Raw genomic sequence first — 288,358 nt, 5'->3', positions numbered from 1 at the left:
AGAAGCCTAGATGACAACCTGGACTTGCAACTGGCGTCTGAGAAGGGAGTTGGGGGTGGAAGACAGTATTGTAGAACTAGCCTTAACCTGTGGGATCTGATGCTGTCTTTGGGTAGTAAGTGTCAGAATTGAAATGAGTTGTAGGACACCTAGCTTGTGTCCAAGAATAGCTTGGTGGTGTGGGATACCCTCCCCCAACACACGCATTAGAATTGGGTGTCAGATCCTTTTCCCTGTTCTTCTCAAAAGGTTTTACTTTTCCTGTTTAAGTCTTAGTCCACTGGGGTTTTTAGGGGGAAAATCAGGGCTCTCACTTTAGAAATGAGAATATCACATAAGATTATCTCTGAATTTTGAGTTTTGTTTGATTGATTTTTTGGGGCTTTGAAATTTGGTTTTGTTTTTGGAGGAGTGAGTTTTTTGTTTTTATTCTAGTTTTTTCAATTATCTTTGCACATATGGTGCTGTGGAGAATGGTTTTAACTGCAGAGGCACAACAGAATTGATTTAAGAGTACTACTGTTCAAAAACTCATTGAAAAATACATGTACCCCTATGTTCATAGCAGCACTATTCACAATAGCCAAGACATGGAAACAACCTAAATGCCCATCAACAAATGGATAGATTAAGAAGATATGGTACATATGCACAAGGAAATATAACTCAACCATAAAAAGTACAAAATAATGCCATTTGTAGGAACATGGATGCAACTAGAGATTCTCATACTAAGTGAAGTAAGTCAAAAAGAGAAAGACCAATACCATATGATATCACTTATATGTGGAATCTAAACTATGGCACAAATGAACCTGTCTACAAAACAGAAACATTCTCACAGACATAGAGAACAGACTTGTGTCTATGGCCATACCACCCTAAATGTGCCTGATCTCATCTGATATTGGAAGCTAAGCAGGGTTGGGTCTGATTAGTACTTGGATGAGAGAACAGACTTGTGGTTGCCAAGGCAGAGGGGGGAGAGAGTGGGATGAACTGGGAATTTGTGGTTAGTAAATGCAAACTATTACATTTAAAATGGATAAACAATAAGGTCCTACTCTATAGCATAGGGAACTATATCCAATCTCCTGGGATATATATGTAGAAGTGAGTGACTTTGCTCTACAGCAGAAATTGGCACAAAAAATGTAAATCAATTACAATTTTTTTAAAATGTATTCATAGCCTACTGTTATGGCCCCTTTCCTTTTCATGGACATCTCTTTGATTCCAGACTTGGTCCAGTGGGTCTTGAACAAGAGTGTACAGCTGTAGATGTGAACAAAACCAAGCTCAAGTCAAAGAAAAGGAAGGGAAGATGCCTGAGTGGCAACACCATGATGATGTGGGCATTTACAATAGTTCTCAACAATCCAAGTCTATGGCCATTTGACCAAGTCTCATAGAACTGGGTTTAGGGCCAGGTTGTTGGGGATACTATCAAAGTTGTTCTTGGGATATTGTGCCTATAGTGGGGATAAAATGTTGGCTCACAAGTTCATTCTTGTTGATAGTGAGTCTCAATGCACAAGTTTCAGCAAGGAGCTGGAGAAAGAGCAATAGAATAAGAGTGACAGATGCTCAGAGACCTTAGGGTCTAAGCTTCTAACTCTGCAGAGCTTCTAACGCCCCTGGGCCACTGGTTGGAATCCTCACACAGAATAGGAAGGTCAGGGAGGGCTGTCCTCAGGCACCTCTGGCCAGCTGGCTGGCCAGCTGGCTGGCAGAATTTTTGTGTCTCTCCTTTATTCCTTCAGCTTGTGCCTCCTCTTGTGAGATTTCACTCCACCCCACTTCATGCCCATCTTTGTCCCATTGTCTTGCTTTATTTCCATTGAATCACTCTTGGAAAATACTGAACTTGAAGTTCCCAATGTGGGTCAGTGGGTTAAGAACCTGACATAGTGTCCCTGAGGATGCAGGTTTGATCCCTGGCCTCACTCAGTGGGCTTAGGATCCGGAGTTGCCACGAGCTATGGTGTAGGTGGCAAATGTGGCTCAGATTTGGCATTGCTCTGGCTGTGGTATACGCCTCAGCTGCAGCTCCAATTCAGTCTCTACCACAGGAACTTCCATATGCCACAGGTGCAGCTGTGGAAAGGAGAGGAGAGGAAAGGAGAGGAACAATAATACTGAACTTTTTGTAATAAGTTTACATGTTGTTATGGTTGAATTGTGTCCCCTTGAATGAAATGTTGAAGTCTTAGATTTCTCTGGTGGCTGAGTGGTTAAGGATTCAGCATTGTCCCTGCTGTAGTGCAGATTCGATCTCTGGCCAGGGAATTTCTGTATGCCACAGGTGCCACCAAAAAAAGGGGGAAGTCTTAAACCCAGATACCTGTGGGTGGTACTAGAGTACAATGGGCTCTTAATCCAATATAACCAGTGTCCTTACAAGAAGAGGGAAATTTGGACAGAGACCCAAACAGAGAGAGAGAACACAGCAATGTGAAGACAGAAGCAGAGGTTGGAGTCAGGCTGCCAAAAGCCAAGGAATGCCCGGGGCTAAGAAGCTAGGAAAAGCTAAAGAAGGCTTCTTCCCTAGAGCCTTCTTAAGGGAGCATGACCCTTAGGACTTCTAGCCTCTGGAAGTGTGAGAGATTGAATTTCTGTCATTTTAAGCAACCAAGTTTGTCACACTTGGTCACAGAAGTCAGGAATCTAATACACATATTTACAGTTTATCTTCTACCCAGGCCCAGGCCACATACACCACAAACATGAAAATGAGGGCAAAGACAGGTCCTGTATCTCTGTTACTTAGAACAGCACCTAATACGGAGTTGGCACTCAATAAATATTTATTGAAAGAAGTGACTGTAACATGTTTTGGCACCTGAGATGCCATTGCCACCTCCCGTGCTTGTACCCACTCCCTCTTGCCTCTCTTCATGTCTCTTGACTCTTTGCAAATCTATCTCAAGACCCTGCCAAGAGGCTTTCCATTGCCACCTCTAACTGCCACCATGAAGCTTAGAGCTGTGCTGTCCAATTCGGTGGGACATTTGGCTTGTCAAGTGCTTAAAATACGCCAAGAGCCCTTGAGGAACTGAATTTTTAATTTTATATCACTTTAATTACTTGAAATTTAAATATAAAAATTAAATGCTTGATTCAGTTACTGGAAAATGTTTAAGTATGCTTGGAACGTCTTTGGGTATGTGAATCTACTTTTTCAACTGTCATTTTTCTGAAATCCAAATGCAAACTAAGTATGTAGAATAAAAATTTAGCATCCAAATTGAGATGTGATTTCAGTGTAAAGTACACACTGGATTTCGAGGACTTAGATTAAAAAAAGAATATAAAAGTTCTCGATAATTTTGTGTTGATTACATTTGTAAATTATAATTTGAATATATTGGATTAAATAAAATTGATGATTAAAATTAACTTCACCCATTTATTTATTTATTTATTTATTTATTTTTTGCCATTTCTTGGGCCGCTCCCGCGGCATATGGAGGTTCCCAGGCTAGGGGTCTAATCGGAGCTGTAGCCACCGGCGTACGCCAGAGCCACAGCAACGTGGGATCCGAGCCGCGTCTGCGACCCACACCACAGCTCACGGCAACGCCGGATCGTTAACCCACTGAGCAAGGGCAGGGATCGAACCCACAACCTCATGGTTCCTAGTCGGATTCGTTAACCACTGCGCCATGACGGGAACTCCTCACCCATTTATTTTTTAGGGCGACTACTAGAATATTTTAAATTACAGAGATGACCTACACTGTATTTCTATTGGAAAGAGCTGGCTTAGAAGTCATCAGTTCTGTCATCAAACAAAGCCTGGTTTCTGTCTCCACTTACTCTGTGAATTGCAAATGACACACTTTTCTGAGAGTGGGTTTTGTCATCTATGGCTTGTAAGATCTTTGTTAAGCTTAAAAGAGATAAATAAGGTAATTTGTACAATGAACGGTATAGAAGGGCTCGATGAAAGGTAATTCATTTTCAGTAGTATAATAATTATTACTTTTCCTGATGGGAGCATTAACATGTTTCTACCTGTTCTGTCCTTCTACAGTAAGCCTCCCTATTAAATATTATCTTCCCTTGACCTATGCTGCCAATCTAATTTGCAGGACCCAATGCAAAAAGAAAATGTGAAAAACAAAGGAAAGGTGCTTTTAAAGTTATTAACACATAAAAAGTGTTCCCTCCTTCACCACTTCTCTCTCAGCTTGTGATGGTGGTAATTGGTAGTCCATTCTAGGTTCCCTGAAGCCTCTGCCATGGGGTAGTCCTGATGTGATGCACACCTTCCCCTCCCAGACAATGGGAACCCTGACCGTGTAACTTGATGTGGTCATACATGTGTGTGCACCACCCCTTGGCTGCCATGTTTCCCCTCCAGCAGGCTACCTGGTGATGCAACAGGCTGGAATCTCCCATTCCCAGGACACACTTAGCACCTGGATTGTGGTGGGTGGGGTGTGCCGTCCTTCCCCTCACCCCGCTCCCTCTGGTCCCCAGTAATGACGATATGGAGATGTGACCAGCACACACTCAACCCCAGGCCTCCCCACACTTTCCCCTCTCCCCTGCTAGAGGCGGACAGCAGCAGCGGAACTAGCCTCCTCAACACCCTCACAACAGTCTCTGCTGGAGCAGAAGGTGGCTACAGTCAGTGGGTGGGGAGGGATGAGGAAGGGCAGGTGGGCCCCCAGCAGCAGGAAGCAACTAAACCAGTGGATTAGAGCCGGTTCCTGGGTAGTGGCAATGGTGGGAGGGGGAGCTGCGCCTGCACCCAGGATCCAAGCGCCCAGCACATGCTCTGTTGTTCCATTGGACTCCACTTGCCAAACACAAAGTCAAACAAAACTTCTGAAAATTTCAAGATGGTGGCTGCAGAGCACTGAATGCCAAGCCTGGGGCCCTTCTAAGGGCAGGACGCTGTGCAACCGCATTAGTTACATGCCCATGAAGGTGGCCCTGCCTTGACCTTGCAGCAGACACATGGATGCCCTGCACTGACCCCTTCAAATCTCTTTTATGGGTTCTGTGTGCCCTTCTCCGGGCTTCTACAGGCTTTGCTTCTCAAGGCTGGCCCCTACAAATTTCCTCAGAGCGAAGGCCCTCAGCCTCTGTTGCCACCTCACTCTCCTGTACTGAGAGCCTTGGTGTCTGGAAGTTGACTTCCTCCCCAGGAGTGTGGGAGTATGGAAGCTCAGCTCCCTGCCTTGAGACCTTGAGGCTTGGACAGGTTCTGAGGCTTCATCCATCATGCCGAGCTCCCAGGGATTGGGCAGAAGCTGGGACTTCTCTGTCTTGCACCCTCCCTTCCTACCACTCCTGGGAGCACTTCCCTCGGAAATTCTTATGTCAGGGTCTGCTCCTGGGGAACATAAATTCAAACAAACCTCCCTTTTAGTGCTTTTATTTATTTATTTATTTATTTATTTATTTAGGGCTGCACCTGTGACATATGGAAGTTCCCAGGCTACAGGTTGAATCAGAGCTGCAGCTACCAGCCTACACCACGGCTACAGCCACGTCCGTGACCTACACTACAGCTCATGGCAACACTAGACCCTTAACCCACTGAGCGAAGCCAGGGATCAAACCGGCATCTTCATGGGTACTAGTTAGGTTGGTTACTGCTGAGGCACAAGGGGAACTCCCCCTTTTAGTGCTTTTAGATAATAATATCAGTTTCGAGGACTGCCATGTACCAGGAGGCATGGTGCTGGGCGCCTTCATCCCGTCAAGCAGTCCCTGTATCTTCCTTGGTGTGGAACAGAGCAAGCAATGATGATTTGCTTGGGAAGAAAAGCACAAATATAAAAGAGCAGTCATCATTTGCAAAGCAGGATGCTTAAATTAAGGGAGTAATGTGACACATCTTCAATTAGCAAGGCTCCTGCGACAGAATTGCCCCGTCATCAAGGCACTGTTTTCAGTGTTATTCAGGCAGTCAGATGGCACTTCTTAGGATTCAAAGAAACTGAAGACTTATTTGCTGCCTTTAAACCAAAATATTCTTAAGATAAACATACAGACTCATTTCGACATGACCATATGTGACACCAAAGAGCAGAATCATCTATTTTGCTCTAATGGAATAAGTGAAAGAAACTCCATGGGAGTTCCCACTGTGGTGCAGTGGGTTAAAGATCCAGTGTAGTCTCTATGGCTGCATGGGTTTGATCCCTGGACAGGCACAGTGGGTTAAGGATCCGGTGTTGCTACAGCTGTGATGTAGATTGCAGCTGTGGCTTGGATTCAGTCCTTGGCCTGGGAAATTCCACATGCTGCGGGTGCAACCAAAAAAGAAAAAAGAAAGAAAGAAAGAAACTCCACTGGAAAAAAAAAATACACTCAGTGTCAAAGCAAAGTGCACTCTTTCTTTCTCTTAAAAGCCGCATTTTATTCTGATGAATTAATACCAGTTTTTCTAGACAGAAGAGGAGAAAAAAATCCTCTTTTAAGTAATCTATTGGATCATTAAGGAATTTCTTTGATTCCTGAGAGTCTCCTTGAATTAGAGAATTATATCTTAATGTTCTTCACTCCTGTCATCATCCAGGAAGTAATTTTTCCCTTGTAAAATGAAAGCCCGATTTTTCCCTTTCCAACATGAAAAATTAGCAGCTGTACCCGCATGAAGGTGAAAATGCTAAACAAAAATTTTTTAATAAATTGTGTATAGGTATATTTTATCTAAATCATGACAATTTATAAAAGTTCTGTTATGTTCATTTAATAAGTATATTTTTAAAAACTTGAAACATATAATACCATGCAAACAGCATGACAGAAGGTCAAGACAATTTGCCGTGAGCTGTGAGGTAGGTCGCAGACGCGGCTCTGATCTTGCATTTCTGTGGCTGTGGCTCGGCTGGCAGCTGTAGCTCTGTCACCCCCTAGCCTGGGAACCTCCACATTCTGTGAGTGCAGCCCTAAAAAGCAAAAAATAAATAAATAAATAAAGATCAGGACAATTGAAAACCCTATTTAATCCATAAGGTAGCTAAATGTAATGTAAATAATGTCATTATAATTGGTACTCATTTCCACGTATTTCTATGGAAGATTCATCCAGAATGTTCATACGATATGCCCAAAATCTGGCTTTTTGGCAGGAGCACCCTGAAACAGAAAGGCTATAAGGGATGCAGTTGACAGATAATCAAAGCAAAAAAGTGTTTGTTAATCATCTACATCTGTACAGGTACTATGTAGATTTTTTTTCTTTTTTTAGGGCTGCACTCATAGCACATGGAGATTCCCAGGCTAGGGGTCCAATTGGAGCTACAGCTGCCAGTTTACACCACAGCCACAGCAACGCAGGATCTGAGCTGCATCTTCAATCTACGCCTCAGCTCACTGCAACGCCAAATCCTTAACCCACTGAGTGACGCTAGGGATCAATCCTGAAACCTCATGGTTCCTAGTTGAATTCATTTCCTCTGAGCCACAACGGAAACACCCTATGTAGATATTTTTAATTTAGTTTTTTTTAATACATATTACAATTTTATTGTACAAAGTTCAAAGTTACAAAAGGGCATACAGCAAACAGTCTCTGCACACCATCTCCCTACCCACCCATTTCCTCGCCCATGTTATTAGTTACTTGTGTATCATCCAAAGGTTTTCTCTGCACACCCAAGAAAATGTGAGTCCATTTTTTCCTTCTCTTTTTATATCCACACTGGAATGTCCCTTGCTTTTTTGCACTTCATGATAATGGTCTATTTTATTTTATTTTATTTTATTTTATTTTACTTTACTTTATTATGGCTGCACCTGCAGCATATGGAAGTTTCCAGGCCAGGGATTGAATCTGAACAGCAGCTGTGACCCACACCGGAGCTGCCGCAGTCAGATCCTTAACCCATTTTACCACAGCAGAAACCCCTGATAATGATGTATTTTAATCAAAGGCTATTAATACAGTCTTTGAACCTCAAATTTAATTCAGTACCATAACAGGAGATTCCCAAAGTGACAACCACTGGACAATTAATATTCAAATCACCAAATCAGATTCTGAACCCAGCTTAGACCCAGAGACTCAGAAATGTGTACATACTAAAGGGTATGACCTGAAGATGTCAGGAATAGAACATTGGCTATGGAGTCAAATAAATCCAGGTTAGATTCAAGTGCAGTCTCTTTGTGTGCCCCTTGGGCAATGGGGATAATGATCGCTACTTCTGTGTCCCTGGGAGTAGAGATGAGATGAATGGTCATATTAGGAAACAATCTCAGGACCTGGTTTATCAGCCCATAGGCACCCACACCAGCATCTTACAGCCCTCACCCTGGGAGTTCTAGCAACCCCTCCCACCACCCTTGCTCCTAGCAAAGTAGGGAGCATCTTTGCTGCCCCTCCCTTTCCTACCAACTTGTCGCACTCCCTTACTTTCCTTCACAACTCATTTAACTTAAGAACTAACTCATGAGTTCCATGGATAGAAATTTCCAGCACATTCATTTAGGGAGGAACAGGCACAAGCAAAGAACATACATATTATGATAAAAAAAAAAAAAAAAAAAAACTGGAAGTTCCCGTCGTGGCGCAGTGGTTAACGAATCCGACTAGGAACCATGAGGTTACGGGTTCGGTCCCTGCCCTTGCTCAGTGGGTTAACGATCCGGCGTTGCCGTGAGCTGTGGTGTTGATCGCAGATGCGGCTCAGATCCTGCGTTGCTGTGGCTCTGGCGTAGGCCGGTGGCTACAGCTCCGATTCTACCCCTAGCCTGGGAACCTCCATATGCCGCGGGAGCGGCCCAAGAAATAGCAAAAAAAAAGACAAAAAAAAAAAAAAAACTAAGACATAAACAGAGATAAAGGAAGAGAACACTCTGAGATGGTAGCTGAGAAAACCTCTTTGAGGAGGTGACATTTCAAGGTCACCAAAAGATGACCAGTTAATATCAGACTAATACTCATGATGAAAATAGTTATAAATGTTGAACAAGGTAAAGAGCACAGACATTAGAAAGCACTCAGGACAAGCAGCTCTAGAAACTTTGATAAGAGAGAAGCCCAGGAAGTAAGCTACACATTCACCCCAGCTTTTCCCAGAGAATGCTTCATTCTCACAGCCTAAGCCAAAAGCAACGGTGTTACTGAGCTAAGGAGATGGAGGTCACGGTTTGGAGCTGCCAAAGTGGCTGGAACTTGAGGGGGAAAGTTTCAGAGAGACTTTGAGGCCCAAATTCTGCACAAAATTTCTCCTCAAGTGATTGGCTGCCTCCTAAGCTGTGTACACACAAGGTGAGATTCTAGGAAACCCATAGAAACAGCAACTAACATGGCCAACCAATGTTCTGAGCAAAGCACTAACAGCTGAGAATTTTTCCAATCCTGATAAAACCAATGAAAGATAGCAACCCACAGATTCAAGAAGCTCAGTGAACCCCAAACAGAATAAATATAAAAACACCACATGAAAGTGTATCTTAGTTTGACTGTTGAAATAGAGGCTTCATAGTGTGTTTTCATTCTGTTGTCAGGGCAGACATCTCCCCCAAGGGAAAGGATGAGAGCGAGTACAGTATATGTATATCAGATGAGAATATTTCAATAGAACAAGAAGGTTACTGTTACATGTGAGAAAGAAGTAGGGCAGGGGGAGAGTGAGAAGACAGTTGACTGAAGGAATAAAATGCCCAAAAAGGTATAAGAGAATGGGATCCAGAGGTCAAGTGGAAGGGTTGGAGGGAAGAGAATCACAACAAGCTAGTGGCAAGTTCTATGTATTTATAAGAGTGTGTGTGTATGTACGTGGAGTGGGCTTGCAAAAATGGAGTCATTCTATACATATTGTTTGGTATCCTACTTTCTTAACTTTATGCATTATGAAGGATTGTAGTAAAATGCTATTTAGAGCACTTACCACTTCCATGCCTATAGCCCAAATTGCCCCATCATTTCCTGTATCTCCTTTACTGAAAGGCTCCTTGTGGCATAGTAGTTGCTTTGACCACCCACTGGCAGGCTAGAAGTGCCAGGGAATTAATGCCTTCTGAGAGCAGCTCTCAACAAGTGGCTAATGGGATTTGGCAAGTAAAAGTACCTCCGTTGCCTTGCCCCTGAGCTAATTCTGAGGTATGGTTTTATATTGTATCCCCAAATCTCATCAGTTCCCATTCATGGTACATAACTTGTTAATCCTTTATTGCCTGCCTTTCCACTTCCTGTCTCACTTATCTTTACTGGAGTTTCCTTCACCTCCCAAATAAGCCACCTGCATTTGAATTCTTGTCTGAAGAGTCTTCTAAGGGAGTCAATGCTAAAACATCACCTGTCCATAATAGCAAGGTGAAAAAGGACGTCATAAAGATTAAAGGAGGGAATATCTATAAATTTTTTAAATGCCAGACATATAATTGGCATTCTATGTTATCATTGTTACTATTATTATTGTTACTATTATTATTGTTGTTATTATTGTTACTATTATTATTATTATTATTGTTATTATTGTTATTATTATTATTGTTATTATTATTATTATTGTTACTATTATTATTATCACTACTATCTCCACTTTTGATAGTTGGCAACCTCAGAATCAGTAATTTTCCTGAAGTACCTCCTACTTTTTTCACTAAGGAATGGCTTATTCACCAGACAACTGGACATGCTCCATCATTTCCATTCCCTTTAGGCTACAGCAGGCCTTTACCCTTAGCAAAATGCTTAGAATTTGAATGACCTGTATCTGAATTAAATTTTTTGTTGTTGTTGAAATCCTTCTCCAAAGCCTTCACACTCTTCACTCTCAATCACATATGAGGCATGCATTATTAATTAAATGACAACATTATTATGGCCAGTAATTGAATTACCCCATAGTGCCTGCCTGCAGTAATTAACATCTATCAAAATAAAAGAGGAGGAGTTGTGTTGCCCTTATTGCAAATGGTTTGGTTTCATGGATTTTTGATCAAATTAAATAGAATCAAACTCACAAGTAATTGAATTAAGTGAAAGGCATTGCCCTTATTTGTTCCCAGACCAGACTGAATATTGAAAGTCCACTTTAGTGTCTACACATTTTTCCTTAACAAACTTCTTCCTTCTAATTGTAGACCCATGAACAGGAACTACATTTTTAAACTGATGAATGGTATTCTCATCAGGCAATATTTAGGAGCTATTTTACACATGAGAAACTACTTAAAAGTAAGAACAACCAATTAAATCTAAAAATGATTCCATAGCCACTGTACCAATTATGGGCATAACCAAGGAGAAGTTTGTGTATAAAGATACGCATAAAATCAGAATGGTGTCAGAGTTGGTCAATAGCTGTCAATTTTGATTAGTGGAAGGCAAAACAGTAATACAGGGAAGCGCTGAGCAGGCCAAAAACTGAATCAAAGGGAAGTTTTCTCACAAATAGGCAAACAGGTAGTCTCTCAACCAGACACATGACTGCATACAGAAAAGTCAATAGGAAGATAGACCACCCCCAAAATAAAAGAGCTTTGCACCAAACCACATCCCCATCAATATTCAGAGCATCATGAACCACAAAAATATAATGAAATCTCTGTTTGTAGCACTATTCATGATAACTGTTGACTTCAGCAGAAACATAAGCTATTTTTCTCCTCTACCTGAACTCACAAAGAAAACCTTAACTGGAGTCTTCCTCTCTCTAGACAGATGTTCCCTCACTCCCCTTCAGTGTACAAACATGCATGCAATCGCAGCCATCTCTCATTGGTTGGCTAAAAGAAGCTTAGATGAACTTACTCTGGGATAGTCCCATTTATGGTTGTTGCGCTAGCTAAATTAGGAATAGTACCCTTTTCCCTCCCAAAAGTGCCCTGGTTTGGAATATAAATTCTCTGGTCCTATGGTGTCCCCATTGAAAGATTCTATTTTCATTCTCTTCTGATCTGACATAATAAGGAGTTTTGAATCTTGGTGAGCATTCCTGAACATCTCCAAATTTCTTTTTTCTTTTTTTTTTTTTTTTTGCCAAACCTATGGCATGTGGAAGTTCCCAGGCTAAGGGTCAAATCAGAGCTGCAGCTGCCAGCCTACCACAGCCACAGCAACGAAGGATCCAAGCTGCCTTTGCAACCTACAATGCAGCTCACGACAACGCCAGATCCTTAACCCACTGAGCAAGGCCAGGTATGGAACCCGTATCCTCATGGTCACTAGTTGGGTTCTTTACCACTGAGCCATGAAGGGACTCCTCCAAATTTCCTTTCAGATGCTAAACCTCTCAGATGCTAGACCATGGCAGGCTTACAGAATAGATTAGGGGAGCAGAAAGGGATTAGGAAATCAAAGACTATCCCCTGGTTCTCATAGGAATTTGAGATAATTTATACAAGTTTCTAGATAAGGTATTTCTTCTCTCAGACCATCTATTAGATAGAAGGCATGGATGTACAATGCCTTTATTCTGTACTAGAGGCAAAGCATCATTATGGAGCCAAGGTGCTTCTGGGCTCAAAATTTCTTAAATAATAAAAGGAAGTTTGTCCTTAAAGAAAAGTGAGTTTCATACATACAAACAGCTCTTTAATTTCATCATGAATAATAAAAAATCAAACTACAGAAATATCAAATGATAGAGCAATAAGATTATGTGGGTGTAAGAACATTCTAGAAGTCAATAACCTTCCTTTGCCCTCAATGTAACAGTATTCTATTTGGCATATACCTGCCTGAAAAGAATCTTCTAAGTAATCATCCATCAAGATGATAAAGTATTGAAAGAGGCTGGCTAAAGGAAGTGGCAGGCTCTCTATACCTAGAGATATACCAGAAGAAAATAAATAACCACCTCTCCCAAGAGCTATGGACATTAATCTTCTGGACCAGCTGATTTTTCAAGTTACTTTCCAACCATACAGAATCTATGATTCTTTAGGAGTTCTGTTGTGGCGCAGCAGAAACGAATCCAAATAGGAACCATAAGGTGTCGGGTTCGATCCCTCGCCTCACTCAGTGGGTTAAGGATCCAGCATTGCCATGTGCTGTGGTGTAGGTCAAAGATTCGGCTCGGATCTGGAGTGGCTGTGGCCGTGGCGTATGCCAGCAGCTAGAGGTCAGAACCTCCATAGGCCATACATGCGGCCCTAAAAAGCAAAAAAAAAAAAAAAAAAAATCTGTGATTCTTTAGAACTTTGAAATCTTCTGTTGCCAATAATCTAATTCAAATAGTATAGCATTAAGTACATCCAGAGATAATGTGACCGTGTGTAGACATAAATTCACAAATGGCCAAATTAGAAAACTAGCTCAGGAACTTAAACAATAAAACAATTTATTTCAGGAGTTCTTGCTGTGGCTCAGTGGAAATGAACCCTACTTGTATCCATGAGGATGCAGGTTTGATCCCTAGCCTTGCTCAGTGGGTTAAGGATCCAGCATTGCTGTGAGCTGTGGTGTAGCTCACAGATGCAGCTTGGATCCTGCACTGCTATGACTGTGATGTTGGCCGGCAGCTGAAGCTCAGATTCGCCCCCTAGCTTGGGAACTTCCATATGCCACTGGTGCAGCCCTAAAAATAATAATAATAAAACAATTTATTTCTTAAAAATAAATTCTAGTTATTCAAGAACTACAAGTTGTGGAAAACAGATATAGCAAATAAGAAAATCACTGAATTCCAATATGGTTAATATTTTGGCTTATGTCATATAAAATTGAATGATAAATGTATACACTCATGTTACTTCCAGCAGACTCAAGAAGCAGAATGTTTCCGTTTCCCTCAAAAGATTCCCTTGTGTCTCCTTCCAGTCTATTCCTACCCTCCATAGGCAAACACTGTTCTGATTTTTGTCACTGTAGATTAGTTTTGCTTTGTTCTTAACCTTCATAAAAATGGAATCACACAACAAAGTGTTCTTGAGTTTCATTCATGTTGTTGCATGCGTGAGCAGTTAACTTTTTTTTTTTTTATTGCTTAGCTATTTTCCACCATATCAATATAGTGGTATTCCATTGTAGGGTTATACCACATTTTGTTTATTCTATCTTGTATTGATAGCGCAGGGTAAGTAGAATGTCGAATCGGCAGTAGAGAACTGATAAATATCAGCTGTGTTGTCAAAATAGCTACCAAGATGAAAACTGTAGTACTCACGAACTTTCCTCACAAAATTTCTTGTGGGAAAAGAGAACAGCCAGACTTGCAAAGAAGCCGTTCCCAGAGCTTACTGTAAGATGCGAGGATATCCGAGTGGCACAAAGGATGGTGTGGTCTGACACCAGCCAGATCCCCTATAAACACTAAAGCCCTCATTTTGCCAACTGCTGGAAGTGCTAGTGGCTGATGGCCCCCAGCCAAAGAATGTTGAAGGTGATAGTCCCTCCCTGGGAGAAGCCCAAAACCAATGAGTGGTCAAATTGAGGGTTTAAAAGCCAGGCCTCCCCTTCTTGAAAGCAGGGTAGCTGTGAAGGGCTCTCTCATTTGCAGGGTTTCCTGAGAGGTCAACTGACACATTCATTGCAGCTCTTCAATTTTTCCCTCTACTTAATCGTACATTGTTCAGCATGGTTCCTTTGAGCACTCCCCAGTGAAGTTCCTCCATGCAAATGTCACAGGCTCAGAACCAACCATTTCCACATTGGAATCTGAATCACAGCAAGCAAGTTTTGAAGTAAGGTAAATTCCTCCAATTTTCTTTTTTTTTTTTCCTTTTTTTTTTTTTTTTGGCTTTTTGTCCTTTTCTAGGCCCGCTCTGGAGACATATGGAGGTTCCCAGGCTAGGGGTCAAATTGGAGCCACAGCAACGCGGGATCCACACCACATCTGCGACCTACACCACAGCTCACGGCATAGCCGAATCCTTAGCCCACTAAGCAAGGCCAGGGGTCGAACACACAGCCTCATGGTTTCTAGTTGGGTTCGTTAACCACTGGGCCACGGCGAGAACTCCAGTTTTTTGGGTCCTTCTTTGTCATGTTGATTTTTATTATTCTGGGTCTGTCATATTTAATATGTAAATTTTAGAGCGAGCTTATCTATTTCTACCCAGAAACCTGTTGGCATTTGGATTGGAATTGTGTGGAGTCTGTGGATCAGCTGGGGACTGAGGTTACTCTTCTTCCATGTGGATATCCAGTTGTTCTAGGAATACTTGTTGAAAAGATGATCCTTTCCTTCATTGAACTGCCATGACATGATCATGGCATCGGCAAATAAAAGCAATACAATGTTGAAGAGAAGTTGTGAGAGCAGATGTACTTGCCTTCTTTCCAATCTTTGGAAAGAATGAGTATGTTAGCTACAGGATCGCCCATCATGACCACCAAGTTGAAATACCACACTTATTAAATATCAAATTCCCCTATATTCATGGGTCTATTTCCAATGATCTCTCTTTTCCTCCACTAGTATTCAGAATGGTTTAATCAAGAATTTTACTGGTCATTTTTACATCAGAAAGAATAAGTTTTTATTATTTTCTTGGCCATTCTCCATTTGTTTATTCTTCCAGGTAAATTTTAGAATCCTATTTATTTTTGCAAAGTTTGTTGTCATTCCTCTCTCCTTTCTTGCTTTCTGTGTTAGTCAAATATTGTTTTATTATTCCTTGTTAATTCCTGCATTGATTTTTTAATAACTGTGTTATTTTTAGTAGTTACTCTAAACATTATAATATGTATCCTGAACTTACCAGAAACTATGTAGATTTAACATTACATTGAAACAGGAGGGAAGAGGCAGGGTACAACCTTAAAAGAGTACATCCTTGCTGAGGATACAGCAAGAACTGGTTAGAATCCATTAGGCCCAAGATGGTGGAAGGTTCAACTTCCAGAGGATCTTGAGCCTTATTAGGTGCTCATTATAGTACATTAGCATCTAAATGACATGCCCACTGGCACCACAGTTTTGAGACCAACCATAAAAGGCCAAAAAATGAGTGGTGGTCCAATTTCTGGAAATCCCCACCTCTTCCCTGAAGTAGTTGGAATAATCATCCCACTCATCAGCCTATGAAATTACCCAGCCCCATAAAAGCTCATCACTCCCAAATTTCAGGGGCACTCTCTGGCCTTTTGAGATGGACCCCATTCTGTCTATGGAATGTGCAACTCCCAGGGTGCTCTCTTCTTATGAGACAGCCCACACTCTGTCTCTTAAAAAATCTCCTTCTTTCCTATCACTTTGCCTCTTGATGAATTCCTTCTGTGCTGAGATGAAAGAACTTGAACTTCAGTAGTTCCTGAGACCAGGTGTGTGATTTTAATTAAAAGACAGTGGAGGAGTTCCCGTCGTGGCGCAATGGTTAGCGAATCCGACTAGGAACCATGAGGTTGCGGGTTCGATCCATGGCCTTGCTCAGTGGGTTGGGGATTGGGCATTGCTGTTACTCTGGCATAGGAAGGCAGCAACAGCTCCGATTAGACCTCTAGCCTGGGAACCTCCATATGCCGCAGGAGTGGCCCTAGAAAAGGCAAAAAGACAAAAAAAAAAAAAAAAAAAAGACAGTGAGTTCAAGTCCCAATCTGAGTTACACGGTTTCGATATCACTATGCATAAAATGATATAATAGATCTATTATATCTATTATAACACTTGAATTCTATTAACCCCTCCCTTGTTATTGTTGCTAGATGTATTACGCTTGTGCCAAAGTAAAATATTACATTTGTTTTAAAAAGTCAGTTGAAAAATAAATAAATAAATAAATAAACAGAGTGCCTGTTGTGGCTTAGAGGTAACAAACTTAACTAGGATCCACAAGGACTTGGGTTCAATCCCTGGCTTTGCCCAGTGAGTTAAGGATCTGGCATTTGACGTGAGCTGTGGTGTAGATCACAGATGCAACTCAGATCCCACATGGCTGTGGCTGTGGCTGTGGCATAGGCCATCAGCTGTAGCTCTGATTTGAACCCTAGCCTGGGAACTTCCATATTCCGCATGCATGCCCCCCGCCCCCGCAAAAAAAAAAAAAAAAAGTCAGTTGTATTTTAAAGAAATTAAAATTAAAAACAAAAAGAAATATCTGTTTACATTTATGCAAATGTTGATCATTTCCAGTGCTCTTTATTTCTTCCTTTGTATTGGAGATACCATTTGATGCCCTTTCCTTTCAGCCTGAACAAACTCCTTTTTCATCTCCTGCAGTTCTGTTCTGCTTGGAACACATTCCTTAAGTCTTTGTTCTTCTCAAAATATATTTTTATTTTTTTCCTTTTATTTCCAAAAAACACTTTCTCTGGGTATAGATTTGTGTTGGGTTTCTTTTTTTTTTTTTTTTTTTTTTTGTTACTGAATATAGATTTCTGGTTGAATTTTTTTTTTCTTTAGGCTCATTTAAAATGTCATTCCATTGTCTCTGGGTATCTATTATATCTGATGAAAAGTCAGACATAATTCATTCCACTGTTTTCTGATGTGTCTCCCTCCCCACAAGCTGCTTTTAAGTTTCCTCTTTACATTTGGTTCTCAGCAGTTTGAATATAATGTGCCTAGGTATAATTTTCCTTTTTTTTTAGGGCCACACTTGCCCTGGAAATGCCCAGGCTAGGGGTCAAATTGGAGCTGCAGGTGCCTGCCTATGCCACGACCACAGCAATGCAGGATACGCGCTGCATCTGCAACCTACATGACAGCTCACAGCAATGCCAGATCCTTAACCCACTGAGTGAGGCCAGGGATTGAACCTGCAACCTCAAGGTTACTAATCGGGTTCTTAATCCACTGAGCCACAACAGGAACTCCTAGGTGTAGTTTTCTTTGTGGTTTTCCTACTTAAGGTTCACTGAGCATCCTAGACCTACAAACTGATGGTTTTCACCACTGGGAACTTTTTAGCCATTATTTCTTCAGACATTTTTTTCTGCTTCTTTCTCTCTAAGCCTTCTCAGACACCAAGTACACATATGTAAGTTCCCTTGATATCATCCCACTTGTCATTGAAAGCTGTTCCTTTTTTTAATCTTCTTTTCACCTTATTCTTCCATTTTGATGATTTCTATTGATTTCTCTTTAAAACAGCATTTATCCTTTCTCTTGCCAAGTCCATGCTGCTGTTAAGCCCATCAGTGAATTTTTTATTTCTGTAATTGTATTTTATAGCTTTAGAATTTCATTTGGTTCTTTTTTAGTTTTTATTTCTCTGCTTTAGTTTCCCAGCTACTCATTCATTATAATAATTTTTTAATTTAAGTTCTTAGATGCGATTATAATAGCTCCTTCAATGTCCCTGTCTGCAAATTTTCATCTGTTTCTATTCACTGCTTTTTCTTCTGGCCTTAGGTCACATGTTTCTGCTTTTTTGCATATCTTATAATTTTTATTGTATATTGGACATCATGGGAGACATGTTTTAGAGAATCTAGACTCTGTTATCCACAAATGAAATATTGCTGATTTTTCTCTTGCCAGGTAGTTAAATTACTGGCCAATAGCCTTGAATTTCTGGAGGCTTGGTTTTACACTTTTATCAGGATAGATCTGTTCTGATTTGTCCTTAGTCTTAGGATTAATTTCTTAGTCCTGTGACAGAGTTTTTAGCACCCTGGTCATGGCCTTTCTGGAGTTTTCATAGAAAATCCAAAGTACCTGCCATCCCTCTAAACCTTGGCAGAACTCACACCCCAAACTATCTCCTTTGTTGTGAACAGGAGCTTAAATCTCTGCCCACATTTTTCAGTTTCCTGGTTGTTGCTTTCCCTTAGTATCCTTAGGTACTCCGTGGTGCAAGTTCAACTTAGCAGTCAGCCTAGGATGTAAAGGGAGATTGTACACAGTTTTGTGTGTATATGAGATGCATTTATAGGATTTCGGGGAAATTATATGCTGCCACCTCTGTGACTCCTTCCTTTCTAGAGTTCTACCACTCAAGTCCTAGCCACTCTTGCATCTCCTAATTTGATCTACTGATATCTGTAGCCAATATGATATCAGCTTTCTGTTTGAGTTTTATAGATGGAGAATGCCTTCAGGGGAAAAGCTATATAAACTTGGACCTTACCCATGCAACTCCCTTCTTTCAAGAATCAAATCCAATTTGTGTAGCCTTTTTGCCACTTTCTAGTGTCTTCAAATAGTTATTTTGTTAAAACTTTGTCATTCGTTTACAATTTGCATATGTAGTAGGGTTAGTCCAATCCTAGCTACTCCACCATCACTAAAACAGGAAATCCTCTATACATACTCTTGAGTAATTTGCTTTGTTTACCCAACAATTTAGCTTAAACATTTTCCTTTATAGTTAGCATTTTCTTCCACGATATAATTTTTCAGATTTAAGCATAAATTTTTTTTCAAATAAACCTCACTACTTTTGTGTCTGAATCATGGAAACTGCTAAAATACATAACTTTAGTTTTTTCACAAGATTACAGTGACAGCCTGGTTTGAGGCACCATGGAGATGGTGAGAAAATATTAGGTAACCTTTTGTGGAGATTTGGAATTTCACAAACTGTTCCACTGAGAGCTCAAACAGTTTGTTTGTGATTTGTCTCTTCTGACTGTACCTTAACTGATATACCAACCTTAGGGATATTAAAAAGAAAAAACTGACTCAGGTTCTAAATAGAAACCCCCTCTTTTGAAGAAAGTAAATGTCCCTTGCACCTCTCAGATATTTTCCATTTCTCAGCATGTGCTCTTTACCCAGTAGTATGTCCCTCATGGGAGCTGTAGGAAAGGTATAGAGAGGAAAAAAGTTGACACTAATGGAAACCCTTTACCATACATCAGAGCCCACCATTACTTTGTATTTCAAACACGCTCTATGATTTACAAACACAGTAAAATGAGAGAGCTTGACAGAATGTACTAAGTCTGTGGTGAACTCTTCCTATCTAATACTGACTGATAAACACCCTATCTATTCAGAGACAAACTGGGGTGCTTCTCTTAATACACTCTTTGGCAGCTCTCACCACTTAGAGAAGATAGACTTCAAGCTTTAGTTATCAGTTCTGACAAGATTTATACTCAGGGTTGGTTTTTTTTATTATTATTCCAGAGTTTTCTAGGCAACTCCAGCTCTTGGAAAAGAAAATGTCTCCTTACCTGTTATGTCTGTGTTTATTATTCACCATGGAGTGTAAAGAGCTGAAAGGAAATGACTACAAAATGATGTTTCTCTTGAGACATCAGAATGTGGAACAGTTCTTCCTGGACTCTCATTCTGCTATTGGGGTTTCAGAAGTGGCACTGCAGTTGTCTTTACTCAGCACACCTGAGCCCTTGCATTAACAACCTAAGCAGGAGTTGATGCTGTGGCACAGTGCGTTACGAATCTGACTGCAGCTGCTAGGGTTGCTACAGAGGTACAGGTTTGATCCCTGGCCTGGTGCAGTGGGTTAAAGTTTCCAGCATTGCTGAAGCTGTGACCTAGGCTGGCAGCTGCAGCTTGGATTTGATCCCTGTCCCAGAAACTTCAATATGTCATGGGTGTGGCCATAAAAAAAAAATCTAAGCATTACTGGGAAATGCAATAATCCCCAGGCCTCAAATCATTAAATACTCAGCATCAGAATCTACAAGGATCCTGGTTCAGTTAGTTCTCCATCTCTTGGATAGAAATGTTAGCTGAAAATTCAAGTAATAAATTTGACTAATTATGCCATCATACTTACACTAAGCTGTTCTAATAAGAAGCATAGAAGTGTTCTCTTATGGCGCATCAGGTTAAGGATCCGTCATTGTCACTGCGTGGCACAGGTTCAACCCCTGGCCCAGGAAATTCCACATGCAGTGGGTGTGGCCAAAAAAAGAAGTATATATTTTGAAGGACAAAAGGCATGCTTATCTTTATTTTGATCAACACACTTTCACACATACGCTGATAAGTGGCATGGACCAAACACACCACCAACCAGAGGCAAGGTAGCTGAATTGCAGGTGAGGTGGGAAGTTTTTCTTTTTTATTTCTGGATGGAGAAAACACTTTTAAACTGAACCTTCAAACTTAAAGTCACCATCTTGGCCATGAGGAAAATCAGACCTCTCTCTGGTGAGCACTAGAGTAGCCTGAACACTCTGAATTTTTTAGGAGCTATAATCCAAGCCCTCTGATTCTCAGAATTTTCCTAGTCTCCTCTCAGGAAGAGGCTTGATTCTTAATACAAGAAGGATCTTTAAGTACTCACTCAACAACAGGGAGACTGACATGAATAAGAGAGGTTAAAAAAAACAGTGCAAGGAACATTTCAGCCAAAGGCAGAATGTACTGAATAAACAATTAGTAACATTCAAAAAGCAGGAGGAATACAAATGATTGAAAATGAAGGCCACTATGGGAGAGGCAAGGACATTTGATTGAGTAAACAATATCCTCAAATTGGTAAAAATAGATAGAAGCTAGGCTCATCGATGTTATGCAATAATCCCATGTGTTACAAGAAAGAAAAATCTGAGATGGTTGTGAGTAAAGATGAAAGATGAACTTGGACACCGGACAGCAGCTCAGTGTAAAGGCTGTTCTGCCACAAAATAGTTCATAGGTGGAATACGTCACTGTTCCTTAAAGGAATGCCCATATGTAATTGAGAGAAGGGACACAAGAAAAGATATCATTTGTTGCTAATAATTTTCTGGACCCTGTGTGGGTCTACAATGTAAAAAGGAAGGATCATGGCATTTAAGGAATGTCAATGGTTAACCAAGAAACTCACAAGGGATTTTGCTTAATTTTCTTAAAAAAAAAAAAAGTATTATATTTGGAGTTCCCTTCGTGGCTCAGTGGAAATAACTCTGACTCTTATCCACAAGGACGCAGTTTCGATCCCTGGCCTCTCTCAGTGGGTTAAGGATCCAGTGGTTGCCGTGAGCTGTGGTGTAGGTCACAGACATGGCTCAGATCTGGCATTGCTGTGGCTCTGGCACAGGCCAGTGGCCACAGCTCCGATTCAGCCCCTAGCCTGGGAACCTCCATATGCCGTGGGTGTAGCCCTAGAAAGACCAAAAAAAAAAAAAAAAAAAAAAAAAAAAAAAAAAGACAAAGAGTATTATATTCATGTTAAACCTATGAAACTGAAGCTTGACTCTCATTTATTAAGTTCTTACTATGTTCAAGGCATATGTACAGTTTACAAGCCTAATTTTATCTTCACATCTCTTTACGTAGTTTACATATAATACAAGTAGTAGCTGCAGTTACCTTGAGCTATATAAGTTTGTTTTCACTCTCCATTTCACAAAAAAAAAAAAAAAAAAAAAAAAAACTCTGGTAGCCCTCTGATTTCTAAAACTTCCTTAGGAGCTTACTTTCTGATGGATTTCCCTGCCTCTGAGCACCTGCTCTTGCTGAATGAATTTAACTTAGTAACTATCTGATCATTCCATTTTTTTCCCTTTTCTGTTCAATTCTACTCTAAACATTGGGCCCATTCCCTTTCCTTAATTGACAGGCGAACACACACATACATGTAAATACACACACAAATCCAACCAAGCCATTTGTGTTGACAGAAATTTTACCAAAGATTTAGAAAGATAGAGTAGGCGTACAACACAGTAACAGAAGTAATGGAACTAATATTACCTCCCCATGTTCCTAGCATCCTTTTTGGCACCCCAATATTTCAAGGATCCCAACCTTTCTTACTGCTCCTCTTTCCCCTCCTCCCTGATTTTTTCTCAACAGGGCCAAAAATAAATATCATTTCTCCCACATTCTTATAGAAAATGACTGACCCTTCCAGTATTCTGCATTGCCTTTCCAGACCCTTCTCTGAGGACTATATTTTCATAGGCAAATTTTCCATCAAGATATATTCTCCAGCCAACGAGAGTTCTGTCCCTGAGAGGAATTCTGGTACCAGCAAACAAGAGATACAGATATGGGAACCAAAGCTTGAAGAAGTTTAGAAATTTGTGCCAGGTTAAGTGGGAAGCAAATGACAGAACCAAGATTCATTATCTAGAGCTGAACCTGACCAGTACAAAAGTCACTAGCCTCATGTTGCTACTTAAATTTAAATTGTACTTAATTAAAATTAAATCAAATTAGGAGTTCCCGTTGTAGCTCAGTGGGTTAAGAACCCAACTAGTATCCAGGAGAATGTGGGTTCAAACCCTGGCCTCGCTCAGTGGTTCAAGGATCTGGCATTGCTGTGGCTGTGGAGTGGGCCAGCAGCTGCAGCTCCAATTTGATCCCTAACCTGAGAACTTCCATATAGCACGGGTGTAGCCCTAAAAAAGAGGAAAAAATATTAAATAAAATTTCCATTCCTCAGTCTTACCAGCCATATTTCAAGTGCTCAGGAGCTCTCATGGCTGGTGGTTATTGTACTGGACAGTGCAGACAGAAAACAGTTCTGTCATCCCAGAAAGTTCTATTAGACAGTGTTTCTTCAGGTGCTGTACAGTTCCCAGAGTCTGTCTCTTGTGTCGATGCCTCCTTGGAGATGGTCCCAGATTCATCTCGTTCTTTTTATGTTGGACTGCCATCTGCTGTGCCAGTTAGAAGTGAGAAAAAACAATGCAGAGTTACAAGTATGGAGGCTACGAAAAAAACCAGCCTAGTTCCTCTGTTATCTATGTGAAGGCCACCTCTCACTCTGCACAAGTGTCCCACCTTTAGGTGGGAAATCACCAGACCAGGTCCTCTCAATGTTTCTACCGGACCTAGAGGATTGTTGAGATGCTTATCCTCTGTAAACAAAAGCTTCATTTCATAATCAAGGCACTGGCCACTTTATGAACCCTACAGAAGCAGCAGGCCTTTTAAAGAGTGGTTTTGTTTGCTGCTACCCTTTCCCCTTAAATGAGCAGGTACAGGTGCTCTTAATGGTGTCACACTGATAACGATATGCATCCCCCTCCCTCTATAACATTCCACTCTGGGTCCTTTCTGCTTTCTCCCAATCCGCTTGAATTGTCTGATTCAGTTGCTCTGCCACCATTTCTCTCTCTCTCTCTCTCTCTCTCTCTCTCTCTCTCTCTCTCTCTCTCTCTCTCTGTCAAGCAAGAGGGTGACAAATCAAATATGCCTTTTTAATTTTTTCACTTTTTAAAATTGAAGTATGGTTGATATACAATACTACGTTAGCTTCAGGTGTACAGCACAGTGATTCAGTATTTTTATAGATATACTCCATTATAAGTTATTACAAAATAATGGCTATAGAGTTCCCATCGTGGCTCAGCAGTAACAAACCCAACTAGTATCCATGAGGACATGGATTCGATATATGACCTCGCTCAGTGGGTTAAGGATCTGGCATTCCCGTGAGTTGGGTATAGGTCACAGATGCAGCTGGGATCCTGCGTTGCTGTGGCTGTGGCTGTGGCTGTGGCATAGGCCAGCAGCTGTAGCTCTGTTTTGACCCCTAGCTTAGGAACCATATGCCATGGGTGCGGCCCTAAAAAGACAATAAATAAATAAATAAATAGTCTGTCATTCCCTATGATGTACAATATATATTTCTTGCTCGTCTATTTTATACATAGTAGTTTTTATCTATTAATCCCCCCCACCTGTGTCTTTCCTTCTGTATTTCTTTATTTTGAACTTTGATAGCAAGAGGGCTTATTCATCAGGATTGAATGCCTTTAAGCCAGTGGTTTTCAACTTGGTTACCCATGGCAATCACATGGGGAACTTGGAAAAATCCTGATGCTCAGGCTTTCTAAAAAGGAAAACTCTAATAAAGCTGGCCTCTAGAGAATCCCCAATTAGCGAATCCCTATACAGTGGATGCTTTGACATTCATAATAGAACTTTACTGCCTCAAGATTAGTCTTTCTCCCTAGAACCCAACCCATTTTGTAACTGAGCCCATGGCCCCAGCATCTTGCACTGCACACCATAGGTAGTCAGTAAATGTTTGAATGTGAATGGTTAATCTGTAGAATTATTCCTATAATCATAATTTGACATATTCAAAGATATTTTTAAAAGTTTACTTTTTACAGTCAAAAAAGCCCCTTTTGTGACAGTCAAATTAGTTCAGTGGCACATCTTTGCATACAAAAGTGGTAAAGTGAACTTAGGGAAATTATTTAAATTAGATGGACCCTGCAAGCTGTCTAATTAATGCATTGGAAATTAATGTCATTCCAGTTTTAAATAAATTTTCTTAAATAAATAGAAGAGCCTACTGAAAATTTCTTCCACATATTTGTATGAATTTTTCTCTCAAATACATAAAAACTAACCTTAAGAGACAAAGAAAATAGAAAAAAAGGTTGCTTTTCTCCAAAGGGACTTCCTTGAAGAAACCCTAGCAATTTGAAAGCTCCAGGCGTTGCAGGGGAGCTCTTGGCATTTCTTAAAACTGCCTGTGGATGGTTGTTCTCAGGCTTAACCACAGGAGGTTCAGGAATTCATACCTGCTAATGATTTAAAGATGCTCATCCATGGGGTTCCCATCATGGCTCAGTGGTTAATGAACCCGACTACTATCCATGAGGATTCAGGTTCGATCCCTGGACCCGCTCAGTGGGTTAAGGATCTGGCTTTGCCGTGAGCTGTAGTATAGGTCACAGATGCAGTTCAGATCCCACATTGCTGTGGCTGTGATGTAGGCCAGCAGCTATGGCTCCCATTCAACCCCTAGCCTGGGAACCCCCATATGCCATTGGTTCAGCCCTAAAAAGACAAAAGATAAAGAACAATAATAATAAAGATGCTCATCCAGGCACCTGTAGAAAGAAGCAGTGGGTACTCCCAAGGAGGGGAATTTTTCCTTCCTTCTTTTTGCTGATATTTCCTGTTTTCTTATACAATAAAAATCTATTATTAGGTAATAATAAATTTAAGTCTACCAGCTCAACAGTGAACAATGGGAGTTCTGTCTCTATTCAAGTGGGAATTAGGACCTTTCATTTCTCTTCAAAGATGGCTTAGGTGGTCAAAATAGTGATCACTATTTGGTTGGAATCCATCTTTTTATTGAGAGCTTTCTGAAAGTTTAAACCTTTGATGATAAATATTAATCCGTGATAGAATATTTTGTCCATCACACAAAATTTTCCACTTGTGTATTCCTTTATGCATTCTTCACAGATAAAGACTTTAGAATGGGTCTTGAAATTAGCTTAAGTAAATAATTCAAACAATGAAAGTCTGTATGCCAGAAAAATCTATCTATAATGGTAAAAATTTGGAAACAACTTAAATGTCCCGAGATGGAAGAGTGGTCTAGCAAATTATACTCTAGCCATTTGAAAGAATATTTTGAAGCTATTTTAAATGTTGATTATAAAGATAGTGACTTGGAAATGTATATCAAAGAATGTTTTTTTAAACAATATCCAGTCAACACCACACTGATATACCACTTCATACCCAGTAGAATGACTCAAATGAAGAAGACAGGAATTCCTGCCATGGACAACAGGATCAGCTGTGTCTCTGGAGCGCTGGGATGCAGGTCCAGTCCCCTGCCCAGCACAGTGGGTTAAGGATCTGGCATTGCCCATGTGAGTTGCAACTGCGGCTCAGATCTGATCTCTGGCAGAACTCCATATTGCCACAAGGTGGCTAAAAAAAAAAAGACAGGTAATAATAAGAATTGGTGAAAATGTGGAGAAATCTGAATAGTCATGCATTTGTGATGGGAAGGCAAAACGGTACAGCCAATTTGGAAAGCATTCCGGCACTTCCTCAAAAGTGTCATGTGACTGAGCAAGTCCACTCCTAGGTATATACCCAAAAGAATTGAAAACAAGTGTTCAAATACTTCTACACGAATATTCAGAGCAGCACCACTCACAATAGCCAAATGTCCATCATCTCATGAATGAATAAACAAAATGTGGTCTATCCATACAATGGACTGTTACTCAGCCGTAAGAGGAATGAAGTACTGAAGTGCTGCAATAGGGATAAGCCTTGAAAATATGCTAGGTGAAAGAAACCAAGGACATATTGAAATAATCCATATATATATTTGAATATATTGAATTAATCCAAATGTATATATATATATATGTGTGTGTATATATATATACTTCCAGAATAAGCAGATCTATAGAGAAAGAAAGTCTCTAGAGCTAGGAGAGTTGAGGGGAAATAGGGAGCCATGCCTAATGGGTATGGGGTTTCTTTGGGGGCTGATGAGATTGTTCTCAAACTGATTGTGGCAACAGTTGCGCAACTCTGTGAAGATGCTAAAAACCATTGAACTGTATTCCTTGAATGGGTGAATTGGATGGTATGTGAGTTATAGCTCAATAAAATTGTTATTAAAAACACCCCTAGTTATATGCCCACTATGACTAGAGAAAAGCACATGCATAGCAAAATTCAAATTTTAGTAAAGATATATTTTATCAGTGTCAAGCCAGACTTAGAACATTTGGGTCAAGAGCTGGAGGAGTAGGAAGTGATGCTCCCTAAAAGTCAAATGTACGTAAGAGATAAAAAGCTGACTGGCAAACGCATGGTAGGTCTGTATTCATATTAGCCGAGCAGAGATTTCTTGGGTTATATCTTGAGCCTCTTCTCTCTTCTCCCTACAGCCTCCCTTGCAATTTCCTTCTCTGCTGTAACTTTGACTCCTTCTGAAGTTCTGATTGCCCAATCTATTTCTGGCCTGAGCTCTTTCCTAACTTTCAGACTCCTGTAGCTATCTGCCTCTTGTTAATAATAAAGTTTATTTTTAAAATTTATTTTATTGAAGTATAGATGATTTACAATGTTGTGCTAGTTTCTCCTGTACAGCAAAGTGACTCAGTATATATTTTTTTTCTTTTTCTTTTTCATATTCTTTTTCATGATGGTATATCTCAGGATATTGAATATAGTTCCCTGTGCTATACAGTGGGACCTTGTTTATAAAGATGATTAATAAACTGGTTCATTGCAATTAACCCTCTTCCCTTAGAATAAGCACTTGTAAGAATCACGTTGACTTCTCTTTGACTCAACTCAAGCTTGGTTATTGGAACACTCCACCTCAACACAAGTGTCATGCTAGTGGTAAAGTGCGAGGGGAACATGAAAGGTGGGAGGATGGAATTTAACAGCCTTCTGTAGGACTGTCTCCTCTGAATTTCCATTTGGAACCCCAAAGCAGGTGCATGTTCAAAGACAACTCCATCCTGCAACCCCTTTCCCCCTTCTGCCACCAAATCATGAAGTATTAATAATGAGATTATTAGGAGTAGGATCAAAAAAATGATCTCGAGGATATTGGCAAGAAGCCTTAAATGACCCCCAAAATAGAAGGAAACATATTTTGGAGATAAGTCGCTCCCTGGCACTGTGTTATTATTCCACATGCATCCGCCCATTTAAACCTCCCATCAACTGCAAAGCGAGTGCCAACGATACTCAGACTTGCAGGACTACTACAGTGCTCAAGGTTACACAGCTAAGAAGTCGGGGAATGAGAATTCGAATACAGGCAGTCAGACTCCAGAGCCTTACTCAGTGGATCAGTGTTCCTTCACTTAGTGACATTCACTAGTGACATTTGGTGCCAGGTAATACTTTGCTGTGCAGGCTGTCCTGTGCATTGTAGGATGTTGAGCAACATTGTTGGCCTCTACCCACTAGATTTCAAAAGCAACACCCAGGGGTGACAATTAGAAATGTCTCCAACCAGCACAGTGGGTTAAAGATTCATCGTTGTTGCAGCTGGGGTGTAGGTCACAACTGCAGCTTGGATCTGATCCCTGGCCCAGGAACTCCATATGCTTTGGGCGAGCAAAAAAAAAAAAAAAAAAAAAAAAAAAAATCTCCAACGTTGCCAAATGTCTCCTGGGTGTAAAATGACCTCCAGCTGAAAATCACTGCTATAGATGGGGGGAAAAAAACAAAAACAAACCTAGCCTAGAGGTTACATACATTGCCAATCTATGAAAACTGGTAAATAGCCCAGCCAGTATTCAACTCTAGAATGATTTGATGCCATATGCTATTATGCTACATTGATCAATATGGCAGAAAAACCAAAAGTAGAAAAAAAGAAAAGCAGAATAAGAGAAAACAAATAGTTGTGGCTCAGTGGAAACGAATCTGACTAGCATCCATGAGGACACAGGTTTGATCCGTGGCCTCGCTCAGTGGGTTGAGGATCCGGCGTTGCCATGAGCTGTGGTGTAGGTCGCAGATGCAGCTCAGATGTGGTGTGGCTGTGGCGTAGGCCAGCAGCTACAGGTCCAACTGGACCCCTGGCCAGGGAACCTCCATATGCCAGGGGTGTGGCCCTAAAAAAAGAAGAGAGAGAGAGAAAACAAATGGGAATATTCTTTTGGAACAATTTGCTTTTATTTAAAGCAAAAGAGACAGAAATGGTTCCTAAAGGCTGTTAAAGAAACAGACTGTTACAGGTTGTTAAAGAAAGAGCCCCTAATGTACTTAAGCTTAACTAAGAGTAAGCAGGGATATTCTATCAGGCAGGGTTTCCTAAACTCAGCAATGTATTAGAATCACCTAGTGAGTTTTAAAAATACTGGTATCTCAGGCTCAGCCCCAAGAGGTTCTAATTTAATTGGTCTGGGATGTGGCCTGTGTTTGGGGGTTTTTAAAGCTCTCCAAGTACTGCTAGTGGGAATCCAGAGCTGAGAACCCTTGATCTAAATCATTCAAGGAGTACTTTATTTCTCTGGGTCTTATCAATTATGCATATTAGATTGATTGCATTCGTTTAGCTTAAAAGAAAACCAAATGGTTGCCTCATCAATTAAGTACATACAATTGTTCTGAATCATCACTGAGCTACTGATCATCAAATTTGTAGATGTTTATAGTATTCTATAACCAGAAACCAAAGTATTCTCTAGTTCCTAAGCTTTAGGCCATCTTGTTTCCTAGCATCATTTCCAGTAGAGAATGAGCAAAAAAGATGGTCATTTCATAATTTTTCACAACACCGTAAAAATGGGATGAAGAATTTTTTAAATTATTGGGTAAAATGTGATTTGGAATGGTTTCAGGGCTCTAAATACTTTCTTTGTGATTATTCCAATATGTTTGATTCAATGATTTTTCTAAATATTAACCCTGTCCCTACCACCAGGAACCATTCAAAATTCAGTAGATGTATCAGTTTCCTATATATATAATATATATATATATATTATATATATATATATATATATATTCCAATAACAATAGGACATTGTAGTTTTTCTTATTTTAATTTTTTTTTTTTTTGCCAAGCCCTTGCCATGTGAAAGTTCCAGGGCCAAGGATTGAACCCAAGCCACAGCAGTGACAAAGCCAGATTCCTAATCCACTGTGCCACTCCCAGGACATTGTAGGTTTTCATTAATAGACTTCAAACTCTGGAAATGATACCCATGTTCTCAACTAGCTTTCTATCACAATGACCAGAAAATGTTTTCTAATCTAGACCCAGTGCTGCTATTCACTCCAAATGCATTCTCTGGACAGTCTACACGTGCCAGTAAAACAGTATAGACCTCCCCATCATTTCTCCAGTACTGATGATCATTTCTAACCACAAGGAACAAAAATTTGTCCAGCAATTGGCATTGATGCTTAGAAGATGGTCACTTCTCATATCCTGATCTAGGTGTAGGTTGCGTCTCACACACGACCTCTGGCATCTGCAAGTCTCTTCAGAATTAAGCAAAGGAAACCAAAAGTTATGTCCCATTGTGAGTTATCTTTCCACCGCTACTCTAATGATTAGGGGGTGGGTTTGCTTATTTTCTGTTGTCACTATTGACAATTTTGTTGTGTTATTTTTTGAAATAAAGAGAAGGCTTGGAAGTATAATAAGTTTTCCCCAGGCCCAGGAAATTCGTAAATCCCTTCAAGAATGGAGTGAATTTTGGAGTTCCCATCGTGGCTCAGAGGAAAGGAATCTGACTAGTATCCATGAAGATGCAGGTTCGATCCCTGGCCTTGTTCAGTGGGTTAAGGATCTGGTGCTGCCATGAACTGTGGTGTAAGTCACAGACGCAGCTCAGATCTGGCATTGCTGTGGCTGTGCTGTAGGCCAGCAGCTACAGGTCTAACTGGACCCCTAACCTGGGAACCTCCATATGCTGAGTGCAGCCCTGAAAAAAGACCAAAAAAAAGTGAGGTGGAATTCAATAAATTATTGTAGAAACACTATTCAAAACAGTGCCTACACATGCAGTGTGGCCAACATTGAGTTGAAGTCTTACTTTAGAAACCAGAACTAAAAGAAAATAGCACCACCCTAGGTAGCAGGAATAACTGAATTTATAGAACATATATATTACCAGAGAGTTGTGTTATTTAATTTAATTAATTCCATTTAATTCCATCTCAAGGGAACAAATGGTCCACCCTACTCCTATAGTTCATTATTTTGAAAAAAAAAAAAGAGGGTAGGGAGCATAAATGATAGCTCTTTTGAGTCTCCATGGCATCTAGCAACCCACTTTGTATGTTAAAAATATGCCTTTTTATGTTCAAAATGTGTGCTATGGATTAGTTGGCTAGAGGAAAAGATCCTTGAATCACATTAATTATGCTTTACTTTGGTTTGTACAGTTTCTGCTTTGTCTTGTTCCATTCTTCCTTTCTAAACTGGAGGCAAATTTGTACCAGGATGACGTCTGTGAATGGAAGGGATGAAGTGACACAGGACACAGATGCAAGTGTGGGTTTTGATGACTATTGATTGAATGACTCGGCTTTCGGTTTCCATGGATTTGTTGACATTGACCGCATTTGCCACTAGTATGCTTTGTTTCTAAGAGCCAATGTTTTGTTTGCCCTGTAACAGCATGTCCCTTGTGAGTGGTCATTTCCCTGAGACTTCAGTGTAGCTAGGAAACAGCCAAGGGCTGAGAAAGGAGTCAACATACCTCTGAGCAACCAAAATGGATATGGCCATGTCTCTAGTCCAAACAGCTATACAAAGCAGAAAATCTTTTGACGCTCTCTGCGCATAATTCCGGTAAACTCGATTGTGTTATTTTCTAACAAGGCTTATCAGAAGCAGCAAATTTGTGGGGAGATTAGGAAAGGAAGGCTCCTAAAGACTGGGACACTGGCAACCACGAAAATGACAGCTGATAGGCTTCAAGAGAGAAAAAGACCAAACCACGAAAAAAGAAAACATGTCAAAGCAAGAATTAAGGGATCAGGTGTTCCTGTTGAGGCTCATAACAAACCTGACTAGTATCCATGAAGGTTCAATCCCTTGCCTCACTCAGTGGGTTAAGGATTCGGCATTGCCATGAGCTGTGGTATAGGTCATAGATGCAGCTCAGATCTGGTGTTACTGTGGTTGTGGCTGTGGCTGGCAGCTGCCGCTCTGATTGGACCCCTAGCCTGGGAATTTCCTACGCCATGGGTGCAGCCCTAAAAAGCAAAAAAAAAAAAAAGAATAAAAGGATCAAAACTCAGCAGAGATTTGATCATGCCATGTAGATGCACATAACCCTATGCTTGAAGTACACACAAAGACAGTATATTCTAGTGTGGGAGAGAAATTGATATTTCATCATGGTAAGCCTGAAATAGAAAGATGTTTGAATATGTTCAGGAAACTGTTGGAGGAGGCAGGAAAGTAGGCAATACATCCTAGAAAGATTTCTTGCCAAAATGGTTTTGTTGTTGTTTTTGTGTTAAGAGGAATAAAGATCGGTTAACAGAAAAAAATCAGATTCATAAGTCATTATGTATGCCACTTCTTCCCTAGCATACTGGATACATTAGCTGCTACTGTATTTCAAACAAAGCGTGAAGATCTCTTTAGAAGTGTCAGGTTCTGCAAATAGCAGTATGACAGCAATAATATGATTTAGGAAGAAGAGAGACATACACACAGAGACAGAGATATAGGAAGAAAGAGACTGCTAACGCTCTGACATATCACAGGTTAGTACCATTCCATCCTTCATGCGATTTTTTTCACAGCTACATAAGCTCTCAATTTCCACAGTTACTAACATGACACATAATTCATTCTGTGCTTTTTTTAGAAAATGTCTTTATCATTCATCAGACATATTTTCCATGCACTTATACAATATTCATCATGTTAATTTTGATGTCTGCCTAATATTCCATGTTCCTAAATTGCTTCCAATTTCACTAATTATCCATAAGCAATACTGTAATAAATGTCTGTACATATATAGCCATTATATCCTTTTATCATTTTGAATTGCTATCAAAACAGAAATTCCCTGAAGTTCTCTGGTGGCTCAGTGGGTTAAGGACTCTTCATTGTCACTGCTGTCTAGGGTCACTGCATGGTGCAGGTTCAATCTCTGGACTGGGAACTCCCTCATGCCATGGGTGTGGCCAAAAAGAGAGAGAGAGATTACCCAAAATGAAATTAGAAATAGAGCCGAAGTAAAGTAAAATAAGAAACATATCTGAAGAGTGCCCATCTTTACAAGGTTTCGGTAAAAAGGTCAGGACACTCATCAAAGCCCCTTCCCAGATTAGCAGAAATCTAACCTCCCACCGGGAGTCTGCTTCCTCCCGGCACCCTGAATTGGCCAAGAACCCAGAAATTCATGGACTCAGCCTCTCCACAGAGAGAACATTAGAGACCCTGGCTGCTGTCTGGTAGACACTTGATGACAGTGGCCGTTGCTTGGGCTCCTCTGTTCTGTAGCACAGACAGCCCTGCATATCTAAGGAGCCGGTGTCTGTGGCTTTTACATGTTGAGCACACATCACCCAGCTATGAAGAGAGCCTGGTGAGCATCATTGTTCCTCTCTTAGCAGATGAAGATAGGCTCGGAGAAGTAGGAACATAATCAAAGTCATACAACCAGTAGAGGACAGAGCCAGATCTTGCACCCCCCAGAACAGTTCTTTGTCTGTTTCACCACGGGAGCGCTTATGTGCAATATCCACACCAAGCAAAATCTGAAAATGTTGGAGGGGGGAGCACTATGACTTGATTTTTTTCTTAATCTGTAAGGGGGATACTGCCCTGTATATGTAGGTAGGTGTGCTTTATTTCTGTGTCTTGACCTGTAAAATAACTTGTGAGAACAGAAAACATGCCATATGTGAAATCATGCTCTCAAAAACCCTTACACATTGCTGTGCTCCAGTGATATTAGCCAGATGAACTTAATCAGTATTATTTCAAGATTAACTTTTACCTAATCCTAAGCTTGTTGAAGATATAAGAACTTAAAAAATGTGGAAGAATAGAGTTGGAAACTCAGTCTAGGAAAAAAATACATTATTGAACTTTCTATGTACAGTTACATCCATTGACATCTGATGACACACTTCACTGTAGTGTATGGCCGTGAGACTAATGCACTTCCTTTTTTACTTCAACACTGTAAATTGACTATAATAAAAATTAAAAAAAAAAAAAAAAAACTGGTTAAAAAGTTTCTCCATCGATAACTATGTATAACTGTGCCATCTGCTGGACAGAAATGGGTACTACTTTGTGGATTTATCCATAGACATAATAATGCTTTATAATCATATCCATTTGAGTAAAAAAAATTTTTGCCTTTTTAAGGGCCGTACCCGTGGCATATGGAGGTTCCCAGGCTAGAGGTTGAGTGGGAGCTGCAGCTGCCAGCCTACGCCACAGCCACAGCAACGCCAGACCTGAACCACGTCTGGGACCTACATCAGAGCTCATGGCCATGCTGGATCCTTATTCCACCAAGGGAGGCCGGGAATGGAAACTGTATCCTCACGGATGCTACTCAGATTCGTCTCTGCTGCGCCACAATGGGAACGCCTAAGTAAAAATTTTTATTACTTGAATTCTGAATCACACTTCTGAGCTACACCAATCCCCTGATCCTCTCTTAAAATTACTGATAAAGAATCTCATCTACCAAAAATTCAAAACACCATTAAAGATAAGCTCAGAATATTTAGTATAATCAGTAGATCGTGACCCTTGTTACTTCTCAGAAAAGTATTGATAACTTAACATAATAAATATGGATTAACCCTTTGAGAGTTTCCAGCATCTCAAGAAAATGCGTAATGAAGCCTTTCCGTATAATATTTCAGTTTGCAAATATATCCAAATAGCCACGATGATTTTCCCATTTCATTTTATTCTTTCATTTAACCGGTATTCATTCCCATGTAGGATGCTAGGTTTTGATGACACAGATCTGAATGAGGCACAGCCCCACTTCTCAGCAGCTCTATCATTGAGTGGAAGATGCTGAAAGTGAGCAATTTAGAGCAGCACATGCTGGGAACGTTGGATGGCCCAGATCCCCTTGAGGGAAGGACTTGTTCCAGTTGCCGAGTGCCACCTGACCCAGTGCCACACCCCTTTCCAGCAGCTCAAGTCCAGTGACTGCTCCATGTGGGAAAGACAAAGGCCAAACCATCTCAGCCCCATCCTCACTCCTGAGATGCCTGTGTGGCCCATGAAGACTATTGTTAGGCCGTATCCAAGTTCATTTCTCAACTGAAGGTAATTTTGCATCCCTCCCCAGGGATATTTGGCAATGTCTGGAGACATTTTTGGTCATCAAAATTGGGGGGAAGTGGGTGGGGGTGGTGAGGTGTGCGCTACTGGCATCTAGAAGGATGTTGCTAAGCACCCCACAACGCACAGGACAGCCCCCCAACAAAGATTACCCAACCCAGTCCAGAATGGCAATACACCACGGTTGAGAAGCCCTGTTCTACCTAATCCTGCTTCCTGCATTTCCCTTTCATAGATATCGGTTCCAGGGTCATTCTGTAATAAACATCTTGCACCCTAAACTCCAACAGAGAGTCAGCTTTCTGGGGGAGAGTTACGCAAGGGGACTACAGAAAAAAGCATTTGGTTTTACATGTTCAAGAGAGTAGCAAGGATGTGCTTAAATGGATCAGTACAGAACAAAAGTGGGAAGACACACGCTCAACATAAAGAGTGGTTATTTTCAGGTAGTGGGAGTATTTCTTGATTTCCTTCATGCTTAAGCACGTGTGTTTTTCAAGGCTGGTATTTGTGTTCTTGTGTTTATTTTCTTCTTGCGTTTTGTTTTCTGCATTGAGCATATGTTGCTTTTGCAGTTTGGGGAGGGGAAGTGTGGTCAGTGCAGAGAAAGAGTTATGGTCACTAGGCTCAAATTCTGCAGAGAGGCCAATGGAGTAAATAGGAGAAAGTTTGCAGAGAGACTTGGTGACACCCTTGTACTATAATGGACGTGACAGAGGAGAAATGGCCGTGGGTTGAGTGGGAAGGAGGCAAGGGGGTCGAGCTAGCCCACTTAGTGCAGGAGTAAGGCCAAAAAGAGAAGTTGAAAGAACAGTAAGGAGCGAGAGATGAAAACTCAACCAAAACTCTTGTAAAAATCAGGGAGCCTGAGCAAGGTTCATACTGGTGGGGAAAGGGAGAGATGCATAACCAAGGGAGTGGGGCATCTGTGAAGATGTGGGTCTGGATCCAGGGAATATAAGAATGGACCAGTCCAGGCAGAAGCCAAGATACCTCTTCCTCTAAAACAGGAGGACGATGAGTGCAGAGTTCAGACGGCATTGCATTTCTAAGTGATGGGATCTGCCCCTGGTCATCTTCACTTTGTCAGTAGGACATGAGGTCCTCTACTGAAAGGGAGAGTGTGGGTTGTGGCGCAGGGGCTTCCAGAAAAGGTCCAATCAAAGGCAAATGAGAGGAGAGCCCTCCAAGAGGCTGGAAGTCGGACCTGCTAGGAGTTACTCCTGGGAAATTGACCTTCCCTTTACCCAGCTTTGAGGAAAGGAGTCGGGACTGTTCCCAGGCAAGGGAATTGGCTCCCAACCACTTCTGCACAACACCCAGGTGACACAGGGGCGCCCGACGGATCCAAAGAGCCCCACAAGTTTAGCTGTGGCATCCCATCCCTGGCCGAATCATCCACACTTGCGCATCCTTAAGGGGAACTCTGGGGCCGAGTGTCACAGCCTGGGATTATTCTGAGTCACTTCTGGCTTTAGGTGATGGCCTCTGTGGATTTTCTCACCAAGGGGCTTAAAGAAACACCACATCCTCTCACCAGGCCTTTGGGCATCCCTCAGTCAACCTCACCTCCAGCTGCTGGGACAAGCAGGAGCAGAGCTGTCCAGAGGGTACAAAACAGAACGTGTCACTCTGTGGCTGGAGTCTTGTTTTTTTCCCATCTCCTCAAGGCACACCATTCCCAATCCCAGGACACACTGACATTGACCGCGGAATTTTAGATGCTCTTTCTAAAGGATGCAAAGTTCACACTCTCACCCCAAGGGAGATTTGGCAATGTTTGGTTCTCTCAAATGGTGCTGCTGGCACTCAGTGGATAGAGGCCAAGGATGCTGCTAAACGTTGTACAGTGCACAGGGCCCCCCATGCTCAATAGTGCCGAGGGTGAGAAACCCTGCTTTGAAGAGTCTCTCTTCTTAAAGGACCCTTTAAAGCTTTGCTAAAACCCAGCAAATGTTTCTTTATAATTTGAGGCTTAGACCAGAGACAAATGAAAGAAAATACGGACGAGTAAGGAAAGGTAGGATTTACACATTTCCACCAGATGGCGCTAAAACACAAGTTAAAAAAAAAATCCAACCTCCAGCCTCCATTTCAGAATCTAGCTTCTCTCCAAGGTTCCGCTCTCTGGAGTAACAATGCCCGTTCTTTCCTGAAGGGATCATTACTTTTTAGGTGCTTAGTGTCCTCACCACCAGCATTTAAATGCAAGTGAATTGCAACGAATAATGACTAAAACTCTGCCTGGAAGACAGAAAAAAAAGGGCCGTCTCCTCGGTCTGCTCTGAAACTTCCATTCCCTCTAGCAAGGAGGGTGTGGAAGAATCTGATAGCTCCTCACCTTCTTTTGGAGCTTTTACCTCAGTACCTGGCCAGCAGACAATTTCAAGACTCCTTTACCGTTAGGATAGCTGTGATGAAGCTCTGGCCACCTGAGCAGAAGTGTTGTGGGCAGTTGCTGAGGTCAAAGCACCGCTTAAAACAGTGATTCTCAACTGGGGGAGGAGTGTCACTTTACTCCCAGGGAACGTTTGGCAATGTCCAGGGACATTTTTGGCTGTCACAGATGGGGGGTGCTGCTGGCATCTAGTGGGTGCTGCTCAACATCCTTCAACGCACAAGAGAGGCCCCAGAACAGAGAATTATGCAGCCTCAAATATGAATTATGTCGAGGTGCAGAAACCCTACCTTCGACGGAAGGGACGTGAATCTGCCTCTCATTTCCCTCTTCCCACAGGCTAGAAGGGAGGTGCAAAGGTGTGCCATTTTGGATTATGCGTGCCGAGACAGCAAACTGAGGTGTGTAGACCCACAAGGTAGGTGGAATGTGATTCCCTGGTCTTGTGGGTCTACTTGACAACTCTGGACACCTTCCACCCAAAAAGAGAGTATATACACACAAACTCACAATACTATATATAGCCTATAACTCCTGGGACTCCAGTAACTACCTGAAACCCATCCAACTCTGAGCCTGCTTTGTTCTGCTTTCTCCAGAGGCCCCCTGAGGTCTTCCTCTCTGGTATTTTACCCCGCTTCCTCCCCCCCCCTTCATGTGGTTTCTTCCCTCTGGCAGGGATTCCACCAGAACCAAAACTGACTTATCAGCTTCCATCCATACCTGACTTTTCCCAGAAGATACCACATCCCTGCTATTCCCCCCTCCCCCCAACCCTTCTATCCACAGAGATCTTATTTCCTCCCACAATCACTTTCTGAACAATGGAGGACAGACCTTGTTTAAAAAAAAAAAAAACAACCCTCAATATAAACGCATTTTCTGGCCCTTGTTCTGCTGTATTTTCTGCATTCCGCTTACCACGGTATACAATTATATAATTTATTGTCTGTGCTAATTACTATTGTCCAACAGACATATATAATTATATAATGCATGCCCCATATAGAATGTTTAATGTTCTTGTAGCCACATTTATAAAGTAAAAAGAAAAAGGTAAAATTAATTTTTATACAAAATACGGTTTTTGGCCTATGGAAGTTCCTGGGCAAGGAACTGAACCACCACCACAGCAGCAACCCAAGCCACTGTGCCTCAAGAGAACTCCCAATTTGTATATTTTATCCAACCTAAACAGTCCTTCCTTAACATGTTGTCACTATTTAAAAATGAGATCTAGTCTTTTTCTCAAACGAATTCTATAATATCCACTGTGTAATATACCCTTACAGCCCGCCTCAATTCAGACTACATTTCAAGCTATCCACTCATGTTAGGAATCTAAGTTGTTTTCACTCTCCACTTTTTTTTTTTTTTCATGTTTCTTGGCATTTTTTTCAGTTACCTGCATCTTTTTTTTTTTTTTTTTTTTTTTTTGGTCAAATAGAAATTTGTTCACAAAGTTTCCATAACTCTATTTGGTTTCGTTTCTATTTATAGTTTCCTTTTTTTTAATTAGTGTATTCAGTATAATAACTTTATTTTCCACTTTTTCAAATAATTCTGCAATGAGCATCCGGTTTACGTCTTTTTCTTCCTTGGAATAAATTCTCAGAAGTGAACATTCTAGTATAAAAATATGCCCCCTTTTAGGGCTTTTGCAGCATTTTGCCAAATTGCCCCAGAAAGGATGTGCCAGTCTTTGAGTGGAGTATGCTTAGTTATTAATGATCCTCTGCGACGCTAACAGAACAGGTATTGCTGATAATGACTGTGATTTTTAAAAATGCTAATAAGCACTAATTTATGTTTATCAGGCACCAGCCACTCTGCACTATTAGTCACCTCTACGGGGCGAGAACCTGCGGCTTAAGGAAGTTAATAAACTAAGGGCTAGAAGTGGACTCAAACTCTGATCTGGGTGACTATTTTCAATGGCTGGGCGTCTCTCCCTGGGGCCACGAACACCCTCCCTTTTAGTTGAAAAGGGAAAGGCTAAGTAAACACCAGGGAACGAAGGTGAGAAAACTGAGAGAAGGGCGAAAAGCTAAAAGCCGCGGAACTGCTGCGGGGACCGCAGCCGCGCAGAAACGACCCTCACCTTCCCGCCTTAACGCCCGACCCCAGCACAGGGGAGGGTCTACAGCCGCGCGCCTCAATCTGGAGGCGAAACCCTACACCGGCGATCCCGACGCCCCGCCCCAAGGGGAGGAGCTTCATTCCCAGCCAGTTCCCCGGCGTGGCGCGGAACGCGGCGAGGACGTGACGTTGACATCGAGGGGCGGGACTTCCGGCGCTGCGCGGCGCGTCACCCTTACCGGAAGCCCACGTGTAGTCGCCCCGGCAACAGCCTCTCCTGCTCCCCGCATCCTCAGTTTCCCACCGGAAGTAGGTCCCTGCTCGCCCACCGCCCAGGATCCTCAACTTACGCGCCCTCGAGGTGACTTCGGGGGCGGCTGGGTTTCATTTGGGGAATGAAGGAGGGTCTTGCAGGCTTCTGAGCCTGGCTTTCTCTGAGGCCAGGAGAGCTGAGGGCTTGGCCGTCACGTTGTCGTCATTATCATCCTGAGGCAAGAGGTGGACACAGGCCCATGAGATCCCTAAATCGTTGGTTAATTGTGAGAAGGAACTGGTTCCAGAGCCTCTTGGCTCTGCCATGCACGAAAATCACTGGATGACTTAAATGCGCAGTTAAGTTAAATTTGAATTGCGCGAAGTGGGGCTCAGGCATTGGTAATTTTATTAAAGCTACCCAGGCGATTTTAATGTGCCGGGAAATGCTACGTTACACTGTCTGGAAAGTGAAATCAGACTTTGCCCACCCAGACCTGTATCAGAAGATCGCCCCGGTCAGCTTCATCCTTAGAGGGATGTCCAGAATATTGGCCCCATCTACTCAAAAATTGTTGTTTTCTTTCCCCTTGCACGTTGACCTCTGTGGGAGGTCAGAGGTTTTGATGGAAGTCATCTGGAGAGCATTTGGCCACCTGTGGTCCTCTCTGCACCTTACTTGTGGTGGAGAGTGTCCTTTCCCACTTTTCTTTCTTAGTAGTTAGGTGGAGTTGAACCAGTAGCCAACAAAGTACCTTTTAGCTCTGAAACCCTGAGAGTCCCTTAGAACAAATCAGAAGTTTCTGAAGAATTTTATTTCTTTCAGGAATGATTTTTAAAGTTGTTTCACAGGCTAGGTTCTGTATTCAGCTGTTTTGGACCTTAAGTCAGAACATTACCTGAAAGTCTCAAGATTAGTAACACAAGTAACGTTTCTGCAGTTACTTACTTTCAGCGTTCCCATGAATTGTGGAGTGGCAGTAATCTTTAAAAGTACAGTTGATACTAATGTAGTTTATAGGAATAACAGTCTCTTTGGGGTGGCACTGTGAACAGAAACCATGTATTTTAAAAGACTGTTGGCTAGTAAGTAACTTTGGATAGGCATAGCTGAAGGCAAGTTTACAGTAAGGTGTACAGATCTTCTCTGTGTTTGTGGCTGTCTTGGAAAAGGATATAAACTAAAGCTCCAGAGAGAATTTTCATTCTAAAAGTGTTTTACAGATGGTGAAGGATTATTTTGGTTTTTAGGATGCCACATTTAAGGATAGGATGGGATGATAAGGATAGATAGGGAGGGAAAAATGAACAAATAACCAAAGAGTAGAGGTCGGAGAATTCACGAAATAGTTGTGTTACTGTTGGAACTCCAGTTGGCCCTTCATTCTGCATTACTGGGTACGAAGGGCCGACTGTCCCCCATTTTGTGTAACTGACCTAGCATCTGCGGAATTTGGTATTGGCAGGGATCCTGGAACCAGTTCCCCACAGTCACTGAGGGACTTCTGTATTTCTCTACAATAGGAAATCCAGCTACAGAACTGTGAAAAAAATGAACGAGTGAAAGAAGAGCATAACTGTTTTTGATCAAAGGTCAGATGATTTGAAAATATCTTTAAAAACATATTCATGTATTTAAATGTCTGCTCTCTGAAGAGATTTGGAGCATTATAGTCAGAGTTATTTGAGTTACTAGCTAGCCAGTGATTTTAGGGAAGGTAGAGGTCGGAGGAGAGTGTTAACAGAAAACAACAATCCCCATAGCATCTGAGGGCAGGAAATATTAGCTGTGATTTTTTTGTGTGTGCTGGAAAGCAAATAGGAAATTTAAAAGGAATAGATGACAGAATCCATGCCTACAGGTAATTGATGTAATACCCAAATGGCAGGGACATAGTGAGTGCCGTTTAAATTTATAAAAGAGAGATTAACGTGGAATTACCCTGTATGTGTTTACGGAAGTAAAATTTGAAAGAATACTCCTGACATCCGCTGGCGATTTTAACCACTTAAAACTAGTCATGGTTTGGGCTGATATGCTCATAACTTGTATTACCTGCCGCCTACCCAATCCTTATTCCTTTATAGTCACACTAGGTTTTGCTGTTGGAAGAATATCCTTGCAATGAAGGGAACTTAACTTTTTCCTCATTGTATAATTAGTACGTCTTCCTGATTTGTGTTGTATTATTAGTACGTCTTTCTCAATTATCCCAGTCTTCAGCTATCCTATTGCCTATTGTGTTTGTGAGTCAGGGGGTAACTTTGTTTTAAGGTGTCCTCATATTTCACTTCTGATTCTTATGTTAGTCACATGGGGATTTGGTGAACTTGCAAATAAATCCATTCACAAATCCATCACCCTTGCTGACACATTAAACAATGCCCTTCTGTGGGTGGAATATTATTGGTATTAAAAAGAATTGTTAACTATACCCTTTCAACCTTGTTTGTGACATTGCTTCTTATTGCACCATCCACAAGAGTAAGTTGGGGCTTGGTGTTGCCGGAATGAGAAGGAAATAAAGCTCAGCTTTTGGCCTCCCTCGCCCATCTGCTTTAACTGTTACAGACGGAGAGGTGCAGGCCTTCTGAACACAGTAGCCCGTGCACTTGTGGGAGGCCTCTGCCAGGTTGGGAAGATGGAGCTTGGGCCGCTGAGGGTGGAAAAAGGCCATTCAGACTCAAGCCACCTTCGACGTCCAAATCACTAAGCAGGGACCATGCCAAGCCACAGGAGGGAGCCCCTGAGGGCAGCGAGCCGGATGAACTTGCCAACCTTGCGTGGGAGCTAGGGGTGATGGCGGGAAGCAGTGCTCTCCAAAACACCTCATTTTCTCATTTATCTTAGCTGAGGAAGTTCCTGCGGGCGTGTGTGTTATTGGGAGACATCTCTGATAGGGTCATTACTGCACAGAGATTCCAAGAGCTGCATGTGATTCGGTGTAGGTAATTCAGATTTCTCACCATCCCATCTTTTATTTTGAGCCATGTCCAGCAGAGCCCTTTCCTTCTGCCTTGGAACTGTGTGTATTGAAGGCCTAATTACATTCCCTCAATTCTCTGGTTGGCTCAAAAAACTCACACTAGTAGGAGCCTTACAGGAAAGTTGCATAACTTCTTTAATGGCTGACGTTGAATGTGTTTCCCTGCAAAAATCAAAGCAGAAGAATTTTCATGTTTTTAATTTTCAGAATTCCAGTGGAAAAGGAGGGTAGAGGGGAAGATCCAGTTCCAGAGTACATATTGTCATTTTGAAAGGACTTTGAGTTTTATTTTGTTTATCTTGTCACTATGACACATCCTAGATCTGCTATTTATGAGAATACATATAGGCAGTAAAAAGACTGTGTCCAGTGTCATTACCTTTCAACCAGGCCACGTTACTTATTGGTGGAAATGTTTAATGACTGGATGGAAATAGTCACATTTCATCTATGGAAAACCACAAAGCTCTTGCCTGTTGTTGTTCATGTATATTTATGCATTTAAAAAATACATTTCCCAGGGTAAGCAGGGTCATTGAAGAATGAGTGCATTTTTTAAGAAAGGCCATATGGGAAAATATATCATTCACGACCCAGAGACACTGTCTTTTTGCCCAGGGCCCGCGGCAGTGTTTCGTGAATGACCTCAGCGCTGTGTTTTTCCTTCCTTCTCTGGTGGTTGAGGACAGAGGATGAATTCGGGCTCTGTACTCGCCTGGGCTCAGCTGGGCAGTGACTATTGTGCCATTGTCCTTCCTGGGGAGGGCTGCCCAGTTGGTCAGGCTGTGGACCCCAGCCTTCCCTGACATTGACCCTCTCCTTTCTTTCAGCTCCGCCATCCCGTTAGAAGAAAAGTTGCCGTGCAGTCCTTGAAGTCAGGGGGCCACTGTAGAGTAGGAGACCCTCCCGGGGAGGTAGGGCGTGAAAGATAAAATTAAAGACCATTGAAAGGGCATCTCAATCTGCTATGAACATAGCTTTCTTTTCTTTGAGATGGTGGCGGTGTGTGAAAGTCTTGCCGTAGCTCCTGGAGTTATTTTAATGTTCACTTTTTGGAAACCCAGGTATTTTTATTAGGTCCTTAAGGTGTCTGTGCAGGAAGAGGAACCAGTTTTAAAAAGCTAATAAGGTCCGTTCTTACAGATTCTCACCTTCCCTTGGGCGCTAACCCATGCGGTCAGCAAGGAAGGATTTGTCTTGCTTCTTGCAATAATAACACTCAGGACTCTCTCCTGGCCAGATTACTGCCTAGCCCGGGCAGCTAGTCCAATCCCCATCAGAAATCATGGCACTGCATATGCTTTCTAAGCCCTATCGATTGATGCTGTTTTCAGCAGTTTGGGTTTGTTCGTTTTGTTTTTTGTTTCCTTTTTTTATGATTTTTATTTTTTCCATATAGTTGGTTTATAGTGTTCTGTCACTTTCTCCTATACAGCAGAGTAGCTCAGTCACACATACATATCGATGTTCTTTTTCTCACATTATCCTCCATCATGTTCCATCGTAAGTGACTAGATATAGTTTGTGCTATACACCAGGATCTCATTGCTTATCTACTCCACATGCAATAGTTTGCATCTATTAACCCTAAACTGGTTTTTTGTTTGGTTTGTTTCTCTCCCTTAAGTCTTGAAATGTCTATGTAGCTCTTTAAGAAATGGTCCAATTTGCTTATTTAGTCACGGAGACGGTTCTGTTGCCCTCAGTGTTAGGAACTGGTTACCAGAATTGCTGTTGGTCATCATCACAGTTTTCTTGCTGCCACCAGTCTTATTCTGAGCCTGATAACTTACAGGACAGGTGAGAATCTCAGAGTTCCTCCACTGATGTCCAAGTGCAAAGTGAGGAACAATTAGGATGCTCACCATCCTGAGGGCAGAGTCTACAGTGTCATAATGTGTTAACTCTAGCAGGGGTGGGCATGTGGTGGCCTGTGGCTTGTGTTTGTACTGCCCAGCAGCTAAGAATGGTGTTTTGATTTTTAAAGGATCGTGAGAGGTTTTTTCCCTCCTTTTTTTTCTTCCTTTCCTTGCTGATATGGTTAACAGAATGTTTTTTATTGAAGTGTAATTAATTTATAATGTTGTGTTAGTTTCATGTGTACAGCAAAGTGATTCATTTACACACACACACATACATATTCTTCTCCAGATTCTTTTCCATTATAAGGATTTTTTTTAATTAAAAAAAAAAAGAGGAAGGCCATGTGACAGGCTGGATGTGGCCCATTGGCCCAGAATGTTTACGATTTGGCCCTTTAGAGAAAAAAATTGCTGGCATAAAATACCAAGAGTAATCCTGGAAATAGTGAGCTAGTAATAATTATAAAGCTCTGTGCAAGCTGCTCTTTCTTTAGATGTGTTTTTCTATATTTTATTTGATTTTAGAGAGATTAATTGATTAACTTGTCATTCATTCTCAGGAACTGTTTTTTCAACTTGAAGTTTTATATATTTTTTTATTGAAGTATAGTTGATTTATGTTAGCTTCAGATGTACAGGAAAGTGGTTCAGTTATACATATGTGTATGATATTATATATGTGTGTGTATTTGTGTGTGTGTGTGTGTATATATTTATATTTTTTTCTTTCTGATTCTTCTTCAAGATTATTACAGCATACTGAGTAGAGTTCCCTGTGCTATACAGTAAGTTCTTGTCTATTTTATATATAGTAGTGTGTATATGTTAATCCCAAGATCCTAAAATTTATTCCCCCTCCCCCGCCCCATTTCCCCTTTGGTCACCATAAGTTTGTTTTCTGTGTCTGTGGGTCTGTTTCTGTTTTGTATATAAATTCATTTGTATCTTTTTTTTTAAGATTTCACATATAAGTGGTACTATTTTTAATAAAATATCTATAGGATTTTAGGAATCTTAAAGATACTTAAAATGTAAAAGGGTATGATACACGAGTTTTGGAATTTAGGGGGGGTGTAATTAAAGCCAAGGGTGAAGTGAGCAGCATATACCACATAGAGCCTGAGGACTCTAAACCTGTTGGAGGATGGCAGCAGATTTAATTCTACCTGTTCCATGGCCAAAACAATACAGAAAGCATAATCAGCATAAAATCAATGACAGAGCTGCCTGTATTCCATGATGAATGTAAATTCATCTTTCCTTCATGGCCTGGGTCTTAAAAGAGTCCAGCATCTCAGCAGATGAGTTGGTAGGCTTTATGGAGTTGGCACAGTGTGCTGAATCTGAGCTGCTTCTGATCCAAATGCTAGAACTGGCTTTCTTCGGTCATCACACCTCATTGTCCTGACTGCTTTCTTGCACAAGTGCTCACAGTGCCTTTTGTGACTTCTGAGGCAGTGGCACATGGCAGCCCTTCTATCAGCTTATTTGTTGAATCAAAGTCAGAAGTAAGTAACCACTCCTCAAATTAGCACTCCCATCCCCTTTTTAATCACAGCCATTGACATTTGAACAGCCTGGCGAACATGATGAATTGCACTTGAACCTCTTAAACAGTTGTCTACTCTACTGCGCATGTCCACCTTGTAGCCCTGAAGAGAGGAGCCTCTCATAAGCCATCTTGTGCATTTTCAGAATACTAGTACTACTGCTTCTAAAGCCAGCCTGGGTGTTCCCAGTTATAAATAAGAAACAGGATTTCCTAAGGTCTGCAGTCGTGTTCATTCATGATAATGCTTATTACATATCTGAAGCTGTCAGATCTCCCAGTTTGAGATAATTAATATTTACAATGATCTGGTTCTAAGTACACATTTTATAAGGCATAGACACGTGGGTTCAAAACTCTTAATTTCCTGCAGACACGCAGATGTCTCCTAGGCTTTTCTAATTTAGTTCCTGTGCTAATTGTTAATCTCTAAAACAAATTTGATTAAGATACACATGGAGTTCTCTTTAATGTCATTATGTGCTTTAGGCTCTCAGAAAGCTGTTCAGATTTCGTGGTAGACATATAAAACCTGGCTGGAGTGAATTAGCCACTTAAAGGCTGCACCTTACACTTTAGCCCTCAAGTATAGACTGATTTCTACTGTAATTTCTGTTGTGTTGGTTTTACTTCTGTAGGTCGTTAGCCCCTTAATTGTATTGACTGTTTTATACATATTTCCTCAGTAGTCTGTAAAGCACATAGCAGTTAGCCAGATTTTCAGATAATTGCTAGTGTTTTAAGCCTTTAGTTTTTAAAGTAATGTGAACTTAATTTTTTTTTTTCCTGTCATTGTAGGGCTGCATCCATGGCATATGGAGGTTCCCAGGCTAGGGGTCTAATCGGAGCTACAGCTGCTGGCCTACACCACAGCGACGGCAACACAGGATCCGAGCCACATCTGCAACCTACACCAGAGCTCGCGGCAACGCTGGATCCTTAAGCCACTGAGCGAGGCCAGGGATCGAACCTGCAACCTCATGGTTCCTAGTCGGATTCATTTCTGCTGCACCATGATGGGAACTACTGTGAACTTCATTTACACTTGTATTTTCACTGTACTTACTACCTTTTCCCTGGTTGACATTCATCGCATGTGTGTGTTTGTGAATTTAGAACAGGGAACAGGAAGTGTGGGCTGTGTTTAAGATAAATTTACAGAAGATCATGTCAGTACTGTTGGAAATACCCCATCTGAAAGCTTGTTATATCTAAGCTTTCATTCTCTTTAGGCTAAATCTTAAAAGATGAGGTCAGTTAACATCTCAGTTTTCCATATTAACCATAGCAAAACATCTGATGGAGATTACACAATAAGTCAAGTTTATTTCTTAAGGCTTGGAGATTTAAAATTCTACTGTATAATTAAGTGAAGTAGGAAAAATAGGACTCCTTCAGTATCTGATTTCCACACTTTGAAACCCCAGGTACCTGTGTACTCAGTATCCAGTTGTATTAGTGGTTTCATCTCATAGATGCTTAAATTCTCATGCGTTTTAGGTCATTACTTTTGTGTAACTTTTTTTTCCAAGTACATTCTGGTATAGGCTGGCATCTTAGTATCTCTGAACCCTTGAACAAGAAATAAAAAAAAGAGTTTGTTTAAACAGGTTGTAAAAGTTGAAGCTGCAGGTTAAGCTTTACCTTCAGGTATTTCCTGTCATGTCAGTAAATCATAAGAGGTAGGTGGGGGAAAAGGGGTAAATCCTGGCAGAGTAAGGCTGTTGGGCAGAGGTACTCTATGCACTTGCTCAGTGGAGGGTCTCTGCAGAACTGTGTCTCCTCCTGCAGAGATACAGGGTTGTTAAGCCAGGAGAGTATGGGGTCAGTGCTGGCTGAAAGATGCTTATTGCAATCAAAACAAAACAAGGCCCATTTGTGGAGCTTAAAGCCCAGGGGACCACCCGGCTAGAGAGATGGATGTTTTATTTAGAGAGGCTTCCCCAAATCCCAAGTCTGAGGAAAGACCCAACTAAGGTTCCCAGTGAGTTGACAAGAGGTATTCGATTTAGGCCTCGGGGACATCCAGGGGAAAGATAAACAGGCGCTAGCATGAGCTAAGGATTTGTTAATAAAGTCATAGCTATTCATTTTTAGTTGATGATGCCCATATTATTTTATATATATATATATATATATTTATATGGTTACTTTCACAGATTTTACTTTCAATAGGGAAACAGGTGGCTATGCTTGAACAGTGCAGTGTCCTTTGAGCCACTGAATCATACCAAAGGGGCTCCCCCCTTTTCAGAGCCCAAGGTCCCAGCCAGGTGCCAGGGTGCCGTGGTGGTGTGTTGTGTGAAGACCAGGCACCGGCTGAGGAGAGCAGCCTGAGGAGCTGCTTTACGAAGTGCAAAATGGCCACAAATATCACACCCCTCTACTGACCAGCTGTCTGCATTCTGTTCTTTCCTAGTTCCTGTGCTCGTTTGGACTTTCACTATTGGAGATGGCAGCAGAGGTAAGAAGTGTTTTGTTTTGTTTTGTTTTTTCTTAACTCACCGGAGAAAAAAGTGAGTTTTAGTCTTTAAAGTCTTGACGTCTCATTGATGGAGAAGACCAAAGAAATCGTCTGAAAGCTCAGACGTAAGCACAATGGCTGCATTGCTGGTCTTCTCCTGGCCCTGGCAGAGGAGTGGGCAGCCGCGGGTGGGGGCGGTGGGTAGAGACAGAGGGGCGGGAGAACACCATGCTCACTGGTTCATGTGGTCCTTGGTAGGCATTTGTAACTTGGAACTAGGCACTTAATTACACTGGGAAGAAAGGGCCAAGATGATAGACGTGGAGTCCTCATTGCCTCCTGCATCTCATCTAAAAATGTCCATTAAATAGCCTCTGTCTGCACTTTATAATGGGCTGTAGCCTCAGACTAAGTGTTCCACACGAGCCTCATGCACACGTGCTTCAGAGCAGGTGTGCCCACGCTTGGCGCCCACCGTCGGCGTGGACCTGTCCTATATCCCCCTTGGCCCAGCTGCGTCCTTCTGGAGAAGAGGAAGTCCGTCGCTGTGCAGGAAACACACGGCGCTCGGCCGATGAAACAGTTGAGGACGCCCTTGAGGCTGCCCCATGCGTGGAACCTCCCCTTCCCTTTGCTTTGTAGACGGCCCCCGGGCAAGCTCCCGAGTCTTGGTGCTCCCATCCTGTCTACGCAAGATACTGGCACCATTACCATCAGGCCATGGCGTGGATGCGCAGCCACCAGAGCACCTATCGGAAGGCCGTGGAATCTTTCTTCTCCTCCCCGTGGTACTTCCCCCCCGCAGGCCTTGCCCAGGGGGCTTATGCCCAGGAGGGCGGGAGTCCTTGGCCCGACTCTGAGCAGCCCCCGGCCCCGGGGGGCTCCTGCCACCAGTATCCGCATGCGGGTGGGCCTGAGCCGGGTCCGCGCGGCAGAGAAGAGCCAGCTTGGTCCGCGGAGGAGGAGGAGGAGGAGCAGGAGGAGGAGAGCGAGTCCGACGACGGCGGCATAGAGTGCGACCTGAGCAACATGGAGATCACGGAGGAGCTGCGCCAGTACTTCGCCCAGACCGAGCGGCACCGGGAGGAGCGCCGTGAGTCCTCCCTGCGTCCCCTTCCCGCCTCTGTATCCTTCAAACCCTCTGCTGGGTACAGAGAGTATTTCCAACCCAGTCCTGAGCCTGGAACAGCTTCCGTGGGATGTGGAACCTCAGCCATATACGTTTCCAGAGTTGTTTTAGTGTAGGACTAGTTGTGGTCCTAGAGCAAAACTCATCCTAAGAGTCCCTCTGCCATTTACTGGCTTTTAGACACTACATCAGATGGGGTGTGTGCGTGTGCACGTGTGTGTGTTTCCTCTCTACCTGACAGTCCCTCAGGATAAGCCTCTTTCACACGTGAGGAAAGGGAGCCTTCAGGAGGTTCATTGACGTGGTCTGTGGTCCCCAACTTGTCATTTGCTATTAAGATTCAAACCAAGGTCTGTCTGACTCCAATTCTAGCACACACTTAGGGGTTAGGTTTTGTCCCTAAGACCCCTAGTTTCCTAAAATACTGTTCCCGCTCACTGGCACCCAGCCCTGAGACTGCCCTGGGGCTACACAGCTACCAAGTCTTAAATCTTAAGCTCCCTTCAGAGTTGCAATCAGCATGAACCTCAACAGAATGACAAAATGCCTGGTCCTTACCCTCTCTGGTTTGATCCTGCACATGGCTGTCCGTCCCTGGGGTGAGAGAATTGTGATAGTGATCGTATGTCTTCAGTTGGAAGGCAGGAATTTTCTTTTTAAAATTTCTTGCTAACTTGCCACAGAAAAAAACCTAAAACTGCTTTTTGTACTTTTCCTACTACTAAGACTTACCAGCCCACTTACACTCTTAAGTGCTCTCACAGACATACACACGCTTTTCTCCCTATTACAACCATAATACAGCCTCAGTAGTATTTTTATTGAGTTCTAGTTATATATTTTACATAGAATTTTCTTTTTTTTAACTTTTTTTTTCTACTGTACAGCATGGTGACCCAGTTACACATACATGTATACATTCTTTTTTCTCACATTATCATGCTCCATCATAAGTGACCAGACAGAGTTTCCAGTGCTACACAGCAGGATCTCATGGCTAATCCATTCCAAAAGCAATAGTCTGCATCTATTAACCCCAAAGTCCCAGTCCATCCCACTCCCTCCCCCTCCCCCTCGGCAACCACAAGTCTATTCTCCAAGTCCATGATTTTCTTTTCTGTGGAAAGGTTCCTTTGTGCCATATACTAGATTACAGATATAAGTGATATCATATGGCATTTGTCTTTCTCTTTCTGACTGACTTCACTCAGTATGAGAGTCTTTCGTCCTATCCATGTTGCTACAAATGGCATTGTTTTGTTCTTTTTTATGGCTGAGTAGTATTCCATTGTGTATATATACCACATCTTCCTAATCCAATTATCTGTCAATGGACATTTGGGTTGATTCCATGTCTTGACTATTGTGAATAGTGCTACAATGAACATGTGGGTGCATGTGTCTTTTTTAAGGAAAGTTTTGTCCAGATATATGCCCAAGAGTGCGATTGCTAGGTCATGGGGTAGTTCTATGTATAGTTTTCTGAGGTACCTCCATACTGTTCTCCATAGTGGTTGTATCAGCTTACATTCCCACCAAGAGTGCAGGAGGGTTCCCTTTTCTCCACACCCCCTCTAGCACTTGTTATTTGTGAACTTAAGAATGATGGCCATTCTGACTGGTGTGAGGTGGTATCTCATGGTAGTTTTGATTTGCATTTCTCTAATAATCAGGGATGTTGAGCATTGTTTCAGGTGCTTATTGGCCATCAGTATATCTTCCTTGGAGAAATGTCTGTTCAGGTCTTTGGCCCACTTTTCAATTGGGTTGTTGGCTTTTTTGCTGTTGACTTGTATAAGTTGCTTGTATATTCTGGAGATTAAGCCCTTGTCAGTTGCATCACTTGACGCTATTTTCTCCCATTCCGTAAGTTGTCTTTTTGTTTTCTTTGTGGTTTCCTTTGCTGTGCAAAAGCTTGTCAGTTCGATTAGGTCCCATTGGTTTATTTGTGCTTTTATTTCTGTGGCTTTGGGAGACTGACCTGAGAAAACATTTGTGAGGGTGATGTCAGAGAAAGTTTTGCCTGTGTTCTCTTCCAGGAATTGGATGGTGTCTTGTCTTACATTTCAGTCTTTCAGCCATTTTGAGTTCAGTTTTGTGCATGGTCTCAGGGTTTGTTCTAGTTTCATTGATTTGCATGCAGCTGTCTAGGTTTTCCAGCAGTACTTGCTAGAAAGACTGTCTTTTTCTCATTTTGTGTTCTTGCCTTCTTTGTCAAAGATGAATTGACCATAGGTGTCTGGGTTTATTTCTGGTTTCTCTGTTCTGTTCCATTGGTCTGTCTGTCTGTTTTGGTACCAGGACCACACTGTCTTGTTGACTGTGGCTTCGTAATATTGCCTGAAGTCTGGGAGAGTTATGCCTCCTGCTTGGTTTTTGTTCTTCAGAATTGCTGTGGCAATTCTGGGTCTTTTGTGGCTCCATATAAATTTTGGGATTGTTTGTTCTAGTTCTGTGAAAAATATCATGGGTCATTTGATAGGGGTTGCATTGAATCTGTAGATTGCCTTGGGTAGTATGGCCATTTTTACAATATTAATTTTTCCAACCCAGGAGCATGGAATATCTTTCCATTGAAAGACTTATATGCTGAGAACTATAAAACACTAATCAAGGAAATTTTAGAATTTTCTAATAAACAGAGACATAGAAGCCTGGGGATGGGTGAGTGTCGTTTCCATCTTGATTGATCTCTGTTTTCCTAATGATGGGCTGGCATGTACTGATCCCTACTGGGCCCCAGGAACTGGGGAGTGCGGGAGTCCTTGGTCCTACTCTGAGCAGTCCCCCGGCTTCTGGGGACTCCCACCACCAGAAGCTGGCTCTTCTGTGTCACGTGGACACGGCCCAGGCCCACCTGCGTGTGAATACTGATGGTGGGAGTTCTCGGAGGCCAGGGGCTGCTCAGAGTAGGACCAAGGACTCCCACCCTCCTGAGCAGTGAGCTGTGTATAGGACTCAGGCCCCTCAGTGGTTTTGCTTGTAATTCTTCCAACTATTCTTTCGGGTTTTTTTACTTCCCTTCTTTTGATTAAACCATTGAGTTCTTTGATGCATATTAGAAAGTATATCTAAGCAGGTATTTTTGAAACAGTACTTTCTATTACACATAGAAAGCATGGCTTTCCTTGATCTTCAGAAATAAATTTTACCTTTTTTCAAAATACATATGAAACGACTGTCAGCCTAATTTAGAAGTACACAACAAATGAAGGAGAGTCAGCATTGGAGTGTGTCCACCTGTGGTTGCAATGCTGTTAGTTACAGCTTTTGAAAAAGAAACATGGTGGAGATAGGGCTTATTTCTGTTGTCCTTACCTGAAGGCAGAAGAACGTGTTTTTCCTGCCAGAGAGGACTCCTTTTGTGCTAGAAGTTGTAAGTCAGGATGCGGGCAAACCTCAGTCATCTAAAAGGCCCTTTTTTTTTTTAAGTTGAAATATAGGTGGTTTACAGTGTTGTATGGGTTTCTGCTGTACAGCAAAGTGATTTAGTTATACATGTATATATTTTAAAACATCCTTTTCCATTATGCTTTATCACAGGACATTGAATATAGTCCCCTGTGCTATACAGCAGGACCTTGTTGTTTAAGCCCCTCCATGGGGTTCCACCTGCTTACCCTAACCTCCCAGTCTATCTCTCCCCCAGCCCCTCCCCCCTTGGCAGCCACAAGTTTGTTCTCCTTGTCCATGAGTTTGTTTCTGTTTTATAGATAGGTTCATTTGTGCCATATTTTAGATTCCACATATAAATGATGTCATATGGTATTTGTCTTTCGCTTTCTGACTTACTTCATTTAATATGAGAATCTCTAGTTCTGTCAGTGTTGCTGCAAATGGCATTATTTCCTTCTTTTTTGTGACTGAGTAGTATTCCATTGTATATATGTACCACATCTTCTTAATGCATTCATCTGTCAGTGGACATTTAGGTTGTTTCCTGGTCTTGGCTGTTGTGAATAGTGCTGTTTGAACATAGGAGTGCATGTGTCTTTTGGAATGAATGTTTTGTCTGGCTAGATGCCTCGGAGTGGAATTGCTGGATCATATGGTAACTCTATCTGAAAGGCCATTTTTAATTACTTGCTAATTTAAAGTAAACCTGATAGAATTATTCAGTGGAAAATAGAGATGAATGAAATGAAAATAAAATAATGAAATGTGTCCTTCCCATGTCAGCAGTTCGGTTGCAGATACATGGTTAAGAACCATCCCTGAGGGAGTTCCCGTCGTGGCGCAGCAAAAACGAATCTGACTAGGAACCATGAGGTTGTGGGTTCGATCCCTGGCCTCACTCAGTAGGTCACGGATCTGGCATTGCCGTGAGCTGTGGTGTGGGTTGCAGGCATGGCTTGGATTCTGCGTTGCTGTGGCTCTGGCATAGGCCAGCAGCTGTAGCTCCGTTTAGACCCCTAGCCTGGGAACCTCCACATGCCTTGGATGCAGCTCTAAAAAGCAAAAGAATAAAAGAACCATCCCTGAGACTTCCTGTTGTGGCTCAGCAGTAAATGAACCCAGCTAGTATCCGTGAGGATGTGGGTTCGATCCCTGGCCTCACTCAGTGGGTTAAGGATCCGGTGTTGCCTTGAACTGTGGTGTAGGTCACAGATGAGGCTCCGATCCCAAGTTGTTGTGTCTGTGGCGTGGGCCGTCGGCTACAGCTCTGATTTGACCCCTAGCCTGGGGAAAAACAAACAAACAAACAAAAAAACCCTGTTTCTCCTTCTTGCCTTTGTCAGGTAGAATTCCAGCTAGGTTAAGGGAAACTCATGAAGGTTGTCTGCTTAGTCGTGCCTGGCACTTGATATTGTTTAGAGTGAATGAATGAAGTCTTGCAGTATGAATTATGAGCCTTAAATCAGAACTTTCCCAACCCCGTCCTGTGAAGGGCTGAACTTGCTGTGGTTCTGTGGGCCGTTTTACAGAGTGAAAGTAGGCTTTGATGCCTTTGTAGACTTGAGGAACTTCATGTCTTGTTTGATATTATTCCTAAATCTGCTTCGTTTACATCAGGGCTCCAAATCATATTATTATCATAACTGTTATGGGTTGAATTGGGTGACCTAAAAAAAAAAAAAAATTGTCGGAGTCTTAATCCCCTGGACCTCAGGATGTGACCTTATTTGGAAATAGGTGCTTTTTTAACCTGCGGTAACAGGTTAAAATGAGGTCATCAGGGTGGGCCCTGATCCAGTGTGACCGGTGTCCTTATAAAAAGCGAAAAATCTGGATGCAGAGACCGACACACACCCAGGCAGAAGGCCGCGTGAGGACGTGAGGCCTGGGGCTGTGCTGCCAGAAGCTGGGGACGGGCCTGGGCCGACCTTCTCTAGCGGCTTGTGGGGGGGCACAGCCCTGCTGACAGCCTCCAGAACCGCGAGGTAATACACTTCTGTTGTTCTGAGGCGCCCAGTTTGCTGCACTTTGTTACAGCAACCCTAGGAAGCTGATCGGGTAACCCCGTCGGAGTTTTCTTTTGTTCCCCGATGCAGTCTGTGAGCAGGCCGTGAAGTGAACCACGCGGGTCTTGCCGTCCCTGTGAGGAAGATGTGGTACCTCTTTGTTTTGCCATGATCTAGGTAGCAAACAGCAAAAAAGGGAATTTGGTGAAAACCCTCACAACCTCCGTCTTTACCCACCGATGTTCACGTTATCGTTGGTGTAGTTATACACAGGCCCGCTCCAATCGCAGGCTTCCAGCCTCGCTCCAGCCCTTACTGGCCAGGGCTTCTCTTCTTGTGCACCACCTCCCCTCGCCGTTCTGCGCCTCAGTCTCCTCCACTGTGAAATGGGAATCCTGATGAAGGGGGTGGTACTTGTGAAGATCAAGGAGACAAGAAGGAAAAGTTAACAGAACAGTGTTCTGCTCGCAAGTCAGCGCCCACGGAATGTTCATTGTTACAGTTGGTTGCTGGTAACTCCTGCTTTAACATGGATTATTAACCATGAGGGCATTTACTCTGATACTCTTTGTCTTGATTAGTGCTCGATTGAGATTCTGTTTATTTTTAATAAGGTGTTCAGTGACTTCAAGAAAAAGTCATATATTTCTGCCCTGGGCAGCACTTTTCAAATTCTTAAATTTATTTAGAATAATGAAAACAGAAAAGAATGAAAAGCTTTGGGGTCTGTCAAGTTTAGGCACTAATACGATTTAGTTATTAACACAACTTTTAGTTCTGTTTTGAGGACCTTCTTGCTTGATATAACTTAATATAGTAAAATGCAGGGGCTGGGAAAATGAACCCACTTCCACATTTCTCATAGCAGCACTAAACACCTTCAGCTTCTGTGACTGTGTGCTTTTAAAGCGTGTAATTGTAGCATAATTCAAAACTGCTTGTGCTGGGGTCACCGATGCTCTTGTGTCCTGTATTCTGCCCTGAAAGCACTATCAGGTCCCCAGGAGATGTGAGATTTGTCTGGCGAGCATGAGAATGGGCTGTGGTGTCCAAATCTAATCTTACACCAAAAGTGCTGGTGAGAAACGTAACGCTGGCGAAGTGCTGCCCATTAGTTCAGCGCTGCAGCATCAGGTGGCACGTGGGATCAGTACATGTCCCTTGGAGCAGTAATGAATGATGGCATTCAGATGGAAGCAATTTGAATGCCCATGGTGCCTCCCAGTCCATCACCTTCGCTCAGAATGCTCACGGAGGTGTAGTTACCTACACAACTGAGGAAATGCTTTGCTAAAGAGATGAGGGACCCGAGCAGTATGAACACTTGGTTGAAGTTATTTTGCTCCTGAGCCCGTAGAAGTGGCGGACTCCACCCTGAACACAAATCATTTAGAGAACACAGATTTTATAAGATACTATTAGCAAGGGAAAATGTAGCAAAACTTGAAAGGTATAGTTCATCATTGGAGTCTTATTTAATATTTCCTTGAGATAAAATCCTTTAGACTGGACAGCGTGTTCTTGTTTGTGCTTACTCTTCTTCCAGATATTTCTAATTTCACATATTTCAGTGATAAAACCAAAAGATTTTAAGTAGAAACAAAAGAACCCCTTTTGTGCAGTGGTGACAGGCATGGTTTTGGTTATATGTCATCATTTCCTAAGGAGTTAATTCTTTCATTTAAAACTTCAGTGGTAGCACCGCTTACAGGAAAGACAGTTGTAAAGTTTTCAAAGGTCAGCTGTGTTTTCAGTTATTTCTTAGGAAAAACATTTATTGTTAGGTTAAGAAAGGTACCAGTTTTTTAGCCATCTGTAACCATCCATTGAGACTGCAAGTTCCTCGTCCCGATACTTAGAGGGAAAATGAGTGGAAGCTCTCATGCCCCGTAGAGAAGCAGGCCCCCCAAACAAATCCTTGCCACTGTCGTTTGGGGCATGAACCAGTCACATACCTGTCACCTATGTTTTGGGGGTAGATGTTGGGCCCAAACAGGGACATAGTCACAAAGAGCAAACCTAGGTGGGAAGAGAAGGCAAAGGCAAGTTGAAAATGGTACCTGGAAGAGCCACCTGGTGTGGGCCATGGGTCCTTGGCCAGTGAGGGGAAGAGCCAGTGAACTCAGCAGTCAGAGGAGCCCCACGGGTCGTGGTGGCGAAACGGAGCGTACGCTAGGCCTTGAGGCCCGGGTGCAGAATACCAGGGAAAGAAAGGGGGGGAGCGCCCTCCCCACCCAGCACCCAAAGTGCTCTTCTCACCCAAGGACCTGGATGTGTCTTATGCACATCCAATGGTCAACATCTGTGTCCACTCGGGCACAGTTTCGACCCCGGTTTTCCTAGCGAGGCGTCAGTCCGTGCAACCCCACCTGGCTCTCCCTCAGTCTGCACTCCACTGAAAACCTAGAGGGTCCAGCAAAGGCCACGGTCCAGGGTTAGTGAGCCGTTTTGGTTCCGTCAGTGAGACTGAAATGGGGGATCATGTTGTCTGCGCACAGTCCCGCCGCATGTGCCTGTTTCATCCAGTCCAGATGTTTAGATGGGCATGAAACCGATGGATGAGAAGATACATGAGTGGCCATAGAGCAGTGGAAGGGAGGGCTAGAAACGCACGTTTCTTCTAAAACTGCACATGGCGATTGTCCGCGGACATAGGGACTACATTTGCTATGGAGAGAGGGCAGCGGAATGCGGACCACAGACCCATCGGAAATGGTCCAGCTCTGCTGGCAAGCACCTGTGTTCTGGGTGTGTTGCTGACAAGCTGGAAATGGGGCATCCGTGATAGAAATCAAGGCTGTGCTTGCACTCGGTTGTTCTGAGGTCATTAATTCTGGCAACACAGTGGAGAATATAACCAGACATGCTAATCCTAGAAAAAGGGGGGGAATCACACTCTTTAACACTCCTCTGTCTTAGTGCTTTGTCTTCCAAATGTTCTGCCTTTGAGCTACTTATCTGTGGAAACTGAATGAACATTTTCCTGCCACGTCAGGTTCTCTGAAGCCCAAGTCCCTTCCCATGACTTTTTTTTCCTTTATAGACTTTAAATGTGCATATGGTAACATCATGTAAATGTACAGGTTAGGTGGAGAATATCTAAGTTATATATCCTGAACCCAGGTGAAATCCAGTAGCGTTTCTCTTAATAGTATACTGTTTTTCTTGTTTCACTCTTGAATTAGTTTCCTAGTATTGCTGTTACAAATTACCACAAACCGCGTAGGGCAAAACTGTAGAATTTTCTTCTCTCGCAGTTCTGGAGGCCAGAAAACCAATATCAACGTGTCAGCAGAGCCCTGCTCCCTCCAAAGACTCTAGGGCCTGCCTCTGCCAGCTTCAGTGGCTCGCTGCTGTCTTTCTTTGGCTTGTGGCAGCATAGCTGCCATCTCTTCTGCCATCTTTATGTGCTTTCTCCCTGTGGCTATGCATGTCCTTTTCTGTCTCACATAAGGACACTCTCATTGGACTTAGGACCCACCCTTATCCAGTACAATCTTTTCTCGATCCTTCCCTTAATTACATCTGCAAAGACCCTATTTCCAAATAAAATCACATTCTAAAGTTCCCCGTTGATGTAAATTTGGGGAGACAACAATAAACCCACTAATACCCTAATTTTTTTTTTTGTCTTTTTGTTGTTGTTGTTGTTGTTGTTGTTGTTGTTGTTGTTGCTATTTCTTGGGCCGCTCCCGCGGCATATGGAGGTTCCCAGGCTAGGGGTCTAATCGGAGCTGTAGCCACCGGCCTACGCCAGAGCCACAGCAACGTGGGATCCGAGCCGCGTCTGCAACCTACACCACAGCTCACGGCAACGCCGGATCGTGAACCCACTGAGCAAGGGCAGGGACCGAACCCGCAACCTCATGGTTCCTAGTCGGATTCATTAACCACTGCACCACGACGGGAACTCCAATACCCTATTTTAAAGCTGGAATCTAAAGATACTCTGATTTATATTCAAACCAGTTGCCTTGGAAGTTCCTGCTGTGGCTCAGCGGGTTGAGAATCCACCTGCAGCAGCTCGGGTCACTGCAGAAGTTCAGGTTCCATCCCACGCAGTGGGTTAAAGGATCCAGCATTGCCACAGCTGTGGCGTAGGTCGCAGCTGCAGCTTGGAGTCAGTCCTTGGCCCGGGAACTTCCATATGCCTCAAGTGCAGCCATTTAAAAAAAAAAAAAAAAAAAAAAAACTTGTCGGAGTTCCCGTTGTGGTGCAGTGGAAACTAATCTGACTAGGACACATGAGATTTTGGGTTCGATCCCTGGTCTCGCTCAGTGGGTTTAGGATCCGGCGTTGCTGTGAGCTGTGGTGTGGGTCGCAGACACGGCTGGGATCTGGTGTTGCTGTGGCTGTGGTGTAGGCCGGCAGCTGTAGCTCCAATTAGACCCCTAGCCTGGGAACCTCCATGTGCCGTGGTTGTGGCCCTCAAAAAAAAAGACAAAAAGACCAAAAAAAAAAAAATTTGTCCTGCCCAAATAGCCTATAAGAAAAAAGTGCTTGGTAACATTGAGTCCACAGCTTTTTTCAGGGAAAATGACCCACCTGTCCACGACAGGGCCCCCGTTCAGTTCTGTCTGAAGTGTGATGTTGACTTCTCTGCTTCAGCCAAATGATTCTCCAGCTGGTTGGCTGATCCCTCCCCTTGTTTTGTTGGGAAGAAAACCTGCCAGTGATTGAGAAAACTTTCTTTCATCAGGAGGGAGGAAGCCATAAATAGAGCTCAGAGTAAGTAGGGGCCTTCAAATGCATATTGCCTCCCCTAAGTCATTATACACTAAAGCACTTTCAGATGCTACCTGTAGCCTCCAGTGCCCAGCCAGTCTGAGGGTATTTGGTTTTAAGGTGACTGGTTGTCAGATTTGTAGTCTAACATTAGAACTTGTTTTTTGAAATTGTGTGAGGAAGTACAGGCACAGCGATGGAAATGTAAGGGAACAAAATCAGGCCCCAACTCAGTGGTACCCCTTCCTCCCCCGCTCCCCCAGCCTCTCCCCTCCGCGGCTCTGAGGACCTGCAGGAGGGGGCTCTGCCCAGCGCCTTCTGAGAGTTGAGCATCTGTTTCTCTATCCCTGGGTTGTCATTTTTCTTCAGCAGCATCTGGAAGGAACAGTTGTTCACAAAAAATAACTTATGGCCTGTGTCCGAGCTTTCTCTTGACAACCATTTCTGAGCACCTGCTTTGGGTCGGGCTACTGGTGCCACGGGCCCCTCTCCCCGCCCCTCCAATCTGTGTTTGAGGACGACTGCCCACCGTGCAGGAAACCGCCGCACTTCTTTTTTTTTTAATAATTCAATGAATTTTATTATATTTATAGTTGTACAGCCATCATCACAACCTAATTTTAGAACGTTTCCTCAACTTCTTGTGAGGCAGGGAGGGCACAAGGGTTGGGCCTTAAATTTTCATGAAGAAACCTGGATGGGACGGAGATACAAGTAGAGGACCAGGAGCAGAGGGCCGTGTCTTGTATTCTTTTATTCTTACACCGGGTAAACTTTATTAAGAACTAAAACCCTATGACGGTTGATGAGATGAGCATGTGCTGAGTGCAGACCTGGAGAGCGGCACGGGCTCCATTGATGGCCCGCTGGGCTTGCTTTGGCATCACGTAGTGTTTCAGAGGAAAGGGCTCTTGGTGTATAATTGTTGAACCAATCTAATGTCTGGAAGATAGTTTTTGTCAGAAGGGCAGCAGAAACAAGCGTAATTACAACCATGTTAAGAAAAAGAAAAGAGGCAAAAAGTAAAAAGGTAAAATTCACATATCGTAACGGCAGAGAGCAACACTTACTAAGGGAGCAGAGATTCCGGTGTTTATTAAAACTTTCGAACTCAGAGACTGAGATTTCGGCAGGAAGTTGAACATCTGTTGTGGCACTAAATCAGTCGGTGAGAATGATGTCAGTCTTGGGATAAATTCGAGAGTAGGGGGTGCGTGGTCTGGGAACCTCTGCCGCAGCAGCCGCACATGGTGAGTCGCTTCCTGGGGCCCAAGAATTGGTGACAAGTCCAAGGCTCTCCCAGGTAGCAGAGGGAATTTGTTGTCCCTGGCTAGGGTGGAAATGCCAAGCCTTGGGAAGAGCAGGCCCCAGTGGGAGGAGAGGCTAGAATTCAAACGCCCATGAGAACTGAACATCTTAAATCCTCAAGTTTCGCACTTGCTGGAAAGACCAAAACTGAGAAAGAAATGCGGGTTGACCATTCATTTGCATATCAGGCCAGTATTTGGCTTAGTTGTGCCTTGCACAGTGAGTCCAGTTCTGCCTTTTCCATGGGCGAGCTAACAGTTGTTTTGCATTTCTTCTGCTTGACAGTCATGGCTTATCCATGCATTACTTCCTTACTTAAAAATAAGCTGCACAGAACAGAAACAGACTTGCAGGCATGGACAGCAGACCTGTGGTTGCCAAGGGGGACGGGGAGGGAGTGGGATGGATTGGGAGTTTGGGGTTCATAGACGCAAACTGTTACATTAAGAATGGATAAGCCATGCGGTCCTTCTGTAGAGCACAGGGAATTACGTCCAATCACTTGTAATGGAACATGAAGAAAGGTAATATGAGAAAAAGAATGTTTGTATATGTATGACTGGGTTACTTTGCTGTACAGCAGACATTGACAGAACAATGTAAATTAACTATAATTTAAAAATTTTAAATAAGCTGCAGATGCGCACAGACTGAAATGGCCACATGTATTTGTAGTAATATTTCCAAGTTTATGAAACTCCTTCCCACTATCTCCAAGGTGTGATTTATAAAGAATAGGATTTGTGAGTGACTCTGCCTAGCCACATAAATAACACAGCCACGTAAATATCTTGCCATTCATTTGACTTGCTCACTGTTGTGTTCCCTTCCATAGTAAGCTTTCATTCTATTACCTTTTTTTTTTTCAGCCAAGGGGGAATGATTTGTATCATTGTTTGATTCCCCTACAGCCATCTTCCCTCCTTACTAAGTAGCATTTCTCTAGGTAGCAGTGGTGGCTAAAGATGCTCGCACTCTACTACCAGTTTCTCTATTCCTGACAGAGTCCCTTACAAAAATCGTTGTCAGTTGGCTAAATTGAGTTGGTTTTATTGACATTTTTATGTTTTTTCTACCTACGTAAGAATAAAAGTTACAGGCGTTCCCATTGTGGTTCAGCAAGTTAAGAAACTGACCTAGTATCCATGAGGTTGCAGGTTCGATCCCTAACCTTGCTCAGTGGGTTAAGGATCCAGTGTTGCCGTGAGCTGTGGTGTAGGTTGCAGATTCGGCTTGGACCCTGCGTTGCTGTGGCTGTGGCCTAGGCTGGTAGCTGCAGCTCTGATTCGACCGCCTAGCCTGGGAACTTCCATATGCCAGCAGGTGCGGCCCAAAAAGAAAAGAAAAAAAAAAAAGAATATAAAGTTACTTGTTATAGTAAAAAGAAAGAGGCAAGAATAACCTGAGTAAATACTTCTTGCTCTGCAAGAATCCATGTAAACTCATAGCATTAGGGCGTCCTCCTTGAAGCTGAGCCTGAGCTGACCTGGGAGGTGAAGGGGCAGGTCCCATTCTGTGTGAGGAAGGCACAGGCTGCTGTGGGGGTGTTCACACAACAGCAGGATGGGGTGGGCACAATTGGGCTTTCTCGGCCCTGTTGCTTTGGGCAAGTGTTGTCTCCACTAACCTTTCCTTGAGTGAAGTGATTGGTCTTTGGGACGCATGCAGGGATCATCGATCATCTTCAGTTCTCCAGCTGTTAGCACTTCCCTTTTCCAGATGACCTCCAATCCGTACCTCTTTCAGAGAAGTGATTTTTCCCACCGCCTCATTTGTGGTGGGAAGTACAACTTCTCACCACGTGGGACTCAGTGGAAAGCCTTTGCTTTCCCTGTTGGCCCCGTGCACTGTTTGAGAGCAAGTGGGCCCCACCAGCCAGGCCCCACTGGGCCGCTCTTGGGCAGCAGTGTAGACGAAAAGAGAGGCCCACGTGGTTGCGTTTTTCCCCTATGTTACCAGGGCGGGTTGCAGAGGTTTGATAGTTTGTGGCCTGTTGCCCTTTCTGTGGGCGTGTAGCCCCCGATAAGGGAGCCCACCGCTTCATAACTAGGCGGGAGCCGTACGCCTTGACTCTGAGACACCCCGGCCCGGGTTCGAGCGGTAGAGTAGAGGGAGTGAGGCCGTGGGGCACGCCCAGCTCACCGGGCCGTGGGCCGTGTCGCTTGCTCCCCAGGGCGGCAGCAGCAGCTGGATGCGGCGCGCCTGGACGACTATGTCAACGCCGACCACGACCTGTACTGTGACACGCGCCGCTCCGCGCTGCCCCCGGCCGAGCGGCCCGGCGAGCGGCGCGCGGCCGAGATGCGGCGCCTGTACGGGGCCAGCGCCGCCAAGATCCAGGCCATGGAGGCGGCCGTGCAGCTCAGCTTCGACAAGCACTGCGACCGCAAGCAGCCCAAGTACTGGCCCGTCATCCCGCTCAAGTTCTGACGCCCCGCCTGCAGCCCCTGCCCTGGGCTGCCCTCTGCCCTCGCTCGCTCGCCCCTGGTCTTCTCCAGGAAAGGGGATGCTGACAAATGAGCATTCTCACCAAAGTCGAGTGTCCCCCCCGCCCCCGCCCGGGAGCAGGGGCAGGGGGAGCGGTGTCAGCCACCTAGAGGGGGCAGGACGTGCCCTGTGGCCACCGTGAGATTTTCTTTGGACATAGGTAAATCATATATATCCCCCTGGTTTTTAATGTCAATAATAGCATAGAGTTCATTAAAGTTCTTACTTGGAGATTCTGCCTGGGTTTTGTGTTTTCTGTTTCCTTCCATCTTTAACTCACCTGAAGGAGGCAAAGGCTTTAAACGAGTTAGATGGCCGCTCCTACTCCAAGGCCTTTAGCCCCGATGAAAACGATGCAACCGTGTGGAACAAGCACCACTTCTCCAGCACAAAGCTCGACAGGGGAGCTCTATAGATGGTCGCATTGTTCCTGATTTCAGGCTCTGTGGTCTGTGTCTTGACTCCTCCTGTTCTGCCCTTGCAGCAGGAAAGCAGCCAGAGACAGGTAAGTAAATGGGCCTGCCTGTGTGCCAATAAAACTTTATTTATAAAAGCAGGCCGGGAGCTAGGTTGGGCCGGTTGGGCAGTAGCTCGCCCCGCCCTGCTCTAAAGGGATAAGAATCCATGTCTGACATTCTGGTCATCTGCTTACCCCTACAGAGCTTGAATATCATCCAGAATCAAGAGCCAAGGTCAGTAATTCTGCTCACCTCTACAGTCTCCTCTGTGGTAGAAAAGGTATAATTGAGCGCTTACTACAGATAGAGAATATTGTTTGGTTAAGAGAATCTGTTTCTGAGAATGAAAACCTAAAACTTGATGGTGCCATCCATTTATAAAAGCCAGCCGCCTTCTAAATAAGTTATTACTGAGCGTTACCAGGGTGGGCCTCGCTGACCTGAGAAGATGAGCACATCCATCAACGGTTGGTAAGAAGACGGGGTATTGACACGTTTCTCCCCGGAACACTTGGCTGCACTTCTCAGCCCCTGGCCCGAGACAGATGCATTGTTTTCATCAGCCCCAGGTGCTTATTTTTCCTAGCTCACGTTTTATTACTGGAGTTGCACTTTGTGCTTGGGTATTGCAGACAAAAATCAGAATTAACTTCCCCTGAGGTAACACACAAGCAAAATTTCAGTTCTTTGGTGGTTCTCTTTTTTAATTTGAAACCCATCCGCCTAAACAGAAAATTAATGTGACTGAAGCGTGAGTACAGACCAAAGCCTGTAATTGCAGCAGGCTCATAGCCATTTCAGAGTGAAGTGTTCCTCTTTACAAAGGACTCTCCTACCTTCCCCCAGAGAAGCCACCAGGCTGGTCTCAGCCCTGATGGCTCTGTGACTGCAGGTAAGTTCCTTTCACACACACACACACACACACACACACAACCCCCAGGGCTTGATGCTCCTCGCTCTCGAAGTGGGTATTCATGACCCCCACACCTGGGCTCCTCGTGAGGGGACCACCTGGAGTTAGTGCCTGTAACACACACAGCACTGGCCGCATGGTATCTGCTCGATAAATGTTGGCACTTACGTATTCCCCGTCTTAAAAATTGCCAGAGTGCCAGTGCAAGTCCTCGGTATGGACCTTCTTCCAAATATGGAGAAATATCTCCCTGTGAGCACTGTCGGTCCCACCTGTCCTTCTGCCCTCATGTCTCCTGTGTGATCATCAGTGATAGGAAGGATCCGTGCCTTGTTCATTCACTGACCCAGCACATACTGAGGCCTTTCCACCCCAGTGAGCTAGAGCACGGTCTCTCCCTGTGGGGAGCTGGCAGTCTAGGAGGGAGGTTCACAGGGGTGCAGTGGTAGTAGTTGCAGGATGTGCGCGGCAGAGGCGCGGCAGCACTGCAAGAGCTTAGGAGAGAGCGAGGTGAGGGCGGAGCTTCTCAGCCTCAGCACTGTTGACATTTGGGCTGGATCATTCTTGGTTCTAAAATAATACATACCACGGATGCATACTGTCTGGACTAAAGTTGAGAAACTTCCCTGGAAAAGATTCACACACGGTAGCTTCAGAATGGAGGTTAGTTCTGAGCAGGCAGAGGATTGGAGTGCCAATTCAAAGGGGTTTTTCTGTCTCTCTCATGCTTAATTTCTTTGTAACAGAAAAGCTATGATAAGAACCCAGCTTTGATGGAGCCCCCCCCAATTCATCAAACTTCTGACACAAAATAGTTTCTGTTTCACTTCATTTTTAGGGTGAACTGTTACATGAAAAGCTTCTTTATCAAACACTCATACAGGACTTACTATGGGCCACATACTCTTCTAATTGCTTAACAAATACTCATTTCTTTTACAAGCAACCTGTGACCAACCTATGAAGCAGCCATTACAGGTACACAACCGAGTTTTCAAAAACTCTTAAGTGTGTTTCAGAATTCAGACACTGCCATTTTTTTGAAAAGTAGAACAGCATATTGTGGAATTTGTCTCAGTGGGTTGGGGCAGCAGCCTGTCATCCAAGCCAGTCGTTGCAGTAAAATGGAAGATTATTTAAGTGGACAAAGACTATAAATGTCCTCAATTCCGTTCACATCAGGTTTTGTCATCAAATCCTTACAGTCAGTCACAGTAAGTAAGAGAAAGCCTAATATATCAGTTAGATGTGGAATCTAAAATAAAATGACAAGTGAACTTATTTACAGAACAGAAATGGACTTGCAGACATAGAAAAGAAACACAGTTAGCAAAGTGGGTAGTGGGAAATGGGAGGGCAATAAATTAGTTTGAAACAAACAGATACACACTACTATGCATAAAATAGACAATCAGCAAAGACCTACTTATAACACAGGAATCTATTCAATATCTTGGAATAACCTGTAATGGAAAAGAATCTGAAAAAACGTATTATCTAACTGAACCACTTGGCTGTATACTTGAAATTAACACAGCATTGCACATTAACTGTGCTTCAATTTTTTTTTTTGTCTTTTCTAGGGCCACACCCACAATATATGGAGGTTCCCAGGCTAGGGGTTGAATCGGAGCTGTAGCCACCAGCCTATACCACAGCCACAGCAATGTGGGATCCAAGCCACGTCTGCAACCTACACCAGAGCTCACGGCAACGCTGGATCCTTAACCCACTGAGCAAGGCCAGGGATCAAACCCACAACCTCATGGTTCCTAGTCAGATTCATTAACCACTGTGCCATGATGGTAACTCCATCTGTGCTTCAATTTTAAAATCCTTACAGTCAAGTCAGGTTTGGCTACCAAACAAATTATTTAAAAACAAAAGAAACACAACTTCGAGTTTCCAGAGCTTTGAGAATTTCAGAAAAGTAGTGAAGGATTATTACCCTCATTTTGCAGATGAAGAAACTGAAGCACAGAGGAACTAACCCACTTAATCAAATTCACTCTCAGTGGTGGAACTGGATGTCAAACCCAGATGCTCTGACTCCTAAACTCCTACTTTTAGCTGCTTCCCTTTCTACAAACATATTCACAATATGTGTAAAGCACAGTGTATCCAGAGCACAGTGTACAGTTCGGAGCTGATTACGGCCCTCGGCAAGATTCCGGGGTGTTCCACGTTGGAGCAAAGGGTTAGGTTCTGCTCCTGCTGGAGAGTGTGTGACCGAGTAAGGCATTTGTGCTTTGTCTGAATTTTAGAAATCAGCCAATAGCAGCGCAGAAAGGGGACACAGTTGAGATATTGTCCTGTGGCTTGGCGATTTGGGGCAGGTGAGGAAATGTCTGAGGTGGCTTGGGTTTCTGTCTTGGAATGTGGTTCTTGTCATTGAGGTGGAGAACATGCTGAGAAAGAGCGTTTAGGAATAAGGATAATTAACTCCGCTTGGGGACACACTGAGTTTGAAGAGCTCACTGAACATCCAGTAACATCCTGTCGGTCACTGGATATTTGGGCCTGGAACTCAGTGGAAAGGGTCTGCTTCAAAACTACAGACTTCGGAGCCCTCAGCCTTAGGAATACAGAAAAGGGAACCATGTAGAGACGAGGAGGAATGGACCAGTGACAGAGGGGCCCTGAAGACGATGACGTGAACCCACAGGTGAAGGGAACTGAAAAAAATGGTAAAGACAAGCAACAGCGACACCAGGAACTGGAGGAATCGCAAAAGGGAAAATTACAAGTGGGACAGGTGGGTAATAGGGCCTCTACTGTGAGGCTTTAGGAAGTTGACTTCCCCACCAATAAAGTATTTTTGCAAAATAGGTATGCTATTAAAGTAGCTAAGATAGATAAATTGATATATGTATCAAACATATTGCACATATTTTTGCAAATATGAAAATAGAATCTAATTAAGACTCTATATCTAACTATCCAATTTATGGGATATTCAAGGACTAGACTAACATGTTACAAGGCACTGTGAAGACACAATCAGCCAAATCCAGAATTGGGAAATTTGATAGCACAGAAAACCCAGTTTCTTCAACAAATTGACTTTTAAAAAATGTGTGATGGAGAAGGGGTGGTGGCTGGGGGAAAGATGGTCATAATGTGTAATGTGTGGACTCTGTATGGATTGTAACTTAAACAGATTAATTATTAAAATTTGAGGGGAAATTTGAATATGGACTGAGCGTTAGAGGATATTAAAGAATTACAAGTTTCATTAGGTGTAATGATTGTTTTCTGGTTTTATATATATATATATATATATATTTTTTAAGTTCTGATCTATTGAAGACTGAACTCTTTGTAGTTGAATTCATATGATGTCAGGGGTTTGCTTTAAAGGATTCCAGTGGCAGAGCATGGGAGAGGTGACAGTTGAATCAAAGTCAGCAAAATGCTGAAAATTGTTGAAGCTAGGTGATGGATACATGGAGATTCATTATTCTCTTTTCTCTAGCTTTGTTAAGTTTGAAAATTCCGTAGTAGATTTTTAGGAAATGAAATGGAATTTGAAGAAAAGAGATCAATTGTATTGTCACAGAAATGTCTGGTAACCTAAGAACAAACTGGTATACTTTGGCCTGACAATCTAGAAAACTTTGTAACCTAAAGGACCTTACAGGAATTTCAGTGGATAGGTGGGGAAGAAAACCAAAATGTGTATCAAAAGCTAAGCTGCTAGGGAGTTCCCATCATGGCTCAGTGGTAATGAACCCAACTGGTATCCATGAGGATACAGGTTCAATCCCTGGCCTCATTCAGTGGGTTAAAGATCCAGCGTTGCTGTGAGCTGTGGTGTAGGTCTCAGAAACGCCTTGGAACCTGAGTTGCTGTGGCATAGGCTGGCAGCTGTAGCTCCGATTTGACCCCCTAGCCTGGGAACTTCTATATGCCACAGGTACGGCCCTAAAAAGACACGCACATGCACACACACACAAACACAAGCTAATATACTAGGAAAAGAAAAGGATCACGAAATGTCAAAGGGACATGGGAACCAATCTGAAGGACATCCCAGCAGCCCAAGTGGAACAATTTGAGCAACAAAATATATAATAGAGAATCGGATTATAACCCAAAGTATGATAGAAATACACACGAGTCCATCCTCATAAGTGAATAATACGGGGAGAAGAGACAAATCTTCCAGAAGATTTCCAAATAAAGGCTATAGATACTGCCCCTCTAGGAGGCTGATCTTATTCTCCATCTCCATTGAGTAGGGGCTAAACTAGTGGCTCACTTCCAAAAACCAGAGGATAGAAAAAGGAAAATAACTTTTAGTGGAAAAACTTTGCCAACACTACGCCGGAGCTCAAGGTCAGCATCACCGGTTGTAAGTTCTGCAGGTACCACGCGCTACTACCTGATGAGATCTGGTGTGATGAGAAAGGCATTTCACCCCCGCAGTGGCCTCAGAACCCATGTTCGCAGTCTAATCCTGAGAAAACATCAGATAAGCCCAAATTGAGGGACATTCTACAAAATACCTGACCATACCCTTCAAAACCCTCAAGGTCATGAAGAGCAAAGCCAGACAGAAACTGCCACAGAGAAGACCAAGGAAACAGGACAACTAATTCCAGGGTGTGGGATTCAGGTTGGATCTTGGGTAAGAAAAATAGTATTAGTGGAGAAAATGCTGAAATCTGGATGAAGGATGTAATCGTATTGAAGAGTGATGTGCCAGTGTTTTCTTACTTTTGACAAATGTCCCATAGTTAGATAAAAAGTTAACAGTGGGGGAAACTGGGTGCAGGGTTACAGGAGCCATATAATCTTTACAACTTTTCTATCAGCCTAAAATAATTCCCAAATTAAAAGGGTTCTAAAATAAAAAGGGAAATTTTATATAGATTCTTGCTAATGGTCTTTAGAGCAGTTACTCTTGTTCCATCTTTCAGAGGGGGGAGATATATTTTTAGTTTTCTAAAGAAAGAATTTACAAAGCCTTTTTTCTTTTTCTGAGTGATGTGGGATCCGACCTCGGGGACCCCAGAATGATGAGACCAACGACAAAGTGAAGTAAGGATCCGACCTTCATTAAGTACCTGATGTGCACAGGGCTGGACAATTTACACACATCACCTGCCTTGTTTCTCCTAACAGCCTGATAGAGCAGGATCCCCAATTTTCAGAAGAGCAAATTGATTCAAAGTAAGTAGTAGTAACATGCCTAATGGCTGAGGGGTTGGATGGAAACGGCAGGTGACAGCACGTGGGAGCAGGGTTTCCTTTCGAGGCGTTGAAATGTTTTGGAAATTGATAGAGGTGGTGATTATACAACCCTGTGAACGCACTAAATGCCACTGAGTTGTTCACTTTAAAATGGTTGCTTTTATGTTATGTGAATTTCAGCTCCATGACAGAAAATGCTATTTTTTTTAAAAGATTGAGCGATACGGTCCAGGGATGGGAGAAACACCTAGAGAGTGAGGTCCAGAAATCATGTGGTATGTAATAGTTCTCAACTTTCATTTTTTGGCCAAAGAACAGTCCCACCAATAAGTATTAGCATCTGAGCGAATGCTTCTACTCCATAGAACACAGTTTGAGAAGCACCTTTCCATTGAATGAGGCCCCATTTTAACAAAGAAAACAAGGTAGGGGTCTGATTTGGCTGCAAGTGTCATGGAAGCCACCCATGTGGCTTCAGGAAATTGAGAGAAGAGGATCCCAGACCAGGTTGAAGAGAAGCCATATTTGGGAATATGGCTAGAATGGCCATATCAGACAATATGCAGAGGGCACAGACTGACTCTCCAGGCATAGGGAATAGCCAGAGGCAGAAAATGTAGTCATGTATGGTGAACAGAGTGGACATCCATCTGCCAGGCTCCCAAGGTTCCCAGGCCTGGCGACATATTAGAATCATGTGAACCCCCTCCAGCCATTTCAATCACAGTGAAAGGCAGTGGGTGTTCAGGCACCACCGTTTTAATGAAAGCTCTCTGGGGGTCTCATTGTGCCTGCTGGTCTGGATCAGCAGTTCTCAAGTATGATGTGGGGACCGACTGATGTTCAGTTTGAGGTGTGGTGTGATCCACTCTGTCTCCAACTTTAGCACGTGTAAGAATCACCTGGGGCGCTTGTTAAAACATCAATTCTCAGGCCCTACTGGCAGATTCTAACTTGGTGGTCTGGGGTAAGGCCCATGAACTTGTATTGGCATCAAGCTCTCACGTGCTGCTGCTGCTGGTCCATGGCCTCTACATGACGTGGCACTGATGTAAGCACTGTGATACAACCATAAAGGAACAGTAAAGACAAGCTTGCAAGTGGTTTGCTTTCTTTAGGTACAAATAACAAAAGTAGACGAAAGTGAATGAGACAATGCCGTGGCTTAAGGGCATGCCAGGATCTGCAAATACCCCACAGCTTTTCATCTTCCATAGCATGTATGTCATGATAGAGAGCAGGCCCTGAAGCCACAGGCGAGAATAATAGCCCAAAAGTGTGGGAAAAGGCCAGTTTATGAAGGAGTTTCCATGCCAGACCATGGACTCTCTAAGGTCTTTACAAGGGCTTGGACTGAACAAAGCCGTTTCTCAAGAAGATGTTTGCAGTGTCTGTTTGAAGGCAATTACAGTAATGAGAATTAATGGGGCTTGGCTGGAGAAGTGGCAGTGAACTGGAGAGAGAAGATGGATGTGAGACATGGGGCAGAAGTGGCAACTCCATGCTTCCAAGTGCTCAAGTGACTCTTCTCTTTTAGTCCTCCAACCAATCCATCAGGAATCCTGTTGGCTCTGCCTACTTCTCACATTCCCACTGTCGCCTCCACGTCCAAGGCACCACCCTCTCTCATCGGGATTCATTCAGTGGCTTCCTAACCACCTTCACCCTTCTACAATCTGTTCTTAACACAGCTCCTACTGAGACACCTCTAAAACAGAAGCCAGATCACATCACCTCCCCGCTCCCATCTAGTTTTCAGTAACAGCTTAAGTCCACACAATGTGTTCCAAGACATGGCAAGATCTGGCACCCTACTAGCTTTCTGACAGAGGTTTGGTTTACTTGCCCACACTCTCCTTTTGCTCCAGCCCTGCTGATCTAACTTTTTCTAGCACCTTACTCCTCAAAGTGAGGTCCCTGGACCAGCGGCATCAGCATCAGCATCATCTGGGAGCTTATTAGAAATGCAGTGTCTCGGAGTTCCCACTGTGGCTCAGCGGTAACGAACCAGACTAGTATCCATGAGGATGCGGGTTTGATCCCTGGCCTCACTCAGCAGGTTAAGGATCAGTTGTTGCTGTGAGTTGTGGGGAAGGCCGGCAGCTGTAGCTCCAATTCAACCTCTAGCCTGGGAATTTCAATATGCTGCTAGTGAGGCCCTAAAAAGGAAAAAAAAAAAGAAAAGAAGTGCAGTGTCTCAAGTGCCATCCAGACCTACTGTATTAGAATCTGCATTTTAGGAGTTCCCTTCGTGGCATAGCGGTTAACGAATCCGACTAGGAACCATGAGGTTGCAGGTTCGGTCCCTGGCCTTGCTCAGTGGGTTAAAAGATCCGGCGTTGCCGTGAGCTGCGGTGTAGATTGCAGACGCGGCTGGGATCCTGCGTTGCTGTGGCTCTGGTGTAGGCCGGCGGCTACAGCTCCGATTAGACCCCTAGCCTGGGAACCTCCATATGCCGAGGGTGCGACCCTAAAAAGACCAAAAAAAAAAAAAAAAAAAAAAGAATCTGCATGCTAACAAGACCCCCAGGGTATTCCTCGAACCTGTGGGATGTGGTGATACAGAACAGTCACACCCACTCCCCCACCAACGCTCACACACTCATGCAAGCACACGCACGCCTGCAAGCGCAGCTGTACCCAGCATTTCGCATTTGTCATTTCTCTACCTCAACAGCTTACCCTGCAAATACCCACATCAATCAATCATTCTCTCCTTTATTCATATGTCACCTTCCCAATGTACTATTTAAAATCACAATCCACTCCACCATTAACCCTTGTGTTGCCGTTATTACTCCTACAGCAATGATCACCACCTGAAAATGATGGCCTCGGGGAGCGGAATCAGGTGCAGAATGATGGGGCCGGGACTGTGACCTTTGTGAGTCTAAGCCTTCCAGGATTACGGTTAACTTCTGCGTCTATACCTTTCATCTGTGTGTGGAGATTTAAAACTGCCGGGCCGTCCGGTTCCACACGTAGGGAGCTTGGGAGTCACCACTCCATCCCAGTAACATGACAAAGCTGACAGACTGAAAAAGCAACGACTCTTCTTGGAGCTGTAGCAGAGCGGAGGACACAGAGCAAACCGCTGGCCCCACGATACGAGAGCCTCGCGCGTACGAGGAGCCACGGCTCCCACAGCGGAGGCGCAGGAGGGGAAACCTCGCGAGAACCAGTGCCGTCTGGGGCGGCAAACAGGAACTGGGACTGAAGAATCGCCGCCGGAGGCTCAGCGTGGACGAGTCTGAGAGGTAAAAACTCCAGGGGGTCCGGGTTGTAGGGGAGCCCCCCACACTACACTGAGGGATTTCTCTCCAGGGTCTTGACCAGATTCCCACGCTAAATAGTGGAGCGAGATCCCCTCGGGTTTCCGGCAGGGCCAGAGGAAAAGGGACCATTTTGGAAGAAGCCAGAGCACAGTGTTCTTCTTTCCAAGGCCTGCCCTCCGGGAAACTAGGTAACCGGAGCCTAACTGACCCGGGATGGGAAACCTCCGACTCCAGCCATCCTGTCCCACCCAAGGGAGGAGAAAAAAAACTGAGAAGCACGTGTGACTTGCACAGCCAGAGGCAGAGGCTCTCGAAAAGACAGAGGCCTAATCGCAGGACTGCGGAATGCTGCCCCCCCACCACCCCCGAGCCTCACCCCTGCATTACTAAGGGCCTATTTATGGCATTTCCTTTACCCAGTACATCTTGTCCAACTACCAAGAAAAAATTACAAGGCATACACCACAAGGCAAAAAAACACACCTGGGAGAGACACAGCAACTCTCAGAACCAGACATGGCAGGAATTGTGGAATTAATCAGGAGTTTTGGAATTAGCCGCCCAGGAATTTAAAACTCTGATTAATATGCTAAGGGCACTAATGGATAAAATCAAGAGCAGGTAAGAACACATGGACAATGTATGCAGAGAGGTGGCGATCCTGAAAAGAACCAAAAAGAAATGCTAGAGCTCAAAAAAAACGCTGTAACAGAAATGAAGAAATGCTTTTGACGGGCTTATTAGTAGACTGGACATAGCTGAGGAAAAACAACCCTGAGCCAGGGGCGAGAGCGACAGAATCCTCCAACGCCAGAACACAGAGAGAGGAAAGGCTGAAAAAAACCGAGAACATGATATCCAAGGAGGAGGAGAAAGAGGAAAAAAAGAGAAGAAATAATTGAAACAATAGTGACCGAGAATGTCCCCAAATGAATGTCAGGCATCAATCCATAGATCCAGGTAGCTCAGAGACCACCAAGCAAGATAAATGCTACCCCCTAAAAACTACAACTTGCTCCAATTTGACCCCTAGCCTGGGAACTTCCGTATGCCGTGGGTGCAGCACAAAAAAGCAAAACAAAAACAAAAACAAACCCTGCAACTTGGCATATCATCTTCAACTTACAAAAAAATCAAAGATAAAAAAATCCTGAAAGAAATAAGAGGAAAAAACACCTTTCCTGTAGAGAAACAAATGTAAGAATCATATCGAAATTCTCCTCAGGAACCAAGCAAGCAAGAAGAGGATGAACTGAAATATTTGAAGTGTTGAGAGAAAAAAACCCACCACCTTAGAGTTCTGTACCCCAAGAAATAAAGCATTTCTCAGGCAAACAAAAGTTCAGCGAATTCATTGCCAGTAGGCCTTGCAAGAAATGTTGAGACGGTTTTTTAGAGACAGGGAAAATGGTACAGGTCGGAAACTGGGATCTCCATAAGGAAAGGCAGTGTGTCGAGGAAGGAAGAAATGAAGGTAAGACAACTTTTTTTTTTTTTTTTTCCATTTCAATGTTTGGGCATTTTGGAGTTCCCTTGTGGCACAGTGCGTTAAGGATCCGGCATTGTCACTGCAGTAGCTCAGGTCGCTGAGCTTTGCGCATGTTTGATCCCTGGCCCAGGAACTTCCACATGCTGCAGGCGAGGCCCAAAAAAAAGTGATTATTTCAATGCGATTTCACTGTTTAAGGAAGTATGGCTACGTTAAGTGGTTCGTTTCCATCCTGCAGAAAACACTGGCAGTCTCTATCCTAGATAATTTTGTCACATTCAAACATGACACTTTTGCTGGTTTTTAAAAAATTTTCCTTTGCATATCCTGATAAGATTTTTTTTTTTTCTGGACCATGTTTTAAACCTTCTAGTACTGTGGAAACATTTGCCTATTTGTTGGTTCCTCTGGGCACAGCCTTTCAGAGCATTCATCCCACCTGTACTGAAAATCTCTGTTCTCCCAGCTGCTGGTAGGGCAGCTTGATGGAGGTGATCTTGGGAAAATGAGAGGTGAGCAAGGTTTGGAAACTACTTCTAATTCTGTTCATGAGTAGGCTCTGCTCCACCCCAGCTTCTGCAGAGTCAGACCTGCAAGTACTTGACCAAAAAGCAGGATTCTAACTAGTGCCAAAATAAATTTTAAAGAAAATAGAATCTTTATAGGAAAGGGAATTAAATTATGCTCTTCATTCCTACTCTTGCTTGAAGATAACCTGTATGTTTAAGTCCAAGGGGGACTTAGAAAGCTGGTCCGCCCCAAGCAAAAATTCAGAATGTCTGAATACCTTCATTTTGCCAAGTTACAGGGAAGTGTCTTTAGGAAATGCTGTAGCACATCCCAAAAAGATGGATGGTGATGAGGGATACAGTTGGTGTGCTACCAAGTAACATGTAATATACATAAATCAGAGACCATGAGGCTAAAAAACAATGCTGAAATAGGATCCTTAGAAAACTTTAGCTAATTACAAAGCAGGAAGCAAAATTCATTGTTTTCACAGTATGTCAAACTATCTAGCTATCTCTCTTGGAAGCTGAATTCCAGCATGGGTATTAAATTTTTCTTTTTACTTTTTATTTGACTTAAAAATGTGAAAAGTTTTGATCGCAGTATAGTTGATATATATATATATATATATATATATATATATATAACATTGTATTAGTTTTGGTCATACAACATAATAATTTGATGTATGTATATGCTGCAAAATGAGGACCACACTCAGTTAACATCTATCACCTCACATAGTTATATTTTTTTTTCTTGTGATGAAAACTTACTCTCTGTGCAAACTGCAAGTATACAATATTGTGAACTGTAGTCGCCATGCTGTACATTAAACCCCTAGGGCTTATTTATCTTATAACTGGAAGTTTGGACCTTTTGATCCCCTTCACCCATTTTGCCCAATTCCCATTCCCTGCCTTTGGCAACCACCAACCAGTTCCCTGTATCTATGAGTTCATGGGATTTTTTAGATTCTACATGCAGGTGAGATCCTATGGTATTTGTCTTTCTCACTTCACTAAGCATAATGCTCTCAAGGGCTGTCCATGCTATCACAAATGGCAGGGTTTCCGTCTTTTATGGATGAATAATATTCCATTGAATGTACAGTTTCTTTCAGCTGCGGTGAATAATGCCACAGTGAACATTAGTGAGCAGGTATCTCTTGAGTATAGTGATTTCATTTCCTTTGGATGTATCTGCAAAAATGAGGTAATTTTTTGAGGAACCTCCATATTGTTGTCCATAGTGGCTCTGCCAATTAATATTTCCACCAACAGTGCATAAAGGTTCTTTTTCTCCACATCCTCACTAACATGTTATTTTATGTCTTTTTGATAATAGCCATTCTAAGAGATGTAAGGTGATCTCTCATTGTGATTTTGGTTTGCATTTCCCTGATAATTAGTGGTATTGAGCACCTTTTCATGTATCTGTTGGCCACTTGTGTGTCTTCTTTGGAGAAATGTCTGTTGAGATCCTCTGCCCATTTTAAAATCAGATTGTTTTCTATTGAGTTGTATGAGTTCTTTATATATTTTGAATATTAACTGTTTTTGAGATAAATGGTGTGCAAATATTGTATTCCATTCAGTAAGTTGCTTTTTCATTTTGTCAGTAGTTTCCTTTGCTACACAGAAGCATTTTAGCTTGATGTAGTCCCACTTGTTTATTTTTACTTTTGTTGCCTTTGGGTGTCAAATCCAGAAATCATCGCCAAGTCCTATGTCAAGAAGCTTACTCCCTATGTTTTCATCTAGGAGTTGTATAGTTTCATCCAAGTCTTTAAGACATTTTCAGTTGATTTTTATGAATGATGTAAGATTATTTTACACTTTACTTTCTTTTTACTTTTTGTTTTTCTTATTTTAATTGGTCTAACAGATAACAGTTTGTTAAAATAATAGAAACAGTGTTTTTAATTATGTATGTATGTGTATATGTCGTGTGTATGGGTGTGTGTATATATGCTTATATATGCTTACCTCTGAGTGAAATGAATGACAGCAATGATTCAAAGGATGAGAGGGACATTACCCCTTCACATCCGTTAGCAAATAGCCAAAGCCTAGAACACTGATAACACCACATGGGGATGAGGATACAGAGCAGCAGGAACTCTCATTCATTGCTGCCGGGAATGCAAAATGGTACAGCCACTTGGAAACACGGTTGGGTGGTTTCTTACAAAACTAAGCATACTCTTACCATACAGTCCAGCAGTCCCTCTCCTTAGTATTTACTCAAAGGAGGTGAAAACTAAAGTCCACACGAAAACCTGTACATGGATGTTTATAGCAGCTTTATTCACAATTGCCAGCAATTGGAAGGCACCAAGATGTCATTCAGTAGGTTAATGGATAAATAAACTCGGTATATCCAGACAGTGGGATATCATTCAGCACTAAAAAGAGCTGAGCTATCAAGCCATGAAAAGACATGGAGAAACCTCACATGTGTATGACTAAATGAAAAAAGGCAAGCTGCAAAGGTACATACTGTGCGATTGCAACTATATGACATTCTAGAAAAGGCAAAACTATGGAGACAGTAGAAAGTTCAGTGTTTACTGGTGGGAGTGGTGGGGGCGATGACCAGATAGAACACAGAGAATTTCTAGTGCAATGAAAATACTCTGTGAAATTACAGTGATGGATAGATGTCGTTATACATTCATTCAAACCCAGAGAATGTGCAACACCAAGAATGAAACATAAGATAAACTGTGGACTTTGGATGATAACATGTATCAATGTAGGTTTATCCTTGGTAACAAGTGTACCATTCTAATGAGGAATGTTGATAACAGGGGAGGCTGTTCATATGTGGAGGTAGGGCGTACATGGGAAGTCTTTGTACTCGATCTTGCTGCGGACCTAAAACTGCTCTTAAAAAAACTGCCTTGGATGAACAATAAGGTCCTACTTTCTAGCACAGGGAACTATATCCAATCTGCTGGGATAGACCATGATGGAAAAAATATTTAAAAAGAATGCATCTGTAGGTAGATAGGTATGACTGAGTCACTTCGCCATACAGCAGAAATTGGCACAACTGTAAATTAACTAATTTAAAAAAAAAAAAACTGAGGAGTTCCTGTGGTGGCGCAGTGGTTAACGAATCCGACTAGGAACCATGAGGTTGTGGGTTCGGTCCCTGCCCTTGCTCAGTGGGTTAAGGATCCGGCGTTGCCGTGAGCTGTGGTGTAGGTCGCAGACTCGGCTCGGATCCCGAGTTGCTGTGGCTGTGGTGTAGGCCAGTGGCTGCGGCTCCGATTAGACCCCCTAACCTGGGAATCTCCATATGCCGCGGGAGCAGCCCAAGAAATAGCAAAAAGACAAAAAAATAAAATTAAATTAAAAAAAAAAAAACTGAGTCTTTTTAAAAACTGCCAGGGAATGGCTCCAAAGTAAGGACCCCTGGTTTGAGCTGAAGTTGGAAAAGGGACAAGCCCAGGACTCTGCCACTGCTCTGGCTATGATGAGCTCAGGCATTGAGCGCCGTGGCGATTAGGAAGGAGAAACAGCCTGGAGGCTCGGCGGTGGTCAGTCTTCCTGCTTACAAAACGGAGATAAAAGCGCTCAGGCAGGTGTGGGATGTCCATAATAACCACTGAACTCTAGACATGGAAGAGAGGAATGCACACCGTTGTTCATCCAAAGGAGTGTGTGCCTCAGTGCTGGGCACAGACAGTTCCAGTCCTCTTTCCAGACAGTGCAGGATGTCGCGGGAGGGTGCCCAAGCCCCGTGACTTGCTTTGGCCAACGAAATGCGAGCAGAAGCTTTTAAAGGCCGGTGTACAACATTTCCTTTGTCCTGGGCCCCAGCACTGCGGGAGAAGCCCTGGACAGTGAGCCCCATCTGTGTACATGATGAGGTTGTGGAGGTCAGCCTCCAGCTCCCCACACGGGTCGTGTAGTGTGAGCAAAAAAGAAACAACCTTTGCTCTTTCAAGCCACTGACCTTTTAGAGTCATTGCCACAGCGCACCCTGACTTCTCCTGACTAGTGCAGGAAGGGACCAATGAAGTGGGAGATGGAGTTTTTGAAAGGGTCAGTAGGGGTGAGACTTGGTAAACAGTCACAGTGGTGCCATCCCCTCTACCCAGAAGTCATAGCTCCAGTATATAGGATGTACACTCTTGCCGAAGGGCTCCAAGTAGCCCACAGATGTGCATTGTTTGGCCAGGTGAGTAGTCGCTTAAATCTGCAAGATGGGGTGTGTGTGTGATTTAGAGCCCTCTTAGCCACAGTCCCCACTACTCCCTATTACTCACACCAGCCGCGTTTGACTCATATACTGACCTACATAGCTCCTGAAGGCATTTGGATTTGCAGCCCCTGGCGGTCCATGTATCAAACCCATGGAGAGAGAGGTTAGGATAAACATGATCATGTTCACCTAATAGACGTGGAAACTGAGGCCCTGCAAGGTCCAGAGGCTTCAGTAATGACACAGCAAGTCAAAGGCAGAGCTAGACCTGAACCTGGGACTCCAGATGCTCCTATGTAGGGCAGGCTGGGATGCCTGGCCCCGGAGACAGCCACCTGCTGCCACTGCAGTCGCCCCAGGAGGTTAATCCATTGATTGCATGCTCTATTGTCTCATCAGCCCACACACTGCCTGAGTTTATCATCAAGCAAATTCCCGTTTGTTTTTAACAGGAAAATCACGCCATCCCAGAACGCCTTGAACCAAAGTCTGCAGTCTCAACAAACAGCTTGCCTTCTAAATCCATAAGCTAAACATGAATCTCTTTGCATTCTTTCAGCCAAGCCACTGCAGCTCTTTTTCCCTTTGTGTCTGAACTTTTTTTTTTTTTTTTTTTTTGTGATAAAGACAGCCAAGTGCAGAAAACAGCCAAGAAATGACTACAACGAAACAGCTCCAGGGTATACTATTAAGTGCCAAAAGCAAAATGCTGAAGAGTATGCATGGAATGATCCCATTTGTCTAAATGGGAACAAAAGGAAGTAGATATATATTTACATTATTATATGTCTTTCCATTTATAACTGCAAAAATGTCCTTAAGGCTCTGTGTGAAGTATTACAGTTGTGTCTGGAAATCAGACTGGGGTCAGGCATTGAGGTGTGGGCAGTGTTGGTGCCCCAAGCACTTGGACCCTGCCAACCCCAACCACTGCCCTCTGTGACTTGGCCAAAGTCTCCCTCTGGCTACAGAGCCTTCTAAGCCCATGCTCTGGACAGGAGGAAGTGCTTAAGAATTAACACCCCTCAGTCAGTCTTCAGTCCACGACTGACGGGAATTGATGGAGAAATACACCAACTCCTTTACCTCTTGGGCAGGACGACACTGAGACCTTTGGTGTGTGCTCTGCACTGGCTCCCAGGGTTCCCTGCATCACTCAGCCCTGGGGGCCTGCAGTATTGACAATGTGCTCTTTTCTGGCTCCCTTCCTTTCCTGTCTCACTTTCCCACCCCTTTACCTTTCCACAGCAATGCGAACCCTGTCTCGGAGCTGGCCTCTGAAGGAATGATGGCGTCTAATAGCACTTTCTTCAGTGACGGAAATGTTCCATTTTGGCGCTGTCCAGTGCAGCAGCCACTAGGCAGGTGTGGCATTTACCTGTAAATTACCTAAAATGGAAAATGCGGTTCTTGAGTCACACAAACCACATTTCAGGTGTTCCACAGCCACATGGACAGCACAGAATTGAACACTTCTAGCCACACACCAAGTTTTATTGGACGGTACTGGCTTGGAGGAGACGAGTGTAGATTTGTATCATATGCACCAAGAAGCAAGCAGATATTTGGGGGTGTTTTGTTGTTGTTTTGCTTTTTGGCTGTACCCACAGCGTATGGAAGTTCCTGGGCCAGGAGTCGAATCTGAGCCTCAGCTCCTACCTACACCACAGCTGCTGCAGCAATGCCGGATCCTTAACCTGCTCTTCTACAGCGGAACTCCTGCAAGCAGATATTTTTAAAGGGGGAGAGGATATGATATCACCCCTGTGAGACCCTCTGACATGTTATGTGTGAAGCCTGATTCTGACCTAAATATTCTCCTGCCTCTTGCCTAAACCTAAAGCCTTCCTGTTCTAAGGGCAAGGCTGCTGCTAACCCACATGACATCTTTCTGCAAGTAAGACCCAAGCCCCCTTCCCTCCCAGTGGGTACAGGCCCATGCCAGTGCACTGTGGACCTCAGCAGTGCCACCAAACAGGACAACAAACAGGGCAGTGAAGATGTTCCTCATCGCTCTTTTTTTCAACATTCACCCCTTCCCTTGTTAATGAGCTCAGACAGAATGGCAGGGCTTGGATTTATAAGTTGGTAGGAGAGCCAAGGCATAAAATAAATACCAAGAACAACAGGGTTTGTTTTTAAAGCAACACTAGTGATACTACTAAAAAATATGGTTTTCTAATATTAGTATTAATTTTGAATAGCTCAGATATTCTAAAGGAATTAAGTGATTGTCCCAGCTGTTTTTTAACACACAACTGGACAATGGCCTGGTTATGTGATTGTGCCCACCTAGGGGCAAATATGGGTCTCTCTAGTCTGTTTCACTGTAGCAGTGCACTTGTGAAGATGATGAAACTCATGACCACATACAGTATCTTACTATTAAATAATTTCCTGTGTATCAAATGTCCAGAAGAGGCACATCCATATGGACAAAAAGTAGACTGGAGTTTGCCAGAGGCTGAGGACATTGAGGGGGAAAGGGGATGTTAATGAGTGTGGGGTTTCTTTTTCAGGTGATGAAAATGTTCAAAAATTGATTGTGGTGATGGTTGCACAACTCTGTGAATGCACTGAAAGCCATTAAATTGTCCATTTTAGATGGCTGAATCATATGGTATGTGATTTATATCGCAGTATAGCTGTTATCCAAATGCTACAAAAATACAAAGAAGGTCTTACCTACAGTGAGAAGGCAGTTTGACACTAGATCTCTCTAATTCCAGTCTAAGAACATCTCAACGTTTTTGCTAAGTTTCCACCCAACATAGTCAATAGCTTCCCGATTCTCCATGTGAAGAACTTGGCTCTTGACAGGTAATCTTGAACTCTCAGGCTGGTCTTAGTCAGCTTCAACTTACAGAAATTTAAGGGCTTCTCTAACCCAGTTCAGCCATTGTTCTGTTGGGCAACATGGCACTGGAGACAGTCCCTTGCATCTTGAACACTTTTCAGCTGTAACCCTTTCTTTCCAGACCCTTCCTGTGAAACAGACATGACTTATGAATCTTGTAGTGACTCGAATAATATTCTAGTTAGCTTAGCTTATGTTATTGCACTTCATCTTCCTAACCTAAACACTCCCTTTCAGGAAAATCAGGAACTTCGGGGGATTGAAAACGCCACCTCTCTCGACTTCTTGACTTGTGAATGCAAAGGTTAGTGTTCAGGTCTGTTGACGTGTTTGACAGCTCCCTTTCCTGCACCTGGGGGAGAGGTCCTTTATCCTTTCGGTCTATATTGCTTGAGTGCTTACTGACTGTCGGGTGTTGGATTCCAAATCAAGCTTCTGCCCTCAAAGAGCTACTGTTTACCTGGAGACACAGATGAGTCGGATGAGAAAATATTCTCCCCTCTAACCAAACCCTACCCTACCCAGTTGTTCATGCACTCAGGGGAGGGATGAAGACCAGAAGTAGTGAAGATGAATCACCTTTGGGCTTTTGAGATCCATAAGCCTCCTACTCGGAAGGGATAAATGTAATTTGTGTGTGCAGATACTGTAGATATTGGATTATATGAGATAAATTAAAGCAGTGCTTTGTCACCCTCTCTCAGCCACTCTGCCCCACCAGATAATTCCCAGGAGGGAGGCAGCTGTTAGACAGGCAGTTCCATGTGCATAGATACATTTGGGGTTCTACACTCCCTCCCGGAGAAGAGCCTGAAACAAGGAGAGGACAGATAGAAGCTATGGTAGACACCATTGGGTGATACTGTCCAGGTATTATGTGACAAGGTGCTGGGCTCCATGGAGTGAATCGTGGTTTTTCTAAACTGGCCAAGGTAGTCCTGCTCTTTGCCAGTCGGTTTCATGTGACCCACTTTTGCCCAGTGGGTTGTTAACGAAAAGGGTTCTGGAAAGTTTTTTCTTCCTTGGCAGAAGGCAGCGGACCACTCCTTCCTGCTTTGGATGCAGTCATGGGAGAATGTGACCCTTAGTGCCACAGAGAATATTTTATGACTAAGAGAGGGAGCCAAGAGAATAGCGGAGAATTAGCCTCTCTATGTCCAACCTTGTCATATGACATGATTCAATACATACTTTCAGTCACTTGACATGCAGCCAAAAGCTCTCTAATTAATACAGATCCCACACAGGGATCCATGGCGAGAATAAGACCCCAGAGAAAATGTGGCAGAGGGGTCCCAGGCAGGGTACCACAAGGTGTTCTCCATGTATCTAAGGGTGGGAGAAGGAGATGGTGTCTTAGGGAACTCCACAGACATTCCTATGGACAGTCCCTTTAAAAAAACTATTAAAAAATCACCACATTGCACAAATTTGTGTATATTTCAACAGAGCCTAGTGAATACTTTGTTATGGGTTGGCACTGGTGCTAAAGACCAGCATTTGGGAACAACATGTGGAGGACACATTCCATTGATCAGTTTCCAGCTCACTGTGGCAGAAACTGCCAGTTGTCCCCCAGTATCAAACATCCTTTCTTCCATAGTAATAGAAACCCTAATTTTTAGTTGGACACAATGGGAAAACTACATTTCCCAGTGTCCCTTGCAGTTAGATATGGCTAATGAAGTTCCACGGCTGCTGCAGGATATCTCCTTTCACAGAAAGCTGGCACATGCCATTGTGTAGTTTTCTTCTTCACCCCTTTGTGCTCCTGCTGCCCAGAATTCCCTGGGCCACACTGGTGGCTAGTGTCCTGACCTTCATCTTTGGTCACACCCTGGGGATTGGGGAATAGTGAGATGAGAGGAGTCTGGGTCCTTAAGGACTTTGTGAAGTACGATAGCCACACTGGTTCTGGACCACCCGGGCCAGACTTTTACATGAGAGAAGTAAACTTCTGTCTCCTTGAACTGTCATGATTTAGTCGTTGCTACCCACAGCTGCACCTACCCCTCTGTGATACATGCACGCCGCAGCCATACTGTGAGAGAGCCCTGTGTCAGAACTGTCAGAATCTGGGCTATTCAAGATGGAGAGCCGATGGAGTAACTTCATCCCATCATCAACTCGCATCCTCTGCCCACTTTAATCACATGTGTAATAACTTGCTCTGTCTGACTCTTCTTTCTCCCCGTATGTACTCATTTCTCTTCCTGTTTTCTATTAGGACCATTTCATGAGATACCTCAAGCTTTTTTCTAAAGTACAGTAGAAGTAGTTACCAAACAGAAACAGTACAAGTAGCAGAGGATCTCATTATAGCCATGCACGAAGTGAAAAGCAAAGGTGTACAAGGATCAAGTTCTTAAAAAGAAACCATAAAAGTCATTACTCTTCTCTTGTCTGTGATTCCTCCTGCTGTCTTTGTGGTAAATCACACCCGCTATGCAAGTCTCTCTTGATGGTGGATATGCACAGCTGTTATTTCTGTTTTAGAATATGGTATGTCCTTTTGAGGCACAAAAGGCCATTGTTGCCCAAGTGATGAAAAGGATATTAATTCATCATGTGCATTTTCCAGCACACAGCAGTTTTCTGTCATCTTTCCAGCAGAAGTTTTGTATACTAACTGGAAAAACAGATTTCTGATACAACAGTCTGTATTCTAAACTTAGGCTTGTTTTCGTATAAGGAAACAAATGGACTGAACAAATATAACCACAGGACATCCATTCCACAAATTGGGTGTTGTTTGCGTCTTTCGCAATAATTTGTTAGGTCATGTTAAGAACCTAAAAAAGTAAGTTAGTCCATAGAAATAGTAATCATCTGTGGTGTTTAAGAGCCTGATAAATTGCAGCCCAATTCCATACCAATTCAGAAATCAATTGAGAAATAAATTCAGGAGTCTAACTGACGGAAATGGAAATTTCAATTTTGTGACTAATGAGATGATCAAAGAATGTGGTCTTAAATCCACGGGCAAATGCACTTCTCAATACATTGCCGCTGACTTGAACTCTGGGCTCCCCACTCTTTCCGGGGCAATGCCCACCCCGTAAGCTGCTCTCCTAGTGAGGAGCAAACCTACTCTTTGGACTGTCTATGTTGGAAGCAAATATGAAAGAAAAATAACTCAAGAAACCCTGAGCCAATCATGTTTATTTTTTTCTTCCAAATTCAGCATTCTTATCTGGGGAGAGACGATGAGTGAGGTGGGAGTGTGGAAAGAAACTGGAATTATCCCCATGTACTTTTCTCTCTTGTAGTAGACCCTGTTCCTGCCCTGCCTCTATCCATCAGGATTTATCACTTAAGGCTGAATTCCAACTGCCTGTATTTCTCTCTTTTTGCCCAAGGGATTTCTCCAAAGCCAGGAAGCAACAGCCTGCAACCAATGACTGATAAAAGTTGACAAGTAAATACCCTTGCTCCCTTGCCCATCACATAGATGATTCCGAGATACACGTTCTCTGCTGCTTCACAGAGCTTTCTGGTGGGATTAAACCACAGTCACCCACAGCAATAGCCAGCTCAATAACACATTCTTTTTTTTTAAAATTGGACTAAAATCGATTTACAGTACTGTGCTATGATCCGTTGTGTTTCTCTGATGTCCATTGTTGCTTCTCCTTTTTCATTTCTAATTTTATTGATTTGAGTCCTCTTTTTTTCTTGATAAGCCTGGCTAAGGGTTTATCAATTTTGTTGATCTTTTCAAAGAACCAACTTTCAGTTTCATTGATTTTTTTCTATGGTTTTCTTCCTTTCTATTTCATTGATTTCTGCTCTGATCTTTATGATTTCTTTCCTTCTACTAACTTCAGGTCTTGTCTGTTCTTCTCTCTCTAGCTGCTTTAGATGTAGAGTTAGGTTGTTTATTTGAGCTTTTTCTTGTTTCCTGAGGTAGGCTTGTATTGCTATAAACTTTCCTCTTAGAACTGCTTTTGCTGCATCCCATGGGTTTTGGAGTGTCATATCTTTGTTTTCATTTGGTATTTTTTAATTTCCTCTTTGATTTCTTCAGTAATCCATTGGTTGTTTAGTAGCATGTTGTTTAGTCTCCATGTGTTTGTGTTTTTTGCAGTTTTTTTCTTGTTGATTTCCAGTCATACAGTGTTGTGGTTGGAAAGAATGATATTATTTCAATTTTCATAAAGTTACTGAGGCTTGATTTGTAGCCCAGGATGTGATCAATTTTAGAGAATGTTCCATGTGCACTTGAGAAGAATGTGTATTCTGTTGCTTTTGGGTGGAATGTCCTATAAATATCTATTAAGTCCATCTGGTCTAATGCTTCATTCAGGGCCTGGGTTTCCTTATTGATTTTCTGTCTGGATGATCTGTCCATTGCTGTAAGTGGGGTGTTAAAGTCCCCCACTATTATTGTGTTACTGTTGATTTGTCCTTTTAAGGTTGTTAGCAGTTGCCTTATATATTGTGGTGATCCTATGTTGGGTGCATAGATATTTAAAATTGTTATATCTTCTTCTTGAATTGATCCTTTGATCATTATGTAGTGTCCCTCCTTGTCTCTTAAAATAGTCTTCATTTTAAAGTCTATTTTGTCTGATATGAGTATTGCTACTCCAGCTTTCTTTTGATTCCTGTTTGCACGGAATATTTTCTTCCATCCTCTCACTTTCAATTTGTATGTGTCCCTAGAAATGAAGTGGGTCTCTCGAATATAGCATATATATGGGTCTTTTTTTAGTCTCCATTCAGCCAGTCCATGTCTTTTGGTTAGGGCATTTAGTCCATTAACATTTAAGGTAACTATTGATATGTATGTTCTTATTGCCACTTTATTAGTTGCTTGGGATTTGTTTTTTGTTGCCGTTTTTTCTTTCCTTCTTCTCTTGTTCTTTCCTCTTGTGGTTTGATGACTATTTTTACTGTTGTATTTGAGTTGATTTTTTTATTTGTTTGTGTATCAGTTGTAGGTTATTGGTTTGCAGTTACCCTGAAATTTTGATACAGGGGTCTATATATATATAAGAGATTGTTTTCAGTTGTTGGTCTCTTAATTGGAAGTGCATCTCCAGTGTCCTGCATTTGTACCCTTCTCTTCTCATGATTTCTGATATTGGTAGCATAATTGTGCATGGATGATTTCATATCTTTACTGTATATATGCCTTTACTGGTGAGCCTTGTCAGTTGTGGTGTTTTTGTTTCTGGTTGCAGCCTTTGCCTTTCTGCCTAGAGAAGTTCCTTTAGTATTTGTTGTAAAGCTGGCTTAGTAGTGCTGAATTCTCTTAACTTTTGCTTATCTGTAAAGCTTTTGATTTTTCCTTCAAATCTGAATGAGAGCCTTGCTGGGTAAAGTAATCTTGGTTGGGGTTTTTTCCTTTCATCACATTAAGTATATCATGCCACTCCCTTCTGGCCTGCAGAGTTTCTGTTGAAAAATCTGCCAATAAACCTTATAAGGGTTCCCTTGTATATTATTTGTTTCTTTTCCCTAGCTGATTTCAATATTTTGTCTTTGTCTTTAATTTTGGTCAGTTCGATTAATATGCCCGTCGGGGTATTCCTCCTTGGGTTTATTTTATATGGTACTGGTTGTGCTTCCTGGATTTGAGTAAGTGGTTCCTTTCCCATCTCTTTGAATATTTTTTCTGTCCCTTTCTCTCTCTCTTCTCCTTCTGGTACCCCTATAATATGGATGTTAATGCTATAAACATTCTCAGAGAGTTCTCTGAGACTCTCTTCATTTCTTTTCAATCTTTTTTCTCTTTTCTGTTCCACATCCATGATTTCCACTAGTCTGTCCTCCACCTCACTTATTCATTCTTCCGCCTCCTGGATTCTGCTATTGGCTGCTTCTAATGAATTTTTTATTTCAGTTATTGTATTTTGCATCTCTTCTTGCTTAAGTTTTATATCTTGTATTTCTTTGCTCAGTGTTTCCTGTAAATTATCCATCTTTGCCTCCAGTTTATTTCCAATGTCTTGCATCATCTTCAGTATCAACAGTCTAAAGTCTTTTTCCTGGAGGCTGATAGTCTCCTGATCACTTAGCTGTTTTTCTGGGGGGTTTTCTTTCTCCCTCACCTGAGTTATAGTTCTCTGCCTTTTCATTTTTATAGGTTTTTGGTGTGCTAACGTTTTTGCAGACAGTAGAGTTGTAGCCTCTCTTACTTCTGGTGTCTGCCTCCTTTGTGGCTGAAGTTGGTAGAGGGAGCTTGCTGTAGGCTTCCTGATGGGAGGGACTGGTACCTGCCCACTGGTAGGTGGGGCTGATTCCTATACTTCTCATGGGTGGAGCTTTGTCTCTGGGTGAGATTAGAGGTGGCTAGGGGTCTTTAGGCACCCTGTTCACTGATGGGTGGGGCTGTGATCCCACCTGGATTGTTGTTTGGCCTGGGGCTTCTCAGTGCTGATGGGTGAGGCCAGATTTTCCCAAAATGGCCACCTCTAGAGAAATGTATGCTGATGAATATTCCCAAGAGCTTTGCCTCCAATGCTTTTCCTCCATAACAAGCCACAGTCACCCCCTTTTTCCCCAGGAGATCCTCCAAGAACTGCAGTCACGTTTGACCCAGATTCCTATGGAGCCTCTGCTTTGCCCTGGGACCCAGTGCACGTGACAGTCTGTGTGTACCTTTCAAGAATGGGGTCTCCATTTCCCCTAGTCCCATGGAGCTTCACAAGCCCCACTGGCCTTCAATGCCATATGCTCCAGGGGCTCTTTCTCCCAGTGCCAGATCTTCAGGCGTGGGGATTTGACATGGGGCTTAGAACTCTCACTCCTGTAGGTGAGTCTCTGTGAACCAGTTACTTTCCAGTCTGTGGGGCTTCCCAGCCAGGAGGTATGTGGTTGCTTATATCATATAATTGTCCCTGCTACCTCTTGATGTGGCCTTCTCTTTGTCTTCTGGAGTAGGATCTTTTTGAAAGTTTCCAGTCCTTTTGGTTGAAGGTTGCTCAGCGTTTGGTTGTAATTTTGTTGTTTTTATGAGAGAAGTTGAGCTCCATTCCTTCTATTCTGCCATCTTAATCCCGTCTCCCAGTATTGTGTTAGTTTCATGTGTACAGCAAAGTGATTCAGTTTCTTTTTCAGATTCTTTTCTATTGTAGGTCATTACAAGATATTGAATATAATTCCCCATACTATACAGTAGGTCCTTGTTGGTTATCTATTTAAAATATGGTAGTGTGTATCTGTTAATCCCATACTTCTAATTGACCCCTCCCAGCACCCTTTCCCATTAGTATGGTAATTTCTATGTCCATCCATGTTGCTGAAATGCAATATTTCATTCTTTTTTATGACTGAATAATATTCCATTATGTATATATGCCACATCTTCTTTATCCATTTATCTGTTGATGGACACTTAGGTTGCCTCCATGTCTTGGCTGTTGTAAATAGTCTTACTGTGAACACTGGGGTGCATGTATTTTTTCGAATCATGGTGTTCTCCAGATATATGCCCGGAGTGGGATTTCTGGGTCATATGGTAATTTTATTCTTAGTTTTTAAAGGAACCTCCATATTGTTTTCCATAGTGGCTACACCAATTTACATCCCCACCAACAATGTGAGAGGTTTCCCTTTTCTCCACACCCTCTCCAGCGTTTCTTATATGTAGATTTTTTATGATGGCCATTCTGAGCCATGTGAGGTGATACCTCATTGTGGTTTTTATTTGCATTTCTCTAATAATTAGTGATATGGAACAACTTTTCATGTGCCTGTTGGTCATCTGTGTGTCTTCTTTGGAGAAATGTCTGTTTAGGTCTTCAGCCCATTTTTTGATGGGGTTGTTTGGTTTCTTTTGATACTGAGTTGTATGAGCTGTTTATGTATTTCGGAAATCAAGCCCTTTTTGACCACATTGTTGGCAAATATTTCTCCCATTTGCTGTATTGTCTTTTCATTTTGTTTATGATTTTCTTTGCTGTGCAAAAGCTTATACATTTGATTAGGTCCCATTTGTTTATTTTTGCTTTTATTTCTTTGACCTCAGGAGGCCAATCTAAGAAAATACTGCTACAGTTTATGTCAGAGAATGTTTTGCCTATGTTCTCCTGTAGGAGTTTAATGGTGTCATATCTTATATTCAAGTGTTTAAGCCATTTTGAGTTTATTTTTGTGTGTGACATAGGGGAGTTCTAACTTCATTGATTACATGAGGCTGTCCAGCTTTCCCAGTGCCACTTGCCAAAGAGACTGTCTTTTCTCCAATGTATGTTCTTGCCTGCTTTGTTGAAGATTAATTGACTGTAGGTGTGAGGATTTATTTCTGGGCTTCCTATTCTGTTCCATTGATCTATATGTCTGGGCTATGTGCCAATACCAGGCTGTTTTGATTACTGTATCTTTATAGTATTGCCAAAGTCTGGAATGGTTATGCCTCAGCTTTGTTCTTTTCCCTCAGGATAGCTATGGCAATTCTGGGTCTTTTGTGGTTCTGTATAAATTTTAGGATTATTTTTTCTAGTTTTATGAAAATGTCATGGGTAATTTGATAGGGATCTCATTGAGTCTATAGATTGCTTTAGGTAGTATGGCCATATTAAGCAATATTAATTCTTCTAATCCAAGAGCATGGGTTATCTTTTCATTTCATTCCATTTTTATAGTTCTCAGCATATAAGTCTTTTACCTCCTTGGTTAGGTGTATTCCTAGTTATTGTATTATGCCATTTTAAATAGAATTTTTTTTTTACTTTCTCTTTCTGATATTTCATTGTGAGTGTAAAGAAATGCAACTGATATCTGTATATTAATCTTGTATCCTGCTACCTTGCTGAATTCATTTTTAGTTCCTTTTTTTCTCCCTTTGCAGCCATACCCACAGCATGTGGAAATTCCCAGGCCAGGGATCAAATCTGAACCACAGCTGCAACCTATGCTATAGCTATGGCAATGCCAGATCCTTAACTCACTGTGCCAGGCTGGGGATTCAACCTGCCCTACCACAGAGACAACACTGGATCATTAATCCATTGTACCACAACAGGAACTCCCATTTATTAGTTCTAATAGTTTCTGTGTGGAGTCTTCAGGGTTTTTTATAAAGAGTATCATGTCATCTGCAAGTAGTGATAGTTTTAAGTCTTCCATTCCAAATTGGATAGATTTATTTCTTTTTCTTGTCTGATTACTGTGGCTAGGATTTCCAGTTCTGTGTTGAACAGAAGTGGTTAGAGTGGGCATCCTTGTTCTGTTCCAGATTTTAGTGAGAAAGCCTTCAGCTTTTCACTGTTGCGTATTATATTGGCTATGAGTTTGTCATAAATGACTTTTATTATGTTGAGATATGTTTCCTCTATACCCTCTTTGGTGAGAGTTTTTATCACAAATGAATGTTGAATTTTATCAAGTACTTTTTCTCCATCTAATGAGATGATCATGTCATTTGTTTTTCTTTTCTTTTCTTTTATTGAGATGGTGTATCACATTGATTTGGATATGTTGAACCCTCCTTGTGACCATGGAATGAATCCAACTTGATCATATTGTTTGATTCTTTTTATGCATTGCTGGATTCAGTTCAGTAATATTTTGTTGGAGATTTTTTTCATCTATATTGAGTAAATATGTTGGCCTGTATATTTCTTCTTTTGTAGTGTCTTTGTCTGGTTTTGATATCGGGGTGATGGTGGCTTCGTAGAATGTCTTTGGGAGTATTCCCTCCTCTTCAGCCTTTTTGGAAGAGTCTGAGAAGGATAGGTGTAAGTTCTTCTTTGTGTGTATGGTAGAATTCCACAGTGAAACCATCTGGCCTTGGACTTTTGTTTGCAGGGAGGCTTTTTTTTTTCATTACAGATTCTATTTCACTTCTAGTGATCAGTCTGTTCAAATTGTCTATTTCTTCTTGATTCAATTTTGGCAGGCTGTATGGTTCTAGAAACTTGTCCATTTCTTCTAGGTTATCCATTTTGTTGACATATAGTTTAACACATTTTCTTATGATTTTTTATATTTCTGCAGTATCAGTTATTATTTCTCCTCTTTCATTTCTTATTTTGTTTATTTAGATTCTCTTTCTTTTCTTCCTGAGAGCCTGGATAAAGGTTTGTTGATTTTGTTTATCCTTTAAAAAAACTAGCTCTTGGTTTTATTTATTTTTTCTATTTTTTAAAATTTATGCTCTATTTATTTCCTTCTGCTGACTTTAGATTGTGTTTGTTTTTCTTTTTCTAATTCTTTTAGGTGGTAGATTAGATTGTTTATTTGAGATCATGCTTGTTTTCTGAGGAATGTTTGTGTCACTATGAACTTTCCTCTTAGGGCTACTTTTGTTGCATCTCATAGATTTTATATGGTTGTGTCTCCATTGTCATTTGTCTCAAGGTACTTTTTGATTTTCTGTTTGATTTTATCATTGACCCATTGGGGGTTTTTTAGTAGCTTGTTGTTTAGTCTCCATGTAATCTTTTTTTCCCCTTTTCTTTCTGTGATTGATTTCCATTTCATGGCATTTCATGCCATTGTGGTCAGAAATGATGCTCAAGAAATTTCTTGAGGGTAGTTTCTATACTCTTAAATTTATCGAGGCTTGTTTTTTGTCCTAGTGTATTGTCTGTCCTAGAGAATGTTTCCTCTGTGTTTGAAAAGGATGTGTATCCTGGGTTTTTTTAAATGACGTGTCCTGTAGATATCAATTAAGCTAACTGTTCTATTGTGTCATTTAGGATATCTGTTGCCTTATTGATTGTCTGGAACATCTGTCTATTAACATTAGTGGGGTGTTAAGGTCTCCTACTATTATTATATTTCCATCAATTTCTCTCTTTATGTCTGTTAGTATTTGCTTTATATATTTAGGTGTTCCTATGTTGGGTGCATATATGTGGAGTGTAATATCTTCTTGTACAGATCTTTTTATCATTATATAATGTCCTTCTTTGTCTTGCTTTATAGCTTTTGCTTTAAAGTCTATTTTGTCAAATTTGAGTATTGCTACCCTGTTTTCTTGATGTTTCCATGTGCATGCAATGTCTTTTTCAATACCCTCAACTTTTAATCTACATGCAGCTTTTGCCTTAAAGTGGGTCTCTTGTAAGCAGCATATTATAAGTTCTTATTTTATTATCCAGTCTGCCGCTCTGTGTCTTTTGATTGAAGCATTTAGTCAGTTGACGTTTAAAGTAATTATTAAGTATGTACTTATTGCCACTTTAAACGTTGTTTTCCAATTGGTTTTTTTTTTTTCCTTCTTTGTTCCTTTCTTTTTTTCCTTTTTGTGGTTGGACGGTTTTATTTTGTATTATGCTTGAGTTCCTTTCCTTTTGTTTTTTGTCAATCTGTTGTGTATTTTTGATTTACAGTTACCCTGGTTTTCAAGTATGTTAATCCGTAACTATATCTACTTGCTTTAGACTGATGGTCATATAAGCACACACACTTTCTAAAAACTCTACATTTTCTTACTCGCCTCACCCACATTTTGTGATTTTGACATCCTGTTTTACATCTTTATATTTATCCTTTTGCTGTTCATTGCAGCTATAATCACTTTCACAATTTTTTCGATTGCTTTTTAATCTGTATCCTGGCTTAAGTGATCATCAGTCCTTTAATATATTTGCCTTTTCTACTGTGATTTTCTCTTCCCCATAGATTCTTGCTTCTTTTGCATTTAGAGAAGACTTTTCAGTATTTCTTTAAGGATAGGTTTTGTTTTGCTATCTTCTTGTGTTTTTGGCTTATCTGAGAAGTTCTCTTTTTTTCTTTTTTTGCCCTCCGTGCAGCATATGGAGCTCCCAGGCCAGGGATCAGATCTGAGCCGTAGCCTCAAACTAAGCTGCAGCTGCAGCATTGCCAGATCTTTAACCCACTGTGCCAGGCTTGGGATTGAGCCTGCATCCAAGCACTCCCAAGATGCTGCAGATCTCGTGCTACAGCGGAAACTCCATTGCTTGAGAAGTTCTTTATCTCTCCTTCTATTCTAAATGAAATTTTTTTTAATTTTTTTTATTTATTTTTATTTATTTTATTTTCCCACTGTACAGCAAGGGGGTCAGGTTATCCTTACATGTATACATTGCAATTACAGTTTTTCCCCCACCCTTTCTTCTGTTGCAACATGAGTATCTAGACATAGTTCTCAATGCTATTCAGCGGGATCTCCTTGTAAATGATAATCTTGCTGGGTAGAATATCCTATGTTGCAGGTTTTTTCCTTTCAGGACTTTGAATATATCTTGCCACTCCCTCTGGCCTGCAAAGTTTCTGTAGAGAAATCAGCTGATAACTTTATGAGGGTTCCCTTGTAACTGACTCTTTGAATAACACACTCTTTATTGGCTACCTTCTTACCCATCTGCCCTCCCCACTCCCCTAGTGTTTTTAGGGGTTGCCACCAAGTAAACTACTTGTTCTCAAATATTTATCTCAAAGTCTTCTTCTAGAGCAGGGGCCAGCAAACTTTTACTATAAAGAACCAGATAGTAAACACATTAGGCATTGCATCTACTCAACTATAATGCAAAAGTAGACATAGGTACATAGACCATGTGTAAACAAGTGAGCATGGCTATTGCCAATAGAATCTTTTATTTACAAAATCAGGTGGTTGGCTAGATTTGGCATATGAGTTCTCTGGCCCCTAATCTAGAGGAATCAAGCTATATCATCCCCTGTATTGGTTCTCTAGAGCTGTGTAACAAATTAACACAAACTAACTTAGCAGCAAAGTTAAAACAACAAAAATTTATTATCTCATAGTTTCCATGGGTCAGAACTGTGGGCACAATGTAACTGGGTCCTCTGCTTTGGGTCTCACAAGGCTGAAATCAAGGTTTTGGCTGGCCTGCATCCTCATCACAGGCTTGGAGTTCTCTTCCAAGCTCTCTGGTTGTTGGCTGAATTCAGTTCCTTGCCATTATAGCACTGAAGTCTCAGTATTTTTACTGTCTGTCATCCATGAACTCTTTTATCCTCCTAGAGGCTGCCCACCATTCCCTGCCATGTGGCCCTCTCCACAATATTGCCATTTTCATCAAGTCCAGAAAGAGAATCCTTCTTTTAAAGGACTCACTTGATTAGGTTAGGCCCTCCCAGGATAATCTGCATTTTGATTTATTCAAAGTCAGCTGATTAGGGATGTTAATTATATCTGCAATTTGCCATATAATGCTGCCTAATCACAGAAGAGCCTTTCTGTCATAGTCACAGGTTCTGCCTAAACTTCAGGGGAGGGAATTTTACAAAGTGTGTATAATAGCAGGCAAAAATCTTATAATTCTACTTCCTGCACCCTTTAAAAATGGAATGGAAATTCTCTCCCTTAATGGACATAACAGGAGAGGATAACACGTGCCCCCACTCCATAAAACAAACAACATATATTGAGCATCCACTATGTGCCAGGTGCTGCACTAAGCAATTTGCCTGCATCATCCTATTTCATTCTCACAGCAACTCTATGCAGTAGTTCCTATTTTAAACCCACTTATAGGTGGGTAAGTTCTGCATAGTGACAGAGCTAGTATGGAGTGGGGTAATAGTCAAACCCAGAATCCTGACTCCACAGCTCATTTTCTCTCTACTGCCTTGCCTCTGAGAATTTATATGTAATTCTCCACACCCTCAACACAAGCCAATTAATGCTGATACTGTCATGCTGCATCAGTTTCTTAACATTTAAGATCTGACCAAGTAATCTTTAAACCTTAAAAATAAAAGACAATATTCACACAAAGAGGGTTGCAGACAAACCTTCTCCTTGACTAGAATTAATAACCTAGGCCAAATATAAGTGAAAACTCAGGACTCCGTTTCAAAAAAATGGTATAACCAATATTGCATTCTTGCTTGCTTTCTCAGATGAAACAATGATAGTAAAAGCCAATAAAGAAAGGGGAGAGGAAGGAACCAAGTATTAATGAAGCACCTACTGTGTACAATGCATTACATCCATTATTTCTTTTAAGCCTGACCTCAACCCTTAAAGGCTTATTATTAGTTCTCTTTTGCAGATGCAACTATACTTAGCTTGTAAAGGCTGCAAATTGTCACCTAATGTCTATTCTCCCCTTCTTCCTGAATAATAGAACATTCCATGGAGTGTAAAAATGTGATCAGCTGAAAGACCACATTAACCTTGCAGCTTCCTTTCAGCTAGATATGGTCATGTGACCATGTTTTGGCCGAAAGAACTAAGCAGAAGTGTTGTATGGGACATCTTGTGAGGCACCTTAAAGAAAGCTAAGTAAATCGAGAGTTACCCTTTTTGACCTTTCTTTCTTACACCTTCCTGCTATTGGGAATTCTGGCATCATGGCGAGAGTCCCAGGTGCCACCTTGAATCCTGAGGTAACCTAGAGATGAAAGCCATTTGCAAGGAGGATGGAGCAGGAAAGTATGAGGGTCCCTGATGATCATGGAGCCGTTATACTAGCCCTGAAGTCCATAACCATAGAAAATTTTTTTAAATTACCTTTTGTGAGAGAGTTAAAAAATCCTGTCTCTTCAACCACTGTTATTTAGAATTGGCCTTATATATAGCTTATTAGCTGGCAGAGAGGGATTAAATAACTTTTCCCTAGGTTGCCCTGTAGTAATAGATTAAGGACATACACCTGGCTTTCTCAGTCTATAGTATGCTTGGGACTAATCATTTATGTCTTTTGATTGGAAAGTGGGAATGTTACTTTAGTTGAAAGATGAAGATATCCTCATCTGACCTCACAAACTTAGATCTTTATTTCACAAATTTACAAATTCACAAAAGAGAATTTGTGAATTTTTTTTGTTTTAGGGCTACGCCCACAGCATATGGAATTTCCCAGGCTAGGGGTTGAGTTGGAGCTGCAGCTACCTGCCTACACCACAGCAACACAGGATCCGAGGTGCATCTGCCACCTACACCGCAGCTCACGGCAATACCAGATCCTTAGCCCACTGAACGAGGCCAGGGATGGAACCCGCATCCTCATGGATCCTAGTCTGGTTCGTTACTGCTGAGGCACAACGGGAACTCCCTTTTTTGCTTCCTCCCCCCCACAGATTCTCTTTTGATTCCAGCTTCTGCTCTCTACAGAGTGAACTACCTTCCATATTTGAACCTCTGTCCTCTACAGTTAGAATAGTTTTTAGAGTGTAATTTAACTTTTTAAAAATTATAATACATGTAACACATGCACATTGTAAGAAATGAGGACCAGAAAGGGGCTATAAAATGAAAGGCAAAGTTTTCCCTCTCCCAACATAGACCCAAGTCCCACTACCCAGGAGTAATATTTGTTGATCTTTCCAGAAAGTTTTTTATATGTATACAATAATATATATGGATATCCATTCTATCACAAATGGAAATATACCACACATGTTGTTTGCAGTTATTATATTTATATTATATTTAGTATTACATAATCACATATAAGATCCCAGGATATTTATTAAATGGCTGTAGAGTGTTCCATTGTGTGGATATAGAATAGTTTATTTAATCTGTGTTTCCTTATCATTGGACAATTCCGTTTTTATTTTTGAATGTAAACAGTGCTACAGTGTATATCCTTGAATACACATCTTTTTTCACTTGTCTCTATAGTACAAACTTCTGGATGTGCAAAGTGCTCTGCAAAGAGGTCGCTAGAAATTCCCCTCCCCCAACAGTGGGTGAGAGCACTGATTTCTCTTCCTGGCCAGTAGCAGCTATCAACAAATTGTTGGATCTTTGCCCATCTGGTATTGAAAAAAATGTATTTTTTTGACATTTGAATTTGCATTCTTAAAGTCATAAATGAAAGCATTTTGTCACTATTGGCCACTGGGATTTCTTATTCTGAGAACTACTTATTCATGTCCTGTCTCATTTTTCTGTTAGCTTCTTTATCTTTTTCTTATTGATTTATAAAAGCTTTTTGTAATTTTAGGAAATTAGTCATAAGTCATATAGCTTGCAAAATTTCACTAGTATGTGTTCCCTTTTTATTCTGTTTATAGTAATTTCCCCTGCAGAGGCTTTGTTATTTTTAGTGAAATATATTAATCCTTTCTTACATATCTTCCTAATTTTGTGTCCTATATAGAAAAGCTACCCCCATGAATACACATTAGTTCACCCAAATTTTAGTGTTGGATTTTTGGTGATTTATTTTTTACGTATATACCATTGGTCCATCTGGTGAAAGAGATAGAGATTTCATCTTATTTTCTCCAAGTGATTAGGCAAGTATTTCAAAACTACTTCTTGAATAACCTATTTCTTTTTCTTACTTCAATTTCATGTGTGACTTTCATCGTATTTTAAATTTTCATATGTGTTTATGTCTGTTTCTGAACTCTCTGTGCTATTCTTCTTTTCAATCTATTCTTTTTTTTTTTCTGTCTTTTTGCTATTTCTTTGGGCCGCTCCCGCGGCATATGGAGGTTCCCAGGCTAGGGGTCCAATCGGAGCTGTAGCCCCCGGCCTACGCCAGAGCCACAGAAACTCGGGATCCGAGCCACATCTGCAACCTACACCACAGCTCACGGCAACACCGGATCATCAACCCACTGAGCAAGGGCAGGGACCGAACCTGCAACCTCATGGTTCCTAGTCGGACTCATTAACCACTGCGCCATGATGGGAACTCCTCAATCTATTCTTGATCCAGAAACCAAGCTGTTAAATTATTATTGATTTATAACATGTTTTACTATTCAGTAAAGCTAGTAACCACCCCTTACACATTCATTATTGTCCCTTAGAGTTCTCTTAGCCATTTGCACATCTTTATTTAAACAAATACATGTTGAATGAGCATCCACTGTACACCAGGCAATGGTTTAAGCACTAGGGATGCAGCAGTAAACAGAACAGGGGAAATCTCTGCCCACATGGTGCTTTCATTCTAGCTGAGAGGGAGAGACCAAATCAATTAGTCAAATACAAACAGGGTCAAAGGGTTGCAAATGAAGTGACGGAGAAAGGATAGGGAAGGAAGATAAGAAGTGGGGAGATTGCAAAACCAAGTTGTTGGGGCAGCCTCATTGAAAACATGACAGTTGAAGTGAGGGAATAAAACCATGTAGATAAGTAGGAGCAGTGCATGCAAAGGCCCTGAGGTCGGAGGCCAGTTTGCCTGGGACAGAGTGAATGAAAAAATGAGATGGGGAGATGAAGCCAGAGAAGAAACGGGGAGTGATCAAGGAGGGCCTTGTAGGCAAATGAAAAGATTGGGGCTGTTTCTCTGAGCAAGGTGGAGAGCCACTGGGCCATATGGAACAGAGATGCATCATGAACTGATTTAATGTTACAGAAATTGATGCCGTAGTTACATTGGTTGAGCTCACTTTGAAATATTGCATTAACTTACAGAGGATAATATCTTTATAGCCCTGTGTCTTCATATCCAAAAATAATGTATGTGGCAATATTATACATGCATAGAGAGACTGCTTCTGGGAACATGTTCTATAGATACAGTCACAAATGTGCAAAATAACTTATCTAGAAGCATTGACAATGGCAGAGGATTAGAAACAGTACATTCAGCCATCCACCAATATGCGACTAGCTAAGTGAATTTTTGATGCATGTACACAATGCAAGAATATGCCACTATGAAAAGATTAAGGAGAATCTTTATGTGCTGGTTTGGAATGATCACCTAGATACACTAAGAATAAAAGCAAAGTACAGAATGGGGTGTATAGTATGCTGCCATTTGGGTGAAAAAAGGGAAGTATATGTTATGTGTGAATTTGCTTTGTTTGGGATAAAACCACTCTATAAGAAAACATAAGAGGAGTTCCTGTCGTGGCTCAGCAGAAACGAATCCGACTAGGAACCATGAGGTTGCAAGTTCGATCCCTGGCCTCACTCAGTGGGTTAAGGATCCAGCGTTGCCCGTGAGCTGTGGTGTAGGTCAAAGACACGGCTTGGATCTGGTGTTGCTGTGGCTGTGGTGTAGGCTGGCAGCTGTAGCTCCGATTCAACCCCTAGCCTGGGAACCTCCATATGCCATGGGTGTGGCCCCAAAAAGTTAAAAAAAGAAAAGAAAAGAAGACATAAGAAACTACTCACAGTAGTTGTCACTAGGGAGGGGCACTAAATAACTGGAACGCAGGGATATAAATGAAAATTTTCTCTGTATTTCACTTTCCCTCTTTGAACTGTCAAGCCATGTAAATATACTACCCATTTAAAAACAAATAACTATACATTTCAGTGAAATAAAGTATATCTTTATATTAGGGCCATTTTGGAAATATATTTGACAGTAACTCAAACAGAATTAGTAGAGACCCAAATCACATAGCCTGACCTATATGGTATATCTTTACATGCCCAGTTGTAATAAGTACCCAAATAGAAAAATGCAAGACTACACAATGTGCTCATTTCTCTGCCTCCCCTCTCGCCCCGAAAAAATGTGTTTCGGAAAGAGAAAAAAGCACAAAGGGCGATTTGCACATTATTACAGTAGAAGTAAGCTAGAGAGCTCAACCTCCTTTCATGCCTGTTATAGATTAAGGCCCGTGATGAATAAGTGGTTGTAGTGTATTAGCAGATGAAAGAAAAATATCCTACAGATAAAAGAAAAATGAATCTAGAAGGAGGGACCAGGAGTGTGGGGAGGACATCTGGGATGGGAGTGGGGTACACAGATCTGAATTGGGGGTTCAGAAAGGCTCACTGAGAAGGTAACATTTAGGGAAGGATGTGAAGATGGGGAGGCAGCAACCATGTTGGTGTCTGAGAGCCTTCCAAACAGAGGGAACAGCCAGTGCAAAGGCCCTGAGGCAGGAGTTTTCCTGGCCTATTGAAAGGAAAGCAAGGAAGCCAGAGTGGCTGAGGCAGCTGGAGGGAGGCAGCATGAGTAGTGGGGAGGAGGCAGCAGATACCACAGAGCTTTGTCAGCTCTGCTAAAGACATCGCCTTAAAGAGATGGGAGACCACTGGAGAATACTGAGTCAAAGAATGACATTTGCTCTTCCATTTTAAGAGCATCCCTCTGGCTGCTGTGTGGAGATCAGGCTATAGGGAATCAAGGATAGAAGTAGGAAGGCCAGTGCCAGAATGATTTTGTGACTCCTCACTTTACTCCCGGAAACATATTCTTAGAGTTACTCAAAGTAGGTATTTGTGAAGCACCTACATTCAACCCAGAAACGAAGCCTTTAAAAAACTAATTTCTTTCTGATTATAAGAATAACAGGAATTCCCGCTGTGACTCAGCAGGTTAAGGACTTAACTGTTGTCTCTCTGAGTATGCGGGTTTGATCCCTGGGCTCACTCAGTGGATTAAGGATCCAGTCATGCTGTCACTGTGGCATAGGCTGCAGCTGAAGCTCCAATTCGACCCCTGGCTCAGGAACGTCCATATGCCACAGGTGTGGCTGTAATGAAAAAAAAAGAATTACGCATACTCACATAGAGAAATGGAGAAAAACAGAAAAATAGGCATGGAGAAAAGATATACCAATATGCTACCTCCCAGATACAGCTACTGTTGACATTTTAGTGTGTTTCCCTCTCATCTATGGGATTTTACATAGCTAGGGTCATAGTGTGCATATCCATTCGTGAGGATTTTTATGCATACATTTGAATTTGCATTTTAGATTTGCCTTCCATAAGACAGGTTCCAGAGGCAGAACTAGCAAGTCAAACAGAGAATGTATTTTAGATTTTGCTACTGTCAAATTGTTCTTCAGAAGGGTTGTGCCTATTTAAATTCCGATAGGTTTACTAAAGCCATAAACAACCTTTAAGAAAAAAATTTCTTCGTTAGCATCATCCTCTTCAAGAAAAAAAATTTTTTAATGAGAAGATGTCAGAATTTCACACATCATGTGCATAACAGAGGGTGAAAACTCAGATTCTGAGTATGAAAAAAATCAGTTTCTAGACCAAAGCTGCAGTTAAATTAAGATCCAGCTCAAGGAGTACATATGAAACGAAGTGCATGTGGGGTGTGCGTTACAGGCAGAGAAGTAACATCACTAAATATATGTGGTTGCTAAGAGACTAAATTGAGGACCGAGAATTAAATTTAACACATTTTCCTCAAATTGAGTTATTCCAGGTCTAGCCTTCTCTTCTCTCCAACTTGTATGACATGGAGGCATTTGTGAAAAATGGGTGTTCAGCCAAAAGGCAAGGACTATGCAGAGAGATGAGATAAGGAGAAGGAAGATGTGGGTTCTAGAACAGTTCATTATTTCCTTATTCCAGATCCATCGCTTGACCCTTTGGGTCAAGCCAAGTGGGAATAATATTGCCTCTCTTGTCTCATCCACCTCCCAAAGCTTTTATGAAGATCAAATATGCTAATAAATGGCAAAGTGATATACAACCATAGGGTGTTATTACCATGTTGGAAGTCTCAGGCGCACTGCCTTGGATACTTAATTATAATGAGGTGCTTTCATTCCTCTTGCTGGGTTTGTCTTGTATTTAATTATAGCAGATTCAGGGATCTGCTCTGGGGGAGATCTATTCAAAAAAGAAAGCATGGTAATGCAGGTCACCATTCTGAGCCCCCGATGAGGCTGAAATTTCCTAAAGGACGTGGATTGTGTCTCATTCACTTGTGTGGATAAATATCCAAAACCCCTGTGTTAGGAGGCAACAGAATTATCCACCCCAGTTCTATCTTGTGTCTTAATGGCCTATTATAGGTGAGGGCAAGATGGACCAGTTTCTCTCTTTCCTGCCTCTGAGCCCCTTCCCTGCCACCGGCGTCTTGATAGGCTATCCCCTCCCTGAGCTTCCAGGCAAGCTGCTAACCGTCAAGTCGCAGGAAAGTTGTCTCTCCTTGAGCTCTTCACGGTGTCATCATCTAGTCCCAAACCTCCATTAGCCCCTGGGACACCTCGTGACAACACCATCTCATTGAATGCCACTCCACCCTTCTCCCCTGGAGCCTGGCCAGGCTCTATGGGCTTGCCCTGCTGTCTTATCGCCTGTGTACCTACTTCAGCACCTGGCACAGGCTCAACACCTGTTCTTTGAATAAAGGAAAGGATGCATTTTCAAGGGCTCATGTCACAAAAGAAGGCGAATACCTCTCTGATAAAAATGAAGTCGTCAAATACCTTGGTTCCAGAAACATTGTGGTAAACCAATCTCTGCCCAGAAGCATCACTATATACTATATACTTAAATGTGTGAATGCGTACATATAACCAGTATTCTCTTAGTAACACAAATGTTGCAAAGAGCAACAAGTGGAGGTTGCTGAGCTTGATACTAATCATGCCGGGATTTTTATATCTAAATAGAATTGGAGTATACTCAGAAGACCAGAGGCTTTTTCAATCTGATCCTCTGAAATCCTCCACCAGAAATCGAATTGAGTGGTTCTCAGTTGTCTGGTGATTCTATAGCAATGGAAAATCTAATAAATACTGATGTCTGTGAACCAGCCCCAGAGATTCAGATTTAATTCATCTGTGGTAGGATGCGGGCATCTGTACGTTTTAAAAGCTCCCCGGGGGATTCTGATGTGCAGCCAGGCTGAGAACCACTGCTCTGAAGTGTCTGGGGTTTAAATGACGGATCTAACGAATTAAACCTCAAGGCTGAACACACTGGGCTTCCTGGACATCTGCATGAAGTCTCTTGCTCTCTCCCACGCTCTGACTCCCTTGTTCTTTTGCTCTCTCGCTCTTTCTTCTATTTATCCAATAAATTGCTATGGAGTGACTCTGCTGTTTTTCAGCCAATCAGGTAGGAAGTGAGATCCTGAGAGTTCACATTGAAGCAACCTGAGATCTTTAAAACCCAGGCTGTACGTAGTAGGGTGAATCACAAATTGTGAAAGGGGGAGACGAGCCATTGGGTTTCCTGTCCTACGTCAGCTTGGGTTGTGTGAGTGGCCTTGTTCATGGGAGGGGACAGAAGGAGCCCGGAGAAAACACTGCCATACTGGGACTTGCCAAACCTTCATCAAGTTGCACTCTCAGAATCAGGTATGGACCCAGTGCAATCACATCTGACTCCCACGTGGTGGATGCCCCAGAACCAGTAAGCATCCTGTGAGGCACTGAGCTGGGCAGCTCCTTCTTTTGTTGTTGTTGTTTTTTGTTTGTTTGTTTGTTTTGGCTGTGCCCAGAACACGTGGAAGTTCCTGGGCCAGGGATCAAATCCAAGCCCCAGCAGCAACCCAAGCCACTGCAGTCATAATTCCAGGTTCTTAACCCGCTGCCCCGCAGGGAACTCCTTCTTGTGACTCTCAAGGAGCCATGACTCTCAAGAGGCTGTGACTCTCAGACTGAGGGGCCCTAGTCTCAGTCACATAAAAGTGGTCTTTACATAAGATCTTCCTGGCATGAGGTGAGTCAGTCGGGGTACTTCTTCAAAAGTCAACCTCTGATTGTAAGTTCCAGGATGGCTGGGTTCCTGTTTCCCGCCCCTCACTGCCCCTCCCAGAGACAGCCAACCAGCCAATGCTCAGTGAGTATAGAAGAAATACCATCCAGCGCCTCAATATTTCAAGAAACCACTGAAGCCCCATGATTGGCTTATTTGCAGCATCAGAAATGGTTAATCCGGAGACACATAAGCCCTGAGGTTTCTTCTACTAGCTGTCTTACTTTGGTTTTTGGGCCATGCCTGGCTGCGTGTGGAAGTTCCTGGACCGGGGACTGAACCTGTACCACAGCAGTGACAACACTGGATCCTTAACCCACTGAGTCACCAGGGAGTTCCCCACTGGCCTTCTTGGAGCTGTGAGATACGAAGCACAAGGGCACAAGAGAAAAGACTGAAATAACATGGGCACCTTCCTGGTGCCATGTTGCTCCGCTGGGAAGTAGTGATGAGCCAGGAGGTCACAGAGGACCTTGAGTTGCAGGCCCCTCACTTAGCTACACCCATCATCTCCTTGACAGCTGGCATGTCTGCCTGAGTCTGATGAATATTACTTTGAAAGCTCTGAGAGCGGCAGTTCTCCCAGAGCTGTGTTATCCTGGGAGCTGATTCCATTGGTCGTCCACTCGACTTTGATTGCTACAATTAGGGCCTCAACCATCATGAGGATGAAAGAAGTAAAAATCCGGTCAGATCATGATACTTTTCAGAAAACATCAAATAGAAAAATTGTGCCATGCCTTTTATCTCAGTGCCTTGGGCCCTCCCCCCCTCCACTATTTCTTTTATCTTTGTTAAGAATTTTATGCTAAAAAAAAAAAAGTTCCAAGGAAATGCTGTTTCCACTGTCTCTGAAACTGGAAGAACCTAATCCTAAGGCTTCTGCTGGAAGGAAGCCCTGTTTCTATTTTCATTGGAAGGTTCTGAAAGCAAGATAATGAGGATTTCTCAAGGCCATGATGTTCTTTTCCCCTCTTGCCCCGCATAAAATCAGCTGATTCTCACACAGTACATTTGGTGTAATTCCATGAAATAGATACATTTCATGGAACCTTTTCTTACAGCATCAATTCTTGCTACTTTTGGAATGTGCCGTTCCCCCAACAGACAACATAGCCTTTAATTATATCACACGGCCCTACTCAAGGCCCCATGTGCCAGGGCAGAACCACAAGATCGCCAGTGGGGCTTCTTGACATCCATACTCATTTCTAGATCGGGTAACACACCAGCTTTTCAGCTCCCAATTTCTGTTTTTGCGTTGGATTTTGGTTTTAAGTGTCTGCCAGAAATAAGCCAGCATTTTTGCAGGGTGGGAGGCTGTAGTTTTAGGAAACGCTGCCCTGATGAGGTTTAGGAATACTATCAGAGCAGTGCATTGGTTTCCTTCTTCTGATACTGAATTTAGTTCTGAGATTTCAGACTATTTGAATCAGCCTAAATTAAACAGAGACCTATATAGACTTGCAGACATTGTTAATTGCGATAATACTAATATTGTGCACCAGGCATTCATAGGCACAAAAATCTACCATCTACTGTTCTAAGCAGATAAAAATTTCCCAAACCTCACTTGGCCAAAAGTTACACAATGAAAAAAAAAAAAAAAGACAAATGTAAGAGATGAAAAAGAACCAAACAATTAATTCTGCCCTTCCTACTTTTTGCTATTCTTTGAGTTCTGTGACTGTCATTTTTCTTCTTGTCATTAAGTGGGGAGGATAGAAGATTTGAAAAAAAAAAGAGAGAGAGAGAGAGAGAAAAGACACAAATGGAAAGCAGAGACACAGGAAAGGAAGAGGCAGAAAGGAAGAGCCAAGAAGTGAGGCGACAGAGGCAGCGGCCCCCAGGCCTGCTGTTCCCCTCCTCTGCCAGCAGCCCTGCCAACTGTGGCAATGCACAACCGTAGGAGATGCTTTGAGCTGACCCAGCAGCATCACCCATAAGGTAACTCACTTCAACAAACACTTAAAGATGCCCTTCTTTGTATAGAAGAAACAACAGCCTCGGGCCTTAGGAACTTGCAGGGAGATAGAGAGACAAGGGGTTAACAGAGAAAACAATCTGAGGGAGCAGAGAGTTAAGTACTGAGTTGTATGGAAGACCAGGATATTCTGGGGATGGGAGACTGAGGCAAACTGTGTGGGCTGATGGAGGTCTGGGGAAGATACAGGAGAGAGGTGGGGTTGATCAAACTTGAGCCTGGGTGGCATGGATGTGTGCAGACAGCAAAGAAGGGGAAGAACCTTCTAGATCCATCTTTCTCCTAACACTGCTTCATTATGTGGCAGGGGCCTTTGGTGGGCAGCATCCCTACTTTTCTTCAGATGCTCAGCTCTCATTTTTAATCAACATGCATAGATGTGTCTTTAGTGAAAGAATTGGCATGTTTCTTCAGGAAGGACTATTTGTTGAAAACATGGAATATTCCTATTTCCTGTCCGTGGGGGGCTAATTTCCTGACAGATCTTATTATTCTTTTTTTCCATTAAGCCTTGATTCTGCAGTGGATTTCACCTGGCTCAATTAACGAACTCATCCTCCCATTTGGGGTATTACATTGTTGTTTGCAAGACGATCTTGCCAAAATGTGGATGATTTATTACTTCTTTCTTCCATTCCTCCATCTCTGGAGATCTATGTTTAGGTAGGAAGGCTAAGAGGGCACAGGAGAGAGAAAGTAAACTCTGATTTGTGGTGTTGGTTCCATTTCACTTACTGTAAGAATCAGGCCCTCAGAATCAGGTGAACAAATGGTCTGCTTCTGCTCTCGGACTCCATTGAAAAATGTTGCTTAATGCCTGGATTTAACACACACACACCGGAAATTTATGGTTGAAATAAGACCAAAAGCAAATGTAAGTGCAGCTGCTTTTATGTATAGACTAAAAAAGGTATACCAGTGAAGACAACCCACAGAAATAAGGTGAGATATTTGCAAATAATTTATTTGATAAGAGACTTGAATCCAAGATAGAGTTTTTTTAAAAGCCTCTTATAACTCAGTAATAAGAAGACAGATAGCCCAGCTAGGAAAAATGGGCAAAAGATTTGGATAGATATTTCCTCAAAGAGAGAGACAAATGGCCAATAGATACTGAGAGATGGTCAACAGCATGAACCGTGAGAGAAATGCATAGCAAAAGCACAATCAGATACCACTTCACACCTACTAAGGTAGCTGTAATATAAAAGATAGACATTAACAAGTGTTGTTGAAGATGGAGAGAAAACAGAACCCTCATACAATGCTGGTAGGAATGGAAAATTGTACAGCCACTTTGGAAAAGAGCCTGGCAGTTCCTCAAAAAGTTAAACAAAAGCTATCATATGACCCAGCAATTCTACTTCTAGGGATTACGCAAGAGAAATGTCAACATACGTCTACACAGAAACTTGTACATGCATGTTCCTATCAACATTGCTCATAATAGCCCCAAACTGGAAACAACCCAAATGTCCATCAACAGATGAATAGATAAATAAAATGTGGCCTCTCTATACAATGAAACATTATTCAGCCATAAAAAAGGAAATATTGACACATGCTACAATGTGGATGAACCTTGAAAACCTTATGCTGAAAGAAGCCAATCACAAAAGGTCACATATTGGATGAGTCAGTGCATATGAAATATCCAGAATATGCAAATCTCTAGAGACAAAAAATACATTAATGACTGTCTAGGGGGTGAGGGTTGAGAACCTTGAGGGTCAATTGGAAGTGACTGCTCTTTGGTCTAGAGATTTTTTTAGACATGATAAAAATGTTATAAAAATGTTAATTTAGTGGTGATGATTACTAGTTAAAACCCCTGAAACTTTAAACTTTTAAAAAAAGGGGGAGTTCCCACTGTAGCACAGTAGGATTGGTGGCATCTCTGCAGTGCTAGGACGCAGGTTTGGTCCCCGGCCAGGCACAGTGGGTTAAAGGATATGGTGTTGCAGCAGCTGTGCATAGGTCGCAACTGCTGCTCAGATCTGATTCCCGGCCTGGGGACTCTGTATGTGTCCGGCTAGCAAAAAAAGAGAAAAGAAAAATTAAAAAGCAGAGGCAGAAAAAAACCCCTAAAACGTTTGTCCCACTTTTGCTTTCTGACAGGTGTGAAAAATGAAGGGACAAAATCAAATGTGATCCATCAAAACATTTAAAATCGGTGCCCATCTAGTTCCACGAACTAGTCCTATAGATAATCAACGGGGTGAACATAGGTTGTAACTCACTTTGTTGTGGAATGATACTGACAACTGAGAATACTGTCTTAGAAGACAAGAAGCCCAGGTTGGGAGCGAGTGGTCCCTCCCAGCTGTGTCATTGGGCATCTCCCAGAGACAGACTCATTTTCACAAGCTGAACCAAGGCTGAGCTTTTCAAGAGAGAGGTGAGACACTATCAGTCTGTTGTAGAATCTAGATGAAAAAGATTAGATTTCTGGGCTCCCCAAACAAAGTCCCAGTTAACACACACACACCCTCATTCACTCAAACCATGGACCACTGATTTCTTAAAACGTGCCTTTCTGAGTGTTTATTACCAAGCCACCAGTAATTCCACTTTTGGAAATCATTCTAAAGAAATAGTCTTCAATTTAGACAAAACGTATATGACCACAAAGACATTCATCACAATATTCCTTAGATTAGTGAAAAATTGCCTCAGTTTGGGGAACGGCGAAATTAATCATTCCATTTTCATAAAACCATTGAAGTAATGATGGTAAAATTGTGGGTTTTGAGACTATGTTCAGTGCTAAAGCTTTTTAAAAAACGAAGAGTGTGATGTGGAAATCCAGTGTAGGTGTGAGGAAGTGTACACAGATAAAAATAGCAGTGACATTAGGGCTTTGGGAGGGCAGGTGATCTTTTTCCCCATTTTTCCATAATGAGCTTTTATTACTTTTAAGATAAAATACTTTAACATTTAAAATCATTTTAAGAATTAAAATGGTGGTTTTTCCTCATAGAAAAGAATTATAACTATGAACTACTTCCTGCCTGTATGCCTGTATTTTCTGTTGCATGCAAATCACATACAATCCTGACAGCAGGTCTGGGATGGGTCTGAGACTTTGTATCTCTAACGAACTCCCACGTGATGCTGGTGTTGCTGGTCCATGCACCACACTCTGAGTGGCAAAGTGCCTAAGAATTTCTTGAGAGAGAGTGTCTAAAAACCAAAACCAAGAGTCCCTATTGTGGTTCAGCAGTAACGAATATGACTAGTATCCATGAGGATGTAGGTTCTATCCCTGGCTTTGCTCAGTGGATTAAGGATCTGGCATTGCCGTGACCTGCGGTGTGGGTCTCAGACCCAGCTCAGATCTGAAGATGCTGTGGCTGCAGCTCTGATTCGACCCCTAGCCCGGGAACTTCCATATGCTGCAGGTGTGGCCCTAAAAAGCACAAAAAAAAAAAAAAAAAAAAAAAAAAAAAAAAAAAAAAAAAGATTGTCAAGGTCAGGAAGAGCTCCCTGTAAATGAGTAAAGCACCCCGGACAGCCAAACTTCCTCCTAAGCTTCCCCCTCCGCCCAAAGAATATGCCTTTATTCAAGTACATAGGCTGGAGAATATGTTGGTTTTCCATATCATTATACACCACATTTAAATTAAAAAAAAAAATTGGCGAGAATACTTAAGAGTGAACCAAAAGGCCTTTTTTTTTTGTCCCTGTTAAGTGACCTGAGTTCAGTTCACATATCCCTGAAACCAGAGCATGATTTCCCTTTCTGTAAATTGCCTCTCAGCTGTTGGTTTCCACAGAATAATGCAATCGAGAGTCAGAAGCCCTTTTCTGTGGAATGTACAATACTTGCAAGCTCTCTCCTCAGGGCTTTCGTCAGGTGATAACTCACCTGAACCTTTTCTGGGCCATCTCCTAAACTCAAATGTGGAGAAACTTTTTTCCTTAGCACCCCTCGGGTTGCTTGTGGACATTGTGTGCTGCTTGTGGAATTGCCACACTGTTTGCATATGTGTTGTATGCATTACCTATCACTACCCTTGCATGCTTCCATAAATGTAGTGCCTTAAAACAGCACCAGTTTATTATCTTACAGTTTGGAGGTCAGAAGTCTAAAATGAAGGTGCTGTGTTCCTTCTAGAGGCTTCGGGTGGGGAAGCATCCTTCCTCTCTTGTCAGAGAGCAGCCTTCCAACCTCTGCTTCTGTCCTTATATCTCCTTTGTCTGCCTGACCGTCCCATCAGCATGGTTAGAGGCTCTGGGAATGAGGACGGGGACATCTTTGGGGGCTGCGGGCATTACTCAGGCTCACAGGGTGGTCTAGTCACAGCCCATAGCTACTTGCCTCTTGTTGAGTTTATTTTTTTTTCTTTCTGTTAATAGCTTGAATGACACCTAGGCTTAGTCATAGTCAAAGCTATCAACCTGAGAGTAGTGTTTTGTTGATTCATGTAAGCACATGGTGTCAGTTTTTCCATATAACTAATGACCACAGACTTAGTGGCTTAAAATAATGTAGATTTGTTTCTCATAGTTTCTGTAGGTCAGGAGTGCAGGCATGGCATAGCGGAATTCTCTGCCTTGGGTCTCACAGGCTGAAATCAAAATGTTAGCAGGCCTGTCTTCCTTGCTGAAGGCTCTGGGGAAGAACATGCTTGCAAGTTCATTCATTGAAGTTGTTGGCTGAATTCAGTTCTTTGTGGTTGTTGGACTGAGATGCCCATTCTGCATTGGCTGTCAGCTGGGAGCTCCCTCTCAGTTCTGTAAGGTGGCCCACATTTATTCTCAACCAGCCTCCACCAATGGCAAAGCGAGTCCTTCTCAGGACTCCAATGTCTCTGCCTTCTTCTGCCTTCCTCTTCTCCCACCAGCCGGAGAAATCTCTGCTTTGAAGGGTTTATGTTAGAGAAGACTACCCAGGTAATGTCCCTTTTCCAGGTCAGCTGGGCCACATAGCATCACACAACCCTGAGAGTGACAGCTCATCACACTCACAGCTTCCTGGGACTAGGGAATGTGGAATCTTGTGGCGGGGGGGGGGTGTATTTTAAGAATTCTCTTTCACACACACACACACGCAGCTCTGCACCCTCTCACCCCCTCATTTGGTAAGTAACAAAAGGAAGCCTCAGGAGGAATGACTCACTCTAGCAGGTGCTCTTGGCCCCCCATATCCCTGGGGTCTGACCTTTTCACCGTCCACTGGCCAATTTCCTATGGCCACTATCCACAGCTCTTTGCCTGAGGCCTTTCTCCAAAGCCAAGAAAAGATGACTCTGTCTGTATCTGCGGAACTATCACTCCCCCAGAGCAGCCCCATACCAGTGACTGAGTAGCTGGTGGATAACTACCCCAGCTCCCTCACTCAGCCCTTGGGCTAGATCCCGTGAGACATACATTTTCCACCAGGGCCATGTGATCCTGGCACCAGCAGCATTAGACTCCAGACCGGCAACGTCATCCCATCACCCCAAGCTTGTGAGAATACAGATTCCTGGGCCCCACCCCAGACTGGCTGAATCGGGGCCTATGTTTTAACAAGCCTTCCAGGTGATTCTGATGTCCATTACAATGTGAGAAGCACTAATTGGACCAGAAAGGATCCATTGCTGAACCACAGCAAAGCCATCTTCTGTGTGGCTTTACAGTCAGAATGGCTGCCTTGCCCGGCTCTCCTCTCTTGTCAGCTGTGTGAGTGCGGGCAAGTTCCTCATGTACTCAGCGCCCTGGTCTCCTCATCTGACTGCACAATAGCAATGATCTAACAACCCTACTGCTCACAGAATTGCCTGAGGAATCAACAGGTCAATCCAGGTGAAGCGCCTAAGAACAGTGAAGTGCTCATTCAACGGGACCCTCAGGGAGGCCCCTCACTCACCTTTGGAGCTGCATGGGTTAATAGGATGCATAAGCATAATAGGACCATAAACACTGGTCCACTGGCTTGCAGGTGACAATTACATATTGACAAGGACCTTGTTAGACACTGCATGTGGCAGGCTGAATAACGCCCTCCCGCAAACTTGTCCACGTCCTACTCCTTGGAGGCTATGACTGTTACCTTATATGGCAAAAAGGACCTTGCAGTTATGATGGAATTAAAGATCTTGAAATAAGAAATTATCATGGGTTATCCTGGTGGGCTCAGTATAATCACAAGCGTCCTTATAAAAGTTGGGAGACAACTGATGTGACATCAGAAGTAGAGATCGGAGTAATACACTTTGAAGATGGAGGATGGAGGCCAAAGCCAACAAGAAATTGACAGGCAGCCACAGAGACACTGAAATGGACAAGGAAATGGATCCGCTCCAAGAGCTTCTGGAGGCAACACAGCCTTGCTGACTCCCTGACTTTATCTCAGTCAAACTGATTTTAGACTCCTAAGCTCCACAACTGTAAGAGAATGAATTTGTGTTGTTTTAAGCCACTAAACTTGTGGCGATTTGTTACAGCAGCAAGAGGAAGCTAACACTGTCTCTCTTAGTCCAGCATTAGCAAGCAGCAGAATCGCTCAAAGCTCCCAGCCCTACTTCCAAAGTGTGTGATTCAGAAGGTCCAGAATGAGGCTCTGATTCTGCATTTCTAACAAGCATGCCCAAGAGGCCAATGCTACTGGTTCCAGGTCCACTCTCTGAGTAGCAGTGGCTCAAGAAACTTGTTAAAAATCCATATTCCCAGGCAGATAACCTGATTCAGAAGGTTATAAACCAACCTTTTCACAAGCATCCCCAGCTGATTGTACGAAGTGGCTGCCAGTCACACTCAGGCACGCAGACTTGCCTTGAGTGGACCCAAGAGTGGGAAATCCTTCCTGTCTGGCAGGCCGTTGGCGAAGGGAGACATTGTGGCCCCCTCACACCTACCAGTTCATCATTTCATCACACAGAGGGTCACCTACTGTCCTTTTCAATCAGTTAACCTGAATGATCCTCACATAGGACCAAAGCCACCAGGGCTTTGCCCCCTGGCAACCCAGACAGGATATTCACAGAGTGCAGACAACCCCTTCTAGTGACCACTGGACAAACACCATCACTTGGACTCATCCTCCAGAAAAGCAGAAAGGGCTGGCACAAGTCCACCCATGGTGGAGTTCCTATTGTGGCTCAGTGGTAATGAATCCAACGAGTATCCTTGAGGACGTGGGATTGATCCCTGGCCTCATTCAGTGGGTTAAGGATCTGGCTTTGCCTTAAGCTGTGGCGTAGGTTGCAGATGTGGCTCGGATCCCAAGTTGCTGTGGCTATGGTGTAGGCCAGCAGCTGTAACTCCGATTTGACCCCTAGCCTGGGAACTTCCATATGCTGCAGGTCTGTCCCTAAAAGTCTAAAAAACAACCACCACAAAAATCACCCGTGGCAACGTTATCTCAGGCTCCATCCCAGGGAATGGCCTGAGAGGGCCCCCCAGCTCTCTCTGCTGTGTAGTCCTGGTCAACATGGAGGGAGCATGGCAGGAGTTGGGGAAACCTGCCAAGCGAAGCATGCCTTCAGCCTGGGGCTGGTGGGAATTGGAGGAGGAAATGGAAGCAAAAAAAAAAAAAAAAAATTTGAGGAGGTGGAGGAATAAGAAAAAGAAAATCAGAAAAAGACAGATTGAGAACAGTCAGTGATAATGAGTAAGATGTGGGAGCAGCAAAGCAGACAACTGCCGTGTGGTCCGAGCCAAGGACAGGGTGGGCGTGGGAGAGCAGTTGGTGGCTTCTGTCAAAGCAACCAGGCTGCACCAGGGTGCTCGTCCCCCACCTCACATGCCCCTTTCTATAGGCAAGGACGTACACACTCCCTGCCTCCTCTGTGGGCAACCATGGGCTCCTGGATGGTTTGACTTGGAAGAGAGACACAGCTCTCCAAAAGAAAACTGAAATGAATACTGGCTTTAGAACTCCACTCCAGAAATAAATCCCTGTTTCTTATGATACAAGGTTAATGAAATGATATAACCAAGAGAAACACCATTGGATGCTAAAAAAAAGGGGAAAGTTGTCCATATATATGTATACACACTTGTACCCATCTCTGCATAACCTCCACATACACAGAGTGGAAGTGGGAGAGCACTGTCCAGTGGAAAGGTGTTCTTGGGCCACACACATAAACTACAACGCACCAAGAAACAAAACCTTCTGAAGACACCAAGCAGAAGAACGGACGATAAGGTAGGATTTACCCATACCCGTCTACGCAGGGCCACTCTGCCTGCTATATCACTATTTATGGAACACGTACTGAAAGCAAGGCTCTGCACTACACTAAGTGCTTTAACTTATTGTATCTTCATGATAAATCTTCCAATAGAGGCATGATTGCTCTTCCATTGTATAGGGGTGGAAGGCTGCGTAAAGCAGATCAGGTCGCTCACTTGACGTCCCCATAGCGTCTCTGAAACCAGGAGCAGAATGTGAACCCAGGTCTACTTGACTTCAAACCCATGCTCTTAGCTGAATCACTGGGTCACACCTCTCAGCCGTGTGTATTTTGCTGGGACAAAGTGCCATCCACTGGCACCCTGTCACTGCTTGCTCTTCATTATAGGATGTAACATTTAACCTTTGCAAGGAGGGAGCCAGGCTGCAGTAGGCCAGCTGAAAGATGAGACAATGCAACAGGCATCAGGAAGAGGTGGGAAGACGCACCTCCAAGGGCTTAGCCCTGAAGACAGACCCAAGGGAGGCAAAGAAACCCTGTGCACAGCTGCTATGAAGAGAAAAAGGATCCTGGCTTTTTAAGACGCCCAATCTGCTCCCACCACCCACACAAGACTCCTTAAGAAAGTGGAAAGCAAATGTAGAGAGAGGATTAATCGTACCTCCACAGCCGCACGCCTACATATTTTTTTCTTGGCCCTTTGCTGTGGTATAAAGACATACACTCAAAGGTCGATTAGCAAATTGGCTCCTAAATGGCATTTTGCTTGATAAGTTTAAATCACAAAACTACTGTTTTCAATTGCCAGCATGGCAGGCAAACACAGGGAATTGTGAGAGGTAATGGGCGTGCTATTCAGTGGTGAAAAATAATGCCGTGCTTTATAATTGCCTCAGAATCAGTCATTTGACTATACAAAGAAAAAAATTAACTGAGATAAAATTCCCTTTTGAGGATGTAATTATGATTATTCTAAAGCCATCATTATTCATTTTACGTATTGGGAAATTGCTCCCCAAATATGACCTGTTCGGAGCTAGAGAGTGACTTCGGTGTAATTCTCTTAAAGGATTTTGTTTCTTTATCTCAAATTCAATTGCACTTTAAGAAATCAAAAGAAATGTAATGGTTTTTAGAATTCGAATTAAGGTTTTTGATTGCCTTGTTTAAAAAAAGGACATTATGTAGGTGGAATGATTTGCTAATATTTTAGCCTTGTATGTGCTATGCTTTTATTTGTGACCTACACAGCACAAAGGATATTTTTCAACTGATGACTAGAGAAAGAAAAGACAAAGACTGGAGAGAAGTCTGAATTTGGGCAGGTCTGATGGCAGAGATCTGCCTCTTCGTTTGCTTCTGCCTTTGACACGGAGCAAAAATTGAAAAGAAAGAACCACATGTAAAGCAGATACCATTTTAAAAAGGAAACTGAGAGTAAGTTGAATGTAGAAAAGAGAGAAATAGTGAGACGCTATTGCTGAACTCTGCCTCCCAACCCTGAAAGGAATCAGTTGTCTTCAGTTTGCAGATTGAGAAACTGAGGCTCAGCTAATAAAGGCCCAAGGCGAGGTTTGATCCCGGATCTGGCTGCTCTCTATGTCTTTTCATTCTTTCAGCAAACATCAGTGACATCAGTGAAGGACTAAGGACACAGGAGAAGAGGGAGAAGAGCCTAGCTGGTCCTTAGGACATCTCCAGGTGAGCTGGGAATGAACACCTGCTAGTCATCTAGCCTGAGTCCTGATTTCAAGCCTGTCAGATACATCAGTGGACTCTTCAGGGCTCTGTAGATATGATCACAGACCCTTTGGGTCAGTGAAGATGCACCAGGAGACAAGAGTCTCCATCTTGAATAAAGGGAAAGAGAGAGAGGGAGAGAGAGAGGTTTGACCAATCATAGCAATAATAAGAAAAATAGTAAGCCTAGAGTGAGGCAGAGCTTTATCTTAAACCATGTGTTTTCAAATACTCTCTTATTAGCCTTGTCAGAATTCCACAAGGTAGCTTGGCCCAGTAGTATTCCTGTCTGCATCTCAAGTATGAAACAGGTTCAAAGAAGTCAGGTCACTTGCTCAAAAGAAAACACCAGGTCACCTAGTCACTGCATCACACTTGTACCTGGAAGCTGACCTTGGTAGGTGGGATGGGAAATTGACAAGGAGTCATTGTGGGCTCTAGTCAACAAGTTCTAGTTGTAACCATCCACGAATGCTATACCAGTCCCAGTCTCAATGATCTCTTCTGCAAAATTTTGATAATGCTGACCTTGCCTACCTCTATTTCATGAACCCAGTGGTGGAATATTCAATGACATATAGAGTGCACCTACAAATGGAGAGTTACAATTAGGATGTCCAAGCATTTTTAAAAGAACGATATGATCATAGGGAACCAGCATATATTAAAGCTCAAGAGTTACCCCTCCCCTTCCCCCCGCCACATCCAACTTCATTGCTTTCCTGGATGAAGTTTCTAGATAGGTGAACAGGGCCAGATCCCATACCTTATGTGGATTTCAGGAAGAGCTGAAGCAGAGAGATAGCTGTTTACAGGAGAGGAGAGAAGGAGAGTCCTGAAACCGTATGGGCTCGTGAGAGCAGCAGAAATGGTTGCACTGCCAGGTGTTCCTTGACCTTGATTTCAATATGGCACAAGAACTTGTTCCTTCCCCATGAGGCAGTTTCTGGGCATTGAAATATGCAGGGGTTGCATAATTGCTACATCTGCTTCTCTTTCTGGGATTTAAATGGGCCTCGTTCACATTACATTTTGGAAATCACCCTGTTGACAGGTGCCTGCCCCAGCTGAGCAGCTGAATCAACCTAGAACTTTGTGTGTGCTAAACAGATGCTGGCCTTTTTCCACAACAGAAGTTGTTGTTTCCTTGTGGACAACATACTGAAATGTGTGCTGGGTATCAACACAATCAAGGATTACCCAGCTGGCTGAAAACAGTCACTCTCAGACAATGCTGATCAATGAGTTGAGGTCAACCTGAAGGAAGAAAGAGTGTCAGAATCAATATTTTTTTCCCTAAGATGAATAAAAATTGATAGTGTTCATCAAACCTAGTTGGGATAGCTAATATATTAGGTAGAAGAATCAAAACTTAGGATGATACATATAAGATGTCATATGTTTTATACAAACAATAATTTTAAAGATCCTCAGGATGAAAATTATATAGATTCAAATGCAGGAAATATTCATTTAATAAAAACCTGAGCATCTGTAGTTCCCACTATGGTGCAGCAGGTTAAGGATCCAGCACTGTCTCTGCAGTGGCTTGGGTGGCAGCTGTGGTTCAGAATTGATCCCTGGCCTAGGGCCTTTCATATGCCACGGGTGTGGCCAAAACAAAAAAAAACAAAAAAACTTGAACATCTGATACTTTCTTTGCATGGAGGTTAAGCAGTGATCAAGACTAACAACATTCCTGGCCACTTGGAACATCTATAGAGTGAAACTGAAATAAGAAATAAACATAGGGAGTTCTTGTCATGGCTCAGCAGTTAATGAACCCGACTGGCAGCGTTGAGGTTGCGGGTTTGATCCCTGCCCTTGCTCAGTGGTTTAAGGATCTGGCGTTGCCATGAGCTGTGGTGTAGGCCGGCAGCTACAGCTCCAATTCAACCCCTATCCTGGGAACCTCCATATGCTGTGGGTGTGGCCCTGAAAAGCAAAAAAAAAAAAAGAAAAGAAAAAATAAAAAAAAAAAAGAGAAACATAGCAGTTCCCGTTGTGGCACAGCAGAAATAATCCAACTAGTATCCATGAGGACATGGGTTCAATTCCTGGCCCTGCTCAGTGGGTTAAGGATCTGGCATTGCTGTGAGCTGTGGTGTAGGTTGCAGACATGGCTCGGATCCCACACTGCTGTGGCTATGGTGTAGGCCTGCAGCTCCAGCTCCGATTTGACCCCTAGCCTGGGAACTTCCATATGCCATGGGTATGGCCCTAAAAAAAGCAAAAAATAAATAAATAAATAAAAAATAGAAAGAAATAGACATAGTTATGACAAGATAATTTTGTTGTAACAAAGGAGATAGAGAAGTCGTATCCAGTGAAGTAGAATGAAAACCAGAAACATCTGGCTTCATGGAAGCTGAAATAAGAATGCATTCCACTGCAAGAGTCCCATCTTGCCCCATGGCAATGATTTTGTGTCCTTGACAAGAACAGTTTCAGCAGGATGATGGGGACACAAAGCTTATCAGAGCAGGCTTCAGATGGTGAGAAGTGAGGAAGTACAGGCAAGTGTGGACGGCTCTCCCAAGAGGTTTTGCTTAAAAGGGAAGCAAGAAAATAAGGCAGTGGCTAGAACACGTGTATGAACAAATGGGAATGATCCAAGTAGAAGGGAGATATTGATGATGCAGGAGAGACAGCAGACTTACTGTAGAAACAGAGTCTTGGGAAGGAGAAGATGGGACATGAATCTGAAAACCTTATGTTCCAAAGACTTTCAGATTTTAATTAGCTACAAGTTCAAAGTCTCACAAGCTGCCTCAAAAAAAGGTTTTCATTCATTAATCATCATATTTAATTTACTCCCACTATAGTCATGGCCCTACAGAGGAGAAAAATATGTTCACATCATCTGAAGTAAATTTCAACTCTGGTAGGTCCTTAGGAAGGGGAGGTGGATTGGGTGCCCTAAGACTGTCAGTTGGGCATTTGACTGAGTAGGGAGGTCACAGAGGGTTGGTTTCCTTGAGGAAATGATGCCCAGGTTTTGAGCCAAATGCTGAGTGGTCTCTAGCCAGGCAAAGAGACAGTGGGAACAGCATGTGCAAAGGCCCCGAGGCCTGTGAGAATAGTGAGACTGGAGCATGGAGAGTAAGGGCATGCAGTGGGAGATGAGGGTAGGCCTCACCAGGGCCTAAGAGGCCATGTTAAGGAAGTCTCAAAAAATAGATTCCTTGGAATACCACTTCATTCCCACTAGGACAGTTTTTTAAAAAAATTTAATGGAAAATAAGTATTGGCAAGGATGCAGAGAAATTGGAACCCTCAGACACTAATGTTGTGAAAGAGACTATGGTGGTTCCTCAAGAAGTTAAACATTGAATTACTACAGGACACAGCACTTTGACTCAGGATACATACCCAAAAGGATTTAAAGCAAAGACTAGAATAGATACTTGTACACCAATGTTTATAGCAATGTTATTCACAGTAGCCAAAATGTGGAAACAACTCAAATGACTGGTGGATGAATGGATAAACAGATTGCGGTCTGTCCAGACAATGGATATTTTTGGATATTCTATTCATACAGTGGACATTCTATCCATATAATGGAATATTAATCAGCTATTTTAAAAAGGAATGATGTACTGGTACATGCTACAACCTTATGCTAAGTGAAATAAGCCAAGATACAGAGGCCACCTATTGTATGATTTCATTTATCCTGAAATGTCCAGAATAGGCGAATCCCTAGAGGCATAAAGTAGATGAGTGGTTACCTAGGGGAATGGGGAATGACTGCTGAGTTTCCCTTCGGGCTAGGGAAAATGTTTTGGAACTAGAAAATGACAATATTTGCACCACATTGTGATTAAAGGCTACTGAATTCTCCACTTGAAAATGGTTAGTTTTATGTTGTGTGTATTTTTCCTCAATAATAATAATAAATAACATATTATTTAACATATTTTCAACGTAAGGGGAAAAGTTCCCTCTTAAGCAGCTAGAGATTTACATCTTATCCAGAGCCCACTACTTGAAGAGGAATTTTGCAAAATTAGAGCATGAGAGATTTTTTTAAACTTTCATCATGAAGAACAGTCAAAGGAGCTAGACCCAGCTTGGAATAAACGGAACCTTCCTCAGGGATAGGTGATGGAGGTTGGACATGGTAGCTTGGAATGAAAAACGTTTTTAACAATCACATTTGTTGAGAAATAACAGTAGTGAGCTTCCTGCCCTGAGAAGTATTCAAATATACCTGCGTGGCTGACAGCTACAGACAGGACACAAGGGACTCAGGCATGTGGATGACTAGACTGAGTTATAAAGGTCCCTTTAACTCAGATATTCTATGACACGTTTATGTGAATCAGCCAGGAGGAGAAAGGAAAATTCTAGCCCAAAGCAACATTATGTTTTCCAGGAGGCTCCCCAAAACATTGTTACCAGGCAAGTGGGAAGTGTGGGCTGGTTAAGAGAAATCACTATCAGCTAATGAAAACGACAGGTTAATTAAATAATTTTGAGCTCTCTATATGGTTGCATTTTAAATTTTGTCTGCAAAAGCAAGGACACACTCTGAGATTAGCTCTTCTTTGGTGTTCACTGTGAATCCCTGATGCTCCCCTGTGAACTCTAATCTAGACTCATCTCTGTGGGTAACTCAACCACAGTGTCAAAACAGAGAGTCCTGCAAAAGACCCAAGCATCAGAGGTCGACATAACCCAGGCTTATGGATTGAAATGTTAAGTACAAACTAAAGGAAAACCACTTGTCAGTGGCTCTGCCTTGCAAAAATACGGCAGAAAGTGACCTGGGTTTTAAAGGCAGAATCTGCTTCTAGCCAGCTTTGAAATCCAGGGCCCCCTGGTATGCTGCTCATATCTATTTTACCTAAATCCTCCTCCCTTTGAGCTGCGAGTCTTTAAGACATAGGGAAGGATGTACCCATTTTCCCTGTTCTCTAAGCCACAGCTGAACTTGAGACTGATTCTGAAAGAAGGCCTCAGAATGGACCTCTGCTGAGGCCTTGCACTTGTTCCCTGTAGCCCAGACCAGCAATCTGACAATCTAGGAACATGTTCTATGGATGGTAACAAGGTGGAGGGGACAGATTTGCCATGTAATCAGTGTGTGACCTGGGACATACAACCTAATAGCTCCAAGACCCTGTTTCCTGATCAAAGGAAATGTGAGGAAATGTCAGGATGTCATAAATAACCAGAAACGTGCCAGAGGCACTCTTGGGCCCTCACCCCAGGTGCTCAGGAAGAGGACCATAGGAGAGGTCCCAGGCAGAGAGAAAGCTGGGACACCTCCATCGGTCACCTGCAGGTGACCAGAAGAGCCAACAAAGAGTCAAAAAGACTATTTTTTCCCACCCAAGGGGTGATTAGCCCCTTCAACATCTGGCAGGCAAAAATCCCATCTATTCTTCCATCCCAAAGTTGAATGTAGTAAAATGTAGGAGGAGAAGGCAAAGTTGAACATCTTGGGAGTGCTTTAATCTTTATCTCAGCTTCCTCTCCAAGATCCAGGCGGCTCTTGCTTGTGGGCTACAAAAGTTCCCCCAGCCCCACCCCCAAGGCCCCTGCCTTGTATTGAGCTCTATGCTTTTCGTTGTACTTTCCATCTGCCCTTCTTCCATTCAACCTGCCTACTCTCAGGATGGAGAATCACGTGGAGGCATTTAGAAAACCATCTGGAGTCACACTCAAACTCTGAGTGATCTTGAGTCTTTGGGATTTGTAGTCTTAAAAGGTGTACATTTAAGTTCATTTTTTTTCTAATTAGATGATGACCTGTCCAACTACATAGCAAAGGGTTTTGTTTTGTTTTTGTTTTTGTTTTTTTGTTTTTTTGATTTCTTTCCCATTGCTTCTTACTACATTGGGCTACATTGTATTTGCTTACTACGCAAGGCCACCTGACCCCCATCCCTCACTCATTAGTAAATGGACCTCTAACTAAAACACAATAGAAGAATGGAAATCAATAACCTCCCTCCACCCACGGATGTAGAGCCAAGAGAGGGCTCTGCGCCTGCGTAAAAGAAAATAAAGAAAATTTTGGACCATACACTTCCATCTCTTTTGGCACTGCAAAATCTTGGAATGTGTTCACCCGAAAACTGCTTTCTCGCTGCCACAAGGACCCCTCAGCACCACTCCAGTGCCTCACCAGGGTAAAAGGCAGAGATAACGATGATATCACCAGCAACAACATCCACATCAATAGCTACCATTTATTGAGCCCCCAGTGATAAGTGCCTTACTAATATTACCTCCTTTAATCCCCACAACTCTATGAGGTAGGGCTATGATTACACCTATTTTACACATGGGGTATGTCTGAAAATAAGGTCTCAGGAGCCCAGAAGGCATAGAATTAAACACTCAACGAACACATAAAAGATGGTGTACTTAAGGATATATCTTTATAATACCTAACCTACATGTGATAACAATTAAATAGAATAGTAGGGCTTGATGAAAAACAGCCTCACAGCCTTCCTCTCTAAACTGATGGCCTCGCTCTAAGAAGCAGGCTTTCTTAACTCTTTCTTGCTTGAGTTCCTCTGGAGGTGCTTCCACAGTCTAGATGGGGGGAGGTGAGACAGTTGGGATGTTGGTGTGGACATTTGGGGTTGTCACTATGATGGGGAGGGGGCACTCTTAGCACTTAGTGGGCCAGATGTGAGCTGACAGGCCTCCTGCAATGCACTAGAGAGCCTTGTGCAATGAGGCCATATCCCCGTTTCTTGATAGATTTTTTTTTTTTTAATGTCCTCTGGACATGTATATAGACAAAAAATCTGCTTCTAGTTAGTGCCTAAGAAATAAGTCCATCTTACATATAAACACGAGATGTTGTGGGGGTGGTTTTAAGAAACATAGTTTTTGTTCGTTTGTTTTCAGGACTGCAGTTGCCATGTCAATCAAGAGAAGAATGCATTTTGTTTAGCTTGAAACCTTACCAGGTTGTTCACGATTTTGGAACATCATGACACTGATGGCAAGGCCACCCTTGGTATTTGAGTGAATATTACATAGCTCTTGTGGGTTGATGTCTTAGCTGTCCTACTCCTGGGGATTCTCGAACTCACTTGCTCACTGGATTTCATTACATCTTCCCGTGTACTTGTTTGTGCCTGCGTGTTTACACATGGGGAAAACACTATTTATTTTAAATTACTTTCAGTTCTCCTTTATATTATAATTGAGGGGTTATATTGATCTTTTCTTTCATTTGTATTTCATCTGTGGGGTGCCAAAAGGGCATTATAAATGTTTATAAATGACATCGGATGTGATGGGCTTGGGAACAGTGGTTCTGATCTTGATACTAAGCTTAATTCTCTTTCTTGATTTATCAACTTTCGACCATACCTCCTGACTCCTTGACATGAATGATGAGGATCTATGTCACTTACTGTATCCCTCCTCGCAAATCCCTATTTCCTTTTCCATCAGAGTTTGACTGTCTTCTGATTGCCCACTTGAAGAGCTGAGGACATTAGCAGTGCTGCCTTTTCATTCATAGTCTTCCATGTCCCACTTTGTGTCATTTAGCTTTCATCAGCATTAGTCAAACATTGTCGAGGTTTGCTAACATTTTCATTTAATTCTGCCAACAGAAGTCTTTTTTTTTTTTTTTTTTTTTTTTTTTTTTTTTTTTTTTTTTGCTCTGTCTATAAGGTGGTTATAAAAGTTGAAAACGAGGAGTTCCCGTCGTGGCACAGTGGTTAACGAATCCAACTAGGAACCATGAGGTTGCGGGTTCGATCCCTGGCCTTGCTCAGCGGGTTAAGGATCCGGCATTGCCATGAGCTGTTGTGTAGGTCGCAGACACAGCTCGGATCCCGCATTGCTGTGGCTCTGGCATAGGCCAGTGGCTACAGCTCCGATTAGACCCCGAGACTGGGAACCTCCATATGCCGCAGGAGCGGCCCTAGAAAAGGCAAAAAGACCAAAAAAAAAAAAAAAAAAAAAAAAAGTTGAAAACCAATTCATAGACTTCCCATTCGTTTGAGAAAGCCTCCATGTTTCTGAGTGACAGGAGAAAAGGCTGTAAAGGCTAGAGATTGTGCCTGATGTGCTGAACAAGTAACTAGAGAAACAAGAGGCTGAGAGGAGATTTTAAGAATCAAACATCAAGCAGGATTCTGCCCGTTGAGAAGATTTTTGCTGGAGGGACAAGGCTCATGAGCAATTATGAAACAGGAAGCAGTGATAGGCATGCATGTGATTAAACGCCCCCCAAAGATCAGGGCACACAAAATGTATCCTTACAGTTTATAATTAGTTGCACTCCTAGATGAGGCTTTGAGGGTCAGTAAGATCTCAAATTGTATGAAATCATTTGGGAATATGATTTCATTAATAGTTTAATATTATCAGGAGATGATCCCTACTGTGGAATAAGTTAAAACCAAATACTTTTTCCCCTTGATTATTAATCTTGTTCATTATGGAAGTCTGGGAAAACACAAAAAGGCTATAAACATACAACTAAAAACTCCATTAATCCCAGAGAGAAATCCTGTTAACATTTTGGTATATGGTAATATATTGATACATTAGTAAGGGTAGGGCCACTGCTCTAACACATAAGCCCCCAAATACATAATGGTTCAAACAGCTCAGAAGTTTTATTTCTGGTTCACCTAAGTATCCAAGTCAGATCCAGGCTTTGTGATGGGGAGCACTAAGCCTCTGCTCCACAAAGTCATGCAGTCACCCAGGGGGGCAGGGGCAGTTCCATCGTCAGTGAGTGGTTTCTGAAGGCATCCTGGGTGTCAGTGTCACACTCCAGCTGAGGGGAGGGTAAAGCATGTAGAAGCACAGGTGCTGGAGATTCTGCGGGTAAGGCTTGAAACTGGTGGACGCCACCTTTGATCTTATTGGCTAGACCTCAGTCACTTAGCCCCACCAAACTGCTAAGAGGTCTGGGAAATGTAGTTCAGCTGTGTGGTCAGCCAGAGGATGAATGGTGTGTAAGTAATTGTTTCTACCATAGTGTCTTTTCTTTCAGTCTTTGCCAATACATATGAATATGAGTAGGATTATATTGCACAATCAGCTTTCTATTCGCCTTTTAAAGTAATAAAACAGGGAGTTCCCCTTTGTGGCTTAATGGGTTAAGAACCCAACTAGTCTAGTACCCAGTGGGTTACGGAACTGGCATGGCCAGGAGCTGTGGCATAGGCCAGCAGCTCCGACTCAACCCCTAGCCCGGGAACTTCCGTATGCCACAGCTGTGGCCCTAAAAAGAAGAAAATTATAATAATAACAATAAAACAAAATCTCCGAGCACTTGCTGACCTAATTCTTTAAAAACAAGGCTGTGTGATATTCCATCATATAGATCAGGGTTTCTCAACCTCAGCAGTATTGACTTTCGGGGCTCAATCGTTTTTGTTGCAGTGAAGGCTGTCCTGTGCATTGTAGGATGTTTAGCAGCATCCTGGGCCCCCACCATCCAGAAGCCAGTAGCACCCCCTCCCCAGGTGTGACAAACTAAAACTGTCTCCACACATTGTCAAATGTCTCCCAGGGCTGAGAGCACCATCAATGATAACTTATGCAACTATTTTCCTTTTGTCAAACACTTGTTGCTTCCTTTCTTGTTTTTATTGTCTGATTTGATATTCCATCGTGGTCTGTGATAAACATCTTTTGACATTAATTTTGACTGACTCCGTCATTATTTACTTAGGAGAGTCCCAGAAGCGGCTTATTAGGCCAGAGTCTATGAATATTTTTAAGTCTCTTGATAACATCCTGCCAAATATTTTTCCAGAAAGGCTCTACCAATTTATTCATCCACCTGCAAGGTAGTCTTGCTTTGTTTTTAAAAGGTTTTAGTTACCTAATATGAGAAAACTGGTTTTTATTTGAAAATAGTATTTCCTTGACTAACAGTCAAATATGCATATTAGCTCTCTTCTGCACCCCATGACTAGTAGCCTTGCTCATTTCCCAACTGCTCTTTTGTTTTCCTACAGGGTTTTAGGGACAAAAATTTCAACTGCTTGTTGAAATCAGCTGATGACATTTCCTAAGTGAGTAAAAGTTTCTATTAAAATGTGGCTTTCCTTGGACATTGTGTACATAATTGCTATAACTTGGTTTTTTATCACAGCATCCCACTGTGAGTAACCCCAATATTTGGACAGCCGTTATTTCTTTTCTTTGGTTAAAAAACAAACAAAAAAAAACAACCCCAAAAAACAAAGCAAAACAAAAAACCCCGAGACTTCTAGGGAATGAGAGAAAGTGGACCAAAGGGTTTACTTTCATTCATTGCAGTGCACAAAACCTTAGACTTCTTGATTCCACCGCGGCTCAGTGAAGTTCTTTCTTGCCAAAATAGTATTTCAGATTGTGTGCTCGAGTCTCATTCTGTGGTTTTCACTGTCTCCTAGGAGCCTCCTAAGATGTAGGGACCAACCCAACCCAAGGCTCTTCTCTAAATCAAGACTTAAATGAACTCCTCCTTGTCTTCACCCACTGGCAGGTGATCACAGTTGCTGTCAATTGCAGTTGGATTTCTGCGCACACACGCGTTTGGGGCCTCGCTCAAATGGATTACATTTCCGTAACAGGAGGACAAAAAGTTAAACCTGTGAGCTCCCTGCTGTTTTATTACTGCATGAAGATTGGTTAGGAATGACTGTTCCCGTGGGATTGTGAATATGAGCCCGTGATCTGCCTAGCACAAATCTCTGTCCTTTTATGCAAAATATTATTAGGCTTTCTAGAGCTTTGCCTTGATAAAAATCTTTCCTAATCCAATAAATTTCAATAGATGAAATGTTTGCCTCCTCCACCCTTTCCCAGTCCTAAAGCCTCTTTCTTTTGGCTTAAATGCCCTGTAAGTGTACTATCTACTGTTACTGTTTATGTAACCCTCTGTTCAAGTAACACGATGTATTTTCAAAACAATGAAGAAGCACAACTATCAGGGGAGGAAGTTTGGGCTCAGAAATGTCTCAGAGAGCCTTAGAGAAAAACTGTAGGGATCTCGGAGCTTTTCTAATACCTTTGGAGACAGGAAAATTCTTCTCTAAGGAGACAGAAGGAATTTAAGCTCCAGACACTGTTAAACCATTAATTCACTTAGAGGCTCAAGCGGGGCCTGAGCAGCAGGAGAAGCGGTGGCCGGGGCGGGTCTGCAGAGGCTCCCAGAGCCTGCCAGGGGTGGGCTTCCAGGGATCTAGGGCAGATTATGGACGCCACCAAATCTGTCACCACCCCAGATGGGAGAGTGTCGCTCGTGCTCTTCGAAGTCATCTGTTACCCACAAGTAACTCAAGTCAGTGTTGGCAACCTTGACCACACATTGGAATCACCTGGGGAGTTTCTGAGGCACGGATGCCTGGGTCCCACCTGCTGAGGCCCTGATGAAATCGGAGTTTTAAACGCTCCCCAGCTGATTCTAATGTGCAACAGGGGTGAAGATCCACTGAATTAAGTAGCTCCCGGAGCGCCCGTGTGAGCAGTAGGATCCAGAACTGTAGACTGCAGCACAACTCCCAGACACTAGGTATCCTTGAGTCAGTGTCTCGGGCCTCAGTGTCTTTATCTGCACAATGGGTGATGACTAGGACTGCAAAGACACCCCCAGCTGTAACAGTTCTCTGGGACGCGGATGGGTGCCTCTGAGCTCTTGGAAGCCCGCGCCCCTCTCTCCCCATCCCCCCCGTCGGCTTTTCCGGTTTCCGCGCCCCTCGGTGCTCGCCCGGGGGTCCCAGAGGAAGCCAACAGCCTAGCCGCCGCCTCGGCGCGCCCGCTGCCCGGTTGGGGCCCGGCTGCGGGCGCACAAAGCCCCCGGCGCTGACGTCAGGGCCCCTCTCGGCGCGGCCGGCCCCCAGTGCAGGCGGAGCCGCGCCGCGCTCCCACCCCGGCCCGCAGCGAAGACCAGCCGCCAGCCCGGCAGCCCAGCGCAGCCCGCCCGCCCGCGCACGTGCCCGCCGGACCTGCAAACTTGTGCCACCGGCTCTGCCCGTCCCCAGGGAGCCCGAGCGTCCGCGGCCCTCGCCCCTCCCGCCCGTCTCCAGCCATGGGTAAGCCGGCGTGCTGGCCCCGCGCCACGGCCACCGCCACGGCCTCGCGACCCCGCCCCGCCCCCGCTCAGGTGGGGCCTCCTGGGGGCGCCTTGGCCACCCGGCCCGGGGCTCCGTGGGGGGGTAGGGGTGGGAGGGGCGCGGCGCAGGTGTCCCGAACGCCCAGGTGCGCGTCCCCGCCCTATTCCGTGGACGTCTCCACCCTAGCGGCGCTCCCGCTGCTCCCGAGGGCGTGAGGCTCGCTGGAGGGGGAGAGCTGGACCCCCGAGAGTGGCACTTGGGGGAGCGGACGGAGCGTCCGGGGTTGCGGGCTCCTGCTTTCTTTTCGGGGGGGTGGTGGAGGTGGGAGAGAGTAGCTTCTTGTCCTTTTCCTGGGACGGTGTCCTGTCGCCCGAGCGCCCAGCTCCGACTCCGATCCGGTCCCACCCTGTCGGGGTCCTGTTCGCTTTAAATCCACCTGAAACAAACGCCCATTCCCCAGGCCTGGGATCTTCCGAGAGTTCATTTGGGAACCGTGACCCTTGAAACCAGGAAGGTGGGAGGGGAGATGGGACAGAGTGTGAGTCTCTTTGTCCACCGATCCAACTATCAAAATGCGGACCTGGGCGCAGGTGGAAACGTTGTGCTCCGCGGGTTCTGGGGCAGTTGGGGGATCGACTAGCCACGGTGAAGAAGCCGAGCCCTGGTGATTGAAAATCTCCCACCTGGCTCGGGGCGGCTATTAGGCGGTTGTAGGATTCTGTCACCTCCTGACACCCCCGAAATACTATCGTCAGCAACATGTCGTGAAACGGGGACGCCGTATCTCTTGGAAAACTCATAAAGAGTGCGATGGAAATCCGTCCAATTCCATTGCACCCCTGGAAATGTGCCTGGGAACGGGTTTTCTCTCCCTGCTCTATTATCTTTCTCTAGTGGCAGACAGACTCCAGCCACAAAAGCCACAAAGACCGTGGGGAGCCCCTCCAAAGCATTCCTAATGAGGGAGTCAGTGGATTTAACCCTTGAGGGCCGCTGGGGGTTGGGGGAGGGGGCTTAAGGAATTGAGCCCCCAGCCCCCTACCCCATCCTGCATTCCCTCTGCTATTGAGTGGGTGGGGGAGGAGGCAGTCTTGTGCCTATTAAGATTTTGGTGAGGGTTAGTAAGGAGGGCACATTATTTCGCGTTTAAAAGGAAGCTCAAAGAATTTGAGAGTTAAACCTTTTTGTCTTTTTTCAACAAAAGTACTAGGTGATCAAAATATGAAAGGACATAAGGCCTCCGAATCCAACTGGACAGTTGGTTACCAAAGACTTGGGGGTGAGCTAGGCTAAGATCCTTCTAGAAAGGGCAGAATTGCATGACCTCTCCTAGGTCCTGCTTTGCTTAATGCCCCCCACTGAGGAGTCTCCGCCTGTAACCATTTCGGCGTTGCTTGGCACAGGAATATTGAACTTACACAGAAGTGCAGGCTTGGGGAAAGCATTAACTGATTTTCCTGAAATAAACTTATTTCTGGTTTTTTAACACTAGGCATTCAGCTTTGTACTGGTGAGAAATTGAGTGTTGAATTACCAGTTGGGGTTCTTCTTCCCTACGGCCTTGATAATACCCTGGGCTTAATTGGGGGTGGGCTTTATTTTTAAGTAGGTGTGGAAGTTAGATGCGGTTCTCATGAAGCAAATGCCCAAACCAGAGGTCTGTTCTCAAGGAAGTACTTTGTGTCTTGGACAATTGTTGCTTCTACACTTCAGTTGCCAATTTATGTTAATTTGTGCATACCTCACTGGTTCTGGCAGTATCCTTGGTTTTAGTTTTTAGTTTTTACATTAAAAAAAAAAAAAAAGACTTCCCTTCATGCCAGAAAGGAAACATACTGATTTCCTTTAGTAGATTCTTAGTAAATACACCACAGGGCCACGAACTGGTTTTATTTTTCCAGATGTATTTAATTACCGAACAAACGTACCCTCATGAAGGTTTTAATTGAAATGATGTAACCTTGGGAAAATTCTGATCATTCGTCCATTGGCTGGAGCTTCGGTTCTTAAACAAGGCACTTCCTTAATGTGGTATCAGTTAATTTACTGGTAGAGTGGGTGTGATTTGTGGAAATAACAAGCCCCTTTTGGAGTTCCCGTCGTGGTTCATTGGAAACCCCGAATCTGGCTAGTATCCATGAGGACGCAGGTTCGATCCCTGGCCTTGCTCAGTGGTTAACGTGAGCTGTGGTGTAGGTCACAGACGTGGCTCGGATCTGATGTGACTGTGGTGTAGGCCATTGGCTACAACTCCAATTTGACCCCTAGCCTGGGAACCTCCATATGCCACAGGTGCGGCCCTAAAAAGACCAAAAATAAAACCCCTTTAAACCCAAATTGTAAGGTATTCAAAATCTTTGACAAAATTAAGTGTGGTGCATGCAGTTTATCTTTCAGTGCATCCAAAACAAAAAACATGTTTTTAAAAATTGTTGAGCCAATTGATTTTAATGGCTCTGTTGAGATAGAATTTACATACCGTGCAGTTCAGACACTGAAGTGTACAAAGTCAGGGATTTTTTTTTTTTTTTAGTATATTCAGTTGCGCAGCCACCACCATTAGCTAATAATTGTCATCACCTCAAAAGGAAACCCTGTTCCCATTAGAAGTCACTCTCTATTCTCCCCAGCTCCGAGCCCCTAGCAACCACGAAACTGCTTTCTGTCTCTGAGCATTGGGCTATTCTGGACATTTCATGTAAATGCAATGAGCTGACTGAGGTCTGAAGTGTGTTCGACTGTTCACTACTGTTGGTGGTTTTGCACAATGGGAAGGTGTCGATGGACTGTTTGTATGCAGTACAACACCTCCAGGAGCCAGTGGCAACTCTTTGGCTGGCTGAAGAGGTCCACGTTTGGCCACTGTGCGTATGTGTGCACGCGTTCGCTCTTTCTCTCCCTCTAAATTTGGTTTTATGTGATGAGAACTCACATCACGTAGCAGAATTTTGACTCTCTTACTTTATTCATAGGGCTGAAGATACACCAGCCAAATGAATGCCACGCAATAACCCCTTATGAGGCGCTTGGGGACTCTCCACCCGGCTTTAATATGGCTTGTGTATCCAGGGAGAAGTGCTGATTTTGTTTCCTTAGTTGTCTCTAATTTTAAATAAATTATATGGGAAATGATCAGAGGCTGCAAAACCGCTAAATAATTGTTTTGGTCTGTTTTGTGATAAGCAAGTTTTTATGAGGATGGTGAATTTAAAGACAGTCAATCGTTTCACTAAAGAGCATTAAAAAAAAACTGGTTTTAGAGCAGTTGTTTAACTGTCATGTTGGTACAAATCATCCTCTGATCGTTTTCAAAAAGCGGCTTCTGATTCTCTGAGTTTTCGCTTTTCTAGCAAGCTCCTGGGTGGTGCTGTGTTGGTGCTGGTGGTTTCCAGGGCTGGGAAATTGAGGAAAAGCAAAGCAGGACAAGCCCGAGGCCCAGGTGCCTGCCCCAGTGGTGCCATGAACTTGCTATGTGATCTTGGGTAAATCATTTTCTCTTCTTAAGCTCAGTTTATACACAGTACAAGGATTTGATGAAATCATGTCTTTGGATCCCTACAGATCTAAAAGGATGTAATGTAGAAAAAAGAAGTGAAAGGGTCATGGTAGGCTTGAAAAATATGAGAAAACGGCTCCCTAATTGTTGAATCGCTGTTGCTTTTCTTGAAGCCAGCATCACAGGTATCATTTGTAGTTGTGTTGAATGCAGGGCATCTTTTTTTAATTTTTTAATTTTTTTTTTTTTGGTCTTTTGTCTTTTCTAGGGCCACATCTGCAACATACGGAGGTTCCCAGGTTAGGGGTCGAATCAGAGCTGTAGTTGCCTGCCTAAGCCACAGCCAGAGCAATACAGGATCTGGACCTCATCTGTGACCTACACCACAGCTACGGCAACACCGGATCCTTAACCCACGGACCGAGGCCAGGCATCAAACCTGCAACCTCATGGTTCCTAGTCAGATTCGTTAACCACTGAGCCACGACAGGAACTCCTGGCATCTTTTTTTTAATGGAAGTTTCCAGGCCAGGGATCAAATCAGAGCTGCAACTGTGACCTGCTCCACAGCCATGGCAACACCGAATCCGAGCTGCACCTGTGACCTCTGCTGCAGCTTGTGGCAACGCTGGATCCTAAACCCAGTGAGTGAGGCCAAGGATTGCACCCACATCTTCACGGACACTATGTCGGGTTCTTAACCCATGGAGCCACCTGGGAACTCCATATCCTGGCATCTTGACTCACCTGCCAACAGCATGACTGGCCCTCCCCCAAGGAGATTGCTGGAGGAAGCCGTAGTGTTCACCCTCTTTAGGGCCTCCAGCTTTGGCTTCTCCTGCCCCTTTGTCTTTTTGAGCTGTCTGCTCCAGAGAGCCTTTCTTGATTCCAAACACAGCGCCCAGGCCACCTTCAGAGGCCAGGCTAAGAAGGAAGCACTCACTGAGGACCCACACATACAACTTGTGGTTCTCACAGTTGACTGAGGAATTCAGATGCAACTGGAGACAAAGGAAGGCATCCTGCTGGATAGCAAGGCAGGCAGGATTCCCAGCACATGCTGGCCTCCCTCCGTCTGAGTGGAGAACTCTAGTAAAAGCCCATCCCTGGGTCTTGGAGAGAGTTCCCTTCAAGTTTTGGGCCCCAGACTGAACTTTGGAATAAACCCCTGGTCCAGTAACACAGAGTACTCTTTGTGACCAACAGGAAGTAATTAATTACTTAGTATATTTCTGCTCCAGCAAGAGCTCTTGTCTAATCCACTTGACCCCTCCAAGGGGTTCTTTGAGAACATCCTTATCTGCTGCATCCGGGGTCAAGCAGTCAGATGGTTTATTGAAAATGCCAAAGTGGTGAGTAATCCAGAGTACCACATACGTCCCTGACACATTTTGTTTAACTTTAAACATGAATTGGCCGGTGTTTTGTTGTCAAGTCAAGGTCTTAGCTTTGAGTGAGAGCCCTGATGGAAATTTCTTGAAGTCTTTCTTGTGTATAAATCACAGCCAAAGTTGGCTTTTGATTTCCACTTTGATCCTTGCAGAGAACTTAGAGGTAGACAGACCCAATCTGTGGACAGAGAACCCCTTTTGATCACCAACCCCATTCCCCTGAAACCTTTAAAACTCTCCTGTCCATACTTTTTGTGGCAACTGTTTTTCCAAGTGAGTCATCTCTTGAGGCTTTTCAAAGCTAATCACCTTGATTTTCAAAGAAAGAAAAACTCATTTCTTGTGGCACTGATTATTACCTAGTTAAATTTCATAATCACATGAACAACCGTAACTGGCATAAACAGGTTTGGGAACAAATCTAAAAGACTTTTCTGAGGTACCCAATTCACCTGATGGGAGAAGTCATAGATGTCCTGGAGAATAGCCTAGAAATCAAGTTCTGTGGACAGTGGTCAGTATGGTTTACAAAAAGAATAGAGAATATGGGGTAATCGGGGGGTCCATTAGGTAAATATGGGTAAGAGAGCTCCTATGGTATCTTTAAGCCAAGTGTCATCCATTTAATAATTTTAACATGATTTTTTGTGTTACTATTTGCTGGCTTGTTAGTGGGATTTTTTTTTTTTTTTTTTTAGGGCCATACCCATGAGATAGGGAAGTTCCCAGGCTAGGGGTCAAATGGGAGCTGCAGCTGCCAGCCTACACCACAGCCACAACAACACCAGATCCCTAACCCACTGACTAAGGCCAGGGATGGAACACGCATCCTCATGGATCCTAGTCTGGTTCATTAACTGCTGAGCCAGGACAGGAGCTCCCTACTGTTTTTAATATATCTTCTGTTCAAATGTCACATTGGTCAAGAACAAAGGTTGTTTTACTGAAGTAAAAATAATCGATGGAGGTATTCCACAAATATTTGTTGGAAGCATCAGGGTTTTATCACATAAAAGTGCATTTTACTAAGGTGTGTCTGCATTATAAATGTATAGATTTCAAGGTGTATAGAATTTATTTTTGCAGGATTATGATAAACTAGACTAAATTAAAGAGGGCAAATTACATTAATTATTCTTCAATAACATGAACGCTTTGAACAGATTTTCACGGAATAAGTTTCAGAGCTTGAAGTCACTTCACCAGTAAATTGATGGCCATAGGCATACATAGACACAAAAACAATTTAAAGAACCATCTGAATGTTATTACTTTTTTTTTTTGCCATTGGCTTTTTTCTTCAGATGTTGTAAAATATTTTCCTCTCTCGTGATAAGTACTTCGTTCTTGTCAGATTTTTGGAGTGCAAAAAAGCTTGGTGTGAAACACCAAGCATCCCTCACCTCTACCCACCCACTGCATTATTATCCTCATTATTGCTCTGAGGATTAAAAGGTAACAACGGTCCTGAGTTTTCATTCTCACCTTGTATAACTGGGTAAAATGAATACCTAGCCCAGTGCCATGCAACTAGCACACACCAGTCCGTAAGTGTTTGAGTTCAAACTGTCCCATGCCCATCACCATGAAGACTCTTGAGAATGCAAGACAGCTGCTCGCTCAGCAAGCGTTCAGAGTCCTGCTCAGATGAGCCAGACAGTCTGCTAAGTTTTGAAACAAAAATAAACAAGACCCAGTCCTGTCCTGAGAGTGTCACAGTCAGTACGGAGATGCAGATAAACTATTATAATAGAAGTAAGTGCAAAGTCATGTTGGATGATTTCCTCTGAGGGGGAAGAAAAGGGGTGAGGTGGTATTTCTGAGGGATTTTCTAGGGAGGCAGTTACTCTTGAGCTGACTCTTGAGGATGAGCATGTTGACAGGGGTCTGTTGGGAAGAAGATACCCCAGACCCTGGGTACAGATGTGCAAGAGCAGGAGTCATGGCACCAGCTGCTGCATGACCATGTTGAGGAGTCAGGCATGGCCTAAATGTTGGGGAATAAGGAGAGCTGAGGCTGGAAGACGGGCCAGGCCAGATGGTGAAGAGCCAGGTAAGAACTTGATGGTTATCCTGTTGGTCACAGAGAATAACAAAGGAATTTTAAGCAGGGAAGTAACAGCTAGAGAGAAGTGACAGTGGACCCAAGGAGAAAAAAGAAACCCAGACTTTGTAGCCTGTGTGAAGCTTTCGGTGGAGACTTGTATTTTGAGGTGTGTTGAGAAGGGTGGAAAGGATTAGGGTACACACGAACAAGAGGTAGGAGTGAGCAAAGGGTACTACTGGGATCTGAAAGTGGCACAGAAAGCCACATGGAGAGTGACAGATCTTAATTGATTACAATGGACAATCATAGATGAACCGTGCAAGAATATTTTTAATTTTGGTCTCTTGCTTCCTTTTCAAAAGATAAAAGTGGACAAAGAAGGAAGCGTGAGCCTTTTGAGGATGAAAACAGTCTCTTTCGCGTGACTCCAGATGGTGTAGGCATTGAAATGGAACCCAGTTCATGTCTATTTATACATAGACAAGTATCATTATTTCATCCTTAAATATTTGAAAGAATTCAGTGAAGCTAGCTGTGTCTGGAGTTTTCTTTGTGGAGATGTTTTAAATTATGAATTGTATTTAACAGATAGTACTATTCAGATTTCTTATTTCTCTTTGCTCCAGCCTTAATAAGCTGTGTTCTTGTGTTTCAGGAACTTAGTCATCTAAGTTATTAACTTTATTGACATAAAGTTCATAATACTTTTGTATTATGTATTATGAACATAATTCTGTTGTCTGTAGGGTCTGTAGTGATGTTCCCTTGTTCATTCCTAGTGATGTAGTTAATTCGTATTTGTTTTTCTTGATGAATCTTCATCATTTGTTTTAAAATGTATTGTAGTATATTGATACTTACATCTAACTACATCTGAGAGATGAGCTGATTACTTCAGTAAGAAGGACTACATTTGCTAGTTAGAAAATAGGATTTTAATGTCTAGAAGTAAAAATTGCTTATTTGGCTAGAAAGAAAATCCACCAGAGGAAAAATAAACTTGATTTTTTTGAATTTTACTTGCAGTGGTTCTATAATTCTGGTATTTGGTTTGATAAGATCTATTGTAAATGATCTTGCATTAGAGTCATTGCGTAGCATCTGCTTGTGTATTTGTTTTCTGTGGGATGTTAAATTGTACTTTGTTCTTCTGAGGAATTGGAGACAGGTAGTGAAATGAGAGAAGTCTCTTTTCCTTCCTTTTCAAGTGTACTTTTAGATCAGGGTTTATCTCAACCTCAGCACTTTCGACATTTTGAGCTGGATGATTGTCTGTTGTGAGGGACTGTCCTATGCATTATGGGTTATTGAATAGCATCCCTCACCTCTACCCACCCACTGCATGCCAGTAACACTCCCCTCGTTGTGACAACCAAAAATGTCTCCAGACGTTGCCAAATAACAACTATTGGGGGCCAAAATCACCCCATATTGAGAAGTACTGCTTTCAAGCAAGAGTGACAAAACCTTTTGTATTTCATGATAGTATAAAATCTGAGTAGTGGCATCACTGATGACTTAGTTGAGCACACCTGCAGAATAGAAAAATCTCTGGTTAAAAGATGGTTAAAAGATGTTATCTTGGAGTTCCCATCATGGTGCAGCAGAAATGAATCTGACTAGGAACCATGAGGTTGTGGGTTTGATCCCTGGCCTCGCTTAGTGGGTTAAGGACCCGGCGTTGCTGTGAGCTGTGGTGTAGGTTGCAGACATGGCTCGGATCCTGTGTTGTTGTGGTGTAGGCTGGTAGCTACGGCTCCAATTCGACCCCTAGTCTGGGAACCTCCATATGCCATGGGTGCAGCCCTAAAAAGCAAAAAAAAAAAAAAAAAAAAAAAAAGTTACCCTTCCAAAAGGGATACTTGTTCTCCTGCCTAAAGGAAGGGTTTTGTTTGTTTTTAAATCTTTTTTTCAACATCATCAGAGAATTGGGAGATATAATGGGGAGCCTTATAGGCCACCCAGTTCATTCTTTGGAGTCAAATGGTACATAGACGCTGTCAACAATGAGAGCAAACACCCCTTGGCACAGAGAGCGTCTGGCTTTCCTTGGTAACTTGTTCTGATATTCAGGGTGCTTTGTCTCGGAAAGAGCTGAATCTCTATGAAGTTTTTTTTGCTTACTGAAATTGTTTTCCTCCCCTTTAGTTGTCTTCATTAAGTAGAAAGTCATCCTTAATGACCTTGATGGCCTTTCCAAATTTAGAATTCATCGCCTTAGCTATAATCAAATCTACCCAGATTAAGCCTTGAAGGCAATCTCCTGTATATCCTGTTCCATCCTCAGGGTCTGTAGTAATGACTTCGTTGCACTTGGCCTTGTGTGTTTGAGAAAGGCAGGAGCTGTCAGCCAAGGGACCAACTTCCCCCTTCTTGGTCACAGAGATCCTTTTTGAACAGCCATCCATTTCCTGCCCCCTCCTCATCTTTAACACCTCCCTCCAGATTCGGACCTTAAACTGGTGTTTTCTGAGAAGTCTGAGCATATTTGCTAAGTGGTTCCAGTGTCAAAAGAGCAGGAACCTCGGAAAGCGAAGGTCAGAAGGAGCCAGCAAAGTCTGCCATTTTGTGTGCATATCAATTCGCTCTGTTAGGTTTAGGACTGTGTTGTCACCCGACTCTAAAAAGAGCATTTAAATGGGGGGGGGGGTAGTTTAAACTGGCAGCTTAAATTCAGGCATATGTTCCCTCACACAATGAGCAAAGAATGACGATATAATTAGCGAAGAAACTCAAACCCTTAGGATGGCTTTACTCGACTCAGCCCCATTTTGATATTTTTCCTTTAAGTTTTTTTTCCTGTGGCAGAGCCTGACAGTATCTGTGGTTAAGTAAAGCAGAAATCAGCGCATTAAAGAAGATGAGTTTTCATTCCATGAATTACTGTCATCTTGCAAAGCCACTGTCCTGGATTACCAAAAACTGTTTGGAGCTCTATTATATAATGATATTTTGCCACAGATATTTTTAGATGTTTTGTAAGAGGTGCAAATGTTATCAAATCACTTTCAGATTTGGTATTGAAGCATAAGATGCCCATGAAAAGTGGGCAGATAGTAAGCTTTATACATTTTTACAAACGTAACCAGTACACAGATGAAGAAGTGGAATGTTACCAGCCTCTCACAAATCCCCTGCAAGCTCCCTTGCAGGCAGCCTGGACCAAAGGTAATCATTCCTAATTTCTGCCAGCATAGTTCTGCCAGTTTGTGTACTTTATATAAATGGAATCATACAGGGGGAATTCTTAGGTCTGGCAGCTTTTGATCAACATTAATACCATTACTTGAAAACTCGGTGATGTTTTCTGTATGAATGAGAAAATGAGTATGGTGCCAAGCCTTTATTAAATGCCCTTATGTGTAGAGCTGTGCTAGGGAGTGCCTTTGCCCCTGGGCCCTCTGTCTTAAGTAGAAAACGTTCACACAGCAGGCGTGAGAGGGACTTTGAAAATAATTGATGGGAGAGGAGATGGGTAAGGGAAAAGCCTTCATCCAGGTGAAGGGGTGGTAAAGATAAGGTCTTGCCAATATCCTCTTTGGAAATGGAACCTTTTTTTTTTTTTTTCTTTTTTGGCTGCTCCATGGCATATGGAATTCCCAGGCCGGGGATCAGATCCAAAGTGCAGTTGGAACCTACACTGCCACAGCGGCAGCGCCAGATCCTTTAACCAACTCTGCCAGGCCAGGGATTGAGCCTGTGTCCTGGTGCTGCAGAGATCCCAGAGGGAACTCCATCCTCCTCTTTGGAAATGGAAAGTGCATCGCGAGGGCTTGTGAATAAAGAGGGAGTCGTGGATGTTGTGTATCTGTCGAGGAGACCCTCCGTTCTCATGTTCTCTGGCTTCAAGCTATAAGGATGTAATAACAGATGTTAAGACCTCTTCTCAGGTAGTTTCCTGAAGAAGATAGTTACAACAGTTGTCTGAATTAGTGAGCTCTTGGCAAAGGGGGTGTGGGAAAAGGATCAAAGGCCTGGGGTGTTTTTGGATTATCATCCAGAAAACTTTTAGAAATGGATACAAAAGTGTTTTGCCCAAATTAACTTTGCTCCTTTCATTGTTTGGACTCAGACATTAATACTCTGCCTTCATTCCCTCAATGAGGAATTTTGTCATCTTATCAACTGAAGCAATGATGCAGTTGTTAACTGAACCAGACTTGAAGCCGCTTGTCCACACGCAGTAAAGCCAGTCTACTGACACTGGATTGGATTCTGGTAAAGGCAAGTGCAGTATTTGTTGCAAGACGCCATCCAAGGAGCTGGAGACAGCTAGTGCTCAAAAAGCCCAAACTCCCTGATGGGTTTCAGCAACGCATTTTTAAAGGCCAAGCGAGGGAGGGCCGTCCCAGGGTATGTGATCTGTTGGTGCACCATCTCTGATTGGCTGATGGTGAGGTCCCACGGTGGGGTCACAGGGGTTAACGTCATCAAGGCTTCTGTGCCAGTAGGTCTGGGGGGAGTGCTCAAGGTCATCAAGTAGTTAAGTCTTCTGTTTGGTGGGGGTTTTAGCATCTGTAAAACAACTCAGGAAATGTGTCTCAGCTTTGGAGAGGAGCTAAATCACAGGATGTAGGGGAGGGGTCCGTTAAATTGTATGTCACCATGTCACCACTGTTTCTCAGGTGGTGGTGTCAATTTATACTCCCACCAGGAGTGTCTGAGCATTCTAGTTTCTCAGAATCTTCTCCAGCATTTGGTATTGTCACAGCTTTTCATTTGTCAAAATTCTGCTAGGTACAAAGTGGTATTTCATTGTTTTTTATGGTGCATTTCCCTGCAGAGGTTGAAACGTTTTGGCAGGTTATTGGCCATTTGGGTTTTCTCTTTCCTTTATATCCTGGCTTGTGTTTTTCTATTGATTTGTAGCAATGCTTTATACATGCTGGATACTCACCCTTAGTTAAATGTGTCATCAATATCATCTTCCTCTCAACACCTCTCTGAGGTGTTTTTACTTAAACCAACCCTAGATATAATAGAGAAAGTATAACTTTGTTGAACACATCTTTCATTGTACTGAATATTTTTTATTATGATAAAGCCCTAATTATCCATCTTTTCCTTTATATTTTATGATTGCTGCTTTTTATTTTTGCTTTGTTTTAAAATTGTTCCTATCTCCAAGGTCACGAAGATATTCTGTACTCTTTAAAAGTTTTTTTTTTAACTGTGCTTTTTATTTTTCAGTCTTTACCGCATTGGGATTTTTGTTTCTTGGTATAGTATGAGGTAGAACTCTCTTTATAGCTTGCATTTCCTATGCAGATACCACCACATACTTAATAGAGCATCCTTTCCCTACCAATGTTTATATATTATAATCTCTCTCATGTATTACATTTCTCTCTTGAACCTGTGTGTACGTCTCTGGACCACATTCTGTTCTTGTGGTCTGTTTTGCCATCTATGTGCGAAGACTGCACTGTCCTAATTAGTCTGGATTTGATGTAAGCCCAGATACCTCCTAGGAGAAGTTTTCTCTTCTTGTTCTTCTTTAACAGTGTCTGAGATGTTCTTCATTTTTTTTGCTTTTGGAATCAGCCTTTGATGTTCCACACACATCCCTGTTAGGGTTTTGAGTGGGATTACACTGAATTTATTGAATAATTTTCATGACAGCCAGTGTGTTCACAGTATTGAATCTTCCATTTTTATACATGGTGTGTCTTTTCACACAATTAGATCTTCACACAATCTATCTCATCGTTTCTGTGACTTTTCTAAAGAGAAAAAGTGAATCAGTCGGGGTCAAAACTAATACCATGGGATGTCATGGTTTTCCTTCCACAGACCTGTGACAAATTGCAGCTGAATGTACAGACAGGTCCAGATGAATACCAGTCTGGTCAGAAGAAGGAAAATGAGGTGTTTTTACTTAAACCAACCCTAGATATAATAGAGAAAGTAGAACCCTCAATACGTTAAAGCATGAATTTTGGAGTTCCCACTGTGGCACAGTGGTTTAAGAATCTGACTGCGTTAGCTTGGGTCCTTGTAAAAGCATGGATTTGATCCCCCTGGCCCGATACAGTGGGTTAAAAGATCCATTGTACACACACACACACACACACACATACACATACACATACACACATACACACACACACACGAGTTCCCGTCATGGCTCAGAGGAAACGAATCTGACTCGTATCCATGAGGATGCAGATTTGATTCCCTGGCCACGCTCAGTGGATTAAGGATCCGGTGCTACCTTGAGCTGTGGTGTAGGCCAAAGACACAGCTCAGTCCCGAGTTGCTGTGGCTGTTGTGTAGGCTGGCAGCTGCAGCTCCTAGTCAACCCCTGTCTGGGGAACTTTCATATGCTGTGGGTGCAACCATAAAAAAGAAGAAGAAAATAACCCCGAAACTGAATTTCTTCTAAAAGAAAAATGGCCCTGTTTTCCCCAATACAAAGTCCAAGTTTACATTCAAGTTGGATACTCTGAGTTGGAAGAGAAAACAAGCCAATTTTCCACTCATATATTAGAGCAATGCAGCTAACGAAACCCTGGAGTGATTTAAACCCACCACTTTTGTGGGAATATTACTTCCACGTTTGGTGATGTCATTCCTGAAAATGAACTTTGCTTGGTCGATTCAAGAGTACCTGGTTTTCCAAAGTAGTTTAATGGAACACTTTTCCTGGAGTATTTTGACATAGCTGCTCAGCCTGCTGAGAGGCAGCCACTGTGGGGCTGGAGTGTGAGCTTGATTTGTTCTGGAAAGTGGTTTATTCAGCTGTCAAAGGAGATTACATGTGTGGCTGTTACCCATCACTTCACAGAAATACTCTGGGTCCTCCACAAGGCCTCAAATTTTATTTATTTATTTGGCGGCAACGGAAATCACAAATGTACATTCTCCTAAAACAGATGTTGGGAAATGCAGTTTTTAATAGGGTGCTGTTACTCCCTTACTGTTGCTGATGGTGGCTGGCACAAAACTGGACTGCTGGACAGTTTCCACACATGACTGCTGTCCCAGGACACCGTCCCCCACCTTCCCCCCTGCCCCGCCCCCCAACATACATGCTTACTCTCATACATTTAGATTTGAGTAATCCAGAAAGGCCCCAGTTGTAAGAATCTGTACATAAAATTCACTTCTTTTTGTTACATGTGTTTTTCTTGAAGGGATCCCTCATTGTAGAAGCTCTGAAACTTAAAATTGAAGTCCAATAGAAAACAACTTAACGGTTACCAAAGGGGAAAGGGTTCTGTGGGGAAGGGACAAATTAGGAGTTTGGGGTTAGCGGGGATGCATCCTACTATACATAAAAGAAACAACAAGGACATACAGTATAGCACAGGGAACTCTAGTCCATATCCTGTGATAAACCATAATGGAAAAGACTACGGAAAAGTATACCTATATGTATAATTGAATCGCTTTACTGGACACCAGAAACCAACACGACATTTTAAATCAACGACATATACTTAAATACAATTTTTTTAAAGTAAAAAAAATTGAAATATAAATTTGGACATGAAAGTTAAATCTTTAACTTTTTATCATCTTATTTTAGCTCTTGTGGATTTGAGCAAAAATTGATAGCGTTTCTTTGTGATGGAATTGCAGTTTCCTCAGCCTAACATGAGACACCATTAAAAAGCAAAAGAAGACTTATGACCAAAGTAAAAGTGTTTTGGGAGGGTTGTTAATTGGAAACCTCTGCTTGGTTGGGGACTTGAAGGTGTGTAACTTGGTGCCTGCGCAGGGTCTTTGTTCACCGGCTCAGAGGCAATATTTGCAAAGTCACTTGCCCCTTCTTTGAAGGACTGGTAAGAAATGGAGGCCTCACAGTATTTAGAAGCAACCATGAGTTATTTTTTGTTGGAATAAGAGTTTGTCAGACCAATGATTTTCTGCAAGAGTTGTTTGTTTTTGTTTTTTGGTTTTTTTTGGCCCCCACCCCCCGCCAATGGGATGGTTGCTAATGTCTCAAGACATTTTTGGTTGCTACAACTGGGGTTGGGGGAGGGGAATACTACAGGTAAGTAGTGGGTAGAGGCCAGGGATGCTGCTAAAATCCTATGATACCCAGAGCCCACCCCATGTCAAGAGTCCCCATGTCAAGAGTGCCAAGGTTGGGAAATACTGACTTGGACTGAACTTGTGAAGTCAGGAAAGGCAGTCTTTGCACATCTTTAAGACCCATAGCCCATAGGCAAGTTGGAGAATTGGGCTGAAATAGAGCAAGAAATTCTAGACACCAAATAAAAGGGCCCAAGTTTGAGAGGAGTTGCCGAATTCAAAAGGTGCCTTTCTCAAATGAACTTGTCTGTGAAACAGAAACAGACTCAAAGACATAAAGAATAGACTTGAAGTTGCCAAGGGGGGAGCAGGGAGGGATTGGGATGGACTGGGAGACTGGGGGTTAGTAGATGCAAACAATTGCATTTAGAACGGATGAGCAATGGGGGTCCTACTGTATACCACAAGGAACTCTATCCAATCTCTTGGAATAGACCATGATGGAAGATAATATAAGAAAGGGAATGTATTTATATGTATGACTGGGTCACTTTGCTGTTCAGCAGAAACTGGCACAACATGGTAAATCAACTATATATATTTAAAAGGGTGCCTTTCTGAAGGGGAGCCTTCAGACATCCCCTCTCTGATGGGGACAAACCTAGTCCTAGATGTCACATGTGAATTAGCTGGTGCCTGTCTAGACCTACTTGTTGAATCTAGTCGAGATCCACTGAACTCTTAGCATGAACAGGGCATTCTTTATGATAAAGAAGAATGAAACAATGGCTGATAGCATGTATGAGCTGAAACTGAATCATAATCAGCTTCAGAAAATTGTTTTTACCTGAAAGGTTGTTTATGATTTCAGCCTCTTTCTAACAAACTCTTAAATATTTCTGTAACAAAAGAAGATGGCAGAGACCATTGTAGCGAACCAATTATTTTTTCATTCACCATTAAATTTCCAGCAATAGATTTAACCTTTTTATTTTCTTCTAAGAGCTGCTGCTGAGTAGTACAGTGGCTGAGTTAAATGGCAGAGTTTCCTGATTTTCCCAACCTGGTGAAGATACTGAGACACATGAAATGGATCAAATTTGACCATTTGGGGGCCATATCCAATATGGCATTTTCGTATGGTTCCATCTAAGACAGCTTAGCTGCTCAAGAAGCTAAAAAGAAGGCAGTGGCCTAAATAAATATTCCCTCCCAAGGGCCGTATCCAGCCTGGTATTGCAGTGAGACCAAAGAAGTGTTTCTTCATTTTTTTTTTTTTTTCCTGAAACTTTGCAGGAGTGGCTGAAACCTCGTTCTCATTAGTCTTCTATGGACTCTGGCTTTAGGTGTGTCAGCCCCAAACGTGGACTTTCCCTCACAAGTATTTAAAAAGCAAAGTATGCTGTCCATCAGCAACTCTTGGTGAAGCAGAGACTCGCCCCCCAGGTTATCTACCCCATAAATGTGGGTCTGTGTGCTGCATTGTTTTTGCCGTGATACACCTGCTGGTAATGGTTGACTAGGAAATGGAGACCGGTCTCTAGTTATGTTTGCTCTGGTTCTTTTTCAGTTATACTTAACGAATGCTTCTTGGTAGGTTAATAGTGGCACTGAAAATTAACCCTAGCTGCTGTTTGTCAGGACGTTTTTCCCTTCCTATTTTTAGGTGAAATTGATAAAGATGTGGTTATTTCCAGGTAAGTGTCAAGTTTTTATGTCCACACAGTTGAATTATTCCTAAATATATGTATCTTTATCTTACTCTGAATCCATGCACCTTACTCTTAAAACTTTGTGAGAAAAATCCAATGTAATTGCACATACTGAGGCTTCTACATAGGTTGTTTGAAAGTCTTAATCTTCTGTAATTTTTCAAAATGAACATTACTGGAAGTTAATATAAAATTGCTCTTTGAGGATGAAATTAAGAATGAGGGGAGTTCCTGTCGTGTCTCAGGGGATTAAGAATCTGACTAGTATGCATGAGGATGAGGGTTCAATCCCTGGCCTCGCTCAGTGAGTTAAGGATCCAGTGTTGCTGTGAGCCGTGGTGTAGGTTATCAGACATGTCTCGGATCCCACTTTGGTATGGCTGTGTTGTAGGCTGGCAGCTACAGCTCTGATTTGACCTGTAGCCTGGGAACTTTCATATGCCTCAGGTATGGCCATTAAAAAAAATGGGGAAACTCATGTCTTAGTTTCCTAGCATTAAGAACTTAACCTGATAAGATACAGCAAGTAATCAAAACCCTGTTTATTATAGTACTTGTCCTTATATTTGAAAGCAGGTGTTTGCTCATGAAAATATTATCTACTCAAAATCCTAGAGCCACATCTTGCTTGGCCCATTAAGAAACTCTCTCCTTCTTCCCTCCCACCCCCACCTCCAATCCATTCCCCTCATCCTTTGTGCCATGTGCCATCCTGGTGTACTGTTATTTGAAATCTCTGTCATAAGAGATTTGGCTTCTCTTGACCCTTCCCAGAAGTGGAAGAGAATTTAGATGGCTTCTCCAAATAAGTAAATCAAGGGAGTTGAGAAGTTCGGGAAGTAAGTGACCATGGAGCAAAGATTTGCCCCCCTGTAGCTCATCTGCCCAAGGTCACTGGGAGTTGGTGGTGCTTCCATGCCCCTGAGGAAATGTCTCTATACTGTTACAGAGAAGGTGTACCATTTTGCCATTATCGTGATTGGCTGCCACACTGCCTGGGAAGAAAGTAGACTGGTCCTGCTGAGCCCAAGCTCTAAACATCCATGGTAGTTCTTTGCTGTGATGTGGCTGCTTTTGTTGGTCTCATCAAAGGCATTGTGTGACACAGAGCTCCTTTGACCAGCCAGCTTCCCAGTTTGCATCACACACATTCACTGCCCAAGTGCAGTTGTCAGTGCAAGAACTATGGTGGTGAAGAAGAGAGTGCTTGGCTTTGAGGAAGAGCCAGTAGGCTGGTAGGGGAGATGGACCTGTGAGCGGAGAATTGATGATAAAATGAAAACAACCAAAATGTGCTCAAAACACCTTTTTTTTTTTTTTCTGGTGGTAGAATGGTGCCATTGCCGCTCTGTGTATCCACCACATATATTACCATATAGGGGACATTTTTCTTTCACAAAGTAGCTGGCTATTTTCACGACAGTATGTACAGGTTTCAGATTCCATTATATCTGGATGTTGGCGCTTTTGCAAGTGGACATCCTGCTGAAACATATGCAGTTGGGGACAATCAGACCTTTGCAAAAGGGCATGTTCTAAATATAGCAAATCATCATTGATAGCTTAATGCAATTAGGGGGAAAATGGGGATGGTTGGTCATAAAACTGATCAAAATTTCAAGTGACGTCACCAGATAAGCCATTGGTGATGTCAGTAATTGCAATAACATAATGAAACATCATCATTGCGTGATGCTTCTTTCTTTAGCAGCTTGGCGACACTGTCTCAGGAACCTGAACTTAATTAAGGTGTTGCTGGAATGCCTGACGCATTCTAATCTCTTACATAGTTTAGTCTTAAATGGAATGCTTCATTGAATTTCTATAATTTTATTACCTACGAAAGCTTATCTTGAGGGTTGGGGAGATAGAGTATATGTTATCGTTGCCATGGTGACTTTGTACTTAAAATGGCAGGCTGTGCTTACTTAGTTTAAAAATATCCACGGTTTGATTGCTGTAAAAATCTCTCCAAGTAATTTGCTCACGTCCAGTGAGTCACTCCTCATTTAACTGGCATTTTCAGCAAATGACTTGATCACCGCAGTTTGGAGAATTGCCAGAGGTTATTACTGTAAAGTACTAAAGATACTTAAAATTTCCCCCATTACAAATTTTGAAGATTTAAAAATTGCTTCTATGTGTCCTTGCTGTGTTTGCTTGAGTGAAAACAACCTTAACGGATCATGTGGAGAGAATCGAAGGACTTGGGGATAAATTGTAGTTGAACGTGATACAGGGTGTCTTTAGCCACCGCTACTGAGGCCATGTGCCTGCTTTTCGCTGAAGTCTCTATGACATCACATTTGAATATTTCAGTTGATTTCTGTCTCTGCTCTGTGGACACAGAGATCCCCTGATAGCCAATCTGCCTTATTTTATTTATTTTTTGAAGATGGAACCTCCTCAAAATGTGCACGCATGCGCACGGGCGCGCACACACGCGAATTGATAAACGAATACGTGTTCAACTAACTTAAGCAGTGCAGAAAGCATCATTATTTTGCATTATATAGCCTGCAGTGGGTGCTCAGGAGCTTTGTGGCGTGGGCTTTGTGGCAGCTGTTGACCCCTCAGAGTCTTTCTACTCGACTGTTTTGCAAATGACCAAGGCTTCCAGAACAGTTCAAATCCTGGGTAAGAGGGGAGTAACAATGGATGTAGATGCCTCCCATTTTTTAAAAAATCCATCCCAAAGCCTTGGGGGCAGTGTGGGAAAGAGTACTGCTTCAATTGTGAGTCTTTCTTTCTTCCATGTTTGCCTGTATGGAAATCTTTCATTGTATTTCTGTATTAGCATCTTTGTTTTTTTTTTTTTTTTGGCCATGCCCATGGCCATGTGAAAGTTCTTGGGCCAGGTATTGAACCCAAGCCGCTGCAGTGAGGATGCCAGCTCCTGAGCCCTCTGCACCACAGGGAAACTCCAACATCTTTTTCCTTTCATCCTTTCTTTCTTTCTTTTTTTCTTTTTTCTTTTTTTTTTATGGCTCAAATAAACACCACTGGTCACTGAGAAAATAAAATTACAGTTGAAAGCCTTATGACTTTGGGCTATAGCAGCTGAAAACCCTGCTGGGCCTTTTCAGAGCCCCTTGGGGAATGATTAAGTGGCAGATGCACTTAATTGTTAGTTGTATTACACATGCAGGAGATGAAACTTTGACTAGGTTTTGGACAGAAGACACTTTGTTTTTATGAATCTACTGAGTTTTCAAAGAAAGCACAGTATAGGTGTATATCAGTCAAGAAATGGAGGGGGTTCCCGTGCGGTGCAGCAGATTAAGGATCCAGTGTTGCTGCAACTGTGGCTCGGGTTTAATCCCTGGCCCCAGAACTTCCACATGCTACAAAAAAGAAAAGAAATACACAGATGCATAATAATACATACTCATTATGTATAAAATCAATATGTATGTTATATATAACATACATGTTTGGAGACAGACATGCGTGTATGTATATGCTGTGTAACATACATATCTATTATATACACATGTGTATACACTGAGATGTGTATATATGATACATATATAAAACATTTACTGAGTCCTCACCGTATATGGGCAGTGTTCTAAGTGCTCTATACCTGCAAGAACCAGTGTGACTCTAACCATTTCACAGATAGAACCACTCAGGTCACAGAGCTAGGAAGTGGCAAGGCCAGCATTTGAACCCAAGCACTCTGGCTCCATCTCTGTGTTCCTCATCTCCTTTTTTTGTCTTTTTGGGGCCACACCCACGGCATATGGAGGTTCCCAGGCTAGGTGTTGAATTGGAGCTACAGCTGCCAGCCTGCGCCACAGCCACGGCTGTGATCCGAGCCAGATCCGAGCCGCATCTTCGACCTACACCACAGCTCACAGCAACACTGGATCCTTAACCCACTGAGCAAGGCCACAGATGGAGCCCGCAACCTCATGGTTCCCAGTCGGATTTGTTTCCACTGCACCACGACGGGATCTCCTTCTGCTCACTTTTTAATCAGGTTGTTAGTTTTTTTAAATGTTGGGTTGTATGAACTGTTGATATATTTTGGACATTAACCCCTCATCAGTCATATCATTTACAGATATTTTCTCCCATTCAGTAGATTATTCTTTGCTGTGCAAAAGCTTTTAAGTTTAATTAGTTCCCATTTGTTTGTTTTTGCTTTTATTTCCCTTGTTTCAGGAGACCGATTGGAAAAAAAAAAAAAAACTATGATTTATGCTTAAGAGTGTTCTGCCTGTGTTTTCCTCTAGGAGTTTTATGGTTTCCAGTGTTATGTTTAGGTCTTTAATTCATTTTGATTTTTTTTTTTTGTATATGATGTTAGAAAATGGTCCGATTTCATTAGTTTACATGCAGCTATCCAGTCTTCCCAGCACCATTTACTGAAGAGTCTGTTTTTTCTCCGTTGTATAGCCTTGCCTCCTTTGTCATAGGTTAATGGACCATAAGTGTGTGGGTTTACTTTTGGGCTGTCTATTAATTTTTTTTTTTTTTTGTCTTTTTGTTGTTGTTGTTGTTGCTATTTCTTGGGCCGCTCCCGCGGCATATGGAGGTTCCCAGGCTAGGGGTCGAATCGGAGCTGTAGTCTCCGGCCTACGCCAGAGCCACAGCAACGCGGGATCCGAGCCGCGTCTGCAGCCTACACCACAGCTCACGGCAACGCCGGATCCTTAACCCACTGAGCAAGGGCATGGACCGAACCCGCAACCTCTTGGTTCCTAGTCGGATTCGTTAACCACTGCGCCACGACGGGAACTCCTAATTATTTTTTTAATAGAACAAAACACACAGATAATTTCATTACTTTGTTTTCATGTTAGTTAGCTGGGATATAACTTACCTGTAATGGACCCTCCCCAAACGTTAGTATTTCAGCATACTAGAAGTTTCCATTCCCTCTGATGTAAAAGTGCCAGATGGTATGGTGGCTCTCCTCTGATAAAAAAAGTCAAGAGACCTAGGCTTAGGCTGTCTTTCTGTCATACTTATAACTTGGTTTCCATTTTATGGTTCAAGAGAGCTGCTGTTGTTCCTGCCATCACCTTCACATTCCTGCTAAGATGAAAAAGAGAAAGTTAGGCAAGCCCTTCTCTTAAAAGCAATTCTTGGGAAATTGCACGTGTTACTCCTCACATCCCCTCGGTCAGAAATTGGTCATATGATCACACCTAAGTGCAATTGATTCTGGGAAATGTAATCCTCTGCTGGGCAGCTAGCCAAAAATATTATTACTGTAGAAAAGGAGGGCATAGATACTAGGAAAAAAAGGAAGCAGTGTCTGCTACACTTAGATTTTAAAAATAAGTAAAATTATGAAAACATCAAATGTAAACCTTCAGATTTTTAAAAATCTCAACTGTTGGAATAATTTGATTTTTTTTCTTTCAGAATAATGAAATTCTTGGAATCCATGTTCCATATTAACATTACAGATGTAAACCTTTAAAAAGTCGAGGTAGCTTTTTATCACTAAATCCATGATGGGGAAAGGAAGAGTTTTTCAAGTAGCTGATAGTGTTAACACATTTTGAATACAAATTCCCTTGCTTTGGAAAATGTTCCAAATTGGAGATTGTAAACAAGATGGAGCAGGAAGATACTGAAGCATTTATTAACATTTGAACAGTCTTTTAGAGGCCTGGCTCACCCCTTCTTTGGATTCACATTTTGGCTAGTGTAAATGGAGGAGGGGTCCTTTTTACTAACTGGAAGTTCCATTCTATTTGGAGGCCGAGCCCTACTTACTGTAAGATCTGGTGTAGTGGTCTAAAAAAAACCTGAAGGTCTGGGATGTGTTGTGTTCTCTAAAAAGCCTGAAAACTTTTTATTGTCAATATTTAATGCTTTTCACCTGAATAAAAAGTAACATATATATGTATATATAAATATAGGTATATCTCCGTCCCTGTTCCTGTCCACAGGGGACTGGCTCCAGGACCCCTCCCATAGTTAGAAAAAGCAGTGGATACTCAAGTCCCTTATATAAAATGGCTAGTGTTTGCATGTACCAAACACATTCTCCCCCCCCCCAATTTTTTTTTCTTTTTTTTCCCCCCCAATATTGAAGTTCTCGGGCCAGGCATTGAACCCATGCCACAGCAGCAACCCGAGCCACTGCGGTGACAGTGTGGGATTGTTAACCTGCTGAGCCACCAGGGAACACCCCCATGTGCTGTTTTAAGTCATCTCTAGATAGAAAGGAAGTACTATGTAAATAGCAGCCTGCAGGCAGAAAATTCAAGTTTTCCTTTTTGAAACTTTCCCGACTCTCTTTTTCTGAATATTTTCAGTCTCATTTGAGCTGAATCCTTAGATGTAGAACCTACGGATGTGGAGGGCCGGCCCTCGTCTGTTTTCCTCACACTGATATAAAATGGATTTAGTGATTTCACCCCCCCCCCAATCCCATATGGGGTTTTTTTCAGGCCAAGATGTGGGAACAACATAAAGTGGAAATTTAAAGTTTTCCTCTTAAAGGAGCCATATGGGGACTCATTTTGAAATAGCCCAAAGTGGATCGAGTGTAGAAAGTGATCCTTATCTCATTGCATGCATGACATGCAGTGACCGTTTCTTAGAGTGACCCAACTTTCCACAAAGAAAACAAATTCTTGCTAAATTTCCTAAGCTAAATAAGTACTCCACCTATTTCTTTGATTGGGTAACTCCACATTTCTTCCCCTTTCCCCACCATTTCGATGATCATTTTAAATTTTTCTTCCACATTGGAGATGATCCTGACCTTCTTGCAGTTGTGTCTGTCAAAAAGATGGTAACAAAAGCATCTCGGTCCCTAGTCTCTTATTGTTTGAGGCCCGAACTTCATATAAACATCAAAGTAGGTTTCTGCACTTGGCTCTTAGATGCAAATAGAGCATCCTTTGTAAAACCTGCTTTAAACAGTGACTGCCATTAAATCTTTTATTGGCTCTTCATTATTTTGCTCTCTGAACCGGAGAGAGTTTTTTCAGCAGGGGAACATAGAGCAATAGAGAAATTGCAGAAAAATTGTCCTCTTTTCTCTAATGGAAAGCAGTGCTTTCCAGAATTCACCTTTAGAGGTAGGAAAGCTGGTATTGGGGATTTTATGCTCGGATTTGCTGTAAATGAAGCCTGTGATGATTTGGTAAGATTTTTTCACTTTTGCCTTGGCCTCAGTTTTCTCAGCTATGCAGAGAACAGAGTGAGCAGATGCAGGAAATAATGAAAGTCTTCCGTGGTTGGCGTCCAGGGAAGGAATTGGCATGGTAATGTCTTAAGTGCCAGTTGGAGGCCGTATTTCAGGCAGGCTGGGCAATCAGCTCCTAGTCGGTGGATTTCAGGTTTGCCTTATCGTGAAACCGTTTTCAGCTTTTTGGAAACAAATTACATCCTCAACATGCAAGGACATGTGCAGTGGCTTTTCTTTGGGAAACATTTTTGCTTGACTTGACTCTATTCTATGGGTCACATATTCCAGTTTATAGGTGAGCCTGCCATGGTAGGTTTTGCTAGGGACATACCCAGTGAGATCATAGAGATAGACCTGGAATAACCCCCTTTGTGGTCTTCTGTTTCAGTAGAGCTTGAGATACACTGTAAGCTGTTAAATGAACATGGCAACAGAGTCTGGAAGTGTATTTGGTTTGGAAAGTAATTGTAAGAGGTGAAGATGCTGGACCTCTCATGGCCTGTTGAGCAGTATTTTCAATACGAGGATCACTAGCTATTTCAGTTTCAATTGGTTGAAAGTAAATGCAGTTCTTCAGACATAGCCACATTTTATTTATTTTGAATTTTTTTTTTCTTTTTTGGCCGCCCCATGGTATATGGAGTTCCCAGGGATGAGATAGCACTATGCCAGGCCGGAGCTTGAACCTGCATCCCAGTGCTCCAGAGACACTGCCAGTCCCATTGCACCACAGTGAGAGCGCCGTGTCAGTCACGTTTTAAATGCTCAGTGGTCACATGTGGCTGGAGGCCGCCATATTGGGCAACACAGATGTAGTGTATTTCCATCACCATTGACAGTAGGCACTGCTAATCTACAGTTTGGCACCCAGGAAAGAACTCATTCTGGTATAGCAAGGAGGAGGCTTGGAATGGAAGTCAAGAGATGAGTCTGTTCTAATGTGAGACCTTCAAAGCCCAGTGACATTTCTCTGAAGCATTCTAGCCCTCAGTGGCTGTGTCAGTATCGCAACCAGTACTTCTGCGTGCTTTGATAGGTTTTAGTGCTAACATGAGGATCAGATGTAACATCGTCGTTTTCTGGTGTAGAGAGTGGCCTTTGGAGACTGCTGGATTGAAATACCAGTTACCTAGAAGTAGATTTCTCTGGGTCTTGATTTTTTAATCTGAAAAACAGGGACATGGAGGTAGCAACTTTGTATCATTAGATGGTAAATGGTTTCATATACATATATGAAACATATACCTGGCCCATGGAAAATACTCAGTGTTTAAGCTGGTATTATTGCTATCATTATTACTATTATTATTTATTTCAGCTATTGAAAAGTATGAAGTTGCTATCAAAAGGTTGTGTTACAAATGATATTTTCAGTTGGCTGGTGCTTTCTTTTTCTTTTTTTTTTTTTTTTAGCTATTTCTTGGGCCGCTTCCACAGCATATGGAGGTTCCCAGGCTAGGGGTCGAATCGGAGCTGCAGCCACCGTCCTACGCCAGAGCCACAGCAACGCGGGATCCGAGCCGCGTCTGCAACCTACACCACAGCTCACGGCAACGCCGGATCCTTAACCCACTGAGCAAGGGCATGGACCGAACCCACGACCTCATGGTTCCTAGTCGGATTCGTTAACCACTGCGCCACGACGGGAATTCCGGCTGGTGCTTTCTGTGTTTTTTAAACCTCTTTGCACTGTGGAGTATAAATACACCACATGATAGCTTCTTAACGCTTATGTTGTCATGCATAAATTAAGCCACTTTGGAGAATAAATTATTTAGGACTTTAGAATGGCATGCTCAAGATTTGTTCTTTGATATTTCGGCTGTATCACTGGTTCTTCGCAAAAGAAATTAATGAGCTTGATGTCCGCGCTGAGCACTGCTCGAGCCACACCTCCTTCAGTGCTGTCTCTCTCCACTTCCTTACATCGTGGAGTAAAGTAATTCACAAGGGCCGGTATTCAGTCTGGAAAGGTGTCCCCACACTGCACGGGTGCCTTATCCTTGGTCAGTAGGCGATTTGACCGAAAGAGGAGGGTAATGCCGAGACCTAGAGCTCAGAGTCCAAATTGTACTTGACACCATAATCCCTGGCCTCCTTGTGGATGAAGGGGGATGTGCGCTAGCCCGGTGGTTCTCAGCCTAGTGACACCGATCCCATGTGGCATTTGTCCCATCACCTTCGTCTCTTCTTACCTGTGACAGTTCCTCGGTTTTTGCTTGTCTGTCCTGACCTCTACTCTGTTGAAGATATTCATTGGGTAGTGTGTCTCTCCACCTGGGTCTGTCTGTTGTCTCATGATGAGGTTAAGGTTATGCATTTGGGGCAAGAATGCCACAGGGCATCTGACATTGTGCCCATGGCAGTGTAGCCTATCAGAGCACACATGAGGTTGATGCATCTCATTGCTAGTGACGTTACCCCTGACCATTTGGTTAAGGATGCATCTGTGGATTTTGATGTATTTTTGTGAGATCAAAATGGATGCCACTCGTGGGCCATGTTTCAGTGGAATTATGGTCAAGCATTAAATGGGTTCGAACTGCTGTGCTTTGGGCATTGATGTGAAGTTTGAGACTTTTCTCCTTTTAATCTCATTTGTACTCTCAGTGATGCCTTTTTTTTTTTTTTTTACCATTTTCAGAGTTCTGCCATGAGGGTCAGTTGATAAAGCAGATAATCAAGCTGTTACAAGTGTGTGTAAAGTAAATATGAGTGAATATGCTACAAATCAAGACTTGGGAGTGTCTCCTCTAGAAAGGAAGTACACAAAGGTTAATAGGTGTTCTTTGAACTAAGTTTTTCTGCTAACTTTCAAAATCAAGGTAAAGCCATTTTGGAGGTGAGATAAACCTGAGTTTGAAGCTGTCTTTTAGCGGTTGAGTCATTGTCAATGTCAGACAAACTTATATCCGGATCCTGGGATTGCCCCTCACCCGCAAGCAATTTAGCTTCTCCAAGCTGCAGTCTCCACTGGCGTCAAACCTCCTCTGGCTTGTCTCGAAGAGGAAATGAGAAGATGGAAGGGGTGTGCCAGGAACCAGGTCTGGACATGGTAAGTGCCCAATAAATGCCAGCTGCTATCTGCGATCATATTCCAGGCAGGCCCTTGTGGCCTCTTAAGAGTTGACAGAGCACGAAAGGATCAACAGTTAGCTTTATGGCCTAATTAATCTGCAATTGGGTTGTAGAACTCTAGCAGGAGACAGAGAAGCAGAAAAAGCACACAGACTCTATTGTATATGTCTCCCCTCAAATTTAAGTGCGTTCAGATCCTTCTCAGGTTAGTGATCTTGGCTTTTTATGCCCATCCTTCCAGAGTCTTTCTGGGAAGGGCTATAAAACACGAAAGAGCATCCTCCCCCATAACTACCACGTAACTTGCTAACAAAAGAACGATATCCTGAGATTGGCTTATTAAAATTGTTCTTTTGAATCAGTTTGGGGGGTAATCTGATCATCGAAGGGAGTCTGTGAACTTGGGTGATGAATTGCTTTGTCAACAGCTACTCTGTTGTTGGAAGTACTAGATGTTTCTAACGGACTTAATCCTAAAATGTGAAGGTCATGAGGCTGATTTAAAAAAAAAATACTAGAACTGCTCTATTTCTAAGAAGGTAAGGTCAAGTTAGGTGTGAGTTTGGAAAAGAGCAGAATTACATGACTGGTGTGCAGTAGAGCCAACTGAGTTTAAATTTTCATCTCATTGTAAATTGTTATTTCAGACTGAAAAGCTCTTCATAGCTTAGCTCTATGAGAAATGGTTTATTTTTATTATGTATCAAATCTTCCGAACATGGTGGCCAATAGAATCAGATTAATCTCTCGCCTCCCCCCCACCCCGCCTCCCCAATAGGGACATGGTGTCCTAGAAACAGCCAGACCTATACTAGGTTCCATTTTAGTCCTGAGCCTCCAAAATGGGTCTTTAGAATTAAATTTGGCTATTAGCCCAGATTTACTCAAAATTTTAACAAGCACTGCTTTGTATCTCAGCATCCCCCCCCACCCCGGCCCCCAACTTCGTAACTGGTTAGGGGAGGGGATGTGGGAGGAGGCACATGAACAAAAAACAAAAGCAGCTGCTGGAGAGAAACCCCAGTGAAAGAGGGTGAAGAAAAACAATTTTGCCACAGCAGCTGCTCCGATTATCAAAAGAGGAAGCCCTTGCTTTACAATCACATTTGATCGCTCTAAAGTTGCAAAGGTTTCTAGCTCTTCTTTATTTGGTTAGAAGCAGAATGAAGTTTGTCTAGGAAGCTGGTAGATGGAGGCATAAGTGAAACTGATAGGAGACCAGGGACTCTTGAATCAACACAGCCGTTGATTTTAAAATTCTGAACCGTTGTTTAATACTCAGCTTGAGAATGAATTCCGGAGGTTTGTTTTGTTTTGTCCTATCCCATTGTTTCAGGCCACATCTTCTCACATCTGAGATCCCATAGAGGTTTGGAAGCTTGTAACAGCAGAATAACAAGTACACGTGGTCTGAAGCCGGGCAGATTGGGAGGGCAGGCAGCCTGGGAGAACTCTGCTCCATTTCGAGGGATGCTCCTGTTACTGCAAGATGCATATATGGCCGGGCTGAAATTCAGCCTTACGCGGGTTAGCGTGAAAGCGGCAGAATGGCTAGCTGGATCAGAAAATTCTTTCTTGGAGCTGCTCATTTCCATGTTGTGCATAGATAGGTTATGCATGTGCAACGTGTTCATTGCATTTCTTCATACTGTAAGAGAGTTCTGCATTTTACCAGGGAGCCCAGTCCCAAAGGCAGTTTTTATTGTAGTATTGGGAAGTATTCCATGTCAGCGCCTTAGTCTAAGAGAGAAGGCAAAGAACTAGAACAAACTGTGGAATAGAGGCACATCTGAGAGTCCGAGGCCTTGAGGATGGATGTAGCCTCTGATGCTTGCCTGGCCAAGCCCTGATGTCCCAGGGGTTTAGAGAAGCCCCAGCTCACTGATTCTAATTCAGGATTCAGCAACTCTTTTCTGTACAGAGCCAGGCGGTCACTATCTGTCACAGCTACCCAGCTGTGCTTTGTAGGCCAAAACAGCACTAGCTGGTCCGCAGTTGAATGGGTGTGGCCATGTGCCAATAAAGCTGTATGTATGATCCAGCTGCAGGTCCGATTTGGCCTTGCTGACCCCTGGTCTAGAGCCGGGGCTTCTAAAGGGGTCCACACACCTTCAAGGGGCCTGTGGGAAGAGAACTCAGGAGGAAATGGGATACGAAAAAAATACACCCCTGTTTTTACTCACCTCCAATAGAAACTTAGCATTTGCTTTCACATGAATGTGGGCCACGCTTCAGTAGACCCATGACTTTGCTGCGTGAATAGAAATCACAGATACATGGGCACATCCTGTTTTGTCTCTGCTTAATTGCGCTGCACAGGTATTGCGGTTTTTACAAATGGAAGGTTTGTGGCCACCCAGTATCAAGCAGGTCTATTGGCGCCATTTTTCCAACAGCATTTTTTATAATTAAGGTCTATGCATTTCTGGTGGCATAATGCTATTGGATACTTAATAGATTGGTATGGTGTAAATGTAACTTTGATATGTACTAGGAAACCGAAAAAAATGTGTGTGTTGCTTTATTGCAGCGTTTGCTTTGTTGCTGTGGTCTGGAGTGGAACCTGCAGTATCTCTGAGGTCTACCTGTATCCATATCTCTATAGTTGTTGCAGGTATCTCCAAATGTTGTTAACACTTGTCACGTCTTTGAAGTTGTACATGATACCCTAAGCAGCATTAATAAAGAAAGAACATACGTACTATACATGCATGTATAATTACGTATTACATGATGACATAGAAAGCTTTGACCTTGACATTCCCGTCTGGTCGGACACACCGGTTAACAGCCAATGGAGTGCCCTCACTTGATCATACTTTCATGTTTATTTCTTTTAATCGAAGTGTAGTTAATTTACATTGTGTTATTTCAGGTGTACAACAGAGTAACTCGGTTGTACATATACATCTAGTTCAGATTCTTTGCCATTATAAGTTATTACAAGATATTGAGTATATTTCACTGTGCTCTGTAGTACGTCCATGTTGTTTATCTATTTTTATATATAGTAGTGTGTATGTGTTAATCCTAGATTCCTAATTTGTCTCTCCACCACCCATCCCCTTTGGTGACCATAAGTCTGTTGTCTATGTCTGTGATTCTGTTTCTGCTTTTGTAAATAAGTTCATTTGTATCATATTTTATTTATTCATTTGTGCCATATTTTAGATTCCACATATAAGTGATATCATATGGTGTTTGTCCTTCTCTGTCTGGCTTACTTCTCAGTGTGACATTCTCTAGGTCCATCCATGCTCCTCCTCCCATCTTGATGGAGCCCCATCCTTAATACCTTCTCAATGGGATTGGCTCACATGGGCCCCCTGCAGTTCATCCTGTGTCACTGCAGCTCATGTGCTCAGAGGGCACTGTTCCCTGTCCTTGGGATTGTCAAGTCTGTTGGGATTTTAAAAAGACAGGCTTCTCTGTGATTGGATTGGCATTTGGTTGTGAGTATGCATCATGAGCCCTGACTATGGTGGGAGACAGAAGCCTGACTTTATTCTGGTTTTCTTAGTGATTTTCTGCTGGCCTTTGGGCAGCTCGTTTAGTGGGAGCTGTTGAGGCCGAGGAGAAGGCATTCTGGACAAGGGTCAGAGGCCTGAGTGTTAGCACTGTGACTTCCTCTGTCTATCTCATGATCTTGGGAAAGCCAGTTAGCCTCTGTGTGCTTAAGTAAGCTTGTTGAAAATGGGGTAATACCCTCCCCGAGGAGTAGATGAGACAGTGTTGGGCAATCACTTTCGGGCAGGCCATTTTCATTAGCACAGTGGCGGAAGCATGCTGTCTCTAGCTCAGAGTGGCTGAGATGATTGAGTGAGATAATCAACATAAATGCTGAAATAAATCCAATCTACTTTAATGGAATCACCTTTAATAACAAATTAAGTGAGAGGAAACATTCCTGTATCTAGGCCTGGTGTATTTCCCACTTGTTTTTGAAGGCACCCATTGGCAGATAGGAATGAAGACCTTAGTAAAGAGGATCCTATTTGTGTTTTTGCTGTAAAGGATGTGCATTAAAGGAGACTGTACTTCACTGACAGTGGACTGAGTCTGGAAACCACACACTTGGACTCCTGTTACACAATCACCTAATTTTCTGCAACCACTAAGAGCCTGACCATCATATAGGAATTCTGAACTCAGCCCAACAAATGATGAGGCTTGATGGTAGTAGTTTATATTTCTAGCGTAACCTTCTTTTGCCACCTTCGCAATTAGAATTCGGCAATTCTTTTTTGAATATAGAACTTTAAATCGGAGGTTCGTTAATTTGTAGTGAGAAATAAAATCCGCAGGCCGATTTTGGCCTTCAGAGTATCTTTTTCTTGGTAGGGAAATCTCCATGGAGTCTAAGTTTCAGGACCAGGTTGAGCAGAGAGCAGCAGGAAAGAAAATTCACCAAGTTCCTGGCCCCATTCTTGGGGGACTGTGTCCGTCTTCAGGTTCAAGTGCACATTGTCTGCCAAAGTGTATTTGAACATGGAGTCCCCACAACAAGCATGCAAAAATCTTGGGGTTTGGCACCATGACCTTGTCTGGCTGGCTGGACTTAGGGAACAAGGGCTCTTCGTTTCTGGCAGGTCTAGTGGAGGAGTGAAACCACATGACCCTGAAGTTCCTTCAAATGCAATGACAGGAAGAATGGGTTGAGCAAGAGTAATTTTTGTAGACTCAGGAGACTGAATCTTCTTCTTTTTCAGTCGAGGAAGTGGCACATTCCAGACTGCAAGACAAGAAACCAAGGAGACGAAAGCTAATAAAAACCTGAGGGAGGAAATGAAATTGTCTCTCAGTTGGTAGAGGTGGCTGCCTTCCCCCACGTCCTTCTTGGGTCTGTAAACTGCCTTTGTGTTTCACATGTTTATTTTCTATTTTCTCTGCATCTTTATAGTCACCTTAATGACCATTTTCTGCCAAGGCAGTAAAGTAAAGCATGTTTCTGATAGGGCACTGCTTAACTCATAGAAGGATAAAGGTTAGACTTCCTTCAGGGTCATGAGTCAGTCTGTGGCCAGACTGACCTTCAGCTGATGTTTTCCAAGCACTGGCCCAGGTCATCTTGTGATAGGTTATCTCACCTTATCCTCGGAGCCATCCTGTGTTCAGAGATTTAGGAACGGGGCTCAGCAAGGTAAAGGGATGTTGCGAGTCATACAGGAGTTTGCATATAAACCACTCTGTGTAAGTCTGGAACCCTCTCCATAGCTGCCTCCCATGTTCAGCACAGTGTGTTACATGTGTGAATTCTTGAACTCTGGAAACTTGGGAATGGTGTGAAATGCTATTAGTTTGAGGCATTGTCTTATGGGAAAATGGGTTAGATGTGTCTGGAGGCCTGACTGTAGCTGATGGATCTGATTCTGAACAAAAACATCCTTCAGAAAAAGGAGCCGTTCTTTTTATAGAACATCCAGGATGAAGAAACGAAGCAGTCTGGGGAATCCAGTCCATTCCACTCCAGCCCTGTTTTGAAAGCATGAATGTGGTCCACTGAGATTCATGGAGTAGGACACTGTGGAAGCGTAATGGGAATTTCACATTTGCTTATGTTGCATTTTCTCTCGATGAAGTATTCGGTGAAAGGAGAAAACTAGACGCAACTGAATTGGGCAGAATTGGAACACGCCTGCGCTCATAGCTTCTGCATCTTTTTGCTCCCACGTTCCCCCCACTTGGGGTTGCAACCTTCCCTCTGACTTCAGGTAGCCCCCCTTCCCCATCTTCACAGTAACTCATAAGCTCCAGCCCCTCTACCACCCACCCCACAAGCACCCTCCGGGTCTTTATTCAAGGTAAAGTGAAATATTTATATTTAGAGAAATAACTTAATCGCTTACCCTGTGTAAAATGGCATTACGATTTTCATTAGGTTTCTCTTTTTTCTTATATATGGCACCGATGAAGATTTTGAGTATCATGTCCCTCACTCCATTTTTTTTTTCTCATAAGAACTGTCTGTGTTTTTTACGGTTCATTTTGGAAAAGAAGGATGATTTTAGGACTGTCTATGTGGTGTTACAGCCCTCATCCTTCTATCTGACTTCACCCCGTTCAATACCTTACTTGGGGGGTGAGAAGTACTCTATGGCAGGATATACTAAAGTTCTATTTATGATTTTCTCTCAGAATCCAAACAGGGAGTAGATGGATTTGCCGAAAAACCCCAAATTAATGACACTTAAAAATCTGACATAAAATTGATAAACAACAGGGATTTACTGTATAGCACAGGGAATGATATTCAGTATCTTGTAGTAACCAAAGTGGAAAATAATCGAAAAAAAAGAGAAAAATGTAATCTAATCACTTTGCTGTACTCCTGAAACCAACAAAGCATTGTAAATAACTATACTTCAGTGAAAAAAATAAATTTAAGAGGAGTTCCCATCGTGGCGCAGTGGTTAACGAATCCGACTGGGAACCATGAGGTTGCGGGTTCGATCCCTGCCCTTGCTCAGTGGGTACATGGCTCAGATCCCACGTTGCTGTGGCTCTGGTGTCGGCCGGTGGGTACAGCTCCGATTCGACCCCTAGCCTAGGAACCTCCATATGCCGCGGGAGTGGCCCAAGAAATAGCAAAAAGACAAAAAAAAAAAAAATGATAAAAGAAAAAATAAATTTAAGAATCTTAAAACTGGAGAGAATGTTTAAAAGGAAAAGAAGCGTTCCTGTTGTGGCTCAGTGGGTTAAGAACCCGACACAGTGTCGGTGAGGATGCGGGTTCAATCTCTGGCCTTGCCCTTTGGGTTGAGGATCGGGTGTTGCTGCAAGCTGTGCATAGGTTGCAGATGTGGCTTGTATCTGGTGTTGCGGTGGCTGTGGCAGGCTAGGGGCTGAGTCACAGCTGCAGGTGCCGGCCTGCACCACAGCCGCAGTAACCCGGGATGCAAGCTGCATCTGCAGCCTACACCGCAGCTCATGGCAACACTGGATCCTTAATCCTGAGGAAGGTCAGAGATCGAACCTGCAGCCTCATGAATACTAGTCAGTCAGGTTCTTAATCCACTGAACCACAATGGGAACACCCAATTTTTGTCTTTCATGAATTTTTCTTTGTCCCTTTACCATGGTATTGATTCTACTTTTTTCTTTTTTCACCACACCAACAGAAATGGGAGTCCCCAGGGCCACAGTGGAATTTGAGCCACAGCTCTGACCTACGTGCAGCTGTGGCAAAAACCAGATCCTTAACATGCTGCATCATAGCAGGAACTCCATTTATCCTATCCTATTTTTTTAATCGAAGTATAGTTGATTTACAATGTTGTGTTAGTTTCTGCTGTACAGCCAAGTGATTCAGTTACACGTATTATACTCTTTTTAAAAAACAAAACTTTTTCATTATGATTGACCATAGGACATTGAATATAGTTTTCTCTGTGCTATACAGTGGGATCTTGTTTATCCAAGAGATCACTTTTTAAAATCAGTGTATCTCAACCTCTTCACTACCTTTAAAACTTTTTTCTTCCAAAAAGAATGTTTAGACTTTTTTTTTTCCCTAATTTCCTCCCTATGAGAGGTGAATACCACAGACACACTGTGTAATATGTTTATGTATGGTGTGTATTTCTGCTTTCTATGTAATAAGAGTAAGGTTTTATTTTGCCCCTCAAGAACCCATTTCCATTTTACTGGGGGTGATATTGCCCTGGTTGAAAATGCATATCCTTGATCTTCAGTTAGCTTAAATAAATCTGTTTTTAAAATTAGTGTCAGACCACTTAAGAATGGGATCCTGGAATTGAAGGTGGTTGAGGACTGTTGTTGGGACTGAGTCGCCTGTCTTCATATGAAGTACAGCTGGATGGAGTTCCCATTGTGACACAGCAGAAACGAATCTGACTAGGAACCATGAGGTTATGGGTTCGATCCCTGGCCCCGCTCAGTGGGTTAAGGAATTGGCGTTGCCATGAGCTGTGGTGTAGGTTGCAGATGTAGGTCCCACATTGCTGTGAGCTGTGGTGTAGGCCGGCAGCTGTAGCCCTGATTCAACCCCTAGCCTGGGAACCTCCATATGATTCGAGTGTGGCCCTAAAAAGCGAAAAAAAAAAAAAAGAAAAAAAAATTATGTTGTGAGCCACACGGGAAGTCCTAAATATAATACTGGATACTATAAAACTCTTAGAGGAAAACATAGGCCAAACGCTCTCCAACATAAACCAAAGAAATACCTTCTCAGATCCACCTCCTAGAGTAATGACAATAAGAACAAAGATAAATAAATGGGACTTAATCAAACTTAAAAGTTTCTGCACAGCAAAGGAAACCCTAAACAAAATGAAAGGACAACCCACAGAATGGGAGAAAATACTTGCAAATGAAGTGACTGACAAGGGATTAATCTCCAAAATTCATGAACACCTCCTGTCACTCAATACCAAAAAAACAAACAACTCCATCAAAAAATGGGCAGAAGATCTAAACAGACAATTCTCCAAAGAAGACATACAGATGGCCAAAAACCAAGTGAAAAGATGTTCAACATAATTCATTATTAGAGAAATGCAAATCAAAACCACAATGTGGTACATCCTTACACCAGCTAAAATGGCCATTATCAAAACGTCTACAAAACATAAATGCTGGAGAGGGTGTGGAGAAAAGGGAACACTATAACAATGTTTGTGGGAATGTAAATTGGTGCAACTACTGTGGAAAACAGTATGGAGATTCCTTAGAAAACTAAAAATAGAATTACCATTTTAGTAAGCAATTCCACTCCTGGACATCTATCCAGAGATAATTATGAATCAAAAAGATACATGCACTCCAATATTCGTTGCAGCACTACATAGAATATTGAAGACATGGAAACAACCTAAATGTCCATTGACAGACGAATGGATAAAGAAGATGCAGTACATGTACACAATGGAATATTACTCAGCCATTAAAAGGAAAGAAATAATGGCACTTGCAGCAACATGGATGGACCTAGAAATTATCGGGCTAAGTGAAATTAGACAGTGAAACACCAACATCATATTCTGTCACTTACACGTGGAATCTAAAAATAGAACACAATGAATTTCTTTGCAAAATAGATATTTACTCACAGACTTTGGAAAACTTATGGTATCCAAATGAGACAGGTTGGGAGGTGGGGGGATGCACTGGGGGTTTGGGATGGAAGTGCTAAAAAATTGGGTTGTGATAATCGTTGTACAACTATATAATAAAATTCATTCAGTAATTTAAAAAAAATTACAGCCTTCTCAGACCCTTTATAACTGCTTTCATGTTGCCTGGGATTCTGCAGCTGACACAGGCTGATCCCTATGAGAAAGTGGGGCATGAGAGTGAGTGCCTGATTCCCACCCCTCTCTGTATAAGTGAGTGTCCCTCTATGAGAAAGAAATAAAATGTATCCAGCCAAGAACAAATAGGAAGAAATCATCTGTTGAGTAATAAATGATTCTAGTTTGTCAGCCAATATTTAGCACCTTTAGTTAATCATCTTTTTTATAAGATGCCCAATGATAGATTCTAACCTAGGGTATTGCAGAGTAGGGCTTCTTAGACTGTAATGTACATCAGAATCACCTAGGGTTCTTGTTCACCTGCAGCTTCTGATTCAACAGGTGTGGGTTAGGGCCTGTGGGTCTGTATTTCTAAGAAGCTCCCGGGTGCTTCTGATGCCACTGGTCCAGGGATGCCACTTTCAGCCACAGAATCCTAGGACAACATGAAGGCAGTTATTAGGGATCCTCAAACTCTTAGAATTCCAGAAAGTGTGATTGGTACAACCACTATGGAAAACAGTATGGAAGTTCCTTAGAAAACTAAATAGAGAAGTACCATATGACTCTGCAATCCCACTCTTGGGCATCTATCCAGACAAAACTTTGCTTGAAAAATACACATACACCCATATGTTCATTGCAGCACTATTCACAATAGCCAAGACATGGAAACAACCTAAATGTCCATTAACAGATGAATAGATTAGGAAGATGTGGTATATATACAAAATGGAATACCACTCAACCATTAAAAATGACAAAATAATGCCATTTGCAGCAACATGGATTGAACTAGAAACTCTCATACTAAGTGAATTAAATCAGAAAGAGAAAGACAAATACCATATGATATGACTTATATCTGGAATCTAACATATGGCACAAATGAACCTTTCCACAGAAAAGAAACTCATGGACTTGGAGAACAGACTTGGGGTTGCCGAGGGGGAGGGAGTGGGATGGACTGGGAATCTGGGGTTCATAGATGCAAAGTGTTGCCTTTGAAGTGGATAAACAATGAGATCCTGCTGCATAGTGATGGTAACTATGTCTAGTCACTTATGATGGAGGATGATTTGAGAAAAAGAATGTGTGTATATATATGTGTGTGTGTTTGTGTGTGACTGGGTCACCATGCTGTACAGTAGAAAATTGACAGAACATTGTAAACCAGCTATAATGGAAAAAATAATCATTTTTTCAAAAAAGAATTTTAGAAAGTCTGAAGCAGTGCTTCTCAACCCCAGGCAATTTGCCCACCAGGGGTGTTTGGCAATGCCCACAGATACTTTTGGTTGCACATCTAGGAGACTTTGCTGGCATCTAGTGGGTAGAGGACAGAGATGCTGCTCAACATCCTACAGTGCACAGGACAGCTTCCTTCACAAAGAATGACTGGCCCTGGCTGTCGTTAATGCCAAAATTGGAAACTCTTGCCTAAAGGCAGTATTATGACCCACAGATTGAAGGTTTTTTGTAACAATAGAAGTAATCCCCAGTCATACAAGTAGCCCTTCTGCTCCTTGATGAGAGTGACGTTAACCCACTTTGGTAGCACTGACTAGTTTGTAGGGGCCACGTTCTGCTATTGACAAGAGTAGACATCACTGAACGATTTCAGTGGGGAGGGAAATGAACCTGGTAAGATAAAAGAAATGCAGTTAAGTTGATGAAAAGGAACACACTTTAGTCATCGCAAGATCTGCAGGCTGAGTCATCTGAGCTGTGGGCTGGAGGACGGGTGAGCTTGCCTGCACCTCCGTGGCGTGTAAACGTGGTGGACTGATGAGGCTACGCAGGCTTGGCTGGCAGGGTTTATTGGAGTGGTATGCGAGTGAGCCCATCTGGACATTTTTGGAACAAACTTGGGACATTCCTTTGGATTCTTGCATATGACTTGCAGCTGGGTAGGAAAGTGGTGCAATATTATGACCCACAGATTGAAGGTTTTTTGTAACAATAGAAATAATCCATTGTGGAAGACTCCGCCCCCAAGTGAGTACCAAATGGAGATTTGATGCATAGGTTTAGGTGTGCCCGCTCACCAACCAGTCTTGTTTTATGAGATGTACGTGGTGGGAGCATCTGGATTTTTCAGTGTCTTAATATAATCTGTGTGTATTTGAGTCATTTAAAGCAACAGCAGCCAGAGATGAAAGTAGCTCATCTGAGGATGGCTTGTTTGAAAGTTCTTTTCTGTTACATGTAATTTTCTGATTGGGTTCAAAGAATTTTAATATTAGGCAGTTTGCTCCCGAGAGAGGTGTGTAAACTTAGTTCTAAGTACAGTCTTGCTTGGAAGATAACATGGTAGTCAACCAGCGTCAACTGACTTGTGCTGATCCATTCACAGAAGGGAGAAAAGATTTGTTGGGTTATTTAAGATGATCTTTAAACTTGTTGACCCCAAAGGAGAGGAGCATCTAAAATACTGAATTTTAGCAAATCTTAAGACCAATGGAATTTTATAGACTAAGCTCAGCTGTTGGTCAAGAAACATTGGGCCCGTGTGTTATATATACTTAAGACAAAATCCAGACTTTTCCTACCAATAAAAACACGTCTGCCAAACAGTTGACTTCATCATCTGCAATAAATGTTCCTTATTTTTGGTTCCCACTGGTAGAATCAGATCAATTAGCTGAATCATCACAATTTTTCATGTCTAATTTTAAAAACACTGGACAACCCTATCTTCTACCTATTTGAATGTAATTCCTGTGGTTAGAGTGAACCCCATAAAATTGCCCACATGTGACCATTTCTTTCCTACAAAATTGGTGATTTTATGAGGAACAGTCTATTATTTAGTGAAGTACTTAAATTCTTTTTTTTTTAAAAAAAAAAGCTTTGATAAGCATGAGGAGTAATATCTAGGTATCATCTGTGTCTTCCAATTAGCTGTTTCTCTTGTGTTTTTTTTTTCTTTCTGTATGGGATGTGGTTTCATACCAGCAACGCCTTCCACATGGGGGTGGCACCAGAAGCTTGGTAACAGGTGAGTCACGGTGGTTTGCTCTGTTGTTTTGCAGCCATACAGAGGTCTCATTTCTAATACTTAAAAGGATGAACTAGTTATCTTCTAGCTATATATATTTTTAAATTGTTCATAAATATATATTTTTTAAACCCTCATTGTATCCCAGCGTTGTTAGCCCATCATCTAGGCGCCAGTATTTGAAGATACTGGCAGATATTCTTTGGGGTGGGAGGTGGGGATTTTGAGGTCATAGAAATGTCTGAAACACTGAGGGTTTTTGTGGCCACAGTGTGCACCGGCTTGATGGGGGATTTCAGTTCCCAGACCAGGGATGGAACCTGAACCCGGGCCACAGTGGTGAAAGTGCTGAATCCTAACCACTAGACCAAATGGGAACTCCCCAAGGAACACTGGGATTTTAAAAAAGGGTTGCTTTTCTGCTAGTCTGCTCAAATCTGTTCCCAGTTCCCATGATGGAGTTACAAATTCTGTCCTTTTCCAAAGATCCTTCATTATAGACTACTTTGCAACCCCTCATGGTACTAACAGTCCTCCGTGTACAGTCTGGAAAATCCCCTTCCATGCTAGTCACTTGCCAGGAAGGTTGGCCCCTAATTGGCCATGATGTTTCCCTCCAGATGATATCTGTTGTTTTTTTTTTTTCCTCCCAGCTTTTGGTCCATTCCAAAATACACATGAGCTTGACCTAAGAATTTTGCCAAAGGAATATTATTTCCCTCTAGGGGAATGAAAGCAGCATGTTTCAATACAAGTTGAGAAATCTTAAAACAACTCAAAGCGGGGGGCAGGGGAGCACCAGATTATCATTACGTTCAGTGGAAATTAGATTTTCAGGTTAATCGTGGCCACGGTCAGTGCCCTTCTCTGGGGCTGGATCATAGCAGGGGGACGCAGAGGAGCTTAGTGACCCCGGGGCTGTGGCGATTATGTGGGTATATTTAGAAGCTATAATGAAGGCAGGACATCAGCCAGGATGCCCCAGTAGACACTCTCAGATTAAGATCCCTCCCCTTACGAGAACATCCCCCCAAAGAAAACATGTGCATGGCAAGTAAGAGAAAGCTCTTTTTCTCACCAAGATGATGTTGTAACATTTCAGGGAAAACATTTCACTTCTTACTGTCATCTGTGACTCCTCGGGGCTGAGCAGTTGTCAGAGGAGACAAGAGACAGGGCGGGGTGCGGTGTTTGGGAGGCCTGGTGTGGCGCTCTGTTTATGTCACCTTCCACATTTTGGCAAAGGTATACGTCATCTCCTTAACATAGGTTGAAAGCAGCAGACCCTTTGGTCGCACGTGCAAGAGAGAAAATGGACAGTGGTTCTGCAGCGAAGTCCCATCCAGTAGGGAACCCAACATTGCGTTTCTAACCGACTCTTTGATCTGCTGTATTATTTCTTCTCATGTGGTGGTGGGAATTTTTGCTCAACATGAATAATTGGTGGCGAAGAAATGTATGAAGCTGTGATTGAGTTTGCAGCGAAAAGTTACCCAAAAGAGGAAAAACCGCTCGGCATATGGTTCACCTATTTTAGAATGAGTGCGCCAAACAGGAAGGTTAATCTCGAACCGTAAGAGGAGAGGATGACAAGAGCTGCCTTATATAAACTCACACATAGGGATCAAATTGGGCTGGCAAGCGTGTGATAAACTTTGACTGTCTAGCTCATCGGGTTAGCCAGTTGTCACAGCATTTTGTCTAGATTTACTAGTGTAACAAAGCATAGCTTCTTCCAAGTCTTTTGATACAAGAGTGGGGATATGGATGCGAAAGAAAAAGCTCCGTGTCATCCTTAGGGGGGCTGCGGTGCACATTCATTTGATCTTGGACTTGCTTAAAGGCCTGGTGGGCTGTGACGTTTTCGGGTGATCTGGAGGGAATCAGAGTGGCCAGGCTTTGCTTTTTCTCTCCCCTCTGCACTGAGGAAACAGTGAGTGGTCCCCAAGGTGTCCTGGACAGAGAACCCTTCCCTAAGCAACAGGGAGTTGTGGTCTCGGAACCAGCTTTGCTGGACCCTGGGGAGGATCCAGGCCCAGTGCCAGCAGGTTCTCCCCACAAGGTCTCTGAGGGTGTGGGGAGACCAGAGAAAAGGGGCCAGACTTGCATCAGTGGTCCACTCTCCCCTCTTGTGCAGCATCCTAAGGACAAAGGAGATCGTGGGCGGCACTCCGTTACTTCCACTGGTGAAATGAACCAGCTCTCTGGAAAGCTTCCCTTCACGGATGCAGGGACCTTCAGTTCCCAGGGAAAGACACCAGCTGGTACTTGGCCTCTGAGATAGGAGCCCTTCTTTGTGGAGTATTGAAAACCTTTGGCTTCTTTGCTGCACAGCAGAAATTGGCACAACATGGTACATTATAATTTAAAAAAATTTTAAAAAACCCTTTACTTTTGGAGTTCCACGGTGGTCTAGTGGTTAGTATTCAGCGTTTGTTGTCCCTGCTGCAGCCCGAGTTTGATCCCTGGTCTAGGAACGTCTGCATCCCGCGGATGTAGCCAAAAAATCCCCAAACAAAAGAACCCACAACCTCTGTCCCTTGGGAACCAGTAATCCAGGACATAGCACTTGGGGATCCCTGATTTGCTTCTTGCTCTGCTGGCCTCTGTGGCCATTCAGGTAAATGTGACCATTGCTAGTCGTTAGTACTGGATCTCAGATACAGAGCAGGGAAAAGAAGTGTCATTTAGGCTAGCACATTCTATAAATTGTTATCAGTTCCAGTAATGCGTTGGTCAGAGAGAAGGCAGAAGCCGGTGTTTGACAAGAAGCACATTGTCCTGTGGTAGATTCAGTGAGGCCACCATGCTGTCACCCTCTAGTCGGTAACTCAGTTTCAGCGAGAAGGAAAATCTATCTGGTCCTTTGAAAAACTCCGGTAATGATATGCCTTTAAGGCGGAATTCTGAGACCTGAGATCTGGAGGATCCTTGAGACCCGTGTTTAAGAAATGCTTCATTTACAGTAAAAATCTTTAACTTGACAGCATTCCTGATAAACACAACTGCCGACTCAGGGATGTAATTTGGGGATGAACCCTGGTCATAAAATGGTCCCCTGGGGTTTGAAGAATGGAGAAGTTAAGAAGGACTTTTATATTTTTTAATGGTTGGAAGCAAAACCAAAAGAATAGTATTTTACAATATGTGCAAATGAAATGAACTCCAAATTTGTGTCCACAGTTTTATTGCCACACGGCCACGTCCTTTCATTTTCCTATCATCCGTGGCTATTTTTGTGCTACAATGAGAAAGTTGAGTCGTGGTGGCAAATTCCATGTGGCCCACAAAGCCTAAGATACTTACTCTGTGGCTCTTGCCCCGAAAGAGTTTGCTGACCCATGACTAAAATGGTCCCGACTATGCTTGTTGGAAGTTTTGTGAGATGATTTTCCAAGTGAAGTCACAATAGTTAAAACTGCTTGTGGATATCTGGTCGACCCCCGGGACTAAATCAGCTAAATGCCTACTTGGAACAGGACTACAGGAAGGCATGATTGTTGAGTCCTTCTGTCCTGCAAGCAAAACCCTCCAGTTACACCAGATTGCTCCCCATGCCTCAGCTGTACTTAGCTCCCCTGCAAAAATTGTGCCCAGACCTCCTCATTTACAAAGAGTGACTCATAAGATGGAGCCTCTACTTTTAAACCATTCACAAGCAAGCCCACTCTGCCCCCCAGTGTCTGTCAGGAGTTTAGACACGGGAGGTAATAGGACCCCAGTGAGAAACCACCCCGGACTAGAAATTCTGGCCACTGAAGGGAGAAGTGAGCTCTGCAACTTGCCCTCCGCCTTACTCGGAACCCGAAAGGCTTTTTGGTTTCCTCCTATGGAGCCTACGGTGTTCTGTCTTGAATTCTAGTGCTGCGGGAGATTGTGTCATTCCCCTGGCCACCCTGGAAATTGTGTTAAAGATCTCAGAAATGGATTTGATCATTGATAGAAGGGCTAGAGATATATTTTGGACACATCTTTGTTGGCATATGTCTCTATTTCTGGTCCCACTTCCTAACATATTCCCATATATATTTTTTACTGCTAGCTCATTTGTTATCTCCCCAAACTTGCCACAATCTTTCCTAATGCCCCGGCTTCGCATAGTCCGTTCCTGCTCCCTTCCTGGCCTTGTCTGTCTAATTAACCCCCCACTCTGGTTTCAGCGTTCCTCTCAGAACCCTTTCCTTCCCCCCTCTACTTTTAGTTCTGTTGTTTCCTCTCCTTTGTGGCAGGATATGCCTCTTTTACCCATTGGATCACATGGTATTACTATTATTCGTTTGCATGTCTGTTTCCCTCATGAGCCTGTACAGGCTTCCAGGGCAGGGATGGTTACTCGTTATATTTGGCATCAAGCCGGATACCAGGTGAGACACTTAATAAACCCGGGTTTGCAATGGACAAATGGTCATGAACACAATCCCTGGTTGGTTGAGTCTATGCTTAAAAGACTCAACATGTTTCCTCTTTGTAGAAGACCATTCCTGGAACTCTCTTCTCCGTCACCAGAGAAGTTGGTGGATCCTTTTGCGCTCATAGAAGTAATGAGGAATGGCTTTGTCCCCTAGACTGTAATGCCCTTGGCTAATCATCCACAGAAATGGATGGCATGGCTTGTGTTATCATGATCTGCTCTAGTACCTGCATAGAACTTACTGACGGAGGGTCCTGACAGCTGGTCAACCAAGTTGACAAATAGCAGACCCAAGGGCAGGGGGATGACGGCCAAGCTGTGCCCACGATGCGGTTTAATGGGCAAGGAGATTCTCGAAGCCCTTTCGGCATGTCACCGCTCAGCACCCCACACCGCCACTGCCGTTTTGAGCACTTGCTTTAGCTTCAGCAAACGCTTTCCAGAAAAAGAAGTCCCGTCCTCCCCGAGGCCTGTGCAGGACAGGAGGTTCAAATGTTCATTTTCCTCGCCCTGGAATGAAACGTTTTCTTCGGTACACAATCCGCCGCCTAGATCTAGAGCACAGCCCAGAAAGAAAAATGCCCAGTGCATGGTAGGCAGAATTTTCTGCCCGTGGACATTCACAAGGCTGCATTGTGGAAACAGAAGCTGCTCGGATTGTTCATTGTTCTGGGGCTCCTACTTTGGCAGCCAGAAGCGCATTCATTATGCGGTGATTGGCATCCTTTTCCTCTGTTTATTTCATGCCCCGAGTACAGTAATGCATTCTGTGCCCTCCACAGCCTCTCGCTTTGCCCCTTGCTGTTCCAGCCCACCCTCGCCTCTGGGCCTCCAGCCTCCCTTGCTTTCCCAAGCCGAGAGCTAGCCGACTTGGGACTGCTGGCCCTAAACCCTGAGGTGGGTCAGGTTCCCCCAGCTCTGGGAGAAAACACGCTTTGTTCTCACATCTGGCCTGGTTAGCCAGCCAGCAGATGTTTCTTCAGCACCCACGGGGCGCATAGCAGTGGGTCCAGCCCCCTTTGGGGGAGGGCAGAGCCCAGACACATGTCCACAGTGGCAGGCATGCCACATTTCTTCCTTGGCGCTCCCACCCCCCAAAGTGTGGCCTCTTGGGCTCGGAGGAGAGAAATGGGGAAGCTACTCTTTCAGAATTCCCATCTGCAAGGATTGGGGGGGGTTTTGGTTGGTTGGTTTTCCTCTGAATTGCTCTGTGCAGCTGGGGGGATAGAAGATGAGCATGACTACTCACAAGCCAAGGTATTATTTGCTAGAGGTCCAGAGCAGCGTTTCTCAAACTCGAATGTGTGTTTGGATCACCGGGGGCGGGGAGGGGAGGGATGGGGGGACATCCAGTGAAAATGCAGATTCAGGTTCCGTGGGGCTGCGGTAGGGCCTGAGACTCTGCATGTCTCATGACCTTCCAACACCACTAATCAATGGACGGCCACACTTGCGTAGCAAGTGGTAGGTCAAGGGTTCCGGGGTTCTGGACCTCGGCCACGTCATCTGGAGAGCTTTTAAAACTACTCATGCCCAAGCCCCGCCCCCAGAGATTCTGGTTTAAGTGGTCTCGGGTGGGTGGTCAGGGCATAAGGATTTTAGAAGAGAAATCTCCCAGGGGGCTTTCAAATATACTGTGGTGGAGAGAGCGTGACTTTCCCTCCTAAGAAGTGGGTTCGTCCTCTTGGAAGGGAGGAAAAGCCTTCTTGGGGTGGGGGGCTGTCCTGAGTGAGACTGAGACAAGTTCTTCGGCCCTCGAAGACCACACCCTGCCAACTGCCCGGTCCTCCACCGGGCACTGGTGCCTCCCCATCCCCACAGTTCGAGAGGATGCTACTGGCATCGAGTGGGTGGAGCCCGGGGATTCTGCTAAACCTCCTGTGGTACACAGGACAGTCCTTCACAAGAGTGACCCAGCCCACACACCTGGGGCTCAGGTAGAGGAAGCCGGGATAACAACTCCGGCCCTCAATGGGCCGGCAGGTTCTGCCTTCCTCTCGCCAGTGACGACTGGGAGTGATGAGCTAAGAGCCTACAGTTAATAGCATTTCTTTCATGTCTCATTCTGTTTTAAAGCATGCTACTGTGGCGCATATTCTGAACTGGAAAGTCAGTTTTCCTCCTCTAGAAAACTGGTCTGTGGGAGCTCCCACTGTGGCATGGTGGATTAAGGATCCAGCATGGTCACAGCTGCGGCCCAGGTTCGATCCTTTGCCCAGGAGCTTCCATGTGACAAGGCTATGGCTGAAAAAGAAAAGGAAAAAAGCTGTGGAAGTACAAGCTGCCAAAATCCCCTTCGGTTAAAAAATTCTACAATTGGGAGGGTAGAATGGGGAATTATTGTTGATTGGTTACAGTGTCTGCTTCTGGTGATGAAAAAGTTCCGGAGGTGGGTGGTGATGATGGTTACTTATCACTGTGGATGTATTTATTTTTTTATTTTTTTATTTTGTCTTTTGAGGGTCGCAGCCACAACATATGGAGGTTCCCAGACTAGGAGTCTAATCGGAGCTGTAGCTACTGGCCTACGCCACAGCTCTCAGCAACGCTGGATCCTTAACCCACTGAGTGAGGTCAGGGGTCGAACCTGCAACCTCATGGTTCCTGGTCAGATTCGTTTCCAGTGCACCACGACGGGAACTCTGTGTATGTATTTAATACCTCTGGATTATAAAGTTCGTGTTGTGTGTGTTAGAGCACAGTTTTTTAAAACTCCATGCTTGTGCGTGATCACTGGTTTGACGATAAACAAACCACGTGTTTGCCCCGTTTGAAGGCAAAACCAGCACCCGGCTCCGTGTTCTCTTTCCACACCATGCTTTGTTCCTCGTGCTTACAGTGCCTTAAAATCGTAAGGATTTGTGGGATGATTTGAGTAACGCCTTTGCCCACTCAGCTGTCGGCTTTAGGAGGGTAAGGAGCACATCTCTCGTTCTGCAGGGTGTCCCAAATGCAGAGACTTACTAGCCATTCTGCAAATGATGGATGTTAAATGGATGGCTCTATTCTCGAGTATGGTAACCTCCCTGGCAATGGGAATTGGCCACTAGCCCTGCATTGAGACTTGGCACCTTCTGTCTTCCAGCCTCTGCCACCACCAGGGGAGTTGTACGACGGGGAGTTGGTGGCCGGGCGAGCACTCTTTGCCTGCTGTCATTCTCTACGAATTGGCTTGATTAGAGTCACCTGGAGGGGGTGCCCCAGCCTCTCCCCGTGAACTCGGGTTCCACTGATCTGCCGTAGGATGGGGACACCAAGGTTGAGAACCACCAGCTAGGCCTTTGCTTTTCAAGATATGGTCCCGAGACCAGCAGCATCACTAGTACCAGGGAGCCTGGCAGAAGTCCCAAAGCTCAGGCCAGCTCCTGCCCCCAGACCTGCAGCATCAGAGGCAGCATTTTACAATGTCTGTGGTGGCAGAGTGGTAAGAAACCTGGCTGGTATCCATGAGGACTCAGGTTTGATCCCTGGCCTTGCTCTGTGGGTTAAGGATCTGGTCTTGCCATAAGCTGTGGTGTAGGTCGCAGGTGAGGCTTGGATGCCAGCTTGCTGTGACTGTGATGCAGGCCAGCAGCTGTAGGTCCAATTTGAGTCCTAGCCTAGGAGCTTCCATATGCTGCACGTTCGGCCCTAGAAGGAGAAAACAAAAGCAAAGCTGCGTTTTTTACAAAGTCCCAGGTAATATGTTTGCACAGCCAAGTCTGTAAGTTCCTTTCTTGTTCCCACCCCATTATTCTCATTGGCCTGGCGGGCTGTGGGCTTCTCATTGTAAAGGAAACTTGTATTTTCCTGGGGACCAGAGAGGGATCTAAAAATGCAGAAATACTTTATAGCAAGAGAGCTGTTGTTACCACCAGCATCGGGGGTGATTCTGTTTGAGCTAATTGGCTTGGGAAACAAAAGGCGAAAACCAAATTTTTTCTACTTCATTGCTTGTCTTGGTTTTTTAAAACCACGACCAACCAAAACAGGAAGAAAAAAAAAGGGCGCATGGTGGCGGGGGGATGGCAATTGAGGAACCAAATGGGACTTTAAAATAATCTTGCCCTATGTAGCAGAAAAAGAAAAGGCCCAAAGTCCCATCTTTCTCTGCCAGAGAAAAGAAAGCACTTCCTGTTGAGCACAATGCTTCAGTGTGCGCGGGGCTGCTGAACAAAGAATATACAAATGGTTGAGAGGGCAGAGTGTGAACGGCCAAAGGCTGGCTCCATCGGAAACCATGTGACAAGTAGGACTCCTGGTGTCGTGTACCAGGGCGAAAGAGACAGAAATGCACGTGTATTTCTCTCTTCGGAGGCTTTGCATGAAACCCATTCGAAGATGATGTGATTTTCCGGAGTGGTGTGTGTGTTTTGGAAGATCTGTTCATGATTGAAAGCTGCTGCTGCTGCTGCTTCCCCCCCCCCCCCTTCAGTACCAAGCTTGTAACCAGAAGGCTGTCTGCCGGAAAGTGGACTTTGCAGTAACCCATGGCCGCGTGGAGAAAATGTTGCAAAGCCCTGACATTTGCCATCAGTGCCAGTCACATTCCACACAGAACATGAGATGCTTCTAGCATTGCAGAGAAATAGACTGCTGATAGGGGCCTTAGGGATGATCAGATTCAGTGGTTTTCAGCCTGTTGTTGTTCTGTCCCCAACCCACCTGTAAAATCTAAAACTTCTCTCGTTAGGAGCACTGGCTCGATAACGCATGGCTTTTGGGCGTGAAGATAGGGTCATTTGGGAAAAGCAAAATCTCCTGATTTCTGATAGGACCCAGGTACCACTGACTCTCAGACTTTGCTGTGCGCTGTGGCATTTGCTGGGGAGCTTTACTTGCTGCTGTTCCCTGGCTTCCATCTGCAGGGATTCAGATGTAATTGTTCCGGGGTACAGCCGGGGAGTGGGGCGGGAGACACTGTGAACATCTCTCCAGGTGATTCTAAAGTGCAGCCAAGGTCCAGATGGCTGCTTAGCCTGCCATCCTCCCTACCTCACTCCTTCCACCCTGGGTTTTGAGAACAAGGACAGTAAGGCTGGGGGATCGTGTTGGTAGAAGGTCTGTAATGAAAACCGAGTAGGGGCTGGGGGCTCTGAGCCTTTCCGGTAAAGAGAGGTATTAGTCCGAGGAAGTTGGTGCCGTCCACACCAAGCACTCCGGCCTGTGTCTTGCCCCAGGATGGCCCCATGCCCTCCTGAAGGAGAAAGTCCAAGTGCTGAACTTGACCAACTCTTGCCCCTCTGGTCATCATCATTTGAGTTTGACCCACTTCTTGGTTATGGCACTGGAAACAAGAAGCGGTTGTCAGTGGTTGCAGTAGGCATGGGCAGGGGTGCTGGAAAACGAGGGGTGGGGGGGTGGGGGCCCAGAAGAAGGTTTTGTCTTTGGTCCGGTGTTGCTGGCCCGTCTCGTTGAGAGCTGGAGAAGCAACCAGATCAGCAGGAAGGTGAATGCTTAGTGTGCCGTGGCCTCTCCCCACGTCCGCTAAGAGAGGAAACAACTTGAGATCTGAATGCGGAGGTCTTGTCTGGATTATATAGGGACTCTATCCATCCCATGCCCTGTAATGTCAACAGTGCTGGGAATTTACAAATAGTGTGTATGTGGGAAGCATTTTTCCCAGGCTCAAGTGAAGCAGCCATATCCTGATACGTATAGTTCTATAAACATAAACATGAAGGAATGTGGTGTTTAGGGGAGAATGTTTGAAGATTTCACTGGAGAAAAATGTGGTAGGCTGCAAAGATATCAATTGAGTTCCTAAAGGCATTGGGCTAAATTAATCACTGATTAAACGTGCAACTTCAGGATGAGATTTTGCTTCCTAATTCATTAGCTTAAAATTTGAATAGATTTGCATTGGTGCACAAGTAGAATACTAATTGGGTGAAAGCTTTTTGCAGGGCGTAACCAAAAAAACAGCGGTTTTTGTGCTTATGACTTTGTAGACGCGGCAGAAAGGGGGTAGATAACAAAGTCAAAATTGCATTTCTGTTGCTAATTTAACACATTACAAGTGTATCACCAGAGTGTACAGCGTGGGTTTTTCTGTTCTTCAGATATGTGTTCTTTTCGCTGTACATGATTTTGCTTTTTTTTTGTTTGTTTTATTGAAGGATAGTTCACTAACAAGGTTGTGATTATTTCTGCTGTTCAACAGAATGATTGGTAGACATATACACACATCCATTCTTTTCCAGAGTCTTTCCCCATATAGATTATCACAGAATATTCATGTGTTCGCTTTTAAAAAGAGATGCCACCTTTTCACTTTGGGGCCATGATGGTGACAGTTGGAAGCAGTAGGGCTGGAAAAACTAAAATTCTCCAAATCCAAACAAAATACTCATATGGATTTCCCACAGGAGGCAAGCCTGGATCCTCTGTCCTGCACTCTTTCCTCCTCCGCGCATCATTGGCACTTCAGCCATTCCAATCACCCCCTTCATGCACCCCTCGACCTGACCAAAGATTTTGCTGAAGAGGGGTCAGAAACAGCAGAGGCCAGGCTGGTAAAGGGACAGGTTGGCTTCTAGAGTCCTTGACTGCTAACTTCCCAACCAAACCTTCATGGTGCCCCCACTGTCACAAAACTCTATGGGATATTTGTGGAGGTGGCCTCTGTTTGCTGGGGTGAAAGTTACTGGGGAAAAAGGTGTTTAGCTTTCACTTCCTGGACATCTATTTGAACAGCTAATAATTCTTCTTAGGTGGCAAGCAAGATAATTCCTATTTAGTGCTTAAGTTTAGTCATGCGTTAGTTGTGGAGGAAAGAAAGGCAGAGAAATTTTGTTTTTCATGCGATGCCTATGTGCTTTATAATAAGCCGGTCTTCCATATAAATATATTTAATACTTAGAGTTGGTTTATGCACAGTTTATAGAATTTGTAAAAAGGGGTACAGAATGTTTTTTTAGAAAAGGCCCTGGTCTTGAGTTTCCTCAGTTGTTTGAACCCCTGAACCAGTCAGCTTCACTAGTCAGTTCCACTACACTGTTCATGCTTGGAAACTGCATTTGAAGAAATACCTAAGGCAGCTACCTGACACCTATCCACATATTAAATATGGTGGCTGAACTGGCCAAAGAGTACCAGTAAGCGAAGGAGCAGATATTCCCATCACATTCTTAGATGATTCTTTTGGTGATAGACGTTTAATATTTCTGGGATTCTGAGACGTGGCTAGGATGGACTTTTCTCATTGTTCTTAATGAAAAAAATCTGCAGAAGGCAGTTCTTTGGGTGAGTATGTTTATTTATCTGTCCAATTCATTATTTTTCTTTTTTTCTTTTCTTTTTTTTATTTCCCCAACACATTATTTTTTTTTCCTACTGGACAGCATGGTGACCCCGTTACACATACATGTATACATTCTTTTTTCTCTCATTATCATGCTCCATCCTAAGTGACTAGGCATAGTTCCCAGTGCTACCCAGCAGGATCTCACTGCTAATCCCTTCCAAAGGCAACAGTCTGCATCCATTAACCCCAAGCTCCCCGTCCCTCCCCCTCCCCCTCCCCCTTGGCAACCATATTCTTCTTAGAAAATGTGAGATTTGTTTCTTGGATGCTGCCCCATGTCTCACTTTGTGATGGACTTATCTGTATATTGGGTACGTATTGACCCAGTGTTTACTGCGTTTCAGTTAGTTTGTGTCACCTGGGCAGTGGTGGTGAATGAGGCAAATAAGAGTCCTCCTCTCTTGATTTTTCTTGCCTAATTGCTATTTCCCGCCCACTGTAGTAATGCAGAGAGTGACCATTCTTGCTTTGTTCCTGACTTTAGTGTTTCTCCATTAAATAAGATTCTGGCCTGAGGATATATACACACACATATATGTCCTAATGTGTATATGTATTTATGTTAGATGAAGATATATTTTTGCATGTATTTTCTAATGCATAGTCTGATATAGTCATACATCTTCATATTAGATAACTATATTCCTATTAGAATATATATATTAGATTTATATATGTGTGCGTGTATACACACACACGCAGACATACCTCGGAGATGCTATGGACTCAGTTCCAGACTGTTGCAATAAAGCAAATATCACAGTAAAGTAAGTCACACAGATGCTTTGGTTTCCCGGGATGTATAAAAAGTTATGTTTGCATGAGGAACTACACCCAATGTCTTGGGATAGACTATAATGAAAGATAATACAAGAAAAGCAATGTGTATATATGTGTGTCTATATGTGTGTGTGTGTGTGTGTGTGTGTGACTGGGTTACTATGCTGTATAGCAGAATTTGGCACATCATTGTAAATCAGCTATACTTTAATAAATTAATTTTTTAAAAAGGTGAGGATTTCCTGTTGTGGCTCAGTGGTGAACGCATCTGACTAGCATTCCTGAGGACACAGGTTCGATCCCCGGCCTTGCTCAGTGGGTTAAGGGTCTGGCATTGTCTTGAGCTGTGGTGTAGGTTGCAGACGTGGCTCAGATTTGGTGTGGCGGTGGCTGTGGTTTAGGCTGGCAGCTGCAGCTCTGATTCGATAAAGGAGGAAAAAGAGGTATGTTTGCACTGTACTGCTATCTGTTAAGTGTGCGGTAGCATACATCTAAAAAAAAATGCACATGCCTTAATTGAAAAATACTTTATTGCAAGAAAAAAAGTGTCCTCCACGCTCACCTGATGGTTCTGTGAAGGGCAAGGGATATTAAATGAGCGAGCAGGGACCCGGACAAGAATATTCCCGCGGTCGGGCCCAGCTCTCTATCCCTGGCTTGGAGGGTAGCCAACTCCCCGGCCACCACCTTGTCCGCCAGTCCTAGGTTCCGAGAAAGTTATCATTTCCTGCTTGTAAAGGTGTGTGTTGTGGCCTTTGCCTTCACGTGGTCTGCCCTTGTGACTAGGGTGTGACCAGGTACAGGCTCACACATTTCTAGGGAGAGTCGCGGGGCGTGCCAGCAGAGGTCTTTTGTGTGCCTTGCAAAGGAGCAAAAGAACCCTTCACAGAAGCTGCAAGTTGCCACTAGCCATTTAAATGGCCAGACTCTGTTCTTGGTAAACAAAAGGCTGGCTTGGATTTCCCAAGTTGAACTCATCTTGAGGTAGGGATGGTGGATTTTATTTTACTGGCGCTTTTCCAAATGCGGTTCCTGGACCATCAGCATCAACTGGGAACTTGGTGGAAATGCAAATTCCCAGGCCCCCATCCCAGCAGATCCATTGAATCAGACCCTCTGCTTGGGCCCAGTGATGTTTTACCAAGTCCTCCAGGTGACACACCCATCAAAACCTAGGGAACCAGTGGTTTTGCTGATAGCGATGGTTCCCCAGAGTAAATAGCACCAAGCAGCTCAGTGCAGAGCCCTGCGCCTTTCATGGAAATCTTTGAAAGTCAGTCTTGAACATTTGGATAGCTTTTAGAACCAAGCATTTGAATCCAGGTCTTTGTGCTGGAGGCTATTGATGTTTTATTTAGGTTCTTCCTATCCAATGCTACTGTACTGTGTAATATTTGCAAGGTTTCTGGGCTGGCTGCTTATCAGCCAGTGTAATTACGTCCTCCCTGAGCCGAATTTAACAGTCTAAATTGGAAGAAGTCTCTGGCAGTCCTGATTGAAAAAAAAAAAAGTTCCAACAGGGTGTAACCAGCAGCATTGTATTTGAATTCAGAAACTATATTCTCAATTGCCCACGGGTGGACTATCTACACTGCAGCTTCCCTCCTCAAGTTTTTAATCCCTGGGTGGCTCAGGCCACCTGCCCCAACCTGTTTGTATGTGGATCTTGTATGTGGTTAGAAATGATCCGCTTGTCTTAGTCCTTTGGGGCTGCTGTAACAGAGTGGCACGGATGAGGTGGCTTATGGACAAGAGAAATTTATTTCTCACAGTTCTGGAGGCCGAGAAGTCCTAGATCAAGGTGGTGGCAGGTTCAGTGTCTAGTGAGGGCCCTCTTCCAGGTTCCTAGAGGCCTGTCTTCTTGCTACATCCTTGCCTAGTGGAAGGTGGGGGAGGGCTCTCTTGCCAGCCTCTTTCCTAAGGGCGCTAATCCTGTTCACGGGGACTCCACCCTCGTGACTTAATCAGCTTCCAAAGATCCCATCTCCTAACACCATCACCTTGGGGGTTAGGATTTCAACATAGGCATTTGTGGAGGACAAACATTCAGACCTCAGCCCTGCTTAAGAAAAAACAGGCTGACTTTTTTGAGCTTAAGCACATTGTGAAAAGTACATCTACCTCTCTGAGGAGTGGGGCGCTAACCATTCCAAATACTTTTGTAAAAGCAAAGGATATTCTCCCGTCAGGGCTGTTTTTGTGTTCCCGCTGTATTCGTTTCTCCTGGCTGCTATAACTCGTGGCCGGAGACAACACAAATCTGTGAGCTTACGTTCTGGAGGTCAGAAGTCTGACAGGGGTCCCCGTGGGCTCCAGTCAAGGTGTCGGCAGGCCCACATTCCTGTCTAAAGGCTCTAGAGGGAAACCCATTTCTTTCTTTGCCCTTTGCTTTTTTTAGAAGCTGCCCCCATTGGCTTGGCTTGCGGCCATCTAATTCCATTTTAAAAGCCAGCAGTGGCTTTAAAGGGGTCTGGGAAGGACCTCTTCTGCCTCCCTTGTCTGCAATTAAGGACCCTGCAATTACCTTGAGCTCACCTGGATCATCCAGGCTATTTGTCCTATTTTCAGGCCAGCTGATGAGCAGCCTTAATTTCCATCTGCAACCCTACTCCCCCTTTGCCTTGGAAGTGAACCTATTCTCACAGTCCAGGGATTGGGATGCGGACATCTTGGGTGGAGGTGGGGGTGGGAACCATGATTCTGTCTACACAGCAGGCTACTGAAATTCCTTACAGCCTCAATCTCCTCATCTATATATTGGGGGTAGTAAAAACAAATAAATAAATAAAAAGAAAAAATAAAAAAAAACAACTCCTGATGGATCTCCTTAAGGATTAAATGAGATGAATGTGAAAATATCTGGCACAGAGCCACTTTTCAGTAACTGTCGGTGGCCTTTTGTGAGACTCTGAAATCTTTCAGCACTTTTTTGGGGTCCCCAGTCTCTGCATGGGTTTTCTTTTGCACATCACTTAAATGCTCCCTTCTCACCCTCAGACCCCTCTGCTCTGTTCTTTGACACCCCTGCTGATGGGTGGTCCCTCACCTCATGCTGTTAGGAAGATTGAGGGATCAGTCGATAATCGGAGCATTTGCAGGTGGAAGGTGGCAGGGGGAACAGTCCTTTCTGCCCCCCATAAACTGAGCCTAATCCCCGCCCCCCACTTTAAGCCCTGAATAGGGAAAAAGGAAAAATCCACAGAAGTCATCTTTAGTAAGGTATAATTTTCTCTCTCTCTCTCTCTTTCTCTCGTTCTGCTTTCTAGATTTGCTTCTATCTCATCTCCAGGCCCTTGTCAAACCCTAGTCCAGTCAAGCCAACTGTAAATGACAATTGGGAGGGGACAGTCTGCAGAATTTGAATGTGGACAGGACTTGGATGATTTTCCACAGCTGTTGGTAACTCGTGCAGGGGTGACAGTAGTACTGTGGCCTTGTAGGAAGATGTGCTTTGGGGGATGTACATAGCGAAATATTTAGTTGTGAGATGCCTTGAGAAAAAAAGAGATGAAGCAAATAGGTGAAATGATTTTTAAAACATGATGTGCAGTCAAGTGTGTTTTAAAGGACCCAGACGGCCAGAAATACAGTTTCTGACAGTTACCGTCTTCTCGGTACTGCCCTGGACATACAACTTGGATCCTAGGTGCTCTACCCATAGCAGCCCGCCTGCTCGCCAACCCGTCTCTGTCTCTATAACTCACACTTTAGCAGATGCCGTGAGGAACCGCTGTCTCAGCATCCAGGTCAAGTTTATATGCTCCGGGTGCTCTTTGGTGGGACATCATTTACCTGTTAAAGAATCTTGATCTTGGAGTTCCTGTTGGGGCACAGCAGAAACAAATCCGACTAGTATGCGTGAGGATTTGGGTTTGATCCCTAACCTTGCTCAGTGGGTTAAGGATCCAGCGTTGCTGTGAGCCGTGGTGTAGGTTGCAGATGCGGCTTGAATCTGGCATGGCTGTGGTGTAGGCAGGCAACTACAGCTCCACTTGGACCCCTAGCCTGGGAACTTCCATACGCTGCGGGTGTGGCCCTAAAAAGAAAACAAACAAAAAAGAATGTTGATCTTAGTCCATCTGTTCTGTCCTATATCTCAATCAGCTCTTCAGCTTCCAAAGGAGACATCCCACTTCTAGATGGAGAGTGTTACTTATTTGGACAGAAAGCCGATATAATCATCTGCATTTATAGCTGGTTTGCATTTTCCAGTGACTCTTCACTGCAACAAGGGGCAGCTGGGTGGGAGGATATGGCCCGGGGAAGTGTCCTTAGCTGCCCCATGATGCAGACCTTGCAGTGGCACTGAGACACAGCTAGAAATTGTGTGACCCAGAGAATGGTCTTGCCTGTGTACTTCTGTGAACCCCAGACTCGCCCCCCAGCTTGGGAGTCAAAATGGTGATTGGAAATTACCCCAGGGGCTTGTCCGTTATTCCAGGAACTGAACAGGGGGTGACACAGCATCATGGTATGTGCATGATGTCACCTCAGACAGTGCTGGACAGCAGGCCCACTCCAGTTGGCCATGTGGCCCTCTGTAGCAGAGGCTGACTTCCACTGAGAAGCAGCCGGCCTCTTGTCCACTGTCCTCAGTGTTACTAAGTGGATGTGCTCTGCTGGAGCTTGCACAGGCTTGCAGAAGGTTCCTTATGCCTCCAGAGTCAGCAGCAGGCCATCTTCACAAGTGGTAAATTGTTCCAGACCACCCTTGACCAGCTGGCTGGATCCATCGCACCATCTGCCCTGCATGCCGCTGGCGTCTCATTGCCTAATGTTCCTGATGACAGCTTAAAGTTGCCCGTGACATGATCAGCTGGGGGTTTTAGGTACCACTGCTGGGCGAGTAGTTACCTTGGGAACCCAGGACCTAAGGGCATTCATCAGAGAACAGTTGTAGGTAGCAATGTGGAACAAGTTAAACTCGATCTGGTTTGGTTTGGTTTGGTTTTTCCCTTTGGGCTGCCCTGTGGCATAGGAGTTCCCAGGCCAGGGATCAGATCTGAGCTGAGGTTGTGACCTCTGCTGCAGCAACGCTGGATCCTTTAACCCATTACGCCAGGCCGGGGATCGACCCTACGTCCTGTCACTGCAGAGATGCTGCCAATCCTGTTGTGGCACAGTGGGAACTCCTCAACTTGTTTTTACAATTAAAATTCTAAGACTTAGACTTCCTATTTTGAAGACAAGGATGTGGGCACCTTGTATGTTCACCTGTGTGTCTCCCTTGATGAATAACCAACCCATAACCATTTATCAGCAACCTAAAGACTTAATAATACACTTATAAGTGACCCAAAAGTAGCGTAGGAACCAGCCTGTAGGCTCAGACTGTGTAGAGCTCTGAGTATGTTGCTTCCGGCTTTTTCTTTGATCTTTGATTTTAAAAAGGATTGCCTTAACTGTATTCTAATAAAATTTTTTGAAAAAGAAGGATTGCCTGAGGTGCTGCACCAAGTTCATCTCATCTCTGCGACAAGTGAATTACCACAACTTCTCTTCTTTCCGCACAACACATCACCTTGTCATGCTCACCGTGCTTTTTTCTTGTTGTTCTTGAGGAATCTTGCCTTGCTTTTAATTGCTTTCATTTAATCTCTTTTAATTTTAGGGAAAAATATATGTAACGTAAGATTTACCATCCCAGACGTTTTAAAATATGCAATGCAGGGGCCAGGAATACATTCATACTATGCAGGCATCACCACCATCCAGTTCCAGAAGATGTTTGTCACCCCACCCCTTAAAAAAAATCCTCTTCCCACTCTCTACCTCCCTCTTCCTTCCTCCCCTCTGCCCCTGATTTCAGTCTCCATGAATTTGCCTTTTATGGACATCTCATATAAACGGACTCATAGGACATGTGACCATTTGAATCTTGCTTCTTTTGCTTAGTGTGTTTTCGGTGTTCGCGCACATTGCAGCTTGCAGCAGTACTTGCGTCCTTTTGATGGATGAATGCTGTTGCATTACATATTTTGTTTCTCCATTGATCAGTTGATTGACATGTGGGTTATTTCCACCTTTTGGTGATTGTGAAGAGCGGTGCCATGAACATGTGTACAGGTTTTTGTTCGAACACCTGTTTTTGATTCTTTGGGGTCTATACCTCGGAGTGGAGTTGCTGCTCCTACAGCAATTTGATGCGCACATGAGTCCTTCTCCACCCTATGTGTCCATCTGCTTTCAAATCCATGTTAGGACTCGCCTCCACTGCAATTTCCTTTCTTACTGGTTCTCGGTAGCGTCTGCGGGCTTGTGCAGCCCACAGAGACCTCTCATTCAGCTCTGCCTCGAGAACCTCTGCCTTGCCTCTTCCTATCTCCACGTGTGTGTCCCCTCATCCTTTTGGCTCCGAGGATGTGTGTCCCCTGCCCGGCTGCAGCCTCTCGAGGATGGAGATGGACACACGTCCTCTGCGCTCAAAGGCACTTGGTACTATTTTTGCCTTTCTATTGTCGGGCTATTCTAGTCACGTCGGGAGATGCCAAAAATAGATGTGATTCTGTTGCTCATGAAGCTCAGGTTTTCATTGAACTAAAGGCATCATAGATCCTACCATGTTTGAAATACTAAAATGTCAGAGAATGAAAAAGTAGGCCAAAGAGGGAAAGGGAGGTGGAAGGGAGGGGTGGTGGTGCATGGAGCGTTTAAGTTTTAAATTCCAGAATGACGGTAATAGCATTCATGCCGCCTTCATGACTTTGATCTCATGTAAGCTTCCTGACAACCGTTCGAGGCAGATCCTATTATTATCCCCATGGAAGATGGGGAAACTGAGGCCCGGGGAGATGTAGTGCCTGGGTCAGGGCCACACGGCTCTTACGGAGCAAGGTCAGGACGGCTGGCTGTAGAGCCTGTGCCTTTGATTTCCCTTTCATTCAACCCCTCAGGTCCTTGAAGAGGGCACGCACTGCACAGCACAGGACTTCTCTTCCTGGGGCTGCCGTAACAAAATGCCACAAGCAGAGTGGCTTGCACAACAGAACTTGATTCTCTCACAGCTCTGGAGGCTTAAAAGTCTGAAACCAAGGTCCTGGCAAGGTTGGTTCCTTCTGAAGCCTCTGAGGGAAGATCCGTCTCACGCCTCCTCCCCTTGCTTCTGTTGTTGCCCTCCGTCCTCGACCCTCCTTGGCTCGTGGAAGCCTCTAGCCTCACACTTTGCCTGTGTCTCTTCTCTGTGTCCATATCTCCCACTATTCAGAAAAATAGCAGCCATCGGGTTGAGGCCCACCCGAATCAAGTATGACCTCGTCTTAACTCGATTTCATCTGTTGAAGACCGTGTTTCCAAACAAGGTTACACTCATGGCGACTGGAGGCTAGGACCTGAGCGTATGTTTTTGTTGGGACACAATGCAGCTTCCAGCCGTATATAAGTTAATTCTTCAGCAGTACACAAGCTCTTGCCCTCTGCCACGCCTTGTCCTTTCTGAGGGGGGACGGCTGTCATCGCTTCCTTACACCATCATTGTAGGAATTACCCATGAACCACAGTGTCCAAGTTATCCACCAGTTCTTGTATCCCCCAGAACCTTCCAGGATGTATTGTGTATGCTCAGTGCTCAGTGAATAGCTCTTGAATCTAATGACCAAGGAATCTGCCATTGGTTGTATTAATTTTCCCTAACATCCTTTTTTTGGGGAGGTGGGGGGCAATTTTTTTCCCTTAAGCCCCAGAAAAACGTAGGCTTTTGTTTAGGAGATGTTGGGATTTTTTCTTAGATGGGAGCTTCAAGCTTTACTTGCATCTGTTTACAAACTGCTGAAACAAAGCTCTCGACTGCCTCATAATGTCTTTCTTAATCCCATTCTTTTTGGGTAAAAATAGTATTAATATATGCATTGTAAATCGCTGGCAGCTCAGTTCGAAATGTGTCTTTGTGCTCACTCTGTACTATTAAGTATTCCCCTGTGGTGTTGCTCAGGGTAAGGAAAGATGACACTCTATTTTTCTGACATTTAATGAAGCCTGGTGTTTTTTACATGCAGTATTTAATTTTAAAAAGGTGAAGTACAGCTTAATGAAATGGGAACTTGTGAATTCAATGATGGAAAATGTGAAGGGCAGGATACTTGGATGCATTCTAAAAGGAAATGCCTTTTTCAATATAAAAGTGTGGCTTTTAATCACTCGGTAGACAAGATGCAGACACTTGAGTGGTCAGGATCCCTTAGGCACATTTCTGTGGCACTTAGGTGCAGTGAAGCAGCTGGACGTTGAGAGGATCATTCTCGGTCTCATTGGAGGGCTTGCTGTGTGTCCGACTTGGTTCCCATTGCTCAATATGGATTGACCCATTAATCCCAGGACCCCCTCATGAAGTAGACAGCCCTTTTTTATAAAATTGGGATGCAATTCACATGACATAAAATGAACCATTTTATTTTATTTCATTTTTTAGGGCGGCACCCGCAGCATATGGAAGTTCCCAGGCTAGGGGTCCAATCAGAGCTACAGCTGCCGGCCTGCGCCACAGCCACAGCCACACCAGATCCGAGCCACGTCTGCGACCTACACCACAGCTCACGGCAACGCCGGATCCTTCACCCTGCATCCTCATAGATACTAGTCAGGTTTATTACGGCTGAGCCGCAAGACAAACTCCAAAATGAACCATTTTATACTGAAAAATTCAGTGACACTTAGTGCGCTCACAGTGTTGAACGACCACTAACTCTGTCTAGTTCCAGAACATTTTCATCACCCCCCAAGGAAACCCCAGCACCCTTTTTTTTTAGGAATCAAGAAACAGAGACATGGAGACAATAAACCCCTTTCCTAAGGTTCCCCAACTGATAAGTAATGGAGCCCAAGTTTGAACCTGAGCTCTGGGACAGGTTGCAGGCTCCCTGCTCCTTGGGGCTCCGCAGGCCCTCGTGGGGGGCGGGGCCAAAAGGCTTAGCTTCTTTTAACTTCAGGATCGTCAAATGGAAAGCAGGTGAGATGCCTACTGATTTCCGAGCCCTCAGGGCTGCTCACAGTTGCCCACACTGCCCCCCCGCCCCCAACTCCATAAGAATCTGGCCAAACCTCTTCTCCCTCTGCCAAGCTTCTAAACCCTAGTCCCGTGGAGCAACTGGCACGCCAGGTGGACAGTCCCCTCTGTTTCTTGATGCGCCGTCTCCACGCTTCTCTGTGTCGGCGCCTCTCCACTCATTTCAGAAGATCCCACCCCCTGCACCAGGGCTGGGAGTTGAGGGTGAAGCCAGAAAAGTGCCCAGAGTGCACAATATTAGTGTTCATTCTTCAGATCGTGGGTGCTCTGGTGCTTGTCCTGCACCTCCTCCAAGATCATGTTCAATTGTTCGCGCCTCTCCTTCCTTGCCTCTGCTTTTAACTTCTTCCCTTTATTGGGTTCTGGGATCCGCCCCGGCTCGGCCATCCCATCCACTCCATGTTCCTCCTCCTGTGTGCTGGCGACTCTCATGTTTCAGCCCTGTTCTCTTTTCCCTGTTCAGCCTCAGTGGCCACGTATCTTGATTGACCTGCAAAGTCCCAACGCATGCCTGTTGCCTTGGAATCAGTATCAGCATTGCCTCCCGTCACTCCGGAAAGTGACAAATGGTTGTGTGCTGCAGCCCTTCTCCCCCGTGCCTCTCTTCCAGTAGAATGTCCCACAGGCATATGGATTTCACCAAATCGAAATAGGATTCCTTGTCTTGCCCAAAGGCTGGGCCACCTTGGCCTTCGCCATCTTGATTAATTATATCTATAAGAAGACCTGTTTTCCAAGGATGAAGAGAGAGTGCCACAGCTGGAGGAATAGCTGGACCCAGTAACCTCCACCCCTGTTCGTGGACATTGGCCCTCCCTTGGATACCAAGGGCTACTCCTCATTTTATACCCTTGCCCAGTGTCGTTCAGCAGAACTTGCTGCCATGACAGAAATGGTCTCCGTACTGCCCAGTATGGTAGCTGCTAGCCATGTGTGGTCATGGCATACTTGAAATGGGACTGGTGCAGCTGAGGAGCTGACTTAATTTTTGTTTGATAGTCATTAAATGGCCACATGCACCTATATGGTACAGAGCAGCTGTACCGCAGTACCTCTCAAACTTGAACATAGATCTAGATGGATGACCTGGGACTCTGCTTCGGGAGGTCTGTGACAGGACCTGAGATTCTGCATTTCTAGCAAGCTCCCAGATGAAACCGCTGCTGCGGGTTTGAGGACCACATTTCAAGAAGCCAGGCTTGTGCCCAACCCAGTGATTACCAGCCCTGGCTCATGTTAGCTGCACCCGGGAAGAGTGCAAAATGGGCCAGGTACCCACCTCAAACCAGTGGCTTCAGAAGCTCAGGGAGGACGCTGGGTGATGGTGTGTGTTCAAAACTCCTCTAATGTAAGATGAGCCCACTCTTGAGAGACTCAAGCAAGACTTCATAAAAGCTTGAGGGTTAAGAAAATAGAATGAACCAGTGAGGAACAGCTCTAACTTCTTTAAACAAGTTTGGGAACTGCCAAACAGACTCGGCCTCCCAGTGGTAAACGTTTTCCCTTTTTGCAAAGGGGTGTTCTAGACAGTGTGGCTTTTCTGAAAAACACCCAGGCCCAGGGGATTTTCTTTGTACGCATACAGTCATCATAGTTTTTCTCTTTAAAATCTTTTCTGGCCATCCCACGCATAGGGAGTTCGTGGGCCAGGGATCAGATCTGAGCCGCAGTTGTGATCCGTGCCACAACTGCTATAATGCCAGATCCTTAACCCACTGTTCCAGGCTGAGGATCAAATCTGCATCCCAGTGCTCCAGAGATGCCAGCAGTCCTGTTGCACCGTAACAGGAACTCCAGTCATCACACAGTTTTAAAGAGGTAAATAGAGTCCAGAGCTGTTTGTTAGTCAGGTACTTCCAAGGACCGGGTCCAGGGAATCAGCCCTCCCCAGAAGCAGTGTTGGGGCTCCGTTTTCTGTGCTCACACAGCCTTCCCTTTGGACCTCGATAGAATGCGTATCATCCCATTATGATGTATCCATCTCGGTGCCCTTCTGCCTTCTAGACTGAAAGCTCCTCCAAAGTAGAGACAAAGTCCTGTTGCTCTTTGCCTCTCTATCCAAGCCACTGCCAGCATCTCCTGGGAAACCTCTGTCAGAGCTACAGGCTCAGTATCTTAGGGAGCTGAGCCCAGGAATGTGTGTGTTTACAGGATTTCCCAGGCCCTCTTGCTTTGCAGACAGGAATGCGCATGGCTGCCCTGGAGCCTCATGTTCTCTCTGGCCCATGGCAGACACTGAGGAAATACTTTTTTGGAGCATGTGGAAATAAGTTTTAAATTTAAAATGTCATTGGAGAATCTTGGCAGACCCACCGTAACCAAGGGATCGAGGTTAAAATTGCGGGTAATACTGGTTAACACTACTCAGCCCCCAATATGGTGCATAGCAAAGGATGTGGCTTCTCTGGTGTCTTTCCCAGTAATGCGTAACATCCGCCAAATCCCGAGGGAATAGCAGGCAAATCAAATGGAGGGACACGCTGCAAAACACGTGACCAGTACTCCACAAGAGGGTCAAGGTCATGCAAGACAAAGACTGAGGAACTGTCACAGATGGAAGGCAACCAAGGAAATGTGACAACTCCATGGCGGGGTGAGATCCTAGATTGGTTCCTGGAACAGAAAAAAAGAACATTAGTGGGAAAGAAACAAAATCCCCCAACATTCTGTACCTTAATCACATTGTATCAAGGTGAATTTTTTTTAGTTTTGCTGAATTTATGCAGTTCTGTAAGACATTAACATAAGGAGAAGCTGTGTGAAGGGTACACTACCTGCAGTGTTTTGGTGACACTTCTCAAAGCCTAAAGTTATTCCAACCCCTCCCCAAAAAGAGTGGTTAAAAATAAACTATTAATAAAGGAAGGGGAAATAATTGCCGTGTCACTGAAGAGGGCGTCCTGGAAGAGTAAAGAAGCCCAAGGGGTGACAATTAACTGCACGTAGAAACTCGGGTAACCACAGATAACACAGTGATGGTCCCTCATTTTCGCCACTACTCCCTGACATGTTTTCATAGCTTTAGTGATACATACTTCACATACCATACGATTCACTCATTTAAAGTGTATAATTCACAGTGATTTAGAATAATTCTTTCAGAGCCATGCAGCCATCACCACTATCTGATTGTAGAATATTTTGGTCCCCCTAATCAAAATGTATTCCCATTAGCTGTCACTCGACTTGAACTCCAGCTCACTCCCCCAGCTCTCAGCAATGGCTAATTTGCTCTATGTAATTTTCCATTCATAGCCTTTTCGGCACTTTTATTTTAAATGGAATCACATAGGACCTTTGGGATCTGGCATCTTTCACTTAATGTAACGTTTTTGAGGTTCATCCATGTCGTAGCCTGTGTCGGTTCTTCATTCCTTTTTGTGGCCCAGTAATACTCCATTGCGTGGAAATGTATCACATTTAGTTCACCCATTCATCAGTTGGTGGATACCTCATGTTCTTTTGGTGGTTCCTCTGAAGGCTTTGGGTCGAATCCTAGTAGAATTTTCCCTTGACTCTCCTGTGTTCTATGCACGTGTTGCTCCAGGAGATTGACTCTTGGGATAAAGTGTCTGTATCATCTTTATGAGACTCCCATCATGCAGCATGCAGTATGGTTTACTTAGATGAACCACTCTGCAACAGCTTTTGAGTTAAGGCACACAATGACTTCAGGATCCCAGAGAGGAAAAAAAGATGTGGGTTAGGTTATGTCAAAACCAATAGCCCCTACTTCAGGGAGCTTCACAGTGAATCACTTTATTAAATAAGTGTGAGAAAAGAAAGACACTACTTGTCCGAGAATGCTGTTGTCACAGTTTGTGGAAACAGAGTCTCTTCCGGGGAAACAGCATACATTTTATTCTGGGCCATGGAATTTCCCCTCATTTGACCCACGGGGTAAAGGAAAACTCTTATGCAACGATCACATTTTTAAAGTTACTCTTTTATATGTAGGCAGGTTAATAACCAACAATAGACAATTTTATCTAAGAAAAGATGACTAAGATCCTGTATTTCACTTTTAGTGAGAGCTCATTTACATAACTAATGTATATTCCATTAGCCAGAGTTATGGAAAATAAGGAACTGCAGGACAAACCCGAGACTGGTTTGGGATCTGATTTCAAAATCCTGTCATTACAGTCAGTTGTGAAGATTACCTTCCAAACTCAGAAATTGAGTAACCTGTCAACTTACTCTTGGCTGAGGTTTGACTTTTTAATCTTGAAATCCAGCAGTAGGCAGGGGGTGCTCTCTAAAAGTTACTGCTTTTAATACATTCCCATCATTTAAATAACTCTTTTCCAGGAGTACCTTCACATACACACACAATTTCAGTGTCTTTGAAGAACTTCTCACTTTCTGAAAAATTCTTTGGCCGACTTGAGTCTTTGTCGGTGATCATCTGATGTCATATCCAGTTTGAAATGCAGACCTTTCACAAAAGCTAACAGTTCAGAATGAGGCTGTGTGCTTTGTACTTGTGAACATAATTCCTGATCTTCCCACTAGCCCTTCTACCTGGTTACTGGTCTCCTTAAAGTTACTTAGAGATGTAGCAGCCAGTACTGCACACCAAACAACAGATACCATCTTGCTTTCTCATTTTGGGTCATGCAGTGTAAGCCCTAATTGGCCTTTCGAGGTAACGCTGTTATTGGGCTCAAGCTGATGTTTGAGTCCCTTTTGTTGTGTTGCTGATGAATGAGCCCGTCCTATTACCACCTCGTGTCACCTGCAGCTTGAAATCGTGGATTTGGTTCCTATGACCTAAATTTAGGATGTGACATTTGTCCTCCTGATGTTTTAATCTTTTCCTAGTCTCATCCTGTCCAGTTGCTTTTGGCACTTGATGATTCCGTCATGACAAAAGGGAGTGGGTTAATGTTCATAGCAGCACTATTCACAATAGCCGAGACATGGAAGCAACCTAAATGTCCATGGACAGATGCAGAAGATGTGGTACGTAGATATAATGGAAAACTTTTCAACCATAAAAAAGAAGGAAATAATGCCCATTTGCAGCAACATGAAATTATCATAGAAATTTGATAGATTATCCAATTAAAATGAATGAATTGAATGCATTTCCCGTGCTCTGCAGTTGGTCCTCATTACTCCTATTTTATATATATATATATAGTAGTGTGTATAGAAATTAGAAATTATCATAGTGAAGTAAGTCAAAAGAGAAAGACTAATACCATATGAGATTACTAATATGTGGAATCTAATAGCAATGATAGAGTAGAACTTACAAACCGAAACAGATTCAAAGATTTTGAAACCAAACTTACAGTAACCGAAGGGGATATGTAGTGGCAGAGGCGGAGGTCGGGAGGTTGGGATTAACATCAACACTACTGTATATAAAACAGGGGTAATGAGGACCAACTGCAGAGCACAGGGAAATTCAATACCGTGTAATAATCTGCACGGGGAAGGAATCTGAAAAGGAACGAATATGGGTATAACTGATTTACTTTGTTGTACACATGAGATTAACACAACTTTGTAAGTCAACTACATTCCAATCCAATTTTAGAAAAAGGGGAGTGGGTTGGCCTTGGTTTTTATCACCTACAGACTTAAGAAGGTGTCAGTAATTTTGAGCCATGGGTAAGCGAGCTTCAGTAGAGGAAGGGCCAGCCCCATAGCACCTCAGCCCCTGGACGTTGCCTGGCAGCTCAGTACTTCATCCCACTGCTGGACACAGCCTCGAGGCCGGTTGGGAATCCACATCACTAAAGGTGGTCTTGTCCCAATTCTCTTGTGAACAGTGGCAGTTGGAAAGACCTTCACCAAGTCCCTTGCCATATCCAGATGGTTTGTGTCTGGAAAATTCCCTCAGCCTAATAATCTGATTACCTTTGGAAAAAAAAAAAAAAAAAGAAAAAACGGAAGAGAGTCTTGTTACATCTAATCATCACTGCATCCTCTCCCAGGTGTTCACAAGACACTCTTTAATAATCTAGCCTCTTGAGGTTGTCTATCACCTTCAGCAATCCATAGCTTTTAAGGCCTGTATCTTCTTTTTCTCTCTTGAAAATTGCAAATGTGTTTCCTCGTCTCCATTGATATTACAGAGGAGGGTTTAGGTATTTTTCCTGTAGTTCTCCAAGTATGTGGCGTCTAGTTTGTCCTCACTGTAATGCTTAAAGTCCTTTAGAATGTCTTCTAATAGATTTGGGGCTTCAGCTCTCTCAGTAGTTCTTTCTCCCCTTCCCTGGCCGAAGGTCATTGTTCTTGTCCAAGAAGTCAGAAGCAAAATGAAGCTGAGATAATCAGGTTTTTCTTCTACCTGTTGGAACTGAAACATCAGCCCATGGATTTTGCCCATGACCTCTGCACTCTTTGTGAGTCTGATGTCACAGCCTGCATTACCGTTCACAAGGTGCCCCGAGGTCCATTTGATCTTTACAGCCACGTGGTGAGCTGCTGACCTGACTAGCTGCCCTTTGAAAATTCTGAGGGCTTCCTTAGAATTCAACTATGAGGAAACGGAATTGAACTTAGCGTTTGGTGACATGGAGGGTCGAGTGGCTTTTTCAGGTCTTCATGAAGCCTCTTGGTAATGGAGCAGGCACCTCTCGGCCACTTCACCACGGGCCCTTGGCTGTGTTGATCACATACACACTTAAACACTCTGAAGCTCACCTTTCTGGCTCTGCTACATGACCTTCTCCCTGTCTCTCATACACACTGCTTGGGGACGGGGATCCCCAGAAACCATTCTGACTCCTCTGTTTCTCTTTCACCTCTTTTAGACTTGGTTTTTTTTAAGATTTTCTTTAAAAAAATTTTTTTAAATTAAAGAATAGTTGATTTATAATGGATCAGTTTCTGCTGTAGAGCAAAGTGACCCAGGCAAACATGTATATTTACATTCTTTTCCTCAAATTATCTTCCATCCTGGTCTATCCCAAGAGACCAGATAGCATTCCCTGTGCTGTACAGTAGGACCTCATTGCTTATCCATTCGAAATGCAATAGTTTGCATCTATTAAGCCCAACACCCGCCCCCCGTTCTTCCCACTCCCCCTTCCTCCCCCTTGGCAAACACAAGTTTAGGACTTGTTAATGAGTATATTACAAGAATATCATTTGTGAAATTGTCTTCTTCCTCTAAAGCCATCCTCTGTTAAAAACTCTGACCTTGGAATCAGATTGGCCTTTGGAAAACCTGAAAGCCAGGATCACTCCCTTCGCTGTGCCCCGTGTGCCGCCCCCTGCAACCCTCTCCCCCACAGTGTATGAAGATGTAGCCACTTCCCCAAAAGATCAAATTCACCCACTTAGCTCTGGAGGGGGCGGGCCTTTGGTGGAGTATAGCAGCACCCCTTGCCTGCTCTCTAGACGAGGGAGTGGGCAGCAAAGCCAGGGAAGGTGATTCAGAGTGGAGCAACCACTTTGCTTTTGTGCTGAATAAGACGCACTGCGGATCGACTGCCGTGATCTATTTATATTCCCATGTGTGTCCTTGGAGAGCTGGGCAGAAGGGTTAAGGATCAACATCGATTTCCTTCAGATTTGTCATCTCTTGCTGACTCGCCCTCTTCCTTATACTTAAGGAGGTGGAGAATGGAGAGTCAAGCAACAGATGCCCTTTTAAATATGACTTCGTGGATACAGTGTGGGCAACCTTTTCCCTTGCCTCTGCTAACCTCTAGGTGCTTTTCAAAAACAAACAGGGCCACGTGCTGCTGTCACTTGTTATCCGTTCTGGGGTATAATAATACGAGGTTCCGTAAGAAACGGCTTTGGGAACAATACTGGTTGGGGTGTCACATGTGGTAGAAAAGATGCAACTGCCACGTGAGTCTTTCTTTCTGGTTTCTTTCACCATTTCCTGGCAAACTGAAGAGAAGGGACAAGGATGGACCAAAGGAAAGTTACTTCTCTGTTGTTAGGCCAAAGACTTTGTCGCTTTCCTTTTCAAAATGCCACACATCCTGGCGTCTTGAAAACCGCTATAATTATCACAAGGCAGCTCTTTCTCTGGGAAGAAAGTGAGTGAGTTTCCCATTAGGGAGATCATGGTCAAAATAATCCCTGGGCACTGAGACCAAACGTAACTAGAAAAGTACGTTCAAAAGCTGCATTCATTCGGGAGAGAGAAAGAACAACCTTTCTCATAATGAGCCCTGGGAAGCGGCCAACATGGAAAGAGGTCAAACAATTGCCAGTTTGGCGTCGGAATAACTACTACGAGCTTGTTTTCTGCTTGTGAGGTTACAGCTCTTGTGGTTTTCTCTGGGGCTGAATCCCTGGTGTCTTCAAACAAAGTTTCCGCTGAGTCTGATGGTCATCTTTGAAGCCACTGTGCACTGTGGGATTGCACTCTGCCACTTTCCTAGTGAGCAGAGTGGGGTGCAGGACATTTTCATATCAAGTGGGGGTAGCCTGTGGGTAGGACATTTGTTGTTATCCAGAACTGAGATGTTCTCAGACTGTATGAAATTCTCTAAGTCTTTGGTAGGTCCTTTTTCGAAGATGGCCCCTGGAGGGTGGTTTGGTGAGATTCCTCATATAATATGTAAAAATATGCAAGGTCCCCTATCATCCCAGCCGAACCAAGAAGGATGCTGTTCCTGAAGATTCTGCAAGATTGGTGGGCTTTGAGGGTATGGGGTGGGAGGATTACCGAAGGCTGTGTGGCTGGCTATGGTTATACCAATTTTTGAACTCCATTTTGACAAGTGAAGTAGGAAGTGAAAGAGACAGCTCTTTGGGTATAATATTCGTAATACGTTGCTCACTGGGTATTTTCCAAAAGCTCTAAAATGTACTTCTACTTACTATTATTGCTTCCTCTTATTTCCTATTTTGTACCTGCCTGCTGTGTTGCAGTTATCATCTCATGTTTTGAAAATGGTGTTAGGAATTGAAAGCAGAAACGATGGTGGGGGGGTGGGATTTTTCAGAGGTCACTGAGGCCTCTGCTGTTATCACCGGAAGAAACGTTCCCCGACTCCAGCAGGGCCTGTGACATGTACAGTGAACTCTCCCAAATGCAGACCCAGGACAGAAAAGTGCCCGGGTTTCCTCGCCGAATCTTGCCCCTCTCTCAACCTGAGTCTTAATTCCCCTGCCCCCAGGGAAGGGGAGGCCTCAGTTGAAGGCAAAAGAAAGTTTCCTTTTGGCTTTTGCGCTTCCAAAAGCCAGACTGCATGGTTTTGCTTTGGTGGTGTTTTTTCCCTTATCTGCTGTCCTGAGAACTTAGTCCAGGACGTTGTCACTCTCTCCAACAGACACACACACCCTGTACCCCACTGAGCTGTTCTAAACCAGACCATCCAGACTATTGGTTCTCGCCATTTCTGGGTCGTACACCACTGAAGAATCTGGTAAAAACTTGTAAATTCTCTCTCCCCTGAAAAATGTCTCTACAAAGCGTATGTAGAGTTTGCCTGTAGTTTTGCAGGGATTCGTAGCTTCCATGAAGCCCATGCTGAGGGATTTACTTTTACTATATACTCTTTATTTGTTTTGAGTTTTATTACCATCTGCATATATTGCTTTTGTTAACTGAATCTGTCTAGGTTCCCTTTTCAATGAACAAATTAATTAATTAGAAGACCACGCACCTCAAACAGATTTTTCTTAAGTACAATGTTGAGTCCTGAGAGTCACTTTGGAAGCCCACTGTTCAGTACTGACTTTTTCAATACCAAAACATACCAATGTGACTGCCAAAAAAAAGTGTTGAGAGCTAAAATAGTATTAGAAAAAAAAGATGGTCAACGCTGAATTTTTATCCGAATTATTTTTAACATATATGGAAAACAACCTCATTTAAAAGAATTTTTATCTGAATTATTGTTAACAAAGAATATGAAAAAAACTCCTCCCTGTGGCAGACATAAATATGTTCACAGGATTTGACTGTGTTAATGATCTCATATTCACATGGGAAAAATCTTGACAATTGCCGAAATGGCTACTTGACAGCATTCGAAGGATAAGAGTGGATAATTATCCCATCAGGAGCAAAGATACTGGCAAGCCTCCCTACTGGGTTTTCACCAGAGCTTATCTTACGTGACTGTCTTTTTTATTTTTCTAGAATTGGAACAGGTGCCTTGCCTTGGTTGGACTCCACACAGGAGCCATCTTTTATACCAAATCTTTCGCTACACCAATGTTGTAAGAGTCCCGTGTATTTTGAATGACAATCATATTTTACTCTTCTCCCAAAAGTTAATGTGACCTTTCATTTCTGTGCTCTGTTTTTAAAATCCATAAAACTGGAATGACTAAAGGGAGGCAAAAGAAAGAGGTTGATTGTGGAAGAAAAAAACTCTAGTGAGAATTCTCTAGTCTTCTAAAATGCCTTCCTGTATAAAAATCTCCTGTCCAACTCATACAGCTTTTCTTTCAACTCACCATGAAGTATTTGTCTCAGCACTTCTGTTAGCACTGAATGATGTTTCAGTTGTTGCTGTGAGGAGGTGGTATCAGTTGCTGAGGTGATAAAACATGGATTTCTTTTTAAATCCGGAAGTGGAATGAAGGATGGGGAAGAAAAGAAGGGTGACCCGATAACAGGGATGATGCAAATAACATTGGTGAGGTGCTTTGTTCATTTATTTCAATAGCTGTACAGCCTTACCTTCAAATACTATTGAATACTCTGTGGGTGGTAGGATCATGTGTGGCAAAGAGTGTAGTTATAATAGCTAACGTCTATTGAATGCTTACTATTCTAAGCACTTTATATGTATTAACTCATTTAATTCCTATGACAACCGTGTGGGGCAGCAGGGTTCAAATCCTGACTCCTCCGCTTCCTAGCTGTGTGAATGTGTGCAACTTACTTCATTTTTACTTTTTAGATGAACTAAGAAGTACTCATCCCTTGGGGTTGATGTTAGCATTAAATGAGAAGGCAGGCATAATACATCTGTAATTATACCTGGTATATAAAAATGAAATGAAGATAAAATGTTTGTTCAAAGACTTACAAGTCAACGTTCACAGCAGCAATATTCACAATAGCCCCAAACTGGAAACAGCCGAAATGTCCTTCAACTGGTAAATGGGTTTTGAAAAAAAAAAAAATGCTGTATTCATACTATGGGACACTACTAAGCAACAAAAAGGGCAGACCTACAGATAAAAACATAGGAATCTCAAACATTATGCTAAATGGAAAAAAGGCAGGTACACACATACTGTATGATTTCATGTATGTGACATTCCAGAAAAGCCACACTGTAGCAACAAGAAATAGATGTGTGGTTGCCAGTGGTCAGAGACGATCAGCTGCAGAAAGGTACTAGGAAACTGCACAGTGGAGGAACTGTTCTGTGTCTTGATTGTGGTCCTTACACAATTGTGTATAATTACACAATTGCATCTAATTACTAAATTTCAGCAAATTGCACATGTAAAAAAATAGATGGAGTTTAGTATATGTAAATTAAACCTCAAAGCTAAAGAGCACGCTTGCTGCAAATTTTAAAGCTGTATGATAGATTTTCTTGTGTTTTAGGACAGGAGTGAATGGGTTTTAACAGAGATCTAGTTTGGGGGACCATTTGGATTATTTGGAAGGAGAAACAAAGCGAGGGCAATTGAGTGCTAACCGTATGCCTGTCTGCCGTGAAAGATACAAAGGATCTTGCCTAAGAGACCTATGCTAGTTTTTTATTCTTAGAGAAATTATAGGGAGGTTCCAGATAGTTCACATACGTGAAACCATCGAGAAATCCCATGAGCAGATAGAAGTCTTGTGGTGCAGTTAAGTATTGAAGTTGATCAGAAGGAGGGGAGAGAGTTTTGTGCGAATAGCAGTAGCCAAGGAAGGCCCCTGCCATCCCTAAGACTTGAAAGGGTTAGATAGTCTACCCTAGAATTACTTTGAACAGAAGCATGAAGGTCATAATTTATACTTAAAAAGGGTCGGCCTGGAACATGTTGGGAAGACTCGTATTGACGTCTCCTAGTTCTTGCCCTGATTATGAGCGTCTCCTCCCAACTCCCAGTTCGATGACATCACATTGGCAGCTGTGGTGGGAGTAATTACACCAGGGAAAACAGCAAATGCTGCAGATCTGGCTCCCCACGCCACAGAGAGCCATCGTCAGCCGTGCTACCAACATACCACTGATTGTAATCTTAAGTAATCTTGAATTTGACAGAGGGACGCGAGTGGAAGGATCAAGAGGTGGATAGGAAGGTGTTGGAAGAACAGCAAAAAGAAATTACTCTTAAGGGGAATAAAAAGGCACACGTAGTTACTGCTGAAAGAGAAGTAGGATCATTTTTGTGTACTTTCCAGGAGAGCCAAAGCAGTAGCATGCCTTCTCACAAGCACAGACATAATCAATCACCTCTTACGCAAAATGGGGTGTTTTCAGACCTTCAGCAAAGGGGGCTCCCTCTTGTCTCCACCACTTCTCAGAGTTACACCCAGCCCTAGAATTGTCAACTCATGCAGTCCCAGATCGGGTCCTCCTTTTCTGGGCTTCCTAGCCCCTTTAGGTTTCTGGCACATGGAAGGCACTCATAGGGGTAGATAAATGCAGTCGTGAACTAACCCTTATCACAGCCTTGATCATACCGTGTGCTTACAACACAGAATTTTGCTTCCCTGTTTGTCTCCCCAGTGGTGTGAACCCTGGGAAGAGCCAGGAATCTTGTATCTTTGTGTACCCTAGCACCTACGACTGTGCTTATTGAACTAATGAACCTAGGCAGTTTCCGTTTTAGATAACATAGGCTTAGCAAAAGATCAGTTAGAGTCTAATCGTTGAAACAAACCCCAGCCTTTGTTAAAATATTAAAAAGAGGTAGCTTTGGGGCGTGTGAAAGGTGGCTCAGATCCTTGTCTCTGTTGTTGGGAGGCGTTAGTCTGGCAGCATCTCAGTTTCTTTGTTAACATAAGGACATTGAAGCCATTTACCCTCAAAGTCTCTTCCAAGTCTAAGATGCTGTGATGCTAGGAAGGAGGAAGGCTCAGACTCTGTGAGCTTAAAACTGTGGGTCCTTGATTGCTGCATGTTAAGATGTAAAGTAATATGCTCCATGGAAATTTCCTCTATTTTCGTTTGACTTCTTTGTACCCAATTCTTTTACCTGCATAAGTGATCATTAATGAGTGATTCTGGCTAATAATTATTGCCTCATTCTGCTATTTCTCTTTCTCCTCCTCTGTGATAAACTAATGCCCGCCCACCCATGCCCAGGTCTTAATCCCCAGACTCTGTGGCTGTATTGCGTTATATGGCCAAGGAGACTTTGCAGACGTATCTGAGGATGAGATGGGGAGGTGATCCAGGTGGTCCAATGTGATCAGTCACGATGGTCCTTGTAAGACCTCGGCAGGAAAGTCGAAAGGAGATGTGAGGATGGCGGCTGAGATGAGTGTGACAGAGGTTTGACGATGTTATGTTGCTGATTGTGGGGATGGAGGAAGGGGCCACAACCCAAAGAATGCAGGTGGCCCCTAGAAGCTGAAGAAACCAGGAAATCCTCCCCTAGAGCCTTCAGAAGGAAGCAGCTCTTCCAACAGCTTGACTTCAGCCCATAAAACTGACTTTGGGCGTCTGGCCCCTAGAACTGTGAGAGAGTAGATCTGTACGGTTTTAAGCCTGGAGGTCTGTTGGTCATTTGTCACAGCAGTGGTAGAAACCACTGAAACATCTCTTCTCAAGATACACTTTTCTTTTTTTCTTTTTAGGGGCCGCACCTGCGGCATATGGAAATTCCCTGTGCTAGGGGTTGAATCGGAGCTGCAGCCGAGGCCCACACCACAGCTTGTGGTAATGCCAGATCCTTAACTCACTCAGCGAGGCCAGGGATCGAATCCACATCCTCATGGACACTGTTGGGTTCTTAACCTGCCGAGCCACAACGGGAACGCCTCAAGATTTACTTTTAAATATATGGCATTCTTTGCTTTCCCAACTCCAACCTCTGTGGGATTCCCTGGTTGTCTTGTGACAAGGCAGATCCGGGTGTGGGGGTATGGGGGTGAGCCTGAACCTTGGCAGTTGTGCTGGGTCCCCAGGTGATGTTGCCACCATTGGTCACAGCCCACACTGAAGAGGAAGGCTCTAGAGGCCGTATTCCTTGTCTCAGATCCGCTCTCCTCCATCAGGTTGATCAGCATGACTAGAAAGTTATATCCTGTTGGGCCTCTTTAGTTTCTGGAGGCACAGAGAGAGTTAGCGAACATTCCATGGCCAGCCACAAAGACATGGAGAAGAGTCAGTAGGGGCAGAATCAAAGAACTGCAGTTATTGAACATGATCAAAAGGCGGCGGAGGCATGGTCTGATGAGGATGTTTGAGAACCTAATAAGTTACTAAGTGGGAAGTGGTGATTAGGTGCCCCTGGTCAAGACTGAGCCAACTCTAGGATGAAACAGCAGCAAAAAGAATTGGGGTTCAGGAATGAGGGACAGGCGGGGAAGGCTGTGGTTTTATTTGCTGTGTGGGCTTTTGCAGCTGCACAGGGCCCTGGGATCCATCTAGCCCCATCTCCTCGTTGCAGATGACCAAAAAGAGGCCAAGAGTGACCTTTGTAAGGTCACAAGCAAATGACAGCCTGGAGTCAAACTCGTGACTAGTCTGTATTCTGGGCATTTACTTCAGTGGAGCATGTGCCACGGGTGGAAAGATTGGCAGTTGTTCATCTCTTGGAAGTGATTTAAAACTGAGGCAGTCTTGGAGTTCCCACCATGGTGCAGAAGGCTAAGAATCTAACTGCAGCGGCTCAGGTCACTGCAGAGGCGCGGGTTCAATGCCCAGCCCGGTGCAGTGGGTTAAAGGATCCGGTGTTGCCGCAGCAGCAGCTCACATTCACTCTTTGGCCCGGGAACTTGCATATGCCATGGGTGTGGCCATAAAATTATAAAAGAAAAAAACAGTGATAAAATTGAGGCAGTCTCTGGGAGCCTTCCAGGGTGATGGAAGTATGCTATGTCTTGCTCTTGGGTTTGCTTACACAGCCGTGTGTGTGTGTGTGTGTGTGTAAAATTCCTCAAGTTATATTCTTAGGATTTGTGTACATGACTATATGCCTGTTACTCATCTATTTAAAAAGTTTACTAGCATTTGGAAAATGAACATGCTGAACTCTTCATCATGGCCCCAAACTAGAAACCATCCAAATGTTCTTCACCAATAGACAGGATAAATAAACTGTGGCATGTTGACGCAGTAATTTCTATACAGCAGTGAGAAAAAGGAAAACTACTAGTGCCCAGCAACATACATGAATTTCACAAGAAAGTTGTTAAATGAAAGCACCTGGACGGGAGAGAACATTCCATGTAAAGTACGCGCTTCTCATTTGTACGTTTTATTTGTGTACATTATATATCTGTCAGTTACAGATTAACTTTAAAATTGGACTATTAGAAGGTTTAGCAAGGAACCACTTTAAAACCTTTCTATTAAGCTCTAAAGCATTTCGTTTTAGGATTTTTTTTTTTTTTTTTTTTTTTTTTTGCCTATTTAGGGATGCACCCATGGCATATGGAAGCTCCCAGGCTCAGGGTCAAGTCGGAGCTGCAGCTGCCGGCCTACACCACAGCCACAGCAATGCCAGATCTGAGCCACGTCTGCGACCGAGACCGCAGCTCACAGCAACGCCAGATCGTTTAACCCACTGAGTGGGGCCGGGGATAGAACCCACGTCCTCATGGATACTCGTCAGGTTTGTTACCACTGAGCCACAACAGGAACTGTGATTTATTTTAAAGGGGCACAGGTAGACTGCACTGGAAAATGTGTGCTTTCATAGAATCAGTGGAAAATACATGCTACAGAGAGAAAGGCCCTGTTAAGGTATCCGTGTAGTTAAATCTCAGCAGTCGTAAAACCAAAAGAAATTCATTCCATAGACTACTTCCTCACTGAGGTAGTACAATCTTTCTTTCATGAAAATCCATAAAGGCAGCACCAGCCCTCAGTTCCTTTTTGGCTCTTTGTAGTCCCATAGAGTGAAAGAATGGGGTCATTTTTAAGAAAAGAAGAGGCTTGACATAAATAGTAATTTTGCTAGGATACAATTTTCTCACACCAGGCACACTTTCCAGCAGCAGCGCCTAGAGTGCTCCATTGGGTTCAAATGATGGGAAGTGGTTCAAGGCCAGTAGCCAACCAATGAGAACTCGTCCCTCTGAGCCCTAGTTCACCACCAGCCACATCTTCTTCCATCCCTTGGCCCTAGAGTTTCAAACTAGCTGGTTAGCTGAAAAGATGGCAGCCTGTGAGCTGGTGCAGAAAGGGACTGACATAGCAAGACTGCTCTCTGTAACAAGGCCTGCTTGCAGGCTTGACCCTTGGAACCTTGGCTAGTGAACAGTTCACTGTGCAGATGTGAAACTTGGCGCGAACCACTGAGGCTGGGTCAGGCTGCCTAGACTATCCGAACAAATGGCTTCTGCTCCACACCTGCTTGCCTTCCTGGAGGTTGGAATTTCACTCTCCCCAGACAGAGGATGCCTATGTGACCATCCAGAGTCTCTCTAATGGCTGCCCTGGGCAGAAGCATCTCCTATTTGTCGCATTTTCGTCACTGAGGGCAGAGTACACCCCATGTGACCCCTGGTGGAAGAGAGAGTAGGGATGCCTCCACGTGGATTCCTCCAGACATCATGTGTGTCTTATTCCCTTATGGTCTGTCTGGATTGCTGTGATAAATTGTAACTGTGAGTGCAGCTGGATGCCGTTCATCAGTGTGGTCTCGGGGGCACAGAAATCTAAGAGACTATTTAAAGCAGCTTTTCTGCTTTTGTTCCAATGAAAACGAGGGCAGAAGGCACTTCCTCCCGTGTGCTACTGGTGGGAGTGCCAAACATGGAACAGCCTTTGTTGAAGACATTTTCTCAACCTATAAAAATAAAAATTCATCCACTCCTTGACCCTGAATCCCCCTTCTGGAAATGTATCTTGTAGCTGTACATGCACTTGTACAAAATGTTGAATGGACCAGTCTTTCCTTCTCTTCTTCCCTCAGCCCTTACTTGTAATAACCAAAGGGCAGAAACCAGCATCAGCCTACAGGGGGCCGGACTAAATCTTGTGGGGTAGTTCACACAGGAATTGCTCTGAAGCTGGAGAAAAGGATGGAGCAGTTGTACATTGATACATAGAAAGATTTCTTGTGTGTGTTGAACAAAAAAGAAGATGCAGAACAGTAAATAGTGTTATCCTACTTTTCGCAAAGGAAAAATGGGAGCTGTGTGTCTTTAGACTTTAGCACTTAGAAGTGGTGGCCTGGGCGAGGGTAAGAGAGACATTCAGTAAAGGCCAGAGAAGTGGGCATTCTCCAAGTATAAATCCTTATATTGCTTTGATTTCTTTTTCAGCTATGTCCTTGTATTACCTAAAAACTTTTTCTCTTTGTACAGCTGCATCTGCGGCATGTGGAGGTTCCCGGGCCAGGAGTCGAATCATAGCTGCAGCTGCAGCTGCAACCTACACCACAGCCACAGCAACACCGGATCTAAGCCATGCCTGGACCTATGCCACAGCTTATGACGTTGCTGGATCCTTAACCCACTGAGCGAGGCCAAAGATTGAACCCACATCCTCACAGAGACAATGTCAGATCCTTAATCCACTGAGCTACAACAGGAACTCGTGTATTGTCTAATACCTTTTAAAAATTAATTGAAACCTCCAAAGGGCTGAGAGGAGGCACTATAGATGAGGTAGGTCAAGACTGTGCTCCATGGGAAACTAAGGAAAATCGTACTTTCGTCAGACTTGTTTTTCCCTTTGCCTGCGTCAACTGTGGCCTACGAGTTGGCCACCTTTTTCCGTAAGTAGAGAAAATTTGACTCCCAGCCGTGCCTACTCTTTTGACATATTGCGCTCCAAGGGTAGAGCTGAGTAGGTGGAACAGAAACCAAACGGCTGGCAAAGCCTGAAATATTGACTGTCTATTGTGGTGATGACTTGAGCAACTCCTGTGTTGAAGCTAACTGAGTTTTACTGTTCTACCATTACGATGACTGGTTGTTCTTTTGTTTTTGCTTTGGAAGGTACTGTATTTATTATTTTTTTAATTAATTAATTTATTTTTTTCATTATAGCTGGTTTACAGTGTTCTGTCAATTTTCTACTGTACAGCATGTTGACCTGGTAACACATACACGTATAGATTCAGCAGAAGTGATTAGACAGAGTTCCCAGTGCTACACAGCAGGATCTCATTGCCCATCCATTCCAAAGGCAACGGTCTGCATCTATTAACCCCAGACTCCCAATCCATCCCACTCCCTCCGCCTTGGCAACCACAGGTCTTTTCTCCAAGTCTATGAGTTTCTTTTCTGTGGAAAAGTTCATTTGTGCCGTATATTAGATTCCAGAAATAAGTGATATCATGTGGTATTTGTCTTTTTCTTTCCGACTTACCTCACTTAGTGTACGAGTCTCTAGTTCCATCCATGTTGCTGCGAATGGCATTATTTTGTTCTTTTTTAAGGCTGAGATGTATTCCATTGTGTCTGTATACCACATCTTCCTAATCCAGTCATCTGTCGATGGGCATTTGGGTTGTTTCTGTGTCTTGGCTATTGCGAATAGGGCTGCAATGAACATGCGGGTGCATGTGTCTTTTTCAAGCAAAGTTTTGTCTGGATACATGCCCAAGAGTGGAATTGCTGGGTCACATGGTAGTTCTGTATTTAGTTTTCTAAGGTACCTCCATACTGTTCTCCATAGTGGTTGTACCAGCTTACCTTCCCACCAACAGTGCAGGAGGGTTCCCCTTTCTCCACACCCCCTCCAGCATTTGTTATTTGTGGACTTACGAATGATGGCCATTCTGACTGGTGTGAGGTGGTACCTCATAGTAGTTATGATGACTGTTAATGTAATCCAGAATAATCGATGATATTCAGCCTGAGGCTGATTACGTTCTCTTGTGTCACCCACCCATTTTTTGGTGAGTACTTAAGTTGTCCCCATGTGCATACCTGGCCTCCAGGCAGTGACAGTATGCACAAAACAGTATCACCTGGTACTATGAAGCAGCCTGTGATTCTGTCAAAACAAATGGGACAGAGCGTGGGTGCCGTGTGCGCTCACAGACTGCCGAAGTGGGTCAGGATGGGCATCATGGACATCCCAACAGTTCTCTCTTCTCGGCTTCTTTTGATGTGTCCATCTTCTTTTTAGTTTCATTCTTACCTCGTCCAGGCCATCATCATCTCTGAGCTGAAGTGCTCTACCTGCTTCCTGGCTATTTCTCCCATGTCTGTTCTTTTAAACAATTAGATTGCCTCATTGACATACCATAGATTTCACCAGTTTTAAAGACAATTAAATGACATGTAGTAAATGTGCCCAGTTGTACCGCCACCATCACCACAATCCGGTTTTGTAACATTTCCATCACCCCGGAAGATCGCTCAAGCTTACTTGCAGTCAATCCCTGTTCCCATCTCCAGTCCCAGGTTCCCTGGAGAACCACTAAAATCACCTTGCTGTCTCTTTGCCTTTTCTGAACATTTTATAGAAGTGGACTTGCATAATAGCTATTCTTTTATGTCTGGCTTTGGTCAACTGAACATGTTTTTGAGCTTCATACATGTTGAAGCGTGTATCATTGCTTTGATTTTTTTGCCAGGTAGTCTTCCACTGTATGGTTGGACTACACTTTGTTTATCTATTGACCAGTCAGTGGACGCTTGGGTTGTTTGTACTTTTTGACTATTATAACTGATACTACTATGAAGTTCCATGTATGAGTTTTTATGTATGAAGGCATAGGCTGTTCCTTTCTCTTGGGTATATACCTGGGAATGGAATTGTCACATGAATAACTCTGTTTAACTTTTGCAGATATTTCCACATTGTTTCCCAGAGTGGTTGCTCCATTTATACATATTCTTGCCAGCGGGCAGTGGATGGGGATTCCGGTTTCTCCATATCCACCCCAGCACTTGTTCCTGTCTTTTTGATTACGGCCATCCTAGTTTGTGTGAAGTGATATTTCATTCTCCCATTCAGTTTTGTCAGGTGAAGAACTTTCGTGATATGGGGCGTTTGTCTGAGTAAACAGGAAAAGTATCTGAAATTCTTACTTCATCTTTCGGGAGGTCCCTTGATATCTTTATAATGGCCATTGAAGATTCATGTGGTCCCAGGCTTAGACTGTAGAAAATGTAGGTGTTTATTCGGTACTTCCCCTTCTATGTTTCGAACCAAATATGATTAAAGAAAATAACAGAGAATTTAAAAAACCCATTAATATTTAAATCCCAGTGTTGGTAAAGTTGCTTGAAAAAGAATCTTGGAATTACTTACTCAACGTGATATATAGGAGCCATTTTCTAATGTGCCAGTGTTAATCCACTTAGAGCCGAGTGGCTAATGGATTAGCAAACACTTCTATTTTCTATAAAGAAATGAGTATTGTGAGAGCCTGAGTGATGCTGAGACAGAAGGCTGAATAGAATCATAATTCATGTATTCAAACTATGCAAAAATACAGGTGGGATTAATGTTGCCTTGGCGTTTAGATGGGATATTTATGCATTGCAGCTAGAAATAATAGAGTGAAATGCATAAAGAACGAGGATCCTTACTTGTTTAAAGTAGACTAGGAGAGAGAAATTCATTGGTATATGTTAACATTTGGTCTCAAAATCCTTATTTATATTAAAAATGGTTTGGTTTTTTTTTTTTTTTTTTTTGTCTTTTTGCCATTGCATGGGCCTCTCCCGCAGCATATGGAGGTTCCCAGGCTAGGGGTCCAATCGGAGCTGAGCTGCCAGCCTACGCCAGAGCCACAGCAACGTGGGATCCGAGCTGCGTCTGCAACCCACACTACGGCTCACGGCAACGCCGGATGTTTCACCCATTGAGCAAGGGCAGGGATCGAACCTGCAACCTCATGGTTCCTAGTCAGATTCATTAACCACTGCGCCACAACGGGAAACCCGGTTTGGATTTTTTTTTAAATTGCCTTCTTGTTCCCTCAACTGATTTTCTGCCAAGTTTTTCTGTTCACCCTGCAGAAGCTGGGCAGCAACTCATCTGTAAGGATGCTTGCAGACACATAGGGTGGTATTTTCACTCATCTCATCATCGTTTCCTGAGGTCTCATCTTTGTGTTATTGCTGATTTGGGGAATTTGGGTCTTAGAGTACCATGTTTATCTGTTTAGCATATGGAAACATGACAAGTGCTGGGCGAAAAAGCTCAATGCAAATACACATACTGACGGAACAGCCAAACCATCTGTCTCCCTCGGTCCATTAACGGTCGTCTCACTGGTGCCGTTGAGAGCAAGCTCTTCTCCCCCTTATTGTACATGCATTGGCTCAGGCCAAGAAATGAGCGATTCCTGCATGTGTTGGCGGCCCCACTGCCGTACTGACATGTGCCTAGAAGGTGTGAGTCAGTACTAGGAAAGATGATTAAGAAGTTTGGGGGGGGGGTTGTTGTTTTTTTTAAAGGGAGGGGTTGAGGAGAGGGAAGAAATGGGGCTTTGCTCTGGTTGGTCAATTTCTTTCCCCTTCACTTTATGGAATAGAGAAACAGAAATATGAGCGTCCAGAGAGTGCAAGACAGCTTTTCATGAGTCATGGATGCTGGGAGAGTATTTGTTGGGTTAAGGTTCATGAGAGCAGCGCCCAGGAACACTGATCAGAATTAGGCGAATGGGTCTAGAAGTGCTGGGGGTGACCAGGAGATGCCATAGAGGGATGTATGGAAATTTAGAATTCCAGGCTGGAAATGCAAGTGTGAAAAAGGAACTAGGGCTTAGTGGCAAAACCAGAGGCAGCCAAATGGCAGAGGAAGGGAGAGATGGAAGCTGAGCAAGGGAGATAGCAATGGAGGGCAGAGGGCAGGGGTGTTGGCATTCCTCTCTGTTGAATAGGACTCCTCGCTCATTCTAAGACAAAGTACCCACCACTTGAGACCTGGTACCCGCTTTGTGGCCTGGGAGCCATCCCCAGAAGGATGCAACCTCCTGCATGTGGAGGGGGATGTTTCAGAGAAAACCCATGATGAGGGCCATTGATGAGGAGGTTGCCCTGGGCTCTGCGTGGATGTGTGTGCCCCGTATAGAACATGTAACTGGAAATTCGGCACTTTCAAATTTAAGTTGGCTTGTGAGGTTGCTGATGTCCTTTTGTCTTGAGAAGGGAAAGCATCTCATCAGAATGGTGGAATGCTAACGATTTAAACAAAACCCTGAAACTTGACTTATAAATATATAACCAGAGGTAAGCTGAAAGCTGGATAAGTTGTAGGTGAATGTGAAGACCAAAGTATGTATCAGAGGAGAGGGGATTCTTTTTCTCTCAATTTCCCTCTCACATGGAAAAATCAAATCTCTCTCTCTCTCTTTTGTTTTTGGAATAGGTTGTTGGAATAGGTTGGAGAGAAGGCCATTTCATACAAATGAGCAAAATTGTGTGAGATGGAAAATGGCAGTCTATCCTAAATAAATACTAAAAGAGCTGGAGGCTGTTCAAGTGCTTACATTTGCACTGTAGAAAAGAAAATATTCTGGCAAATGCTAGAAGATACCCAAGTAAGTGAGGCAAGATACAGCCCCGCATTCTTGGTCTGACTTTAGAATCAAGACAATGAGTTGTCTCTTTTGTTTTCTTATTTTTGTTCAGAGTATAGTTAGTGGTTAAAAAAAAAAAAAAGTGGTTTGAGGACTCTAAGCCATAGAGAGCTCAGACACTGTTGAAATGTCTTGATAGGTTCTGGGATGGGGGGAACCACCTGCAGCTGTAGACATCTGGAGGATACCGTGGGCCACACCATCAAATACTTTGTCTTACCCAAGTTCGAAGCTCCTTCCAGATCCCAGCATTGACCTGGAGAATGAGAGTCTCCAGTTCCTTGGGCTCAGCGTCTCTTTGTGTCTTACTGGCAGTCATCTTACTGGATCCAGCTGGAATAATAATGTTGATGCTGTTTGTTCAAACAATTCTGAATGTACTAAGTTGATGAAATTATTAAATGGAGTGTTTGACTTTCACAGGATACATTTGTGGTCAGAGTACCTTTTGGCTATCAGAAGATGAAGGCACTGAAACTTCTTGCCATCTAATGGACATCAGTCCAGTGTGAAATTAGGTTTTCTCAGTTACTTGTTTTGTGGGGGGTGGGGGGAGACATACCCACAGCATGCGGAAGTTCCCAGGCCAGGGATGGAACCTTCGCCTCAGCAGTGACAATGCCAGATCTTTAACCCACTGCACCACCAGGAAACTCTCTTCTCAGTTACTTTTAATATAACCAACATTTGTGTTAAAGTAGAGCTCTATAAAAATGGAATTTGGGGCAGCCATGACACACACACACACACAAAACAGGAAATACTGGTATATACTAAAATGTTTCTTAAGTCCACAACAGGCAAAATTATCGAAGGAAAAACGTGTATTAGTGATTGCTTACAGCCAGGACTGGCAGGTGGGGTGGGGTTGGGAGGAAAGGGGATTGACTGCCAGTGGAATTAGAGTTTCTTTTCGGGGTCATCAGAATCTTCAAAGTTAGATCATGGTGAGAGTTGTAACCATAGAATTGAAGCAAATGCAAAGGGAGGAAGAAACTAAAAACTGTTGCATTATATGCTTTAAGTGGGTGAATTATATGGTGTGTCAATAATACCTCAATTAAGCTGTTTTCTTTTTTAAAAACATGGGTTTTGGCTTAATCATACACTTTAACCAGTGAAAGAAATATGCCGAGTAAATGAGAATAATGCATCATTTTATGTTGTGCCTGTTGACTCCTATTTTAATTAGGGAAATATGCATCTCTAATTACTGCCAATGTGTGCCTAAGGCTGATGTGTTTGGATAGATCTCTTTGACCATGGAAATAGTTGTTCTTTAATCAGGTCAATAAAACAATTACTGCTGGCAGATGGATGTGCCTCCTGTTCAACATCGAGGTCATTTTGAGCCCCTGGGCTGCACGGACTGGAGGTAGAAAATTAAAACCACTTGGTGTTTCTGCATATTGAGCCTACCAATGTAATATATTAGATATGTAAATGTACACTTTACAAGACACTTGGCCAAATGTTCCCTTTCTGGTACGGAAGGGTTGTTTCCTTACCGATGTTTTAAAAGAGGTGGTCCTCTGTGGCCCATTTTTATTTCTCTAAGATAGAAAAATTGTATTCTTATTTTAAAAGCCACAAGACATAAGCATTGCCAGCAGTCTAGTAATTATCTGAAAACAGTGGGTTTGCTTTGAACGTGACCACGTTTTTTTCAATCTAGGCTGGGTGCTTTGGCATGGCATAAGAGAAGCAACACGTATGGCATCAGAGGTCAAAGCCTTTTTGAAAAAAAAAGCAGATGGACGCTTTGGCAAAAAAGAATGTTGTAACGTGGTAACTGGGGGAGGGGGTGGTGGTTCATAGACCTGAGAGATAGTGAGAAATGAGTCATTGGGAGGGTTCCCCACAAGCTGCAGCCCTTGAGTTATGTCTCAAAAGTGGATAAGTGGATGAGGAGAGGGAAGAATGAGGAGGAAACTGGTCCAAGAAGAAGAGGCAAGAAGGTACGTGTGGGGAACCCAGAGGATGTGGAGGGAGGGTGATCCATGTGGACCTGGGAGAGCCAAGCTGATCTCGTAGGCAGGGATTCCATTGTAGATTGTGGGGACAGCTCAATGGAAGTGTTGGTTTTGGGATCTAGAACTTGAGCGATTAGACAACTTGATGTCCAGCTGTACAGCCATTGCTACCATGCAAGCCTGAGGCCAGGAGAGACTGGATAAAGGGGCAAGGATGGCATTGAATTACACACATGCACACATGTGATAAGTGATCCGATATGAAGAATCATAGCCAGCTAATAAGTGTTTTAGAGGCAGAGACTGTGTGCATTGTATATAGAAGGATTCTATGGAATTTGAGTGACTCTTCCAAACAAAGAAGTGGGGTTATATTATGACCATTATATGGATGTAGTCAGGGATGTCCAGAGAGGCAGACGTTAAGGAACTTCCCAAAGTGACTGAGCTGGTCAGTGGAGGAGCTGGAATTCCGAATGCCCAGAAATTTTGAGTTATTGGGATGATGGTGATGCTTTTGATGGGAAGGACATCATTAGGAAGTGTGAGGGGAGGCACCCGATGGGCGTGGAGAAGATGATGTCATCTGAGCATATTTTGAGTTTAGAAGGATGTGAAATATTTTAGTGAAAATCTGTGTACATGTAAATGTGTATTGTGTGTCCGTGCTACACATGTATATATGCATATGTGCACGCACACCGAATGTGTTTATGGGAGTGTCGCGTGCCTGCATGTATAGACCCGCACTTGCGCACGATGTATGTTTATATGTGTACCTATATGTACACGCATCCATGTGTCTGCATGTCCATGAGGTGCTGGTGAATGCACACGTGTATGTGCATGTACATGATACACACACGCACACACATTGTACATCCACGTGCTTTCACTGAAATATCTTACTTTCTTCTAAATTGAAAATATTCTAAATTGAAATCATCTTTCCCACCCCCACCGGAACTTTCTTCCTCCTCCCCCTTCATTTATGTATGTAAGTACATATACGTGAATGCATGTGCAATTGTACACATTCACGTGTGTGTTGTAAATGAGCCACCAACACTTAAGAAAGAAACCGTGGCCTGAAATTTAGAATGGAGGGGCTTCAACCTAGTGGAGGTGTTGGAATCTAATGGAAAGGGTGACTTTCTAAGAGATAGACTGCACACCCACCTGAGCCTCAGAACACCCATGGGAGGGTCACAAGGAGACTAGGAGGTGTAGCCAGAACAGTGGACCAGAGCATGGGGTGGGAGCAGGCATTCGTTCTTCCGTGAGCAGGTGTCTCTAGGCAGTGCCTGGCCGGAAATAGGAACCCAAGAGATGGCATCTGAATGTCAGGGTTGTGCATTTTAAAAAAATATTTAGTGTGCACTTGCTGTGCAGCAGACACTGAGTGAGGGACCCAGGAGTGGGCAGGGATACTGGGGGATCTCAGGCAGGCAGGGCCATCAGGCTTGAAGCACTAGCAGAGCCCACGGTGACGGAGGAAGTGCCGGGCAGCTCAGGTTGCTGGGGGTCACAGAGGACGGAGCCTGAGGGGTGGATGGCGTGATGCTCAGCCAGATACTCCCCCTGCCGATGGGACTCTGGCCCTGCCAGGGCATCAGCCAGGAAGAGGGAGCTCCCGTAAACTCACAGCTCTGATGAAGCAAATGTCCTCATGAACTTGTAAACCCATCGCAACCTGCTTTCTTAAGTGCTCATTTTGAAGTTGGCCTTGGCACTTTTCTCATTCATGGATCGTGCTTTCAGTGCTGTATCTAAACCCCCATCACCAGACCCCAAATCATGGAGATTGTCTCCTGTTTTCCTCTACAAGTTTGATAGTTTGGCATCTTGGCCTCCGATCCATTTGGAGTTCATTTTTGTTTGAGGTACGTGTCTAAATTCGCCTCCTGCCTCTGGATGTACAGTGTGTTGAAGAGACTCTTTTTTCCTCCACCGAGTTACCTTTGGCAAAAGTTGGTTGAGTCTATTTGTGTGGGTCGTTTCTGGGCTCTCTCTTCTGTTCCACTGACCTACGTGATTGCCCTTTTGTCAAAAGCACACCACCTTGATTGATGTCGCCTTATAGTAAGTCTTGAAACCGGGTGAGTCCTCTCTGGCTTTGTTCTTCCTTTTCAGAATGATTTCGGCTCTTCTAGTTTCTTTGCCTTTGCGTGAGTACTTAGAAGTCGCTCGCTGATGGCCATCAGAAGGCTGGCCAGGGTTTTGACTTGACTGCACTGCATCTATAGATCACAATGCAGAGAATAAAGCTATTGTTTTGAACACTGGTTCTTAAGTGGGGCTTGAAGACCTGGGGTTAGGAAAGGCTCGAACCAAGAGAAACCACCCAGGCCAGCAAAACATCAGTTCACAGAGAAAAAAGAGCCTGGGGCCTGTGCTGTAGACCAGAAAGCAAGGGCGAGGTGGGAGCCAGGGGCTAGGGGTCATTAGAGAGAACAGAGGAGGAGGCGGAGTCGGGATCAGTAATGGGAACTGGATCACATGCACAAAGACGTGCTTTGGTCCCAGTGTGGGGGGCCCGGGGCTGGGGCGGGGGCAGTGTTTAGGCATCTAATAAAGGCAGGAGACTCAGCTCTGTGGGACGTGATTGGGAGGCAAAGCAGATCGGCCCTGACGTCATTTTTGGCCGCTCCTTCTGCCTTTGGGAAGGGAGAAGGCGGGAGGGCAGCCCTCCAGAGCCAAGCTTAGCCCCAGCTGGCGCCTGGCTCCATCCTGACCCTTGGGGGCCTTGAAAACCAGCCCCCTGGCCGGAGGGAAGGAAGTGGGGTTTGTAGGAGAAAGCACATCCCCTCGTATCCCTGGTGGTTCTGGGTTAAAAGGGCTCCGAGCCCTTGCAGACAGTTCATTCCGGGTCAGAGAAATCTTCATTTCCCCACCTCGCTGTCTTTTGAGGACTTACTGTTTGGTGGCATGGAACACAAATCATTTCTTTTCCCGGCAGCTTAGAGATTCACTAGATGGGTGTTTTTATGACCTTTCAAACGGTCCAGTCTGGTCGGCTGGCTGGTGCCTGTTGCAGCTTTAAGAGTCTCCGGCAGCAAAGACAAAGGTGACAGGGACAGCTTCCAAGGCGGGATGACAAGGAGCAGGGATGGCGAGCACCCTGTAGTCGAGTCCAGGGTGGTCAGAGCAGCCACGATGCCTTTCAGTCTTTTTTCCCATCAGTGGAGATTGAAACCATGTAAACAAATATGGCCAGGGTGTTGTCTCTAAGGATTCCCCCTTACTAAGTGTTTATACTAACCGGATTTCTTCATCTTGTCAATTTCTCCAGGAGAAAGGGGGAGATGTAGCTAGCGCTCCACAGCAAGATTGGAGAAAGAGTTGAGGGTTGATCTTTTTTTTTTTTTTTTTTTTAATGCAGAGATTTAATTGCACTTTAGTAGGAGGGCGGATGTTGATTACTCAGTGGCCCAATAAATATTTTCTAATAAGTTTGGAGGCCCTTTGAGGGGAGGCGCGTTTTAGGAAAATGGAAAAACACGCCAGCCACTTGGGCTTGGAGGGAGGCAAATCCTGACATTCAGACACTGTTGCTAAGAGCAGCCTGGCTTTGCCCCTCCTCCTCCTCCTCCTCTCTCCCCTGCTTTTAAAAAGCAGAAGCTTAAAAGCGGCTATTGTGTGGCGGGGAGGAATATGCTAATTTGAGGCACGGTTCCCCTCTGAGTCTTTTTTGAGCCTGTCATAGCTGAGATATGAATGATGATAGAGAGAGGAAGGCGACATTGTGTGGAGAGAAAAAGGGCTGAACCGGGCGGCCACACCAGTCACCCGCATGGCCCCTGGCCCCTGAGCCAGCCGAGTGGGTCCCACTGGGCTCCATGGCCCGCCGCCCCACCCCCGCCCCCTCGCAGGAAGGCTGTGTGTGTGTGGGGGGGATCTTATTAAGTGCAAGGGCCTCAGGGTGGTGGGGGGGGGAGGGCCTGCCACCTCCTAGACAAACAGTAGCCAAGGGGGGAATAAAAAAGAAATCGGTGTTTTGACATGGGCAGCAAAACTTTATAATGCCTAGGCCGCGATTGAAACATCATCAAATATCCTCGTGATTTTCAAAGCTGGTCTGATGGCGGAGTTAGATCATTTCGGTTGTATTTCTTTTTGTCAAGTCTTTGCCTACCCCGATGGCCCTCCCTCTGGATAACTAGAGGGGTAGCTACATTTTTATGCCTTAGACATTGATTGTTAGCCAGGATCACTGTACAATGAGACAGCCGTGTTGGATGGGGACGGCTACCTTCCATCATAGGCAAAAACATATTTTTTTTTTTTCTGCTCCGACTGGCTGATTTTTATGCAGGGAAGTGCATTGATTTAATTCCTTGTGGACACATTTTAGCTCAGTTAGTTTTTGAAACGTGTGAATTTTATAACTGAAGAATAATGCACGCATTACCAAACAGCCATTAAGACCTACAAAAGTGCTTCCAAATTGAAATTTCACATGACTCACCGGAGGCAATTTGTATACTCGTCATGTATACCTGTCATGCGTTCTGTATAGTTCTATGGTTTTATACTACCGTTGAGGCTACAAAACAAATGTTAATTGAATTCTAGGCTTGTATTGAGTACTTAGTAGATATGGATGGTTATGTGCTTTAGGTGGGGAACAAAAATAGAAGATATCTTTATTTCAGTGGTCTCTAAATGTGCTTTTTTTTAAAAAAAAGAAAGATTAAATCTTTTCCTGATAAATCCTGAAAAGCTGAAAAACATGATAAGTCTGTGCTGTAAAAATGGGAATTTATACCCATAGCGTTTCATTGACTAGAAATGAGTTATCTGGATGCACACAGGTATTAAATGCACAAGACTGTGTAGATTTGCTTCTTTTTTCTTTTCTTTTCTTTCTTTCTTTTTTTTTTTTTTTTTTTTTTTTTTTGCTTTTTAGGGCCGAACCCTCAGCATATGGAGGTTCCCAGGCTAGGGGTCCAATCGGAGCTGTAGCCACCGGCCTACACCACAGCCACAGCAACACGGGATCCGAGCCGGCATCTGTGACCTACACCACAGCCCACGGTAACACTGGATCCTTAACCCACTGAGCGAGGCCAGGGATCAAACCCTCATCCTCGTGGATACTAGTTAGGTTCGTTAACCACTGAACCATGACAGGAACTCCGAGATATCTAGATTTTTGATGAGTGAAGGAGAGGAAGACAGGGAAGGGAATGGACATGTTCTGGCAGAAAAGTTCAGAAGTTAGCGTTTCAGGCAAAGGTTTACTGTTTTTTATTCACAATGATAAAAATAATCATTTTTAGTGATACTAGTTTAAGTGGTGAAATCATTGCTGTCTTTGACCCCTCTGAATGTATTAAAAATGAGCTTGGAGTTAATGAGTTTGTAATCCATATCTCATTTCTTTTGACTGCCAGCACTGGGGTTAGCAGTAATTAGTGAAAAATAATCAAATTACTTTTTTTTTTAAGGAGTAAATATACTGGATAATTAACATATTGACTGATCAACTCTTTGGTGTGAACATGACAAATTACCTGTCAGTTTTACCCAGGAAACTGACAGAAGAGCAGAAGAGGTTACAGCAGATCCCTCAAATAAGATTTTTGTCATTTCAAGCAAGCTAATCATCAGGATGGCCAGTTAGAAGTAAAGATGTTCAAATGTTCTAAATGCACATGAGTTTCACGGTGCCATGTTCAATTTATCCTTCATAAAATGCCAATGCCTAGGATCAGGCACTTTAAAAAAAAAATGTTCAAACTCATATTTTGTTTGGGGATTTGAAGAGTTAGCCCAAATCAAGAACGTGCTTATTTTTTTTCTCTGTTTTTGCAAACACTAGTGAGCATTTCTCTGTTGGCAGTTTAACCACCACACGAGCTTGGATTCTTTTACTGCTTTATCATTTTAAGTGCTTAAGAGGCATTTCACATTCCCTCGAAGTGTCCATTTTCAGCTGGGGAACATAACACACTCGTGTGCTCCATTTATCGGTGAGAAGTTGCAATTCGTTATTAATGATAAAGCATAGAGATGTGCACTGGTTTCCATTTCATAAATGTGTGCATCTCTTCTTCCCATTAACCGCTGCCACTCCCTTGTACTTGGATTTGCTTTCCTGGGTGGGATCTCAGCCTGGGAGCTGGGAATTGCCCATACTCCTAGGTTCACCCCCCGCCCCCCGACAGTGGGTGGAGCAGGTGACTAGTAACTATCCATTCTGCTCTGTCCGGGGCCGGTTGACAAGATCCATGCTGGCGCTTTATTGCCTTCAAGAAAAAGCATTTCAAACCCCAGTCTGGTCCTGCCTATTAATCATAGGAGCTACTTTGTATTGAGTGTTCCCAGCTCTTGTGCAAAGCCCATGGTATGCATTAGATGCTTAATCCAATGGCATGGCTTATCAGTGGCTTTTCATTAGAAAGATACATTAACAAGCATTGATTTCCGTATGTTGTCTTCTCTCTTATACTTGGTCTTGGCCCAGTCTGATTTATTTGAGAAGGTATTTTGTAAGATAAATGAATGTGTTTTTGCAAAGATAGAACGTATATTTTAGGAAGAATTGTCTACGTCTCCTGTGTGCATTGCAGACCTCGCATTTGGGTCTCATCCTAACAGAGGCTTTCCTTGGATAACTATGCATCATGCGAAAACAAGAGCATGTTTGGCTGTGAGTCAGGAGACCCGAGTCTTGAGTCCTGTCTCTCCCGATGACACCCTGGAGAAGGAGAGAAGGGCTAGGCGGCCTTAAATTTTTCCTCCTCCTTGAGGATTCTGTGTGTGCGTAAGATTTATTTTAAGCAAGGCCAGAAAAATCAGGGAAAAATTTAACAAAATTGTCCTTGTTATAGTTTCTGAGAAGAAATTCTAGATTGCTTGACACCTGTGCCTTCATCTTAAGTGCCTAGGTGGTAAAATGAAGGCATCTCCATGGCCCAGACCAAGGACAAAGCCTAGTGGCACAGCACTGGTAAAGCCTCCTCTCTGAATTGACATCCATCATTTTGTAACCACTTTGAAAGTACATTAGCCCATTCTGTTGTGAGCCACACGGGAAGTCCAACATGAGCCCATTCTGATTCCACTTGAGTGTATGATTAAGTGACCTTACATTTTGTTGATGGGAAACATGGAATGAGAGAAATGTTTTAAGCAGACTGGCATGTTGCCAACATTAAGCTATCTTATTCCCTTAAAAACAGGAACGGTTTTTATCAAATAGCTCGTGCGCTCATCGCAGAAGATGACATTGACCTGATCTAATCTTCCTGGCTTTAAAAAAATGAATAAATAAATAAAAGAGACGATTCCTTTTAGCAATACAGGATGCCACTGATGTGAAAATAGTGAATCCGGTTTAAAAGAAACTCTTAACCACTTGACCGGCCTAACTAGAGGGGCGGATTCTGTCAGTTGGGGCTTGTTTACCAGGCGAATCTCAGCAGCATCCATAGACTTTTCAGAAGTCGCAGGTGTCAGCTCAGAAGGAGGCGGGGATAACGGGCTCCGAGAAACTGAAACGTGACTCCAAACGGTGCTGTTTTGATGACAAAGATTCTGATGGGCTGAATGAATAAAGTTGAAGGTGCAGGAGCAGAGTCTGAGTAAATTGATTCATAAAATCTCCTTGGGAGAAAGCAGTCTTTTCCTGAGGTACCGTTATTTAAACATGGCAAACCCACAAATTAAGTATCTAAATGAAAAAAAGAAAGTAGGTTAATTTGGTATTACTTACTCCTCAAGAAACCTAGGCTGGCTTCTAGAAATCAGTTTCCTATTAGGAGGGTTCCTGAGTCATCTGTTGAAAAAAAAAACTCTTCTTGAGTTGTTGTTTTGGGGCTTTTTTGGTGGGTTGTTTTTGTTTGTTTTTCCTGGTGACTGGAGAGAACTCTGTCCTGTCTGCCTTAGAAATTAAGGCCAACTTGTGTCTCAGGTTCCAGCATATCTCTGGTTTCACAGTGATCTTCTCGTCTCTTCTTTGTCGTACCTACAGCATTTGGAGGGTCCCGGGCTAGGAGTCAAATTGGAGCTGCAGCTGCCGGCCTACACCACAGCCGCAGCAACAGCAGATCAGAGCTACATCTGCGACCTACACCGCAGCTTGCCACAACGCTGGATCCTTCACCCACTGATCAAGGCCAGGGATTGAACCTGCACCCTCACAGACACCATGTTGGGTTCTTAACCCGCTGAGCCACAATGGGAACTCTTCACAGTGATTTACAGCACCCCTCTAGAGCCAGCGTTCAGTCACCCCCTCTCAGGATCCTATTATACATTGTTAGGGCCTGGAGACAAACCTTTACATTCCAGTAAAATCATGACCTTGGGCATTTAGTCATGGAGAGCACAAGTCATGGATCTGGCTGTGCCAGCCCAGCAGGTGGTTGCCCTCATTTGCCCCTGTCCATTCCTGAGGTCGGAGGCCATACGCACAGAGGTGGTTCCTCTGATTTGCTTTTTCTTCCGCAGTGCTCTGAATCTTGACATTACCCAATAAGAAGTTGTCATGTGTGGTTTTATGACATAATTTGTTACTTATAGATTTCAGTGAGATTGCTAAGATTTACTCTGCCTTCTCTACACACTGGGATATTTTATGCCTGACCTGGCAGGGAGGGATGGTTATCTCAAGTTGTCCCAGTGGTTTCCAACTTTCAAAGCCCACTGATAATTTTAGTGGAGCAAAGGGCCTTAAATGACTTCATCTTTCTCCTTCTCACTTCCCTCCCAGAAAAATAAAGAGAAGAGGCAATTTAATCAAATAGTCCATTTGGATAAATGTGAATATATTTCAAAGTATGCGGGATTTGGTCTTTTTTAGTGGAGCTTCTCAGCAGCCGAGGCTAAGTGAAATAGCTCCCACTTTTGGGCAGTTCATATTTTATACCAACCCTGGACCACCCAGCAACTGATCCACCAAGGCACTGATTTTTTTTTTTTTTTTTTTGGTGGACTTTGAGCTGAGGGCTTTTGAATTGTGCATCTCTGAATCCTGGGTGTTTGTCTGAACTAGCAGGAACAGGCACACTAACCTCAGAAAGCAAATTTCACATACTTGGTCACGCTATGTGTTGGTAAATCGCAAATCTTCTGTTAAGCTACATACTCTTTGGTAAGTCAGTGGTTTTCAGATTTTGGTGTGTTTATCAGAATTGTTTGGTATGAGACTGCTTGTTTGGGATGTTCATGACCCCTCATGTGACTAGGTAGTTTCAGGAAGGTCACGTTGATGGTAGGAGCAGAAGGTGACAGCCACATGCTCACCCAGATCACCTCAGTCCACACTGACGGTTGGAGGGCTGACAGATACCATAGTCTTCCTATCCTAGCCAGTCAATAATCTATTTTTTATTGTAAAAAGTAAGCAACTGTGTGCTTCGGTTGTGCTAAAAATTTTAATCCCCGATCCGTGAAGAGGTCTTAACCGATCTTCAGTTAAAACTGTCTTTCTACCAGATTTCTGTTGGGCAAAAAAAAACCAAAACATTAGAACGTGATGTTCAGGGTTTGTATGTTGCTATCGGGAAGCAGTAAGTTTTATCCATTTTGTTTCGGAAATAAATTTCCAAGTGGGTAACAGGGTCTGTATTTTACTTTATATTTTATTTTTGATTTTTTGGTCTTTTTGTCTTTAGGGCCACATCTGTGGCATATGGAGATTCCCAGGCTAGGGGTCCAATCGGAACTGCAGCTGCCAGCCCACGCCAGAGCCACAGCAACGCGGGATCCGAGCCACATCTGCGACCTACACCACAGCTCACAGCAAGGCCAGATCCTTAACCCACTGAGCGAGGCCAGGGATCGAACCCGCGTCCTCATGGATGCTAGTCAAGTTCACTAACCACTGAGCCATGACGGGCTCTCCAACAGGGTCTCTGTATTTTATTATAAAATATTTTTGTAGGGGTTTCACTGGCTTCCATTTTCTTCATGCTGTTAACAATATGCAGAGAAGTTGGGTGTAACTGGGCTTTGAGAAGTTCGAGGACACAAGTCAGGAAAAGCAAAGCCGAGAAGGACTGAATTGCATCATGTGCTTGCAGAGAAAGAGATGCTGGCATCTCACTCCGAAGAATGCCGGGAGCCCAGTAGAATCCACCCCAGGGTATTGAGATGTCATTTAGAGCAAGTGAAAAGTGACTTGACCTGCATAGTGAGAGGCTGACTCGGGCACTGGGAACAGTGATGGAGGTGGGGTTGCAGGGCTCCTTACCTGATGTCTCTTATTTCTTCTTATAACCACACTGCCAAACTGGTCACTTAAGGCTCTGTGGCTCTTAGAGCAAGGACAGGCTTCACAGAGCATCTGGTCCAGCCTTCTTGTACATGAGGAAGCAGAGGCTCAGGCGTGAGTTGCCCAAGCCATCATGACTGGCAGGTGACAAGGCCAGTACCTACTCATTGATTAGCCAGAACATCCTCACCTTGTACTGACCTTCAATCTTCCATGCCTCTGGGACCCACTGGCATTCTGTGCATTTTTTGCCCGGGACATTGGGAATGCTTTATGCAAATTGGGGGCCAGGAGCACAGAGTGCCCCTGCTCACTTGCATGTTCCATTGTCCCATTGGATTTCATGGGCAGAACAGAAGTTCAAAGATCAAGTTATTAAGATTTTCAAGACATTGACATCAGCATATGAAAGCAAGCTCGAGGCCCTCCTGTGCACCAAGCTTTTTGTGATTTTTTTTTTTTAAATAAGCATCAGAGGCAGATCTCCTTTGGTCTTGAGTACCCAGGTGTGAGCAACATCCTCCAGTTTCCAGAAACCAATTTTGACAATTTGCTAAAGAGTGCCCTTGGAGATGCATCTGTTTAAATCCCATGGCCTTGTCGTTCTCACATCCGTTGGTTGGCTTGCAGCTTGCTCACAGGCATCGCGTCTGAGGCGTGCCTCCGCTGGGAGGTCTGGGGGAGGCGGCGGGGTGGGGGCAAGTACCTTTAGAAGTCCAGTCAGGTCAGACAGGGCCACAGACGTGAACCCCTCAGGGACATGGAAAGATCTGGAAGGATGTAGGATCACCAGCTATTCTTTGCTCTCTCTACCTCCCCCTTGGACCTGTGCGACGGGGGTGGGAGCACAGAAACCTTACATGACAGAAACACTAGCCCTTCATGAGTACCACGTAGGACACGCTGTCCTGAGGCTCTGTGTGAAGGATTCCACCTACCGATAGCCCGATGAAGGAAGTTCTCTATGACTCCTTTTCATAGGTGGCAAAGCCGAGGCTCAGAAAGGTCACGTGGCATCATACAGTTGGTAACTGGTGGAGCTGGCCTGGCAGGGACAGTGGGCAAGGTTCCAGACATGAGAGCCTTCTCAGCAGGGGAAGCATGCAGCCCTGTGTTTTTGGCCGTCCTGAGCGAGTCTTTGGGGGTGACCTGGATTCTCTGAGTTGACGCACCTGGTCACCTAAGTCATGGCTGCCTGAGTCTTGAGTTCCAAGCTCTGGCATCCAACGGCCTGAGGCAAGTCTCAGCTCAGCCTCTGACAAGCCCTGGGGCTTGGGCCAAGTCTCTTTGTCTCCCCCTTTGGTCTTGCTTCCTTTGTCCCCGTGGGGAGAGTGGTTATGCGCGCCTCTCGATACCATCGTGAAGGCCAAAATGAAAGCACTTGCCTTGGGAATTTTGTTGTGGCACAGGGGGAAAAAAGTCTAACTAGTATCCATGAGGATGCAGGTTCAATCCCTGGCCTCACTCAGTGGGTTAAGGATCCTGTGTTGCCGTGAGCTGTGATGTAGGTCGCAGACACGACTCAGATCCTGCATTGCTGTGGCTGTGGTGTAGGCCAGCAGCTACAGCTCTCATTCAACCCCTATCCCAGGAACTTCCATGTGCCGTGGGTGCAGCACTTAAAAGACCAAAAAAAAAAAAAAAAAAAGAAAGAAAGAAAGAAAAGAAAGAGCACGGATTACAATTCCCGCAACAACATTGGTACCAAGGAGTCCCCCAGTTCTTAAGTGCCAGTTTCTCTCTGCCCCTCTGAAGCCACTGTCACATCTCAGGTGGGCGTGGTGGGCCCCCTGGACAGGGCACTGAGCCTGCTCCCTGGGCTCCGCATCCAGCCAGCTCTTAAGCCCAGAGCAAATGGCAACAGCTCGTGGAGGGAACTGGCCAAGTATTTCTGGTAGCTGGCACTTCGGTCTCTTTGTGATAACTTGGTGGTAATTGCAGAGAAGCGCCTGCAAAGATTAGGAAACTATCACCAGGCCCCAGGGGTTTCTGCTTTCCATTGCCCGGAACTGCATGAAGTCAGCACTGTCAGGAGCAGGCCTGGAGGGGTTTGGTTCCCCAAGGGGGAGGTAGGAGTCAGTGTGCCTGCCTGACCAAGCACCTTTACCCAGCAGCCCAACAGGTAGAAATCCATTCAGCCACACGTGGACTCCCATTTCAGGGAAAGGTGACAGAGGCTCCTGCGCATGGAGGGTGAAGAGCCAGCCAGCCAAAGTAGCACCTGGGCAAGAATAAGGTCTCCTTCATGAGTTGTCAAGTTTAAAGGGCTTGCATCCTCTTTATCCCTACCTTAATGGGCTCATCCCATAAGTCCCCAACTTCCCTAGAGAATTTTCAGAGCCCAGAAGTCTTGTGATTTAGCCTTGAATTTGAAAATGCCTGGCTTCCTACCTGTGTGGGAGGCAGGTATCAACAGGGGAAGTGTCTTTCCGGTGGAAATAGCCGTCATTCGGAGAGGTTGCGTCTATAACTAGAGACACGGGGGTGGTTCAAGGGAAGGATGGGAGGAAAAGGAAAACGGGTGGATTTAACCAAGGAGGGCTTCTGTAGGAGCTGGGCTTGGGGCTGTGCCTTCCAGGAAAAGAAGAACAGCTGGGAAGGCAGCATGAGTTGGGATTTGGGCAGACGATGTGGAGAAAACCCCCACTGGCTGCCCCCGTGTCACCTTGCTTTCAGGGTGAGCCACCAGCTTCCTCTGGGTAAGAGAACACCCCAGCCCACGCAGTCTCCAGCGGACAGAGTAGGAAGTGCTCCGCAGATACGGGCAGGATCCCAGCAGCTACAGCTCAGCAGCTCCCAGAAGGGTTTGGAAGACCCGTCCTGGTTCACATTGACTGGGCCATGCCTGGTGGACACGTTAATTGGGAGCCCTCCCAGGGTGAGCTCGTTGATGGTGTGCCACTCCTAATGAGGAGCCTGAGCTCCCCACGAGATGTGATAATTAATCAGGAAGCACATTGTCAGATCAGCTGTCTCGTCTCCTGATGTACGCCTGGCGTACAGAGGGAGGAGTAGAAGCTTGCCTTGTTAAACAGTAAAACCAGGTTAAGAACCCATTCTCTGGCCCTGGCTTGTGTGTTGGCTTTCCCTGTGGTTCCAGCCTGTCGGGTCCACTTCTCCCCAGCGTGACGAGACCCACCGTGAGGGTATTGTTTATCTGCCTCCAGCTCTCTCTGGTCTCCGATCACCTGAAGGCTCAGCCCCACTCAGGACCCCCAGCAGTCTGTACTTGGCCAGCTGCTTGTCTTACAGAAACCCAAACCACCATACCTTCCATTATGTCACCCATAAAATGGCCTGACGACATCTCCTCCCTCCCAGGGCTGTGATGTGAACTAAATCCAGGAACAAATAGATCCTTCCCAATGCCCCCCCCTTTTTTTTTTAAAGATTTTTATTTTTTTTTATTATAGTTGGTTTAAAGTGTTGTCAATTTCTGCTGTACAGCAAAGTGACCCAGTCACACACACACACACACATTGTTTTTCTCACGTTATCCTCCTCCATGTTCCATCACAAGTGACTAGATAGAGTTCCCTGTGCTACACAGCGGGATCTCCCCACTGCCCTTTTAACTCCGGGGTGGTGCCCAAGCATCAGTATTATCTTTTTTCTTAAACAACGACACCCCTGGCATATGGAAGTTCCCAAGTCAGGGATCAAATCCGAACTGCAGTTGCACCCTATGCCACAGCTGTAGCAACTCTGGATCCTTAACCCACTGCACCAGGCCAGGGATGAAACCCGCAACTCCTCAGCAACCTAAGCCACAGTCAGGTTCTTAACCCACTGTACCGCAGCAGGATCTCCCAGGCATCTGTGTTTTCAAAGCTTCCCCAGTGAGCGTGGTCAGGCTTGGGCACCGTGGGCTGATAGGGTATCATCATAAAAGTCAGGGGAAACTGAGCGAAGAAAAGATAGGTTTAAGGCAGTGGTTCTCATCTGGGGGTGACGTTGGCCCTGCAGGGGACATTTGTCAATGTCTGGAGATGTTTTTTTGGTTGTCACAACGAGGGTGGAATCACTGGCACCTAGTGAGTAGAGACCAGAGATGCTGCTCAACATCCTCCAATATGCAGGACGGCCTCAGGGTTACCCAGAAGTCATCCAGCCCCATATGTCACTGGTGCTGAGGCTGAGCAACCCTGATCTCAGAGAAAGAAGCAGCCATGCTGATCTCGACTCTGGGGCAGACAGGTATGGGCTACACCAGCAAGAAAAAGGCACACGCCACATCCTGCCGCAACATGGCCCGTGCCAGGCGCCCATTCATCAGCCCGGTACACTGAACCCTCTCCTGCCACACCTATTTCTATCATGGGAAGCCTTGGCCTGCTCCTGCCAAATATATTCTCTCACTCTCCTTTTGGAAAATGAGGTCGAGTGGCGTTTTTGCCAGAAAGAGAGGCTCATCACCTGTCAGTTTGCTTTTGCCAGACTCAAGAGTCACTGTCTTGGCAGCCCCTAACGAGGACACGGCCTGTCATTAAGTAAACAGCTGATTAGGTGGGGAAGCGACTGGCTAATCGGCAGTCCCACGTGCCCACTGTTATTGATGACCTTGGTCTGCCTAGGAACCACCTCCACCGTTAAGGAGAAGGTCTTGTGATGATGCCTTCTACTTATGAAGCTCTAGCATTTCTGAGAGTTTTCATATAGTACACCATCCAGTTTGACTTGTCACTTGAGCTCTTAGCTGTGTGCAGTGTCATTTCCTGTAAAGGAAAGTGTAACAAATATAGAGGTGGTACTGAGGAAACACATCCGGAAAGCAAATGATAAGAGTAAAGAATCAAAAGGCATTAAAACCCCACAGTGGATGTAAAATTAGAAATTTCTTTTGTTTTAGGGCAGCAGGGGCAGCAGATGGCAGTTCCCAGGCTAGGGGTCAAATCGGAGCTGCGGCCGCTGGCCTACACCACAGCCACAGCAACACCAGATCCGAGCCGCATCTGCAACCTATGCCACAGGTCAGGGCAGCGCCAGATCCTTAACCCACTAAGTGAGACCAGGGATCGAACCCGCATCCCCATGGTCCCTAGTCAGGTTCGTTGCTGCTGAGCCACAATGGGAACTCCCAAAACTAGAGATTTTGTTCCGGTAATGGGAGAGAATGGCTTGCCAATTGATAAAGCTTTGGGAAGACCTAATTGTGGAAAAGACCCAACTGTAGACAATCACATTCTAAACTTCAGGCTCCACACTATAGTTTCTATGTCTTTTAAATTTATGCAGCCTTTTGAACACATCACCGAAGTAAGAATATCTTGAATATTATCAGTACTTTACACAGAGGATATCTTTTCTGCTTGAAATGTGAGATTTAAGAATTCTTGCTGTATTTGGGAGTTCCTGTCGTGGCGCAGTGGTTAACGAATCCGACTAGGAACCATGAGCTTGCGGGTTCGGTCCCTGCCCTTGCTCAGTGGGTTAACGATCCGGCGTTGCCGTGAGCTGTGGTGTGGGTTGCAGACGTGGCTCGGATCCCGCGTTGCTGTGGCTCTGGCGTAGACCGGTGGCTACAGCTCCGATTCGACCCCTAGCCTGGGAACCTCCATATGCCGCGGGAGCGGCCCAAGAAATAGCAACAACAACAAAAGACAAAAGACAAAAAAAAAAAAAAAAAAAAAAAGAATTCTTGCTGTATTTGTAAGTCTGGTCTCTCCAGTGGCTCATAAATTTGCCACTAGAACATGTCTTTGGTTTTGTCACAAGAAGTAATAGGAAAATAGGGGTCACTTAACAATTTCTCAAAAATTCATCCATCGAAGCAGGTGAAGGGTTTTTGCACTCGAACGTAGCCTGAGGTTATCTTTGGTTCTAGGGCTATTGCTCTGGGTATTGATTTCCTTTGACGGGCAAAGAGGAAGAATTGTGCTGGGGTGTGTGAATGCCTTCTAGGTCCCGGAAATAGTGCAGAAGGACCAGGTCTCCAGAAAACCCGCGGGCTCTGAGTTACCCATCTTTGTTGGAGGCAGTGGCCATGATGTCTTTCCCAAAAGCTGTCTTAGCTCCTTCCTCCGGAGGGAGGTGAAGGGGCTTGAGGAGTCGGGAGGGTGCGTCAGCTCCCTGGAAGAGAGGGGGCATCTATCACCAGGAGGAAGGAGGTGATCCAGAAAGAAAACAGTCAACGCCAAGAATGGAACCTGAGGTGAATAGAAAGGAAATGAAGGCAGCTCTGTCCCTGGAGCTGTGTGACCATGAAGAGGTTCTGTCCTTGGGTGCTGAGTGGGAGGCTGGTCTTGGGGGGGAAAAAAAGTGTTCCATGGAATGTGACAATTTCAGAGGAATTCTATCGACCCTTGAACAACGTAGATGTGAATTGCATGGGTCCACTTATACGTGGATTTTTGCACTAAATACATATTACACGATCCAAGGTTGGTTGAATCTCAAGATTGGAACTGCGTATACAGATTGCCAACGGTAAAATTATATACAGTTTTCAACTTCCCCCAACCCCCATGCTGTTCAAAGGTCAAGTGTGGTTTTAAAGGAATACGGAAACATCCCTTCTTAGTGATTAATGACTCCCATTAAGGAGCCATTCTGAGGCCAGAAGAAACCTAAAATACAATTCTGAAAGTTGAAAGAAGTACACATTAGGCCAACTTCATTGATGGCTATGTGATAAGGATATGTAGATAGATCATTCGACAAGTTAACGAATTCCTCGTTGAATGAATAATCATAGTCATGTGACAGAACGGTGACTCAGTTTTTGGTATGCGGTAGAAGCTTAGTGACTCTTGGTTGAATGAATGAACCAGCCAACCAGTCAGCTGACCAGGATGATGTCCATAGTGGCCCTGAGAGTCCTCTCACTTTCGTCTTGTGTTCAACACTCCTGCCAGTTATTCGGATCACAGGATCATATAAGAAACACAAAGCAAATTTTTGGTACTTGAAGACTATGATACTGTAATGTATAATAAATATCTATTTGGTCTTTGTCCTATTTCTGCTACACAGCTCCTAAAACCATTGGAAATTTGTTTACTGTTACTGTGATGAAGAGTGATAAATGTGTCTTTTGTTTTATTAACAAGGTGGCTTTGGGGGACCTCAGGACAGGGCTTGTTGTCAGTAGAACCAGCCTTGTGATTAGAGAATTGGAACTCTTGGTCCTTGTATGATTCTGTGATCCAATTCAACTCCTCTTCCTCCCTTGTTCCCCAGCCCTGACCTCCAGGGAGGGGAGAGGGGCTGTAGTTCAGTTACCAATGGCCAATCATTTCATCAATCATGCCTATGTAATGAAGCCTCCGTAAAAGGGCTGGGTTTGCAGAGCTGCTGGGTTGGCGAACACGTGAGGATATGGAGAAAGTGGTGCCTGGAGAGAGCATAGAAGCTCTGTGCCCTTTCCTCCTTGCCTTGCCCTGTGTATCTCTTCCTCTGGCTGTTGGCTTGTAGCCTTTAATAACCTTTTTATAATAAACCAGTAATCTAGTAAGTAAAATGTTTTCTCTGAGCTCTGTGAGAACTCAGCCATTCAACCACAGCTCTGCTTATGGAAGTTCTGATGGCTATTTGGTGGACTCCTTGCCAGTCCTCATCTTTTTTGCTCCTTCTACATTATTCTGCGCACTTTGACACTGTTAACTTGATGCCTCTCATGGAACCTTTGTCTAATTCCATCATCCCACTTAAATTCAAATCTCAGTGTATTTGTAGTTTTTCCCTCTCCCTGGTCATTTGTTTACTGTTCACTTAAGTGTATTTGTTGAGGACCTACTATGTGCCAGGGACTGTTCTAGAAGCTGGTAATACAACAGAGGTCAAAGCACACATAAATTTCGGCCCTTAAGGGGCTTATATCCTAGGAGAAGAAAGACAGTAAGTGAGTGAATAGCGCGATCACTGTTGGATCACGGTCAAAGCCATAAAAAACAGCCAACCCAGGTTAAGGGACTGAGTCTGTCATGGCTGTCTTTTAGGCGGCAGAGTCAGGGAGGGTCCCCTGGGAAGGTGGAATTTGAGCAGAGCCAGACTTCTTGTTTTTCCAAGGCAACCTCTCCACCAAAGGGTCAACCACTCTCCTTTGGAGCCGTATTCCTGAATGCGTCCTGGGCAGCTCCCACGGGATGTCCAAGGACACCTGAACCCATACACGCTCATCCCTGCACCAAAGCTCTTCCTTCTCTTTGGTTTCCCCACTTGGGTTCAAAAATGGAACATGAGCATCTCTCCACTCACTGAAGCCGGAAGCTCCAGACTGCCCTTCACACCTTCTCCTTTTCCACTCCATGCCTAGGTGTCCATCCAACCAGATGCCGTCCGGGTCCTCCCTGGTTCCTCATGCCCCTCCTTCCCCGTGCTTGTGCCCTTTGAAGAGACGTCCTACTTGGTTTTCCAGCCTCTGGTTTTGCTCTGCCTCCACGCCGTCTTTAAAACATCACCACCAGAATGGCCTTCAGGGAAAGCCTAGATCAGATCTGCTCTCACGCCTTCCATCTCCGCCCAGTGCCTCCAGGGTTTGCAAGGTGTTCAGCCTTGCTGCTTCCCAACCTACTGATTCAGCCATCTCCCTGCATTCCCCCACCCCGACCACACACACCCTGTGCTCTGACCCCTGTGTCATGAGAATCACATCCCCAGCACTTTGGCAGTACTCTTTTCCCTTTTGTCTCTTTCTCAGTTTTTCCTGGAATAATTTTTCTCTTCCCTGCCCTTTCTTCCCTCACTCTTGTGCTTCCCAACCTGGCAGGTTTCTAACCGCGCTCAGTGGCCAACTGTGTTCTGTGAAGCTTTTCCCCAATTTTCTTGCCCTTCCCCTCATCTCCCTTGTTGGGACTCTGTTGTGCTTGTAAGCAGGTAGGAGTCCCCTGGTTTAGGAGGATTCTCTGTGTCCCATTAGCCTCTGGGTTACTTTGTTCAACCACGCGCAACTACCATTGTAGCCAATATCAGCAATTCTGTATGGCTCAATCTAATATGTCCAGGTGTGTCAGTATTTGTTATTCTTGTTATGGCTTTCAGAAGTATTTGTGCCTTCAACCAGAATGCCTTAAAATCACGAAGCTCAAAGAGTAATTTTCAGCCCCAGGAGACATCTCCCATCTTCTTCATTCTACATAGTTTTTCTAGCCAAAAATGGGTGCAGACCTTAGAAACGCTGTAAATGTATACTCTTTGCTTTCTGGTTCTTAGCACATTTTCTACCATGTTTGTTTGTTTGTTTGTTTGTTTGTTTCCTGATTCAGATCATTGATCATAAGCACCAAGGAGGTTTTGAGTCTGCTAAGAAAGTCGTGTACTGGAGAGTTCCCATTGTGGCTCAGCAGGTTAAGAGCCCGACATAGCATCTGTGAGGATGTGGGTTCAGTCCCTGGCCTTGCATAATGGGTTAAGGTTCCGGCATTGCTGAAAGCTGCCGTGTGGGTCACAGATGTGGCTCGGATCCAGTGGCTGTGGTGTAGGTCGGCAGCTGCAGCTCTGATTCGACACCTAGCCAGGGAACTTCCATATGCTGAGGGTGCGGCCCTAAAGAGAGAGAGAAAAAAAAAAAAAAGAAAGCAAGCAAGTGGTACACTGGCAACTTCCAGAATTGTCATACTCATTGTCAGTCTAATGAAAAGAAAACAGTCCAGTCATGACTAAGGCAAAAGTGATGGGTAGTCGATTTATAGTATTTTCAGGGTGAAAAGGAGATCAGAGTATCAGCTGGAGGATTTGTGAATATTTGGTCCAAGGGCTGTGATTCCCACGCCCTGATACAGAGCTGGCGTTGCCCTTGCATTTAGGAGGTCTTTGACATCCTGCCTTCCCACTTCCACCAACATTTTCAAATACTATTCTCCCAAATTATTCCATTCTGCCAGTTCTGTAATTGAATGATTTTGCTTTTGATTGAATGATGATGCTTTTCAAATCAAAACCAATAACGTCGCTAGTCACAGTTGTTGCCGTTTGTGCTGCATCGAATTTTGTGGTGGTATTCACTCTGGCTGGAACTGCTCAGAGAGAAAGAACAAGCCTGTCAGCGTCACAGCGATTGCCATCTTCCTGGCTGGATGCATCTGAGCCGTCTTTGCAGAAACGTTTGCCAAGCATCCTGTGGGGACCCCGCAGCACGTTTTCCTTTGCTCTGTAGTGACATCACCTCGGAATCTCTTGTTGCCAGTCTGAAATTTCAGGCTGCCATTCCTCTCAGTCCCCTCGCCAGGCGACAGTAAAGCTGGCTGGGGCCGGAACTTAAGGAGATCATTGATTGTGAGCGTTGTCTCCTGGGACCATGGTTAAAGTGAAAAATGAGATGTGAAATGAAAAGAAAATATTGAAACAGGCTCAACTGGTTTTCAAAGGCTTTCCTGGTTGAACAGGGCCAGACATATTGAGTGTAGCAAGCTCCGGGGATTATCTAAAAGCAGTGCATGCAAAGATCAGGTTGTCAGCTGATTTTGATCCCGGGGCTTATCCTTTATTTTATTTTATTTTGTTTTATGTTTTTGATTTTTTTTTTTTATCTAAAGTATTGAGCAACAAACCTTCAAATCTTGGGGGAGATTTTTTTAGGAAAGGGTGGCCTCCAACTTATGTTTATGTTTGCTCCTAAGATGGGTATTCAAGGAGTCCCCTGGTGGCTCGGTGGGTTAAAGATCCAGCAGTTGTCACTGCTATGGCTCGGGTTCCGTCCCTGGCCCAGGAGCTTCAGCATGCCGCAGGTGCAGCCAAAAATAAATAAATAAATAAACGAGGGTTCAAACCAAACAAGGAGCACACTCGGCCCGGTCCGGGAGCCCCTTACCCTCTGCTTATCAATGGTCATCCCTGTATTTGACTTGAGTTTTTAAGATTGTGGGTTTTAAGAAAAAATTTTATTAAGGTATAGTTGATTTACAATGTTGGGCCAATTTTTGCTGTACAGCAAAGTGACCCAGTCACATATATGTGTGTGTGTGTGTGTGTGTGTATACACATACATATATACGTATATGTACCTCTTATTGCATTTTCGGTTTTGTTCATTTTTTAAAGTTTTACTGAAGTGTAGTCGCTGTACAGTGTTGTGATAATTCCTGCTCTACGACAAAGTGATTCATTTATATGTAGACACACGTCCATTCTCCGTCAAATTCTTTTCCCATGTAGATTACCACTGAAGTTTTCTGGGCTCTTCAGCAGGTCCCTGTTGGCCAGTCATTCCGTAGACCTCAGTGTGCATGTGCCCATCCCTTGTTTTGGATGGAGGTATAACTGACTTACAATATTATGTTCATTTCAAGTGCACAACGTAGTGATTCAACATTTGTGTACATTGCAAAACGGTCACCACAGTAAGTGTAGTTGCCACCTGTCCCCTTAGAAAGTTAATACAATATTCTTGACTGTATTTCCCATGCCGTACGTTACATCTCCGTGACTTATTTATTGTATAACTGGAAGTTTGAACTTCTTAATCTCTTTCACCCATTTTGCCCTCCGCAACCCCCTATGCCTCTGGCAACCGCCAGTCTGTTCTCTGTATCTTTGAGCCTGGGTTTTGTTTATTTTGTTTGGTTTGTTTTTTAGATTCCACATATAAGTAAAATCGCGTGTTATTTGTCTTTCTCCATCTGACTTATTTCACTTAGCATACATGGATGGACCTTAAGGGTATTACACTGAGTTTCTGTAACTCTTTGAGATCGGGACAGTGAAGGTAAGTGGGTGAAACAAATGCTTAAAAAGTAGTGCAGAGGCGTCTCTGCAGTGGCACCGTGGGCTAATGATCTGGCTTGTCTCTGTGGCGGCGCTGGTTCAATTCTCAGCCTCGTGCAGTAGGTTAAGGGTCCAGTGTTGCCACACCTGTGGCATAGGTCACAGCTGCAGCGTGGCTTCACTCCTTGGCCCTGGGGAACGTCATATGCTGTGGGTGTGGCCAGAAAAGGGAAAAAAAAAGAGTTGTACAGAAATTCCTGATGTTTGGGAACCTATGGCATATAACCATGATAAAGGCTTATATGCTTAGATAGGCTGAGAACGATGATCCAGTAGTAGTTGGGTGTGCAGAAAGGCTTGTGAAACCAGCAGTCAGAATCATTATTGTTACAGAAGCCTTTCTGCCTAACATTCAGAACACTCTCGAAAACAGCCTTTGAACTCTGAGTGAGGGGTTCTAAGGAGAAAAGCGTAGAGAAATAACCGCGTCCAAAAGCAAAACCACTCTATTTTGATTTTTCATTCCAAGGACCCACCAAAATATCAGCTAGCTGTACGTGTGGCATATTATGCTTATTTTTAAATCGGGATGGATATTTGCGTAATGAGTCGACTTGAGCTAAGGTTTCTCTTTCTATCACACATGTTAGCTATAGCCCAGGAACTGGATTCTGCTACTCAATTGCTACACTGCCCTTGTTAAATCTTTGTTTAGGTCCTCTTCCTCCTTACTTATTTTTCTTCCCTCTTTATGTTTTCAAATCAGTCTAGCTAGCTGGCTAGAGGTTGTGTGAAAGACACCTTTTTTGTCATTGAAATATACGTTATTTACAGTCTTGTCAGTTTCAGGTGTACAGCAGAGTGGTTCAGTTTATACATATGTATGTTTATTCTTTTGCAAATTCTTCTTTATGGTGGGTTATTACAAGATATTGAGTATAGTTCCCTGTGCGATACAGTAGGTCCTTATTAGTTACCTGTTTTACATATATGGTGGTTTGTATCTGTTAATCCCAAACTCCTAATTTATTTCTTCCCCCCCCAACCATAAGCTTGTTTTCCTTATCTGTTTTGTAAATAAGTGTATTTGTATTTGCGTTTTTTTAGGTTCCGCATATAAATAGCATCATAGATAACTGTCTTTCTCTGGAAAAATACATATTAAAGAAAAAGAAAACGGAGACTGTGGGCAAGTCTGTTGCCTAGATTCTGCCAGGATCAGGGGTAACTGAAATAAAACAAGCTGGGATGCCCCAAAAAGGGGTCCCAGGGGAAAGGAAGAGTTCGCTGGTGGGAAGAGGCGCCTGAAAGGTTCTGCTGAAACCTTCTCTGGGGCCTGAGCGCTGAGTCACGTGGTGGGAGGGGGCTCTCCTCTTCCCTCCGCTGGGCCCCTGCTCTGATGTCACAGGTCTATTCTTCCCTGGGAGAATTAATTAGCATTCGTCGGGTGCAGTCAGCCAGGAGAGAGGAGGGAGCCCGAGCGCGTGCAGGCGAGCGGGAGGCCGGCGGGAGGCGCAGCCGGGCAGGGCGCAGCGGGTGGGGGGCCCCTGGGAGCCGCATCGGGCCTCGGGCGCTGGGCGGCTGTTTTATAACCGGGATCCTCGGTGACGTATGGCTGCTGGCTCCTTGGCAGCTGTCTTTCTGGACCAGTAGGCAGAGAGGGATTGACGCCGGCGAGACTTTTGCATCTTGGAAGGGACCGTAGTCTTCTGTAGTGAAGAACAGAAGCTCTCAATCACGCGGGTGTAAATAAGAGCCGGAGGGGAGTCCAAAAGCAAAAGCAGAGGAGGGGGACAAGTGTGTGTTGGGGGGGGAGCGGGAAAAGCATTTTTGGTGGATGGTATGAAGCCAGCCATGGAAACTGCAGCCGAGGAAAATACTGAACAAAGCCAAGAGAGAAAAGGTACCCAGGGCTCTGACAATAGCCTGTTTAAAGCTTTTCATTGGGGTGGGGGGTGGGGGGGCGGTGGGTAGCGTTAAAAGGGGGTAGCCGGATTTGTGTCTCTTGTAAAATAAGCTCCGAAAGCATCCCCATGCTCTGGTCTGGGTTGTGGGGAGGGGGGGGTTCTCCTGGAGGCTGATGTTAAATGAATAGAGCAGCCTCTTTTTAATCCACTCGGGGTCCAAATCTTTCTCCTGAATGTGGGATTGCACAGAAGGATGTCCGCAGTCTGCCACCTTGGGTAGCTGCGTTGGGGAAACTGTCTCTTTTAATTGCTACAATGAGTCCTAACTGAGGTCCTAGGCTCTGCATGTGATATTCCAGGGACGAGGAATGCATTGTTTGCTGCTAATGCTGAGGAGGAACTGGCAGGGCACGCGTGTTAAATACGCTCTGGTTCCCCCGATTCCGCTGATGCTGTCGTGATTGTGGACCTTCTCTCATTTTCTTATTTAATACAATTGCTGTGTACGAGGCTGAGACCCCGACTCTGACATGTCATGACCATTTCGAGTTGGAGCCTGAGAAGAGGGGACATCAGCCCTGGGGGCTGGTGCTGATGGAAGCGGGGGTGGGGGGGGGGTGTCTTCTGCGATGCAAGACTCCAGATGTAGGCATAGAAAATGCACACAGGTCCTGTTCCTCAAAAGGCAACCTTAGAACCTACATACGGTGTGGCTTGTGCGGGGAGAAGTAGGTGTTTGACGGTAAGAAGACAGCAGAAAATAGAAGCTAAAATTCATCTGTCTGCCTAGATAATGACTGCTTCAAGTTCCGTACCCCATAGGCTCAGCCGAGCCCCTGTTAGGTTACAGCATCTCACTGCCTGGTCATTTCTGTCCCTCCCCCAAAGTTACAGACTCTCCTAAAGGCGCAAGAACGTATGCTGTACCCGCAGTGGCTCTTTCCATCCAAAGCTACCCGTGCTCAGGTTATTTCTCGTGACCCTGACATCCACTGACAGTTGCCAAACAATAGTCACCCTCCCAGATAGAAGCCCAGCTCTGTTTGACTTAAGAACATGTAGGTTGAACGGTTTGAAATTGCTGATAGTCAACCATCTTCCACCCACGAAGACGGCAATTTCACATATGCCAGCGTGCCAGTGTGCTTGGGTAGAAGCTTCTTGATTTTATACGGAATTTCTTCTGTCTCCAGTACTTGAGTAACGTTTGATCCTAAACAGAACCATTTCACTTTCTCGATTAATTACTTTTTAAAGGATGATAAAATACACAGAGCATAAAAGTTGCCATTTTAGCCATTTTTAGGTGAGGAATTCAGTGGCGTGTGAAGTACGTAGTGCTTGGATTTTGAAAACTGGCAGTTTAGCTTCATCTCTGCAATCAAACCTATAGCGCCCCCGCCCCCAAACAACAGCGGCAAAAACCACTCGGGGGAGGGGGGGAACCCTGCCTTTTCGGATAGGTATATATTTTTGTTTTACATGAAAGACCAAATAGCAGTGACAGAAACTCTTGGAAATATTTATGAAGCTGAGGAACTGAGATGAAAGTTTAAAGATTCCTTTCCATAACGAGCAGAGACAAAGCTTAGGACACCTAACCATAGCATTGCCTTTTGGTGCAGAAGCCGATCACAGTTGTAGCAATTTTCCCCGAAAGTAGACGCTTAGTACCCACTTTTTAATCGATACGGTGTTTGCCAGTGACAGACAAAAACCCCTTTGGTCTCTGCAGGAAGACAAAACAAAACACAACCACCATACCTTTCATTTTTCTCTCCGAAAGCAGGAAAGGGACATAAAACCTGTGTTGAGATCCTTCCTAGGCAATGGTGATTCTCACCATTATTTCCTCTTACCGAATGCTGTGATTGTAGGTCAATTCAATATTTATTATTTAATTCCAAATCTGCCAGCCGCCACTACATCGGTGGCAGTCTGTGTGTGAAAACTCCTGAGCTGGGGTTTCAGGGACAACATCAGAAGCAAAAGATGATGCCCGGAGGAAATTATAAAATTACCCACATTGATAAACACCAGCTCTTTGTTAAGTAATTCAAAGATCCCAAGTTTACTGCAAGATACCATCACACGTATAGTACACGCTTGAGTAAGAATTCGGGCCAGGCCATGGCTTTTGATCCCAGCAGCAGGGTTTGTGACTGCTTTGTGACCCACCCGAAATGTTGATCCAGAGGGTAGCTTATCTCCTAAGCTTCATTTTGACCAGCAAGTTCATCTGTCAGCCAGGCGACATCAAGGCTCCCATGGGTGTCATCTCTGTCCTTTGCCCAGCTTGCTCAGCCATTGCCACTCCAGGCACACACACAGGGCCTCAAAGGAGAATCACACCTGTTTGTATATGCCTGCCACTCCAGTGTTCTTTCAGAGTTAGTTTTAAATTTGTAAAATCAACGTGTACATCATTAAAGTAAACATTCAGAAATTTGACACAGTTAGAAAAGGCATTATGTAATTCTTGAGCTGGCGGATCTGTGAAGTTTCCCCCTCCCCCTTTTTTTCCTTTAAGCTTTTCAGCAAGTGATTTACTAAGTTGAATCCTAGACATTTTGTCACTTCCCACAGAGTTGTTTAGGCACATATATTCCCCCCCCCCGTCCCCCACCACCTCCCCTTTTTCCTTTCCTATTTGTTTTCATGGTCAGTGGAGGGGCTGCACTTGTCTCTTAATTTGGAGTGGCTAGCTAGTACCCAGTAGCTTGTGGATTAATAGCTTCGGGTAATTATTATAGCCTCTACGGAGAATCCAAATTAAAGCGAGTGTTCTTAGGAACTGATCTCAACTTTCGCAGCCAGCGTCATTTCCCAGGAGTTTCAGTAGAACAAAGAGAGCTGATTTAAAAAAAAAAAAAAAAAAAAAAAAAACGAAATCAGAATGATTTTGTTCCTGTTTTAAACAAAAATAATCCAAGTCCAGAAAGAAGAAAAGGGGGGAGAGAGAGGGAGAGAGAGGAAGACGAGAAAATGTGTTTCTGAAACAGCCCCATAGCCTTGGTCACCTGACCCTCCTGGATGATCAAAACGCACCAGAAGTTCTGTAGCAGTTTTTCAGGAATTTTTACAGAAAGCAAGCAGGTTTTGTCAGATGGAAGTCAGAAACGCCAAATTATGACAAATGCCAGTTTTTAAATTGGAAGCATTAAATTAAATCAAAGTGTTGAGGATTGAGTAAGCAGATGCACTGAAATAGAATAAGTGGAGGAAATGAATTAAGACAGAACGAAAGAAACTAGATCATGGGACTCGATAATAAAGAGATGGAGAATGAGGTTTCTGTTTATTTCTGTGGAGTATTACTTGATGTCAATTCATTTGTGAAAACCAATGCATCTAGAATTGCTGGGAGTGTGTAATCAAGGGGCAGAAAAACCATGGAAGCACTTGCCCTATTGTGTGGAAGAAAACCCCTAAGTATATGGTAGGAAAATTATTTTTACCATGTGTAGGAAATTGGACTCTACTGAAACAATTAGAGCCTGGCTAGTTCGGCTTCTGTGAATCACTGCCCAAATGAATTTCAGAAGTCCAGGTATCAAATTAAAATTCTAACCACCTCAAAAGAAAAAATGTAGGAAACCAGAAATAAGGCGTACTTTCAAATAAACGACAGGACCTAGGCAAAGTCAGAAATGGATTCGAGTGGTGGACTCGACTAAAAAAATGAAGACATGCATTTCAGTCTTTTAAATCAGATAGGTGTAATTTCTTGTGGGTTTTTTTTTTTTTAATTCAGCACACTAAGTGCACTTTTGCCCCCCCCCCACCTCTCTGTCTCTCTTTTTTTATTTGTTGAGTAAAGAAAGCTCTCCTCTAAAATCCATGTATGCTATAAAAATGACAAAAAAAAAAGTATGCTAAAAACCAAGAGGGACCTGCTTAACATTCCCGGTGATCCATGAATTATTTGACCTTGCGATTTTTTAATTGATGTTTTCGAAGTTGAAAATATAAATATGGCAGAGACAGAGATTGAGATGCCTTTTTTTTCCTGTAAGACTCTGCCGAGGAGGACATTTGAAGAGAGGGTGTCTGGGGACTGGGATGTAGAGAAAAGTGGGGCCGGCCAGATGGCGCCGGACATGTGTGGTAGGTATGATACAGCTTGCTTTGATTTTTTTTTTTTTTCCCCTAAGCTGATTGAAATGTGGCGGAGATCTCAACAAGCCACTTGGGGCATCGCCTCCTTTTCCATTATCGTTTCCGTTAGCAGACTTTTAAAGCCGTGGCCCCGCTCTTTTCAATAGACAAAGCAGTCTGCCTCATGTCTGGAAATTTAGATGTGCCTTCCTTAGAATGGAGGGGAAATCTCGAATTCAGACCAGCGTGTTCCAAAGCAGCGTGTTCTCTGTTACTCGGAAGTACAGGCCAGTTGAGAGGAGACGATCTTAGGGACAAGAGTGAGACGCCTCCACGTATCTGAGAACGTGTGACGTGGCCAGTGTCCCCGTGTCACAAGTTCCCCCTCATGGGGACTGGCCACAATCGGGATTGTTCTGAGGCACTCCCTTGCTTTTTTTTTCCCCCTCCTTGGGACCACATGTGCATCCACGTGCCACGGTCGCCCATGAGTAGGGACGGCTGGGCTGTGGGACAGAGGAAGAAGGTGGCTTTCAAGCGAAGGAGGCTCCAACCCCGGCTTCGCAAAGGGACCTGGCTATTCGTCCACTTGTTCATTTATTTACCCATCGATTAACGTTCTCCTTCGAAACATCGTCCTTCCTCTGTCCTCTCTGCTCACATCACAGGAACAGAAGGGGGCTCCCTCATCTCAGGGACCATTCGATATCGTGGCATCTGGATTCTAACAATAATTTTGCTGCTTGGTGGCAGAGTAAATAGCAGACGGCGATGCCCAGCAGGAGAATTTTGATCCTTAACCACCTCAGGTGATAGGTCTCTGAAGAGAAGGTGCAAGGAGAGCAAATAAAGTAACTTCTTTTTTGGTGGGCTGATTTGCATAATTGCAGGACGTTTTTTAATCTAGCCCAGCCTTACTGGCTGCATTTGAGTTCAAGGGGCAGCACGGTTCATCTGTAAAGGGCCAGAGAGTCAATATTTAGGCCCTGTGGGCCACACAGGCTGCGATAACTACTCACCTCTACCTTGGTGGTAGCATGAAGCAGCCACAGAGAGCCTAGAAACAAACGGGTGTGGCTGTGTTCCAGTAAAACCTTATTTATAGGAACAGGTGGCTGTCATCAGCCAACCTCTGCTACTTTCTGTAGCGCTGTCGTGGCTTCCTCGAATATGTCAAATAATAGCTAAAAGTGGAGGATGGCAGGCACAGCTTCCACAGACCTTGCCCAGTGAACGCGGTCTTTTGAGGAAGCCCAGTCTTTGCTAAATTAGTTGCTTCCAGTGATAATTTCCTCGAGGACGGAAAGCATACCAGTCTGCAGTTTAGTTATTCAGCCTTGTCCCTAAATCCCAGCAGCTGAGAGAATGGGGGGAGGGAGTGGACACGGCCTTATTTTGCGTTGTTTTCCCTAAGCCCCCGCCACCTCTGGCCATGATCACCCAGTCGTGTGTCTCGCCATCAACCACCACCGCTCACCTTGGCCCCAACCATAAATCCTAGCTGAGATGTCACAGTCTTCTGTGCTTCTTCAAGAATATTGACCAGGCTCCTGCCCACCTCTGCCTTGTCCTCTGTAAGGGGAGCATTTGCCGTCTTCCCTCTGAAGGGCAGGAGCCTCCTGGGTGTGTTGACAGTTGCCCAGAATTGACAGTGTCTTGACACACCCTTCAAGCTTCGGCTTCTCCTTGCAATCCCGTGACTCCCTTTGAAGTGTTTAGACCCTGTCCTCTGAAACAAGACGTATACTGTGGTCTTTGAAAATTTATAAATTGGAATTCCCGTCGTGGCGCAGTGGGTAACGAATCCGACTAGGAACCATGAGGTTGCGGGTTCGGTCCCTGCCCTTGCTCAGTGGGTTAAGGATCCGGCATTGCCGTGAGCTGTGGTGTAGGTTGCAGATGCGGCTCGGATCCCGCGTTGCCGTGGCTCTGGCGTAGGCCGGTGGCTACGGCTCCGATTCGACCCCTAGCCTGGGAACCTCCATATGCCGCGGGAGCGGCCCAAGAAATAGCAAAAAGACAAAAAAAATTTTATAAATTGATATTGAATGTTAAGTTTGGCCCAGAAATGTAGGATAGACATGGTTTTCTTTCCCCTCCATATCTAGAGATGTATTGTTGTCCAGAGGCCCTCCCTGAAGTCTTGGACAACATCCCTCCACTTGCTGATCCCATCTCCATGCCTGGAGGAGGAGCAGGAGGAGTTGTATGCTGAATTAAGCATCTCGGGCATGGCGGCCATGTTTTTCTCAGAAGACAACCTAGATTGGGCAGCCCACGGTTTTTCATTGTCATTGCCAAGCAGCCTGTGCCGGATGGCCTGCCTGTCTGGAGATTTCCCCATCTGCGTGAGGCGATGAGGACAGAATGCATGAATCCTGGGCACAGATTTTCTGAATCTCTTGAGCTGGCCTGGGTGAGGTCCATTTTTTGATCCCCAGGGTGCCAGAATGCTCCCTTGTATTCAGCCCAGTATTTATTCAGCAGATGCTGATTGGGTACCAATCGGGTGTTGGGCATGGAGAGAGAATTTTTTTGAGAGGAAGACGTAAAATTTTCAGATCAGACGTGATACCAAGATCTCCTTGGACGGAGTTCCCATCATGGCTCAGTGGTTAACAAATCCGACTAGGAACCATGAGATTGCGGGTTTGATCCCTGGCCTTGCTCCGTGGGTTAAGAATCCGGTGTTGCTGTGAGCTGCGGTGTAGGTTGCAGATGCAGCTCGGATCCCGCTTTGTTGTGGCTCTGGCATAGGCCGGGGGCTACAGCTCCAATTCGACCCCTAGCCTGGGAACCTCCATGTGCCGCGGGAGCGGCCCAAGAAATGGGAAAAAAGACCAAAAAAAAAAAAAAAAATCTCCTTGGAATCTTCTTGCTCCAGGTCGATAAGGAGGGCTTACAGCTTCTGGAGCCAGGAGAAAATGAGGTCATTCCAGGAGGCCACTCGACCTCCAACCTCCTTCTGGTTCTTGCCACCAGCCCCACTGGCATTCTCTGCTTTGGAGACTATAGCCCGGCCCAGGTCTGAGCGATAGGCTCTCCTGAGCAGGAACAGAGAAATCTTAGTGCAGGGAAGGCCAGAGTTGAGAACTGTTAAGAACCCTGAAATAACACCTGTAGCTTGGGTCCTGAAACATTTCTTGAGGCGGCACAGAAGCACAGCTCCAACCCAGACGGAGTTTGGCCAAGGCGGAGAAGGTGACAGCGAACGCACAGGCCACGGTTAGAGAACCTGCCCTCTGGGGTCAAATCGCACACCCAGGCTCCTCCTTGCTGGCCTGGCCGCAGGGTCGTGGGCAAGTACCTTACCTTTTCCGTGCCCTGGCATTCTTCACTTCTAGAGCTCCAGTAACAATAGTACCTATTTCATAGGATGGTTGTGACAGATAATTGTGACCTTAATTACTGAGGTAACGGTTAACAGTCCAACTTTGTTATCTTGGGTGTAGACAGGAATATGGCTTGAGCTTAATGCCTGTTTTGGGTGGAGGCGGGGGGTTGCAAGTCAGAACCAGGCAGAGCCTAAACACGGCCCTAAAAGAAATTGCTCCAGGAGATTGGATCCCAGAGATTACAGGTGGTGAATTTTGAGGTGGGTCCTTATTCCATTGGAGAGCCAAGTAGCCCAACGAAAAGAACTGTGGACAGACAGACAGGACAGCTGTACATTAGGCAAAAATTCATTTTGAAAGGACTGTCTTGAAGATGTGGGCTCACACATTGGAGGGCCTAAGGTGATCGGCAGTGGGAAGAGTCAGCACACGTGCAATTCCTTGAAAATGTGTGGGCCAATAACTGTGCCCGTGTTACACATAATTAAAAAAATTCACCCTTGGAAGAAGAAAAAAATGAGTGAGGTAACAGGGGCATCGCGCTTTGCATGATGACCAGCATGTCGTAAATAAGAGCCCTGATCATCATGAATGAGAAAAACAGCAGCGGCAAAAATAGTTTTATTGTGCAGTTCTGATCTTGTCCAAGCATCCTTCCCCCCCCTCTTTTGGCTGTCTTTGAAAACCTTTAACTATCTTATAAATGTCTCTCAAAGACGGTTTTCCTTTACTTTGAAGCCAAAAAGGTTTCCCCTAAAATGCCACCTGGAAAAGGAGGTCTCCACTTCCCAAATGGAGACCTGCCGAGTTTGCAGAGATGGAGAGCACAGCTCGGGGTTCGCAGTGGCTTATGAGGTTTTCAGCAGAGCTGGTCCGGCCCTTTGCCTTCTTGCCTCCACTATGATCTGAAGTGCCACGTGGGAGGTTATAACGCCATCTTCTGATGGAATCATTGCCCACGTCAATGGAATCATTGCCCACCATTCGTCTGATCCTTCAATATTCATGGCAGGCACCCCAGAGGACTTAACCTCTGATTAGTTTTTCTGGGCTTCTCAGATAGCAACTGGCCATAGTGACCTTACGGTCTTTTAAATGATTTCAAGGTTACAATTCAGCAAATAGTTACCAGCAGCCTATTCCATGTCAGCCAAGTTGGTAGATATTTTTCTCCCCAACCCCCTAAGAAGTAGGAAATCTAGTTATTTTACCAGACAGGGACCTGAGGCCTCAGGAGGCCAGTTGTCACCTAAGCAATGCTTCAAGCCTAAGACCAGCAGCCCTTTCTCTATAAAGACACTGCAAGAGCATTGGAACAGGATTAATCCAGAACATTCTAGACGCTGAAATCCAGAGCTAAGATAAGAAGAAGACGTGACAGAGAACGTTGCAGATGTCAGTGGGGAGACAGGAGTTTCACCCAAGATTTAGCAGACCATGGGGTGACTGGTCATCCTTTCAAGCTGGAACGAGGTCCCGTTCTAGTGAGTCTTCGTTCACCTCTGTTTGTGTAGCTGCAATGATGATGGTGCTCTGTGGGTCTAAACGTGAAACAAACAGAAGGAAAAATACAATTATGAGAAGGCAGATTTTCACTACAAATAGCATCTTCCCAAAATTGAGCGTTTGAAGGGGTGGGGGTCGGCGGGGGAGGGGGGAAGATGGAGAAAATCCAGAAAGACAAGACAATATTGGTGATGTGTGTAAACTTACATTCAGAGATGGAAGAGAGCCTCCTGTGGTCTCAGCATCTCCTGCCGAGTTGATCAGACGGTGCAGAAAAGTTACAATGCAATAATAGCATGTATTGTGAACACCCCCCCCCCCGTTTCCTTTAACTATATGGTAAAAGAGTAAATACAAATGCTGATGTGGAATCTTTGCTGGAGATAGAGACACTGACTCTTTGCCACCTGAAATTGGCAGTGAACAGCAGAGCTGAAATGGGAATTGGCAGGTACCACTGGATGTACCCAGGCTCAAAGAACCACCAGTACCGTCCCGTGCCAACCCTGGGGGACAGGGCTAGCCCCTTGAGCAGTCCAGGTAAATACAGCCTCGGGGTGAATTCTCATGCCACGTCAACTGTTCTCTTTAATATGATTTGTACTGGCTCTTGCAGTTTGCTGATCTTTTCTGTTTTGCTTGATGCATTAATCTGTTCCCAGGGGCACGGGTGGAATTGGCCCTTTACAGACTTTTTTTAATCATCTTTCTTTTTCTCTCTTCCTCTCCATCCCACCCCATCTTTCACCTCTTTCTTCTCCCTCCTTCCCGTCTCCTCACCCTCGCCTCTCCTCAAAGGGAGCAGTGTACAATGAGCTCTGCCTTGGGGTAAAGCACCAAATTTCCAATATGGAAACTAATCATGGGGGGGGGGATCACCCACGGCCACCACAGGGCGGGCGGGGGGACCAAGCCCTGAGCCAGGACATCTGAGGAGTCCCCCGATATCTTTCTGGCCACTGAGCCCTGCACCGCTCTGATTTAACATCCGTCCATTGCCTTTGAGAAGGAAAAATCAGAGCCGGGAAATGAGGATCGGATATGTGTGCGCTCGATCCTGTCAGGTAGGTCCGCTGGGTCTGGTTTCCAGTGTCCTCACTCCAGAGGGGCACTGGCGTCTCAGAACCTCTCAGCCTGGGTCTGCGTGAACCATGCACCTGGGGACCGGGAAGCCGGGAAGGCTGAGCATCGTCTTGGCTCAATTAGCTCAGATTCCGTGGCTGCCAGTTACTTAAGGCGTGGAAAATACAGGGATGGTGGTGGGTCAGAGAAACCCAGCGGGCTTCAAGTATGGCTCTCATTCTGGGTGAACCCAGAGCAGCGTTCCTCGCCAGTATCTGCTGGGCCCTGCAGGAAAATACCAGAAATGACAGTGTAGACACTCCAGGTCAACACAGAGCGGTCCCGAGGTACAGTGGAAGATGCATGTTGAATTCCAAAGTCATACCACCTGTCGGTCATTTAAGGCAGTTTTTCATTTTGCCTTAAAACCTGGATTGTGGCTTCCGGTGAATGACCAGGAAGTCTGACTTGGGATTTCGTTTTTGCCACCTCGAGTAACACATCCCTTCACCCTGAGTCTGGCTGTTAGGCACCAGCTCTGTGTGTGCCTGTGCCTGCCCAGAGCCAGTTAGAAAAGGCAAGGTGAGCAAGAAACGCCAGCAGACATTTGTTTTCTTGGGTCCTTTGAAGAACGGAGGCTTCTGGAGTCTTGAGTTTTAAAAATCGCCATTAGACGTGACATACCCACACGGCGAATCCTGTGCAGCAGTGGAAAGGCATGACGGATGTGCGATGCACACTGCCGCATGAGTGGCTCTCTGAAACAGGGGGCTGAGTAGAAGCAGCAGACGCACTAGGGCAGGTAGTGTAGGGTTCCATTTATGTGAAATGTCCAGAATCGGCACATCCCGAGAGCCAGAAAGTAGATGAGTGTTTGCTGGAGGCAGGGGGGCAGGGGAACAAAGAGTGACAGCTGATGGATACAGGGGACCATTTGTGGGGTGATGGAGATGGTTTTCGTTTGCTTGTTAAATTTTATTGGAGTAGAAGTGACTTACAATGTTGTGTTAGTTTCAGGTGTACAGCAAGGTGACTCCATTTTCTATATATATATTTGCGTGTGTGTGTATTCTTTTTCAAAATCTTTCCCCACATAGGCTGTCACGGAGTAGTGAATAAATGTCCCCCAGCTATAAAGTAGGTCCTTGTTACTCATTAATTTTGTACGGAGCCATGTGTGTATATGTTCATCTCAACCTCCCAATCCACCCGTGCGCACAACATTTCACCTTTGGTGACGCTAATTTTGATTTCAGGATCTTGTAGTCTGTTTCTATCTTGTGAAAAAGTCCTTTTGTATCATTTTTAAAATTAGATTCCACATATTAGGGATCTCATCTGATATTTGTCTTTCTCTGTCTGACTTACTTCACTTAGTATGATCATTCCTAGGTTCATCCATGTGGCTGCAAATGGCGTGGTTTCCTTCTGCTTTATGGCTGAGTAATATTCCATTGTATATATGTACCACATCTTCCTTATCCAGTCTCCTGCTGATGGACGTTTTGGTTGCTTCTATGTCCTGGCTGTTGTCACTAGTGCTACAATGAACAGTGGGGTGCAGGTACCCGTTCAAATTACGGTTTTCTCTGGGTGTGTGCCCAGGAGTGGGATTGCTGCACCATATGGTAGTTCCATGTGGAGTTTTTTTAAGGAACCTCTACACTGCTCTGTACAGTGGTTGCACCAACCTACATTCATTCCCACCAGCAGTGTAGGAGGGTTCCCTTTTCTCCACACCCTGTCCAGCATTTATTGTTTGTAGACTTTTTGACGATGGCCATTCTGACAGGTGTGAGGTGATGTCAGCATTTCCATGGAGATGTTTTAAAACGAGAGCGTGGTGATGGTTATACCACCCTGTAAATTTACCCCAAACTGTTGGATTGTGCATTTAAAAGAGGTGAATTTTCTATGTAAACTTAGCTCAGTAGGGCAGTCCGTCTGTGCCCCTCGCCCAGCATAATTCACTGTGCACAATTCAGTGGCAGAGAGAGAGAATGAACAGCGCTGGTAAACATGTCAGGAAGGTCACCAAGTTGTCAGAAACTACTGCTGGAGGGAGAACGGTCTTCATTTGAAGAATATGTTGGAAGATACCAGGCCAGTGGGAAATGGAGTAAAAACTAAGCATCTTTTCCTGGACCGGGTGGCAAGGAGTAATCGTCAGTATCTTAGGAGGGGGGAACCCCTGTATTAGTTGCTGAAGTTCTATCCACCTGTTCAGCAGTTCCCAGTGAGTGCGTTGGGATAAGACTTCCTACGTGCCCTTGACCCTCCAACCTGACACCGGAACATGGGCTTTCCAAGCAGCGGCGGCAGCTGAGAAGAAGAAATACAAGGCTCCGCTTTCCTTACTGAAACCTTTGGGGCCACAGTTGTTTGGGAATTCACAAGAGTTTGGGTTTTTGAAAGTGACACGGCGTGCATAGCCCATACGACACAATGTCCTCAGCAAGGTCTGGGCACCCCGCCTCCGCCGCCGCCAAGTCCAACACATCGATCTTTCTAGAGAGCTGGAGTTGGGGCAGTGATGCCTGCAGACAGCCTCTGGGTTATTCAGGTCAAGTTGAGGAACCAAGTAAAGTGAGATAGAACAGGTTTTGCTGTCAGAGGAGCTCGATCAAAAACAAAACAAAACAGAACAAAAACAACAACAGCAGCAACAAAAACAGCTGATCTAAGTTTTCAGAGTTCGGGGAATTCTGGAATGGTATGATGAGAAACCAGAGAACACCAGTAAGGATCCCGTTCATTGCTGGGGCTATTTCAGGTGAGAAGTCCTCGAGCAAGCATGTTCTTGTACTAACGGGAGAAACAAAATCACTGAACTTGGTCTAGAGATTCTTCTTCCCAGATCTGGAAACGGTCTCCACCACCCGTGGCCACAATCCTGTGTGTGCGGTGGCTGAAGCCCCTGCAGGGAATGTGCCCGTGTGGCACTGGGGCCATCTGTGTCTGGAGCCAGGGGCAGAGGCCTCTTGGGGGATGGTGTCAAGAGTACAGCTCGGCCCCGGAGTCAGGGGACCAAAGCCAGCTGTGGAATGGCCTTTCCAACTGCTGGGTGGTTTTGCTGGCTCCTGAAATCAACGTGGTTGCTGTTCAGTGCTTAGATCCCAAAGCAGATGGTGTGAGGGAAAAAATAGAGAATTCCATATGGCTCTTGTGTCTTTTTTTTTTTTTTCTTTTCCCCTTTGTGGAGCTCTCAGATTCTTTCCAGTGGGGCGGGGGAGGGGGGGAGGGAGGGGAAGAGGTTTGGATCCAGGCTGACCCGGGAAGCTTTGCCAAAGGAAAGTGCATCTCCCACCCATGCAGGCGCTTACTATGGCAGAGCCCACCTCCCCCCCGACTCCCCGCCCCACAAGCTCCTTATTCCCCATCTGAGGTGTCCAGGTGGTTCCAGCTTCCTTTGCCTTGAGCGTTTCCCGTTTTCCTTTTTTGGGTTAGCGCTTGGATGGTTAATCCTTCACCATCTGTTTCTCCTTTCTTTTTTCATTTTTTAACTTCCTCCATCAGGTGACATCCCCATCTTCTCTAGGCCTCCAGGAAATCAAAGCGTGGGTGGCCACAAGGGCAGCCCCATGTAACTGTAACGCTGCCTCGGGGACCTAGGGCAGAGATGGTGGCCCTCGTGGAAGAGGGAACTGTTAGGCTGTATCTGCATTCTATGGAACAGTGTGCCAGGGAAGCGCTGAGGCTCTTGTGGCTTGTGTTACACAGGCTGCAGGGTGGAGTCAGCAAGTATTCAGGTTCCTTATTCCAAGTGTTGGTCTCGGGACCAGCAGGATGGGCCCCACCGGAGGCGAATTACAAATGCAGCATCTCAGGCCCCACCCCAGACCTGCTGAATCAGAATCCGCACTTGAGCAAGATGTCCAGATGGCTCTGATGCACACTGCAGTTTGAGGAGCTCTCCCTTCGAGGAAGGTCCAAAAGCCAGAAGGGAAAAGGCAGGAAGGAATGGAAGAAGTGAACTTACCCTCCAAAGTTCTCCAAATTTCTGTGTTTGGAAAAGACGAGGAATTGCTTAAGGTGTCCATTCTCCCTTCCCTATTAATTGGTGGGGGGGGGGGAGCATGTATAAGACCTGTCGGTCTCTAATGCACCGAGTGCTGGTTTGTGTGGAAGGGCAGCAACCTCTGCTTCTCTCAGCTACTTGGCTCAACACATGCCTCCTCTTATTCCTTTGTTTGAAATCTTGGTGAAGAGAGTGGGGAGGGGGCCGTGAACGTGGGAAAGGCTGGTTTCCTTGGGGAGAGAATGAGGGGAAAGCAGCTGATAGAAACTGGGGGCAGTTCTCAAGTGCCCCTCGCGCCCTTCTTTAATATAATCCAGTGACATGCAAGGTGCCATCACTTACTACAGGCTGGAAGCTAACTGACCAAGAATGATTATTCAGGTGCTGGTAAACCTGCGTGTGGTTCAGCCTCCAATCTGCCAGGTAAGGAGTCGGATAAGATGGCCGTAGATAATTCCAGAAATCCCAGAGAGCACTCTCTCACGTCTGATCTACAACAGAGGCTGCAGGGAGAGGGCAGGAATGTTGGCGTTTAGCTGAGACTTTGGCAGGATGCCCATGGGTTGGGCTTTCCATGGCTGAGCCTGGCTTCCCGAGTGGCCAGGTGGGGCAAGCAAGGTCCTGCCGTCCGCTGCCACGTCACAGGTGGCACATCTGCCCAGGAGGGCCCCCTGTGATCCCCAGTCTCCCCCAGTCTCCCTCTGGAGACTTCTCTGCTGTGGATCTTTTCTGAAAACACCCGGTTGGGAAGCTTAGCTCTTCATGTGTGTCCATCGGGCTCTGTGGCTGGTCAGGTGCGGACTGGAGCCAGTGGTCTACCGGTGTCACTTGGGCTCTAGGGCGGGGCTGCCCTTCCCCGGAGTCTGGTTGGGGCTCTCTTGGTCTACACCGCATTCGCCAGGGGACACGCCCAGTCTGTCAGAAGGCTTCCTGTGACTCAAGGTGTTTTCAGGTTAAATGGAGGCAAACAGTGGACCCAGAGCGAGTGTATTCCTGCTCGGGTTCATGCTGTAATGTTTCTGAGTTTTTTTTTTTTTTAAGAGTTCTATGCATTTTGTTTTCTTCTGTGGGTCGATTATTTCATTGTCAAATCACCTGCGGTTTTCACACAAAATATGAGCCAGCGTAGAGTAACTATTTAATAGCTTATTTGCCAAAGACTACTCTGTGAGCCATATACCTGTAATTTTTCTTTGCCAAATGTTCAGCTCTTTATCAGCCATACCGTTGGTATATGATTAGCACTCCATTATGCAGCAGTGGCTGTGACTGTGTCTGTGGGACGTAGGACCCCCTTGGCCTTTTGGTCTCATGTCTGTTCCTCAGCTCACCCTGGGAGGCAAAGCAAGCAGTAATGAAAAGCAAATCAATCAATCAGTATTGAGGGTTGAACAGGAGCTTTCTATCAGGAACAGTGTCTGGTTTTAGGGACATGGTCTCGGAGTAGTCAAAGCAGCAGTTCGCAGTCTTTTACAGATAGTGACACCTGGCCTTTGCTTTCTTGCTGATATCCCTCGTGTTAAATGTTTTTGGTTAGAGTTAATTAAAATTAATTTCGTCTTGAACGCTTTTGCCACCCTTAGAGCTCACTGGGGATACTGGGAAGCAGTTGGGAAGCAGCTGAATCTGTTGCTGGAGGCTCGCATCCTCGTGCCTCTTCACTCACAAATAGGTCCCCCCACACGTACCCCCATGTGGTTCCGTATCTGTCCAAAGCTTATATAAGATGGCTGGTGCACCAGGAAGCAGAAAGCTGTGGGTGTCAGAGTCATTTGGGTGGGACGAGGTTTTCTCTGAGGAGCATCGTGCTTGGATGCTCTGGGATTCCTCTGGGAACTCCTATGGACAGTGCTGTCACCCCAAGTGACGAGATGCCAGGCCAGCAGGAGAGGCAGGTGCATCAGACTGAGCCTTTCCATGGTCTTAAAACCATCCTCTTATTATTCCCCTATTCTGTCCCAGTAGCAGTACACACGGTACAGAGATTCCTGTGGGGACGTGGCTTATCAGACCAGGCTGGTGATGCCGCCCACCGCGCTTTTGCGAGTAAAGGTTTATTAGAACCAGCCACGCCCATTCATTTGGAGATCCTCTGTGGCCACTTTCCTGTGACAGCAGCAGAATCGAGTGGTTGCAGCCATATGCCCCGCCAAGCCAAAAATAGTTACAGTCTGGCCCTTTCTAGAAATGAATTGCCGACCCCTGACTGAGAGTAACTGCATTCTTAGCTCACGTGGCAAAGTCAACCTACTGATGGTAGGCAAGACCTAAGAATGTTCTGGTCACTCAGTTTCCTAAAATCTTCTCCACCTGATATCCCTCAGCTTCTTCTCCCCAGGTTCCAGAACCCTCGCTTCCTGGAGTACCTGGTGTTCATAGGCTTTAGATAAACCCTCGGCCCTTCTTCAGATGGTGCCTTGTCTCTTTCTGGAAGCTTAGCCCCCTTGGCCCCTTCTAGGTCCTTCTCTGAGTATTTCCCGTAATAAACCAACTCCTCTTATTAAATGGATGCCATGGAGCTCTTTTCATCTATTATCCCATTCATTGTACTTTGACAAGTTTTTTTTTTTTTTCTGTGATACATATATATTATTTCATGTAACATTTTGGGGTCATTTTTGTAAGTGATTTTTTAATGTATGGGCCTCTGAGACCCTTAATGAGAATCACCAAGGATGCTGGTTAGGCGTTCCTGTTGTGGCTCAGTGGGTTAAGAACCTGACTAGTATCCGTGAGGATGCGGATTCAATCCCTGACCTCGTTCAGTTGGTTAAGGATCTGGCGTTGCTACAAGCTGTGGTGTCGGTGGCAGAAGCAGCTTGGATCTGGCGTGGCTGTGGCTGTGGTGTAGGCCGGCAGCTACAGCTCCGATTTGACCCCTAGTCTGGGAACCTCCATGTGCCGCAGGTGCAGCCCTTAAAAAAAAAAAAATGATGCTGATTAAACATTCAGATTGCCAGCACCCGACCCCTAACCTGCAGGCTGAGTCCTAGGAATTTGGATAATTCAGATCCACACTAAAATCTGACCACCACTGCTGAATACATAGAGAATCATATCATTGGCTGAGAAAACAGTTCCTTATTACAGCATCTGTGGTAAAGTATTCCTGTTGAAAATACCTTTCCAAGGAACAACAGGAACTTGAAATTCACAAACAGCTTATATACGGTTTTACTCTCAAGATGCCCAAAGCCAAATCACCACATCCTTAGCCGACAGTGAAATTGAAGCAAACTCTTCTCGATGTTTTAATATTGTCATTGCATCTTTGGGTATTGAAAAAGAAATGCAAAAAGATTCTCTGGTAGAGCTGCAGGCAACAGCCACAGTGCAAGCTGTGTATTGTCATCTCTTGCCGCGTAACAAATCCAGCTTCAACTTCACGGCCAGGAACAACAGAAATTCTCTCAGTTTCCGTAGGCCAGGAGCCTGGGCCCTGCTTCGCTGTGTCAAGGTCTCTAACAAGGCTGCCCGGAAAGCACTGGCCATGGCTACGGTCCCATCTGAAGGCACAGCTGTGGAAGAATCCGCTTCCCAGATGACATGGGTGCTTGTTGGCAGGACTTAGTTCCTCGATGACTGTGGTGCTGAGGGCCTCAGTTCCTCCCTAGCTGTTGGCCCAAGACCCCCCGACTCTTTGCCCTGTGGGCTTTCCCATGCCTCCCTCATGCCACAGCAGCTGGCTTCATCAGAGAGAGCAGGGGAGCGGCTCAGAGAGTGTGCCAGCAAGAGAAGAGGCAGTTGCGAGGAAGAGGGAAGTCGGGCTTTTGAAGCCTTGATGGGGAAGCGGGTCAGCAGGTTCAGCCCACACTGGGGGGAGGGGCTCACACAAGGGTGTGAGTATCAGGAGGTGAGGACCATCACGGGGTGTGTGTGTGTGGGGGGGCCTTAGAAGGCTGCCTGCCACCAGCCGTGTACACAGTTCAAGATGGAAACGCATCACATCGTTTGCCCCCCTTAGGGCACTGTTTTCTCTCCTTAATGACAAACCAAGTGGGGGGAGCCTACAGGATATGCCACAGGACCTGTCCCCCCAGCCCAGGCCACCCAAGCTGATGTGGCTCCTGGCTTTTGCTGCCTGTTCTTAGTTTCCAAAAGGGATTGGTAGCCTTTTGCTCTTACCAGCATCTTTTGTAAAAATCGAATTTAAGAAGCAGATCTTGAAAAAAGCAGCGGATTTTTTTTAGAAACTGTTTTGGAGGTGTAATTGACATGCATAAACTGCATATATTTAAAGTGGCCCTTTTTCTTGTCTTTTTAGGGCTGCTCCCGTGGCATATGGAAGTTCCCACCAGGCTTGGGATCACATCGGAGCTGTAGTCGCCAGCCTACGCCAGAGCCACAGCCACACGGGATCCGAGCCGCGTCTGGGACCTACACCACAGCTCATGGCTACGCCGAATCCTTAACCTACTGAGCGAGGCCAGGGATCAAACCTGCAACCTCATGGGTCCTAGTTGGATTTGTTTCTGCTGTGCCATGACGGGAACTCCTAAAGTGGCCTGTTTGATACGTTTTGACATCTCTGTGCCCAGGAAACCAGCACCACAAGCAAGCTGGTGACCTGTCAATCCCCAGATTTTCCCGGGTCCCTTTGCAAGCCCTCCAACTCTTAGCAACCACTGATTTGCCCTCTGTGTCTCTGGGTGAGTTGACATTTCTGGAATGACCCTAGTGAAAATTTGTTTGTGTATATTCTCTCCTCTTTTCTCGCCAAGCTATTCCCATAAAATGTTGTGTGATGCTGGCTGCTTCGTAGCTCCAAGGTTTGCCTGAGTTTTACCCTTCCTCCCTCCGTGGAATATGCCCTGTGCCCTTAGAAGAAAACCCTCACAGACCCATTCTGCTCCCACCTACAGTGCAGGAGTTGAGTTTGCACCCACTCGCATCCAGCCTACACCCTAGTGCCAGATTAAGCTCTTAAAAGCATGCCTCAGATCATGTCACTCGCCTGCTCACAAACCCTCCCTCTGTGCCCACTGCCTGTGAAACGAAGCACACGAGGCTTCAGGCTGGCATGGAGGCCTCCCCACGGGAGCCCCACCAGCCTCTCCAGCTTCTTTCCGATGCCGTGAGAAACTCAGTCACGCCCTGAACACGCCCTCCCCGCATTGGTCTCCCTCTCCTTCCCTCCTGCTTGTCCATCTGTCCTAACCGTGGGCTCCTTCTGTTCAAGGCCTGTCTACACCGCTGCCGCCCACACACCCTTTCCTAAGCTCCCCCACGCTAAGCCAAGGAGATCTGTCCCTCCTTCCCTCCCCATGTCCCTAAGTTACCTCGTTCTTTATTCTACTTGCATGACGTCTGGAATGTTTGTGTCCCTCGCCCCACTCCACAATGTCAATGCCGGGAGGGCAGACCAAACCCTTGCAGCCCCCAGCACAGTGCCTTGCACACAGCAGCAATTCAGTAGACACGCACTGGATTCGGTAGAGTCCAGGAGCGCATAGACACTGTCGCCCAGATGGTCGAGGAGGTTGAGTGCTGCTCCAGCTTCATACTGCCTGCCGGGAGGTCTCAGCTTTCCTGAACACCCTACAGGTCCCTGTGCTCTGAAAATCTCTGTCGTTTGCATTTAGAGCCAGCTTCCCCTGCCCACTGTCGCTTTCCCTGGTTCTTTGCGCCCCACGTCCCCAGGCTAAGAGCCCACACGTGGTCTTCAGGGAAACCCAAGCCAGTTCCCACAGAAGGCGAAAGAAGAGACTAACAAGCGTGTGTTTCCTGACTTTGTTTATTCTCACCATGTGAACATTGCTTTGCTTCCATGCAACTGCTTATCTTCTACTACCCAAGCCACACTGCAAACGCTAGACGCTCATCTTTTTTGTTGTGAGCCATACGGAAAGTCCTAGACACTTGTCTTTTTAAAGATTTTTCACAGCATTGCACAAAAATGAGAATTTCTGGTTTAACAGATTTTAGGACAAGCTTTTAAAAGGATCCGTTGATGGAGTTCCCATTGTGGCTCAGCAGGTTAAGAACCCGACATAGTCTCTGTGAGGGTCTGATCCCTGGTCTCGTTCAGTGGGTAAAGGATCTGGCGTTGCCATGAGATGTGGCGTAGGTCGCAGACACAGCTCGGATCGGCATGGCTGTGGCTGTGGTGTAGGCCAGTAGGTACAGTTCCCATTTGACCCCTAGCCTGAAAACTTCCATGTGCCACAGGTGTGACCCTAAAAATGCGCGCGCACGCGCACACACACACACACCTGCTGAGACAATTCCCTGTACATTACTGAAAATGGTTTCCACGTTCTTGGCCTTATATAATGGACTTTAATGCCTATGACTCTAAGAAGGTCAAGAGAGAATTGAGAAGCAGCCTGTCTGTCATTTGAGTGATTTCTCACTTAGGTTATTTTTCACTTAACAGGAAGCTCCCCTGTCCACTGCGTGAGACCTTCTTAGTACGATATACCAGTGGTTTACAGACTTAAGGTGTTTAGTCCCTCTGTAGTCTTAAAAATAATTGAAGACCCCAAAAAGCTTTTTGTTCATGTGGGTTGTATCTATAAATACTTTTATATTACAAATTATAACTGAGAAATGTATTATTTAGTAATAACACTGTCATTATAGAAGTTAAAAGCAGTATATTTTAAGTTGAGCTCAGAAATAAGACCACATTTTTTTCCTTTAAAAAAGTAATAAATGTATTTATTTTTCAATAATAAACTCCTTACATGTTAAATATTTAGGAAAGGTAACTTTTTTCCAGACAAAATAAAACTTGAGTGAGAAGAGTAGCACTGTTTTAACTTTTTGCAAATCTCCTGAATACGTGGCTTAATATTCAACAGCTGGGTTCTTACATCTGCCTCTGCATTCATTCAAAGGCATCTTGGCGTATCTAGTTTTGGTCGAAGCATATGACTAAAACTCAGTCTCTCACAGATAGGGGGTTGGAGAAGGCTGGAATGTTTTAATGGCTTTTTCATACATTTGTGGACCTCTTCCTTGATATTATACCCAAATCCAACAAGTGGTGGTTTCTTAAAGATTATTTATTATGTGGAAACGAAAACAGTGTCAGTGAACTTTCTCTACTCGGTTCCGTTAAGATCTGTTGCTCTACCTTGAAATTGGATGGGCGGTGTATTCGAGAATGATTGTGTAATCCCGCACATTGGCCATCTGGAAAATACTGGTTCTTTGAGCTGTGCAGACCTTCCAGGTGTTGACACATTTCATTAGACTATAATCCACAAAGTCCCATTCATTAATGTCACCACCAGCTTCATTAAGAATCCTTTTAAATACCGGGAAGCAGGGACTTCCACTATGGCAGGTGCAAGTTTTCTAAAATTGACTGGCAACAGATATTAAGAGTTGTTTTCTTTGAAGCGGTGAACTCATTTAGATCGGCTTTGAGACAATTTCTTCCAAATAACCAAGTCCCTGTGTGTACAATGTGATGTTGCAGGTACAGCATTGTAGTTCAACATCTGTATACACTGTGGAGTGATCACCACCACAAGTCTTGTTACCACCCATCACCCGTACAGTTGACCCCTTCACCCACTTTGCCACTTCCTTCCCCACTGGTTGGTTGCCACTAATCTATTCTCTGGGTCCGTGAGTTGTGGGTTTTTTGGTTTCCTTAGATGCCACATAGCAGTGAAATCATACAGTATTTCTTTTTCTCCATCTGACTTTTCACACGTAGCATAATGCTCTCAAGGTCCACTCATGTTGTTGCAAATGGCAGGGTTTCATTCTTTTTTGTGGCTAAGTAGTATTTCATTGAGAGGTGTGTGTGTGTGTCTGTGTGTATCATGTCTTTATCCATTCCTCTCTTGATGGACACTTAGGTTGTTTCCATGTCTTGGCTATTGTAAGTAATGCTGCAGTGAACACAGAGGTGCATATACCTTTTTGAATTAGTATGGAGATGCCTTAAAAAAATTAAGAATTACCGATATGACCAAAGCTATTTTACCTCTGTGTGTTTATCTGGAGGACATGAAAACTCCGTTTTCCCATAGCGGCTGCACCAATTTACACTCCTGCCAACAGGGCACATCTGTTCCCTTTCCTCCACATCTCGACCAAGGCTTTGGTTTTTTTTGTTTTGTCTTTTGGATAATAGCCACTCTGACAAGTGTGAGGTGCTATCTCATTGTGGTTTTGACTTGCGTTTCCCTGATAATTAGCGATGTTGAACATCTTTTCATATGCCTGTTGGCTATCTGTCTTTTTCCCAAGTCTTAATACCAATATAGCTTGTTTACTTATTTTTAAAGAGAAAAATGGCATTCCACCCAAAAACAAGGTGCTGGTTCAGCTCATAACTCAATCACACGAGAACTTTTCATTGTGTCTTGGTACGTAGCAGACACGTTGTATGCATCTTTCCCGTTTCGTGGCATATTCAAGAGGTGTGTACTTGGGTTTAGATTTATTGAAGCTGGTGATGTTTTACCACAACTAGGACATTTTACAGTGAAACTGTCTCATTTATTCATGTTTTTCTTGACTTGGTGATGAAAACTGTTGCGCTCATCAATACACATTGCTGCCACTGGCTGATTCGCGCTAAGCCGTCAGCAGCTTTACTGTGCGGACGTCGACACAGTGAAAAAGTCAATATCATCTCGAGCTATCATAAAGATAGCTTTGCCCTCTCAGACCTCCTGAAAGAGCCTCGGGGCCTCCCAGCAACCCCACCCCCACCCCCTGCTGTACAGACCCTCCGACGAGGGAGAGCCTCTGTTTTCTCATGGTTCAGCACGGAGCCAATGGACCTGGGAGTGGGTACGAAATGCAAACTGTACAGCCCTCGCCCAGACCTGCCTGTTTAATCTCCATTTTAGCAGGATCCCCAGAGAACTGATATGCACATTCAAGTTGGAGAAGCAGTGCTCTTTAACGGGGATCTGTCGATTTTGCCTATAAAGGGCCAGATGGTAAATATCTGGCAACTACTCAACTCTGCCTTTGCAGCTTGAAAATAGCCACACACGGTACATAAAGGGATGTGTTTGGCTGTGTTCCAATAAAACTATTTATGGACCTAGAAATTTGAATTCCACATACTTGTATCATGAAGTATCATTATTCTTTGAGTTTGGGGGTTTTGGGGGGAAATTATTTAGAAATATAAAAAGGCCTCCTGAGTTCGCAGGCCATATGGAGCACTGAGTTTGGCCCATGGGCCACAGTTGGTTCCACCTGTGGTGGAACAATTGTTCTCCGACTCAAGAGTCACCAGGGGAGCTTTTTTTTTTTTTTTTTTTTTTTTTTTTAAATCAAGACCTCTAATTCCTGAGTGAGTCCCACCCCAAGAAATTCTGATTTAATGGGTCTAAGGTGAAGAGTCTGGGCATCAGGGCTTTTGAAGGTGCTCTAGGTGGGATCTAGTGTGCAGCAAAACCTGAGATCTGCTCTATAATATTTTGTAAACAAAGTAAGCTTTCATTAAGGCCCCCCCCCCCAGTTTTAATTGGAGAATTGGGCAGTGTCTCAGAGCAGGACTGTATAAACATGGCAGCCTTAGAATGGTGTTTCTCACCCTTGACACTGCGTCCCCTCATCCTTTGTTGGGTGGAGGACCGTCCTGTACACTGAGGGATGTTCAGCAGCATCCTGGCTTCTCCCCACCACATGCCAGTAGCGCCCCGCCAGTTGTGATGACTTGAAATGTTGCCACACGTCCCCTGGGGAGCCAGATCGCATCCCCCGTGGAAAACCACTAAGGTGAACATTGCAGAGCATGGGTGTTGTACTGTCTCAGGAATTCCCCGCCTTGGTGCTATTGACAATGGGGTTGTGTAGTTGTCGAGGTGCTGTCCTCTGCCCTGTAGGAGGCCAAGTAGCTCCCTGGCCTGTACTCAACAGAGCCAGTAGCATCCCATCCACCAATCGCGACAACCACAAATATCTCCAGACGTTGCTCATGGTCCTCGGGGGTGGCCCCATCACCCCCTGGTGGGAAGAGCTCCTTAAGCCACAACTCAGTCCCCTGACATCCACTTTTGTTTCTCTTAAGAGGACTCTCTCCACCCTCTCTTTTCCTTTTGGTGCTTGTCTGCAAGTTGCAGAGTTGTGTCTTTCTTTTCTTTTTGATTTTGTGGTTCTTGAGGAAACAGTAAAGCAGCAAGGAAGGCCATGCGTAGAGGGTGTGTGTGTGTGACAGTCATTCCCTGGGGAAGAATCTGAGCCCTTGTTGCTGCTGGCTCTCCTTCTGGGCCAGCATTAAAGCTGCAGCCAGGATCACAGGCATCTTGGGGCAAATCACTGGGCCGTTATGAACTCACAGCCATGGCAACGGCCATCTGCCAGCCCGAGGACAAAACATGTTTTATTCTCTTGTTCTGCACAAAAGGTTCTAGAGATGCCGGAGACAAAATGGCCATTGAGAGGGCGAGGCATTGATGTGTATTTTTTTCTCCCTACTGTGTGGTTTATACTGAGACTATCTTAGGCCAGTGCACACTGGAGGTTTTGTGCGAATCAAAACTGAAAATTCTCCTTAGCCTCAGAGACTGGCTAAATGAAGGCTGAAGGAGTTAGTAACCCAAGAGGGGCTGGGGGGGGGGGGCTTGCCAAGAAGTACTGAGAATTACTGGTAAAGTGCGCTAGAAAACCTAGCAGTGATGTCTTTTTTCCACAAGAAGTTCACAGGCGTCCCCCAGACGCTTTCCTTGCACTTTCTGGATCATGTTAACCAGCGGTGCCATTGCTGGTTTGAAGCTTGGGAAAACTCAGCCTGTGGATTTATAGGAATATCCAAAGAAAGCACTGGCCTTCCTTAGCTAGCATAAACTTGTCACAGTGTGGCACTCTCCTGACCCTTGGCACCACCACCTCTCTCTTTAAAAACATCAGCCTGGCCTGTGACTTCTCATGCTGGTGACAGCCCTAAGCACAGATCCAGGTCCTTTGTCCGGTGGGAGGAGAGAGGGGTGATAAGCCAGTCTTCTCCAATCCTGTCTGTGGTATGGCGCTAAAGCATCTTTGATGTGAAAAATTTGAGGTTAATTGCACTCGCCTGGCTCAGGAAACAAAACATTCTAGTTGCACTCTTTTTAAGACAGCTGAGCAGCTTGGAACATTTTGTTTTTCTTCATTGCGGGTCCTGGGCACTTGGCATTTGATTTGCAAGTGGCTAGAGTTTTGGCCAAGCCCAGCAGGCCACCTCTTAAGGGGAAAACAGCAAACACAAAGGCAGGCGCTTCATGCAGACTCTCAACGCTGCTCCGAGATTGAGAAGGTGGGACTGGTGACTAGCAGTGGGCTTCCTAGACTTCCATGTGCACAACTGAGGGCTTGTTCAGATGCAGGTTCTGATTCATTTGGTCTAGGGTGGGGCCCAAGATTCTGCACTTCCCCCAAGCTCCCTGCTGAAGCTTGTGCTGCTCGTCCAAGGACCAGACTTGGCAAAGCGGAGGGGCTAAACACTTTCAACTGATACATGGTTCGCTCGTCTTTCCTTGACCTCTGAAAGTTTCCACTGCTGTCCAGGAGAAGCTGACAATGTCCAATATCAGCTCTTTGGATCTACAGACCTGCTTATCCAATTGCCTACCAGAAACCCTCCCTTAAGATGACATCCACTCAGCACGTCTAAAACTGAACTCGGCATCTTTGTCCTCAAAGCCTAGCCCACTTGGGTCAACCCCCCCTAAGGGAACAACACACCATCCACCCAGTTACATGTGCAGAAGTTGAGGAGGAGTCATCCGTGGTAGCCGTCAGTCCGTCCCAAGTCCTGCGCTGCATCCCCAGCAAGCCGCCCCAGTTGGCGTCGCAGACCTCTCTCAGACCCATCACTTCCTTCCTCTCCTGCTGCCTTTGCCCTGGTCCAGGCGCTGGTCGTCTTTTGCCTGAATCATTGCAGCTAGCTCCTCCTCATCACCACAGGTGCTTTGGGGGTCTTTCACAACCCTAGTCTTGGCTCCGTGGTTAAAAATGCTGTCTTCACGTGACGCTGAGGATAAAGTCCAGAATCCTCCAGGTGGCCTGGAAAGCCCTGGGAAGCTCAAGCTCCAAGAGGCCCCTCCTGTCTTCCCTGCCCCACCCTCACCGTGTGCTCTCCCTGTTCTGGTCTCTTCCATGCCCGGGAAGACGACCTGGTCTTTTCCACTGTCGAGCTTCTGTTCATGCTGGTCCTGTGTCCAGGAATGCCCTCCCCAACCCATTCCTCTCTCCCTTTTCCTGATAAACTGAAATCTTCCCTTCATATCTAAAGTGCAGGGCTGGCCCTGGTCACCCCCCAGAAGCCCAAGCAAATCCCCCTGGTTACCTCTCTTAGCACATCTGAGCTCAGAGCCATTGGAGCAATGTCTGTTCCCCTGTAGAGGATAGACTCCGTTAGTGTGTAGCCCACACCTACCTTAGCTGGCCGTGGAGTGCCCAGCATCCAGCCCACTACCCGGGACATGAGAGGCACTCTGGTGAGCACTGAATGAAATGGGAGGACTGAATGAACGGACAGCGGCTCCCTCCTAGTGCTCAGCCTCCCCCGCATCTGTTATCCTGCTCCGCGACAGCTTCAGTTCGATACAGCCTTTAGGAGACGCTGGTACCCAAGATGGTGGTGACAGCAAGGTTGTGGGGAGAAGCTGCTCCTGTTCAAATGGGAGCCCAGCTGCGCCTTCAGGGGCCCCTGGGCTAATAACTCCTTCTTCCAAATGAGTTGCAGGTGGTTTCATCTTGATTCTTTGGGTCATGTGGAGAATTTAATAATTGAGTCATTAGCCATGGATGGTTCTTTAGAACCTGATGGCTAATGCTTTGAAGACCATTGTTTCATAGGTTTTGTTGGGTTTTGTCATTATTTCAGGCAGGAGGAGAAACTGGGGCCCTGATACTCCATCTTGGCCGGGAGCCAGGAATCGTTCTGTGCACTTAGGTACCTGTCACTGTTGCCGAATTTGGCTGGTAATAAGAGATAGCAGGTGGAGCTGCCACCATGAAGAGGTGGCACGATTTTTGAGGCCAGTGGTCCTCAGAGTTGAGCCAACATGAGAATCCCCCCAAAAGGCCTGGGAAAGCACAGAGGAGTGGCTGTCCTGCCACCCCTCCCCCCATTTTCTGACACACTTGTTCTGGGCTGGGACCCAAGAACTTGCATCTTTACCGTGTTCATAAGGGATGTAGATGCTGCCAGTCCTGGGACCACAGTCTGAATGCCAGGGCTTCCAGATAGGGCTCTGCAGCCTCTTTTCTGTAAGTAGTAAATATTTCAGGCTTTAAAAGCCATGCGGTCTCTTTCTCAATTCTGCCACTGTGGGGCCAAAAGAGATGATGTGTAAATGAAGGGGGTGTAAGCTGTGTCCCTGTAAAATTTTATTTACGAAAATACAGGGTATAGCTTGGCGACCTTTGGTTTCACGGAACATGGACCGTGGACTCCAGGATGGGTGCTATAGCAGGTGACTGCTACTCCCTCTCAGAGCGAAGGGGAAGTAAGTAATTCTTGGACCTGTCAGTCCCTTGAGAGTGTGTGAAGGTCGCGTGCTCAGGATGACATGGTGGGCAAGGTGATGTCCGCCTTTCCAGGCTCTATCTTGATCTAATACTGTACAATAAAACAATGCCATATACAGTAATAAGAACCCCTCCTGTCTCCTCCTGTTTAAGTATATCCAGGACTGGCTCCATAATTTGCAAGCCCAGTGCAGAAGTGAAAACTCAGACATCCATGTTCAAAAATTATTAGGAATGTTAAGATGGCAGTGGCAAAGCATTACACCAAGCATGGGGTACAGTGAGGAGCGATCCATTTACAGATAGCTAGATAGCCACCACACATGCAATTTCAGCCCTGCGGGTAACTGGTCGACCACGCTAGACTAAGCTCTGCATCCAGCTGTATTATTTCCTATAGATTTTTCCCAGGTTGTATTTCACAAGCATCTGCTCACGTTGGCCCACAGGGTCCAGAAGAGGCTTATCTGTGCCTGTGGAATGACAGTGATCAGTAGGGTGACCTCTGTTCTACTGGAGTCAGGGCTCTGTGTTCGCCAATAAAATCATCTACTGCAAAGCTAAGAGCATCGGCTTCTGCTGAGAGAGGAGCATTCATTGGAGTGATCCCCCAAATTCCCGACTCCCTGGTTTTCCCTGCTGTTCTAAAACCGGCCCCACAGCACGGGGCAGATGGAGTCCATGAGCGAGAGAAGTTGGAGGGGAACTTCAGCCTTGATCTCGGTGGTGAATTAGGGATTGAACAGCATCATTCTTGTCTTTTTGAGCCAGGGAACAGCTGTGATAGTTCGTTTGAAAGAAGCAGGATGCTCTAACCCCTCAGATGAAAGACTGTTTTGAAGTGGCAACTGTGGATTTGGGAGGATGAGTTGTATTGTTAAAGGGCCAGTGTGCTTCATCGTAACACCTAACCCTAACTCCAGATGGTCAGAAAGGGCGTGGGCTCATTCACATCATAGACAACAGAAATCTTCGGCAGTTGATAGTCTGTCAGGTTATCTGTCAGCATCCCTGTTGGCTATTTAAATGTATTCTGCATCCAGGTTTTTTCTTTAGACAGCCTTTCTGGACCCTTCTCCAATATGAATTACACGTCCTTCCTGCCCCTCTATCTCCTCTTCTTCCCCGCCCGCCGTCTGCTAGCTCTCTAGCAGTCTCTGTCTTGGTGCTCCTCATGCTGTGCTCTAGAAATTCCGTTACTTGTCCGCCTGCAGCATTAGACTGATTTCCTTGACAGCAACCAAGACATCTTGTTTTAGATTCACGTTCCCAGTGCCAAGCGCAGTGCTTAGCACCCTGTAGATCTTCAAAGAGTAGGGACTAGATGAAATCCAACATAACATTCAGGAGTTCCCATTGTGGAGCAGCAGAAACGAATCCGCCTAGGAACCATGAGGTTGCAGGTTCCATCCCTGGCCTCGCCCAGTTAAGGATCCGGCGTTGCCATGAGCTATGGTGTAGGTCACAGACACAGCTCGGATCTGGCTTTGCTGTGGCTGTGGCGTAGGCCGGCGGCTACAGCTCCTATCAGACCCATAGCCTGGGAACTTACATATGCCATGGATGTAGCCCTAAAAAGCAAAAAAAAAAAAAAAAGGAAAAAACAAAGTAAAATTCAGAACCTAGCTTATGTCATAGAAAATCGAATTATGTGGCAGGTCGAAATATATCTTCTACAGCTGTGTTCCATAGTGATAAAAAATTCCTGAATCTCTTCTGTCCAGTATGGTAAGCCACTAGCCCATGTGGCTTGTGCAACCGAGGAACTGAAATTTTTAACTAATTATAAATAATTTCAGTAGCCACATGTGCCTGGTGGGCTAGTGGCCACCCTATTCGACAGCATCGTCTCAAGGCCACACATCTCTGTCCAACAAGGACCAGACAGAAGTTCCTTAGCCAGGGAAGCAGGCATCCATCATGTTCCTAACTTCATGGTGGCGGCTGAGAACGGGGGACGTGGTGAGTGAGAGGACGCACACAGTCTCGTCTCTCTTTATATCATGGCACACATGGAGGCCAGGGATTGTAGTTGCTCTTGGCTTGAGAGGCTGGAGAGAATTGGGACTTTTTGTGGCATTCCTCTCACCTCACCCCAGCCCCCAGGAGGTCACGGGACAGGAGAAGATGGACTCCCATCATCCTGGTTCACAAATCTCAAGTGTTCAAAGCTCTTTAAGGTACCGACTTGCTAGTGAATAGTGAACTTGAACTGTTCTCTGTGCTGGTTCCCACATGAGGCCAGGTCATAAATCCAGCTCGGGGAGGCTGGTCTGCAGGAAAACTGCTGGTCATCTTTGGAAATGAAAAGGAAGCGCACAGTTTGTTACAAAGGTCTGACAGTTTAGTTTCCAGTAGACTGAAGAGAGATGGGGTAACGAGCTTGTTGTCACCTCCAGTGGTTGGTCGGTTTCTGCACATGCTAGTTTAGAAAGGGCTGCTCAGTTCGGTGGCAGAGCCACTCTCCAGCGTTTGATGCTGGGTAGTTGTTCCCCACCTGCTGTAAAGACCACTTGGGGGGAAGGAATTGAGCCGCTTTAACGTGCTTGCCCCGAAGTGCTGAACTTCCCCTGATTGCTGTTAAACATCATCATGCGTTCAGACTTGGATTTCCCTGACAAGAGAGTATAAACAGGGACAGGAGGTCAGCAGAGGTTCGGCCCTGACCCCCGAGGCCAGCACTCCTCTACCAAGACGTAAATGTCTCTAAACAGCAAGTGGCACCTGCCGCTGCCCCCCGGGGAGGTCTTTATGGACATCTCCAGTCAAAGTTGATTTTGAAAATGGATACGAGTTTTGTTCTTCTCCAGAATGAAGAGTGAACTGTGGCTGTCTCCTCCATTTCACTTCATGGATGCTCATTTTGTCTCCCCCACCCCACCCTCTGTTCCTTTTCTCTCTTTAAGTGCTTAAATGTCACCCACCAGTTCTGGGTTCTTCCTCTGAACGTGTGTGGTGGGCGGGGGCAGGCGGAAGCCAAGGAGGTGGGTGGGGGGAGCTTGCGCTGCCTGGCTTGGGGGAAGACTTAGATTTAAAAGTTGATGTAATTTCTGATTTTGACATGAATGAAACTTGAGTGGGCTCACCTGAGTGGGTCTGGGTGACCTGTCCTTCTGGGGACCAAGACGCCCCCCACCTTTCCAAAATGACCACCTTGATCGTTTGCTGAACACAGCAACCGGGTACCGACTGTGTTTGCTTCCTCTGGTGGCCCAGGAGGCCCACGGCTCGGGGAAAGCCATTGGCTGCTGCAAAAACAGAGGTACTTGTGACCCCAGACGGTTGAGGCTGGGGCAACCTGATGGTCGCTTTTCTGCATAGAACCGCAGCCCCACTGCAGTTCTTTCAGCTTTGTTAGCGGGATGATGGCTCGTCATTGTCACTTGAGCAGGGGTCCCCCAGCCCCGAGCCCAGGTCAATCAGGAAGCTCTAGAATTGATGTACCCCCAAACTGTTTGTCACTTGGCTGCTCTGCCACTCAAGTTGGAGCCCCAGAGTCCTCATCGACAGAATGTGCGATGGTGACAGCTCCCCTGCCGGCCCTGGGGATATTGAGCTATTAACCATAGAGCATGCATGGGAAGGTGGCTGAGTGGCGCCTTCTCTGCTCATGTGCGGGGTGTGTGATGTCCCGAGGCACTTGGCCTTTACGTGCTGCGTTTTCTCTCCTCCGGGTCCAGGCTGCTTCGAGTGCTGCATCAAGTGTCTGGGAGGAGTCCCCTACGCCTCCCTGGTGGCCACCATCCTCTGCTTCTCGGGGGTGGCCTTGTTCTGCGGCTGTGGGCATGTGGCCCTGGCGGGCACCGTGGCCATCCTGGAGCAGCACTTCTCCACCAACACCAGTGACCATGCCCTGCTGAGCGAGGTGTAAGTACCTGCTTCCCTCTGTGGCTGCCTTTCAAGTGCAGCTGCACCAGGTCTTCCCCAAAGACCACGGCCTGCTGGCCTGGGAGAAAACCGAGGCTCCTCCTTCAGGCTGACTGGCCGCAGCTCCGGAGAGGTCCAGGACAGGAGGGGAAGGGTCCCGAGTGCGGTGGGTGTCTGGGACCCAGGCCGGGGTGTCCCTGGGGCACAGCAAGGTGCACACCCCGTGGCCGCCAATCTGCAGCACCGGCGAGTTACCGTGGTTCCCAAGTAAGAGGTGCCCTCGAGTGTTGTCACAGAAAATCACCATCCCGAGGCCGAGTGCAGGACTTAGCCCAGCTCTAATCCACAGGATCAGGACTGGGCCTTTCATTCTTCAGGCAGAACGGAAGTCCCTGGTCACTTTCCAATTCGGAAAAGGGGTGTAGTTTGGGGTGGGGGGGGTAGCCTGAAACCCGTGCCTTCCCGTTCAGGAATCCTTAGTGGAGTCTCAGCAACTCCTGCACCCGGATTCTTATAATCACGCGTGCTCAGCAGCGATATGTTTATTTCCTTCATTTTCCCCGTTCCCATCAGTGTGTTGTTCTTCCTAACTCCCAAAGTTCCCTAGTGTTGAGGTGTCTTGCGATGGCAAGAAACGTCTCTACCAGACTGAAGGTGGCACAAGAATAGAATCCTGGGCAAGAGTCCTTAGGGAATTTCATTCTGTTCAAGAGTCATTCCAAGGAACTGAGCAGAGGTGGGGGAGGCTACGAGGAGGACCAAGAAGGACAAGGGGCTCGTAGAGTGCCTACTAAATACAAAACAAGGCCGAGAAGTATTTACCATGACGGAACCTGGGGAAGGTGTGTTAATGAGCAGGTCATCTTAACAAGCAGCTCTCAAACTGCCTGGAATCTTTAAAAAAAAAATCCCCAAGGCCCTGTTTGGCCCCAGACTAATGAAGTCCTCATCTATGGGGACAGGACCCAGATCCCACTCCTCTCTAAAGCTCCCCAGGTGGTTCCAGTGGGCACGCGAAGGCTGAGGGACTGTCGCCAGCATCTCTGTTGGCTTCGCTAAGACCGAATTAGTTGTGAGTTAACTTGCTGCATCTTAAACCTACCTCACATACTATCAGTTGTATGGTGAGATTATCGGTGCAGAAAACATTTGCCCCATGTTACTCCTTACAGAAGTGTCGTCTGCTTACTTAGGGGCTTTATCAGGGGTAAAGCATTAGGCCTGGTTGAGAGGCATTTGGATGTGGCAGAAGGAAGTGTCCTGTGGGCCAGAGTTGAGATGCTGGCTGTGGGGGTCCCCTCGGGCGAGTGATTGAACTCCTGATGCCTGTTACCTAATGGAAAATGAGTCTAATCAAGTGTTCGAAGTCCAATGGGTCCCTGCCCAAAGGGAACTTCTCCCTTGTCAGGAAGGTTGTCCACCTCAACCTTGGGCCCACCTTGGAAGAAAGGCCAGCTTGCAGGGGGGTGCCTGGTATGCCCCAGCAGGCCCTCAGGGCCATCAGCGGGGTGGGCAATGTGCCGGGACATCCCCGCCAGGGCCTCCCTCCAGCAGCCAAGCCATCTCCAACCGCGCTGTGGGTTTAGCCCCGTGGTGTCTTCTTCCTTTTCACAGAATCCAACTGATGCAGTACGTCATCTACGGCATCGCGTCCTTCTTCTTCTTGTACGGGATCATCCTGTTGGCAGAGGGCTTCTACACCACCAGCGCAGTCAAGGAGCTGCATGGCGAGTTTAAGACAACCGCCTGTGGCCGCTGCATCAGCGGGATGGTGAGTACCCATCTCTGATGACGGACGGCCAGCCAGGCCCCAGCTCTGTGTTTCTCTGTGTTTGCTAAGAGCCAGCTGCCAGGACGTGCAGAGGCCGTGACACGAGTAGCGTGCTTACCCACGCAGGGGTAGGAAAAACCCTCAGCACACGATTGATTGACGGGAAATTAATTAAAACCTATGGCTGGTATTATTTAAATCAAGTATTTCCCTCAGTAATGGATGAATAAGGGTAGTACAGATTTTTCAAATACGAAGTTCCCATGGTGAAAGGAAAGAACATTCCTGTTGTCTTTGACTAGGGCCTGTGGCCATGAAGACTTTATCACAGGAGGTTTAATGGCCCCAAACCCGCTGGCGGGGTTGACCAAGCACATTTTTCTACTAGGTGCTTCATCGGGGACTTGGCTGGTCACTAGGGGGGCACACAACCTAAAGACGTGGGCTAGCGGGTGAGCAAAGCCCAGCCCTTGGGCCAGATCCAGGCTGCCATCTGTTCTGTACAGCCTATGAGCTTAAAATGGCTGTATCCTTAAGACTGTTGGGGGAAGAAAAAAGCATAATATCTAAGGACCCATGAGATTATACGAAATTCAGGTTTTGAGGGCCATAATCATTTTATTGTCACACAGCCACTCCCCTTCCCCGACACTATGTCTGCGGCTGCTCTCCTGCCGAGACAGCAGCGCAGAGGCGTGGATGGGACCGCTCCCCTCTCTGGCCTTTTGCACCAGGGTTTGCTCTCCTCAGGCCCAGAGGAGGACAGAGCTTAAAAAGAGCTCGTTAAAAGACAGGGCTAGAAAGTGCTTTCTCCCATAAGGAAACTCAGGGGTGCGTGGAGGGGGCGGAAAGAGGTACCTCCGGAGTTTGACTGGGTGGCGGCATGTTAAGGTTGAGGTTTGTTTTTTTATTGGCCACACTCGTGGCACATGGAGGTTCCCAGGCTAGGGGGTCTAATCGCAGCTACAGCTCCCGGCCTACACCAGAGCCACCGCAACGCCAGATCCTTAACCCACTGAGCGAGGCCAGGGATTGAACCCGCAACCTCATAGTTCCTCGTCAGATTTGTTTCCACTGCGCCACAACGGGAACTCCCAAGTTGAGTTTTTAATGGTAGATGCCGAGCAGTGGGCTGTGTGGGGCTGGCATTTGAAAAAGAGGTCAGATGTGAAGAGAAGAGTTGGGAAGGTGAGAGAGAAGTGCTTACCTGGAGGCCCAGATTCCCAGCCAGCAGAGGAAGATGCGCGGCCGAGGTTCTGCTCCGGTGAAGAAAGGATACAGAGTCGGGCTTTCAAGCCATGGAGAGCCCAGCGTTCATAAAAGCCTTCCTTAGAGAAGGCACACAGAGGGTAGTGTATGCACTTCCTTGGGACCAGCTGGTACCCAGGTATACAGGGTCCCGGACTCCACGCAGCTTAAGGACCTTAAGGTGGGTGCGTCACTGGCAGGGGCGCATCTTGGGAGGTCGTGGGCCCACGCCAAGTGCCCTCCTCGGCTGCGTCTCTGTCTCACTCCTGGTTCCTGCAGCCTTAGCTCCGAGCCTGGGGACGGCAGTGGGGCCCGGGCTGGGGGCCGTGGGTGTGGAGGAGGTGGCCCCATGTGGAAGGGGGAGCAAGGCCCAGCCCAAGCAGGGCAGAGAAGCTGAGGAGGAGGAGAATGCTGCGCCGGGGAGAGCGGAAGGCCATGGTGCTGGGCTGGGGATAAAATGACAAGAGGTGCAGGGCAGGTGAGCGCCACTTCCAGCGCCCTGTGGGATGGATGGGAGCGAGGGCGGAGACGGTAGCCAGAAGGGATGGATCCCAAGGCTCACGGCAGGGGAGCGGTGAGCCGCACTGGGCCCCAGGGGGCGTGGAGAAGAGGGGACAGAGTCACAGCCCTCCGGCAAAGCGGACTCGGGGGTTGCTGGACGGAGTGAGCACGCGAGGAGCAGTGAGGGCTGTGGCTCCACGCCTCCTGGGGTGAGGGGGTGGGCAGGCACCCTGAAAATCTCAAGCCCCCAGCTTTTCTGAGCTCGCTGAAGATGGACGGTCAGCAGGTCAGGAAGGAAGGAGAACAGTCCGATGCTGCACCTCCAGAGACTGCCCCCAGCAGCAGGTGGGCGAGCACCGCGCAGACCCTTCCCTCCGCCGCCGCCGCCGCCGCCAGGGCTCTTAAAGATGAAAAACCAAAGCTAGATGGAAATGAGAATTTTATCAGATGCCCTGGGCACGAATCTCGTGTCCAAGGCTATTGTAAATTTAAAGGTACAAGCACGGACTGCTTTTTAGTCATTTCACAGGATTAGGAAACTGACAGAGGTCCTTTGGAGAAGGGGCTTCCTGGGGCAGTGGCTGTCCTGTGGCCTGTTACATAAAATAAGGGTTCAGGGGCTGGGAAAGCATCCAGGCCCTCCCCCCTGCTAAGTGCGGACCTGAAGTTGAGCAAGAGCGCCAAGGAGGCCCTGTCACTGGCTCTGTGGCTGTGGACAAGGGCGACCACCGCTGGGGGGGCTCATGTCCTTGCTTAAAGAGGGCCCTTGCCAAGTCCCTGCAGTGGCTTTCAGCTGTCACATTTCCCCATCCTAGAGCTCTGGAGAGCAGGCTCGCCTCGCTGCAGCCACCAGCCCTCGCTCACCTGGGCCTGGTCGCTGCCGGGATCCAGGGGGTGCTCTGATGGCCTTCCCCCGCTGCACCCTTGGCCAGAAATGTGCCGTCAGGCCTCGCGGGGGTGGGCCTGGCCCAGATTGGTGACAGTTCTTTCTCCTCCTTAGTTTGTCTTCCTCACCTACGTGCTGGGAGTGGCCTGGCTGGGCGTGTTCGGTTTCTCCGCGGTGCCGGTGTTCATGTTCTACAACATATGGTCCACCTGTGAAGTCATCAAGGCCCCCCAGAGCAACGGGACAGCCGGGGTGGAGCAGATCTGTGTGGACATCCGGCAATACGGTACCCCCCCCCCCCATCGCTGTTACTCTGCGCGCGCTGCCTGCGTCTGCACTTGCGTTACTGCGGGCGCGGCGATGTAGTGGCAGGATGTGTTCCCGCCCTTCCACTCAATGTGCTCCGTTTTCTGGATGGAGACAGCACGTAGGCTCTTAGTTCCTAAAAAGTGTCATGCAAAATTACTATATTTTCAAGTGAAGTATTTAGGAAGAGACACTTTGTAGAATGCAAAGCTGCTTTATAGTGCAGGTCAATCAAAAGTATTTTTCCTTCCATTTCATTTCCGGGATGGAACAAAACTGTAGAGTCCAGTTCAGTTGCACATCCGCCTCTTCCAATCAGGTCTTTTTAAAATGAGAAATGGCTTTAATACTGGCAAATACAACATAAAATCCAGGTGTGTTTTAAAGTCATCAGACGCAGTCTGTAGACGCTGGCTGTTGGAAACCTGTTCAAATCTATTTTCTAGTGAGTGGGATCCTCGCCTGAGGCAGCTAAGGTTGGTTCATTCTGAGAAACCACACAGGGGACTGGTGCCGCTCTTGTCATGCACTGTAGACTCGACTTACCCCCCTGAGTGAGAGAAGGCGGTTTAGGTCAGGTGCCTCTGGCCAGGGTGGTTAAAAAAAAAAAGCCTGTCCTTGGCAGAAACAGCTGTGGGGAGAAAGGAGCTTTGGGGGACAGAACTACTTTATTTTTGCTGATTTTCCCATGTGCCTTATCTTCAGCATCTTGTCTTAAAACATAATATAAAAACTTAGCTAAAAGCACCCATCAGAGGCATCTCTTCTCCTAAAGATGAAGGTTCAAGCACACTGTTCTTTATGACAGATTGAAAAGGAAGACTCAGGTGGATTGGTAAAGGATTTGTAAAGGAATATCAAGATGCGTATCATTTTCCCTTTCTTAAATATTCACTATAAACTTTTTGGTCATCAGTGATCTTTTTTTAAAATCTCTATTTGAAATCACTGGTTTCATCGTTTCCCATTGTGCTGAAGCAGAAAGACTTACTGTTGGTCCCTAGCAAAGATGGAAGGAATAAATAATAATTTTGAAAAATTCTCCTTCCTTAGTTCCTAGGAGAAGCAGAACTTAAGCTGTATTTCATATTTAAGCACATACCTCAGCATTAATGGCAGGAAGAGCAGCAGCCAAGTGGACGTGGTCACTGCAGAGCGGGGAGTCAAGGGTACAGTGAGAGATGGCATGGACCGTGTCGGCCCCACTCTCTGGGGAGGGCCAGCAGCTCGCCAAGTTTCCATTTGGATTTGCAGTCCCGAAGTATTTCTGATATACGCGTAAAACACAATAAAAATGTATGTAAAAAGCAAGACCATACAAAATGGTAATCCAAATTATTGAACCTAAACAGAAACTACTCTGTCAAATGGCCATGAAACTTGCCGAGCACGGCCTCCCACTTTGAGAGCTGCTCTTGGGCAGACCACCAACAAAGAGCTTGAGTGATGAGGCCATGGACCATGAAACGCCTGGGGAGAAGGGTCTGCCTTCAGCAGGAGGAAATGCCTTATGAGGCGGTCCTGCAGCTGGTGAACTCAGGTTCATAAACAAGGGCTCAACTCAACAAAGCTGAATTTGTAGAGAGAAAAAAATGGAGTTTTTGATGGACTAGTTGACCCTCTTCTCACCTTATTGTCGAAGCAGAACTTTTTACTCCAAAAAGCTGGGGCTGCAGAGGGCAGACACCTTGACTGCTGATGAAGAGCGTGGCCTGGGGCAGCGGGGCCCGCAGGCGCTGGGGGTTACACTAGTAACAGAGCTTCTGTTGGGATTCGCTTCACAGGCATCATCCCTTGGAACGCCTTCCCCGGAAAAATATGTGGCTCTGCCCTGGAGAACATCTGCAACACCAACGAGGTAACTCCTTCCCCGGCAGAGGGCTCCTCGGTGCGCCTGGGCAACCCAGGCTGAGGCAGAGGCTTCTCCGAGGGGGACAGGCCATAGGGCTCAGTCTGCCATTCTTGACCTAGAGCGCGGCCCCTTGCCAGGGCCTGGCCCCACTGAGGGAGGACCCTGCCCCTCTGACTGTGGCGATTCTGCTCTTTCACCTGGAGGTACTTCTTCCAAGTAGAACATTTGTCACAGATTCAAGGTCACTTTTCATGGAAAAGAGTCTCCTGACTTTGTATACAGTCAAATTTTGAGACCTCATCCATTATTAGCTTATGTTTCCAGACTGCGGTGCTGCTATCTCTCGTTCTTCCTATTCGCCAGGGGTTGGTCTGTAGTACCTGTTTCTAAAAGCAAATTCCCAGAGGCGCTCGTGGGAGCCTGCATACTTAAGAGAGTCCTGAGCTGCTTGGGGATAGCAGTGACTTACTGAAATAATCATGCACTGCCGGCCGGGCTGCTCAGCGTGAAGAGTGCTGACCTGGACCAGCGTATAGCAGGGGCTCCCTGCCTGGGCTGCCTCTTACAGGCACCCAGGAGCTTTGTCACATCCTGATGGTGAGGCCCAGCCCCCAGCTCCTCAGACTGAACTGGGCTGGGGTCCAGCCTGGGCCTCAGCCAGTTTTGAAAGCCCCCAGTATGCCAGCAGGTGCCCAGCCCTCAGAAACCAGCCCTAGAGGAGAGAGGGAGCAGCGCCGGGGACATGGGAGGGCCTTTTCCCCCCAACAGCAAGTGCTTACGCCGGTGCCCGCTTCTTTCCCAGTTCTACATGTCCTACCACCTGTTCATCGTGGCCTGCGCGGGAGCTGGCGCTACCGTCATCGCCCTGGTGAGTACTGGCCCCAGGACGGGCCCAGTGCAGTCCCCCATGTCCTGTCCTCAGTGTGATAGCGGATTTCCCTTCCAGCCACCAAGCCCGGGACTCGACTTTGGTTGCGTTTCCCCGTGTCAACTTACCGCTTGTCCAGACTGCAGGAAGTACCAGGTGGTGGGCTTGGCTTAGATGGTAGGGGATGAAATGTGGATTCTGTGGGAAGAGAGGGTTCCAACACTTAAACACGGGTAACTAGGATGGCGTGGGGCACAGCTGACACTCAGCCCTTCCTTTCATGGCTTCAACTGTGGACTGATGTTCTGTGAGGCATTACTCACTGCTTTGCCAAGAAATCATTTCCAGGAAAACCTCATATATACACATTCCTACATGGGCAGGGGCCCTTGTTAGGTACAGAACTTCTATTGCATAGGGTCTCCTCAAATCCTCAAGCAAGCGAGTACCGGGCGACTGCTTCCAGGGGAAGCACAGCCTCAGGGTCACAATGTTTTTGGTCCAAACAAGAATATGCATCCATCCGTTTGCTTCTGTTTAAAGACACCTTATTTAGTGTCTATTGTCAATTCATGAACAGTGAACTCACAGCCAGCGGCCCTGTAACTTCAACCTGACTGAAGCTCGTTCAACACAGGTATTTTCTCCGCCAGGGCCCCTGCATCCTTCCTGCATGTAGGAACACTGGCCAGCCCTTCAGGACTCTAGTAACACAATCACAGAAATGCAAGCACACACGGCACTAAATAGACTGCAAAAAGGACACTGTTGTTTATAGTCTGAGAGCTGCCACAAGAAGGCGTGTGTGGCCGTGGTGGACGCAGACTTTTCCCCACGTTGCACATCTGTGTGGCCATGGCAGTGCCAGGAGGCCTGACTTGGAAATTAGAAGGGTTAGCCCTGAGGCAAATTCACAAATAAGGAAGCTGCAACCACACAGGTGGATGTTGGCATGTGTGTATGTGTAACTTGGGCAGGTGTGGCTTGTGGTTTCCAGACATCTGATGGGTAGAGGGAGGGGGAAATTGAGGGAGGGGGAAATTGCCTGTGCTCAGCACCGAGTCCTTGCCAGCTTTTCCAACCGTGACATCCTCCCTACCCATTCCAGCCGTAGAAAGAACCCCTGTTTTCCCAGCTGAGCCACAGGCCAGGAGAGGACTAAAAAGCGGCGGAGGGGACAGTGAGGCAAAGACAAGGGCACACGGGGCTTTTAGCCTCATTGTTCGCAGGCTGCTGACCCAGCTCTCGGGTGTGCTTTAAACACATCGGAGTCTTTTTCATTAGCATATTAAGGGGAGAGCAGAGGATGTGTATATTTGAAACAACAAAAAGATGTGTGTGTGCTAGGTGTGAAAATCTCCTGTTGTAATTATAAATTGGCAAAAGCAGCACCTTAGGCTTGGAGCTGGCCCATTCCCACCCGTGTGTAGAGAGTCAGGGCGCCGGCCCCCACTGCCTGTATCTTACTGTCCTGTTCTGTTCTCTTCCACCAGCTGATCTACATGATGGCTACTACGTATAACTATGCGGTTTTGAAGTTTAAGAGTCGGGAAGACTGCTGCACTAAGTTCTAGATGCATAAGGGCCCATGAGGAGCTTTAGAGAGCTCTACTTGGTAGCATGAAATGTCCCTGACCCATAGACTAAAGCAGAGCCTAGGTTCCTGCAGTTTTCTTTCAGTAATTTGTAAATTGCTCTAATCAACTTACGTCGCATGGTAGATTAATACAATGACTTACCGTACATGGACTACAGAATAATGAGATCTGGCTATTTCCACCTTTTGGAAAGGATTCAGTTACTTGTTGACACTGGTGAGCATCCACTGAAAAAGTTTTCTTAACTTGGAGCAGTATCTCTAAGTGAAGTATTCAAACGTGGGTATCCTTACCTTGTCCGTTGGTTTTGCTTGGTAACCTGTTTCAGTGATGAAAACAAGTCCTGAAGATGCAATGGAAGAGAACTATTTTAATCTGGACTTAGTTTTGTCAGACTCCATCTGGAAAGTAATTTACAAATGTATTTTAAATTTGCTGGACACATTTTCTTTTTTTTATCATTACCTGGCTTGCTACCAAATGCATGCCCCTCAAATAAGCGGACTGTCCAAAAATTTGAAAGAAAATAATTCATCAGTTATCTCTGAGAAAAGGGTTTTACAAACTCCTGGCAGAGCCCAGAGAATTAACATCCAAGTGATGAGTTAGGGTGAGTAGTAACTGATTCCTCACAGCCACTTCTCAAACTGCACGTCAGATTTTAGTAAGATTTTAATGGGGAGAGAAATTGTGCCTGGATCTGAAAGTCTCAAATATGTTGAGAAGGAAATATGAAATAGAAGGAACCTGTGTTGTAGATTTTGCAGGAAAAGATGAGGAAAATGAACAGGAAAGACGCACTTGCCTCATCCACTATAAAGATTTTGACCTTTTGTGAAATGAAATCATGGCAGTTATAAATGAAAAATGTAGTTTCACTGCTCAAAATGTGTTAACACAGGGACTGCATGCTTTGCTTATAGTTCTTATTTTGGGTTATGACCTTCACTTAATTTTTCCACGTTAAATATGTAGTTTGATATTACTTACTTAAACATTGTTCACACTTTCAGGCCTTTGGGGGAATGGATTTTTGTCCAGAGATAGGAAAGATCTTTGCATGACACTTACTTAAATAACCATACAACGTCTTTCTGAACTTCTGCCTGTCCTTAAAGTTGCTCTCAAAATGGTAAAAAGTTACCCTCTCGTACGTACTTCATTTTTGCCTTTTCTGAACAATAACGTTGACCATTTTTTTCTGAGTTCATTGTGTACTAACCTTTCTTCAGCCTCTCAATGTGAAGCGCCCTGGTAGAGCATGCGCTCCGTCTCCGATGCCCCTGACAGCAGGGTGGGTATTAATACAGAATAACCCTCTCCCCTTTCAGTCCGCAGCGTCTAATCCGGCTCGCAGCTCGCTTTGCCTCCTCACATGCTCACTAGCCATCATGCTCACCCTTCTCTTCCAGATCCACTTCCTCATGATACTGTCTTCTAACTGGGCTTACTTAAAGGATGCAAGCAAAATGCAGGCTTACCAGGATATCAAAGCAAAGGAAGAACAGGAACTGCAAGATATCCAGTCTCGGTCAAAAGAACAACTCAATTCTTACACATAAAGGTCTGCCAGAGGGTCTCAGCCGACGAGTTGACAGCTCTGACAAATCACCAGACAGCTGCTCTGCAGTCCAGATGTGTTCCCCACCCAACAAACTCATGTACCAGTCCCAACACTTCATTGTCTGTCTCAAGCTGCCAGGATGTGTTTCTAGGAAAACCTTCCAGTACGTAAATCTTTTCCTTTAGAACAGATATCGGAGGTGTCACGTGAGCCATTTTAAAAGGCAACACTTTGACAAAATGATGGTTCATCCTTTTGAACCTTGTGGCATGTTCGCATCCATCCCTAGAGCAAATCGGCCAAGACGCCCGCAGAAGATGGCATAGACCTTGACACGGGCCCGTGGTGCGCCAGCATCAAGCGAAATGGCCACCAGTTCACAGATGCCATCTGTCCTCACATCTACGTATCTAAATAGGGAATAAAATACAGTTGAGGTGACGTTCCAGTTCTCACAGCTGACGTTTATTAAACTGGCTCAGGGATACGTGAGCCTTACGATGGACCTTTAAAAAAATTTGGCTGATTCCCCCAGTCCAGGACATATTAATTTCCTGAACTACTCAGAAATCTTTTTTCCAAGAATGCTCAAGCGAGCCTGCTAGAGTAATTCTACTACACCTACCATGGAAAAAGCTGGATTCCAACTGTGTCAGGCTGTCCAGAATCAATTTTATAATAGGTTTCATTGTAATAAAGTGACCCAATTGTCATCATTCTTCTTGAGAAAGCAATGTCAGCTCAATGTCAGCTCTGCCTTAATGAGTATTTGCTTTAAATTTCTAAGAACTTAAGTTACAACAGGCTACCCCAAATCCTTCATAAAATTTTGTTCCACCAATGTTTTTTTTTTTCCTTAAGAAGTGTTACCTTGTTAAAATGACCACCACTCTCAACCATTTTTATGTGGTCTGAATAGTGAGTTTACAGTTTCATACCAACTATCTACAACTTAATTACAACTAGACCACAGACCTCCTACTTTTATAGACTTGAATACTTTAAGTAGGGTTGGTATTTATTTCACTTTTTCTTACCTAAATCTTAGTTTCCTGGGAATAATAAAATTCAATGTTCGGCAAAAAAAAAAAAAAAAAAAATCAGAAAAAATCAGAAAAACAAAAAAAAATCTGCTTGAGTTTAAGCCATCTTCAAAAGAAACTTGCCTTCTAAATCATTGTGTTTCAGAACATTAAGTGAATAGGTATTGGGTATTAGTGATGGTAAACTTTGTGTTGTTCTTTATGAAATGATACATATAACTGTTGGGGTGCATCAGTGCTTTTTAAAAGGGGCTGCATAATATAGGGTTAACTATGTATATTCATGTTAAGAATTAACTTGTGGTTTGGCTGTTTCCTGGATTTTACAACATATACATGTGCAGAAATGTGTTAAAATGAAAGGAAGCATACCTTTATCAGATGCTATTAAAACTGAACATCAAGTATAATGTTTCATTTGGATTCTTTTTGTTGTTGTTAATGCCTAAAAAATGCCTATTTGGATCTTGACTTTTTTTTTTTTTTAATTACTTGGGAGAAGTTCTCTTCTGTGTAGAAAGTTGTTCCAGAATGGCTTGGTGTTTTGTTTTCCTGTTGCATGACAGACTTAAATATTTTTTCCAGCAGTGGAGGTGCTGTTAGAGTCCAGTGTTCTAGCAGAGGCAGTGTCTAAAGCCTAATTTTACTTTTCTAATTCTGGTAGCTATTACCAGGAATTCCTGAACGTTTTGTTTAAGTAGTCTAATATTTTTTATGTAAAGAGCATTAAATTTTGCTATGTATAAATTTTTGTAACCTAACAGTGGATCAATATTTTCTATCAGTGCCAAGGGCTTCCTGTAGTTCTATTCAAGTGTTACAATAAATATTTGTAGATAATAGTCAATACTTGTGTATGCTTATTTTAAAGATCTATTTAGGTGGAAATAGTTGTGGATGTATTAAGAGAAATGAAATAAAATTATAGCTTCGTTCACTTGCCTTTTTACCATACGTAAATACTATCTTTGTCTTCGGTATGGTGTCATTTTTAAATAGTATGCATCACGAAGATTCTACATTTGTATGGAAATCAAGTTTATAAGTGCTACATGTTTCATTTGCGAGAACTCTCTGAAGCAAGAGCGATTTGAGAAAACATCATAACTGGACCGGGTGGTATTTTACAAAAAGTGCCACTAACCTGTATGTAATTTGCCTGACTAGCTTCATACTTATTTATGGGAATAACACAAAGCTGGAATAACACAAAGCTTTAAGTTGGGGGAAAGGGTAAAACAATGAGGAACCTTCATAAAATTCCAGGTACCACTGGCTATTTTACAAATCCAAGCTATAAAAGTCTGCCAAACAAGGTCTTACTGTGTATAGCACAGGGAGCTATATTCAGTACTCTCTGATAAACCATAATGGAAAAGAATCCCCCAAAAAAAGAATGCATATAATAATACATATAACTGGGTCACTGTGCTGTACAGCAGAAATGAACACACAACACTGTACATCAATCAACTATACTTCAATATATTGAGTATATAAGAAGAACCATTTAGATCGAACAGTTACTCACTAAAGCGCAGAGCTAAATTTGTTACTGAGGATTTCATTTTGTAATCTCGTTCCACTACTTATCTCTCAACATGATTCTAACTTTGGATTTTCCACAGGCGACCTTTCCTGGGCAGGGCCAGCCTGTGTCACTATTGACCCACTGACATCTCTAAATGAAGGGCTGCCTGCAAGCATCACCCTTCCTTCACGCTCAGCAGGGAAACAATCAGGAGCGCCATTTGTGTGCTGTTTGGCACACTGCTGAATGAACACCTTCTGTTTACATAGCAGTTTGTGCAGTTATTGCTTGGGCTGCATAGATCACATGCAGTTTATTCATTACTGACAGTAATCCTGCTACCAAAGACAGGAACTTTTAGAGGGTGAAATAGAGATTTTTGCCTGTTTCTAGTTATACCTTGTGAAACTTGATTTGTAAGAAACAAAAAGTAGAAATTATAGCAGAGGAACCTACTCATTTAAAAACCAACAAGCAAAATACTTTAAGTCCATTTAAAAGATGAGGGCTAAAGATTCCACAAAGAACTTTCTGAAAGAATCCTTTTAGGGCTTTTTCATGCTATTATAGTCCTAATCCAGGCCAGCCTCAGAGATGCTAAGGTTCAATTTCAGACCACTGCAATACAGCACATATCACAATAAAGAGTAACAGAATTTTTTCAGCTGCCCAGTACATATAAAAGTTATGTACACATGATACCATATTCTAATAAAGTGTGCAACATGTGTAAGAAAACAATGCACATACCTTAATTAAAAGATACTTCAGTGCCAAAAATGCTAACCATCATCTGAGTCCTCGGGTCATTATCTTCTCGCTAGAGAAGCAAAAACATTATGAGAATTACCCAAATGGGACACAGAGACATGAACAAATGCTGTTCCAAAAACGGACCCAATATACTTGCTTGATTAGGGCTGCCACAAAGCTTCCATCTGTAAAGAACACCATGTCGGTGACGTGCAATAAAGCACAGCACAGTAAAGCCAAGTCTGCCTGTGTTACAAGGTTTAGAAGAGGCAATCCGCTTTTAGCATCTTGTCCTAAATGGTGGCATCTTTCACTAGCTAGTACAGGGCTCGTTCTTAGGTGTTTCGTCAAAACTAGAGATTTTACTTAAGGTGACTTTTTCAAAATCAGTATTAAAGACAAACAAAAGCAGAAGGTTTTGAGGAAAGAAAAATACAAATAGGATTTCTCACTGTGGCTCAGTGGAAATGAATCTGACTAGCACCCATGAGGACGAAGGTTTGATCCCTGGCCTTGATTAGTGGGTTAACGATCCGGTGTTGCTGTGAGCTGTGGTGTAGTCTGGCGGCTACAGTCAGACCTCTAGCCTGGGAACTTCCACATGCTTCGAGTGCGGCGCTAATAAGTTAAAAAAAAAAAAATACCAAGAGAGGTCAGTGAACATTCTTTCTCTAAACTGCCCCTCAATGTTCCTGTTTTGATATTTAACCTTCATTGTACCTTACCTGAGGAAGATGTAAACACTCAGGGGGTCTTGCAAAGCCAGGAGGTGCAGGGGAACGTGTCACACTTTGCAGTCTCTGTTCATAGGCATTCTAGATGATGTGGCCATCTGAAATGCCACGTAAAGAGCTGATTTACTCTTCATTAAACACGCTGTAACCTGATATGCAGTATTAAGAATACTGCTTAGGAGTTCCTGTTGTGGCTCAGTGGGTTCAGAACTCAGCACAGTGTCCATTAGGATGTGGATTCCATCCCTGGCCTTGCACAGTGGGTTAAGGATCTGGGCGTTGCCACAGTCTGTGGCAGAGGTCACAGATGTGGCTCAGACCCATTGTTGGAGTGGCTGTGGTGTAGGCTGGCAGCTGCAGCTCCAATTTGACCCCTAGCCCAGGCACTTCCGTATGCCACATATGTGGCCATAAAAATTAAAAAAAAAAAAAAAAGAATACTGCTTAGAATTTAAGTTGACTGACAAGGGAAAAAAAAAAAAACAAACCCCAAGTGAAGCAAGAAAACAAAGAATACCATTAATTGTTTATACAAGGGCTGTGAAAAATAAAAAGAAGGGGGGAAACTAATATTACAAAGAGTTAAAAATTTACCTTAAGGTTTAGTTCTGAGACAGTGACACAGGCTCCTGAATTCCCTTCCTCCTATGGACACACTGACTGTATCACGGCACACAAAGCAACTTTTTCTCAAAGAGAAAACTCACTGAGCTACTCCTACACATCCAGTGGAGAAAATACCCACACCAAAACAGGAGGGAAAGGCTGAGACATGCTCTTACCATAAACCCACCTCCAGCACACCACCACACTAGGTACTCCCAACTTGAGGTCTCCCTGAAGAGCAAAGGATTTGGACCCCACATCTAGTACCCCAACTTCCATCTAACGAACAGAACCCCCCACCCCAAACACCTAGCTCTTCAAGCCAACAGGTTTTGTGTCCAAGAAACCCACAAAACTCTAATACACCAACAGGTCTTACCTGGCTCTAAAGGACCACCAACTCCTAGTCTTTCCCTGAAAAGGGTCTATTTGCATATATTAAAAGCTGATGAGGGAGTTCCTGTTGTGGCTCAGTGTTGATGAACCCAACTAGAATCCATGAGGATTTGGGTTCTATCCCTGGCCTCACTCAGAGGGTTAAGGATCCAGTGTTGCCATGAGCTATGGTGTTGGTCACAGATGTGGCTCAGATCCCATGTTGCTGTGGCTGTGGTGTAGGCTGGAGGCTACAACTCCAAAATTCAACCCCTAGCCTGAGAACTTCTATATACCGCAAGCTTGGCCCTAAAAAAAGCAAAAAAAAAAGAAAAGAAAAAAGAAAACCTGGTAAGAGTCAGTCTTCTCATTTAGCACACATCTAGGGGATAACTAGTATCCTCCCCTGAGAGCAAGGAATCTCCCAGGAAGGAGCTGATACACACATTTGTGCTCCAGCTTTAGCAGCTGCCACCCAAGGGACAGATGCCCAGATCGTCTGGCTCTGATGGCCATTCACAAGTCCTGCAGGACTGTAGTAAACAAAGAAGCACCTCTTAACAGGCCCAGGAGCACACCCTGCAGCTATACACCCAGGCCAAGTGCAAAAGCAGCAGGCAAAAACCCCCACCTCCCAGTATATTCCAGGAAGGAATCTAACTACACACTTTGCCAGCTGCCATCTGAGGGTTCAGCTTCCAACTACCTGCATCTAGGTGCTGACTGTGATCCTCCCCTCTGGGACACTGAACAATCTTGACACACTCTCAAGTACTGAGAAGCACCAAGAACAAAGAGGGCAGTCAGGCCCATCGTAAAAGTTTGAGAAGCAAGCAGAAGCCTAGGCCAGGTTGAAGGACAAAGTTCATCTCCTGCATGAGACCACTCGGTCAAGACTGGGAGAGGTGGCTGTTTTCTACTGCAGAGACATCAACACAGACAGTCAAGGAAAATTAAGAAATAAGAGACTATTTCCAAACAAAAGAACAAGATACAACTCTAGAAATAGACTTTACTGAAATGAGAATAAGTGACTTACCTGAGAGTTCAAAGTAAGAGTCACAGAGATGCGCATCCGAGGTCAGGAGAACAATGCAATGACAAAGTGAGAATTTCAACAAAGTATTTAAAAGTACCAAGTAAATCACATAACTGAGGAATACAGTAATTCAAAATTTCAATAGAAGAGTTCAACCAGAAGACTAGATTAAGCAAAAGGACAAGCAAATTGAAGACAGATCACTAGAATTTATCCAGTCAGAGGAGGAAAAAGAAAAAAGAATGAAAAAGAGTGAAGATAATTTAAGGGACTTATAGGACACCATCATGTGAACCAATCATTCACATTATAGAGGTCCACGAAGGAGATGAGAAAGAGGCAGAAAATTTATTTAAAGGAATAATGGCTGAAAACTTCCCTAACATGGGAAAAGAAATAAACATCCAGATCTGGGAAGTCCAGAGTGTTACAAAAAAAAATATGAATCCAAAGAGACACATTAATGTTGAATTATCAAAAGATAAACACAAGGAGAGAATCTTAAAAACACCAAGAAAAAAACAATTTATTCCATGTAAGGGAACCCCCATAAGACCATCAGCAGAAACTGTCCAGGTCAGATGAGAGTGAAATGACATATCCCACTGCTGAAAGAGAACAACTGCCAACCAAAGATACTATACCCAGAAAAGCCGTCCTTCGCAACTGAAGGACAGAGTTTTCCAGACAAGCAAAAGCCAGACCAGTCGTTTAAGAAATGTTCTTCAGGGAGTTCCCGTCGTGGCGCAGTGGTTAATGAATCCAACTAGGAACCATGAGGTTGCGGGTTCGGTCCCTGCCCTTGCTCAGTGGGTTAGGGATCCGGCGTTGCCGTGAGCTGTGGTGTAGGTTGCAGACGCAGCTCAGATCCCGCGTTGCTGTGGCTCTGGTGTAGGCCGGTGTACAGCTCCGATTCGACCCCTAGCCTGGGAACCTCCATATGCCGCGGGAGCGGCCCAAGAAATAGCAAAAAGACAAAAACAAAACAAAAAAACAAACAAACAAAAAAAAAAGAAATGTTCTTCAAGCTTAAATGAAAAGATGCTAATCAGCAACAGGAAAATAAAGTATAAAACACACAGGTAAAGGTAAATATATAAATTCAAAATAGTCTTACATTGTAATAGTGGTGGGTAAGTCACTTGTAACTCTGACATAAAAGTTAAAACACCAAAGGATTAGAAATAACTATGCAATAATTTGATACTGGATATACAATGTAAAAAGATGCAAATTGTGACATCAAAACATGGGAAAGTATAAATGCAGTTCTATGTGTTCAAAGTTAAGTTATCATCAGCTTAAAATAGACTATTATAAATATGTTTTATGTGATTCCCAGGGTAACCACAAAGCAAAAACCTAAAGTATATACACAAAAGATAAATAAATCTAAGCATAGCGCTACAGGAAATCATCAAATCACAAAGGCAGACAATAAGAGAGAAAAAAAACCAAAGAATTACTGAACAACTAGAAAACAATACAATGGCAAACGTCCATGGCTGTCAATAATTGCTTTAAAGGTACATGGACTCAATTCTCAGACTAAAAGAAACAGAGTGCAAGAGTTCCCTTGTGGGGCAGCAGGTTGAGGATCTGGCGTTGTCACTGTTGCAGCATGGGTCACCTCTGTGGTGCAGGTTTGACCCCTAGCCCAAGAACTTATGCATATTGTGGGTGAGGCCAAAGGGGGGAGAAAAAGAGCAAACCGCTCAATCACTTTGGAGTGTCTGAATGGATTAAAAAAGAAAAAAAGGACCCATAAATATGCTGCCCAAAAGAAACTCACTTTAGCTTTAAGGACACACCAGATTTAAAATGAAGGGAGGGAAAAAAATATATTCCATGCAAACAGAGGCCAAAAGGAAGCAGAGGTAGTTATATTAGGCAAAGTAGACCTTAAGCCAAAGACTGTAACAATAGACAGATACATCATTATGTAATGATAAAGAAGTCAGTTCACCAAAAGCATATACCGTTTGTAAATATTTATGCACCCAACATAAGAGCACCTAAATATATAAAATAAATATGAACAGACCTCAAGAGGGAAAAAGATGGCAATACAGTAATAATCAGCGGGCTTCACAACCCCACTTTCAACAATGGATAGATAATCCAGACACAAAGTCAATACGGAAACACTGGACTTAATATATTGGACAAGAGGAACTTAACAATTACACAACATTCCATCCAACAGGAGCAGAATACACATTCTTTTTAAGCACACATGGCACATTCTCCAGATAGATCGTGTTTTAGGCCATGAAACAAGACCTGACAAATTTAAGAAGACTGAAATCATTATCGAGCATCTTTTCCAACTACAATCATATAAAACCAAAAATTAATTGAGAAGAAAACTGGAAAATTCATAAATACATGTTAAACAACATGCTCCCAAACAATGAAAAAGAAAGCAAAAAAGAGAAATAAAAAAACATCTTGAGACAAGTGAAAATGGAAATACAACACATCAAAACTTAGGGAATGC

At 44.3% G+C, this 288,358-nt stretch overlaps 2 protein-coding genes and 2 long non-coding RNA genes across 20 annotated transcripts; 3 read left to right on the top strand and 1 right to left on the bottom strand.

The window, feature by feature from the left end:
• Positions 39,954 to 64,139, top strand: GEMIN8 (gem nuclear organelle associated protein 8). Of its 8 annotated transcripts, none has more exons than XM_005673430.3 (6): positions 39,954 to 40,097; positions 41,513 to 41,581; positions 45,583 to 45,622; positions 48,806 to 48,850; positions 49,493 to 49,943; positions 63,588 to 64,139. In XM_005673430.3, the coding sequence occupies exons 4-6, from the start codon at positions 48,839 to 48,841 to the stop codon at positions 63,842 to 63,844; spliced, it is 720 nt and encodes a 239-aa protein (XP_005673487.1). In that variant the 5' UTR covers positions 39,954 to 40,097; positions 41,513 to 41,581; positions 45,583 to 45,622; positions 48,806 to 48,838; the 3' UTR covers positions 63,845 to 64,139.
• LOC106506899 lies at positions 69,204 to 118,383 on the top strand. The gene is made up of 4 exons (XR_002340539.1): positions 69,204 to 70,447; positions 73,275 to 75,217; positions 83,052 to 83,118; positions 116,811 to 118,383. It is a non-coding gene; the product is annotated as an uncharacterized LOC106506899 (long non-coding RNA).
• On the top strand, positions 128,390 to 281,662 carry GPM6B (glycoprotein M6B). Of its 9 annotated transcripts, none has more exons than XM_013985918.2 (8): positions 128,787 to 128,957; positions 247,223 to 247,342; positions 268,997 to 269,183; positions 270,798 to 270,954; positions 273,704 to 273,875; positions 275,680 to 275,753; positions 276,550 to 276,615; positions 279,626 to 280,749. In XM_013985918.2, the coding sequence occupies exons 1-8, from the start codon at positions 128,954 to 128,956 to the stop codon at positions 279,773 to 279,775; spliced, it is 930 nt and encodes a 309-aa protein (XP_013841372.1). In that variant the 5' UTR covers positions 128,787 to 128,953; the 3' UTR covers positions 279,776 to 280,749. The 9 variants fall into 9 exon arrangements, with proteins under 9 accessions (XP_005673501.1, XP_005673502.1, XP_013841372.1 ...); XM_021079592.1 differs by having other exon boundaries at positions 128,808 to 128,957; positions 278,109 to 280,749; XM_021079591.1 differs by lacking the exon at positions 128,787 to 128,957 and adding an exon at positions 155,411 to 155,821 and having other exon boundaries at positions 279,626 to 280,890.
• Positions 272,871 to 284,089, bottom strand: LOC110257650. 2 transcript variants are annotated; one of them, XR_002340537.1, is made up of 4 exons: positions 283,830 to 284,089; positions 276,744 to 283,171; positions 273,568 to 275,162; positions 272,871 to 273,103 (listed from the first exon to the last, which is right to left on the bottom strand). It is a non-coding gene; the product is annotated as an uncharacterized LOC110257650 (long non-coding RNA). The 2 variants fall into 2 exon arrangements; XR_002340538.1 differs by lacking the exons at positions 276,744 to 283,171; positions 283,830 to 284,089 and having other exon boundaries at positions 272,871 to 273,124; positions 273,568 to 276,609.

The sequence above is a fragment of the Sus scrofa genome, chromosome X, assembly GCF_000003025.6.
Source record: "Sus scrofa isolate TJ Tabasco breed Duroc chromosome X, Sscrofa11.1, whole genome shotgun sequence".
NCBI classification, from domain to species: domain Eukaryota; kingdom Metazoa; phylum Chordata; class Mammalia; order Artiodactyla; family Suidae; genus Sus; species Sus scrofa.
The sequence above is the reverse complement of the archived record's forward strand: the minus strand, read 5'-3'. Positions and strand labels throughout refer to the sequence as shown.

Excerpts from the sequence above, each read along its gene's own strand:
- GEMIN8 (XM_021079467.1), top strand. Across the intron at positions 49,944-63,587 it reads GCGGCACCGGGAGGAGCGCC|GGCGGCAGCAGCAGCTGGAT; the intron begins GTGAGTCCTCCC and ends CTTGCTCCCCAG.
- GPM6B (XM_001927816.6), top strand. The coding sequence starts at position 237,799 with ATGAAGCCAGCCATGGAAACTGCAGCCGAGGAAAATACTGAACAAAGC. Across the intron at positions 247,343-268,996 it reads TAGCCCCTTGAGCAGTCCAG|GCTGCTTCGAGTGCTGCATC; the intron begins GTAAATACAGCC and ends CTCCGGGTCCAG. Across the intron at positions 270,955-273,703 it reads GCCGCTGCATCAGCGGGATG|TTTGTCTTCCTCACCTACGT; the intron begins GTGAGTACCCAT and ends TCTCCTCCTTAG.